The sequence below is a fragment of the Maniola jurtina genome, chromosome 11 (assembly GCF_905333055.1).
Source record: "Maniola jurtina chromosome 11, ilManJurt1.1, whole genome shotgun sequence".
In the NCBI taxonomy this organism is placed as follows: domain Eukaryota; kingdom Metazoa; phylum Arthropoda; class Insecta; order Lepidoptera; family Nymphalidae; genus Maniola; species Maniola jurtina.
The window spans coordinates 14816732-15105089 of record NC_060039.1 but is presented as its reverse complement, the minus strand read 5'-3'; the positions used below and the strand labels follow the sequence as shown (position 1 = coordinate 15105089).

At 42.0% G+C, this 288358-nt stretch overlaps 19 protein-coding genes, 1 long non-coding RNA gene and 1 other non-coding gene across 36 annotated transcripts; 11 read left to right on the top strand and 10 right to left on the bottom strand.

The window, feature by feature from the left end:
• Positions 1 to 12323: 12323 nt before the first annotated feature.
• Positions 12324 to 26679, bottom strand: LOC123869764 (protein borderless). Its single transcript, XM_045912768.1, has 6 exons — positions 26435 to 26679; positions 15268 to 15978; positions 13532 to 14186; positions 13236 to 13459; positions 12601 to 12769; positions 12324 to 12529 (listed from the first exon to the last, which is right to left on the bottom strand). The coding sequence occupies exons 1-6, from the start codon at positions 26612 to 26614 to the stop codon at positions 12324 to 12326; spliced, it is 2145 nt and encodes a 714-aa protein (XP_045768724.1). The 5' UTR covers positions 26615 to 26679.
• LOC123869855 lies at positions 18240 to 21086 on the top strand. The gene has a single exon (XM_045912929.1). The coding sequence runs from the start codon at positions 18394 to 18396 to the stop codon at positions 19441 to 19443; it is 1050 nt and encodes a 349-aa protein (XP_045768885.1). The 5' UTR covers positions 18240 to 18393; the 3' UTR covers positions 19444 to 21086.
• A 3130-nt stretch (positions 26680 to 29809) lies between the features above and the next one.
• On the bottom strand, positions 29810 to 33143 carry LOC123869864 (myosin-2 essential light chain). 2 transcript variants are annotated; one of them, XM_045912941.1, is made up of 5 exons: positions 32991 to 33143; positions 32885 to 32912; positions 32296 to 32477; positions 32076 to 32222; positions 29810 to 31063 (listed from the first exon to the last, which is right to left on the bottom strand). In XM_045912941.1, the coding sequence occupies exons 1-5, from the start codon at positions 32991 to 32993 to the stop codon at positions 30980 to 30982; spliced, it is 444 nt and encodes a 147-aa protein (XP_045768897.1). In that variant the 5' UTR covers positions 32994 to 33143; the 3' UTR covers positions 29810 to 30979. The 2 variants fall into 2 exon arrangements, with proteins under 2 accessions (XP_045768897.1, XP_045768896.1); XM_045912940.1 differs by lacking the exons at positions 32885 to 32912; positions 32991 to 33143 and adding an exon at positions 32542 to 32844.
• Positions 33144 to 35783: 2640 nt separating this feature from the next.
• Positions 35784 to 53450, top strand: LOC123869852 (serine/threonine-protein kinase grp-like). Of its 2 annotated transcripts, XM_045912926.1 has the most exons (6): positions 35784 to 35932; positions 36233 to 36372; positions 41411 to 41949; positions 50653 to 50850; positions 51971 to 52141; positions 52836 to 53450. In XM_045912926.1, exons 2-6 carry the CDS (start codon positions 36308 to 36310, stop codon positions 53102 to 53104), a joined length of 1242 nt encoding a protein of 413 aa, XP_045768882.1. In that variant the 5' UTR covers positions 35784 to 35932; positions 36233 to 36307; the 3' UTR covers positions 53105 to 53450. The 2 variants fall into 2 exon arrangements, with proteins under 2 accessions (XP_045768882.1, XP_045768883.1); XM_045912927.1 differs by lacking the exon at positions 50653 to 50850.
• Positions 53451 to 60469: 7019 nt separating this feature from the next.
• Positions 60470 to 82854, bottom strand: LOC123869867 (protein phosphatase 1 regulatory subunit 14B). Its single transcript, XM_045912947.1, has 6 exons — positions 82790 to 82854; positions 69426 to 69599; positions 68847 to 68979; positions 68093 to 68190; positions 67804 to 67845; positions 60470 to 62345 (listed from the first exon to the last, which is right to left on the bottom strand). The coding sequence occupies exons 1-6, from the start codon at positions 82817 to 82819 to the stop codon at positions 62304 to 62306; spliced, it is 519 nt and encodes a 172-aa protein (XP_045768903.1). The 5' UTR covers positions 82820 to 82854; the 3' UTR covers positions 60470 to 62303.
• On the top strand, positions 64948 to 67059 carry LOC123869858. The gene has a single exon (XM_045912934.1). The coding sequence runs from the start codon at positions 65945 to 65947 to the stop codon at positions 66845 to 66847; it is 903 nt and encodes a 300-aa protein (XP_045768890.1). The 5' UTR covers positions 64948 to 65944; the 3' UTR covers positions 66848 to 67059.
• An 89-nt stretch (positions 82855 to 82943) lies between the features above and the next one.
• On the top strand, positions 82944 to 93872 carry LOC123869752 (basic proline-rich protein). The gene is made up of 14 exons (XM_045912753.1): positions 82944 to 83113; positions 83553 to 83967; positions 85481 to 85650; positions 86001 to 86107; positions 87645 to 87826; positions 87938 to 88073; positions 88251 to 88495; positions 88631 to 88771; positions 88893 to 89033; positions 89155 to 89257; positions 90098 to 90216; positions 90722 to 90967; positions 91267 to 91405; positions 93003 to 93872. Exons 2-14 carry the CDS (start codon positions 83677 to 83679, stop codon positions 93128 to 93130), a joined length of 2148 nt encoding a protein of 715 aa, XP_045768709.1. The 5' UTR covers positions 82944 to 83113; positions 83553 to 83676; the 3' UTR covers positions 93131 to 93872.
• Positions 93873 to 94487: 615 nt separating this feature from the next.
• Positions 94488 to 99506, top strand: LOC123869751 (ubiquinone biosynthesis O-methyltransferase-like). Its single transcript, XM_045912752.1, has 7 exons — positions 94488 to 94509; positions 96510 to 96571; positions 96834 to 97016; positions 97558 to 97672; positions 98112 to 98246; positions 98729 to 98999; positions 99391 to 99506. Exons 2-7 carry the CDS (start codon positions 96510 to 96512, stop codon positions 99504 to 99506), a joined length of 882 nt encoding a protein of 293 aa, XP_045768708.1. The 5' UTR covers positions 94488 to 94509.
• Positions 99507 to 112134: 12628 nt separating this feature from the next.
• On the bottom strand, positions 112135 to 117675 carry LOC123869750 (blastoderm-specific protein 25D). The gene is made up of 5 exons (XM_045912751.1): positions 116461 to 117675; positions 114473 to 114775; positions 113416 to 114030; positions 112323 to 112445; positions 112135 to 112209 (listed from the first exon to the last, which is right to left on the bottom strand). Exons 1-5 carry the CDS (start codon positions 117673 to 117675, stop codon positions 112135 to 112137), a joined length of 2331 nt encoding a protein of 776 aa, XP_045768707.1.
• Positions 117676 to 119837: 2162 nt separating this feature from the next.
• On the top strand, positions 119838 to 127595 carry LOC123869749. The gene is made up of 4 exons (XM_045912749.1): positions 119838 to 119876; positions 120435 to 122928; positions 123754 to 124109; positions 127587 to 127595. The coding sequence occupies exons 1-4, from the start codon at positions 119838 to 119840 to the stop codon at positions 127593 to 127595; spliced, it is 2898 nt and encodes a 965-aa protein (XP_045768705.1).
• On the top strand, positions 127225 to 129566 carry LOC123869849 (chitinase-3-like protein 1). The gene has a single exon (XM_045912915.1). The coding sequence runs from the start codon at positions 127663 to 127665 to the stop codon at positions 128980 to 128982; it is 1320 nt and encodes a 439-aa protein (XP_045768871.1). The 5' UTR covers positions 127225 to 127662; the 3' UTR covers positions 128983 to 129566.
• Positions 129567 to 130712: 1146 nt separating this feature from the next.
• On the bottom strand, positions 130713 to 144931 carry LOC123869868. Its single transcript, XM_045912948.1, has 2 exons — positions 144921 to 144931; positions 130713 to 134305 (listed from the first exon to the last, which is right to left on the bottom strand). Exon 2 carries the CDS (start codon positions 134095 to 134097, stop codon positions 133606 to 133608), a length of 492 nt encoding a protein of 163 aa, XP_045768904.1. The 5' UTR covers positions 134098 to 134305; positions 144921 to 144931; the 3' UTR covers positions 130713 to 133605.
• On the bottom strand, positions 135521 to 148487 carry LOC123869871 (SID1 transmembrane family member 1-like). The gene is made up of 19 exons (XM_045912951.1): positions 147732 to 148487; positions 145789 to 145861; positions 145085 to 145190; positions 144720 to 144833; positions 144116 to 144255; positions 143556 to 143666; positions 143300 to 143383; positions 142696 to 142872; positions 142004 to 142175; positions 141544 to 141594; positions 141190 to 141380; positions 140488 to 140646; positions 139866 to 140048; positions 139253 to 139370; positions 138672 to 138794; positions 138017 to 138133; positions 137795 to 137915; positions 136404 to 136650; positions 135521 to 135711 (listed from the first exon to the last, which is right to left on the bottom strand). The coding sequence occupies exons 1-19, from the start codon at positions 147812 to 147814 to the stop codon at positions 135577 to 135579; spliced, it is 2505 nt and encodes an 834-aa protein (XP_045768907.1). The 5' UTR covers positions 147815 to 148487; the 3' UTR covers positions 135521 to 135576.
• A 781-nt stretch (positions 148488 to 149268) lies between these two features.
• Positions 149269 to 165247, bottom strand: LOC123869845 (serine palmitoyltransferase 2). Of its 2 annotated transcripts, none has more exons than XM_045912906.1 (8): positions 165050 to 165247; positions 161311 to 161502; positions 155951 to 156105; positions 155259 to 155463; positions 154041 to 154268; positions 151968 to 152199; positions 151511 to 151856; positions 149269 to 151226 (listed from the first exon to the last, which is right to left on the bottom strand). In XM_045912906.1, exons 1-8 carry the CDS (start codon positions 165209 to 165211, stop codon positions 151082 to 151084), a joined length of 1665 nt encoding a protein of 554 aa, XP_045768862.1. In that variant the 5' UTR covers positions 165212 to 165247; the 3' UTR covers positions 149269 to 151081. The 2 variants fall into 2 exon arrangements, with proteins under 2 accessions (XP_045768862.1, XP_045768863.1); XM_045912907.1 differs by lacking the exon at positions 165050 to 165247 and adding an exon at positions 162654 to 162712.
• Positions 165248 to 165721: 474 nt separating this feature from the next.
• LOC123869850 (reticulon-1-A) lies at positions 165722 to 209263 on the top strand. Of its 8 annotated transcripts, XM_045912917.1 has the most exons (8): positions 165722 to 166633; positions 166664 to 166814; positions 185279 to 185314; positions 205236 to 205443; positions 206800 to 206901; positions 207850 to 207956; positions 208441 to 208546; positions 209012 to 209263. In XM_045912917.1, exons 1-8 carry the CDS (start codon positions 166136 to 166138, stop codon positions 209061 to 209063), a joined length of 1260 nt encoding a protein of 419 aa, XP_045768873.1. In that variant the 5' UTR covers positions 165722 to 166135; the 3' UTR covers positions 209064 to 209263. The 8 variants fall into 8 exon arrangements, with proteins under 8 accessions (XP_045768873.1, XP_045768872.1, XP_045768875.1 ...); XM_045912916.1 differs by having other exon boundaries at positions 165722 to 166814; XM_045912922.1 differs by lacking the exons at positions 165722 to 166633; positions 166664 to 166814 and adding an exon at positions 172723 to 172915.
• LOC123869874 lies at positions 181792 to 183179 on the bottom strand. The gene is made up of 3 exons (XR_006796969.1): positions 182838 to 183179; positions 182556 to 182732; positions 181792 to 181824 (listed from the first exon to the last, which is right to left on the bottom strand). It is a non-coding gene; the product is annotated as an uncharacterized LOC123869874 (long non-coding RNA).
• A 1926-nt stretch (positions 209264 to 211189) lies between the features above and the next one.
• On the top strand, positions 211190 to 230074 carry LOC123869847 (solute carrier family 52, riboflavin transporter, member 3-B). 5 transcript variants are annotated; one of them, XM_045912911.1, is made up of 3 exons: positions 211190 to 211442; positions 225859 to 226951; positions 227482 to 230074. In XM_045912911.1, the coding sequence occupies exons 1-3, from the start codon at positions 211426 to 211428 to the stop codon at positions 227689 to 227691; spliced, it is 1320 nt and encodes a 439-aa protein (XP_045768867.1). In that variant the 5' UTR covers positions 211190 to 211425; the 3' UTR covers positions 227692 to 230074. The 5 variants fall into 5 exon arrangements, with proteins under 5 accessions (XP_045768867.1, XP_045768866.1, XP_045768868.1 ...); XM_045912910.1 differs by lacking the exon at positions 211190 to 211442 and adding an exon at positions 213467 to 213981; XM_045912912.1 differs by lacking the exon at positions 211190 to 211442 and adding an exon at positions 213997 to 214116.
• A 1141-nt stretch (positions 230075 to 231215) lies between these two features.
• LOC123869844 (glutamate receptor ionotropic, kainate glr-3-like) lies at positions 231216 to 240367 on the top strand. Its single transcript, XM_045912904.1, has 10 exons — positions 231216 to 231302; positions 232602 to 232762; positions 233367 to 233672; positions 234162 to 234277; positions 234974 to 235141; positions 235494 to 235720; positions 235843 to 236051; positions 238472 to 238594; positions 239105 to 239253; positions 239790 to 240367. The coding sequence occupies exons 1-10, from the start codon at positions 231221 to 231223 to the stop codon at positions 240004 to 240006; spliced, it is 1758 nt and encodes a 585-aa protein (XP_045768860.1). The 5' UTR covers positions 231216 to 231220; the 3' UTR covers positions 240007 to 240367.
• Positions 240364 to 244313, bottom strand: LOC123869854 (gamma-aminobutyric acid receptor subunit delta-like). The gene is made up of 6 exons (XM_045912928.1): positions 244186 to 244313; positions 243548 to 243738; positions 242751 to 243062; positions 242369 to 242610; positions 241757 to 241964; positions 240364 to 241029 (listed from the first exon to the last, which is right to left on the bottom strand). Exons 1-6 carry the CDS (start codon positions 244274 to 244276, stop codon positions 240910 to 240912), a joined length of 1164 nt encoding a protein of 387 aa, XP_045768884.1. The 5' UTR covers positions 244277 to 244313; the 3' UTR covers positions 240364 to 240909.
• A 1577-nt stretch (positions 244314 to 245890) lies between these two features.
• On the bottom strand, positions 245891 to 284632 carry LOC123869857 (protein FEV-like). Of its 2 annotated transcripts, none has more exons than XM_045912932.1 (6): positions 284418 to 284632; positions 280580 to 280722; positions 280184 to 280316; positions 249501 to 249604; positions 249051 to 249197; positions 245891 to 247956 (listed from the first exon to the last, which is right to left on the bottom strand). In XM_045912932.1, exons 1-6 carry the CDS (start codon positions 284485 to 284487, stop codon positions 247627 to 247629), a joined length of 927 nt encoding a protein of 308 aa, XP_045768888.1. In that variant the 5' UTR covers positions 284488 to 284632; the 3' UTR covers positions 245891 to 247626. The 2 variants fall into 2 exon arrangements, with proteins under 2 accessions (XP_045768888.1, XP_045768889.1); XM_045912933.1 differs by having other exon boundaries at positions 249501 to 249586.
• Positions 284633 to 285405: 773 nt separating this feature from the next.
• Trnas-uga lies at positions 285406 to 285487 on the top strand. Its single transcript has one exon. It is a non-coding gene; the product is annotated as a tRNA-Ser (tRNA).
• The last annotated feature ends 2871 nt before the right edge of the window (positions 285488 to 288358 follow it).

Below are 288358 nucleotides of genomic sequence, written 5' to 3'. Positions count from 1 at the left end.
TAAATTTCAAAATTTTCGGCCTAATAGTTTATTAGATATTAAATTTTTAAAAAATTCGGGGTTCTCACGACACTCCAAAAAAACGGTGCAATAACTCTGTAATACACCGGACCTACCGCGTGCATAGGCCTTAGATTGTGCAGTGGTAGTTAATTAGACTGTTAGTTAATTAGTATAGATTCTTGACAGTAGGAGGCCCCATACACCTCCAACTTTTTAACTTTTAAAACTTGTATATAGCAAAATACGTACTAACAGTGGACACTAAATTCTATTAATTTTAAGTTATTTAACTGAGTAGACTGCACACTGCTAGTTAGTCAGTACTTTAAATAAGTTAGAAGTAGGTTTTAAATTTAGTTAGTTATAAGTATCTTAGGCTATCTTTTGACTGTTGGGCCTTTTACACCCAAAAATATCTCTGTCAAAACCAATTCCGACTACACAAATTTTTTCATTGTGTAAAGGACGATTCTTTTTGATGTACAAACCTTATGGAGGCTAGTTTGTGTTGACCATTAACAAGATTCATTGGACCAGATTGATTGTACACTGATAGTTAGTACTTTAAATAAGTTAGTAATAGGTTTTTGACAGCTGGAGGCTTTTTACACCTCTAACTTTTTCAAATCTGGTTTAATTTGTTAAAAGTAGCTTTAAGTTTTAAGTTTAATTTTAATTTTGACTACAGGCCCTATACACCACTTATTCATTGGAACCTTTATTAAGCTTATTGACTTAACTATTGTAAGCGACTATTAAATATTCAATTATCAAATTTATACATTTAAATACATTGACTGGGGTACCTTTACACTACCCCGTTGACGTTGTACTAGCGGATACTATACCAGTAGTAAAGATGTTAGGAATACGCACCCCGACCAAGAACGCGTCAATGGCAAAATCACCCGAAAGGAACCCGCCGAAGCCACTGGAGGAGGCTGGATCTTCTTCGCAATCCAGCATAAGGAAAAGCGTAGGCGAATGGGAAGCGAGGCTGGAAGACAAACAAAAGTCCATCTCTTCGCTCAAGAAGACAGCTAATGAGCCGACACAGAAAGCCAGCCCACCCGCCCAAAAAAGGCCAATCGCCTTCAAAATTGACAACCCTCCGGGCCCCAAAAATATCGTACGGAACCCAAGAGTGGTCGAGGCTAGAACATGCCTCGTGAAAGTCAAGAACGCCATGGCTCTTTCCAAAAACATAAAGAAAGAAATAAAAGAAGAAGTTACAAACCAAGTGGACAGACTTTACCGTCTGGTCAAAGAGGCAGAGGCGGACCACGAAGCAACCCCACCCATTAGTGCGGCTAAGCCAATTATAGAGGCAAATGACCCAGTGACTCCTCCTTCATCGTTCTCCCGCTCTGAGCGGGAGAGGGAGGTGGGGAGAGTCATTGAGTCTGAAACTGCAGCTCTCAAGAAGGTATTGGAAGAGCATAGCAAGAAACTTGCAGAAAATACCGAAAAAATGGACAGGCTGAAAGAGGCACTGCGGACTAGCCAAGAAAATATGCCAAATATCTCATATGCTAGTGCAGTGGCAAGACAGCCTACAAAATCACCACCTAGGCAAACAGTCCTCCACTCTATAGCCGTAACTACAGAGGATGAAGGAATAACGGGTGAAAAAGTACTCGATAAAATAAGGGAAGCAGTTGACGCTAAAGAAGAATGGATCAGAGTTGATAGGGTGAGAAAGGCGAAAAATAGGAAGATCATAATGAGTTTTGAAAAGAAGGAAGACAGAGACAAGGTAAAGGAAAGACTGAGGGTGAAGGGAACCGATCTCACCGTCGAGGAGGTGAAAAATAGGGACCCGCTTCTGGTCCTCAAGGGAGTCCTAACTGTAAACACTGATGAGGACATAACAAAAGCCTTGAGGAACCAGAATAGGGAAATTTTTGGAAACCTCAACGACGGGGACGACCGGATCTCAGTCAAGTACAGAAAAAGAACCCGCAATCCGCACATGGCCGATGTGGTACTGAGCGCCTCGCCTGCCATCTGGAGGCAGATCACGGTAAAGGGCAATGTCCACATAGATCTCCAGAGGGTCAGAGCGGAGGACCAGTCTCCACTGATCCAGTGCTCGAGATGCCTGGGCTACGGCCACAGTAAGAAATTTTGTAAGGAAACTGAGGATGGGTGCAGCCACTGCGGAGGACCGCACCTTAAGACCAAGTGTGCGGAGTGGGCCGCGGCCACCCCGCCCTCGTGCAGGAACTGCTTGAGAGCGAAGCTCGATAATAGAGAGCACAACGCTTTCAGCAGCGACTGCCCGATTAGGCGGAGATGGGACGAACTGGCCCGCTCCACAGTGGCGTATTGCTAAGGTTGCGCATGTGGATACGGTGGCACTTCATCTCCTCCAGGCGAATCTCCAGAGAAAGAAATTGGCGTTCACAGAGCTGCTACTCGAGTCGGGGAAATGCGGGGCGCACATAGCGCTAGTACAGGAGCCATATGTTGGTAGAGAAGGCAGGGTCTCGGGTCGGAGCGGGATCAGGGTCTTCCAGAACGTTGACAACGGGGAGGGTACGGTAAAGGCTGCAGTAATTGTTTTTAATGCGGACCTCCACGTCATACAGTACCCAAAACTCACCACGAACAACATCGCGGTGGTGGGGATCCGAACCAGCGCCTGGGAGATAGCCCTGGTATCGCTCTACTTCGAGCCTGACCTAGAGATGGACCTCTACCTGGCGCACCTCCGCAAAATCCGGCTTGAGTTGGGAGCACAAAAATGGATAGTCGCGGGTGACTGCAATGCCAAAAACATTTGGTGGGGTAGTCCCGTGACGGATCGCCGGGGAGAAGAACTGCATGGGACTCTGGAGGACCTGGGTCTTGTTATCCTTAACAAAGGGGAAATTCCCACGTTTGACGTCGTAAGAGGTGAGCGAAGATACACCAGCTTCGTCGATATCACAACGGCGTCACCCGACCTCCTGGACCTGGTGGACGGCTGGCGCGTGCGCGAAGACTTAACTACCTCGGACCACAACGGCATATCGTTTAAGTTACACCTAAAACGCACAAGACACAACTATATCAAGCACACAACACGATCATATAACACACGGAAAGCCAATTGGACCCAGTTTCGTGAGAAACTGGGTCAAATTTTGCAATCCCAAAACATTACAGTCACAAACATCCAAGACACTATCACAGCTACACAATTAGATTACATCATACACAAACTTATACAGGCGTTAACTGAAGCGAGTGAGTGTGCAATTCCCAAAATTAGGAGGAAGGACACACTCACGTTGCCGTGGTGGTCTGAGGAGCTGTCGACGCTGAAGCGCGAGGTGGCCACCAGGAAGAGGAGGATCCGGTGTGCGGCACCGATTCGACGGTCGAAAGTGGTCGAAGAATACCTGGAGGCCAGGACAAAGTACGAGACCAAAGAAAAAGAGGCTCAAACTAGGTCCTGGAAGGAATTTTGCGGGAAACAGGACCGAGAGTCTCTCTGGGGGGGTATATATAGGGTGTTGGGCAGGACGGCCAAGCGGGAGGAAGATCCACCGCTGGTGGTAGAAAACACGGAAATTGATGCCAAGAGCTCCGCCCGACTTATGGCCGAGACCTTTTACCCCAAGGACTCCGAAGAGCAAGACTCCGAGGAGCACCGACGGGTGAGGGCCCTGGCGGAGCTCACGGATAGCGAGACTTCCTCGGACCAGGGGGACCCCCCTTTCACTCATTTAGAGTTAAAGCTGGCGAGTCGTTCTTTCGACCCGAAGAAAGCCCCTGGAGCGGACGGCTTCACCGCCGACATATGCCTGCATGCGATAAACCTCAACCCGGACCTCTTCTTGTGCCTTTTCAACCGGTGCCTGGCAATCCACCACTTTCCCGGGGCCTGGAAGGAGGCCACAGTAATCTTCCTTCGGAAGCCCGGAAAGGCCACCTACACGACCCCAAAATCGTATCGTCCTATAGGCCTCCTTCCGGTACTTGGAAAGGTCTTGGAAAAGATGCTTGTCACTAGACTACAATTTCATATAGCGCCTAGGCTTAGCACACGCCAATTTGGCTTTATGCCCCAACGGAGCACCGAAGACGCCCTCTACACCTTAGTGAAACATATCAGACATAAACTAGACAGCAAGAAGATTGTCGTTCTGATATCACTGGATATAGAGGGCGCATTTGATAACGCTTGGTGGCCCAAAATAAAGGTCAGGCTGGCGGAGGAAAAATGCCCCATAAACATCCGACGGCTTTTGAGCAGCTATCTAAATGACAGGAGCGTCAAAGTCAGGTACTGTGGGGAGGAGTACGCAATAGCTACCGAGAAGGGTTGCGTGCAGGGATCTATTGGCGGACCAATATTATGGAACTTACTTTTAGACCCACTGCTCCGGGACTTGGAAACTAGTGGCGCGTACGTGCAGGCATTCGCTGACGATGTGGTGTTGGTGTTCGAGGGCGACACGGCCCTCGAAATCGAACGGCAGGCCAACGCCGCCCTTGAACGTGTGAGAATGTGGGGAGCGGCAAATAAACTTCGATTTGCGCCTCATAAGACCAATGCAATGGTTATGACGCGCAAATTAAAGTACGACGACCCGCGTCTACGCATGGGCGGGGTCGACGTTGCCTTGTCGAACGAAATCAAACTGTTGGGTGTTGTCATTGACCGAAAACTCACATTCAACGCCCACGTCGCGAGTGTCTGCAAGCGCGCGGTAGCCTTCTACCATCAGTTGGCACGAGCAGCTAAGGTCAGCTGGGGTCTCCACCCCGAAGTAATCCGTACTATCTATATAGCGGTGGTCGAACCTGTAGTTCTGTATGCCGCCAGCGTATGGGCGCCTGCTGTGGACAGGCTCGGAATCCGGAAGCAGCTGAACGTGGTCCAGCGAGGCTTCGCACAGAAGCTCTGTAGGGCATATCGCACTGTCTCCCTGAACGCGGCCCTGTTGCTCGCTGGGATACTCCCACTCGACCTTCGCGTCCGCGAAGCCGCGGCGCTGTATGAGGCGAGGAAGGGGGTGCCCCAGCGAGAGATAGGGGATCGGGAGGTAGAGCGAATGTCCTCGGCCCTTCGGTCACCGCATCCCGCCAGTCATCTCGACCTCGAGTTCAAGTGCCTGATGGACCAGGAGCAACTTATGGCCAATAATGACAATGACTTCAATATCTATACGGACGGTAGCAAGATTGAGGGCAAGGTGGGGGCGGCGCTATCCATATGGAGTGACGCCGCCGAAACCAAAGCCCTCAAGCTTGCGTTACCGTCTTACTGCACGGTCTACCAGGCGGAGCTTCTGGCGATATGCCGGGCGGCACGGATGGCCGCAGCAAACTTGGCCGGATCTGTCGGAATTTACTCCGATTCATTGTCAGCATTGCAGACGCTGCAAAATCCAAAGGCTCTCCACCCCCTGGCGGTAGAAGCGCGAGGGTTCCTGCGAGACGCTTTGCTCCAGAACAAACGTATAAGCTTGTTCTGGATCAAAGCCCATGCAGGACTGGAGGGGAATGAGCGTGCCGACAATCTGGCCAAGGAGGCTGCTCTGAAGTCTAAACGCAAATTTGACTACGACAGCTGCCCCGTCTCATTCATCAAGCGAAGCATTCGTATGCGATCGCTTGATGAATGGAACGACCGGTACCGAGCCGGTGAAACGGCCGGCGTCACCAAAATATTTCTTCCTGATGCGGTGGCGGCCTACAGAGTTGTAAGTAAAATGGAGGTGGACGGACTCGTCACCCAGGTGTTGACGGGGCACGGCGGATTCTCCGAGTACTTGCATCGCTTCAAGTGCAAGGAGAGTCCGTCCTGCATCTGCGACCCCGGGGTGTCCGAGTCTGTTCCCCATCTCCTGTTTGACTGTCCAGTTCATGCGTATAAACGAATGAAGCTGGAACAAGAGATCGAAATTCAACTGTCGATAGGTAATATTGCGGATATCATACACGATAATAAAAAAAGGGATGTTTTCTTTAAATATTGTAAAGATATATGCACAGAAGTAAATAAGCGAAACAGTAACCTGATTGGGAACAGAGCGGACTAATGTAGACACAATGTTCCTTGTATATTATTGAATATAGTAACCAACATGTGTAAAAATTAGATCCGCTCTGTCCCCAATATCGTATTGTTAATTATTCATCATAAAATAGTATATATAAATAATAGTATATATAAATAGATGTAAATAGATATAAGAATGTAATTAGATTTGTGTAATAAAGAAATAAAATAAAAATAAAAGAAAAGAAAACACCCCCGAAAGTAGAAAGATGGATAGGAAGGGAACCCACCCATCGAGTGAAAGAAGATGCATGAAAGAAAGATCTAGTATGAAGAATGAAAGTACGAGCAGAATGTTAGCGAGAACTGGAATGAAAGAGTAGCCAAAAACAGAAAAGCAGTCACAGTCTCTGATAACGTCAGAGGTCAATGTATTTAACAAAGAAAAAAAAAAAAAAAAAAAAAAAAAAAAAAAAAAAACCTAACCTAACCTAACCTAACCTAACCTAACCTAAACCTAACCTAACCTAACCTAACCTAACCTAACCTAACCTAACCTAACCTAACCTAACCTAACCTAACCTAACCTAACCTAACCTAACCTAACCTAACCTAACCTAACCTAACCTAACCTAACCTAACCTAACCTAACCTAACCTAACCTAACCTAACCTAACCTAACCTAACCTAACCTAACCTAACCTAACCTAACCTAACCTAACCTAACCTAACCTAACCTAACCTAACCTAACCTAACCTAACCTAACCTAACCTAACCTAACCTAACCTAACCTAACCTAACCTAACCTAACCTAACCTAACCTAACCTAACCTAACCTAACCTAACCTAACCTAACCTAACCTAACCTAACCTAACCTAACCTAACCTAACCTAACCTAACCTAACCTAACCTAACCTAACCTAACCTAACCTAACCTAACCTAACCTAACCTAACCTAACCTAACCTAACCTAACCTAACCTAACCTAACCTAACCTAACCTAACCTAACCTAACCTAACATAACCTAACATAACCTAACATAACCTAACATAACCTAACATAACCTAACATAACCTAACATAACCTAACATAACCTAACATAACCTAACATAACCTAACATAACCTAACATAACCTAACATAACCTAACATAACCTAACATAACCTAACATAACCTAACATAACCTAACATAACCTAACATAACCTAACATAACCTAACATAACCTAACATAACCTAACATAACCTAACATAACCTAACATAACCTAACATAACCTAACATAACCTAACATAACCTAACATAACCTAACATAACCTAACATAACCTAACATAACCTAACATAACCTAACATAACCTAACATAACCTAACATAACCTAACATAACCTAACATAACCTAACATAACCTAACATAACCTAACATAACCTAACATAACCTAACATAACCTAACATAACCTAACATAACCTAACATAACCTAACATAACCTAACATAACCTAACATAACCTAACATAACCTAACATAACCTAACATAACCTAACATAACCTAACATAACCTAACATAACCTAACATAACCTAACATAACCTAACATAACCTAACATAACCTAACATAACCTAACATAACCTAACATAACCTAACATAACCTAACATAACCTAACATAACCTAACATAACCTAACATAACCTAACATAACCTAACGGTTAGCAATTGGTCCCGAACTTTACAAAGTTATAAATGCTGCCTGCTTCCTATACATTTTATAGGTGGGATCCTCTCTGCTGACTACGTTTTATATTGGTAGCTAATATCTCCGCAGATATTAAGTTCCTGTTGGTTTTGATTTCATTTATATCATTGTTGTTCTTCATGCTATAATGTAATGATTAGTCATATTTTTCAATACGGGGGATTTCGAGATAAAAAGGCTTTGAATTGAAATGAAAATATAAAATTACTTTTATATTTTAGTTTTTTGTTATTTTTTCCGATAGTGAAAAAGTCACTATTCGGCGCTAGTAACTATTAATAGCTTTGAAACCGGCCAAGTGCGACCAATTTTCCAAACCAAGTTTCGTTTGAAGTTTGCATGGTAATGTACTTCATATATTTTTTTTTAGTTTTATCATTCTCTTATTTTAGAAGTTACAGGGACACACACATTTTACCACTTTGGCAGTGTCTCTCACGCAAACTATTCAGTTTGAAGACCTATCCATAGATACTGGGGTATCTATGGTAGGTCTTCACGTATGGGTTTGATGAAAAAAAATATTTTGAGTTTCAGTTCTAAGTATGGGGAACCCCCAAAATTAATTGTTTTTTTTTTCTAATTTTGTGTGAAAATCTTAATGCGGTTCACAGAATACATCTACTTACCAAGTTTCAACAGTCCTTATAGTTTCGGAAAAAAGTGGCTGTGACATACGGACGGACAGACAGACAGACAGTCAGACAGACACACAGACAGACAGACAGGCAGTGCCCCCGCCAAGACGAGCCAAACGGCGGACGGGCACAACGTACTTTTTCTCGAAGCGTTTCGTCATAGCTTCGTTCTGGATGACGCTAGAAAGCTGAAATTTTCAGTTTAAGGTGTCCTCAGAGAATTTATTAAATATACCAAGTATCAACTAACTAGCTTTTACGGTTACAGATTTATTGATACCTAAAATACGTCGATTTCGTCCCTCACTGATGATCATCAAAACCTCTAAGGTACTTCCCGAAGTCTTAGAAGACTGAAATTTGGTATCTAGGCTAGAAATTGCATACAAGCAACAGGAAAATTGAAAAATTGGAAATTTTCCCCCCCACTCCTTTGTATGGGGGAAGCAAATCTGTAAATTCTGTTGCTAGAATGCTGATATTTTCAGTATAAGATGTTCATGGCAGATAATAAATATTAAACGCACTAAGTATCAATTATCTAGCTTTTATAGTTTTAGATTTATTGACATTTAAAACGTCTAGTCGAAAATTCTAGGGTACTTCCCGAAGTCTTAGAAGACTGAAACTTGGTATGTAGGCTAGGAATTGCATACAAACAACGGAAAAATTAAAAAAATGAAAGTTTTTTCCCCTCCACCTCCGCGTATGGGGGAAGCAAATTATCTGTTAAGTCTTTCGCTAGAATGCTGAAATTTTCAGGTTAAGATGCCCTTTGCAGACTTATCAAACTTACAAAATATCAACTGTCTAGCTGTTATGGTTTCAGATTTATTGACACTCAAAACCCATCTAAAATTCTAAAACCCGTCAAAAATTCTACTAGAGTACTTCCTGAAGTAGTAGAAGATTGAAATCCAAAAAAAAACTGTTACATGACATAACATATTTTAAGGCCATAAGGAATTGTTTGTTTGTCAATTACTAATTTCTACTGTATTACGTGATTGTCGCACAAGCTATTCCGGGCTTAAATGTTATATCAGATAAAACTTCCTCGAACATTAAACGCCAAGCCGTCCTTTTTTAAGCAAGATGTAGTTTGTAGAATCGGAGCTTGTAAATAGAGTTATTTGTTATTTATTGTTATAAATGTGATATAGTCTATATACTTAGAAGCTATATACTTTGGACTTGGGATAGGTCCCATGGCCAGCACAAATCTAAGCTCAGCTAGGGGCTTGGCTCTACTAGAGATCTCATAACTTTTTAACAGTGAAAACATTATGAACTTGAGAGTCTTGACAACCTTTTTACATGAAATGTTTTTGGTGGGATCTTTCTTTGTTAGTGAAGTGATATGGTGTTGCTGCGGCAGTGACGTGTCATGTGGCAGCTTGTAGCTCGTGGCGTAGCGCGGCGTAGCGTGGCGTAGCGTGGCGTAGCGCGGCGTAGCGCGGTGAACCCACTAATCCGTGCCCGAAGGATGCCAATGGGGCCCTGTGGACTGTAGTAACAGGACTGAGTAAAGACTCCGCTGTCTATCCGTCAGTCTGTCTGTCAGCGGGCTGTATCTCGTGAACCGCAATAGGTAGATAGTTGAAGTTTTCGACGAACGTGTATTTCTTTCTCTTTCTCTTCTATTTTGATAATTAAAAAAAGTGTTATAGCTTAAATACAAAACACTTGTGTGCGAGCCCGAGTCGCACTGGACTGATTTAATTTTTGATGCAGTTCTGGTTATTGCACATAGATTTATTACATGTACGAGTATGAATCTATTGTCAATATCATTATCATTCGAACCGATAGCCTCGTGTAACTCGTGTAGCCTCGTGTAGCCTCGTGTAGCCTTGTGATAACAATGTTATGTAGAGAGTAACCGAGAGCTGTCTGTAAGTATGCCGGATCACGGGTGTGCTTTACCATTAATTGTTTAAAAATTCTTCTATGGTTTTAGGAAAGGTTTGGATATCAATAAAACAAGTTTATATATTTCCTTAAGCACATTTATTGTTATGAACAGTCCCTCTTACTGATAAAACCCCCGTTAAAGTGCATGTCGGTGTGTCGGAGCACGCGCTGAGTTCAGTAGTTGCCCGTCAGAGCACACGGGCTGTTTTACGGAACTAACATCTTCCTCTAAATAATTTTTATTGGAATTCAATACCTAATAAAATAGAAGATGTTTAGCGTACATACAATATTGTATTAACACAAATTTTCCGAACGTTTCCAATCAAGGGCGTTCTAAATTCCAAAAACTTTTTCTCACTTGGTGATCAAGAACGGGGTTTGCTCACTGGTTTTAGGCCGCAAAGGCGCCCTTTTCGAGCTAGTGAGGTGAAAACACATTTGTGCGTTTCACATTTACCTACTGACGTATTTTCATATTATATTCGACTTGTGTTTAAATAGTTAAATGACTAATTTACTCATTAACTAATTTCCAAATTTTTGGTTTATTAGTGAGGGCCCGTATCGTTAAAATTACACCAACATGTGGTTGTTTAAAATAAATAATTAATTATTATTATTTACATTTACCTACACACAAATACAAAAATAATAATATTATCTGTTATTCTGTAAAAATCCTGTCGACTGCAAGTCAGTCACACTGCACACAGCAGCGCGGAGACTTGCATGCCATCGTACCAGAAATACTTAACACTTGTTCATTTTTAGGATTCCGTACCTAAAAAGGAAATAAGGAACCCCTATAGGATCACTTTGTTATCTGTCTGTCTGCCCATCTGTTGCGTTTGTCAAGAAACCTCTATGGTTCTTCCCGTTAACCTAGAATCATGAAATTAGGCAGGTAGGTGGTCTTATAGCATAAGTAAAGGGAAAATCCGGAAACGTTAATTTGTACTTACATAATAACAAAAAAAATTGCGGACCCTTCGTGTGTGAGTCCGACTCGCACTTGGCTGGTTTTAGTTTTGGATGCAAGTTGCAACCATCAATTTACGGTTTTCCTTTGCCTATGATAGCTACTACTTGTGTACGAGTATATGAGCTAGGTACTTACCACCTTTCATAATAACTCAAAGTCAACGGCAAGTGGAAAGTAGCTACCTACTTTATTTATTATAGTCAGTGGTGCTAGACAGACAGACAGACAGACAGACAGGCAACGAGATGACCCCATAGGGGTTTTTTCTGGAGATACTTAACCCTAAATACTTACAATCCATTTACTTAACTATTACATTATTATTTTATTAGGTACTGTAAGTTTTATTATAATAACTAATAATACATTTTTACGATCTCCAGAACTGCGCTAATATCATGTAATTATTATCTAGCAGGCAGGTAGGAGGCAAGTGCGGGTCGTTAAATCAATCACTTTACTATTAAGGTACGTACCACTAGTAGTTTTGAAAATGAGTTGCAGTAAAAAATTGGTAAGAAAGGAGTAAGGGAGTAAGGGAGTGTATCATCACCTACGACTGCATCCAATGTACGAGTAATCTGCAAAAAAGGGCTTTTAGCTATGGCACTAATTACCTACTATTTAGCAATTTAAAATAGTTGAAATAAAAGACGACGGCCTCAAAGCGGCTGTTCTGTTCGACGGCCGCCAAACAGAACAGCTCAGGGCTCGGGGGCGGGCTCGGCGCACAGCGGACGGAGCGGTCGCGTCCGCGGAACTTCCGGCCGGCGACACGTGCCACTCCCTGTCGAGTCGCGCCGGAACCAACACTACACCAACTAATTAATATCATATTTATTTTCTAAATAACAGTGTTCGATAAATAAAATTATTCGAGAAAATAAATAATATTATTCGACCAAATAAAATTATCTCCATTCTTGATCCTGCGGAGCCTCCCGCGTTCTTTGCATCGGAGTGCAGGATCGGGACACGCGAGTCACCGCAGCGTGCTACAGTCCGGCCTTCATCACAGTCGGCGCGTCGTCCGCCTGTCAGCGCGCGCGCTTGGCGCGGCGCAGGCGCCGGCGCGCGGCGCACAGCGCGCCGGCCAGCGCGGCCAGCAGCAGCGCGGCGCCCGCGGCGCCCAGCGCCACGCCGCGCAGGCGCGCGAACTGCGGCACGCCCAGCGCCGCACCGCCGCGCGCGCCGCCGCAGCGCACCGCCGCCCAGTAGCGCCCGCCCTCCTGCACGTCGCCCACTGCACACAACACGCACGTTACCGCGCCGCCCGCCACCCGCACCCCGCCCCGCCCCGCGCGCCGCACTCACCCAGCGCGTAGTCCTGCGGCGTGCGGCGCGCGACGAGCAGGCGCCGCTCGGGCGCCGCGTCGTCGTACCAGCGCAGCTCGCACTCGGCCTCCGCGCCCGCCGCCGCCGCCCCCGCCGCCCCGCGCCGCCACACCACCAGCGCGCCCTCCTCGATGAGCCGCACGCTCACCTGCCGAGCACACGGCGTTCAGGTTTAAGGGTGTCTCCTAATTACTATTATCACGAAGAGGCCGTGTTCGTCAGTCTGCCAAGATCGTGATGAAATGACAAAAAGTTCACACTACAAAATTACTGATTTTTAGTCCAACTATCTATCAATACTACCTACCTAGCACAGACTACGGTCTATTTGGGCTGCAAAATTCCAAACACCAGTCTGTTTTTTATCTAGTGCTTTGGTCTATAAAAAATGGTGAAAAATGTTTCTCTTTAAATTAAGTCTATTACTAAATAAATAAATAAATAAATACCAACTTATTAACTGCCCGCTTGGACCGCGAATATCAAGTTGATATTATAATATTATTGTTAGAGCGCTGTCTCATCACTGCGTAGCGCCGACGCAACGCAACGCAACGCACACATGAGGCATCACCCTTATGGCTCGTGTGACTAGTGAGGGGGGCAGGACTCACGTCCAAGTCGTCCAGCGCGGTGTCGTCGTCGTCGTCGCTGTGGTCGGCGGCGGCGCTCCAGCGCGCGGCGTCGTCCGCGTCATCCGCGTCGCCGGCGGCGACGTCGGCCTCGTCGTCGTCGGCGGCGACGCCGGCGCGGGTGCTGAGCGCGGCGTCGGTCGCGGGCGCCTCGTCCGTCTCCGCCGTGTACTCGGTCGTGGCGTCCTCCTCGCCCGGCTCCGGATCTGCAAGTCAGTCGGAGGTTCTGAGTCGGCCCCGGCGTCGGACGGGCTCCCCGGGCGGCGGACGACACTCACCGCCGGTGCGCACGAACACGGGCTTGCTGAAGAGGCCATCGCCAATGCGGTCCTGCGCCAGCACGCGCAGCTCGTACACGGCGCGCGGGCGCAGGTCCAGCAGCGTGGCGGCCGTAGCGCCGCGCGTCAGCACGCGCATGCTGCGCCACTCGCCGGCGCCGCGCTCGCGGTACCACACGGCGTAGTCGGCGTCCGCGCCGCCAGCGCCCGGCGCCCACGTGACGCGCACGGCGCGCGCGCCGCGCGGCGTGGCCGCCAGCGCGTGCGGCGCGCGCGGCGGCGCGTTCTCCACCAGCAGCTCGCTCTCGACGCGCAGCTCGGCGGCCTCATTGCTCACGCGGCACACGTACACGCCGCGGTCGGCGGGCGCCACGGCGCGCAGCGTGAGGTTGCCGCCGCTCAGCGCGTGCGCGGCGGGCAGCGCGCGCCCGTCCTTGCGGCTCCAGTGCACGGCGGCGCGCGGCGCGCCCGGCTCCTCACGCGCGCCGCACGCCAGCGTGGCGGGCTCGCCCGCGCGCGCCAGGTACAGCGGCGGCGGCGCGGCGGCCAGCGCGGGCGGCCGCAGAACGCGCACGCGCACGCCGCGCGACGCGCCCGCCGACCCCAGCGCGTTGTACGGCGTGCACGAGTACACGCCCGCGTGGGACTCGTCCACCTGCGCACGCGCACCGCATAAAATAAAAAATGTAAGTTTCAGTCTCAGTTTTTATTTAGTGCTTTGGTCTACAAAGTTTGGTGTAAAATATTCACTTTTCACTAAGCCTATCATCTATCCTAATAAATAAAATTGGAGTGTCTGTCTGTAATATACTAATAAATAAAATAGGAGTGTCTGTCTGTAATTTCGAAATAACTACCTCATATAAGCTCATATGGTTATTTGAACGATACCATAACCGAATCACACGTTTTTAAAATTTTTGTCTGTCTGTCTGTCTGTCTGTTTGAACGGGCTAATCTTCGGAAAGGCTGGACCGATTCTGATGGGATTTTCACTGACAAGTAGAGGATTGGCCAGGGAGTAACAGAGGCTACTTTTTTAACCGACTTTCAAAAATGGAGGAGTTGTATTTTTCTACCTATGTACACTGATATCTCCGAGATTTCTGAACCGATTTGTGTAAATTTTTTTTAATCGATAAAGGAACTTTGCGACATTGTTCCATAAAAAACTTAGATTCCAACTCCTCAATCCTGATGCTGCAGGGACCTGACCACTAAGGCTGATGGGATTTAGAAACTGTCGGTTATATAAGTTTTTATTGAGGGTATTTATACCAAGTAAAGACTTTGTCGTTGACCTTGAGGACCCAACTCTTCAACCCTGTGAAACCTGGTAATCTCACGGGATTTTTAAAGGATCATCCGTTTAAATGTTTTCACGTGGTACAGAAACACGTTGCATCTCGGGAACGGGCTATAACGGATAGTCTACTTCCCCATAGGGATTTAAAAAACCTAAATCCACGCGGACGAAGTCGCGGGCGTCAGCTAGTACCATATATTATTTTTGTTAGGTACAAATTTTGCCTAAGTTAGGGGTCGGCCTTGGGTCGGCAAGTAATTTTAAGTGGGGTCCGAATACTTTGAAATTTTTTAATCAAGTTACAAAAAAAAACTGATTTGAAAAATGATGATGGATTTTGTGGGTCCGGTCGGAACGATTTTCAGAAATATACGTCCGATTCCAAGTTACACAAATTGTACAAATAGTACAAATAGCAGCGTCGACTCACTCGATTGAACAGTAGACTGCCGTTCCGGCTGTAGAAGACGCCGGGCACGTTGTAGGGGTCGAACAGGAAGCCGTCCTTCTCCCAGCGCAGGTTGGTGAGCGGCGGGTTGGCGCTGAACAGGCAGTCCAGGCTGGCCGCCTTGCCCAGCGGCAGGAAGCGCTCGGGCGGCGCGGGCAGCACGCGCGCCGCGAACTGCACGTCCAGGAAGGCGGCGGCGGACTGCGCGCGGCCGTCGGGCGCCTGCACGCGGCACTCGTAGCGCGCCGCGTCCGCGCCCGCCGCGCGCGCCAGCACCAGGCTGCCGTTGCGCTCGGGCGGCGTGGGCACGGGCGCGCCGGCGCGCAGCCAGCGCACGCTGAGCTCGGCGCTCTTGGGCAGGCACTCGAGCTCGGCGCGCGCGCCCTCCAGCACCGTGACGTTGGAGGGCGGCGTCGCGATGAGGTTGCCGCCGTCCACCTCCAGGCGGTAGAACGTGCCGTTGTTGCGCGCGGGCGGCGAGCGGTTGGGGAACGACACGCGGCAGCGGTACAGCCCGGCGTCGCTCTCGCGCACGTTGCTCACGTTGACGGCGCCGCCGCCCACGCCGCCCACGCCGCCCGCGTCGCCCGCGCCGCCCGTGCCCGCGCCGCCCACGCGCCGCACGCGCCCGCCCCAGCGCTCCGCCACGCGCGGCGCGCCCTCGCCGCTGTACCACGAGAAGATCTCCTCGCCCTGAAACAAAGCGAAGCGGTTACTCTGTCTGTCTGTCTGCTACCTTTTCACGGCCCAACAGTGTAACCGATTCTGATGAAATTTGGTACAGGGTTAGCTTATATCCCGGGGACGGACATATGCTACTTTTTATCCCGGAAAATCAAAGAGTTCCCACGGGATTCCTAAAGACCCATCCGCTTATCCGATTTATATGATTTGGTACCGAAGTAGCTTGGGTCCCTGTAATCGAATTAGGCAACTTTTTATCCCGGAAAATCAAACAGTTCCCACGGGATCTGTAGGAATCTTAATCCACGCGGACGAAGTCGCGGGCATCCCCTAATTTTTTCCAAGAAACCGAAACCGTATTCCAAACCCACCACAAAGTAAAATAAGTACCTACATAGTTATTTACTGTTCAACGAGATAGCTAAAGTTAGATTTTAGGGTTCCCTAGACAAATGGAAAAAAACAGAATTCTTATGCAACTATATTAATAGATAAGTAGGTATTTAAATACATATATTTTATACCACGTTATACGCAGGTATTTACTTAACTCACAAGAAACTTCTCACGGGCAACAGTAAATCAATTATTCATTTCTTCTCTATTAGCGACTGCAGTAGTACTAGTTACTACAAGGTAGTTGATTGATACTGTTTTACAATTTGTATCAATCATAATATAATACTAATGTGAACTTGCTCAGTTGCCTTCACATTCAATTTTATAGTTTTCAGAGGATGACTATTTGTGTATATTTAATGTAAGTAGGTAGCTATCTAATTGTATGTTTGTGAACAACTAAGAAAGAAAAAACAAGAGGTTGGATTCAGGTGAACAAAATGGTAAGTAAGGATGGGTTTCAGTGGAGGTTTTAGTAGTTGCAGCTACACACTTAGCTGTTAGGGGCTAGCTAGGTACCATGCGACGCGAGTCGCGACGAGCTCAAACAAAGACAATGATACAATAACTACGTACATAAGTGTCGCAGTAATGACATGGAAGCAGGTGTGCGGCGCCGCTCGTGGCTCATCTGTTCAATGAGTACTGTATGACATGCGTAGCGCCCGCCTCGCGCAGTGGCAGGACTAAGTGCTCGGAGCCAGTGGGTCATTTAGATTAGCGCGCTTCCTGTCGCTGCCCACCGCCGACCGCGGCCGCCGCGCCGGCATCTCCACCTCGGGCCCGCGCGCAATCGCGTCAAACAGAATTAACCGCTCACCGCGTCCTTCGCGACATCTCGCGAGGCGCACACAGGCGTACAGGCGCCGCCCACGCCCGCCGCATCACCCGGCCCCTGCGTCATCAGCCAACGACGTACGTGACAATTACTTTATTAGGTTCTCCAAAATCTGACCGACAATTGCCTATGATTTTATCTATTATTTCAATCATAATTACTTACTGCACTCCATCGACTCTGCCCTGCGGTGTTGCGGTACCTACGCGACCTGCCCGAGTGCCCACCGCACCAACATCGGGCCAGTGAACATGACTCGCGACTTCTCCCAGGAGTCCAGCCTTTCCGCGCACGGCCACGTGCGGGCGTCCGAGCCAGGCGGCGACAAGTCCGCCGGTGAGTCAGGAGTCCAGACCTCGCACCGCCGAGCGCAGCGTCCGCAGACGGGTGACGTGGAACGCGGCGGCGAGGCGCTGCGCGCGTGTCACGTGAGATCCGCGTCCGGCGCTCTACTGCTAGTACCTACTCGGGCCTATCGGTCGATGACTACGACGAATAAAAATCTTCATTTTCTCTCAAAATGACAATTAGAATAAAATTGTCTACATTTAATCGTCTCCGCCTCACTGACCGCTCGCAACACAACACCATGTATAGCCAGTGTGTACTACAGCAACAAAGCGCGGCCCTCGGGAGCCGCGGCCTCCGCGCTGCATTGTGCGCATTGTGGCGTCGGTACCCACCTGCGCCGCTACACTCCATACACGTATAGAATACATTAGCGTTACAATCAAACCTGATACGAGCTGCAGTCACTAAACACCCATATAGATGCAATTAGTGTCGCCATATGTGCCTGTTGTACATATAGATGCAATTAGTGTCGCCATATGTGCCTGTTGTACATAGTACGCACGCGGATACGACTCTGCCGCCGTGGCACGATTGCATACCTACGCTTTGTGCCATGGTTCCTACACTTCCTACTCGGGAGTAATAGGTATAAAAAAGATTCCGACGAATTGAGAACCTCCTCCTTTTTTGAAGTGGGTTAAACATGCGCATACACATCACACAGTCGCGCGCGCACTGCCGTGGAGTGAGGTCGCGCGCTTTGCTAACTGCATTACGTGTCACCGCCGCTCGATTTTAATGAAAGTTACGTTGAATACCTACGGAGTGAATCGTGCCTAGTGAATTACCTGGCGTATCAGATTCGACTTTTGCATTGAAATACCTAATATAAAATGTCGAAGTCTTGCTCTGCGTGTGATAACCTGGTTAAATCTAGCGAGCGAAAATCTTGTACAGTGTGTGACAGTCATTATCACTTCCAATGCTTGCGAATATCACCGGAAAACTTTGCTAAGGAGTCAAAGACACATAAAGCTTCCTGGAAATGTCCTCAATGCAGAGCGGCTGAAAAACGCGGCGACAACGCGAACACCCCTGTGAGACAGCCGGCAGCGCCGGCGCAGACTTCTTCATCATCACCGCCAGCTAGCTCACCGGACTTGACGAAACTTCAAGAATATATAACGAGTTCTTTTGATCGCTTTAAGAGCGAAATGTTAAAAGAAGTCAGCATCAAATTGGAGGCCCACTATAAAACTCTCACTGAGAAAACTACAAAAATTGAAGAGTCCATTAATTACTTAAGTGGTCAATATGATGCGGTACTTGGCAAGATGACGACCATGGAGAAAAATATTAAAACCCTGGAGCAGCAGCGTGACCAACTTCTACAGGAGAATAGTTCCATCAGGAATAGATTGACCTATCTGGACGCCAAGGTGGAAGACCTCGAGACGAGAGGGAGATCCTGCAATATTGAGATTAGAGGCATCCCGGAAACGGACAATGAGAACTTACCAACAATTATGGAAAAAATCTGTAATTTAATCGGAATGAACTTTGACCTCTCTGAATATCAAACCTTTTTTAGAACTGGGAAATCTATGCCAGGGAAAGTGCGTCCGATTGTTGTTATATTTAAAAGTAATTTGAGAAGGAATGATTTGTTGCGCCTAACGAAGGAATACAATAAAAAATGTAAGGATCAAAGCACTAGACTAAAAACGGACTACTTAAATCTTAACTTGAATTCACAGGCCTTCTATATTTCTGAGCATTTAACACTCGCAGCAAAGCGCCTGCTCGCTTTGAGTAAACAAGCCGCCAAAAAAAATAACTATAAGTACTGTTGGTTCTCTAACAATAAAATCTTTGTAAAAAAGCAAGAGAAGTCAACACCTATCATAATTAAGTCAGAAGATCAAATTAACAAAATCATATGACTAGCTTTGCGAGTATGGGTAAGTAATACCTACATTAATTACTGTGTTTTAAGGTTTTTAAACATACCTACCTTGATAAATTATTTCAGTCTAAGTGCGTACCTACGTTTTTATCTGTGCGACAGTGTTTTATTGAAAATATTATATTACTATAATAATAATAATAATATTAGCTATGCATTAACCAACGATCTTGTTACTTTTTATAAGTCTAGCATTGCAAACACAAAATGGTGGCATACTTTTAGTATTCAAATTCAATACCTTGCAACAATTCTCAACTGAACTGGATGAGTGCCAGAATTCAGACCTTTGCATTAGCACAGACAACTTTACTGAATGTAGTAAGTATATTAATGTGAAAAATTCACTTAAAATAATATCATTAAATATTAGAAGCATTCATAAAAACTTTAACCAATTGTTAGTTTCCCTAGAACTTCTTAAAATAGCATTTGACATATTAATTCTTACCGAATGTAGGATTAAGCATCATACGTCCAATCACAACCTACCCGGTTATAAGTCGGTGTCCACCAAGATAAATCCAGTTCAAAATGATGGTGTCATTGTTTTTATTAGAGATACTATTGTCTATAACTATACAGAACTAGTGGTTTTTGGGTCCAATTGCTTACAAATTGATTTAAATGATGAGCTCACTCTCATTGCCCTGTACAGATCGCCTTCTTGCAGTAACATCGAAATTTTCCTCGACTCCCTGGATCATAAACTTAAGCAAATAGGTCGGTCGAGAAATATAATATTAATGGGTGACACGAATATCAATATTATTGGCAATGTACACCCTCAGTCAAACGATTATCTAGCACTCTTAGCCCTTCATAATATAGACGTTGGCATCGATGTACCTACCAGGGATAATAGTTGTCTTGATCACTGCATGGTTAGATTAAAAAGAGATAAAACAGCTAAATTTGCTGTGTTAAAAACTGATATTACTGATCACTATCTTACTTTTTGTAGTGTGACCTCAGAACAAAAATATTCTAACCCTGAACAACGAAAGCTTCCTTTCCAGAAAAGATGTATCGACTATGAACAGCTCCTCAAAGATATAAGTAGTCAATCGTGGAGCGAAGTTTGTAAAGAAACAGATGTTGACAAAGCCTTTCAACTATTTCACGATATTCTTAGTACACATATAAGCAATAACTCTACATTCAAAACAATACCTCACTCTAAAGTTAAATTGAAACCTTGGATTACGGATGGACTTCTTAAGTGTATTCAAAAAAGGAACAGACTTCATAGAATGCACAAAAAATTTCCTAGTGAATCTATTGTTAAAGCCAATTATTTAAAGTATAGAAACATTTGTAATAGAATAATAAAAGAAACAAGAGAAAAATACTTTAGGAAAAAAATTTACAAACACTCAGGGGACTCTAAAAAAATATGGGAAATTCTGAATGAAGCTTCTAATCGAAAAACTAAACAAAAGTTGCCAATTAAGGAAATGTTAATAAACAACAAAATGGTAAATTTTTCGTCTGACCCAAATAACATAACAAATGCTCTTAATAGTTTTTACTGTTCAGTAGGACATGACCTTGCTAAAAAGCATCTACACAATATAGGGGTTACAGAGCAATACCTATGCAACAAAATTAATTTCTCCCATGCAGATAAAACTTTTTATTTAAAACCTACAAATCCATCTGAAGTAAGTAAATTTATTAACTCTCTAAAAAATACGGAATCCTGTGGACACGACGGCATTACCTCTAAAATATTAAAACTAATGAATCGTGAAATAGCTGCTCCACTCTCATCTATAATTAATTTAAGCTTTAAAACAGGAATATTTCCACAGACCTTAAAAACTGCTATAATTATGCCACTACATAAGAAAGGGCCAACAAACCTAATGTCGAACTATCGTCCTATTTCACTTTTGCCCACTACTTCAAAAATTGTTGAAAAAATAATGAAAACCAGGATTGTCAAGTATACTTCCGATATTCTATATAATAATCAATACGGGTTTAGAGAGGGAACAGGGACCAATGATGCAATAGCTGAATTAACAAAGCAGATTGTTGTAAATCATGAAAATAAAAATAAAACAATTGCTGTTTTTATAGATCTAGCCAAAGCTTTTGACACCATTTCACATCAATTATTACTAAAAAAATTAGAGAGATACGGTTTTACTCGAAATGCTCTTAACTGGTTCAGTAGCTATCTTAAGAACCGGAAACAATTTGTGCGAGTTGAAAATCACATTAGCGCTGAAAACAGTTCAGAAATAGCATTTGGTGTCCCTCAGGGAAGCGTATTAGGCCCTATTCTATTTAATATATATCTTAATGACTTTTGTTCACTACTGACAGACAGACAGACGGACTCTAAGTCGCTATGTTTTGCAGATGACACTGTTTTATTATTTACAGCCTCCACGTGGGATAGTACCATCCAAAAAGCCGAATATGGCCTTCGCCTGGCTAAAGGGTGGTATGACAATAATCTGCTAACGTTAAATGATGAAAAAACTGTATGCATGTGTTTCTCTCCGACAAGTGCCGGTCTTCCGACCGAGACTCCGAAAATTAAAGTGCACTCTTGCTTGAATAAGTCTGACTGTGTAAACTGCAAAACATTATCATGTACCAATAGCACAACTTATCTCGGTATTATTGTTGATCAACATCTAAGATGGGACGCGCACGTAGACATGCTGACTAATAAAGTCCGAAGTTTGAGCTATATATACAATGATCTAAGAAATATTATGAGTGTCAAACTACTCTTAACAGTGTATTGCTCTTTAACTCAGTCGTTAATATTGTATGGCATCATAGCATGGGGTTCATGTGGATCAACTTTATTAGACAAACTCAATAAGGCTCAAAAACTCAATCTCAAAATTATTTTAAGAAAAAATCGACGATTCCCTACAGAAGAACTATTTAAGCTGAGTAAAGTACTAACACCAAGAAAAATATACATATGGCAACTAACAATGTATATGGCAAAATATATAGACGACTTTACGTTTGAGCAAACTCCCAGTCACCTCAGGCAAAGGCAACAAAGATGTTCAGTTCCTCGACGAACATCTGGATTTACGAGTAGACATTTTACAGCTGCGGCGCCAAAACTGTTTAATAATCTTCCTTTGGAGATATCCAAACTGCTTTTATATGCCCAGCGTAATTCCTTAAAGAGAAAACTAAAAATCTATATAAAGAAATTTTTGCTAGAATCCGGTTTTGAAAGTTTTAAATGCCTTTATGACAAGATCTGTTGAAACTCAATGCTATAATCTAAACTTTATCCTATCCTATCTTTATATATTTTTTGGAAATATTATTATATAAACACTGTTGCACAAAAATTTTTTTTTTTTTATTTTTTTTTTTATTTTTATTTTTATTTTTTTTTTTTTTTTTTTTTTTTTTTTTTTTTTTTTTTTTTTTATTCTTTTGTTTGTAAAAAATGGAAATATAGGAGTAAAATCATAAAATAAATTAATCTTTTTTTCTTTTTTGTCAGCCCTAGCACAGACTACGGTCTATTTGGGCTGCAAAATTCCAAACACCAGTCTGTTTTTTATCTAGTGCTTTGGTCTATAAAAAATGGTGAAAAATGTTTCTCTTTAAATTAAGTCTATTACTAAATAAATAAAAAAAAACACGATCTACACCGCCCGCCCCCCTCCTTCTAAACCGGGAAAATCAGGACATATGAAACGTAGGTACGTTGATATACTGAAATGATATAACGATCGATATGATAATATAACTGATATAACGTTGAAAAGATTAATGCGACGGTGTGCGTATTAGTTGCTTGCTTTTCTTGCACATTTCGTAGTCAGCGGCGGCGCTGGCCATCGCACGCTACACTGGCTGCCCGCGACTTCGCCTGCGCTCTGCGGGGACCTGCCTGTACCGCCGCAAGCTACCTTTGTACCCAATAAACGATGCTAAGATATAATCTGGGCCCGCTTCCCACCTAATTTTTAAAACCCTAATTTCACATAAAAAATAATTTATATTTTTTTATTTGTAAAAAATGGAAATATAGGCTTAACTTTTTTTTTATCGTAAAATCATAAAATAAATTAATATTTTTTTTCTTTTTTTGTCAGCCCTAGCACAGACTACGGTCTATTTGGGCTGCAAAATTCCAAACACCAGTCTGTTTTTTATCTAGTGCTTTGGTCTATAAAAAATGGTGAAAAATGTTTCTCTTTAAATTAAGTCTATTACCTACTAAATAAATAAATAAAAATAAAAACATAGTTACCTAGATGAATACGTGGAATTAGATAAGTATGTAAAAATCTTGTGGAACTGTAATTTTCCGGGACAGTAAATAAGTAGGTAGGTACTGTTAGAATCGGTCAAACGGATCGCCGGGGAAAGCTAGCAGACAGACATTTTCGTATTTATAATATGAGCACGGATTAAGCCTCGCTCCTCGCGATAAGTGTTCGCATTAGTGCACGCGGCTACAACGTGTAAGTATGTACTTCCTCGCCTGTCCGTCACGCGCCTTGCGGTGACCAGGCCTTCGGCTATTTATGTGCGCCCGCGCCGCCGGCCGCCGCCGCCTCTGCAGGCCGCGGCTGCATCGGTGGCCTCAACTTGCCCAACGTTGGACCTATGCCCCATCCTGCATTTCAGCGAGCTCCACTGGTTACTACATACGTACTTGTATTCCAGTTATTCTTCCGATGTGGAAAATAGACATGTTAACTTTACCTACTTCAAGAGTAGCACATATTTTTTTCAAAATCCGTTGCCGTGGCAAACAAGAGTTTAAATCTGAGACTTAAACCGATACACATTACACATAGTAGATACCGGCTGTCGAGGCCGGGCTGTCGGCCGCCCGCCCTGGCGACCGACCCGGCTACGGGACATAGGCGTGTGAACGCGCAGCAAATCGACGAAAGCGGTTCACCGCTTCACCGGTTCGGTTCGGTTCTCTTCAGAGAAACATCGCGAGGAACGCTGCCTACCTGAGTTGTGCGTAATGTGCCCGGCGGTGTGTGTCCGCCAGACTTCACACACTCCACTTCTCCTTGTGTGAGGAGCCCCGTGCTCAGCAGTGGGTGGCGATGGGTGAGCTGATAACGATGACGTCACCTTCCAAGTCTCTAAATTGTTACATTTGTCGCTCCGTTGTGGACAAACCAACAAACTCAATACTCTTTCGCATTTATATACAGGGTGTTTGATAATTAGTATATAAAGACGACACGTACCCATGCTACTTTGATCTACATATTAAATACAATGCTGAAGTATCATGACGAAATAAAATTATAAAAATTTCCATACAAAATTTTAAAAAAATTATGTCAAAGTTTTCATGACCCTAACGTGCCCTAATTCACCGAGATCGTTGGCCAGATAGGCAAAGGCCAACGATCTCAGTAAGTTAGGGCACGTTAGAGCCATGAAAACTTGGACATAAAAAAAATTATAATTTTGTATGGAAATTTTTATAATTTTATTTCGTCATTTTACTTCAGCATTGTATTTACCAGATCAAAGTAGCATGGGTACGTGTCGTCTTTGTATACTAATTACCAAACAGCCTGTATATTACCTATAGTATGAGTCAGATGTTGTTTCAATCATTACGACCAAGTGGCCGGTATAGTGTAGTTACTGTCGTAATTCGGTGTACTTAGCTTCGCTTAAATGCTATTGAATACGAGCAACTGTTGAACAGGTCGCACCCGGCACTCCGCGCGTCGCGGCTCTGTGTACACAAGAATGGGGAACCTTTACGCGCATCAAACATCGTAAGGGGAATAGCCGTTTGACAAACATATTCTCGTACGGTTTTTACGCAGCATGCAAAATCGCACCCGTCGGGACTGAACCCGGAACTCTCGCTGCGCCGCGCCGGAGGCGAATACGTTGTCAAAATAAACGCACGCACCTACCTAGGTAAATGTAACCGCAGGCACTGTCGTGTATACACCATCTATATAACATAGTTACGTTACGATCTGGAATGATAAGGAAGTAAGAAATAATTTCTTCAGTCTGGACCGAGGGTCAGAGTAGATCGATTATCACTTACCACCAGGTGAGATTGCAGTCAAGAACTAATGTGTATAAGAATTTAAAAAAAAATACCATGAAATATTATGGCTATTATGACCTACTATCACCGGCAAAAAGGGCACTTGATACGTGGAGCACATACTCGTAGATGCAGTGTAACACAACAACTCTGCTCTTTTTGAAATAACCCCCATCAACTCTGTCCGGCTGAAGTCCCCCGCCGTGACCCGCTCCCGCTGCAGGTGGTGCGGTACTCAGGTCCTTGTCCCGCTGCAGGTGGCGCAGTACTCACGACCTTGTCCCGCCGCAGGTGGTGCGGTACTCAGGTCCTTGTCCCGCTGCAGGTGGCGCAGTACTCACGTCCTTGTCCCGCCGCAGGTGGTGCGGTACTCAGGTCCTTGTCCCGCTGCAGGTGGCGCAGTACTCACGTCCTTGTCCCGCCGCAGGTGGTGCGGTACTCAGGTCCTTGTCCCGCTGCAGGTGGCGCAGTACTCACGTCCTTGTCCCGCCGCAGGTGGTGCGGTACTCAGGTCCTTGTCCCGCTGCAGGTGGCGCAGTACTCACGTCCTTGTCCCGCCGCAGGTGGTGCGGTACTCAGGTCCTTCTCCCGCTGCAGGTGGCGCAGTACTCACGTCCTTGTCCCGCCGCAGGTGGTGCGGTACTCAGGTCCTTGTCCCGCTGCAGGTGGCGCAGTACTCACGTCCTTGTCCCGCTGCAGGTGGCGCAGTACTCACGTCCTTGTCCCGCCGCAGGTGGTGCGGTACTCAGGTCCTTGTCCCGCTGCAGGTGGCGCAGTACTCACGTCCTTGTCCCGCCGCAGGTGGTGCGGTACTCAGGTCCTTGTCCCGCTGCAGGTGGCGCAGTACTCACGTCCTTGTCCCGCCGCAGGTGGTGCGGTACTCAGGTCCTTGTCCCGCTGCAGGTGGCGCAGTACTCACGTCCTTGTCCCACTGCAGGTGGTAGGGTATCTCGATGCCGAACGGGAAGTCGAGGTGGCAGTTCATGACGGCGTAGCCGCCCACGGCGGCGCGCAGGCGCTCCGCGTCCGGCGGCGGCGCGGCGCGCGCCCAGCACGCCCACAGCGCCCAGCACGCCCACAACGCCCGCGACGCGCTCATGCTCGCAGTGCGCGGTCCGCTCGGCGCGCTGCCCGCTGGCGAGTGGCGGCCGCGCAGTAATGAGCGCTCCACGAGTGACCTCACTTATGCTATTTTATTCCTTGTTCGTACCTACAGTGCACAGTCTACACACACACACACCTACCGCTATGTGTGCGCGCTGTACTTAGTGGATCTATCTAGTGGTCGGGGTCGACTGCGGATGCCCAGGTCGCGGGTTCGACTCCCCGGTCGGACCGAAGATAAGTATCGGGCTTCACTGTCAAGCTAACTAGCCCGGAGTCGATAAGTCGGCGATGTGTCGCCACCGCGGCTCGGAGAGCGAGAAGAAATATGTAAGACTTCTCGGCTGTAGCGTGATCGTAGGAACTACAAATAAGTGAATGCCAAGAAAACTAATGTTTTGATTTTTAATGAGCCTAGGTAATTAGGTACTTACTCTTACAAGTGTGACCTCAAGTGTTAGGAGCTGCGTACCTACTCCTTTACTAACTATATTTTAGACACGTGTGTGCAGAAATATTGTTTCATTTTATTTAAAAAAAAAAATCAAAAGAAAAATAAAACCAATATACAATATAATTTTTGTTTAGCTACACGTGTAATGTACCTAGGTATGTAGTCGAGCGAGTCTATTAAAACAAAATTAGAAATCCAAGAGGCTCGCCCGACTCCATACCTAGGTTACATTACACGTGTAGCTAAACAAAAATTATTTTGTACTTTTTAGTGTTTGTGGTTTTTGAAGTCGGTTTTATTTTTCTTTTGAAAATTTTTTATTTCACACTTTTTAGTGGCCCCACTGTAGTATAATATGCTATGCCCAGTTAAAACCCTACTGTTTACTAAGCTATTATGATCGCGAGCAATTTGCTCTTATCAATTGAGGAGTTCTGTTCTCCATCTCCGAAGATATTCATCAGATCTTCACCAAATTTATATGGGACTACCTGCACAGTATACCCTTTCAAACAAAAAAAAATTCCAAATCGGTTCAGGGGTCTTTGAGTAATCGGGGAACATACATAAAAAGATTCCGACGAAATGAGAACTTCCTCCTTTTTGGAAGTTGGTTAAAAAGGCACTGTTCTCTCTGCGCCAATAGGTACATACAAAGTATCGGCGGTATCGCCGCTCAGGCTCAACGGCTTGCGTCTCGACCGGAGCAGCTGCAGGTCACTTGTACAACGTAAGTAGGTAGCTACTCACTTGTCGCTAACAAAACATTTTTGGAAATTCCACCTCCAAGTTGATGAAAGTCTGTCATTCTTCAAGTTGTGTGCATGAGACTTGGCAGGTTCGAACTTTGGGTTTCGACAGAGGTTACTAGTTGTGTGCATGAAACTTGGCAGGTTCGAACTTTGGGTTTCGACAGAGGTTACTAGTTGTGTGCATGAAACTTGGCAGGTTCGAACTTTGGGTTTCGACAGAGGTTACTAGTTGTGTGCATGAAACTTGGCAGGTTCGAACTTTGGGTTTCGACAGAGGTTACTAGTTGCGTGCATGAAACTTGGCAGGTTCGAACTTTGGGTTTCGACAGAAGTTTCAAGTTGTGTGCATGAAACTTGGCAGGTTCGAACTTTGGGTTTCGACAGAGGTTTCAAGTTGTGTGCATGAAACTTGGCAGGTTCAAACTTTGGGTTTCGACAGAGGTTACTAGTTGTGTGCATGAAACTTGGCAGGTTCGAACTTTGGGTTTCGACAGAGGTAAGGTTCTTGAAAATTCCAATAAAGGCATTTATATGACCCAAATAACTCAACACGTATTTGGTCTGTCCGAGCTTATCGTTTGAATGGATAAAGCGATATGAGTATCTACGCTCCTAGGAACTTTTAACCGATTCCCAAAATCCGTCATTCAGGAACTGCGGATGGTGCAAAATTATTTTTACCTTAAATAATATTGCACATCCCGCAGTTGCTGAGCGAGCATAGGCTATAATATTGAACTTGGGATCCCAGCTGCTCACACCTGATGCTGCAACACACTGAACCCCTAAGCCGTGGAGATTCGAGAATTTCGCGGAAGAAGTCGTGGACAAAAGCTAGTATTTAAACTAATTAAAAACAGGTGAGTAAATAAAAACTAAAATGTTGTTTATTTAGAATCATTATTTAAGTCTTTGTACAATATCATATTATACCTACGTTTCCATGATGTGTATATAGCATGTGTATAATATATGTATACCTAACTAAACTAATTTTAATTTAAGTTCTTAAAAATACGTTAAATTCTGGAATATGCTTATGCGCTTATATAATTGAGGCGCAGTTGTCCGACGGGCGCTTAACGTTACGTTTCGGTCACGGATGCACTTCGACCCACAGGCCACAGTGAAGTGTTCACCGACTCGGAACTTGTTGCTTCACTTTGGACTGACACTGTATCATTGACGTTGACCTACCTACTATGCACAATTTTAGGAGTTTTGGAAGCTCTTTACTTAAAAACTTAATACGATAACTTTGTTTCAATGTGTTCTTTTGGGTCTTTAGATTCCACAATATGAAATAGAAACAAGATTGAAAACGATTCGATTGAACAACGATATGTTAAAATGAAATAGTTTACATCGGAAATGGTAATTTAATATTGTCTGTTGTTTATTTTTAGGGTTCCGTACCTCAAAAGGAAAAACGGAACCCTTATAGGATCACTTTGTTGTCCGTCCGTCCGTCCGTCCGTCGTGTCTGTTGTCAAGAAAACCTATAGGGTACTTCCCGTTGACCTAGACTCATGAAATTTGGCAGGTAGGTAGGTCTTATAGCACAAGTACAGGAATAAATCCGAAAACCGCTTTGTGGTTACATCATAAATAAAAATTAAAATGTGTTTCAATTTTCAAAGTAAGATAACTGTATCAAGTGGGGTATTATATGAAAAGGCTTTACCTGTACATTCTAAAACAGATTTTTATTTATTTTTATGTATAATAGTTTTTGATTTATCCTGTAAAATGTTGGAAAAAATACTTGAGTATGGAACCCTCAGTGCGCGAATCTGACTCGCACTTGGCCGGTTTTTTTATTAATGTAGATGATTGCCATTTTCAAAAATATTGTTATTCTTTTTGTTTATTAATACAGTTTATTTTTATGATCACGTTCATATGAAGCGTGAACACTCGTGCGACCCGCTTTGCACGTTCATATGAAGTGTGAACACTCGTGCGACCCGCTTTGCTTTTCATACGCAGTACCATTGAACGCTAACCGTAACGTAACCTAAGTTACCTGTCATGCACCTGGATCTAAATCATTAATTATTATTATTTATTATAAGAAATGGAAATGTCAGGGAATTGTTAGTATAGCCTAACAACAACTCTCTCATATAATGCGCGCCACACTCCCACGTCCGCGTCGGAGTTGCCAGTTGGTGAACGCGAACCACACACACGATAACAGTGAAATGCCCGAGTTAACTTAAATAACAAGGTAATTAAATAAAATGCCTTCTGGTTTCCAGATAAGAGACTTGTACAGACACTCGATGGCAGTCTTCGATGACGTCATACCACAGCTACGCTACGTTCATATTATAGGCACATAACATATGAGTAAGACAGAAAACGCAAGAGTACAAGAGACAGCTGTTTAGTATTTACGAATGCGGTGGCTTGAAGCACATACTTGTTATATATATCGTATATCTTCTACTTCTTTTTTTTTACATAATATATTATTATTCTTGACAGGCATGAAATGCAAACTACCATACAAATGCAAACAACATTGTAACGTGTCTATGGAATGTTTTTCTAATATTTGATGCTTAGTCAAAATAGAAAGTAATACATGGCCGAGCCTGACATCTGCAGAGCGCACTACACTCTGTTCACACTTGACACACGCACACACTGTGCAGTGTCAAAACGAGACATCATTTTAGCGCTGGCATCAATCTGTCTCGTTTTAACTGAAACTTTAAGACTAACTGAACTGAAACGTAAGCAGAGTCAAAGCGCGCTTTATACACTTCAACGTAAGTCTGTTGACTTTAGTCTAATCTTTGCCAAATGAGGCTAATAAATCATGAAATTTGATCATAATTAGCTTAACAACAAACTTCCGAAAAATGTAATATTTTTTTTTTACTAAAAATGCAGCCAAATGTATTTCTGTTGTTTTGGATGAAATCAGAAAATTAATATACTAATTTCGCATAATCGAAAATGTTACCTGGAACCAATATCATGTTTATAAATATTCACAGTCACACCACTAAAACTGTTTCTCCTGATAAACATTTTCAATTTTGTGTCCGCGTAACCAAATCAATGCTGTTGTATTGCCTTCACAAGCTCACGGCGGGCGGGGGCGGGCGGGGGCGGGCGGGGGCGGGCGCGGCGCGGGGGAGGGTTAGCCCTGCATGATGAGGTGCACGAAGTTCTCGTAGTTGATGTTCCCCTGCGAGTCCTCCTGCCCCTGCAGCAGCTGCTCCACCTGCACACACGCGCACACGCACACACACACATACAAGCTTATTGCATCTGAACATTATTGAGTATGAGTATGAGTATGAGACTCGCCCCAACTGAATGACATCTATTGATGGCAACTAGAGTTACAAACATACAATTTTGACAATATATTGCTTTTATGGCACAGGCACTCCATAGGAAAGGATTTTTGGTTCACCCTTAAGGGGATGCAAGTTTATATGGAAAGTGAGTCATGACCTAGAAATGGTTTTTGGATTATCGGTGAAAAATTGAGAAAGGTATTTTAAGATTTTTAAAAATTCTATTTGAGCAAAGCTTGGCGGGGTCAGATAATAATCATAATAAAATATGCTCTGGGACACCGTGTGTTATACTATGATATAGGCCAGGAGTTTCAGTTCAAGCTTTGAATTAGAATATTCTCCAACAGCAATTATACAACATTACAATCTAAATAATTTCTGTTTTACTAATTAGTACTCTAGAGTCTAGATTATACAGAAAAAATCTCTACTTGTGAAATTTGTGTCAAAATATGTTCAGCTGATTAGAAAAGTTTTCTGGAGTAGGTACAAAAAATGTTTTTAGTAAAAACGAGTATTTGTAACCATCACAATAATTATGAGCTTTAAAATTAAAAATAGACTGTTATTATGTGTGTTATCACAAATGGATACAGGCAATTGGCATATAAGGATATTTCCACTTGAAAAAAACCCCTAGTTTAAACTTTATAACACTCCCGACAAGTGAAGGTTACAGTAACTAGAAAAAAGCTGATAACTTTCAAACGGCTGAACCGATTTTCTTGGATTATAGCTAAGAACACTCTCAATCAAGTCACCTTTCAAACAAAAAAAAAAATTAAATTAAAATCGGTTCATTAGTTTAGGGGCTACGATGCCACAGACAGATACACAGATACACACATAACACCTCTCTTTTTGGTTCGGGGGTAAAAAAGTGAAACTAAGCTGTCCTAAAGCTGTGACCCTGAACACGGCGGGAGGTACCTCGTCATCGCTAAGCTTCTCCCCCAGCGTGGACAGCAGGTGGCGCAGCTCGGCCGACGAGATGAAGCCGTTGCCGTCCTTGTCGAAGTGCCGGAGCCCCTCTATGAAGTCATTGGCCGTGTCGCCACTGCGCGCCTTGGATATGGCCTGCAACAATGATGCGACCCGTGTCAGCGCTGGACGGACTGGACTGGCCACTCGCCTCTGACGGTCGGCGCACCTGGTAGATGGGCAGGAACACCTCGAAGGAGATGCGCTCGTCGGGCTTGAGGTGCAGCGTGCACTTCTTGACGTCGGACTCGGTGGGGTTCTGGCCGAGCGCGCGCAGCGCGTCGCCGATCTGCGCCACGTGGATCTTGCCATCGCCGCGCGAGTCGAACAGCTGGAACGCCTCCTGGAACTCTGCAACAGAGAGCGGGGGCTGTAGCGGCGGCGGAGCGTGGGCGGGGGCGCCGCGGGCGCGTACCTTCCACGGAGGACAGCTTGAGCTTGGTCGGCGGTTCGTACGTGAACATGGCGCGCGGGGAGCGGTCGCGAAGGCACTGCGCGCGAACGACCTCCGCAGAAATGTTAAAATACGAACCATATAAGGTAACTAGGGCGCTTGCAAAACTCGACGCATTCGGTGACAACGGTGACGACGTTGATTGACGTGACTCAGTCGCGGGGCGCTGCTCGACCATCGCTCGCCGATCACGATATTTACGTATTACGATCGCGACAGTGAAAGGAGTTCAAATAATTAGTTAACATACCGAACAAAGGAATAATGACGACAAATTAAAACGAGATGATAGTAAATGACTCACCCGCTAGTTGATCTTCGGAATATCCAGCCTGCAAGCATATCATAAGGTTAAATGATGAGTTAGTTAGTAATTTTAAAATTTAAAGATAATTTTGTATTGATTTTACCATAGTTTCGGGTTAATTTAGCTTAAAAAACAATATAATAATACAAATAATTTTTAAGTTTAGTTTCGCCCACAGGTTATATGTCACCAGACATTGTCAGTGTTAACTGTCACCTGTCCTGTCACCGTCAAAGCCGTCACCATTGGTCACCATCAACTGTTTCTACGCGACATTGGCGAAGTGCATTGTGCTGGTGTGAGAAGAATGACAAAATTAAAATTGCAATTTTGAATTAGACTTCGTCTGTGTTGGTGTTGGCTGGCGGGCGTGCTCTGCCTTTTTGGAGTGTTTTTTTTGTTAAAACTGACTGGAAAGCGCTCTCTGGGGTGCCTTGCGTATGTCGGCGAGCACCGGCACAGACGGCGTCCATAATTATATAGTTTAACTAGGTAACTTGTTACAAACAACTACAAACTTGACATTGGCTAATCTTTGTAAAGCCAGACGAGAGAGAAAAAAAAATAAGAAGAAGAACTGTCATTAAGGGGCATGAGACCCGCCTGCCCGCGAAATTCAAATTTAATTTGGTATTTCGCAATTTGTAAACTAATACGACGACGTAGGCTTATGGGTATTTTATTTGCGACAATGGCAATATCATCCTCACAGGTTTATATAAAAACCTTTACTTGAAAAGGTCCAGTTTAGGATATAAATTAATCGACTATTCTCACAAATTAGTCTAAGGCTACGTTGTCGTATTAGTTTACGAATTGCAAGAAACCAAATTAAATTTGAATTTCTCGGGCAGGCCGGTCTCATGACCCTTAACAAATGTCAAGTACCTACCTACCCAAGACCTAAGTAATTGTTCAAGGAAGGCAACTTGTCGTAAATCAAACAGCCTGGTATGTCATTCATCCATGGCCTGGTAAGAAAATGGAAAATGGTATGGCAATGAAAAATAGGAACATAGTCTCTCTATGTTACAAAACCAGCAGAGTGAACTAGAGAGAAGCAGAGACATGCTACCTAAACAAGATTGTGCACTGAGACACCAAAAACGAGCCTATTGAGATAGCGCTAAATTGGAGTGTGTCCCTTTCTATTAGGGTGACAACACGATTTGATAATGTAAGACATTTGATGGATTATATGAGAATAGGAGAGGATGAATCATCATGATAACCCATCGCTGCTCACTACTGAGCACGGGTCTCTTCTCAGAACGATAAAGGTTTAGGCCATAGTCTGCCGCGCTGTAGTTATAAAAGTAGAGAAATTCAATTTTTTTTGTTAAATTTCTGCGAAAAAGTAGGTACCAGTCATGTTAAATATGGGTACCTACTAATAGATATAAAAACACTTGTATGTACTTTAATATACTTTTATTCGACTGTTTCCTTATTTTATTAATTTACAACTATATCACAACAGCCACTCCCATTCTACGCGTCACCAGAGAGTGTGTAGAGTCCGCTCGTACCATAGACTCTTGTAGAACGTCAGAGGGAGCTAGGCCACGCATAGACTATCAACAACTCCACCTAACACTACCTATAATATAGGTAAGTAAAATTATTTTGTATAATCTGGTGCATGTGTTTAGGTCCTAAACAGTTTAAGGAAGTTCGTAAGCAAGGCATACTTTTGGGAAAATTGATGGTACATCGTTTCTTTTAAAAAAAAATCATTGCACACGAAGCCGTAGCAAAATCTTCCGCTTTAAAATGCATTCCGCAAACTGCCGAATATTTGGTGATATTTCCTGGAACGACAGCGATCCATTATTGCCTTAAGTCTTCATTTTTGGGAAATCTATCGATAAACAGAAAAAACACTTCCATTAAGCAATCAAATTATGGTTACCTTACTACTTCTGTATAGTATAGTACAGAATGTTCGCCATATTGTTTTGCTTGACACCCAGTGTTGTCATCCTATTAATTTAAAAAAATATTTATAATACTTTTTCAACTAAATGATATTTTAATGACATTATAAAATAAAGATAACAGTATGAAAATTACTGCGAAAACAAAAGAAAGTAATCTTGTTGTTTGAAATTAAATAAACAATGAATAAGAACTTTGTGAGCTACATCATAATTCGTACCATAGAAAATATATTTTTATGCTTGCAATCCATTAGACAGTGACACACTCCAATTTATGGACCTCTCGCTCGGCTCGTTTTTCCGCTTAGCATAATTGTATTAGAAATTGGACTTTATGCTAATGCAACAGAATTTATTTTTGCAGAGAATTAAAGCTGAAGTGCACAATCATGTTTAGGTAGCACGTCTCTGGAGAGAAGAAACTCTGGGTTATAGTTCTGAATTGACCGCTGTCAAATATTAGGCTAGACGTGATATTGTGAACAAAGAGTATGTAATCACTACGTTATTGTGAAATCAATACTTAGCAACATTGCTTAGATAGCAAAGAATTTTTAAGTAAATACCAAAGAGTATGTAATCACTACGCTAGTACAAAGAATGATTATTGGTACATGGTACATCCATGATACCTAGTATACCTAGCATCAAATGTAGCCTGTAGGTAATATTTGACGCCTAAAATGAAGCTTCGATGTTTTCTTACAAGTTTAGCAGTCGCGATGGTATGCCCTGTGCCACAGGTCAATGGCTGATCATAATATCCAATGTTACCCGTGTCGACTGTTTAAATACTTTAAATAATAATTTACTAATATTTATAATGTTTTGTATCATATCATTGACATTTTGCTCTAAATTTTATAAATAATGATCTATTCTTCCACTGAATAACGTCTTTTTGATTTAATTCTATAATTTAATTGAATGTTCATGAAATTATTTCTGAACGTCAGTAGCCATTGATCTTTTCAATCGAAAAAAGCCGATTGAAACCATGGCGCGGTCGGGACTCGGGTTGGTCGACGATTGGTGAACGAATAATTTGTAGAGTAGAGGGAAGGAAAAAGCAAAATGGCAAAATGGTGTTGAAGTCGTTTAAAAGGTTAGTCAATCGCTTTTTCGGATAATATCGGATTCGAAGAAGATTTATTAATCATCGTCGTTCATCTTAAACCGTTCTACACATTATTCGGTAAGCGATACACCGTTATCGGGCGAGGTAGCGCCGGGGCGACGGCTGCGTTCGGCACGGGCTTTGTTCGCCAAACTCCACGTGCCTTCCGCCATTTAGAATAATTTTTGGAACGATTTACTGCATATTTTCGCTGAAATCGATCTCAACGGAACCGCCACGCGGTCGTCTGCTTCCTTTTCCTTATTTTTACTGAATTATTCTTCATAGTTTACGAAAAAAGATGGACATCGGTAAAGCAGCGGCGTGGTCTGCCGGAGCCGGCTCGTGCTGAGGCGCGGCGCGATGGCGGGCGAGTTCGTCGAGGGCTGGCTGGTGGCGCAGGTGCTGGGCGAGGGCGCCTACGGAGAGTGAGTGCACTTTATATTTCCTACCTAACCTTGATAACAACTGCATGAAGTGTTACACAGAGGAATCGCGACCGGCTCGCGCCACGATGATGGATTGTCAGTACAAAGGATGATAACACAGCTGGTTAGGTGTATGGTGCCTCGCATTTTGTTGAAACAATCACTTTGCAGTGGATATTATACTATAGAATGCACCATCAGTGAAACACTTGTGTTAGGCATTGTGTTGACTTTTATTTAGTTTAAACTGCATTTTGGTAAAAATATTGGATAAAATTTTGTGTTACTAGGCATAATAGTACCTATAGGTAAATGTAATATAAGTTATGAACAGGTTTTTAATTAAGTAACATGCTTGTAGCTTTGTAACAATCTATTATTTTAGGCCAACATGGTGGCTAGTTCTGTTGTGCAGAACAGCTAAAATGACAGTTCTCTTATCTAGTGCTACCTTTTACCTTCGGGGAGCATTATGAAAGGGATAGCATTAAATTTACCTGGTATAAGAGAATAGAATTAGCCTCTTTGTATTTAGATTAGCTGTGATTTGATTACTGCAGATTTAATTTGCTAAATATAGTCAAAGCTGTGGATATGACTACATAATTTTCAATTTTTAAATTGACAAAGGTTTTTTTAATATTATACTGAATCCATCATCATGGAACTGTCTTAAGTGGACTACCTGTTGGCAACCTGTGTTACTTTTACAGGGTTGTCACTTATGATGTATTAGGGCGTGCAAGATTTGACACTAGATTATAATACATCATTCATGTTCATGATGATCAACCCATTGCCGGCTCACTACAGAGCATCAGTCTCTTCTCAGAAAGAGAAGTTGACCACTCTGGTGGAGTGTATATTGGCAGACTTAACACACCTTTGAGAACATTACTGAGAACCCTTAAGCAATAAGCATGCAGGTTTGCTTGCAATGTTTTCCTTCACCCTGCAGTGCTATTTGAACACAACTCATAAAAGTTAGAAATGTGTTCCCGGGCTCAAACCACCAAACGGAAGGAGGGTGTAGTCACCATTAGCCTATCATGGATATAGCATTACTTGTCAATCATTGAAATCCATAAACTAAAAAGAATGCATCATACCTAATCATTTTGTAATAGATCAAAGCACATTGCACATTTCACTTGTAGGTTATAATATGGAAATATTTGGCTAAATACATTCTGGGGCCCTTTTTTTATTTCTTCTATAATTAGCACATAGTTAGCTGAGTTTAGTTGAAGTTTTATCATTTAATTAGTATAAGTATAGATTTGGCCAGGCTGTACATTAACAACATTTAATTAGTATAAGTATAGATTTGGCCAGGCTGTACATTAACAACATTTAATTAGTATAAGTACAGATTTGGCCAGGCTGTACATTAACAACATTTAATTAGTATAAATATAGATTTGGCCAGGCTGTACATTAACAACATTTAATTAGTATAAGTATAGATTTGGCCAGGCTGTACATTAACAACATTTAATTAGTATAAGTATAGATTTGGCCAGGCTGTACATTAACAACATTCAATGTAGTTGCCAAAATCTTCTACTTGTAATACTTCTGCAGGTTAATAGAGCAAGTAACTCAATAAACTAACACAATACAGTTACACTTGGGATTCAGATTTTATTAAAATAATAGACTAGTGTTTGGCCGAAGAAGACATGTATTCACTTTTAACTTTTAAGTTTTTTGTATTGAGCGCAGCAGAAAGTTGTCATAGTTGTAAAAACAAAGCGACAACAATAGCACAGGCCTGCTCATATACAAGATGGAGGCTGGCGCACCTCATCACTGCCTGACCATATTTTATGAGACTGACACTTAATATGGTCAAAGTAGTAAAGTTTTTTTTAATGATTTAATATTTAATGTATGTAATACCAAAGACCAAGGGACTTCGTCTGTGGTGGCGTTTGCTGGCGCGCGTGTTGTCTTTTTGGAGTGTTTTTTTGTTAGAAGTGGCCGGTTTTTGTGTTCTACTGGTGTTTATTGCTGGTGGAACTGACTGGGAAGCGCTCTAAAGGGGCGCCGCGTGTATGTCGGCGGGCGCCGGCACAGACGGGGTCCATACTTAAACATATAGTTTCCCTAACTTGTAAATAACTACAAACTTGACATTGGCTAATCAGTGTAAAGCCAGACGAGAGAGAAAAAAAAAAAACCAAAGACCAAAAGAAAAAAAATTGACATTGTTTACCTTTGTTCTATAACACCTACCTTGCCTTCCTTATATGTTTATTAGGCACACAGTATTTTGGTTTTTCAATTACAGCCTTATGCACCTAAAGTTCCCGCGATGAATCCCTATTGTTTAGGAATGCTGCCCCCTCGGTGATGAGGAGTCAGGACTTGTAGTACCTACAATATCAATTCACTACCAACAGTTCCTGAATCACCATAACATAAGCACACAGTAACAGTTAGCATAAGGATTAAAGAATTGGATTCAGATTTTTTTAGGACCATCTTGCAAACTTCTTCTATTGGGTTTTAAAAAAAATCAAATTAGTTCAGAAATCTCAAGAAAATCGTTGCAATTTACCGAAAATATCCTCCAACATGTAATTGTGGTGGTGACATGATGTGTACTACTGTAAAACTACTACTGTGTACTACTACAAAAGTTGTATGTATCACACGATAGTAAAATTTTTGTTTCTTGTGCCTTTGAACCCCTCACTACACTCAGGATTCTAACTTAGAATCCTTCGCCCGCTCGGGGTTCAAACTAAGCACTCGCAGCAAAAATTAATTTTGCTATCTTGTTGAACAAATAACTATTCTACATATTTTTGAGAACTACTTAGTAATTCTAGTCTAAATATTCCACATTTCTTATACCTTGTCAGTTATACATATATTCATTAATGGAGTAGTAACCTTTTTCAATTAAAAATTTCATTAATTTTGCTTTAAAGGAAGAAACCTCATTTGTGGCTATAATATTTTTTGGCAAGTGATTATAGAGTATTGGCCCAGTGCAGAAGAGGCTTTTTGAGAAGAGAGAACTCTTACTATGTGGGTGGCGTAGTAAAGTATGTAATTCCGTCCTGAAAGTATGTAAATTACGACAGTGAAAAAATACCAAAATCGGTTCACATTAGATAATCGCAGCCATACATACATATATGTACATAATAAAATTATGTATGTATGGGTCGAATACATAACCTGTTTTTTTGAAGTCGGTTAGTAAAAAGGCCTCGTGTGCAAGGGGGCATTTGTCGATCTATTTAATGGTAGCAAGTAGTGCCGCGCGAGGCGCGAGCAGAGCAACAAGCCAACAAGGGGTCTGTTGGACCAGCAGTCGGCCGCCGGCGCTCGGCTTGCCTGTTGTGTAATTGTCGAGGCGGAACTGTACGAGCGCAATTGTGACGAAAAAACAGATCGTGTTTGTCTGCGGCGTCGCATCCTTGAGAGTTGAACCACCCCGCGCGGTCAGTGCCGCCGCGCGAGCTGCGATGTGGCTGCCGAGCACTACTGCCCGAGCTCGTGCGAACGGACGGAAGCTCGACTATGAGCTTCCTAAGTTAAACTAACTTTTCACCTCTCTAGCTCAAACAGGGCGCCTTTGCTGCCCAAAACCAGTGAGCAAAACTAGTTTTTGCTCACTGGCGTGAGAAAAAGTGTTTTGAATTTAGAACGCTTTGGATTGGCATTTCTTCATCGTCACAAGAGACGTTCGGAAATGTTGTATATAATATTGCATACCCCATACATTTTATTTCAACAATTTTTTTTTTAACTCTCTATTTTATTATTTGAAATATTTTCTTTTTGTTAAAATGTGTTTTAGACTTTATAATTCTGTAACACAACATGAAACGTAAAAGAAAATGAATATTGATTTATTATTATTAAAATATATTTTATTTCATGATTGACACAATTCCGAACGCAGATTAAAAAGGAATAAAACATGGTGGAAAAACAAAAGAAAAATTGTCTATGAGGTCTAAAGCTTAATAAAAACATACCTATCTAATTTCTTTGTAGATAATTGTTATAAAAGTTTTAAAAATAAGAAAATGAGTGATTCTAGTGATAATTTAAAACCATCAGTTATTAAAGGAATCAGTGTCTAACGCTGAATTAAACTTTGTTCCGGAAAAGTGGCGTGAAAAATACTTGAAAGCCTTTGAATTATTTAACGATTGGAAATTTGCTAAAAGTGTGAAGATCTACTCAGAAACTAGTTTTATCATATAAACATGTAATATACATGAATATAAAAATATCTATCAATAAATAATTATTTTCTTAGATCTTGTGTTTTCGCTATCGAGGTGAGAAGTTGTATGTATCACACGATAGCAAAATTTTTGTTTCTTGTGCCTTTGAACCCCTCGCTACACTCATGATTCTAACTTAAAATCACGAGCGTAGCGAGTTAGAATCCTGAGTGTAGCGATCGTTAAATAATTCAAAGGCTTTGAAGTATTTTTCACGCGACTTTTCCGGAAGAAAAGTTTAATTCAGCGTTAGACACGGATCACTTTGTTGTCTGTCTGTCAAGAAACCTATAGGGTAACTTCCCGTTGTCCTAGAATCATTAAATTTGGCAGGTAGGTATAAATCTGAAGACCACGAATTTGTGGTTACATCATTTAAAAAAAAAATGTGTTTCAATTTTCAAAGTAAGATAACTATTAACCAAGTGGGGTATCATATGAAAGGGCTTTACCTGTACATTCTAAAATAGATTTTTATTTATTTTTATGCATAATAGTTTTTGATTTATCGTGTAAAATGTTGGAAAAACTACCCGAGTACTGAACCCTCAGTGCGCGAATCTGACTCACACTTGGCCGGTTTTTTGTTACTAGTGACACGGCCCGCCGCCGTCGCCCGGGTGGTGTCCTTCACTATTTTTATTTCTTCACTTTTATATGCGAAACTACAAGCATTATGCATATGCAGTGTTCAAAAGATAAAGGGAAAAATATACGCATTCATGATTAACATATCAGGGATAAGCAACGTAGCGTTAGTTGAGATGGAGTGTGTTGTCGGACAGGGTGCGGCTGCTGGTGCACTCGGTGTCGGGCGCGTGCGTGGCGCTGAAGGCGGTGCGCGCCGAGGCGGCGGGCGAGGCGCGCGAGGCGGCGCTGCACCGCGCGCTGCGCCACCCGCACGTGCTGCGCTGCCTGGGCGCGCGGCGCCACGGCGCGCTGCACTACCTGTTCCTGGAGTACGCGCAGGGCGGCGAGCTATTCGACCGCATCGAGCCCGACCGCGGCATGGCGCCGCCGCGCGCGCGCCGCTACGCGCGCCAGCTGCTGGCCGGCCTGCGCTACCTGCACGCGCGCGGCGTGGCGCACCGCGATCTCAAGCCCGAGAACCTGCTGCTCGACCACCGCGACCGGCTCAAGATCTCCGACTTCGGGATGGCGACGCTGTTCCGCGTGGGCGCGCGCGAGCGGCTGCTGGCGCGCGTGTGCGGCACGCTGCCCTACGCCGCGCCCGAGGTGCTGACGGCGCCGCGTGCGCCCTACCGCGCGCCGCCCGCCGACGTGTGGAGCGCCGCGCTCGTGCTGCTCGCGATGCTCGCCGGCGGTCAGTACAGCGTGCATTTGAGGCATGAGCGCGATGTCTGTTGGGCAGAATGCGTGCGCGATTTTTTTGTAGGATTTTGACGTCATACTATTACATTTTAAGCTGTGGTCATTCGTCGTTCTATATTCAATATTAATTTATTATAGACTTGCAACGAATATTCGGTTACTATTCGGTATTCGGCCTATTCGGCTGCTTTTATTATATTCGGCCGAATACCGAATACTTAAATAATATATTTTGTCATAGAGAAATAATTGGTAAAATGAAAAATTAAAATCGATTGATTACGTATATATTCATTTCTGTTATAATCATTTATGTAGTCATTGGTGCATAACAAAGGTACATAATCATCTTCTGAATTGGAAAAATGGAGGATTCTATGTATTTGAATTGTTGTGGTAATCAAAATTTAGAAGGGTAAGGTTCTCATTTCTTTTATAATCATTTATTAAGTTGTCATTGGTACATAAAACAGGTACCTACATAATTTAATCCAATTTAATAAAAAAATCCAGCCGAATACTTTTGCCTAATATTCGGCTATTCGGTCAGGGGCCTCGCCGAATATTCGGTATTCGGTATACTGCCGAATATACTATTTGTTGCAAGTCTAATTTATTATTTACTGTGTCTCCTTTTTGGTAACTAATGTTTTTTTCTGGAGGAAAATGTATATATTCGGAAGATATTGAATACTGTGAAGGAATGAATACCTTATTATGCAGCTGTTTCAAAAACAGCTATTGAATACTAATATTGCTCGTAAAATGTACTTTCAAAACTAGTAAACACGGCTTGTAAACAACACGAGTAAGATTTTTTAAATTAGTCATACTGGATATACAGAGAAGTTGGCGAGAAGTATCAAGCCGATTTACCGTTGAATAGCAATAATAATAATTTGCTATAACACATGTGCGATAATGTACGTGTTTTAGTGTTGGTGGCTAACCACCAACAACAAAAACAAATAAAAACCGACTTCAACACTTAGGTGTTGAAGTCGGTTTTTATTTGTTTTTGTTGTTTTTTTACTGGTTTTATTGGCCCCATGTATTAAAATATGCTATGTCTGGATAAAAACCTACTGTTTTCTGAGCTATTACACAATTGCGAGCAATTTACTTTTATCCGTTGAGGAGTTCCATTATGTATCTTCGAAGATATTCATTAGATCGTGTTATTTATATGCGACCACCTGGGAACTATACCCTTTCAAAGGAAAAAATAAATTTTCCAAATCGGTCCCAGGCACTTTCGAATAACAGAGGTCATCATCATCAGATTGAGTACATCTTCCTTTTTTCAAATCGGTTTAAAAGATGTTGGCAACATTATGACACTAACATTATAAAACGAAGTGCCTCCGCTAAGTTTGTCTGCGCGCGCTAATCTCAGAAACTACTGTAGGGATTATTTGAAATCTAATCTGATAGATCTGGATCTATACACTGTACAGAGTAAACAAACAATCATGTTATTTCGCTTTCTTTATTTCTATTGGTTTGTGTTTGAATATTCCATTTACTCATTTATTGATTCATATAATAATATGGACTTCACTCACAAAATGTTGAAAAAATATATAAATTAGTTGACTCTCGACGTATATGTAAGCTAGATGAGCCTGAGGCATAGGAATAAACTACGTTTGTCAATCGAAGCATGCAAGCGAGGCCGCGGGCCAAAGTTTGTCCAAAAGTTTGAACCAAAAGCTTAATCCGCCAAACCAACGAAATCTGTATGGTACGCAGCAACCACACAAATTCCAACACCACTCGATGCGCGTTTCGCCCCGACACTGGAGCATCCTCAGCAGATATATGAATCACGATAGATGAAGATCAATATAGATGAAGTCACGATCGTGACAACAACATGTGCGTCTCTGACAAGTTTTGTGTTATTTTAATTTAAGTTTTGAGTGTAAAACCTCCCCAAAGAGATAACGGGGTAGATAGTGGCATAATAAAGTACTGGAAGTGTTATCCCGCGTAAAAGCTACTGGCAAGGGTGCGTAAATCTGAAATTTATTTTCGATTTCATCATTACAATATCAAGAAGACGGTACTTTTTGATTTTGTTTTATATATCTACCTACAAGTGGCCCACGGTACAGCGCTGTCGATTGTAAGCAGCGTGAATCACAACAATTATATTGGAAGGATAATTGCACTAACTGTCGATATGGTGAAGTGCGCTGCCTGTGGACGGTTTCTGTCTGCCCTTTGTGCTGCAAACTGCACCGTTTGTCCAAGTAAATACCACACGGCTTGTGTGGGACTCCCCGAGCATGCACAATCGCCTAAACAATGGAAATGCCCAGAATGTGTGGCAAAAATACCTAAAGTAGGAAATATTGATACACCGATAAAAGGTACAAGTGGGACTGAAACCGAGGGCGATACCCCCAGAACTGCATCGGGGAGTCCTAGTATCCAGGGCGACACCCCTAGAACTGCATTGGGGAATCCTACACCAGAGAAAGAATTACTCAATGACACCGCTCTAGACACCACCCAAACTTTAGAGCTGGGTCTCGAAATACGTCTTTTTCGAGAGGAAATTCAGGAACTAAGAAGGGAGCTAAAAGAGTTCCGTGTAGAAATGAGTGACATACGAGGCGCTATCGCCGACTGCAACCTACGTATGGACGACTTTGATGGAAGACTGTTAAACCTTGAAAACCAAGTCAAGGTTTCAACGAGTCACAAATGCATGGAAACTAGCACACTCGAAGAGAAAATTTCTCAACTCACAGAGGACTTAAATGATCGGGACCAGGAGCTCCTCCAGGCGGACATCGAGATTTCTAATCTACCAGAAATCAGCGGGGAAAATCCTCAGCATACTGTCACGGTTATAGCCGCCAAACTAGGGCTAAGCCTCGATGAAAGGGATATCATTTTCGCGGAAAGAGTCGGTAAAAAGATCGAAAACAGCTCGCAAACAGCGGAGGCCGGCCGCGGTCGTCGAATGGTGGTGCGGCTGTCGCGACGAAACTTGCGTGATGAATTCCTACGCAGTGCCCGGACGCGCCGAGGTGTCACCACTGAAGCCTTGGGTCTCGACTCGCCGGCTAGGCGGTTCTACGTGAACGAGAGGCTAACGAGAAAAAACAAGCAACTTTTTTATCAAGTTCGAGAAATAGCCAAACATATGCACTGGAGATACTCATGGACCAAGCGCGGCAAAATATACGTGCGCCAAGGAGATGGTAAATCAGCGCACCTAATAAAATCAGAAGGTGATCTAGTACGGATTTTTGGCGATATCCCAGTTGGGTTGAAGAAAAACTAAGAAAATATGTCTCTAAACTGTTGTTAGCAATTGTTATGACTTTGTATCAACCACTTATTAGTGTTTATTTTTACAACCATGATGGCGTTTCTAAAAATAAGAACTATCTTAAGATAAAAACTTTATTATTTAAGATCTATGTTACTATATTACTATGTTTTAGCTATTTACATTTCCGAGTATATATTCGAACAGTTTTACTATTTTTCTCCCGGAAATTATGTAGAGTACAGATACAAGGTGCTTCTCTGCTGTGCGCACACCTGGTCATGAGCAATCTTTATAAAAATATTACTATAATAGAAATAAAACGCTACACGCAAATACTCATCTATTATAATTTGATTAGTTCGCGAAGTCGACGGGTCGCTGTCTCAGGAAAGATTACTCTGTATGATATTTTTAAGATTTCTAATGTAAATTCCCTAGTAAACAAGTTACGTATTTTATATGTCTATGTATTTTTATATTTTATTTTAAAACTAAAACACCGGCACAAAATTCTAACGTACACAAAAATTCTTTTAATATTAAAAAAAATAAATGTTTAAAAAAGATAAGTCTACATACTTTAAAATTGGATTATTTAATGCCGGTTCTCTAGGAACTAGACATGAGGAGTTTATTGAGGCAATGGCTGAAATAAATGTGGACATAGTTGCAATTAATGAAACTTGGATTCGTGAAGGGGAAGAGGGACTCGCGCCGATAGTTCCGGGATACAAGCTGCGCCATAAGCCTCGCCCAGCTGACGTTCGTGGCGGCCGAGGTGGTGGAGTGGGGTTTTACTTAAAAAAAGACATCAGAATTAAAATATGCGATCACCCCAACCTTCACTCTGTAGAGCAAATGTGGATAGAGACTAAAACGAATGGTAGACGCATTGTCGTGGGCACAGCGTATAGACCGCCATGGCAGGATGTTAATTTGTTTCTAGACGCACTAACGCAATCTGTCACTTGTCTGTCCGATTGTGATAACATGGTTTTATTGGGCGATTTTAATATAAATCTGATAAATCAAATGGACGCTAAATCAAAGCTTTTTAAAGACTTTATTCATTGCATAAACCTGACTCAGTTAGTGACGCAACCTACTCACTTCACCGACCATAGTGAAACTCTCATAGATTTAATCTGTACAGATGCAAAGGTGCGAGAAGTTGCTGTGAAACATATCCCCGATTTAGGAAACCATGCGGTAGTTACAACCACATTAAATACGAAGAAAGAAAAAAGTAAACCCCGCTGGATAATGACTAGACCTCTAAAAGACGTAGACCCTCAACTTTTTAACCAGCATCTGAACGACGTACCCTGGAAGGACATAAATATTGAGAGCGAAGTAAATAGCATGGTAGCTTCATTTAATAACAATATATCAAACATTTTTGATCTCCACGCCCCGCGTAAAAAAACGCTTCTTAAAGAACAGCAGTGTCCATGGATAACTTATACCATAAAATCAATGATAAAATTACGAAATGCAAGCTACAGGAGGTACAAATCAACGCAAAAGGACTCACATAAAATATTTTACAAAGACCTAAAAAAAACTGTACTCGAAGCCATTGAAGCAGAAAAACATGCCTATTATAGATACTTTATAAACATACATATTAAGAACCCAGTAGTGATGTGGAAAAATCTAAAATCATTTTTAGTAATTAAAAAAAAGCAAGAACATGAGCTCCCTACGTCTTTAAATAACCCAGAACTTATTAATAAGCACTTTTTAGAAATCCCTTATAAAAATACGACCAAATTGTCCACTTATACTTTCTTTGAATTTAATAGGTTTGGTCCTGACACTTTTGATTTTAAATTAACCAACGAAAATGAAATATTAAAGATTTTTAAAGGGTTGAAATCGAATGCCACTGGCGTGGATAAAATCTCACTGGAAATGTTAGAGTTAACACTCCCACAAAGCCTCACCACTATAACCAACATAGTAAATAGGTCCATAGTAACTTCAACATTCCCAGATGTATGGAAAACAGCCATTGTTAAGCCTCTCCCTAAAATCGACAACCCTACAACCTTAAAAGATCTCAGACCTATTAGTATTCTCCCATGTATTTCAAAAATTTTGGAAAAGGTGATATGCAGTCAAATGACCAAATACATTGAGGACAAAAACATACTACCTATTTTTCAATCTGGCTTTCGTAAAAGCCATAGCACAACGACAGCACTCATGGATGTAGTAGATAATATACTTACTGCACAAGATCAGCGCATGGGGACCATATTGGTTCTGCTAGACTATTCCAGGGCTTTCGATTCCATTAATACATCCTTACTCCTATCCAAATTATCCTACTATGGTTTCACTAACAAGACGGTTAAGTGGTTTGACAGCTATTTTAAAAATAGGGAACAGTTAGTCCTTACAAGCCAAACGAATGGCAACACGTTAACCTCTTCAACCTTGCCAGTCCGTAGGGGAGTTCCTCAGGGGTCAATATTAAGCCCCATATTGTTCGCATTGTACACTGCAGATATGATTCACACGATCAAACATTGCTCATATCATTTATACGCAGACGACGTCCAACTTTATTACTCCTTCCAGCCATCAGACACAATTGAAGCTGTGATAAAAATTAGTCAGGATCTTGCAAATATAGCAAACTGGTCAGATTCAAACTCTCTCAACCTTAATCCTCAAAAAACTAAACTAATGATTATTGGGACAAAGGGAACTATAGCTAAAATTGAATCATATAACCCTACCATTCAAATAGGAAATGAGGTGGTGGAAAGAGTATATGAAGCACGAAATTTAGGAGTTATTTTTGATTCAAATCTGCGTTTTGAAACACACCTCAAAAATATCGTTAAAAATTGTTTCTATAGACTAAAAGTCATTTACAAAATGCGCCCCTATCTGAGTACTGACGTTAGGATACGTCTATGTGATGCTTTGATCCTATCAAAATTAAACTATGCTGACACTGTTTACGGGCCATGTTTGTTAGCCAGGTCAGCAAAGTTGGTGCAGAGGGTTCAGAACGCTTGTGCCCGATTTTGTTTCTCCATAGCGCCGCGGTCACATGTCAGCCCACATATAAACAACGCAAATATGTTAAACATGGAATCGCGGCGTAAACTACACTTAGCGACAATGCTATTTGGTATAATTTCGACAGGGAAGCCAGCTTATTTGCACGCTAAAATAAAATGGGTCAAAGAAAACAGCAAATACAGCATAAGATCTGCACCCCGAATCGCTATGGCAAGGCACAAAACTGCCGCATTCCGAGGCACTTTTAAACACGCAGCCTGCAAGATCTGGAATGATCTCCCGCCCCCAGCCCGTGTATTAAAATCCGCAATTTCGTTTAAAAAAATTATAAAAAAATATGTTTTAGAAAAACAAAAAGCGTTGGGTTAAGGTTCATTCCAGATCTTCCAGGCACTGCACTATACTTATACCTGCTACCTACACCAGTTTCCCATAATGCTAAGCTGCCTCGTATAACTCCATGAAGTCTACAGTAAAGATAAAAAATAAATAAATCGTATTCCTTGCTGAAGACATGTCGACCCTACTCATGTTTATATTTGTATAATATATATATATATATATATATATATATATATATATGTATATATATATATGTATATACAATAAATGATAATATATATATAATATCTTTTCTACCCTAGTTAATAATAATTCTTTTTTCTTTTTTGGTTGCTTTTTATATCTGTGATTAAATCTAATATGCAGATGCACTGTTTCGTTGTCAGGTCGTGACACCAGGGCTCTGCCTGAAAATCAGCGCTGCAGTAGTCAAATACTGCAGCATCTTGCTGAGGCAGAGCCCTTTTAGCTCACAGACACAGCAATAGGATAATGGTGTTTTCTAGTTTTGAGTTTGATTTATATTCGAGTTTGATTTTATCTTTGTTGTTATTCTTGTTTTTTTTTTTTTTGTTTTTGTGTGTGATTCTGTATATGAGAGCTGAATAAACCTTTATTTATTTATTTATTTATTTATTTATATAGACCTCACAATGTCTAATTGCAATTATTGTAATTAGACATTGTAAGTTCTACATCTCCTGAGGATGCAATTACATCTCCTGAGGATGCAATTACATCTCCTGAGTATTGCAATAATTGCAATTAGACATTGTAAGGTCTACATCTCCTGAGGATGCAATTACATCTCCTGAGGATGCAATTACATCTCCTGAATATTGCAATAATTGCAATTAGACATTGTAAGGTCTACATCTCCTGAGGATGCAATTACATCTCCTGAGGATGCAATTACATCTCCTGAGTATTGCAATAATTGCAATTAGACATTGTAAGGTCTACATCTCCTGAGGATGCAATTACATCTCCTGAATATTGCAATAATTGCAATTAGACATTGTAAGGTCTACATCTCCTGAGGATGCAATTACATCTCCTGAGTATTGCAATAATTGCAATTAGACATTGTAAGGTCTACATCTCCTGAGGATGCAATTACATCTCCTGAGTATTGCAATAATTGCAATTAGACATTGTAAGGTCTACATCTCCTGAGGATGCAATTACATCTCCTGAATATTGCAATAATTGCAATTAGACATTGTAAGGTCTACATCTCCTGAGGATGCAATTACATCTCCTGAGTATTGCAATAATTGCAATTAGACATTGTAAGGTCTACATCTCCTGAGGATGCAATTACATCTCCTGAGTATTGCAATAATTGCAATTAGACATTGTAAGGTCTACATCTCCTGAGGATGCTCTGGTGTCGGGGCGAAACGCGCGTCGAGTGGGGTGGAATTAGTGTGGTGCTGCGTACCATACAGATTTCGTTGGTTTGGCGGATTATAGCAAATTAAGCTTTTGGTTCCTTGTATATCATGGACTTCCGCAAAATAACGCCTGCTTCTGTAATACAGCCAACAAACAAGCCGGAGGTACTTTTGCATTCATAAAATTATTGCGATTTGCCTCTATTTCTAGAAATTAAGTTATTTTCTGAAAAATATTGTTAAGCGTGTTGCATGTTTGTAGAATGTGTAACACCCCCGTGCGACTGGACGACGGCGCGGGCCGCGTCTTTGGTATCCTAGCTGTAGGCGTGCTGCTGCCTAAAGTTATGGTACCGAAGTTACGGCCCGCCCCACGGCGGCGCAGCGGGACCGACACCGCTCCAGAGATGTGCTACTGACGTCACCACCGAAGCCCACTGCGTTTATGCCTCTGTCATTAAGAAATTTTTCAATGAGAATCGAGAGTGACAACTATCTCGACAACAAAAAATGTCGGGTTACCGTGCTTGTTATGTAATAGTCAATGTATAAAAGCGCATACTCGACCCCGCTTAGGACTTGTGCACTTTGCGCGCAGACGACACGCTGACTTGCGCGATGTCCGCAGAACTGCCGTGGGAGCGCGCGAGCGAGGACGACGCGCGCTACGCGGCGTGGACCGCGCGCGGCGGCGACGGCGCGGCCGTGTGGCGCAAGGCGGGCGGCGCGCTGCCGGCGCTGCGCCGCGCGCTGTGCGCCGACCCCGCGCGCCGCGCCACGCTCGACGAGCTGCTCGCCGACCGCTGGCTGGCTTGCGCCGACGACGGTGAGCTGTGTGTGACTGAACGAAGAGGATGACGATACTGTCGCTTTCGGCCCGAGTCACTGCACAAAATGCGTCCTTCTCGGTAGCTAATCGATCATGTTTAGTTCCGCTGGAGAGGGCCGACTGCATCGTCACCGGCGCTTCCACCGATCCGTGCGGCCGCGGCCACGACTACCGAACTCTGAATGCTCGGGACAAGAATAACAATACGCCAGCCGCCGCGCCGTCGCCCATTACCCAAATAAAAATCTAGGAACCCAGAGACCAAACTACTTACATAATGGGAAAAAAATATTTTAAGGGCCGGGGCACATATGGGGGAGCGCAGCGCAGAGCATTTTTCACAGTCAAAATATTATCGACATTGTCCTCATTGAAATAATATTTAAAATCAATTGTGTATCCGTGCGGATACTCGCGCATCCGCGCGCAGATCCGCGCGTGCTCGCGCATTCTCTGGTACAAATTCGCATAATGTGTCACGCGATTAGAAAACTTCTCACGCATGCTCTGCGCTGCGCTCCGCCGTATGTGCGCCGGCCCCAATGTATTCCTAAAAAAACATTGTTATAGTGATATATTTTTTTTAATCATAGATGTATGTGAATAAAGTAGGTCTATGTGTGATAATCAGAATTTTAAGATATGATTTGAACTCTTCGTGTGTTGTAACGATTTGTTTGGCAGGTACACGGACAGGCGCACGGACGTCGCCTGCGGAGTCCGCGCGGCCGCGTCAGGTACTAGGTGACTCTGAGTGGTGTGGTCTCAGAGGCGCCTCGTGCCTCAGCGCGGCCGCGCGGCGCGGCGCGGCTCGGCTCGGCTCGGCTCGGCGCGCGCGCGGCGCTTTGGCGATCTAGCTCCGTGACGTGTCCAAGGCTCATAAAGCTAGATTACCAAAGCACTGCGCCGCTGCTCTCCCACGAAGTCGGCGAGCGATTCGCGACGAGAGACGATGGAGCGACGTCCGACATTTGTACAACTATTCTGCCTATATTATAATTATGTGTGCATGTATTGAAGTAATAGTGTACTACTTTTCTAATTTACGTGTATTTTAACAATCACACGTCGCACACCATGTCGATTCAAGTCTAACGCGCCCCGTGCGTGCACGCAGAGAGCTCGGGCTCGCGGCGCGCGTGGAGCTCGCAGCCGCTGCCGGGCGCGGCGCCGGCGCGCGCGCTCACGGCGGCCGACATGGACGCCATGCTGAGCTCGTCGCAGCCCGCCACCGCCGACGACCTGCTGCTGGCCACGCCCGCGCACTCGCCCGACCAGGTACGTACGCACACTCGTGCACGCAGAAAGCCGGCGTCGTGCACGCACTTAAAGGGCGCCTAAAACCAGTGAGCGAGTCGTTTTTGCTACTCCGTGAGAAAAAGTGTTTCGAATTTAGAACACTCTGGGTTGACATTTTTTCATTTCATTGTCTCGAGAAACGTTCGGGCCTAGCCTCTTATGCTCTCCTGATGCTTTATTCATGGATGGTACAGTGGGTGTCACGTCAAAAGGTATATCCAGCCCTAAACTTGCGCAGTGGGTGATATGTCGATGTACGGCTAGAGCGTGCGTAGTAGCCAGAAGAGGCGACGTGTGCGAGTGAGCTCACCCACAGGTCGCGTATCACTTTCATTTCCTCGCAATCGAAATGAAAGTAGCGAACTTCAATCGGGACTAAACCCGTCATACTCGATTCTACTACCCTCAATACCACTGCAATTATTTTGAAAATCCAAAAGATTCTAAGGTTTCTATCGGCACTGACTGTCAATTTTATTTTTAATTGTATTCACAACTGAAGGACTTCTCCGATCAGAAAGATTAGATCTGTCGCTTGCAGGGCGGGGCGGGCGGCGCGGGCGGCGTTCTGGCGCGCCTCGTGCGGCGCATGACGCGCGTGTGGCTGCGCTGCGACGCGGCCGCCGCGCTGGGCGCGCTGAGCGCCGTGCTGGACGCGCAGCGCGCGCCGTGGCGCCGCGTGGCGGGCGGCGCGCTGGCCATCGAGTGCGGCGGCGGCGTGGAGATGCGCGCGCGCGCGCTGCCCGTGGCGGGCGGCGCGGGCGGCGCGCGCTCGCTGCTGGAGTTCCGGCGCTCGCGCGGCTGCGGGCTCGCCTTCAAGCGGCGCTACGTGCGCCTGCGCGACGCGCTGCTGGCCGCCGCGCCGGCCGCGCCGCCGCCGCCCGGCGCCGAGCCCATGGACGCCGAGCCGGAACCACTTCAGCGTCCAAATGAAATGGACCTAATGTTGTAGTGCTCGAATTCCACTTTATTTTGACGACGTATTGTGTTGGAATTCCATCGACGCTTCGGCATCCACATGCTGATGGAGGTTGCGCTGACTAGACTGATCTACACCTCCTGCTTACAATTAGTTACTATTAACTCGGGTTAACTGCCCCGCCTCAATTATTGTGATCAATAGTTTTAAGTACATATTATTTGTATAATATTTTTGTAATGAACTGTGTAATGCGATTGTTTCGAAAATGAATGTCATTTTAAAATAAGATAACCTATTGTTTGATTGATGATTTAAAGTTGATATTAATTATTATAAAAGGAAAAATATTATTTCAAGTAAATTATATCTTAATACATTTCAGTTTTTTACTAAATCCATTGCCAACTATATCTGTGCATAGGATGCAAAGGCGGTTCATCCGTGTCGACGTGCTGTGTGGGTGCAAGTGGTTGGTGTCGGCGGATAGGCTGCCATGAAACAGGTGAGCGTCAAGATGGCTGGACCATGAGATAATTTGGAAGTTTGAGCAATTGCAAGATGTGGTGCTTTAGCGAGGTGGCAAATAGATACAATTTTGTGATTACTTGCCCTTCGAAATTCTGTCATGGCCCAGCCATCCTGACCCTCGCAATTTGTTTCATGAGTGTGTGTTACTGTCCTAAAATACAATTAAAAGCCAATAGTTTAAAAATTTATGAAATAAAATGTTGGGATAATAATATTATCCCTGATATAGAAAGATTCAGAGCATTCAAAGATTTTCGAAAATTCGTTTGCCACGACCAGGAATTGCACCGACTAAAATCTGTAAAAATTACCTTTTATTGCATCGATCGTTAGGATCAATTATAAGGATGAAATCTCTCTAAGAAACTTGATAAGTAACCATGAAATCTAGCGTCGGCAACGATATTGAGTAGTGGTGTGGAATATGCGGAGTTAGAAACCTCGCCAAACCAAAACACGGAGATTAGGCTGAATACATATCTAACCGCAATCGGAACCGACCACCAACTAAGGTCACGTAACTAAATTGGAATTTCAGCCTACCCGGCGGTGTACCTATATAGTAGATACTACTAAAGGGCAAACAGGCCTCCACACGCTCGTAGCTCAACTCGATGACATCTATTTGCATCCGGTGAGGAGGGCTGCGTTCCCGACCAGGGTGGGTGAAGGTCACTACATGTACACGGTTGATTTTCAACCAAGGTGACCTCGGTCGGTGGTTGGTTCCGATCGTGTATTCGACGTCCACCTCTACACTCCACATACAAGATAGGTACCTACCTAGTAGGTATGTATCTTTCATAGATTCTATATTTGCTACGATAAGATCTCGTAAGTAGCGTCGTGCCGAGTCAAGTTACTGAAATCATTTTGTGGGCTAAGGGTCATACTTTGCATAAATAGGAAGTAGGTATCGTCAACGACAAGGGATGGGATTTTAAATAAAATGCACTTTAATAAATTGATTTATTACAAAAGTGTATCATCACTCGACAGCAATCCGCAGACTAGGATGTAGCGCAAACAATGCTTATCGTTAGGTATACATAGTGTTCAGGACGCTGTTAGCCGTGGGAGAAATGATAAGCATTAAACCCCGAACGTATGGGCATTTATTAAACAAATCTTTGAACTTATATACTATTACAAAGCCACTGAGTTTTAGCGTGCACTATCGTGTAGGTGGTGCCATCTATTATGGAACGGATTAACTATTAACATTTCTATGTTCCATTTAATAGTCATATCAGTATATAGTAAATTGGACATACCGCCCGCCAAGGACTAAATAGTCCTTCAAAATACGAGTTAATTAAAATAAAACATTTTTTTTTCTTGAGGAAGTCCAAAACATAAAATTAAGCTAAACAACTTCTACACTGCAATTAGTGATTTAACTTCACAAAAGATCAAAAAACTCCTGACCTAAATTGCTGACTCCTCCATCTTTAACTTTAAACTATTTTAATGATATGTAAACAATAACATATGTGCTATAAACGATGAAATCTAAAATTTTATGGTTATTTTAATAACAGAAAGCCTATTCCAAAACAACAACAAAGTTGTGGGACTATCTAAACATACTTAACTATGGAATTAAAACTAAACATTACAAAAGCAGATTCCTTAAAACTACCTATACAAATAATCATTGTGCGGCAATCAAGCATTGCCGGAATGATACAAGCTTTGAAGTTGGACGTTGAATTGACGAATCTTTACGACGAAACGTGATTGCCGTTTAACTTTGTCCATTCTGAGATGGAAGTCTGCTACCCTGCCTTAAAGTCATCTAGTAGGTGTTAACTTGTCTCTTTGCACTTAAACCACACTTATTTTCAACACCAAAGTGGTACACTGGTACCTTTGGATCATAATAATCCCTAACCGTCTTGTACATTGAGTATTCATTACTCACGAAACTGAGATAAATGTCCTTTGCGTAAGTTGCCATGGACGCAAATTACTCGTCTAGGTTTGTTCTACTTATAATAATCAGTTGTCGTTAACAACGATTCACTGATTCGCAATATTCCACCTTTGTCCAAAAGTGATAAAGGGTGATTTATTTGCTCTTTTTTGGCTTTACTGAAGGTTTACTGAATAAATCCGCTTGTTGCTTTGGGATATACAGCTTGAAAGATTTTCTTTTCTTCTCAGTTAATGTAAGCTATTGGCTGATGGTTTATATGAACAAAATAGGATTGACTCCATCCATGAAGGTAAGTCGGTTTTACTTATATTCAAGATTTCAGAGACTTTGTAGAGATACGTAATTCCAGCGATGATAAGCTTCTCAGCGTTTATCCGATACTTTGTTACCTCAATCAAGTCCAGTCAACCACAATATCTGCATTAATTCTTGGAGCTAATGTTATAGTACACGTGGTGATCTAGCTTATAAATAATATAAATAACAAATTTGGCGATAATAATTTCTGTTTTAGTTTCAGGTGCAGTGGTTTCTTCGACCAGCTTCAACGAATAATTGTGGCGGTTCTTTTCTTTTATTTCCCTTTGACGCTTCTACTAATTCTGACTTATTACTTGTCCATTTTTGCAATATAAAAGCTTTCTTTCCTAGTAACGAATTTAACTGTTTATAAACTTTAATTACCTCAGTTTCAGATTGACAACAGTCGCTCAGGTTAATGGAGAAATCTGTTTTAGCTCTGTCTACAGCTCGAGAGAAGAGTCTGAGTGTATTATCTGCGACCTTTTGCAGAAACTTGACTGCTAAGTACGGTGCACATAATCGCCCGAATGTGACTCTTGGCCATCTACAGTCTTTAATTTCAGAATCGTTATTGTCTAGTGGCACTATGCCTTGATAGACTAAATGTTTCCTTGCAATTCTGATGATGCATGCAGTAAGGCATATGAGGTAAACGCACACGCGCCGAATTATGTGCTGAAGCTTTGGACGCAATGTAAGTCCGTCCATAAGACGTTTATTGAGCGACACATCATTATCACTACGATTGTCCGCACTTAGCTCGACTCTATTGGTTCGACTCTTATCTCCATATCTCCCGACTGTGTCAACGGAACTAGACTGCTCTCTAGGTCTAGTTGCATTCAATTGTTTTTCAGCTGCTTTCCTATCAGACCTACTTGAGACCTGTTCTCTCGTCCAATTAATTTTTGAATCGACCGTGGCATGCATATTCAAAATTTTGTTGTTACGGTTTGAATTCTCCTTGCCACCTACCTGACCCGACAGTACCCATCCGAGGTAAGTATCCTGCACAATTATTGATTCCTTCGGATGTTTTATTAACCCTTGTTTCAGAATACTGGAATATACATCGGCGCCTAGTAAAATGTCTATTTCATTAGGAGAATTATACTGTGGGTCAGCTAGTACCAGTTCATTTAAATCTGTCCAATATGGCATAATGAATTTTCTTTCAGGTAATAATGAGGTGATCTTGTTTAAAACGTGAGCCTTTATCTGCAATTTAAAGGTTGGATCATGAAGTGACTGAATATTGAGCATAACTGCGTACTTAGAAATTACGTTATGATGACCGCCACCTAGCCCTGATACGGAACTATTTTCAGCAATCTTATCTAAGCGTAAAAGTTGAGCAGCGGCTTCCGAGATAAAAGATGCTTGAGATCCTTGGTCTAGTAGAGCTCTCATTACTTGTGGATGATTATGATTTTGGGACTCAACTTTTATTAACGCAGTAGGCAATAAGGTTTGGTAGTGCATTTGTCCCATAGCAAAATGGGAAGCAATATTATTGGCCTCATTCGTCGGACAAACTTCTTCTTCACCTTCTTGGGTTTGCTCATCATCTTCGTCAGTCTTCGTCGCCTCCGTGGCAACTGCGACTGTATACAAACTGGCGTTTCTATGGAGAAGCGTGTGGTGCCTCTTCTTGCAAATACGGCAGGTTGTTGGTACACGGCAAGTTTTTTCTGTATGATTAACACCCAGGCAGTTAACGCAAAGTCTTAGGGAATCCACAATTTCCTGGCGACGGGATACGTCTTCACTATTAAATTTACTACATGAGAATAATCTATGATTTTCAGCGCAGTAGGGACAAGTTACGTCGGAAATGGTATACATGGATTTTGTATTATTAGATGGATGAAGGGTAGTCTTAGGTTTAAGTTTAACTGGCTCTACAAATTCTAAAGCTCGAAATCGACATTGTAAAAATTCTTTTAATTCGGTAAAAGACGGTAATTCATCGCTCAAACTATTAACGTGTAATTCCCACTGTTTACGGGTTTCAGCATCCAACTTCAAGGTTACAATGTAGATTATAATAATGTCCCAAGATTCCACCTCAATACCTAAATTAGATAACTCGTGTATGCAATCGGATGTGGTATCAAGGAGGTCCTTAAGACCGTTAGAGGATTCACTAGTCATCACTCGTTGATTAAATAACCGTTTAAGGATACAATTTGACATAAACCGCTTATTGTTATATCTATTCAGCAATAAGTCCCAGCATTTTGTGTAATTTGCCTGAGTAATAGGAATATGTTTTATTAACTGTTCCGCTTCTCCTTTGAGTTGAGTTTTCAAATAATGTAAGCGTTGGACGTCATCTAAAGCAGTGTTGTTATGCACTAAAGATACAAAAAGATCTTTAAATGTCGACCACTCGGCATAATTCCCGCTAAACCAAGGGAGCGATATTTTCGGTAACCGAACAACAGAAACTTTGGGCACGTTACACGAAGAACAGTCGAGGTTTGTAGTGTATCCACTTGGTGAGCTCAACAAAGCCGTTAGTTCACTCTTATAACCTAAGTAACTTTCATAACCTACACTGAAGACATCACTTGTGAAGTAGCTTTCTTCCAAATCCTTAATTTCATAACTGGAAATTATGCTCTCATGCTTGTTCAAAAATCGTTTGACTATCTCCTCTAATCCTTCTAATCTTGCCCTGATGTACGACTCTGTGATTCGCTCCTTAGGGGATTTTTTGAAATTAATTCTTCCTCTTTCTATTTGATTTTTCAGATCTTGCATAATTCTTAAATCAGCTTCCATCTTAAATTTTTACTTGGCACTCCTTTCTTGTTGAAATTCAATTTACTATTTAAGTGGTAATGGTAACCAATGTTTCTGAATTTGTGCTAAGTCCAAATATTTTTCTAAGTGTTTGAAACTCTAAATATCAAGGCAAATTTGGACATAGGTTCCCCGTCTGGTCGTTTTTGAGCGAATTATACTAAGTCCTAGTCGTACACTTTGAAATTTCACAAGTCTCAGATCATGCATTAATTTTCTAAGTTTTTCTCGCACTGTCAATAAAGTTTAGATTTGCGTACTCACAGTTCACTCAATTCAATTACTTGCCGCTCGTTGTCTTCTGGAGAGTTGTCAGCAATCTACACCAGGTGGCGCCACTGGATCTTGTCACTGTTGCTTTCTTGTGAATGTCAGCTGTCACTTCTATTGGTTTGACTGTTCAATTTGGCAGTTATCACTTTAATACAATGTTATATAAGTAAAAAGAATATAACACAATTTGTTCCAATATTGGTCAAAAAACGCTCCGACTTTGAAGGACCTTGTTCAGGACGCTGTTAGCCGTGGGAGAAATGATAAGCATTAAACCCCGAACGTATGGGCATTTATTAAACAAATCTTTGAACTTATATACTATTACAAAGCCACTGAGTTTTAGCGTGCACTATCGTGTAGGTGGTGCCATCTATTATGGAACGGATTAACTATTAACATTTCTATGTTCCATTTAATAGTCATATCAGTATATAGTAAATTGGACACATAGTATTGTACACAGACTTATTATTACTAGCGTACTTATTTCCACATATTTCCTATTCAAATTACAGCAACCGTTTTTATAATGTTATCTTTCGCTATTACTAAGTTACGCCGAGGCCAATCGAAACAGCGGCGGTGACCGGGAGCCGTTCGTGTTTGCTAGCTTGCGGGACGTACTGTACATACATGTGATGAAATAAACGACAAACAGACGATCAGTTTCTACTTATTGAAAGACAGTAGTAATTAAGCTTCGAGGCTGAAGTGATTAATCGATAATCTCTCTGATTTACAAAAAACTAGGTCGAGGTACCTAACCATACGTCTCTTTGTTACTCGCCAAATTATTATTTATACAGATTAGTTATTACAGTGTTAGGTCGCGGACCGTCCGGTTCCTGCTCAGCGACGCGACGCTCGCTCCCGGCACCACCTCTAACTTCTCGGAGTCAAATCTGCTTTCAGCAATCGGCAATTAATATTACTCGCTTTAACGGTGAACGAAAACGTAATGAGGAAACCGTGCAAGTCTGAGAGTTCTCCATAATGTGTTCAAAGGTGTGTGAAGTCTGCATCCGCACTGGCACTGCGCCGGCGTGGTGGAATACGGCCTAAACCATTCTCATTCCGAGGAGACCCGCGCTGCCCGATAGCCGAGCGACGCAACACTCGGCAGGCGCAGCTTGCGATGCAGCCTGCCTGTTTGTGATCACCTGCGCAGACGACGGACTATTGTCGGCGGAGGTGCGTCACGTGACCAATAGTGTGGTGAAACGCCGCACTCAAACACGAGGGACTGTAGTCCTCCGCGGACGACGGCCGCTAAATGTGGGGGCGGCAGCTAAGGGCGCGCCGTTCTGAACTATTGCAAGTAGGCCGAGTGCTGCTCGTTGACCTGACGACGGTTTAGCACGTGTCCGATGCTGCCGACGCGTCTCGAGCACAACTGACCGCGCAGGTTTTGCGGCGACACCGTGTGCCATCTCCGTCAAGGATGAATAGCAAATTAGACCATTTACAACACAACCTTTTAACACTAGTCTGTAGATAAAGGTTATCTAGGTGTTGACGCCGGGCGCCGGGGAACGTAGATAGGCCGTCAGGTGTTGACGCCGGGCGCCGGGGAACGTAGATAGGCCGTCAGGTGTTGACGCCGGGCGCCGGGGAACGTAGATAGGCCGTCAGGTGTTGACGCCGGGCGCCGGGGAACGTAGATAGGCCGTCAGGTGTTGACGCCGGGCGCCGGGGAACGTAGATAGGCCGTCAGGTGTTGACGCCGGGCGCCGGGGAACGTAGATAGGCCGTCAGGTGTTGACGCCGGGCGCCGGGGAACGTAGATAGGCCGTCAGGTGTTGACGCCGGGCGCCGGGGAACGTAGATAGGCCGTCAGGTGTTGACGCCGGGCGCCGGGGAACGTAGATAGGCCGTCAGGTGTTGACGCCGGGCGCCGGGGAACGTAGATAGGCCGTTAGGTGTTGACGCCGGGCGCCGGGGAACGTAGATAGGCCGTCAGGTGTTGACGCCGGGCGCCGGGGAACGTAGATAGGCCGTCAGGTGTTGACGCCGGGCGCCGGGGAACGTAGATAGGCCGTCAGGTGTTGACGCCGGGCGCCGGGGAACGTAGATAGGCCGTCAGGTGTTGACGCCGGGCGCCGGGGAACGTAGATAGGCCGTCAGGTGTTGACGCCGGGCGCCGGGGAACGTAGATAGGCCGTCAGGTGTTGACGCCGGGCGCCGGGGAACGTAGATAGGCCGTCAGGTGTTGACGCCGGGCGCCGGGGAACGTAGATAGGCCGTCAGGTGTTGACGCCGGGCGCCGGGGAACGTAGATAGGCCGTCAGGTGTTGACGCCGGGCGCCGGGGAACGTAGATAGGCCGTTAGGTGTTGACGCCGGGCGCCGGGGAACGTAGATAGGCCGTCAGGTGTTGACGCCGGGCGCCGGGGAACGTAGATAGGCCGTCAGGTGTTGACGCCGGGCGCCGGGGAACGTAGATAGGCCGTCAGGTGTTGACGCCGGGCGCCGGGGAACGTAGATAGGCCGTCAGGTGTTGACGCCGGGCGCCGGGGAACGTAGATAGGCCGTTAGGTGTTGACGCCGGGCGCCGGGGAACGTAGATAGGCCGTCAGGTGTTGACGCCGGGCGCCGGGGAACGTAGATAGGCCGTCAGGTGTTGACGCCGGGCGCCGGGGAACGTAGATAGGCCGTCAGGTGTTGACGCCGGGCGCCGGGGAACGTAGATAGGCCGTCAGGTGTTGACGCCGGGCGCCGGGGAACGTAGATAGGCCGTCAGGTGTTGACGCCGGGCGCCGGGGAACGTAGATAGGCCGTCAGGTGTTGACGCCGGGCGCCGGGGAACGTAGATAGGCCGTCAGGTGTTGACGCTGGGCGCCGGGGAACGTAGACGGCCGTCCAAATTAAACGGAGATTTAGAAAGTATAAAATATAACTACACACTTATATATGTATACTAATTACAGCTTTTCAGTCACCTACCACCAGGTGTGACTCCAGTTCGTATCGGTAACAGTTCATTATTTACTAAATGCATACACATCCAGTTTCTTCTCCGAGATTTTCAAATAATTAGTAGTTAACTAACTCGGGATGCGAACTGGGCGTACTGTCCGCACGCGCGCCACAGTTCAGTGGATCGGCTTCCTAACATTCAATACTTGACAACAAACCGATGCGCGTAACAATGCTGATATGTTTATTGCACTCGCTGTTACCAGCGCCAGCCGTCACTAACAAACCTTACAATAATATTATTCTCTAAGCGACTAGCGGCCGCCCTCGCCGCGGCGGCGTGCGTCGCTCGCCGCACTCGACTAAACGCCAGCGGCTGCGGCTGCGGTTGCGGTTGCGCGCCGCGCGGCCGCTCCCACAGTTCCATGAGATTTGGTTCCGTTAGCGATTACTTACTTTCTTATAGAGTTTTAGCTTTTTCTAATAAATCGTTGATAAATTTCTGGAAACAAAAGTACCTTTTATTAATTACTGTAAGTACCTACTTAAATACACTATATTAAATATAAAATTTATTCAGCTTCGTAATTAACTTAACCACCTGGATTCATTCATTATAATAAAAACTGAATTTAATCGAAAAAGGCATAAAATATATCTACCTATCTAAAGTCGAATTTTTAATCAAACAAAGCAAATTACCTATTGTTCGCGCCGCTAGGATGTGTGTATAGCTAGATATATGTGTCGAATGACGTGACGCGTATAAAGTGTTAAAATGAGAACCCCGACATTCGAAATGCGGTCAGATAGACAGCTACGCGCGGCCTGTGCGTCCACCATGTTACTTATTCTCAATTCTGTACAGTAGTAATAAAATGCTTTTTAAACAACATTAGTTGTTATTCGAGCTTGTTCGACACCTATCCTGAACAAGAAATGGCGACCGTGACAGGACCTGCAATTTCGGACAACGAAGTTTTGGCGAAGAAAACCACTCGCATCTAAAGTGCCACGCCGCCTCATAACGGGACTACGATCCGCAAGCCGACTTCGATCGAAGACTTGGATTTTGTGTTGTGTCTACCTATTCAGCCGACGAGGTCTACAGCAGCTTGGAAGATCGAGAACCGGCAAGGAGCATCAAGCAATGGACGTGGCCTGTTAAATCGAGTGAGCCAGTTCCTTTTCTTCGTCCCTAATTTTTCCCCTTCAGTCTGTGCAGGCAATGAATTTAGACCCTAAAGGCATAAAATATTTTCTATTATGTGCATAAATCAATGTAATAGTGAATATTAAGCCTACATCTAGTCTAATTGCATATAGAATCTTTAAAATCATTAAGATTACCTACCCATCTATTTTATGGCTGTGCATAACATGTTATAGTGCTTTCGTAAGTGCCTTTACCTAAATAAACATTTATTTTAGGACTTCTTTGCTTACGAAGCTAATAAGCACTGTCTTTCAAGCTTAATTGCCTTAAAATAACAATTAAGTTAATTCAAACTGTAGGTAATCTATACTTACATACCTAGTGCTTTTCGTAAGTGCCTATACCTAAATAAACATTTATTTTAGGACTTCTTTGCTTACGAAGCTAATAAGCACTGTCTTTCAAGCTTAATTGCCTTAAAATAACAATTAAGTTAATCCAAACTGTGGGTGATCTATACTTACCAACCTAGTGCTTTCGTAAGTGCCTTTACCTAAATAAACATTTATTTTAGGACTTCTTTGCTTACGAAGCTAATAAGCACTGCCTTTAAAACTTATTTACCTAATGTAAATAATCTATAGGTACCTAATTACCTACCTAGTGCTTTTCGTGAGTGCCTATACCTAAATAAACATTTATTTTAGGACTTCTTTGCTTACGAAGCTAATAAGCACTGCCTTTGAAATTTATTTTCCTAATAATAACAATTAAGTTCCAACTGTGAACACTGAACATCTATAATTACCTACCTAGTGCCTTTCGTAAGCGCCTTCATACCTAAATAATAATTTATTTATGGTCTTCTTTGCTTACGGACCTAATAAGCACATATCTTTAAATTTTATTTGGTTTAAAACAACAGTTAAATACCAAACTTGTTAAAATATACCTAAGTAACTACTTACTTATTTTGTTTTACGCCTCATTTGCAAGGCTTAGATCCATTTCACTCATTCTTTATTTAAATTGCTATTTACATGCAAATATTAATGCAATTATAAGTAAATTAAAATCTAATCCTAAAACTCAATCCTATCTACCTACTTATTTTTATTGTTTACGAGTTACGACTACAGTGTTGCGTAATATCAATTTCAGCGATTCAGCGCTTCCTTTCGAACAACGTCTACGCGTACGGTGCATCTACAAGCGCGCTTGCAGCGGCTGAATTTGCATCGTGCGACCTTGATCGTAGCCACGAGCCTGCCTCTCACCGGCCGGCTCGAGTCAACGCATCGAAGTATAGGAGCGTATCGTACCTACCATTTTTATATTTTATTAATAACACAGTAACACTACTTAATTAAAATGTCGCTAAACGAACAGAGTCTTGATACTAACCTAAGAGAATTAACAGCAAAACGTAGCTCATTTAAAGGCCGACTCACTAAGTTTAAAAATAACTTAGACGTTTTGTCTAGTTGCAAGTCAATTTCGCCAGTCGAAGTCAGCAAATTATCAATTAAATTAAGTCGATTTGAAACATTGTTTACGGATTTCGATGTATATTTACAGATATTTGATGTATATATAGCGCCGTGTTCTCTACCAGGGTAGTAATAAAAACAAAAGAAATGAACACTAAAAAAATATATATTATAATTCACAATTTTAAGTTACAATTTGTAAACGTCAACATGATACAACGGGCTAGATGCAACTAACGAATTACGCTACGTCGTGGCACGCGTAGCCTCTAAAGTGATTACTCGCTAGTGCCTCTACAAGCTACAAACGCAAATAGAGGTTCTTAATGTAGAAAACCTAGACGCGGAATTAAATATTCGCGAAACTATTGAGCAAGACTTTTGCTATTGCATCGCGACTGCCCAGCAATTAATTGATACGAATTCTACTCCAAAGAAACAAAATAATTCATCGCATTCGTCGTGATCATGACAAGAATGCGATGAATTATTTTGTTTCTTTGGAGTAGAATTCGTATCAATTAATTGCTGGGCAGTCGCGATGCAATAGCAAAAGTCTTGCTCAATAGTTTCGCGAATATTTAATTCCGCGTCTAGGTTTTCTACATTAAGAACCTCTATTTGCGTTTGTAGCTCATCGAAATCCGTAAACAATGTTTCAAATCGACTTAATTTAATTCTTAATATAGTAAAGTGCTGGTTCTTCTTCACTTTCGGAGACGTTGACGTGGATCAGTGAATTGTGCCGTTGGTTACAGGTCTTACAGCCACCACCAGGCAGGCGGCACTGGTCCACGGTGTGATCCTTGCGGAGGCAATTCCGGCAAAGATTTAGAGAAGATACGAGTGCAGATCTATCTTCTGGAGATTTATTCTTGAAGGTCAAGCACTCGTAAATACGATGTTTACCTTTACAAACTGGACAGACAAAATTAACTTTAGATTTAGAAGGTGAACTGGTCGCTGAGAATGATTTAGTAAACTCCCTCTTACCCTTTGGTGAGAGTTCTGTGGAACTGCGACGTTTACTTTTAATTGCCTCAAATACATCTGCCCTATTTTTTAGAAATTGGAAGAAATCATCTAGTGTAGGGATGTCCTTCAATGAACTTCTGCTTTCTTCCCACTTCAAACTTGTGGTGGGGTCTAGCTTTTGAGAAATAAGAAAAATTATAAGCATGTCCCAACTTTCAGTAGGCAACCCTAATGTGTGAAGGGCACGCAAGTTTTTAGTGACATGGAACAAATTACCTTTTAGAACCTGGGATTAAAAACCTACCTGAAATCAAAACACTCGCAGTGGAGGCCCAGGAACCTTCCTTTGATTTAACAAGAATTTCAAGATTGCCTATTTTACAACGCACTTATGCCTGGGTGCTTCGATTTATCAATAATGTGAGAAAACCCAAAAATAAGTTGACTGGTCCATTGCAAGCTTCCGAACTTGATAATTCCATGTGTGCTCTAGTGAAGATTTCACAAGGTGAATACTTTGCAAACGAATTGAATCTTTTGTCCAACAATAAGCAGCTTAAGCCAAATTCAATTCTAGCTTCATTGGACACTTTTATTGATGCAAAGGGTATACTCCGCGTAGGTGGCCGTCTTTCTATGTCCGATTTTAATTACGACAAAAAATGTCCAATTTTATTATATGCTGACAGTCATCTAACTAAGATTTTATTTCATAACGAGCGTGATCGTCTAAAATCTGGGGAGTTTCAAGACTCTGTACAAGACTTTGTATCCAAACAGAATATTGAGTTTGAGTTCTCCCTCGTATACGCTCTTAACTTCAGTGGCTTGTGGGAGGCCGGCATAAAGGCAGCTAAATTTCATCTAAAAAGAGTCATGGGCACAACCCACTTAACTTTCGAGGAATTATCTTCATTGTTTGCACAGGTTGAGGCGATCCTCAACAGCCGGCCCCTCTGTCCTCTCAGTCCTTCCCCCAATGATCTCCAGTGTCTCACACCCGGGCACTTTCTGATTGGCAGGCCACTCATGTCCTTGCCGAGTCCACCTCTACTGGAAATCAACGCCAACCGACTCGACCGATTTCTTCAACGGCTGAAGCAGGCGCACCAGCACTTTTGGAAACGATGGGCTAACGTTTATGTGGCCGAACTACAAAAGCGCACGAAGTGGCGCACAAGGTGTACAACAGTACAGAAGGTACACGACCTAGTTTTGCTGAAGGAGCCAAGCGCGCCTCCGATCTGCTGGCGCCTTAGCAGAGTGACACAACTGCATCCCGGCGCTGATGACGTGCCCCGCGTTGCAGACATCTCCACCGCTCAGGGTATTGTGCGACGGGCCCTTAATCGGATCTGCCTGCTGCCAACTTCTTGCTCTTGAAAGGATCTTTCAAGGGCCGGGAGGATGTTCGCGCCGCTAGGATGTGTGTATAGCTAGATATATGTGTCGAATGACGTGACGCGTATAAAGTGTTAAAATGAGAACCCCGACATTCGAAATGCGGTCAGATAGACAGCTACGCGCGGCCTGTGCGTCCACCATGTTACTTATTCTCAATTCTGTACAGTAGTAATAAAATGCTTTTTAAACAACATTAGTTGTTATTCGAGCTTGTTCGACACCTATCCTGAACACCTATAATTGTCAATTTTTCCGAAAAATAAAATATAGGTAGTGTTGGGACAAAAGCAGGCTGATGTGAGTCACTCACTCTATGATGAGTTCTATCTACAAATAGGAATAAAAAAAATCAAAAGACGTGTAACTAAACAAAAATCATTTTGTACTTTTTAGTGTTTGTGGTTTTTGAAGTCGGTTTTATTTTTCTTTTGAAAATTTTTTATTTCACACTTTTTAGTGGCCCCACTGTAGTATAATATGCTAGGCCCAGTTAAAACCCTACTGTTTACTAAGCTATTACACTGATCGCGAGCAATTTACTCTTATCCATTGAGGAGTTTTGTTCTCCATCTCCGAAGATATTCATCAGATCTTCACCAAAATATGGGACCACCTGCACAGTATACCCTTTCAAACAAAAAAAAAATCCAAATCGGTCCAGAGGTCTTTGAGTAATCGGGGAACATACATAAAAAATAAAAATAAAAATAAAAAATAAAAATAAAAAAAGATTCCGACGAATTCGTCGGAATCTTTTTTTATTTTTATTTTTCAATTGAGGAGGTTCTCAATTGAGAACCTCCTCCTTTTTTGGAAGTCGGTTAAAAATAAAAATGACATTAGATTATAGAATCGTGAGTGTGGTCAGTGGTCAGTGGTCGTAAAGCAAGTACTAAGTAGTAAGTGTGAACATGTAGATACGTCGTGATACTCACATGTACATCTTTTTGGGGCTTCTTGGCATCGGCTAGTAACATCTGTAACAGAGATAGTCATTTTAAAGATAGAGGTCAAATGCGAGGCGGCGAGGCGGCGAGGCGCACGAAGCTTTGCGAACAACTATTCAAGTACTTTAATACGTATAAAGTGAAAACTGATTATTTACATTTTATGATAAAAACTATCTGCATTACAATGATTCGATATCGTATTTCAGGGCCCCAAAGGTCCTTCCCGCGTGAGCAGGTGCCCTACAGATGCCACCCTCGGCACCCTCGTGCTCACCGTGAGATGGCGCCGGCGGTGCTCGTCGCTGTCCATGTCCAGCAGCTCGTCGATGTCCACCTCCACGTCCGCGCTGTCCGCGCCCGCCGCCGCCGCCGCCGCGCCCGCCGCGCCCGCCGCGCCCGCCGCGCCCTGCGCATGCACGCCATGTTATGCCGAGGCAGCTAACTCCCGCAATCGACCAGCTGGTGACTAGTGGTCACTCGTATTCACTAAAACTCAGACTCACTCAGAGTCAGACTCGCGCACTGAGGGTTTTGTACTTGGGTATTTTTTCCAACATTTTGCACGATAAATCAAAAACTATTATACATAAAAATAAATAAAAATCTGTTTTAGAATGTACAGGTAAAGCTCTTTCAAATGATACCCCACTTGGTATATTTATCTTACTTTGAAAATTATAACACATTTTAATTATTTTTTTTAACTAAACCACAAATTCGGGGTTTTCAGATTTATTCCTGTACTTGTGCTATAAGACCTACCTACCTGCCAAATTTCATGATTCTAGGTCAACGGGAAGTACCCTATAGGTTTCTTGACAGACAGACAGACAATAAAATGATCCTATTAGGGGTCCAATTTTCCTTTTGAAATACGGAACGCTAAAAATACTACGAGGTCTGTCACCTGTGCGTTCGAGCGCACTGTGAGACCAGAAAATGAGTACAGAAAATAGTCACAAACAACACTTGAGGGACGGACGGTGTGTGTGCGTGTGTGTGGGGGGGGGTAGAGGGCTCCGGCGCAACACTTACGGGCGCCTCGTACAGCTTCTGCAGCTCGTCGTAGAGCCACATCTCGACGGCGAGGCGCTTGCGGATGAGCGCCATCTGGTGGCTGCCGTACTTCGCCGTCAGGAACTTCTCGCGCCGCTCCTTCACCTGCAACGTGACCACAGCTACTCAGTACACGCTCACAACCAGGCAGCTACAAACATTTCTGTTATATACAAGGACGCGATTTTTTCCATTATGTATAGAGAAAGACCTAGACATAGGTTACTTTTTAAAAAAATCAAAGAATTTCCATAAGATTTTAAATCTACCTAAATCCACGCAGACAAAGCCTAGTAAGTATTGAATATGCCGAGGCATTCCGAAAGAGAAGTTGTAATATTTTTCCCTAACCAACAAACATAAAAATAGCTTGAATTAAGATTGAGTATAATTGATTGATTGAGGCTCAAAATGTTGAATTCCTAAAATATTGAATTATATTATATTAACCTGAAAAAAAGGGGATAGGGTCAAAAGTTTGTGGCACCTGGGGTCATTTAGCCCTGGTACGTCCGCGGGGAAGGCGGGGAAGGCAGGACCGATATACCGACCTCGCCTTTGTCGCTGAAGTTGACGTGCAGGCCCGCCTTGGCCGGCGAGCGCTCGGTGGGCGAGAGCGCGGCGTGCGCGGCGGGCGCGGGGGGCGCGGGGCGCGCGCGCGCCGGGAAGCCCGCCGCCGCCACGCCGCACTCCATGGCACCGCTCACGCCGCCGCCGCCGCGGCTCTGCAACAACCACGACTATCTAGTCTGTTATCGCTAACTGTAGCAATCGCTCAATGAAGCGCTCGAGCGGTGACGCCGCGTCCTCGCTCCGGAGCTCGGTCTTCTTCAGCGTCTTAACGACGTCGCCACTTTCAATATATGACTTACTAAGTCATAGTTGTTACGTTTTATTTACTTTTTCAACCGAAAAGAGTATTAACAACCGATTGTGAATATGTGGCGGTCTCCTCGTACAAGCACCGAGTAGACGACACCGTACAGACCGCGTCGCACACTGCTAGGAAGTAGTTCACAGCGAACGAACTAGATGGCGCCACACGATCATTGATCTCGCTGACAAAGTTTGTTCTGCGAAACACTCGACACTACAAGCTGTACTATACAACGTTGCGCGCGGCGCGACGGGCTCCGCGGGCACACCATAAGCCCAGAGGAAGATCTTCCCATTCGTTAGGTCGAGCGCGTCGCGCGTCGCCCGCGCGCGGACACATGTATAACCTTGTGAGTTGTGACGGACGGTGCATGAAACTGCGGTGAATTCATTGGCAAGAAAAGGCTCATAAGTTGAAACAAAAGGGCGGCTCCCACCGACCGTGACCGCTAAGCGCACATATTTGCGATTAGACCACACAGCTATACCCAGCTACTGCTCATCCTCGCCGCCACTAACAATACGTCGCTTCCACGGGAAAGCAGGGATCAAAGGGCTCCATTCCAGTAATAGAACACAAGTCACAACTTACTTACCTACTTAGTATTCATTTAAATTTGTTATTTTTAGGGTTCCGTACCTCAAGGACCTGCGCAAGGAGAGGAACGGATCCGGACCGCGCGGCACGCGGGGATCTACGTATAGTGATCGTCTGCCCCAGAAAGGGGAGAAAGACCAAAGGGACAAGGAGGAGATAAATAATTTGTAGGGAGTCAAGAATGCGCCCCTGGGAAACACGCCCAGAGCAAGTACCGGGGGGCTCTCCCGCGATTCGGCCCATATAACCGAGAGGTTGGTGGGGCCATGGGTGGTTGGAGGGTTCCGTACCTCAAAAGGAAAAACAGAACCCTTATAGGATCACTTTGTTGTCTGTCTGTCCGTCCGTCCGTCCGTCCGTCCGTCCGTCGTGTCTGTCAAGAAAACCTATAGGGTACTTCCCGTTGATCTAAATCATGAAATTTGGCAGATAGGTAGGTCTTATAGTACAAGTAAAGGAATAAATCCGAAAACCGTGAGTTTGTGATTACCTACATCATAGAAAAAAAAAATTAAAGTGTATTTCAATTTTCAAAGTAAAATAACTATACCAAGTGGGGTATCATATGAAAGAGCTTTACCTGTATACTCTAAAACAGATTTTAATTTGTTTTTATCCATAATACATAGTTTTTAATTTATCGTGCAAAATGTCGGAAAAAATACCCGAGTTCGAAACCCTCAGTGCGCGAGTCTGACTCGCACTTGGTCGGTTTTTTATTAATGTAAAATGGTAAGAATTTATTAACAATGAATAATATTATGCTAATGATAATCACACTAATATTATAAAGGCGAAAGTTTGTATGTGTGTGTGTGTGTGTGTGTGTGTGTGTGTGTGTGTGTGTGTGTGTGTGTGTGTGTGTGTGTTTGTTACTCCTTCACGCAAAAACTACTGGACGGATTTGGCTAAAATTTGGAATGGAGATAGATAATATCCTGGATTAGCACATAGGCTACTTTTTATCCCGGAAAATCAAAGAGTTCCCGCGGGATTTCAAAAAACCTAAATCCACGCGGGCGAAGTCGCGGGCATCGGCTAGTGATGTATTAATAGTTTAATGAATGTGTTGCAGTACTAGCACAGGTACTGGTACGGATTCTTATTCATTACTAGCTGATGCCCGCAGCTTCGCCCGCGTGGATTGGGCAGATCCCCTGCAGCATCAGGACTGAGGAGTTGGACTCCAAATTTTTTATGAAACAATGTCGCAAAGTTCCTCTATCGATTAAAAAAGAAATGACGCAAATCGGTTCAGAAATCTCGGAGATTTCGGTGTACATAGGTAGAAAAACACAACTCCCTTTTTGAAAGTCGGTTAAAAAAGTAGCCTATGTTACGCCCTGGTCAATCCTCTACTTGCCTGTGAAAGTCCCGTCAAAATCGGTTCAGCCGTTCCAAAGATTAGCCTTTTCAAACAGACAGACAAAAATTTTAAAAACGTGTGATTCAGTTATGGTATCGTTCAAATAACCATATGAGCTTAATATGAGGTAGTTATTTCGAAATTACAGACAGACACTCCAATTTTATTTATTATAGTATAGATTAAGTATTTTATTTTTGTATTATGGATACAAGATATAATTGTAAATTTGCACGCCATGGTAGGTAGGTAGGTAGGTGTAGCAGATTATGGCTCGAAACAAAAAAATTGTAACTAACACCTAATTCATGCTCCTATCTACCTATAAAATCAGCAAATAAATGATTTGATATCACTATTAGAACTTACTATATCCAGAGCCAGCGTAGCAGCATGGGCTACAAATGACATATTGGCTGCGAGCGAGGTCGGGGGCAAAAGCTAGTAGCTACATAATAAATTACAATTAATATCTACATCGATGACATGAGCTAAGTCAGTAATGTAATATTAACTAACTACCATTTCTTAATAAAAGCTAGTTGCGTTCTTTATTTAGAACGCAGCCTTATCACTCAGAACATGAGATGGAGGTAAATAAACAATAGAGGAAGAGACGGCCAGTCAGCCTCTCGAAGAGCGCAGCGAGTGCCGCGCCGCCGTCTGCGGAACCCCTGCACTGGGGGCAATGACACCCGCAGACCCTGCCATAAGTATTCATTTTTAAACGTAATATCTACTCTGTAAGAACGTTGTACTGAGTTGCAATTCAGTTGACAATAATTTATAATCGCAACTAGGTAATTTGTAATACACAGACTTTATATTATATAGGTATTGTTCTCACTATACCCCATATCTACCCCACGTACCCCACCTCCGGCACTTGTGCCTCATTTGCTAATCACACTTATAATATATAATATCCTGGATTAGCACGTAGGCTACTTTTTATCCCGGAAAACCAGAGAGTTCCCACGGGATTTCGAAAAACTTAAATCCACGCGAACGAAGTCGCGGGCGTCAGCTAGTAAATAAATAATTCTCGACGCCAGATATAATTTGAAAGTACGCACAATCGTAATATCAGGTTCCTATGTTTTTGTTTTTGAGCCGCCGCTTTGAATACGACCTTATCTAAAATATGTACTTTTCAATTATGTACCTACGAGTTTGTCCCGTTTTCAGTTTATGTCAAAGTGCTCCAAACGATGTATCCTAGTGCCCCGTTCGGTGGGGTAAGATGAAACGAGTTCCGTTTAAATAGGTAACTACTTAAAATGTTTATAATAACTTTTTTATCTCCTTATTTAACCAGTTTTTTAAGTACCTACTTACTGCACAGATTTCCACCGATAGAGATTGAGAGCCTAATAGCTCAACGGTTGAGAAGACGGGGGTAACGACTGAATACCGAAAGGTCCAAACCCCACCTTGTTGGTTGTACCTTCTCCTAGCACAAGCTTTGCGCTTAGTTGGAGGGGAAAAGGAAATATTCGTCATGAATAGCAAGGCTAATAATAATCTTTTCTTAAAAAAAAGTAGATTCTCAACGAAAGTATAAATTCAGACTCAGATTCATAAGTACATTAAGTATATATGTAATAAAATAATTGGAATTACCTATATTAAAACCATCATTCTTGCGGTAAATCGTTACAGGTAAATGGTACCTATCTATTCTGGAAGTTTAAAATGAAAACCAGCCGGTACGTATTTACCGACAAATGTATATTTAAACATTTAGTAAGTAGGTAGGTGATAAATGATAATGGTAGATAGGAACACAATTTTGTCATATTTTGAGAACAACATGTTACATAGAGAACGTGACGCGTGGGCGGATGATCGCAGCCTCGCCTCGTAGCCGACCACGTGGTGCTAATACATTCAAATGAACACATTGCTTATTCAGTGGTTAGGATAATTCAATATTTATGCCGAAATTCGTCGATGAGTTTATCTTAGAATGTAATATTTTGTGTAACGGATAGATATCCTTACCGCGCGAAGCCGGCACCTCAGGCACCTCAGGTATCTACTAGGTACTGAGTCTGTGAACCTACCGTGGAGTTCTTTAGCTACGTCCACAAATTATTAATTAATGATTACATAAGGTAAATATTAAAACTGATTTCTATTAGTGAGTCCTTACAACTTTGTGCCCACCTTCGCCCCAAGATTGTGCTAGAAGTTGAACCACAAAATGCAGTCGGCCGCGACCACGAGCTGAGTGGCTGACCGCGCGAGGTGTCGCCGACCCCGCCACCCCGCCTCCGCTCAGAGCCGCGGACTGGCTGAGAGTGAGCGGCGGGCGGCCCTCAGTTCGCGGGAGGGCAGCGAGGGTCGCGAGGGACGCGGCGGCGGACGCCTGACTGAGCTTGAGTATAATCGCGAGAGAGATTTGCGTTGCTTCAAATAAATAATTATTATGTGCACAAACATATGTGAGGAGCTGTTGAACTAAACGGTGCACTTCTGCCAAAATGCTTTGGCCCACTCAATGCAAATAAGTACTTAAAACTGCCCAAAACTGTAATACTTTGAAAATGATCCTACCTGCCTACTTCATTACAGAAAAGTTCCAATAAACATTTAGTTTTTTTGCTTCTTCTGTAATTCAATTCGTGCAACTACTCCGTTTAGTACGCCGCGCGCCAGCTTCTTAATTAATGTTTTATCTTTACTCTTTATGGTCTTTATGAATGTGGCAACCGCGCGCGTCGCGTGCTGCGTGACATACATTCATTGTTTGTCTGTTCGCCTGCGTGTTCCTCGGGAGGCTGGCGCCGCTCGGCAGTTTCCTAGTAAATAAATAATTACCTACGCGGAACGCGGACACACGTCACGGCCCGAAATAGCTGCCGGTCACATCTCGCACGCATCTCTACATACCCACCTACTGGTTGCACGCAGCCGCCGCGCGCCGCGGAATATAACTCCTCGATAACATTGGTTTGTTAGATAAGGAAGCGTCACAATGTTTGCATTCGACTATAGTATTTGTGGGTAGGAATTGTACCCGAGTACGAGCTCGCCGTGAACACATCCGCCTGCTGTCGCAGAGCACGGAGCCTCGACGATCGATCCCCGGCACACCTGTGAGGAAACCTACATGTCCGACAGCTCTCCGTAATGTCTCAGAGATGTGTGAAGTCTGCGGATCAGCACTCGGCCAGCGTGGCGGACGGCAGCAGTGGGCTGGCGATGGGCAGGTGACGATGCGACAGGCCGTGGAGTGGCTGGATGTGAAGTGGCGAATATCACCAACAATAGATACACGACAGAGGTGTTGGAATGGCGACCTCGCAGTTCGCCCTGGGGCAATGCATTGTTGGCAGGGGGTCTGGCGATACTTCGCTCGTGTGCTGCAGCCGACAGCGAACGAGTCGCAATGAGCCACTGGATAAATGAATTACCTACAATAGTACGACAACGCGACGCGAGAGACAAAAATGTTCCTCTTGAACCGAAACGGATCTATGTAACATTTCGCACGCGTTAGTGATGATCGTACAAAGAAAGCAGATCGTCGAAATCATCCAAGGTTTGTATCGAAACGCAGCGAAGGGTGGCGAACTGTGACTCTGCCATAAAATTTTCCGTTGATGTGGCCGGAACACACTCGCAGCACGAATGACGTGCGACGGCGCGGCGGGAGGGAGTGCAGTGCACGCGTTGCGTACGCGCGCCGTGGTTGCGCAACATCACGGCGATCGCGTGTGACGTGCGTTCCGTTCCGCCGCACCGGCCAGTAGCGGCCGACCGCGACGCCTAGCGCGATCCCTGCCTGTGCTGAATCACGAAGTTTTGAGTGAGAAGCAATCATCATGACGAGAGCCAATACGGTACAACAATCGATGCGTAGGTACCTATCTACCCATTTGAGGTTCAACCACATGTTACGGTTTCAGTGATAACTTGTCAATAATAATTAAGACAAATTCAGTTGTTAAGTAGATAAGTAGCTCGGGCAGGAAGTGGGCTTGTCGTCACGACGTTTGTTCGTTTGTTCCACTTCCCATACAAACACGTCTGCGCTACGTGCAGCCTCCTCCGACGCTTCCCCGCGCTTGGTCGTCAGCAGCACATCGCGCCTCGTACACAAGTCTGTCCTGCGTGGGTTTGTCGGCGTGTCAACATACAAACACGTCTGCGCTACGTGCAGCCTCCTCCGACGCTTCCCCGCGCTTGGTCGTCAGCAGCACATCGCGCCTCGTACACAAGTCTGTCCTGCGTGGGTTTGTCGGCGTGTCAACATACAAACACGTCTGCGCTACGTGCAGCCTCCTCCGACGCTTCCCCGCGCTTGGTCGTCAGCAGCACATCGCGCCTCGTACACAAGTCTGTCCTGCGTGGGTTTGTCGGCGTGTCAACATACAAACACGTCTGCGCTACGTGCAGCCTCCTCCGACGCTTCCCCGCGCTTGGTCGTCAGCAGCACATCGCGCCTCGTACACAAGTCTGTCCTGCGTGGGTTTGTCGGCGTGTCAACATACAAACACGTCTGCGCTACGTGCAGCCTCCTCCGACGCTTCCCCGCGCTTGGTCGTCAGCAGCACATCGCGCCTCGTACACAAGTCTGTCCTGCGTGGGTTTGTCGGCGTGTCAACATACAAACACGTCTGCGCTACGTGCAGCCTCCTCCGACGCTTCCCCGCGCTTGGTCGTCAGCAGCACATCGCGCCTCGTACACAAGTCTGTCCTGCGTGGGTTTGTCGGCGTGTCAACATACAAACACGTCTGCGCTACGTGCAGCCTCCTCCGACGCTTCCCCGCGCTTGGTCGTCAGCAGCACATCGCGCCTCGTACACAAGTCTGTCCTGCGTGGGTTTGTCGGCGTGTCAACATACAAACACGTCTGCGCTACGTGCAGCCTCCTCCGACGCTTCCCCGCGCTTGGTCGTCAGCAGCACATCGCGCCTCGTACACAAGTCTGTCCTGCGTGGGTTTGTCGGCGTGTCAACATACAAACACGTCTGCGCTACGTGCAGCCTCCTCCGACGCTTCCCCGCGCTTGGTCGTCAGCAGCACATCGCGCCTCGTACACAAGTCTGTCCTGCGTGGGTTTGTCGGCGTGTCAACATTATTTATACATAACATATTAATACAAACATATTAATACTTTCGACTCGATATATAAACACGAATAGGCTACCTACCTAAGTAGGTTAACTTTTTAAAAATTTACATACCTAAGTATCGCCTCAGCGTCAAACCTGCCTGGCGAGATGACCCCGGTGACGTCATCACATGCCCTCTAATGCAGATGATGCAAACATAGGAAATCAAAATGTTGTTATGTATGATATTTCATTTAATTATTTAATGTTACATTATTTCCTGTACTTAGTAGGATCAAACACAGGTAGGTACATACCTACTTACCTACTAAACTTTTTGTCAGCAATTTATTCTTTAGTAAGTAGGTAATCAGTAATCACAAACAATTAGCTATGCGCGAAACAAAGCGATAACACTATCCTTGAATTTCATGCTCAAAGTAAACAAATAATGATTAGTTTATCTGCGTGCTATACAGCTACGTATAACACATAACTACGTTTGTTCTTCGCTCTCTGCGGTAGAGTGTATTTTAACTAAGGGAAGAGAAAGATTGACTCTATCGCAGCTACTCATTAAGGTAGCTGGTAGGTCTGTATATCTAAATAAGTAAGTATATTAATCAATATCGTTTTCACCACTCAAGGCGCTTTTGCCGCCTAAAACCAGTGAGTAAAAGTCGTTTTTGCTCACTGGTTTCACTCACAAATTTCACAGAAAGCTGTGAAAACCTAGCAGACAGAGACAGACACACTTTCTCAGTTATAATATCAGTATGGATAGGTATGTAGATACAACACAAGTCTTTAAAAATACCAAAAATCCAATAGAATTTATGTAAGCCCACCCGTGCGAAGCTGCCACGGTTTTCGTCTGCCTAGGTAGATACCTACTACCTATTAACATAAATAGGAACGGTATATTATTTTGCTTTAAAAATGACGCATGTGAATAAATCAGGTGATACGAGTCACATCATTATAACGGGAAATCGGTCCACTATCTTATTCATACACACCTACTCTTGTGTTGAAGCTCCAATAACAACATCCTTCAGTTCTCTTGCGGAGGTGAAGTGGTATACGAGGTAGGTGCTCAACTGTCAGGCGGATGCCACGTCGCTATATATAATTGGGTTACGGGTGTCGCGTTACCGCTAACCAGATAAGCTGTAATCTCCACGGACAAGGAGAATGTGCCACAGTCACTGGGCTCTGCCTACGAGTAGTTACTTAGCGCTGAAAAATCTATTCCATGAACAGCTGTAAGGAGATCTATAGCTAAACAGGCGGCCGGGTACTAGCTATTTCTAATACCTAGTGGATAAGTAGGTACATAGTAATTTTACGCGACTGCTCAAAAAAGGAGGGTAACGTTTTTAGCGTTCATGTACAATGATATTACAATTGTTGTTCATGTATGTTTTTCAATTTCAGCATAACTTGTAAATGTCTGAACAGATTTGGATGTATGGGATATCGTTGGAATCCTTAGGTACATCATTCCGAGTGACCCTGGCTATTATATTTTTGAAAAAAAAAATTCAGTGTGGTGGCTCTATGGCACCAACTTGGACTTCAAATACTTTGAGTTCAGTTTTGGCGGGAGGTACCTACTGGCATATTTTTTTAGGGTGCCGCAACTCAAAAGGCAAAAATAGGATCATTTTCAACTTTCACAGTAATTCTTAAGGTTACCACCGATAGGTCCCAAGTAGGGAGTCATAATATGAAAGGGCTTTACTTGTACATTCTAAAACAGATTTTTATTTATTTTTATGCATAATAGTTTGTGATTTATCGTGCAAAATGTCGGGAAAAATACCCGAGTACGGAACCCTCGGTGCGCGAGTCTGACTCGCACTTCGCCGGTTTATTATTATTTGCTAATATAGCGGCAAGAGAAGCCCGTGCCCATACTCTGTTGCTCTGTCATAACCATCGCGGTTAAAACTCTCTCTTCACGTAATATGACAATGCTCTGACGGACGGACGGACGGACCACCGGCCGAGGCTTAATAGGCTCCCGTCGGCACCTTTCGTGCCTACGGAACCCTAAGCTAAATCGAAGACTAGGTACCATGCGCGATGCGAAGGAGCCGCGCGGACGTCGCGTCGGCAGCAGCGGGGCGAGTGTCGGAGGTCGGCGCCGCCTGCAGCTCCTCGCCGCTCGACACAGTTCGCACTCGACACAATCCACTCGCGGCACATACGCGTTCGAAGCGACACGGGCTCGGGTCGGGACTGCGGGCAGATTGTCTCGCGCACGTCACTGCGCGGGGCGCGGGGCGGCGGGCGCGCGGGGCGCAGGCGCGGCCGGCAGGTGCGGCTCGCACGCGGAGCACGGGCACGGGGCTGCATCGCACGGGAGCCGCTTCTGACTCCAGACGAGCGTCCGCCGAGGTCATCGACCGGCGACTCATAATGACGGATCCTGAGTGAAGTATGCGCGATAGGCGGCTACATTTTCCAAAGCTGAACTCTGAAGTCTACGGCCGAAGCCGATGCCTCCTGCGTAGTTCTTCTGAATCACGGATTTATTTTTAAGCACCTATTCTATTCTATTATAAATTAGTATAGAATAGAATTCCAGAATGAATGCTAGAATGCCATTGGTATTTTCTGTGATTTATCCAAGGCATTTGATTGCGTTGAGCACGAAACTCTTTTAGTTAAATTGAGCCACTATGGAATCAAAGACACTGCGCTTGGTCTCATTGCGTCCTATCTTAGTGATCGTATTCAAACAGTATGTGTGAATGATGTGAAGTCATCCAGATCAGCCTCACTAATGGGTGTTCCTAAAGGCCCTATTCTAGGTCCTTTCATGTTCTTAGTATACATAAACGATTTACCATATGTAGTCCAAAATACTTGCGATACCGTACTATTTGCGGACGATACGTCTTTGATTTTTAAAGTCGATAGAAATAAAGACAATGTTGACGATATAAATAGTGCCTTATCTCAGGTAACTCACTGGTTTACTGTAAATAATCTACTTTTAAATGCAAAAAAAAACTAAGTGTATTGAATTCGCACTGCCCAATGCCAAGAACACAAGTAACATTAATTCTATGATAATAATGATATTTTGAAAGTAGAAGAGACTACTACATTTTGGGGATAACCTTAGATGCGAGGCTCCAATGGGGGGCACCCATATATCAACTCTTGCTAGCAAACTAAACTCTGCTGCTTACGCGGTTAGGAAGATTCGACAGACTCCGCCTCAGGAAGGTCCAAAAGTCATTTGTGGGAATGGGTATAATCTCTTATAACAAAATTCCTCAATCAATTTTGGACTTGCCTGAACACAAGTTCAAAATATCTATTAAAACTATGCTCCTGAGAAAAGCAAATTATACAATCGAAGATTATGTAAATGATAAAAGAGCATGATTTGACCTGCAGCTCACTCCAGCAATGCGCGGGACTTCAATTGCTTTTATCATGGCATAATATTGTCTATCAAATCTTTGAAAAGAGCAACCGCCGAGTTTCTTGCTGGTTCTTCTCGGTAGGAAAGGCATTCCGAATCAGTGGTAGATGCTTTTGACGATTCAAAAGAACTTCTAAAAGTCTAACTGAATAAAAATATTTTGAATTTGAATATGAATAGACTGCGATCTCACATGGTGGTGAGTGGTGATGCAGATGGAAGGAGGCTAACTTGAATATGCTTAGGTAATAATAGCTCACAAAACTATGATGAATCACATTTCTATTAGTATATAAGTACACCATGGTTGAACAAAATAATACATATATGTCTGCCATGTCCTCTCCTACGTTCTCTGCTGATGACTGTCGCGCGCCGCATCGAGTTTCATATTATTTTGAAATACGAATATATTATCAGACTTCTTTTAGCTTAAATCTGCTATTCATTCACATGGAAAGGTATACCGGTTACTTATGTTTTTAAAGACCGCGTTCGCGTTTTGGTGATTTCTCAAAACCTTTCCTTGGTGCACTAACGGAATATGTCCTCAAATCTCTAAAATGCGTGCGTTGTCAGTCAGTCAGTCAGTCAGAATACTGTTTTGTATACGAATTCGCTGATCAAAATATATCAATATATAGTCAAGCAACAAATACAAATACAAATACTAAGTACCTAGTATGTGCGTACGTATAAAGTGGTAACGTAGACTGTAGAGGTAACGATCGGACTTCAGAGACGCAGTAACGTAGGTACATGAAAACCCGATGCTCATTTAAACAAAATCATGTTCTTCATGTTGAAAATGAATATGTATGTATATAACATATCATATTGTGTTAAACGTACTTATGATGACTAAGTATGTTCAACTATCTACTAAATACAATAAAAATCCAATACAACCAGAACCATACCGGGAGACTGTATTTATGTTTATGTATAAGGAAAAGTTGGAAAACTTCACGAAGGTCTAGTCTAATAAAAAGGAATGGCCGTGACTGTGGAGACGCGCCACGACGCCACGGAGGCTTTGTGAGGCTTTGCATTGAGGCCCGACACTCCATCGAGACGCCGCCCCCCGCCCTCTCTGCCGCCTCGCGTCCCGAGTCCCGACAATGGGGTAAAAGCATTTCGCTCGCACGAGTCGGCACACGACAAGCAGAGCCAAGCTGTTCCTCACCTACCTAGCTTTGTATTTTTACTTCATATAACTATCTGCACCAGCTATAGTTCATCTGTCTCGTTCAATGCACCAAGAGTTCAAAGCGGGTGTATTAAAGGCTAACTCTGAACCACTGTGCCAACGAACAGACTATTCAAAACCCGCATGCTCTAATATGACATAGAAGATCCCATTGGCAGTGTAGGTTCGTGTCCTATCGACTGCGCCACGTAAGGAACTCATGTAAAATAACATGAAACTTAAAAGAAAATTTCAATTAATTAGTTAGGACACAGTTACATAATACGCAATTCTTAGCACAGACAAAAATAAAATAAAAAAATCAAATGTGCGTGTCAATCTCGCTCATAAAGGGTTTCGTACCTACCATCGAAAAAGAAATAATATTTTTTTATTTCTTTTATTTTCATGGCAGCCATTTTGAAATTTTAGAAACTGCAAGAAAAAACTATATGTGCGTTTGAAATCATATTTCGAGCGACTTGACTTTCTTCATTGCAGTTCAGAATCAGACTGAAGCAAGCGCAAATGATACACCTTCATTTGGAGCTTCAATCGCTCATCATTTGAAATCTTCAATCACGTGAACATTGTCAATTGCAAATGATGGTTTCGGGCATCCTTAAGGGGGTGCCGTGCGTGTGTCGGCGAGCGCCGGCACAGACGGGGTCCATACTTGTATAGTTTCCCTAACTTGTTACAAATTAATACAAACTTGACATTGGCTAATCTTTGTAAAGCCAGACGAGAGAGCAAAAAAAAGGTTTAAAACTACGAACGAACTTTGCTATCTTGTTGAACTATTATTCAACGAAATTTCACTTTGATCCCACTCTTCATTTTATCCATAACATCAAAATCTGAATAGTACGTTATATTTTAAGCAGCGATAACAAGTTCATATTTCAACCTTACAGCGCTATATTACTACGACATACACATGACAGACAGCAGACCTACGATGGATTATACGGAACTACAATATATAAGTGCACAGGAGTAGGGTAAGACAGTACTAGGATCCCATGTACTACGGATCCTTGAAAATATGATTTCATTCGTTACTTCTTCTTATTTTGTTTAATGGCTTTTAGTATTCGTTACTTCGTTTCCACAATCACCCGTCAGCGCACGGCAGCACGGCAAGCTGCGTGTCGGACGCGCACCAGCAGCACGCTGCTACGCGTGTGCACCACCAGCTTAGGTACACGAGGCTGTCGATAGTGAACTAGACACAACTTAACTTATCGAGCGTTGAAATATTTAATTATTAAGTGCTTAAATCAAGCTAAGAACGTGCATCGAAGGTCTATTGAGGGCGAGCGCGGAGGCGGGGCTCCGCGGAGTGGTCGGCGCGGTGCGGGTAGTGGCGGGTACTCACCGCGCTCCGGAACTTGAAGAACAGCGACATGAGCGCGCGAGCGGCGACCGATCACCGAGGCTGCGGCGCCGACCACACTGCCGCGCGCCGCCCGCCCTCCGCCCTCCGCCCTTCGTCCTCCGCCCGCCCCGCCCCGCGCACTCGCGCTCGCTGATAACACCGGTGATAATGGTTTACGAGATTACCCTTTTAATTTATGATACTCTCCACGACGGTATTCGCACTAGCCAGTTTTCTGATCTTCAGGTTTCTGCTACAAAGGACGCTTTCTGGAAGTAGTTGTTTAAATGGATATTAGGTACAACGAAGAAATAAACTAAATAGGTAAGTAGATAGATATTACAATGTAGTGTATAAATATTTATTGTAATACTCGTAGTATCATGAGAGTGCAGCAGTTCGTTTCAGTGTTACTTTGAACATAACTTGCCTGAGACTCTACCACGTCGACTTTGCATAACTAACACATATATACCTACTCAGTCTCTATACTTATTACTACTTATGTACTTAGTTGCTAGGTAAGTTTAGTGTTAGTAAGTAAGCTTGTTGTAGCGGGTAATGTCTGGAACTACTGAACCGATTTTGAATATTCTTTCACCAATAGAAAGCTATATTATTCCTGAGTAACATAGGCTATACGTATATATATTTTTTAAATAGAGATCCCTACGAAAAATGTGATAAGCCGAGGCGGGTCGCTAGTACCTACCTATACATCTATTATCTAATGCCCCTCTGCTATAAGGTGTAGAGCCCACAGATTCGCCGCTGCTCAGTCGGCAGCAGCCGGACGCGGCGCATGCGCGGCGCTATCGATCGCGGCGCCGACTTCAGGTGTTTCCGAGAATCGCTTCCAAATGAGTACATAGCCCCGTGGTTCCCGAATGCGGCTCCGGACGCCGAGTGGTGGTCGCGCGATGTGCGCGGAGTGGTGGGCGTGGTGGGCGCGGTGGGCGCTGGCGGCGGCGCTGGCGGGCGCGGGCGGCGCGCGCGAGCTGGACCCCGCGGCGTGCGCGGCGCGCTTCGACGTGCAGCGCGACAAGATCATCCGCACGGAGGAGTCGCGCGAGATGGGCGCGCGCTACCTGTCGGAGCTGGACGTGGGCGCGCGCGCCGAGTGCCTGCGCCTGTGCTGCGAGACCGACGCCTGCGACGTGTTCGTGTTCGAGGAGAAGGTGACCGCCGCGTGCTGCGGCTGCGGCTGCCGGCTGAGATCTTTGCAGCGCTTTCATAAATCTCTCTCGATTTTATTGTCTTAAGTGTGGCAAAGTCAAAGTAGGTACGTACACGCTCTAAAGATCTCAGCTGAAGCTCTCTAGGCATACAACGTAAACCAGTGTACGGTCATATCCTCAAAGTACGTACTTCTTTCTTGTGTTGAAAATGAAAAAGCAGCGTACTTTGGTAGGCACTTAGTGGCGGAGCGATGCGCGCGGCGAGACCCTGACACACTCGGCCGAGCTCGCACCACAGCTCGCACCACAGCTCGCACCACAGCTCGCACCACAGGCGTCATGCACACTTCACTATTTACACGCATTTGATACCTAATATACCACTAACATTGTTTACACCACTGTGATAAGGACGAAACTGCTACAATCTTCGGAGTTGAACTAGCTCATACCTACTGTACATCAACTCACGAGGTTGCCTTTAATCAATTTAGAATCATTTTTTTTTAAATGCATGTCTACAGCAGCTTAAGATCGAGCGTTCTTGCCTAGAAGATGCCAGGTTCACTTTTGAAATCGAAAGTGGCAAGAACCGCCACAAAGCGGGGGAGGGGCATAACTGATGCCTGAAGAAGGGTGTTTGATCCTATCGGAACGAATTAGAAAGGCTTCGTACGTGACTGTAGAGTTTCGTCTACGTATCGCATCCCACTGTCGTACATACTTCCGGCTAGGTACATTCGTTAGAAGGCGATTAACGATTAGGTACTTCGCATAGATTTGCATTTGTATGAATACAATTTGTTATGCAGCTTTTGTTATAATGCGTATAAATGCTCGATGATAGTAAAATTGGGAGAGCTTATCAGAACTTGGGTGGGTAATTGGGTGATCTGGATGTTCGCATCGCCGCTACGGGCTTCGGTCGCTGGCACATCTAGCTCACACATTAAACACTGATCACACTGTACACACTATACTGACGGGCTAGACATTCAGACGACGGGCTTTAGGAAGCTTTGTCTTTCAAACATACCTAGGTAGGTGCCTGCTAATAGTTTAAATGTACCTTATACTTACTATAGCTTCCATAGGTCGATCGTCTTGGCGGCCGTTGTTCGACCTTGCCCTTCGCTTGTTCGTGTTATGCCTCGCTGACTAGCTCTTCTGAGGGGACGAGGCGCCGAAACAACGGGTGCAGACCTTGATGATGCATTGCGGTTATTCAGGCAGTTAATAAGAACCTCCAGGGCGTCACACAAGACTTCGAGACTTTAAAGAATTCATTGGGCTGTAAAAATAGCTTTCAAACGATTGAAGGTCGGAAGAAAAGAAGGAAGAGAAGGACTTTTCAATATGGGTATCTTTAAGTCAAGAATAATAGGCATCTTTTAGGCAAGCGCGCTCCATCTTAGGCTGCATCATCACTTGCTGGCAGCGCTGATTGCAGCCAAGTACTTACCAGTTTAGAAGTAGCTCTGGAAGTGGTGTCAGTGTCGGTGTGTGGTCGCAGAGCCCCGGCAGCTGCTACCTGTTCGACTGCGGGCCGCCGGAGGACTTCCGCTGCAAGTTCACGGCGCACGGCAACTTCAGCAGCGGCGTGCTGGCGCTCAGCCGCCGCCTCGCCGAGCTGCAGGACCGCGAGCGCCTCGCGCACCACGAGAGGGAGCTCGCTAGCCTGAGGTGCGTATCTCCGCCTGACACTTCATACCTTGCCATCTTTAACTGTTGGCCATCTGCTGATCATTTTTACGGAGAAAATTCCTTTTAAATTTACCGATCCACGTTAGCATGCACGGAAATACACTACCTACCTCTTTCACCAGTACTGCGAAAAGCTGCATATACCAATTACTTCGCTGCCCCTGTATATATTTTGCTCTCCCATTTTCTGACCTTTCCATAATATTCGCTCATTTCATATTTATTCCGTAAGCATCCATAGTCCTCACTTAATAGCCATTCTATAATTCTACTCTACGTGAATTGAACGTATCCTAGAGCGGAGTGTCGACATGCGTGTGTGTGTGCAGGAGTCCGCCGAGCAGCACGGCCAGCACGCCGCCGCCGGCGCGCAGCACGGCGCCGCCGCGCCCGCCGCCGCCGCGCGAGCCGCCGCCGCCGCCCCCCGCGCTGCCAAGTAAATACCTTCGTGTCCTCCTACTCATTGTACTTCTTCCTTGTATCTTTTTAAAATTTTCTCATTCTGTAACCGAGTAAATACACAGTTCTCTACTCGGTCGATTAAGTACTTACTGTACATACAGGTAAATACCTTGGCCTTACAATAGATGATAATATGACTTGGGTTCCACACATATCTAACACTAGTATGCGTATTAAAAGACTTATTTACATTTTTAAAACCCTACGCGCAGTATGTAGTACGGATATGTTAATCAAGCTTTATAAATCCCTTGGCGAATGTGTCCTCAGCTATGCACCTGCGCCTGGGGTGGAGCTGCTAAAACGCATACTTGAGGCTGAGCGGGCTCAAAGCGCCTTACTCAAAGTCATTAAGTTTTATGCATTTATCTTTCCAACTACAAGATTATATGAAGAACTAGCCGATGCCCGCGACTTCGCCCGCGTGGATTTAGGTTTTTGAAATCCCGTGGGAACTCTTTAATTTTCCGGGATAAAAAGTAGCCTATGTGCTAATCCAGGATATTATCTATCTCCATTCTAAATTTCACCCAAATCCGTCCAGTAGTTTTTGCGTGAAGGAGTAACAAACATACACACACACACACACACACACACACACACACACACACACACACACACATACAAACTTTCGCCTTTATAATATTATGAAGAATGCGACGTACTCTCGGTAAGAAAACTCTTTATCTACCAGACTGCGCAGATATCACAGTGAAGCGGTTCCACTCCTACCTGCGAGTAAGGAGAGTCGACAGATGCCCTGTAGGCTGTACCTGCAGTCAAGAGTAGTTTCGCGCGGACACATTACGACTTTCTTGCACCCTTCCTATACAATCTACTAAAGAAGTTTGAAAGATATGACGAATAGAGACTTAAACAGCTATCTCAAAGCATGGCTGAAGAAATACGACTATGAGAACGTCGAGAAATTATTCCTCAAAGGAATAAATAACAAATTAAATAAATATAATTATTATAATTTATACTTCTTTTCACGCGCAACCACACACAAACACGCACACACTCACACACACATTACTCATACAAACACACACACATTGCTACACATAGCTCTTAGTATACTAACAATAAAATATGTATCTTTAAATATTAAGTTCTTACGTAATTCTTTTTTAAATAAAATTACAAGTGGTTACATTGTGCTGATACATTATATTATGCGAAGACACTGCCTCCTGAAACACAGTTTTGACTTCATCAGGAGGCAGGGCCTCACAATAAACCTTGTAAACACTGTTTTGTTAAGATAATAAAGATTTATTTATTTATTTATTTAGTGTATCTAAAGGACGTATAATTAATTGATTTTTGTTTACTTGGCTATATAGGTATATGTATAGTTGTGCGGTAAGTGGTCATATTGATAAACGTTTTCGAATCTTTGATCACGTCAAAGCAAATCAAGATGTCGACAATAGACAGTGAAAAGACTATTCAATATTTTAATATGATACAATGATGAATCCATTGTCTGACGTGTGGCGTTGCAGCAGGGCGGTGCAGCCGCTACCAGTTCGAGTGCCGCGTGGGCGGCGAGTGCATCGCCGTGTACAACGCGTGCGACGGCGTGCCGCAGTGCGCCGACGCCAGCGACGAGGCGCCGGAGCTGGGCTGCCCGCCGCCGCCCGAGCCCGCGCCGCCGCCCACCACCACACCACCGCCCACACCACAGGTCAGTGCTCGAGTGCTGCGGTGCACCGAGCAAAGAGGCGCCCGAGCTGCTTGAGTTCGCCCAATGTTTTCATAGGAGATCTATTTAATATCGTACGGTTTGATCCAACAGATTCAGCTTCAAGAGAGTGTGGAGGAAGGCTCGGTCGCGGCGCCCGCGCGGCCGAGCGGCGACGCGGCGGTCGAGGGCGCCGCTCTGTGGCCGCACCGCCTCACGCAGGCTCAGCCGCCGCACCGCTACAGCGCAGGTACGAGCCGGGAGCCAGCTGGCAGCGTGGCGATCAAACAAGCCAGTCGTTTGAACTACATAGCCAGTTGGCTGTTCTAAAGAGCTTAACAACTCCTTGAACACGATGAAGATAGTTATACAAATAAAGAATTTAGAATTTTATGTAATGTATATGTGTGGGCGGTGGTGGTTGCAGGCAGCGCGAGCGGTGCGGGCGGCTCGCACATCTTCAGCCATAAGGGCGGGCTGCTACAGGAGGGCGCCTTCGAGCCGCCGCCGGCGCGCGCGCCCTGGCCGCCGCGCGCCTGGCCGCCGCCGCCGCCGCCGCCGCCAGGTGAGTGCAGTGTAGCTTCATGCTACAGGAGGGCGCCTTCGAGCCGCCGCCGGCGCGCGCGCCCTGGCCGCCGCGCGCCTGGCCGCCGCCGCCGCCGCCGCCGCCAGGTGAGTGCACTGTAGCTTCATGCTACAGGAGGGCGCCTTCGAGCCGCCGCCGGCGCGCGCGCCCTGGCTGCCGCGCGCCTGGCCGCCGCCGCCGCCGCCGCCGCCAGGTGAGTGCACTGTAGCTTCATGCTACAGGAGGGCGCCTTCGAGCCGCCGCCGGCGCGCGCGCCCTGGCCGCCGCGCGCCTGGCCGCCGCGCGCCTGGCCGCCGCCGCCGCCAGGTGAGTGCACGGTAGCTTCATGCTACAGGAGGGCGCCTTCGAGCCGCCGCCGCCAGGTGAGTGCACTGTAGCTTCATGCTACAGGAGGGCGCCTTCGAGCCGCCGCCGGCGCGCGCGCGCCTGGCCGCCGCCGCCGCCGCCGCCGCCAGGTGAGTGCACTGTAGCTTCATGCTACAGGAGGGCGCCTTCGAGCCGCCGCCGGCGCGCGCGCCCTGGCCGCCGCGCGCCTGGCCGCCGCGCGCCTGGCCGCCGCCGCCGCCAGGTGAGTGCACGGTAGCTTCATGCTACAGGAGGGCGCCTTCGAGCCGCCGCCGCCAGGTGAGTGCACTGTAGCTTCATGCTACAGGAGGGCGCCTTCGAGCCGCCGCCGGCGCGCGCGCGCCTGGCCGCCGCCGCCGCCGCCGCCGCCAGATGAGTGCACTGTAGCTTCATGCTACAGGAGGGCGCCTTCGAGCCGCCGCCGGCGCGCGCGCCCTGGCCGCCGCGCGCCTGGCCGCCGCCGCCGCCGCCGCCAGATGAGTGCACTGTAGCTTCATGTGCCAGTGTGAGATCGACCCTTCGGTCTATCTATATTATGTAAAATACTAGCTGATGCCCGCGATTTCATCCGCGTGGATTTACGTTTTTCAAAATCTCGCGGAACTCTTTGATTTTCCGGGATAAAAAGTAGCTTATGTGTTAATCCAGGGTATAATCGATCTCCGTTCCAAACAGCCACATCTGTCCAGTTGTTTTAGCGTGATTGAGTAATAAACATCCAAACATCCACATTTTCACATTTATAATATTACTAGAGGATGCCCGCGACTTCGTCCGCGTGGATTTAGGTTTTGTGGGATCCCGTAGGAACTGTTTAATTTTCCGCGATAAAAAGTTGTCTAGGTATGTCAATTACAGGGACGTAAGCTAACTCGTTACCAAATTTCATATGTAAATCGGTAAAGCGGATGGATCTTTAGGAATCCCGTGGGAACTCTTTGATTTTCCGGGATAAAAAGTAGCCTTTGTCCGTCCCCGGGCTGTAAGCTAACTCTATACCAAATTTCATTAAAATCGGTTCAGCGGTTGAGCCGTGAAAAAGTAGCAAACAGACAGACACACTTTCGCATTTAAGTATAAATATTATTACTATGGATTAGAATTAGGATTAGGATTACTCTCTTGTTAGTGAAAAAGTAAAAACATGTCAGGTGAAGCTGTATTTTCTTCATCCAGAACAACGAAAAATGAAAATTTAGGTAGGTGCATTTTATTTATTTTTTATTTATTTAGTAATAGACTTAATTTAAAGAGAAACATTTTTCACCATTTTTATGTTATAATATATTGGTAAAAGTTGCAGTTGACGTGTTTGTTCGTACAATAAACGTGTACTTGTGCAGCAGGCGAGGGCGAGGGCGAGGGCGTGGACGCGGAGCGCGGCTGGGGCTACGCGCGCCTGGACTGGCCCGACGTGGAGCCTCACCGCGCCTGGCCCGTGCCGCCGCCCCGCCCGCAACCGGTACACACTGGGATTCATATAGTCTACCCTTTTTCCTTTCGTATCTATCCTTGTGTGGGAGCCATCGTGTTTGTCATCAAGCCGTCCGAGTTCGGTTGGCATGGTCTATTCACGATTCGTACACTTCACAAGTTACGAGGCCAGACCGAAAGATATTGTAGTCACGAGGTACCTCCTATAAATAATTATAAATTAGTGATAGCAAGGTGGCAGAACCCAGTCGCCCCTAATTTTCCACCGGTCGAAAAAATCCAGAAACTCCGAGTCGAGGATCCAGAACCCCCAAGTCGACCGACCACTGCCTTTCACCGAGCCCTGCAGGTTTGTCATGAGCCCCGAGGTCAGGATGCTATCGTATTGTGAAGCAGATCAGTTACCATGTTACCGCCAAGGCACGGTCGCTGAGCGATTTAGCACTTGGCACTGTACTGTTGGGGGTTTTCAAACTTCTATGAGGGGGCGCCAACTATTAGACGTGTTCAGGGACCTTTCCCGTTTATTCCAGGAGCTCCCTCTGTACTTGCCCGCGAAGACGATGCCGGAGATGCCGATGGTGTACGCGAGCCAGCAGCACACGCTGCGCGACGGCCCCAAGAAGGGCTTCGAGCTGAGCGCGGGCCCCGCGCCGCCCGCCGCGCCGCCGCCCGCGCCGCTCGCGCCCAGCGCGCCGCCCGCGCCGCCGCGCGCCGCCGGCGAGGACAAGCCCGCGCCGGTCGAGAACACTACCAAGAAGAAGGCCTTGAAAGATAACGTGAGCATTTCCGACTTGTTTGAATCATTTCAAAGCAACAGAGTGGTTCGTATCATACTAAATATTGCTCCACCGATTCGTGGCGGAGGTGCTGTACTGAAGACCCGTAGCTATTATCGAGTTGTGAAGTTCTCGCGGGCGGTGCTCGCGCTTCCGCGATTTCTGCCGCGTCGTCAGATTCTAAAATCCGACGCGGCGACTGTAGAAACGCGTTACGCAGGCGTCAATTCAGAGTTTTAACTGACTAGTGCACCCAAGTAGAGTCGGTAGGTAACTCACGTAGCACTGTGCGGTTGCAGACGGCGCAGGCCGGCGGAGTCCCGGCGGAGGCGCGCGAGGCGCACGAGGCGCACGAGGCGCACGAGGCGCAGCGCTGGGCGGACGAGCACGACGGCCTCAGCGAGCGCCCGCCCGCCGCCGTGCTGCTGCTCGTGCTGGGTACCGCGACAACCTTCCCATATTTCTATTCCCTTTTACGAGTAGTTTCGAATCATCGAGAGAATGTACCCCTCATTCAGAGGTTGCCTTCCTGCTGAGAGAAGACAGCGAGAAACTCGGCGGTTCTTATTTTCAAACTAGCTGATGCCCGCAGCTTCGCCCGTGTGGATTTAGGGTCTGAAATCCCGTGGGAACTTTTGATTTCCCAGGACAAATGTAGCCTATCCGTAATAGCCCGTCCCCGGGATGCACGTGTTTCTGTACCACGTAAAAACATTTAAACGGATGATCCTTTAAAAATCCCGAAGGATCACCAGGATTTAGGAATTTCTTACAGCATCAGGGTTGAAAAGTTGGGTCCTCAACGACAAAGTATTTACTTGGTACAGATACCTTCAATATCAATCAATTTATAACCGACAGTTTCTAAATCCCATCAGTATTGATGGTGAGGTCCCCTGCAGCATCAGGATTGAAGAGTCGGAATCCAATTTTTTTATGAAACAATGTCATAAAGTTCCTTTATCGATAAAAAAAAAATTATGCAAATCGGTTCAGAAATCTCGGAGATTTCGGTGTACATAGGAAGAAAAACACAACTCCCTTTTTGAAAGTCGGTTAAAAAAGTAGCCTATGTACTCCCTGATCAATCCTCTACTTGTCTGTGAAAACCCCGTCAAAATCGGTCCAGCCGTTTCGATGATTAGCCCTTTCAAACAGACAGACAGACAGACAGACAAAAATTTTAAAAACGTGTGATTCAGTGTTGGTATCGATCAAATAACCATATGAGCTTAATATGAGGTGGTTATTTCGAAATTACAGACAGACAATCCAATTTTATTTATTATATATAATAATTAGTATTAGTATAGATATTCAATTAGATCGTACAGTACCTACCCGGCAGGAAATATTGCACGTCAAACCATAGAAAGTGTTTGCGGCTTCGTAGAGCAGCGTCGTCTCTGTCACTCAAACCTATGGGGCGTTTCGTCGGTCTTAATGACAGAGACAACGCTCTACGAAATCTTTATCTCTTTCTTAAATTCGATGTGCAATATTCCCTGTACCTACTGTCCAATATTAATGCTTTTTTCAGGATCGTAACTTTTAAAAGATTACTTGTTTTGACTATAATGGGAACTCATCCGCATGATGATTGTCGTAAAATGATACAGGGTAATTATGATCGCAACCGCCTCATTGCCTGACGCTCTCTCCCTACTGACTAAAATCCATTATTACAGCTAAAATATCATAAAATTTGCTAATCATAACAATTGAGATAAAACAATGATGGATGCAGCGTTTCCGTAATCGACCAGCTGACACACTTAATATGAGTGGGCAGGTTTCCTAGCCACTAAGAACTTCGGTGAACCCCCTCACTTCTGGGCTGTCAGCTATCAGATCGGTTGTCGAGTATCGCGAGTGACCATCATTTCAGTTTTAGTGCAAAGTATCACACAAAATCTCGAGCATTATTATGAATGTTTGGGATAATAATATGTAAACATAGATGTAATTGATATCAATTACATCTATGTTATTACGCATATATATATATTACTATGTTATGGCATATTGCGCGCAGGCACGCTCATGACGGCGTCGCTGGGCGCGCTGCTGGCGTGCCGCGCGCGCGCCGCGCGCCGCCGCCGCCGCGCGCACCCGCGCCTCGCGCTCGACGCCGACTACCTCGTCAACGGCATGTACCTCTGAGCGGCCGCCGCCCAGCGGCCTCGGGAGCTCGACCGCCATCGAGATGAACTTCACAGCGCTACCTCGCACGCAGCGCAGAACAGGCGGAGCTTGACATAGTAGCTACGATGCGGCGCAGATCAATCGTGTTTGGCGTACCGACCGACTCAGTACAAAAGGCAGTTAGTCGCGCTAGGCAAGTTAGTCACACACAGAGCCGTCCGCCCAGCATTGAGCAGTCGCAGTTCATAATATTATAGAAGTCAATTTCCAACAGCGCCACTTATAATAAATCGCAGTTTAAGAACGTGAATATTTTGGGCCTTATCAAAACCAATAAAATATTTCATTACAACACGTTTGAATACTAAATTTTTAATTTTTAATTATTAAAGTGTTTTGTAGAAGAGACAAAAATACATTACCTATGTCACCTAAGTACATACTATTAAAAACTTATTTGATCTTAATGATAGGTCACAGCAAATCTCTTCCATTCATCTAGCTTGTTATTTTCATCGCATTTTTTTGTAATACTTATATTTTTAATATTATTAGAGCTACCTAATATCAGGTAGGTAAGTAACTAGTTACCTAATGCATGTACACCTACCTAATTATTATTATTGTACAAAATATTTTGATAGGCGTAAAGTTTAATATTCTTACATAGATTTCATTTCAAGTTTGCAGTCTAGATAATAGATTGTTCTGGGTTCTAAGAGATTGTTATTTTGAAATTAAAGTATAATTTCAACTGTTTCGATGTGGTTTAATTTAATAATACTCTACTCTTTTACTGTTATAAACTACACTAAAAGCGCATTGCACTTATAGGACTGGACTATATTATGTACCTACCTACAGACAGTATATTATAATCCTAAAAGCGTTAAATATAGCGCTCTCTCTGTTACGTAATTCCATACAAATGATAGAAAAAATGTATCATTTGTATGGGATCACGTGTTCAGAGAGAGCGTTATGCCTACTTACTTGTTTCCGCGGATAGAGCATAGTCATAGGATTTGTGCTGTGGATTTGTCCTATGGGATAATCTAGGTATGTGATGAATGGTGATCCAGACGTCAGGCAGCCACTGTAACTCCTAACAGATCTGCGATGTAATTGACACACGACATGGTTCAATTCTAGCAAGTCTTTGATGCTACTTAGTACTTAGGGGGCGGCTTATATATACCTTAGCACACCGCTACTGCACTGGAGAGCGGTGAAGTTTAGCAGTCAGCTCTACAGAACTTTACATGTTGAGGAGTCTGGTGTTTGAACGTGTAATGATACGAGTCAGTGCTATGTGTATGAGGCGGTGAAGACACGACGGCACCAAACTCTCATCCCAGTTGTTGGAGAGGTTTCCGCACTCCGCATCCAATATATAGGTAGGTTTGTACCCGTAACCTGAAAGACTGTTTATTCTGTACACAGTTTATTCTGCAATCGGCATAATCCCTCCCCCCCCCCTGTGACACCGCACCCCGCAGCACTGCTCTGTACTTTGTAGGCGTCTCCGTCGACCTCCGTCCTCTGTACGGAGTAGCTATGCTGTGATCTCAGAGCTCCTAGTATTATGTAATAGGCTCAATAGTAAATACCTTCTTAACTTGGCCGAGGAATGAACATAATTATAATATTATACTAGATGATGCTCCTGACTATGTCCACTGTTTTCCAGGATGAGAAAGAAGTACCTAGCCTCGGAACCTACGAGCGCGTTCTTGATGTGGGTGGCGTCTGCACCAAATAGAAATGCCCGCGAATTCCTCCACGTTGTTTTAGGTTTTTGAAAAGCCCGCAGGAACTCCGGAACTTTTTCGGAACCAAAACTAGCTTATATCTCCAACCTCGGGCCATGTACCTAAGCTTGTTCTGTACTTTGAACTTTGAAAACTAGCAGACAGGCAGACAGATATACTTTGGCATATTTTATATTATTAGTATAGTATTAGTCATGATCCTGGTTAAGTAAGTAAATGTACAATAAATAATGTTACTACACAAAAATTTAAGATTCTTCTCAATCAGATTCATAATACTTAAATACATACTTACGATTATAGTAATTAGATGTCACGGCAAATGCACGATATACGGAATTGTATATTCAGACTAAGTTCATAAAATATACAAGAGGCGTAAAATATTAGATGTAACAAAATACATAATAAACTAAACGATGCCCGCGACTTCGTCTGCGTGGATTTAAAATTATGCGTTTTTGTAAAGCGCGACGCCAGAAGCTACGAAGGAGAAAGAAGGAGGGGCGACGGTGTTCTGGCGGAGCCGCAGTACTCCATCATCTTCCTTCCCGCTCCTTCCTCGCCGCAATCCTATTTCCTGAACCATCTCAATTTGAAATCAAAATCATATATTCCAAATAGGTACGATTGTACACCTTTTGTTTGTCCGATTTTTTAGATTTCAAAGATGATATAGTGGTGATATTAATTACGTTAACTTAAACTAAACTACGAGGGTTCCAAACGCGCCCAAGGTTGTTTTAAGCTTTTCCGGGAAATGCACAAAATGCCTAAATACACACACACGCCTCAACGTCGAATACGTTTTGAAGTAGGCACTAGGCAGGTAAGAGATTGTTGCGCTGCATTCGCCAGCGAACAATACTCGGTTGCAGAAGTCGGCTTGTTTGATACTATACCTACATATATAAGTGTACATTGTTCAAATTTAAACTTATTCATAGTAATATATCCAGGTAGGTAACCAAGAATTTTCTGTATTTTTAATTGATCTTTCTTATTCTGATGAGTCCGTAATATAAAAGGGGTCCGAAATAAAAAGTGCGTAGGCATAGCTACCCCAGATGGGCAGTTAAATATCCATCTTGTACTATATCTACTACAGGCTGTCTGTTTGCGAGCGGTCAGTGAACAAGTTCTGATTAAAGCCATTCATGATGATGTTATTGTTTCGGCCTCGAGGTCAGCGCGCCCCCGCCCCCGCCCCCGCCTAGTTAGAATAGAATAGAATAGAATAGATTTTTATTTAAATAAACTTTTACAAGTGCTTTTGAATCGTCAAATAATTTACCACTGGTTCGGAATGCTGTTCCTACCGAGAAGAACCAGCAAGAAACTCGGCGTTCCCTTTTGTTTCATCATCATGATCAGCCCACCGCTCGCCACTACCGGATCTCCTCTCAGAATGAGAAGGGTTTTGGCCACAGTCTAACATCCTAATCAAATATGCGGATTGGCAGAAGTACTTTACACACCTTTGAGAACATTGATGTGTTGTATTTTTTAGAAAAATATTTAGTTTTTCCTGCAACTAAATGGAAAACTCGTGTTTTCGACTAGCTACCTACTTACATAAGCATCTAGTTTCCTGGTTGTAACTATATTTATATTATCGTCCTTAGATGAGAGAGATGACTGCGAAACTCCTCAGCGAGTCTCGTCATATGAACTATTTATTATTCCGGTAAGTAGAATCGCATTAAATTTTTTTTTTTTTGTGAAAACATGTTTTTTTTATTAATTTCCCTTCAACTTCATACCATCTAAAGCTTAGAAACGCTAAGTGTTACACTGCACAGGCGATTACTTGTACTATTTTCTCAATTGTAGTTATATCTAAAGAGATCCAATAAGCTTGTTGAAACGACGTCGCCTATATGTATAATAAAAACTAATAGGCATATCTACGTAATTATTACATTTCTTTTCCTCTGTTCTATTTTCAGAGCTTGGAGCCCGAAGTCTAGCATACTATCAAATAAGATAAATTGGAACGGTACAACTCGTGCAAGGGCGGTGCACTCCACAGTGGACGAGAAGGATCTGTTCCAATCTAATACGAAAATACTAAAATCGTTCTGGGATCCCGAAGGGCCATGGAAACCACTTCACCAGTGGAACTATGTTCGGTAAAAGTTGGACCTATGCCTCCCCTAAAGAGCGCCACCACACCTCCTCAGTCTTCCTCATCCAGCCACTTTCCGTCACCTTCATTACCTATATCGGCGGTCTATCGTGCTGGAGGGCATTCCACACTACGCAAAATTGTGTCCGACTGACTATCTGTCTGCTAGTTTTTCACGGGGGATACCTTAAATTGATCGTCAGCACAAGCTAGCAGATATGCGTACGTTAAAAGTAGATATGTACACATATCACAGTCGGTTTTCGCTAATTGGCAGACACCCACTAAGTGAGATCATCATGTCATCTGTCTGTCTGTCTGACCAGCCGGCTGCATCCCGAGAATCGTAGGATAGATAGATAGCTGAAGTTTTCACAGAATGTGTATTTCTTGTACCTAATGCCGCTATAACACGAAATACTTAATAAAAATTTCAAAATAGCCACCATCATGCGAAGTGTTGTTTCTGTAACGATAGTACGGAAGCCTCCGTGCGCGAGGCTGTACTCTCGCACTACGTTCATCGTTGTGATCGCGCTGCGCAGGTTGCCGTACATCCGCGACCGGCTGGTGCAGGTCGCGCCCGGGGAGAAGTTCTCTACTTGCTTGAAAGGGAAGAAGATCCTGGACGCTGGCTGCGGGGCGGGCGTGCTCTCAGAGGTGAGTGATAGGTACTCGTAATTTAAAGAGCGTTTAGTTCCGAAGCCTTACAGATTCGTCATCATGATCAAACCATCGCCGGTCTCCTCACAAAATGAGGAGTTAGGCCATTGTCTGCCACGTTGGCTAAGTAGGGATTGACAGACTTCACACACTTGTGGGCACATTGTGGAGAACTCTTTAGGCTGCGATCTGCCTACCGAGCGTAGGTAACAGATTTATGCCAGTGATATGGGTAACGTTCTCTTGTGTGAGCTCTATAAGCAGGCTCAGACATACAGGCTCACGATGTTTTCCTTCAACGTTAAAGCAAGTGATGCCTCCGAAAAGTTAAGAGGTGCGTGCCCGGGATGGAACCCCGGACTTTCCGCATAGGACGCCGATGTCTTGACCGCACTAGACTCTGGAATAATAATAGACTGAAGTAATTCGTTTGAAGGGCTTAGCGAAGTACGGCGCCGAAGTGACAGGAATCGACCTCAGCAGAGAGTTGGTCGAGCTGGCGCGGCAGCACAGCGCCGCCGACGCGCGCCTGGCGCACAACCCGCCCACGTACATCTACACTTCCATAGAGGTATGAGTTTAACACACGTTTACACGTGCAATTGATAGTGAAATTAATGTCGTGAAACTAATTTCGTGCCACTCATTTCGTAATGTATATTTCTTTCATTGCAAGATAGGTTTGCAGTTTGTATTTGACGACAGCCATGCTAATAAAAAGCAATAACGAGATGTAGGTTGGCACTCGTTTGCGTAGAAGATGCCTATTCACTCTTGCTTTGGACGTATTATAAGCTGCCTACGTGGCAGGTCATAATACGGCGGCAGGTACCGACGTATCAGAAACGTTGGGCAAAAGCGGAAGTCTCGATAGGAAACCTACGTCCACCAGTGGCATTTTAATGTACCAAGTAGAGCGGTAGCTAGCCACGGCCCACCGGAATTAGATATTATAGATTTTCAAATCGCCCCTGCCGAGAATGGAACCTGGCACCTCCCACTAGCGAGACCACGGGGAATGTCAAAGGTTCAGATGTTCCCTCGTTTGAGCAGGAGCACTGCAACAAGTTCCCGGACACGTACGACTTGGTGGTGGTGTCGGAGGTGCTCGAGCACGTGGCGCAGCAGGAGCTGTTCGTGGCGTGCTGCGCGCGCGCCGCGCGCCCGGGCGGCAAGCTGCTGTTCACCACGCCCAGCAGGACGCGCGCCGCGCAGCTCTACATGATCTTCGTCTTCGAGGATGTCCTCAAGAAGTTCCCCAAGGGCGCCCACGACTACAACAAGTTCCTGAGACCGAGCGAACTTCAATTTATGTTAGAAATGAGTAAGTTATCAAGGAAAAGTCCGGACTAAGACCCGGTACCCACCTAAACGGAGAGGAGAGGAGATGTGTTCATAATAGATGACGAGAAACAATTACCGATTGCTTCTCTCTTCTCCGCTAGGTGGATACCGGGTCTAAGGCTGCCTATCCACCAGAGATGTGCTACGTTACTAAGCTACAGATGTGTGTCAAACCCAGCAATAGGATCGCTATTGTTAACTATGTAGTTGAAGCGAGCTAAGGATACGAATTAGGTCGCGGACGAACGAGCAGGCATGGCGAATTATTTACTACGGAACCCTAAAATCGGTGTGCTATGGAAGTAATGAACGCATCTTATCGAGAAATAAAACGATTAATAATTTGCGAGTACATATTATTTGATTCGCAGACGACTGCTCGGTGGAGTCGGTGCGCGGCTACGTGTACCACCCGCTGGGCAACTACTGGGAGTGGAGCCCGCGCACGTGGTTCTCCTTCGCCATGGAGGCCGTCAAGGCGGCCTAGGGCGAACGAGCCGCCCGCCGCGCCCACACGGGTCTCTTGTGGAGAGTCCTTGCGCCGCCGCCACTCAGCGGCTTCCACAAACTTGTCTAGCGTCGTGTATCAACTAGTGGGGGCTCTTCCAACGCTGCGCTTTCCGTTTCGAAGTCGCCATTCTAGCACCTCGGGACCCGAACGTCTATGTGCCTCGCCCATTGCCACTTCAGCTTCGCAAATCGCAACCCGTTCAGCTACATCGGTTACTGTGCTTCTGCTACGGATCTCATTTCTGATTTTATCACTTGCCACTTAAAAAAAAAGAGAAACCAACTCCAAATCTAGCTCTCTCCCACGCTTCTATCTTATACTGGATCATTCCAGCAGCTGAGATCGTACTCAACGAAAGAGCATACGACAGAAGAGAAACTCTTTAGTGGGACGATTCGCTAAATGAGTGATCATCACTGAACGAAAGCCTAAGATGTTAACATTAAGCTCATTTGACAATTTATTTTTAATCCATTGAAGCTGTTCTACGAAATATTACTTTTATCTCCTTCAGTGAAGCAGCAATGTAGAAACCAACCGATGTCAAATGAGTTTGATGACTTTCAAGCGATGGCCACCGAGTCAGCAAATCACCTCGCAGATGAGCGTCGTGTGACGTCACGGCGAGCTCAGGCGACTCGGCTGTCCACGTTCCGCATATTCTAAAATTTGCAGAAGATTCTTGAGAATCAGAGGCTTTGACAAATAAAACACATAGTTTTGATCAACATTTTATTAATTAAATGACACCTAATTAGTTAATTCATATTCTCCGTGCATCGTTGAATCACATCTATCTACCTACGTCTCGCGTCGCTCCGCTCCGCTGCGCTCGCGAGGCGCTAAAGAGTACCTCAAAGGCAGGGGTATAACTCACCGAGTATAGACACCGGCACTTCGACCTCTGAGGTGTATAGACATACAGAACCGTGACGTGGCAGGGCCGGGATCTGTCACAGGCGATCGGTCCGACTCCTTGTATGTAAAGGTTTATGAATCTGTGTACACAGTACGCGACAGGTCGAGATGGCGGTCGGGGTGGAGACGCCCCGCTCAGCCCTCGCGGCGTGCGAGTGTGCGCGGCGTCCCACCGGCTCAAACCCCGATTGCCATCTCGACTATGTCGGGTACTATATGGTTATGGATAGAGCACTCCATGGCTACATATCGTTATCCCATTTCGACTGTCGAGCGAGAGCGAGAGGTCCAACTTCTCGTTCAATATTCGAAGTAGGATGGCGATAAGTAGATATTACTAAGGCTCGGTCCACTTGTATCATACATTCATGGGCAGGTAAACGATAAGCCATGTAAAATGTGTTCAAAATATATTTGATCGGCTCCCACCTACTCGTACGTCTCTGCCATATCACGGTTCTGTACTACTCCTTCAGTCTTACAAAAAGAACTACAACGCGCCTTACATTATAAAATGATTGTATATTTTCATAGCAATATCTAACTGTTTATACTTAACGTCAACTTAACGAGGAACTGGGAGAGGGCGCGACGGCCTGTGCAGTGTGCACAGACGAACTATCACATCGCAGTAACATAACCCATGTCACTTCATCACACTGCTGCCAATTTATTTGCACACAAATCTTTTATCTAATGTAAAAAAAAGTGTTATCCTTTTTATATTGTTCGCGCGGAAAAGGATAGCACTATACTCTATCCACGGAAAGAAGTTAATATAGCGCTCTCTTTTACACAATCCCTACCGTACCGTAAGTACGTATCGTAAATTACAAAGGGCAAAAATCTCTAGGGACGTTGAGTCACAAAGGAACCGAAACTAATGTTTTCGAATTCAATTTTGAATGTTTTTGAAAACATTTTCAAACTGAATTTCTTTTTTTTTTGAAAACATGTTTGTGATTGGTTGGTGACTCAAAATGATTGACGCGCACTGAGATTTTTGTCTCTGTCATTTGTACGGGATTAGGTACGTAACAGAGAGAGTGCAAGTCTCAAGTAAGAGTGCTTCCGTGGAGAGAGTATAGGTTAGGGTAAGGCTGTGCACCGCGCTCTTTGTCCCGCAGTATTCTGTAACCTAGTCCGCAATGTGTAGAGCGCTCTTTGACTTTGCTCATACTTAAGATACTGTTACAGCGTTAAACCGCTGGCATCAATATCTCTCGTTTTAATTGGAACTTAAGTCTAAGCAAAGTCAAAGTGCGCTCTATAGATGTTGAACCTAAGTTTCCCTATATGTATTACGTACAAAAAAAATCGCACGGTGAAATTTGAGTGCGGACTCACCCTAAATCTGTTCATCTATTTAGAAAGTTATTTGTGTACAAAAAACATTAACATAACTGATCTTCCAACGACAATTCATAAAATAAGTCTAATTTTATGATAATAACTTATACTTACATAGTAATTATAAAAATCGCTATAAACAATTGCACAGTAAAATAAGGAGTTTTGAAATAAAATTGTTAACGTTGTTCATTATGTTTACTTTAAAAGGATAAAAATCAACCATATTTTAAATAGGTAGCTATTAAATATTTGTATTTTACAATGAAAACAATCACATTTAATAGGTACCTATGTAACATGTATGTATAAGTAAGTACACCAAGCTAGAAAAATTACAATGTTTTGTAAGATACATTTTCCTTATTTTACTGGACATAATAAATGATTTAATATAAGTAATAAGTATACAACAGTAAGATTACAAAAATAGGAGCAAAGGCATGGACACTGGAGGTTTTCCGAAAACCGAAAAAAAAAACACTTTCTACTAAAAACTATAATCCCGCCTATCAGATGGCCGAACCTTATGACTTTTACATGCAAGAAGGGTAAAAAAACATGTTTGAAACTATTTTTTTAGTAAAAATCACGTAGTAATAATCGATTGGCCGACACCAGACATCGGCAGACAAGTACGTTTAGTTTCGTTGATCACAATTCAATAATCACAAGTTTAATGCTATAAGCTCTGGAAACGAGTAAAAAAACCATCAAAATTCATATTGACTTATCTTACATAGTAGGAGTTACTTTAAGACAGGTATTTTCAATTTGCGATAGTAGGTATATCAGGAATTTTATAAAATAATCTTATAGTAAAATTCTACTGTAACTAAAAAAGTAAAAAGTGAAAATTTTCATTAGGTTAGTTAACTGAACCACTACCATAGAGTTGTCTATGGATACTCCAATATCGATAGACTATCGATAAACAACTCCAACAGGGAATAGTTCTCCCTACAGTCTTAACTAATAAAGAGATTATATCCCAATATTCAAGAATCATAAAAAAAAATTTGATTCACTTTCACTTCTACGCCACGAATACTATTTGACTATTTATATGTAATTTATATTGATTATTTCAAAATAATCAAAATTAAAAATCGCTTATCACTTTTCCCGTATAACAGCTGCTTAAATAACATTTACTGTGCGCTAACAACACGATCAACTCCCAGAAAGTGCCACCACGCGCTTACGGAAACACGGGAGTTGGAAACTCGCTATACTTATACGTATATGTTATATTATAACAATCAATATATTTATCAATGGTAGTGATGTACACAATATTTACATTAACGACTACTCACACGAAGGCACTTGACACACCGCGGCTCACAGCGGCCGCGATTGGCGACATGTTTGGAAATATACAAAGATTAAAGCCTCATTTACACGAGAGTTTTTTACCGTCCGTTAAAAAAGCGTCCAAATAGAACATAATATAATGTATTCCCGAGTATCTGTTCACACGTAAAGAAACGTTGACGTGAGAACATATAGGTACCTACTTACTTGAGAATACATTTGTTCAATTTGGACGAGCTCTCGTGTAAGTTAGGCCTAACAAAATCGACTTACAAACCATGGACGAGCAAAAAAATTAGCCAAAAACTACGAAAAGGCAAACTTCATGCAAATACTCATAGCTTTGAAAGCCTAAGCAGGCCTTATTCAATGATAAGACTACACAATATAGGTACAGTAAACAGTTCTGCGCAGGTTCTGTGACATAGTAATCTTAATATCTATATCGAGAGAATTGACTCATATATGATAATAAATAATTGGCTAGAGCCGAGACGTCGCAAAAGTATGTATATATATTTTTGAGCCCCTTAAACCGGTATTCTAAGTATTTCATTATAATAAATATTGCAAGCGATTCAAATGCGAAAAATAAAGTAGGTAGGTATATATTGCACAAAATGTGAATAGATATTGAACTCTACACTTACTAGCTATCCACCTACCCGTCCAGTTGCAATATTCAAAACGCTTTTCAAAAAATAAGTCTTCATAAGCACGCCGACTTCACGTAGTGCGAAACAGAAACAACTTTACTCACGCGATGCAACCTACACTATAGCTTTTAGGATTCCAATTCCAAGTCCTTGTTAGGTTTCATTAGTTTAAAACTGAATAAAATGACATCAAAAACAAAAATTGTAAAAAATTACATAGCGGATTTGTCATACGCAGCGACGCTGACGTACCACATTTCAGTCTCTATCATCTCTATAACAAAGCTCGTTTGAACAAATTGAGCCGTCAAGCACTTGACAATTACGTAGCTAGCAGGTAATGTCGAGACGCGAGGAGCGGTGTGAAGTGAGGCACAGCTGCCAATGAAGCGAGCTGCCATGCTCGAGTATACTGCGCACGTATACGAGGCTGAGCCGCTTCACTTGTGACAGCTTTGCTTGCTTGGGTTCCGTTCACATTGACAGCGAAAACAAGAACGCGCGAATGTGCTTAGGTTGTGAAATAGAGATCAACATATTATTATGTTATCTATACTAATATTATAAAGAGGAAACCTTTGTATTTTTGTATTTTTGTATGTTTGTATTGAATAGGCTCAAAAACTACTGGACCGATTTCAAAATTTCTTTTACCATTACTTAGAGGGATTCTTCCGAATCCGTATAGGCTATAATATTTTATCCCGGAAAATAGATAGGATTTTTCGTGGTAGTGAAAATTGTGGAGTAAGGCGTCGAAAAAACTGCCGTACGTTAACGATTCTCGCGAACGCTGCCTAAATGGTTAGAGATGTATGGTTGACTTCTATAGAAAAGTTGTAGAACTCAATAATCCCTACAAAAAAGTCCGCGATAGTATAAACCAAACATTTATATTTTAGCCATTATAACCACTTTTCCATAGAATAAAAGTAATTCACCCGTGCGAAGCCGGGGCGGGTCGCTAGTATACCTATACAAGCGAGGGCCAAAATCCGCGATGATGAAATCCGCAGGAGAACCGATGTGATAGACATGGCTCAACGAATTAGCAAGCTGAAGTGGCAGCGGGCAGGCCATGTACGTCGTTGAACCGACGGCCGTGGGGCACACGTGTTCCGGAGTGGAGGCCGCGTACCGGCAAGCACAGTGTGGCAGCACCTGCCGTCTTAAGGAAGGCGGAGAGCGGGTGTGGTGGCGCACTCTCGGGAAGGCTTATGTCCAGCGGTGGACGCCAACAGGCTGATTGGTTGATGTTATGTAGAATTTTAAATTTTTGCTTTAATTCACTGTCAATGTAGTTGACCCTTACATAAACTACAAAACGAGAGAGACGTAATCAGCTTCCTTAATTTACGTTTTATTGTTTCAAACCTTCTTTAAAATGAAGTGACAACAAAAGGTGTACCTGTACCTACCCGTAGCGTACCTACAAGTGTTGTACCTACCCGTTGCGTACCTACAAGTGTTTTACCTACCCGTAGCGTACCTACAAGTGTTGTACCTACCCGTAGTGTACGTAAAACAAGCAGCGAAAACCCTGTATTGTGTCCATTCAGTCACACATCATCTCTAAAGTAAACTAAATTGACAGGCATAGAGGCAATGCTATTGTTTTCCACAGATTAATTATCATGGTTTGATCTGCCAATTTAGTGTAGTTTAGGAGTTGTATATACAGGGTGGAATGTTGTAATGCCACCTGAAGGGAAACTACTCTTAATACTGTAGATAAAAAATTCCACTCAAAGAAAACATTCCTTTATTTTTGCATAGAAAGAAAACTGCATTCAAAGATTTTTGAAAATTCGCTTGGCACACCCGGGAATCGAACCGACTAAAATCTGTAAAAATTACAACCTGTACTTTTACTGCATAGATCGTTAGGATCAATTATAAATAAGGATCAAATCTCTACAAGAAACTTGATAAATTAAATGAAAGGAAAACCATTAAATCTAGACTTATAAATTCAATAAGTCAAGTTAAAGCTCTTTAACTCAAAGATCCATCTGTTTGCTTATGTTAGTAATTAATAATAAAATTATTATTATTGACGTCATTTATCCATTAATATGACGAATCACTATTTCGATAAGACGATTGCAATTTGCACGTGTTTGTTATGCAGACTCCTTTCTTAGATACATAAGTAAACAGATGGATCTTGAGTTAAAGAGCTTTAACTTGACTCATTGAATTTATAAGTCCAAATTTATTTTCCTTTCGTTTAATTTATCAAGTTTCTTAGAGAGATTTGATCCTTGTAATTGATCCTAACGATATATGCAATAAAAGTACAGGTTGTAATTTTTACAGATTTTAGTCGGTTCGATTCCCGGGTGTGGCAAGCGAATTTTCGAAAATCTTTGAATGCAGTTTTCTTTCTATTAAAAAATAAAGGAATGTTTTCTTTGAGTAAAATTTTCTATCTACAGTATTAAGAGTACTTTCCCTTCAGGTGGCATTACAAAATTCCACCTTGTATGTCTGCAATAGTTATATGTGTAAATGTAGCGAATAATGCTTCAAAGCGACAAGCATATATTCGTATCTCATACATATTTAGTAAAATATATGCTCTTCCAACTGCCCTGCTTTTCTGTTGCTGCAGTTTTCGTCAAATATTATACAAATTTATTCATCAAAAAAAAAAAAATTACAAATGCCTAAAGTTGGAATGGTTTCCGACAGTTTTATATCAATTATTATTATTTTGATTATTATTGTACAAATATTATTATATTAATAAAATGCAATAAAAATATAACGCAATATTGTAAAGCGGTCGATATTTCGCTGAGCTTTCAATCACAAGTATGTTTATACTCATATAACTTTGCAATGCAATGACAAATTATTATTACCAAGCCATGCAATGTAGTTTTTGTTCATAACTCAAATGATTGACACAGTTTAGCAATCATACAGTTTGGGAACAAACTAAAGCTTAGTTTATAATTATTTTGTAACTAATAGTTTTGAAAGCATGTTGGATTCTGCAACCGCTCAGGTTTGACTTTTGTGCAATTTCGACTTAGTAAGCGGTAATACTAGCAGTCACTCAATATCGTGGAACGCATTACACTAACTAGTTTGTTTGTGAACTGTACGTGTGCCAAGTTGTAAGGTGACAATTCCCGGTGGGCGGTGGTGAGGCGCGGCGGCGGCGGTCAGGGCAGGCGCGCCTGGTGCGGCAGGTGCGCGAGCCGGCAGTTCTCGATGTACAGGTCCTGCAGCACAAGATTATCATTATCTACCCATACAATCGTAAGTAGCCGTGATAGCCTGGTGGTTTCACGTCCGCCTCCTGTTCCGGAGCGCGGCGGTTCGATTCCGAGCACGCACCTATAATTTTTCGGAGTTATGTGCATTTTACGCAATTAAATATCAGTTGCTCTAACGGCGGAAAACATCGTGACGCAACCGGCATGTTTGAGGCTTAGTGTAATGTCTGCCGATCCGCCCTCGGCCAGCGCAGCAAACTATAGCCTAAGTCGTTTCATACAGAGGAGACCCATCCTCAGTAGCGGGCCGACGATGATGCTGATGACGGTGCAATCGTAAAAGATTTGAATTGGATGTAGTTCAGTCTTCAGTCTCTAGTCGCACAGCACACCGGCAGCTCAACGTTGTTTGTAGAAAACTAACTTTCCTTTGCTCCGTGCAAAGGAAAGTTAGCTTGACTGAGCGCAGCACACCTCCGGTCAGAAAACATAACCGTTAGTTACCTTGACGAGCAGGTCAGCGGCGGCGAGCCGCGCGTGCAGGCGCTGCGCGGCGCGCTCGGCTCGCGCGGCGCGCGCTCGCAGCCCGGCCGCCTCGCGCGCGCTCCACTCCGCGCCCAGCGCCGCGCGCCGCGCCCACGCCGCGCCCGCGCCGCACGCGCACGCCTGCCCACACACACACAGCCCGTCACAACCAAAACTGCACTGTATATTATGAACTATTATCTTCGATGTTTACAACTTCTTCAATAAATAAAATAGAATAGGCATTATATTGTATTAGCAACGATTTTTACCCGACTACGGCAAAGCCGAAAGGAAGGGTTATGATTTTAGCAGTCTACGTATGTATGTATGTATGTTTGTATCCAGATTCTGTGTGTTCCACCGTAGCGCCTAAACTACTGGGCCGATTTTGATGAATGAGGTGTCAATCGATTCGTTGTAAAGGCCCGGGTGACATAGGCTATATTTTATACGAAAAAAATCGGCCAGGCGGATGTTACATCAAAAAAAGTGAGGGTCTTAAATTTTTTTAATTGCTATTGTATCGAGTGGGGTGTCCAACGAAAGAGGAGAAAATTCTGAGTTCAGAAATATAAATATTATTATTATTAAAATATACCAAGCGACAGAAACCCCATTTTATTATAATTATTATTTCTCATACAGCGCCATCTATTGACCATTCACGAGATCTCGGTTAGTCGTCGCATCAAACGGAATCAAACGGAATCAACATCAAAATTGGACTGACTTCTCTAACAAGGATGACTACACACTAAGGGTACTGTACTGGAACCCGGGTGGCATCAGGGGCCACGTCCGGGAGCTTACACTACTCGCCCAGTCGCAGAACATCCATGTCATTCTCCTGGGCGAAACCAAACTCTCAGAACACATAGAGCTCCGTATCCCCAACTTTTTCGTATACAGACGCGATGAAGTCTCTCCTCAAGGGTATTCCTATAGGGGCACGGCAGCCCTGGTAAGGAGAGACGTTGTCCACGAAGAGCTGGAACATACACCCTTCGTGAGCCTGCGAACACAAGGAGTACGAGTCCAAGCTGGAGACAAGGAGCTGCGCCTGTATGCCGCCTATAAACCTCCTGGATTGAACTTCGAAGCCACGGACATTCGGACGCTCTTCGATTCCCAAGAACCTACACTGGTTGTGGGTGACCTTAACGCAAAGCATCATGCCTGGGGCTCGCGAATCATCACCCCAGCCGGAAGATGGCTTCTTGAAGATAGCGAACGCCATGGGTATGGTATTTTGGGTCCTGGAGCGCCGACCCACATACCTGCTGAAGCACGTTGCCAACCGGATGTCCTGGACATCGTTCTTCAACACAAAGTGGTACAACCTATTGATGTTGAGGTACTTTATGACCTCGATACGCAACATCTGCCCATTTTAGTCTCACTAACCCTCCGAAATGGCTTCCAAGGCCCTCGAGCTCCTCAAAAGCGGGTCATTTAGGAACGTTACGTCGCAGAGATTGCATCGCTCCAGCTTACTGGTCCTATCATGTCAGCTGGCGATGTGGAGGTAACTGCTTCTAAAATAACTGAAGCCATCCAGACAGCTCAGGAAAATGCTACCATTACCAGCCCAAAACCGTATGGAAGACAGGACCCACTACCACGTTTACTCCGTGACAAATTGCGGAGAAAGCGTGAATTACGTAGACTTTGGGCACGTACGCGTTGCCCAGTGGTAAAACGAGACCTCAACAATCTTACAGAGGAGATATCTCTTGCGCTCATGGCTCTCGATGAAGAGCGTTGGGAAGACACAGTCGATCGAGCATCCGAGAATGAGACATCGCTGTATCACCTCTGTAAAAAACTAACCGGACGTGACACTCCAATATATCCATTGTTGGACCAAACGGGTAAGAGAAGATACTCCGCCAAAGACCGGGCTGAAATACTGGCAGAGTACATGGAAAAACAGTTTACCCCAAACCCACCGAACGAGACTGACACCGAAATCATCTGACACCACACGAATGTTCAAGCTCAAGTAGAGGATTTCCTATCGAGCCAGACTCCACCACTGAAGGGAAACGAATTCATCTCCCCTTCAGAGTTACGGAAAGCGGTCTTGCATTTACCCAGACGTAAGGCACCAGGTCCCGATAGGATTCCGAACATCGCGTTGCAATATCTGCCTAGAAGGGGTTTGGTAGCGCTCACCAGACTCTTCAATGGGATTCTACGCACCGGCCACTTCCCTGAGGCATGGAAGAGAGGAAAGGTCATCGTTCTTCCCAAACCAGGCAAGGACCGCCGCCTAGCTGCTAGTTATCGGCCCATCACGTTATTATCGCACATCGCCAAGCTGTTTGAACGACTGCTGCTACGTAGACTCGAGCCTCACCTGCCCCTGCGTGAGGAGCAGTATGGATTCCGTAGCAGCCACTCAACAACGCTGCAGCTGGCAAGAGTGACCAACTACTTGGCCAACCAACTTAATAACCAGCACTGCACCGTCGGGGTCTTCCTTGATATCGAGAAGGCCTTTGACAGAGTGTGGCATGCTGGACTGTTGGCCAAGGTAATCAACCTCGACTAAATCCTCGACGCCGCCCGCGATTGTGCGAGTGCTGGCGTCATTTCTCAACGGAAGAACCTTCCATGTCTCCATAGAGGGCGTGGACTCCCAACCACGTCCTATAAGAGCTGGAGTCCCCCAAGGTAGCTGTTTGTCGCCGCGGCTATACGCGGCCTACACAGATGACATTCCCACCCTCCGTGACCATCTGCGTGAGAGTGAAGAGGACGTACTGTTGGCCCTTTATGCGGATGATAGTGCATTCTTCGCATCGTCCTACCATCAGATCGTTGCCACCAACAAAATGCAACGCCTGCTGGACCTGCTACCGGAGTGGCTAGACAAGTGGAGGATGGCTGTCAACGTTGGGAAGACGGCCGCTCTACTGACTGGTGGCTCAAGGCCGCTACGCAAGCTGAAACTTCGAGAACAGGACATAGAGTGGAAGACCTCAGTGCGGTACTTGGGATGCCACATCGACCGAAAACTGCACATGGCCCCCACAGTTGATCACGTCGTATGCCAGGCAGCGGCGGCCCGGTCGATGCTTCACTCACTATTCAGTTCGAAGCTTACCACTAAAACCAAACTAAGAGTCTACGGAGCCTACGTCCGTTCCCGCTTGACGTATGCGGCCCCAGCCTGGTATGCCCTCTGCCCCGCATACCAGAAGAAGAGACTCCAGGTCCAGCAGAACAGATGCCTGCGCCTGATCGTAGGAGCTCCGAGGTACGTCCGTAATGACGTAATTCACAGGGACACCCGGACACCGACCGTGGAGGAGTACGTCCACCATCTCGCAACCGCTATGTTCGCTCGCGCGGATACAAGTGCATGCCAACACCTCCACGGAATAGCCCCACTACAAACAAGACCACCGGGCGGGCGTCCACTGCCCCGTGAGCTTCTACGTCCCGTATCAATGGTGCCTCCCAACGTAGGCATCGGTGGCGACGAAGACGAAGACGCATCGGACACGACACCCCAACCACCGGACACGATAACCCACCCACCGGATATGGCACTACCAGGAGAGAGAGCCGATAGGGAGAATCCAGATGCCTCAAGGCCGACGTCGAATTCAGGCGCGACCTCAGCCCTTTAGAAAGGGCTGAAATTAACAATCCAGGTAGCTAAAAGGAACCTGTGAGGACACGCCCGGGCAAGGAGGCTCGGCCTCGAGGCCCGTACCCCGATAAACGGTAGTTTGTCGAGAAGACACCACACACTCAAACGGAAAAGTTTCAAATAAAAAAAGTAGTTGAAAAAACTAAAACCCGAATACGGAAAAATGAGATATCTTGAACCCGACTTGGTAGTAAAATAAACTAAAAAGAAAGAAACAAGATAGGTGCTTAGTGCTATCATCGTCTTCATCGTCTTGAGTAAGATTCAATACAAGTTATCTCATTTTTCCGTAGTCGGGTTTTAGTTTTTTTAACTACTTTTTGTACATTCATTTTAAACTAGCTGTTGCCCGCGACTTGGTCCGCGTCCCGCGGGAACTGTCTTTTCCCGTGGATTTTTCAAAAATTGTCTTTCATTTAAGCATTTAAACCTTGTCCTAACAATATTACAAACACAACAAACAGAATTCTTTTTCCTGTTTGGAGCAGTTGTTCGGTGTGACCGAGATAAGTAGGGTTTCATTTTTACGATATACTTATAACATTTATTTTAAATTACAGTACTATCATTTTTTAAGTTACGCCCTACATGGGCGTAACTTAAATTTTATTTTTGAAAATATCTCAGTCATTCTTAGCGCGCGTCCGTCCACTATTCGTTGTTGTCTACGCGCCATATTTTGTACGCGCGGATTACGAGCGAGATAGCACGAGTCTCTGTTGTTCTAGTGTTTAAAATCTTAACCCTAAAGTTGAGCAATAAGGTCTGTATTGCATGATGTACACCCGGTTTGGTCAGTGTTAGGTTGCGCTTTTCTGCACAAACGAATGCGACTTATAAAAGTGGTTGTATCTATCGACGCAAACTTTGCATTCTCATTTTTCGTTTTGTCCTCCAATTGTATTTATTCCTATATATTCTTCAAGTTAAGAATATATAGGCATCTTCTAGGCGAGCGCGCTCCATGGTGTACGCTGCGTCATCACTAGCCAGCAAGTCTGATTGCAGCCAAGCGCTAAAAACTAGAATCGGAAGGGACAGCATGATAACCATTTAACCCTGTTTTCTGTCGCCATTTCTCATTGTCAACTTCCAGTAGACAGACACAGTCGCGTTTTAGAATGCAGCTAGTTACCGGCGGCGCGGCGGGCGGCGCGGCGGGCGGGGCGGCGGGCAGCGCGGCGGGCGGCGCGGCGCGCGCGGGCGTGCGGCGCTCCAGCGCCTCCAGCCGCTGCTGCAGCTGCTGCACCTCCGCCGCCTGCGCACGACCAGCCGACCAATCAACAACAATATACAGTCGTGACGTCACCAGACCGATCAGTCGATCGCGAGCTCGTGAAGTCGAGATACATAGTACGCAATCAATGATTCACGAACAAATAAATTCACCAGACACGTTTTTTCTCAGAAACTGTACCAAACCAACTTTGTGAGACAAGGAAAGAGTTGGGTTATTTATTAATTATATATAAGGTAATTTTAACGATCAGCCAGTTAAAACAATCATGTGTTGCTCTGAATTAAGAGAAACGACATTAAAGTTTATACTTTCACTAAGTTAATTGCTTATTAATCAATTTTTTGATTCTCTCCATTTTATCTTTTCGCGTCAAATCACATATTATAACCTCTAATCTTGTCACATGCCTTGTAACTTCAAAACACAGACAAGATACAACTCGCTGACAAATGACAGTCTTATTATGGAGCGCGGCAAAATTCAAATTCAAAGATCACTAAGAAAATGGGAATGTATTTTCTTTACATATATTTGGTTCTATTGGACTGAAACGAATTTTTGACCACTGCTATGAAATAAGTATTTATATAGGTACAATAGCGCGTTACACCATCTGTTACTGTTTGGGAGTAGGTAGTAGGTACACAACTTCACAGCTTGTAACAAACAACAACAGTTTTGGAGGTTTGGCGCAGTATTTTGAATGTGCAGATTTTCACCAAGTTTCAGTCATATTTCAATAATATGTACAATAGATACAGAAGCAGTGATAACACAGTGACGTCAGCCTCCTGTTCTGGATTTGATCCTAGGCTATACATTTAGAGCGATTAAAATATGACTCGCTTTAACGGTGAAGGAAAACATCGTGAGGAAACCTGCATGCCCGAAAGTTCTCCACAACGTTCTCAAAGGCGTGTGAAGTCTGCCGACCCTCACTTGGCTACTCTGAGAGGGGATCCATGCTCAGTAGTGGGCTGGTACTCACCCTGGCGGCGAGCTGGGCCTCCTTCTCCGCGCGGTAGGCGCCGAACTCCAGCTCGAGGTCCGTGACCTGGCGCTCCAGCGCCGCGCTCTCGTCGATGGGCGGCAGCGGCGCGGGGCGCGCGAACTGGCGCTCGTACTCCGCGATCTTCGCCACCAGCTCCGCCAGCCGCTCGTCCCCGGCGCGCTGCTCGTCGGCGTACATCTCGCGCTCCTCGTCCAGCTTGGCGGCCCAGTACTCCTCCGCGCGCTCCAGCTCCGCGCGCAGCGCCTCCGCGCCGCGCTGCAGCTCCGCCATGGCGTCGCTCATGTGCCGCTTGTCGCTCTCGTGCCTCTGCCGCGCCTCGCTGAGCTCTCTGCGCAGGCCCTCCGCCTCCTCCGCGAGCCCCGGCTCCGTCTGCGCGCCGGCCTCCAGCCCGAGCGAAGGCACCTCCGAATGCAACTCTCGCACGACTGTTCTCAGCGTGGCCACAGTGTCTCGCACGGCCGTGCATCGGGGACAGTTCTCTGTTCGCTCGGAGTTCACTATCGATTCACTATCAAAAAACGGTTCCAGTTTTGTTACAATTTGGCTCAAATGTAGTTTCGTCAGTCTCGCAATCGGCGACGTTCCGGGACTCTGAAATAAGGACAAATCCAGTCACAGATCTCTTTAGAAACTTATTTCACCCTTGAACAGCGTGGGAGCGGCGCGGGCGGGGGGAGCGGGCGGCGGAGCGGCGCGGGCGCGGGGAGCGGGTGTGGGAGCGGAGCGACGCGGGCGAGGGAGCGGGTGCGGGAAGGGCGGAAATCTTGAATAGCTACTTGCTAGTCCTATTCCTGAACGCAGTACTTTGCGCGGTGTTTCAGAGTAAATATGTCTAAATGTTTGAAAACGTTCTTAAGTGGAATATTTTTTTCGAAAAGTATGGAAAAGTAAAAATAAGCCATCATTTAAAAATAAAAACATATTTCGAAATGATGAATTTTATACGTTATATGCAAGTAATTTTGACTACATTGAATGTAGGCTTTTTCGAAGGTGAATTACACTCCCCAATCAGATGACTCGACTGCACTACCTCATGGAGGCAGGGCGCGGCGTGCAGGGCCACCTCGTCGCGCCAGCTGGGAGCGCGCGCGCAGTGCGCGGCGGCTTGGCGCACGCTCGCCTCCAGCGCAGCGCTGAGCTCGTCGGTGCGGTCGCGCAGGCGCTGATTGTCTGCGCGCAGCTCGGCCAGCCGCGCCTCCGCCTCTGCGCCGGCAGCGCGCGCGCGCTCTTCGTGCGCCGCCTCGCGCCGCGCCGCCGCCTCCGCCTCGTGCACCGCGCGCGCCGCCTCGCGCGTCGCGCTCGTCGCCGAAGCCTCCAGAGTCTTCGCCTGCTCCTGTGAGACCGAAAGCGAACGTGTATCTATAGCTAATCTGTCGACCGAATTGCACTCGGCCAGCGTGATAGTCGATGGTATGATCAAACCCCTTCTCATTCTGAGAGGAGACCCGTGCTCTGTAGTGAACTGACGCACAACTGAAACTACTGGACAAATAGGGTGGCATGCAAATAGCTATTGTGATGTAGACATACAATACGAAAGATTTTGTAAATTCAGTCCCTAATGAGGTAAAATAGGGGTTTGAAGTATATGTACACGTCCACATGGACAAAGTTGTGGGCACGAGCTAGTAGTGTTATGAATTTAACATATCACATCACATCACACTAATATTATAAAGGCGAAAGTTTGTATGTATGTGTGTGTGTGTGTGTGTGTGTGTGTGTGTGTGTGTGTGTGTGTGTGCGTGCGTGCGTGCGTGCGTGCGTGCGTGCGTGCGTGCGTGCGTGCGTGCGTGCGTGCGTGCGTGCGTGCGTGCGTGCGTGCGTGCGTGCGTGTGCGCGTGCGCGTGCGTGCGTGCGTGCGTGAAATTCGGAATGGAGGTAGATAATATCCTGGATTACCACATAGGCTACTATTTATCCCGGAAAACCAAAGAGTTCCCACGGGATTTCGAAAAACCACGCGGACGAAGTCGCGGGCGTCAGCTAGTCTTATATACTAGCTGATAACCGCGACTTCGTTCGCGAGGATGTAGGTTATTTAAAATTCCCGTGGGAACTCTTTAATTTTCCGGGATAAAGAGTAGCCTATGTGCTAATACAGGTGTACGGCAGCTGTGGCTGTGTGCTCGACCGTAGCAATAGGGAAATTTCCCAACCGAGCGGTGTTGTGCTCGGTAGCGCCAGCTGGGCCGACGGTTATGCGTTGAAACTTCTATATATAGTCCAATTTGGTAAACGCTCTGTCAATGCGATTGAAAGTTGCGTGTTTCTCCTTGAGTTTTCGATTAAGCTACCCGTGCTGCCATCAAGGCCGTAGGTTGTGTATCGAGCGTTGTTGATTGATTGAGTATAGAAGCGACATCTTCTTGCGAATGTGGCAACCGCTACACAGGTTATAATCTATCTCCATTCTAAATTTCAGCCCAATCCGTCCAGTAGTTTTTGCGTGAAGGAGTAACAAACATAAACACACACATACAAACTTTCTCCTTTATAATATTAGTGTGATCTGTCTGTCTGTGGCATCACAGAGCTTTAATGGATGGGCCCATCTGAATGTAATTTTATTTATTCAATAATAAAATCTGTTTAACCAAGATAGTTCCTAGTAGAGATACAAAGTTATAGAGTAGAAGTACAAGTTATATGAGTTACTAGCTGATACCCGCGACTTCGTTCGCATGGATGTAGGTTTTTTAAAATTCCCGTGGGAACTCTTTGATTTTCCGGGATTAAAAGTAGCCTATGTGCTAATCCAGGATATAATCTATCTCCATTTTAAATTTCAGCACAATCTGTCCAGTAGTTTTTGCGTGAAGGAGTAACAAACATACACACACACACACACACACACACACACACACACAAACTTTCTCCTTTATAATATTAGTGTGATAGAGTAACGAGCTTTACTGTTTGATGACAAACATGACTCAAGAAAAGCAATGATGAGGTCTAAGTAAGAGAGTGCTGATGTCTACTTGCTCATCATGATCCAATAGTGGATAGACCAACCTGTAGGTCTTGTATCTGGTCGCGCAGCGCGGCGGTCTCGCTGCGCAGCCGCGCCTCGGCGTCCACGCGGCGCGCCGTCTCGGCGTCCAGCTGCCGGCGCGCGGCGACGGCGCGCTCGCGCTCGGCGGCCGCGTCGGCGGCGGCGGCGCGCGCGGCCTCCGCGTGGCGCGCCTCCAGCTGGCGCAGGCCAGCCTGCAGCTCGGCCTCCAGGCGCGCGTGGTTGTCATCCACGTCCTGCGCCAACACGCGCGCACGCCGGTCGGCCTCAGCCAGGTCAGCGCGCAGCTTGTCGCGCTCGGCGCGCGCGGCGGCCAGCGGGCGCGCGGCCGCGTCGAGGCGCAGGCGCGCTAGCGCGGCGGTGGCCTGCAGCAGCAAAGCGCGCGCATCGGGCGGCTCGGGCGCGGCCAGCGCGCGCAGCTCGTCGTCCAGCGCGCGTTCCAGCTCGGGTACGCGCAGCGCGGCACCCGCGAAGCCCAGCTCGGCCAGCAGGCGGCGCGGCCGCTGCACTCCGGCGCGCTCCCACGCGTCAGCCACCGCGTCACTGGCCAGCACGTCGCCGCCCACCTCGCCCGCGGCGGCCAGCGAGCTCGCCAGCGAGGCGTTCAGCCGGTCGAAGAACTCGCCGACGGTGACCTCGTCTGCGGCGGCAGCGGCGAACACGCGCTCCACGAGCTCGCGGTCGACGCCGTCCATGCGCAGGCCGCGGCACAGCGCGAGCGCGCGCTCGCGGTCCACGGGCCGCTCGTGGTCGAGCGCGTCGTCGCGGCTCTCCATGGCGGAGGCGCTGCGCTTGCCGCGCGCGCGGGGCACGGCGCGCGCGCTGTCGAGGCGCGACTCGGAAGCGCCACGAAGGCGTGCGACGGCGGGTGCGCTGCGCTGCGGACGGGAGCGGCGCCCGTACTTCTTGGCGCCGCACACGAACTTGGGGGCCACCTCGCGGCCGGACGAGTCGTCGTCGCTGTGGTCGGGCGCGGGCGCGGCGGGCGGCTCGCCGAGCGCGGACAGCAGGCCGGCGCGGAACTGCGCGAAGGTGACGCGCTCGGCGCGCCGCTCGAACAGCGAGTCGACGAGCGCGGCGCCGCGGGCCTCGAGCTGCAACGTGTCACAGAGCTGCAGCACGGCGGCGCGGTCCAGGGCGCCCTGGTCGCCTACGTCGAAGGTTTTGAACACACGGTACAGCTCTTGTTCGTAGGGGTTCGAGGACGCGCTGTCCATATCTCGAGGGCGTTTGTGAACCGGATAGGTCATGTAAAGTGCGTCGAGCTAGATATTATTTACTGTAGGTGATCACATGTTGTTGCGTTATAATAAAAAATATATATAAACGAGAAGTAGCAAGTATTAAATCATCTTCGAATTGTCAAAATGTCAATCCAAACATCATCGTGTCTAGTGTCAAATGTGTCAAATTGACAAAGTTAACGTCACTGTCAAAACCTTAAATGAATGATTGTCAAAACCATAACATTGGACTTCGTCTGTTAGCTGGCGGCCGTGCTCTGCCTTTTTGGAGTGTTTTTTTGTTAAAACCATAGACATACACAGACTAACAGTGACAGATTAGCGGTGTTATAAAAAATGAAACGTAAATGTGTGCGTGAAATAGAGTTGTCCTGACTTTAGCATTTGTATTATCGATAGTCTTACTGGCGAAATCATAGGACACTAATGAGTTAGTTTAACGAAGTGAAGTAAAAAGCATCTTGTTTAAAATTAAATACAACTTTCGCTACCAAATAATAGATGGCGCTGTAAGACTTGTATATCGCGGTCTTGGTCGATTACTTAAGAAATATAATACTCATGTAAAATTTAAGCCAGGTGTGTTCGTCCTTGGGTTCAATAAACCGGCCCGGCCTTTTTAGAACAAACCGTGGATTTTTTGTTACTACCTACGGTCCCTCAGAGCACGGCTGGGGGGGAACATTTTGTTCCTTCAGAACCGGACCTTTTTTGAAGAACAAGTGGTCCACTGGAGTGGACCACTCACCGTACTCGCAGTGGATCGCTGCAGACACCAGAGTACGTGGTTCCAGCAGTGGCGGCAGGCGCCGGCAGAGGGCGCCAGCAGCGTGGACCAGCGAGAGCGAGCGAGACGAGTGGTGCAGAGCAGGACAACCCTAGTACGCCAAGGATGGACTACCAAGGACCAGTTTGACAGGTGTCAAAGTCAAGTTTGACAGGTGTCAAAGTCAAGTCTGACAGGTGCCAAAGTCAAGCTGACAGCTGTCATCGTGACGTGTGAGTGCAAAAGTGAAGTGTCAAACTGTGAGTACAAACTTCAAATTATTATTTGTCAAGCAAAATTGAACTTTATATCAGCGGTTTAATTTCAAGCAAAATTGAACTTTATTTATATGGTTTCAACCACTTAGAAAATTTAAGCTAAGAACATAAAAATTTAAGACTTGTAAATATATTAGAGAATCTTAACTTAGAGTAAATTGCATGTTAGTTTAGACTTAGTATAATTTCAATAAAAACGAGGGAACGGGGAACCTATGTCCGTTTTCCCTTAGAATAGTACAAGTTTCAAACACTTGTGAAATTTTCATGAAATTTCAAACACTTGTAAAATTTTCACGTAATTTCATACACTTGTAAATATTTTGAAAGATAGTTAGTAGACATTTAATAGGTCAATAAATAGCTAAGTAGATCAATATATAATTTAATTTAAGTACAAAATGGAAGGTCTAATAAACGTACAGTTAGATTTACATAGTTCAATCAAAAGGGATTTATCCAATTTCAAAAAAAGTCCAAAAGAAAGAATAACAAAAGAATATGTAGAAATCAGATCTGAAAATTTGGAAATGGATTGGATATCTTTTAGGGCAAACCATGCAAAGTTGTATGAGATTTCAGAGCCTGATATTTTAGCGGCTAGCCAATATGTCGTACAGGAAATTCATGCGACTACTAAAGACCATTATTTCACGTATAAATTACTTTTATCCACAACCTTAAATCAATTAACACCATCTGAAGGGGAGTCTGTCCCATCAGCCAGTAAGAATAGTGACAAGTTTAGCCAGTTAGCTAAACTGCCGAAAATTACTATTCCTACTTTTTCCGGCAATTATTCGGAGTGGACAACCTTTCGCGATTTATTCGTATCGTTAGTACACAATAACAATGCTCTAGAAAATGTACAAAAATTACATTATTTGAAATCTCATGTGACTGGTGAGGCAGAACAATTGATAAGGCACACGCCAATCACAGACGCAAATTACAGTCAATGTTGGTCTCTATTAGAGCAAAGATACAATAACAGAAAATATTTAGCCAATTGTATTTTCAAGCGTCTGTTTGGCATAAAGCGTATAAATACTGAATCAGCATCCAGTCTTAAGGATCTTATAGACACCACCATGGACTGCTTAAATGCTCTTAAAAATATAGCCATTGATGTGAGCACATGGGACATTATCATCATACATATTGTTTCTTTTAAACTCGACCCAGAAACACGCAAACAGTGGGAACTACATGTTTCTAGCTCCGTTGATTTGAATGAATTGCCAACATTGGAACAATTCAAAAATTTCATAGAAAGCCGTTTCCGTGCATTAGAATTTGTAGATTCGAAAAAACCCGCACCACAGACCAGGGCTTCTAGTTCAAAACCAAGAGCTTTTATAGCTACAACGTCCTCAGGTATGTGCTGTGAATACTGTTCAGAGCACCACAAATTATGTTTTTGCAAAAAGTTTGCTAATGAAGATATCGCAACAAGACGCGACTTTGTAGCTAAAAATTCGATTTGTTTCAATTGTTTAGGCGGAAATCACACAGTGTTGCAGTGTAAAAATCCTGGATCTTGTAAGCTTTGTAAAAAACGACATCATTCGCTTTTGCACCCTAATGTCGGAAGCACAACTACCAATCCAACGGCAAAGGAACCTACTGAGAGTCCTAGTACATCATCTAGTGCTCAACCAGTAGTTTCATGCTTATCAACTCAAAAGATCGCCAGCTGTAGTCAGGTTTTACTTGCCACTGCATTAGTAAACACCGAGTCGGAAGCTGGGGGAAATCACGTGCTCAGAGCTTTATTAGATCAAGGGTCACAAGCCTGTTTTATAACAGAGGCCGCAGTCCAGTTACTACGTCTAAAGAAGACTCCTGCTAGTGGCATAATTACCGGTCTTGGTGGAGACAAAGCTCTAACATCGAAATATGTTGTTACGGTTAAACTAAGATCGAGGGGAAACCTGGACAGAAAAATACAGGTCACAGCTTATGTGCTAAAGAACATCACAACGTTCCTACCAGAACGTCAAGTTCAGGGCTTAGACTGGACAGAATTAAAATATTTACAACTCGCAGATCCCTATTTTGAAACTCCCAAGGCCATTGATATGCTATTAGGTGCTAACGTCTACAGCCAAATAGTGCAAGAGGGCATAAAGAAGAGCCAAAATGGGAAGCTCATTGCACAAAAAACAACGTTAGGTTGGATTTTGTCTGGCTCAGTCAATGAACCTTTAAACAGAAACGACGGGGACCCACCGAAAATATCGGTCATGCATGCTAAGGTTACCGAAACAGATATTTTAAAACAGTTTTGGGAATTAGAAGAAGAGAGATATAGTACGAAGAGTATGTGGACAGAAGAGGAGAAAAGATGCGAAGAAATCTTCGTCACTACAACAAAAAGAACAGATGAAGGTCGCTACATCGTGAAATTGCCATTTCGAGATAGTCAGCCTGGTTGTTTAGGTGGTGATTCGCGACAAATAGCTGTAACAAAATTCAAAATATTAGAAAAAAGGCTATCAAAGAATTCAGAACTGAAAGAAAAGTACACCGAAGTAATTAACGAATATTTACACTTAGGACACATGAGAGCTATAACAAAGGATGATATGAAAAAGAATGAAGCTGTCTACTTACCACACCACGCAGTGATAAGAAACGACAAGACAACCTCAAAGGTGCGCGTAGTCTTCAATGCATCAAGCAAAAATAACTTAGGAGTCTCGCTCAATGACAATCTAATGATAGGACCTAAACTGCAGTCAGATTTACGACATACTGTAATAAGATGGAGAGTTCATCCGATCGCGTTGGTAGCTGACATTATCAAAATGTATCGGCAGGTCAGAATTGCTGAAGAGGACACCATGTTTCAACGCATAGTTTGGCGCGACAGCCCTGAAACAGAAATACAAGATTATGAATTATTAACAGTGACGTTTGGAACTGCATCCGCTCCGTACTTGGCTGTCAGAGCATTGAACCAAGTAAGCCTAGATGAAGGTACGAACTTTCCTCTAGCTTCATCTAGAGTATTGCAATCATTCTATATGGATGACTTAATGACTGGATGCGTTAGCGTGGAGGAAGGCATGGAGATTTATAGGCAAATGACTGCGTTATTATCTAAAGGCGGGTTTCAACTACAAAAATGGAACAGCAATAGTAAGGACTTGTTGGATCAGATACAAAATAATGAAAATCAAGAAAAGGACATGCACAAGCAGATTCCTGAATTCCAGAACATGCAAAAACAGAGAACACAAAAAATAAATAGACTGGACAACGAGGACAAAATGATAGAGGACATGGAAAATATCAAGGACAAAAAGGATATAGAAATTAAAACAGAAAATACAACTAAAGTGTTAGGACTTACCTGGGACCGAAGTGAAGACCAGTTTAGGTACTCGGTGAATGTCCCGCATACAACGCCTGGACCTGAAACAAAGAGATCAGTATTATCAGTGATAGCGCGTTTGTACGATCCGCTAGGTTGGATAGCACCTAGCATAATAGTAGCAAAAATGTTCATTCAAAAATTATGGTTAGCAGGTGTAAACTGGGATGAACCAATTTCAGAAGAATTAAGAAGCGAATGGGTTACTTACCGCAATGAACTGGAACAACTCACCAAAGTACAAGTCCCACGATGGCTAGGCATTTCAACAACGGACAGTGAAATTGAATTACACGGGTTCTGCGATGCATCTAAACTGGCCTATGCAGCCGTTGTCTATTTGAGAATCGTTGACAGTGCGGGAAACAGACAAGTTTCTTTACTAGCAGCAAAAACAAGAGTATCACCAATTAAGCAGGTCAGTATTCCTCGTCTCGAACTCTGTGGAGCAGCACTCTTATCGAGACTTTTAGCAGAAGTGGCCGATGTTTTGAGCATCTCAAAGAACAACATCAGAGCTTGGACGGACTCGACGGTTGTTCTTTCTTGGTTAAATAGCCATCCAAGTCGTTGGAAGACTTTTGTAGCCAACAGGGTTGCAGAGATCCTAACGACTATGGATTCTGCCCAGTGGTATCATGTCTCATCCAAAGAGAACCCTGCAGATTGTGCATCGCGAGGTCTCCAACCAGGATCGCTTGCAGAGAATGAGCTTTGGTTCTCCGGTCCACAATTTCTTAGAGAGCAAACCATAAAATATAAAAAGCCAATAAATATGAAAGTTCATTTAGAAGAAGCAATTAGTACGCACTTTAATGCGTTATCTGAGGACACCCTATTCCAACGATTTTCTTCCTTACAGAAACTGCTACGAGTAGTAGCTTACTGCAGACGATTTTATAAAAGAAACACTTATAGGACAACGCATTTATCTAAAGAAGAATTAGATCAAGCAAGGATTTGTTGTATCAAAAAAGCACAAAGGGAGGAATTTAATGAAGAATATTTACAGTTAAAAAACAAGGGGTCTTTACAATCGAAAAATAGTAAATTACAACCTTTGTGTCCATATCTAGATGACCATGGGGTAATGAGAGTGAGTGGTAGATTACAAAAATCGCAATTATCCGAACAGACCAAACATCCAATAATATTACCACACTCTTCAGACTTTACGAAATTGGTGGTAATGGACGCGCATCAAAACACTCTTCATGGAGGGACCCAGTTAATGGTCAATTATCTGAGAACAGTGTATTGGATTATAGGTGTGAAAAATTTAGTCAAACAAAATATTCGTAAATGCGTAACGTGTATCCGGCAAAAGGCTAATATTCAACATCAATTTATGGGATCCCTTCCATCAGTTCGATGTACTCCTGCTAGGGCATTTCTGCATAGTGGAGTTGACTATGCGGGGCCCATACAAGTAAGGGCAACTAAAGGACGCGGTTACCGTTCTTATAAGGGCTACATTTGTTTATTTATCTGCATGGCCACCCGAGCCATTCATTTAGAAATGGTGAGTGACATGAGCACGCAGGCTTTCATAGCATGTTTCCGGAGATTCGTGGCCAGACACGGTCATTGCACACAATTGTGGAGTGACAATGGCACTGCGTTTGTAGGTGCTGCTAAAGAGCTCCAGCAACTCAACCAGATGCAAAGGGATGTGGCTGAATATTTAGCAACCAATGGCACCGAATGGCACTTTATTCCACCTCACGCCCCTAATTTCGGTGGTCTTTGGGAGGCTGGTGTAAAGTCCACCAAATTCCACTTGAAACGTGCAATCGGCGAGTCAACTCTAACCTTCGAAGAAATGTGCACACTACTCAGTCAGATAGAAGCATGCCTAAACTCGCGACCTATATCAATCGATAGTTCAGATCCGAGTGATCCACGGCCGTTGACTCCAGGTCATTTTCTTATTGGAGGGCCGTTAATAGCTATACCGGAGGTCAAGGACTATTTGACTTCCAATGTAAGTTCACTAACAAGGTGGCAATTTATTCAAAGAATGTTGCAAAGCTTTTGGCGACGCTGGTCACAGGAGTATTTATCTCATTTGATGAACCGATACAAATGGAGCTCCCGACCAAACTTAGGAGATATTGTTCTAATCAAGGAGGATAATCTGCCACCAAGTCGTTGGTTGATGGGTCGAGTATTGGAGAAGCATCCGCGTACTGATAATGTTACCCGCGTGGTCACCATCAAAGTAAAAAATTCTACCATTAAGAGACCCACGTCCAAATTATGTATTTTACCCGTTAGTGAATAAGTAATTACAATGATTTAAGTTCTTAGGTTAGTTCAAGCTCCTCTTTGTTATTAATTTAAGGGTTAATTTGATTTGTTTTATTTCTACTATTATGTAAGTTCAAGCGTTTATTTAAACAAAGTTCAAAATTTATGTGAGATCACCCACCAAGAACATTTGAGCAGTATCATTTACAGGTCTCATATTTAATTAAGGCCATTTCTCACTAAATGTCCTTGGCGGGCGGTATGTTTAAAATTAAATACAACTTTCGCTACCAAATAATAGATGGCGCTGTAAGACTTGTATATCGCGGTCTTGGTCGATTACTTAAGAAATATAATACTCATGTAAAATTTAAGCCAGGTGTGTTCGTCCTTGGGTTCAATAAACCGGCCCGGCCTTTTTAGAACAAACCGTGGTTTTTTTGTTACGACCTGCGGTCCCTCAGAGCACGGCGGGCTGGAGCGGGAACACATCTTATAATCTTAAAAAATCAAATACATTTCAAATACACAAATAGTAACAAAGCTAAAGCTAGGTAACAGATTATTATTTATTAATGAAATGACTTTAATATTTTATATAAATAATTTATTAATGAATTCTGAGATACTTATAGTTATTTTAACCCCTTATAACAATTTTTATTGATATTTCGATAGAAAGACCTAGATTTTACGTTTTAATCGTAAAATTATTTAGTAAATTGAAAAAAATCACCTCGACTTGGAACAGGCCGAACTCTTACGGCCCGTTACTCACGTAAACAATGACTTATTGGCATCTTGTTTCGCTATCTCGCTTTCGCTCGCGGCAGTGGGTCTTATCTGACTACCTCTCGCTCCAACGCTTTGTCAGTCTTTGAGCGAAGCGAAAATTCGTATGTCTATGGTTAAAACTGACTAGAAAGCGCTCAAAGGGGTGCCGTGCGTGTGTCGGCGAGCGCCGGTACATACGGGGTCCATACTTGTATAGTTTAACTACTAATTTGTTACAAACTTGACATTGGCTTTGTAAAAGCCAGACGAGAGAAAAAAAAACCATAACATTTTTTTTTTCTCTCTCGTCTGGCTTTACACTGATTAGCCGATGTCAAGTTCGTAGTTATTTACAAGTTAGGGAAACTCTAATATGTATAAGTACCCTCTATATATGTATAAGTAGGCGCCCCTTAGGAGCGCTTCCCAGTCAGTGCCACCACCAATAAACACCAGCAGAACACAAAAAACCGGCCACTTCTCACAAAAAAACACTCCAAAAAAGCATCACACGCGCGCCAGCAAACGCCACCACAGACGAAGCAGCCATAACATATAAAATGCATACAATGATATAACATATTATAATATATGTCACGACCGGCCATTCGACCAGCATACGACCGGTGACCGTGTGAGCAACGATTGAGGTGTCAAATTCGGAGTTTCGACTAAAACCAGTTATGTGAATCGTGTAGTCACCGTAGCCTTATTCATTGATTAATTTTTATAAAATGGAATACCAGTGTTGCCAACTTAGCAACTTTGTCGCTAGATCTAACGACATTTCAAAAATGCAAAAATATTAAGCGACTTTTATTGCTTTTAGACCGTTTCGCGTCTGTGTTTTTGTATGGGTACCACAGATAAAACTTATGTTTATAGATTCGTTCTGATATTCTGATATAAAACTTTATACTTTGTCAAATAAGTTATAAGCCATAATTAATATACGATTTAGTCGCTAGATATGACGAAATTTTGAAGATCAGAGTAACTTTTTTCACTTTTAGCGACAAAAAACATTTAGCGACTTTTATGGTCATTTATTTTGTACTAGCTATTACCCGCGGCTTCGCTCGCGTGACTCAAGGTTTTAATAATAATTGAGGTTTGTTACAATATTTTTTGGTGCAATGCCTAAGTTATTTTATCATGTGTTTTAGCATGCTATCCTGCGGGAACTATTTGTTCTTTTGAAAGGAAAAGTAGTCTATATTACTTTTTTCCTCGACTATGTTTATGCAAAAAATGACGTCAGTTAATATCTCTGTTGTAGCGTTATTGAACGACAAATATGCGAGAAAATAGTATGCTATCCCGTGGGAACTGTTTGTTTTTTCCGAAAAAAAAGTAGCTTATATAACTTGCAATGTCTTCAACTATGTTTATACAAAAAATGCCGTCAATCCGTAGCTCTGTTGCGGCGTTATTGTACGACAAATGCGTGAAAAATAGTATGCTATCCCGCGGGAAGTGTTCATATTTCTCGGGAGAAAAAGTTGCTTTTATTACTTATTAGGTCTTCAGCTTTGTCGTTGTAAAAAAAAAACGCCAATCCGTAGCTCTGTTGCGGAGTTATTGAACGACAAATATGTGAAAGATAGCGTGCTATCCCGCGGGAACTGTTCGTTTATTTTGGAAATAAAGTAGCTTATATCACTTGCTAGGTCTTCAACTATATCTATGCAAAAAATACCGTCAATCCGTAGCTCTTTTGTGGAGTTATTGAACGACAAATGTATGAAATATAGCGTGCTATTCCACGGGAATTGTTTGTTTTTTTTTTTCGGAAAAAAAGTAGCCTATATCACTTGTTAGGTCTTCAATTATGTCTATGCAAAAAATGCCGTCAATCCGTAGCTCTGTTGCGGTGTTATTGAACGACAAATGCGCGAAAGATAGCGTGCTATCCCGCGGGAACTGTTCATAAAAAGTAGCCTATGTCCTTCCCCGGCAAATAGCCTAAGTTGGTACCAAAGTTCATTAAAATCGGTTCAGCGGTTGAGCCGTGAAAACGTAGCAGACAGACAGACAGACACACTTTCACATTTAAAATATTAGTATTGATTGATTTTCTATTGGTTCTGATTTCTGCGACTTCTAGCGACTTTTAACTTTTTCTACATCTGGCGATATCTAGCGACTTTTCGAAGGCGTCATAGCGACAAACGAATTTAAAGAGTTGGCAACACTGTTGACTGTGTGGAAAACATTGATTTTGGTGAAAATTAAAAATGAAACTGTAAATGAAAATTCAGAATAAGTAGGTAATTAATTTGGTGATTACTTTTAGCTTTGGAAACTCGATCGTAATTATATCGACCTTGTTGTGCTAATTACTCAAAGTTTACATCACGATATCACTAATCGTAATCACACAAAGAGAATAATATTCCTTTGGTGCTTTGTGTTGTGACTTGTGCGCATTGCGCAGGTGCTGTGAGTTTTTAAATACAGTAATTCGCAACTGGGTGTGGTCTCTCACTCGATACTAAATAAAAGTTCACAAAATGGTGTTCAAAAAAATAAAAATAAAAAAGAGCGATTTCGACAATCCTATAAACATCCAAGAGGCGGAGGAGCCGAAGGAGCAATGCTACGGCGTGGCGCTGTTCGCGGTGTTCGTGGCCGGGTTCATCGTGTTCTTCACGCTGCTGTCGTGGGCGGCCGTGCTGGAGTCCACGGCGCGCCTGCCCGCCGACGCGCCCGCCGCCCCCGTGCTCGCCTGCTACTACACCACGCCGAGCCCGCGCGCCGAGCGCGCGCTGCGCCCGCCCGCCATCCAGCCGTTCCTCTGCACCCACATCAACGTGGCGTTCGCGACCATCGAGGACAACGAGATACACCTGGAGGACCATCAGCGACAGACCATATCGGAAGTCGTCAAATTGAAGGAGATCAATCCCGATTTGAAAGTTCTCCTCTCGGTGGGCGGTGCGGGGAGCCACAGTGGATTTCAGAGCATGGTGTTCAACCACACTTGCCGGAAAACATTCATAAGATCCATCAAGTACATCCTCCGAAACCTGACCCTGGACGGTATCGACCTGGACTGGGAGTTCCCCGCGGTGGATTTTCAGAGCGAGTCCAGCAAGCGGGAGAGACAACACTTCTCCCAGCTGCTGCGCGAGATCAGGACGGAGTACCGCAGGGAGAAGCGGAACTACCTGCTGACGGTGGCGGCCGCCGCGCCGCAGATCATCGTGGACGCGGCCTACGACGTGGACCAGCTCAACCTGTACACCGACTTCGTCAACATCATGACGTACGACTTCCACACCTTCACGCGCTTCACGCCGCTCACGGGGCTCAACTCGCCGCTGTACGCGCGCGCCGGCGAGGAGCTGTACCCCGCCACGCTCAACATCAACTACACCGTGCAGATGTACAGGAGCAAGGGCCTGCACCCCAGCAAGATCGTAGTGGGCATTCCCACCTACGGCCATTCCTTCACCCTGATGAACAGCGAGAACACCAACGTGGGCAGCCCCGCACTCGGCTTCGGAAAGCTGGGCGAGCTGGGCTTCATCACCTACACACAAGTGTGCGCGTTCTTAGACACGCTCGGAAATGAGTCCCAGATACACATGGACGAGGAGGCCATGGTGCCGTACTTCTACCGGAACACAGAGTGGGTGTCCTACGAGAACCCCGACAGTGTGCTTGCGAAGGCGGCCTACATAAGGAGGAGCAAGCTGCGCGGCGCGATGGTGTTCTCGCTGAACGCCGACGACTACGAGAACGCGTGCATCGTGTCCGACATGGGCAAGTTCCCCCTCACCTTCTGTGTCAAGCAAAGCCTCGGAATCAATTTAAAATATTCAAATTAGTTAATTGTCAGAAGGCACGGAAGGGAGAGTGGACGACAGACAGAACGTTAGTTTACCTTCTTCTTCCTGGACACGTAGGTGATTTTGTACATGGCGCAGGATCTCATAGCTGCAGTCGGCGCGACACTGCGCGCGCGCGGCTCATGGTGGGCGCGCCCACGCGCTGCTCGGGCGGCGGGCTCGGCGCGCACTGCGCGCACGCGTCCACTTCATTACCTTACTTTTACAATTAGAAAAAATGTAAGAAACCGTACGTTTGAAGTGGGAGTTTCCACTCCAGCGGGCGCCAACACGCTCGTTTGAGTACTTAGTATTAACTACCATAATAATTATAAACAGTATATCGACAGTTATGTATAACTAGATGTTAAATGTATTCCATAGCTAATTACATTTTTTTTTTGCATTTCAAATTAAAAACAATGACTATCGTCCTTTATTTATGTTTTAATATAAGTTAAATAAATTAAATAATTTATTATGTTGAGGCTGTGAATCTGTTATTTTTGTGTTGTGAATTATTTGTAAATACACTTCTTATTGTATTATTGTTTACATTGCAGTACAATAAAGGATTTTTAACTGTCGTAGTATTTCATTCATGTTTCGTCAATCGAACGCGGGCCTTTCAGTTTGGAGGTGATTATCAGCATATAGTTAGTTTCGGAATAGGAAACAACTAACGAGGCGTGTCCGAGTAGTGTAGCGCACCCACAGCACAGCAGCAGGGAGCTGCGCGCGCAGCCCTCCCCAATGGAAATATAATTAGGAAACTGACGCCTACAGGTACTAATTGTTTCTTCAACCTCGAATCTTGAGCACAGGCAACTACATAAACACCATTTAGGGCGTTTTAGGATGACGTGCGTTAAGTATGTCGGTATTAAGGTTGCAGAGATACAAGTACCGGCGACGCTCACGATTGGCTGAAAGCGTTCGATTTTTAATGAAACTATAGTGAAGTACCAGCTTAACTCTTGGAGACATTGAGACTCGACATTGGCGGCGCGCCGTGGGAGTCGGTACCCAGTGTCGGCCCACTTTTGTTTTGTTTTAAGTTCAAGGCTTTTCCAAATAGGTTTTCCTCCTACCGTATTTTATTTAAGTAAGTGGGTATCAAATTAGCATAAAACTTGTAAACACAAAAAGTAGGTTCGGCTCTTTTTCGGGAGGTCAGCGTTTCGATCCTCGGCACGCACCTTCAAAACTTTATATCACTTGCTTTAACTATGAAGGACATCATGAGGAAACCTGCACGCCTGAGAGTTCTCCACGTGTTCAAAGGTTTGTGAAGTGTGTCAATCTGCGCGGGGCGTCCCTTCTCCCTAAAAGACTTGCGCTCAGTAGTGGGTCGGTGATGAAGTTCGGTTCAAACTCAACGTATGGAATGAAACAACGGTCGTAGATTCAAACTTTGGACTAATGCACCAGTTTTCGTTTCTCGAGTCGAAAAATATGCAAATAATTAGATCTGAGAAAAATGCTTTCTCTACCTGTTACTAGGTAGTATTTATTATATTCTGCGCCGCGGAAAATTTTAAGGGTTCCGTATTTTAATTATCGTGATGTGTAAACCTGTCGACGTTTTATTTACTAGACCTCATCATCATCACCTATCGCCGCCTCACTACTGAGTACGGGTCTCTTCTCAGAATGAGAACGGTTTGCTCCTACAAGTAAATAATAATAATTACTGATGATTATTTTTGGTTTAAAAATAAAAGGCAATGTAAAAATAGGAAGCTCTTTAATATGGCACTACCTTACAGTACCTAAGTCTAAATATGTGACGTTCCGAGCCGGCGTATGCTGGCAGCCAACTCCAGCCAGCCAGAGGTCCCCGAGGTGCCTTCCCAGCCAGCTCGGGGCGCCCTCGCAGCCTGGACTCCTGGGGCGCTACGTGCCACTACTATAGGCTCTTGTGAACAACAATAGGAATAATTTTTATTTAAAGTCTGCAAAATCAAAACAATGAGAATAACGTTCATCATTTTTGACCAAACTACTATAATAATTATTATGATAAAATGAAAAATAGCTAATTATATATTTCTTTTAAAGTTAGAGCCTTCGCAATGGCCGCCAACATTCGTGGCGCGCGCCACAGCTTGTGTATCGCAGCTATACACACGACACACGACACGATAGGCTTACATTACTAACTAGTGAAGCACCAGTAACATGGGAGTATTCATTATACCTTCTTACACACTATTAGCGCCACCTACGTTGTATAAAATGTACTTACACTATTAGGGCTCTCGCAAAATTCTAACTTTTTGACTCACCATAGCTTGAAACTATAAAAATAGCCCTTCAAAGGTTTATTTGATGAACTTTAATTGGAACTAACTGGCCCGGTCCCTATACAATCAAATTCCAATCCCCCAATCAGTCCACAAAGCCAGTAGTTTGCGAGAGCTCTTACATCTAACTCATACAATATAGCTGGTATTGGATATGTAACAGGTGGTAAATGGTGATGTACCTGTCTCTTTCACACACCCGCTAAACGCGTCACACAGGGTGAGATGATGGGAGACCAAGCTTCAACTGAATCTATCAAGCTGCTGAGTCATTTACTTTTTCTTATAGATGCTTTGCTTCAAAATCTCTATGAGACCTTTAACATTTAAATGAATGTAACGCCTTACTCAATTTGCTTTCTCTAAGACATTGTCATCAAGCACGAGCTTATCACACAATATGCAACAGACTACAACATCAGCTCTTATTAGTCTTTGCCTAATTATTTGCTCCCAAAATCACAACCTGTATTTAACAATTTTTAAAAAACAATTTCATACTTCTTGCAAAATACAAACAGAGAATTTAACAACTGAATAGTCGAGATCTTACAAAGAGATTCTTAAACTAACTTAAATGTAACTCATAAGTATATCAAAGCATACATATTATTATAATATTATTAAGTCTATGTTCTAAACATAGTGATATTGTCTAAGACCACCTTTTAAGGCGATACCTAATGTTTAATTAAAATATTATGGCGCAATTCAATTTCAATCTCAATTATATGCCTTATTGGAAAATTATTTGTTACAAGAGAGCTTATTAACATTTTGAGTATTATACCTAAATATGAAACGAGTAGGACATAGCTCTATGACAATATATAACATATAGAAACTTAGAAAATAATAGGAATACCTAATTGAAGTTCTAATAAAAGTTTCAACAATGACCAAGTAAAAGTGTGTAAAATTATAAGCAAATATACAGATACCTACTCATCTTGAATTGGAAAATAGAAAAAAGATGGAGATTGTAAAATTGTGTATAGAGAAAATTTGGACTTATATTTTATTACATAATTATAATGTGATCCACAATTTGACAAAGTTGATTTGTAAATAATAGGCTTTTCTTCCATTTAAATATTTAAGTCTGTACATATGTATTTTCCAATTTACTATTGTTATTTCTTTCAGTAATTATTATTAACCCTAAAAGTTAACTATCAAGAATATAAATGCAAACCAAGAAAGTTGTATTTTTTTTGTAGAATGAAGAAATAGCAAATAATAATAATTATTACTTATGTATTTAGCAATTGTTGAAAACCAAGGAATGTACCAAAATAATGCATAGGCAGTGAATTTCATTCAAATGCAGTGGCACAAGCAACATGCAGGGCCCGCTGCAGTACCCTGGTCCTTACACTACTTCAACCCTACATTAGTACAGCTAATGTTGTACATTTCCCACAAATGTAAATTCATCATATATCACAAACTATAGGTATACATATACTCTATACTTCTTTATGCATATATATCATCGAGTATCTAAATATTAGGATATGGCAACTTAACAACTTATTGTCTAATGGAATATTTATCAACTAGGTTGAGTGGGCTCTCTATCTGCGCACTGGCAAAGCGCGAGTGACAAGCTGGCTGTATCATAAGCAGTTATCCACACTGCTGGCATTTCTGATACTAACTATTTACTTTCAAAGTGAGGCTATGTAGGTCTAAGCCAATTCTAAAATAGTAACTTGTGTCAAACAGTGATAACTATCAAAACATTTGCTCCGTTGTTTATAAACTTTAAGAATCACACAAACAACATGTATCAGTTACCACAGTATTTGGCCATCACTCTACTAATCACAAGGAGCCTGTAACAATAAGATATTACGTAAACTATTCCCTAGCCTAGAACAGGACGGTTCTCTGCACTGATATCACGTGTGACACACACACCTACACAAGCTGAAATCTTACACCTCGATATGTGAATTACATTGACAATTTTGCCTGTGAACCAACTCTGCCAAAGCACCAAACTCATCAGTGTCATCAAAAATATTTAATTCATGTAGACTGGCTGTTATGATATGTTGATTTTAGATTTTTCAGATTCTACAGAGAAGAACCAGTAATAATAAAGTTAAAATGCAAATACTTGTGCTATTTGCGCTAAAACAATGCAATTACATTTCCACAACACCATAGCAAGGATCTCAATGAGATAAGGGCAAGTTTGGTGCTTGGGCAGATGTATTACAACAAGGAGCTGTCAACAAGTGAGAATATACCTAGTTAGTGTGTGGTAGGGGTGGTAGGGGAGGCGGGGGAGGCAGGGCGCGGCGCGGTGCTACGTCTGCAGCCAGTGGAACATGAGGCTGTGCACGGTGGGGTAGTCCAGCTCCGCGTTGGGCGCGCTCAGGAACGCCTGCAGGTCGCGCGGCGGCGGCACGCGCTTGTCGTCGGGCGCGTGCGCCGAGTTGTCGTCCGAGGCGCAGTCGGAGGAGCCCGCCTCGCGCCAGTCGTCGTCGTAGCGCAGGTGGCACAGCGTGGGCGGCTCGTCGGCGTCGCTGGGCGCCTCGTCCGCGGCGCACTTGCCGCGCGCCGCATCGCCGTCCGCGCCGTCCCGCGACCCGTCGTGCTGCCTCCTCGCGTTCTTCAGAGCCCTGTACCTCCGCGATCTCTCCCGTTGCAGCCTCCGTTTCCGCTCGTCGGCCCTCTCCAGCTCTTCGGCCGTTTTCTTTGTTGCATTCTTCCCAAAAAAATACCTCATGAATGACTCGTCGCAGTTCCGTTTGGACAGGTAACTTGCCATCAACTTGTAGTAGTACTGGTTGTCCATTCCCCTGCGCTTGATATGTAATCTTTGTGTGAAAAATTAAACAAAATAAGGGCTATTTAATTAATATTCTGGAAATTGCGAAATAAAAATAATGAGAACGCAAGTGGATGACGTGACGTCATTTGACATTAGCAATTTTTTTGTCCCCTTCAGGAAAGGCAAAGGTCGTAGACCATGCAACCTGGTAAGTCGTAGATGAATTATTATTCTTATGTTGTTTTAAATATGAACTGTTCAGTCATTTTCTTCAAAGATCCATCTGAATGTCTTTTATATATATACATATATATTTCTTTCTTTTTTCTTATCTCCGGTACGGTCAAATCAAAAATCCAGTTTTTTAGTCTATATTCATATTTTTTTTTAAATTTCTTTAAGTCTCTGGGTTCTAGGTTTAGCTCCTTAGTCCCTATGCTTAGTCCTCTTTTGTACCTCATTAACCGACTTCCAAAAAAGGAGGAGGTTCTCAATTCGTCGGGATCATGGACGTATTATTCTAATAGCTTTATGGTCGGGATCTTTTTTTTTTTTATGTATGTTCCCCGATTACTCAAATACCCCTGGACCGATTTGGATTTTTTTTTTACACCAATGACGCCATGGCTAAAAACTAAAATATATGTTATTTATCCAACATATATTTTAGTTTAATTTAGTTATTTTAGTTTAGTTTAGTTATGTTATACCTATAACCTTTACACTCTCGCTGAGTTATCTCAGCGAGAGTGTAAAGGTAATAACTATATCCATCACAGCAGGATAAATTAAAAAATTATACCCTTGGATGAATAGGTCTGTGTTATCCATACACGTACATATGTGGTATACTCATCTACGTAGACCTCAAAAGTAAAATACAGTCGTCACGGGTAACATTGTTAACGTGTGAAATCGTAGTATGGTGGTCGTCATAGAGATTATGACGTAGTGATTACATACTCTTTGATAGAGATATAATATGTAACGTAAAATCTATGATCGAAGGTGTTTACATACTCTTTGAATGTGGCGGCTATAACGTAGGTAGTGATCTGTGGTAGTGATGCTCTTTGGTGGCGGCGGTCTTCAGGTCTTCAGACTGGTATATAGTGATCTGTGGCGGCGGTGGTTGAGCGGTGGTTGGTGGTGTTCTGAGGGCCTAGACAAAGTGACATTCTATTAGCGATATCGCTAGTAGAAAAGTCCAAAAATGTATGGGGTTGACATTAGCTATCGAAATGTCACGTGGTCTAATAGAAACGAATCGAAATTTGCTAGACAATGTTAATTTAATCGATTCCATCGTACGAATCGACAACTGTCGAACGACTAATTCACTAGAGAAGGGACGGACGTGGAGAAACAATTAATTTTCAAACGAAAAGGACACTTTTGCCGTACTAAAACATTGTTCAAAGTTGCCGTTGGACAAAAGTTATGTTAGTAAAACACAGATTTGTAAAAAGATGTTTTATTCCTTAGGAGTAGGTGTAGTAGGTATCAAAAGACGGGTATGTCGGTGCGCTTGACGGCAGACAAGCCGTCGTCCCACGTCAGCAGCGCGCTGAAGGACAGGTACAGCGCCACGGCTGACAGCATGTGCCACAGGTCGTGGCTGTCGTAGAACTGCATCACCTGCCACACGACAACACTGCATTACAGGACGACACAACACGTCACAAGTTGTACATTGGGTGTCAGATAATCATCGCTTGATCGAATCTTGCTTTAAGCAAAGCAATGATGAGGTCTATGTTATAGAGCGCTTGCCTAATGCCTATAGAAGATGCTTATTCACTTTTGCCTTCAAGCTACTGCAAGGTACTTAAGTTATACCTACGTGGCAGGAAACGTCCAAACTTGAACGGTTCGCATCAGAAACACTGAGCAAGAACGTTTTGTGTGATTAGATTGGATGTGATCACATACGGACGCCAACGTTCATGGTTTATCAAAATATCAAGCTTGGCGGCTTTGGGCTTTGACTCAATGTATTTCCCAAAATTGAGCATTCTGATCACTAATCAGAATGGATATAAGTATTTTGAAGACTGTGAACCAAGTAAAGTCACGTTTGTGCGTATTGGTGGCATTCAACTTATCAAATTGGCATCCTCCAATCGGACCCAAGGAGTCTGATTGGAGGATAGGCATGGAAGGGAATGCAAATAAAATGAATGCAGTGAATCTATCGATATTTTTGATGGTAGGTACAAAGAAGAAGTGTCCTTGCATCCACGCTATTGGTTTATCAGTTAATCTTTCGCCGTAGGAAATTAGACACATGCACAGACACATCCTTTGCACTGTCAATGTGAAGCTCGTACCTTGCAGTCGTGATTGCGATGCCTCGAGAGCGCGGGCGTGGTGGACCAGTCGGAGGAGCCCGAGAGGAAGAAGTAGAGCGCGGGCAGCCAGGCCGCCGCCGCGCCCGCCAGCAGCGCCCAGGCGTACCAGCGCAGGCGCTCGCCGTGCGCCAGCTTCATGCCGAGGTAGAACAGCATGTACAGCAGCGCGTTGCCCAGCAGCACCACCAGCATGTGCCCCGCGAAGTCGCCGCTCTGCTGCAGCAGTCTGCGCGCCGCGCACAGTGATCACGGAACATCATTCATTATAACGACAGGACGTAATACGCCGTCTTATCATCATCATCATCATGATCAACCCATTTCCACCCCACTACTGAGTACGGGTCTCCTCTCAGAATGAGAAGGGTTTAGGCCATAGTCTGCCACGCTGGCCCAATGCGGATTGGCAGACTTCACGCACCTTTGAGAACATGGAGAACTCTCAGGCATGCAGGTTTCCTCACGATGTTTTCCTTCACCGTTAAAGCAAGTGATATTTAATTGCTTAAAACGCACATAACTGAAAAGTTAGTGGTGCGTGCCCGGGATCGAACCCCCGACCTCCGATTAGTAGGCGGACGTTCTAACCACTAGGCTATCACAGCTTACATGAAGCAGGCGCTCGCCGTGCGCCAGCTTCATGCCGAGGTAGAACAGCATGTACAGCAGCGCGTTGCCCAGCAGCACAACCAGCATGTGCCCCGCGAAGTCGCCGCTCTGCTGCAGCAGTCTGCGCGCCGCGCAGTGATCATGGAACATCATTCATTGTAACGACAGGACGTAATACGCCGATTTCAATTTTGTAGTGTATTATCGCCGTACTAGATGGCGCTAGCAGTAAGTTCTCTCGCACATGAAATATTGTCGCTAGCGGCCAGCACCAGACTAGACTTCTCTGTACAAGGACACGTGTGATTAGTTACCCGTATGCGGCCAGCATCCAGTTGAGCGCGTTGCCCACGATGAGCATGATGAGGCGCGCGCGGTACATGGGTCGCGTGCCCTTGCGCAGCTCGCTAGCGGCCAGCGCCAGACTAGACTTCTCTGTACAAGGACACGTGTGATTAGTTACCCGTATGCGGCCAGCATCCAGTTGAGCGCGTTGCCCACGATGAGCATGATGAGGCGCGCGCGGTACATGGGTCGCGCGCCCTTGCGCAGCTCGCTAGCGGCCAGCATCAGACTAGACTTCTCTGTACAAGGACACGTGTGATTAGTTACCCGTATGCGGCCAGCATCCAGTTGAGCGCGTTGCCCACGATGAGCATGATGAGGCGCGCGCGGTACATGGGTCGCGCGCCCTTGCGCAGCTCGCTAGCGGCCAGCATCAGACTAGACTTCTCTGTACAAGGACACGTGTGATTAGTTACCCGTATGCGGCCAGCATCCAGTTGAGCGCGTTGCCCACGATGAGCATGATGAGGCGCGCGCGGTACATGGGTCGCGCGCCCTTGCGCAGCTCGCTAGCGGCCAGCACCAGACTAGACTTCTCTGTACAAGGACACGTGTGATTAGTTACCCGTATGCGGGTTTTTTGCGATATATTAAAGCCAGCGTTGGTGTACTTCAGCACTCTTCACACAGTGACATACCGAGGCGGAACTGGCCGAAGTAGTAGATGTGCAGCGACAGCAGCAGGAAGGTGAACACGTGCGCCGCCGTGAACACGCCCCAGAACGCGCGCCCGCCGCCCAGCACGCCCCACACCACTGTACACACACACAACACAATTTTTACTCAGTAAACTAGATGGCGCTGTATCAGTATGTATCGTGCTATCGACTAGCAGACTTTATGAATTATTATTACTGTAGTTATTTATATAGTCTAACCAACGGGTTTCATCCATTGTCAGGCATCTAAGTCCCTGAAGCTATTGATCAGCAGGGCTTGGGTGCAATATTTAATTTTTGAAGACCCGCCTGGCGCAATGGGGAGCACGGTGATTTTATAAGCAGGTTAAATTCCCGGCAGTAGCTATTTGGGAATTTATAATTTTTAACAGGTCTCTGGTCTGGTCTGATAGAAGATTTCTGCCATGGCTAGTTACCACCCTACCGGCAAAGTGTGTCAACAAGCGATACGATGCCACAGAAGCCGATAAGGAGTATACGTTTAATAAAACTGCTATACCTCTTCTAAATTAGCCCGCTTCCATCGTAGTCTGCATCATCACTTAGCATCATCACCAGATGAGATCGCAGTCAAGGGCTCGCTTGTAATGGAATAAAAATAAATGAAGTATACCGGTGGCAATGATCACGGCCAGCACGGCGAAGGAGGCGTGCGCGCGCGCGTTGATGTCGGGGTGCCGCGCCTGGTAGATCTTCACCATGATGAGCGCCGCCAGCACGTACATAAACGCCGTGTCTGCGAGCAGGACGAACATAGCACAACTGTCTTTAATGTTTCCAAGCTAGGCAATAACTACTACTCCGCGAACAGAATTTTGCATGTGACCTTGATGAAGTCATGATCCAGCGGGCGACAGCCCAGGATGAGCTAGAGAAACGTGTTTCAGGGCAGAGCTATGTTGCCGCAGTAGTCACATAGGTGTTTGCAGAACTTTCCAAACCAAATGACCATTTAACTATATTAAACAACACAGCAACTTTGCAAAAAATCAGTAGATATAGGAAACATAGAATAATCAACCATGTGTTTAAAAAATCCATCCATCTTAGACTGCATCGTCAGTTACCTTTACGGGCATCTATTTTGTTGGCAACTTTATTTAATACGAGCTAGTGACACAGGTACCGTAGCATACAATTCAAATGAATGAAATACAGGTAAAGTTTCAGATAGAAGGTAGAAAGCTAGCCCACCGAACTGGAAGTTGAGCCTGTTGGGGCAGACGTGGTAGCTGGCGGACAGCACGGCCACCACCATCATGCCGGCGCCCAGCGCCGACAGCAGCCCGTAGTGCGCCGGGATGCCATACTCCTGCCGACAAACCACTCATCATGGCCTCCACCGTCCACCAATTACAAGTAACTGAATACTCTAATATTGTGTGATGGTAATTATTACCGACTGAGTTTGTTGTGTACTTTTTCTTAGGCTAAATGTGATTTATTCCCTATTAAGTATGAGTTGCTTGTAAAACGTGTGCCTGCGTTATAAGTGTATTTGCTTAGAGGCAGTTAGTGAAAGGATGCGTTTATTACGACGTTAAGACATTACATTTCACGCAGAGGAAAACCAATGATAATATTAAGTGACATCAGATGGAGTTTTGTTGCCGCCGCTAAAGATTGGAAATTTTATCAGGCAAAATGAAAAACCTCTTGCAAGTCAAAAAATAATTAAGTTTCATTATTATACCAGCGTACTCGCCTAATTTTGGGGGAATCTGAGAGGCCAGCGTGAAGTCTGCTGCGTCAAAACGTACTCAAAATAAAGCCCAGCTAGTCCATCCGTTAAAAACAAAGTTGGTACCAGGTGCCTGGGCTGCCGCTTGCGGCGCATGCGCCGGCGCCGCACCTGCAGCATGAAGAGCGCGCCCAGCAGCAAGTAGCCCAGGTTGGAGATGACGTGGTTGAAGTCGCTCAGCGCGCCCGCGCGGTGCGCGCACAGGAAGTTGTAGTAGCAGTAGTCCAGCGAGCCGGACACGTTCAGGAACTGTGAGGAACACGGTGTAAAACATATGAGCACAATTGAAAGTAAAACACACTTGACAAAAATACTTCAACGCAAATAATTGAAAGAGAAATGAGCGCCAGTAGAGAAAGGATGACAATACTGCAAAATTTTGCTGATTGCATCAAATACCTAAATGCTTTTGCGGGTGTTCTTGCTGTCTCATAGCATGATGCAAACACACATTGGTGTCTAATTCAAGATAATTTACTAACAAAAACAACTACAAAGTTAGATATGCTGAATAATTGTAGACTTAATTATATTATATAAGCGATAGAATAAATAGTAATACTTTATGGCAAGCAGCGATAGAATAAATAGTAAAAGCGAAAAAAATAAATGTAGCAAGAATATAAAGTAACAGCACCTCGTAGCAACCAGGTAAATGGAAAAATGCTTATGAATGAGATTTACGTACGATTTGGAAGGCGATGACGAACTGCACGACGGGCAGCGCGTAGAACACGGCCACCGTGTAGAGCGTGTGCAGGTAGCGGTCGGAGCGCGCGCGCAGCGTGCGCGGCGGCCGGCGCGCCAGCTCCGCCACGCACGGCGCCGCCGGCAGCCCGAATGGGCCCTGGGAATATCAGCACGGATATCACTGCTAACAAGTGGCTAAACTCAAAAATAGGTTTCAGAGTTATCGCCCAAAACCGTGAGAATTTCGTAAATTAATGTTTCTAAAAAGGTATGCGCCACAGGACCCAGGTTTTTAGTTCATTTTTAGTTTGGATACATTACATACCTGATACTCACACTCAAACCATTTATTCAAAGTAGGTAGGTACCTACTATTATAACTCTTTTTGAAAGTCAGTTGTTGAATTTTGTAAGATGATGTACTTAGTGGTACTTTTTAGAAACATCAGTTCTCGTCTCTTGGACATAGCTAACTGCTTTTTGAGATGAGCCACTTTTTACAAAAAGGTGGCGAATCTTTTGTAACATCGCTCAAAACCAAGTTAAAGCTTGGCGAAAAAAGATTGGCAGGAGGTACAAAATTTATATCAACTTCAAATCAAGAAAGAGCTCAACAGGCCAAAATGTATTGTTTGTAATGTAATGATTTTAGGTAGCGACATATAAGATAGTTTGCACAATTTTTGTGAGTTGTTCTCACCTGCGAGCCATTGTGCTGCGACTGCACCTCCTGGCCGTCAGCCGCAGTGGAGCTGTCGGGCCTGGCGTCCACCAGGTCGCCGTTGCGCCACGGGGGGGAGGCCGCCTGGTTGCTCGGACTGCTCTGGTTGGTGGGCACCGCGTCATATTCCTCATCGGAATTGCTGTCGTCGCAGCTGTCGTATGTGTCGTCTATCAAAGAACACTTACTATAATTTATTAATGTCATTTTAAATCTTTTTTGTCCATTACCTTGCTGCGAGAATTTCAACTTTATTGTACTATTATACGACGTGATTTAAGTCCAAAGAAAGACTTCCTTTGAAGGACAAACGAGGGCAGGATAGTAACTCACTAGATCCACGTCGACGTCGCGGAGACGCTGGGCCGGTCGCCTGTTCCGCAGCTGAAATATTCAATGCAAACTTTAGCAAAAAGTTCGATCAGATATAATCTTATCTACTAGTTTACCTATCTTAGTTAGTTAGTTAGTCTATCAATGCCACATATTATATGATTCCAACCATGATGATACCAACTCCATTTAGAGATACCTAACCTTCCAAAAGATAAGACCAGATTTCAGATCAGTCTCATTCCTGATCATAAAAATGTGACCCCTAGTGGCGACAAATATAACGCCTCATATATAAATAGACGTGAAATATACTATTTTTTTGGTAATTTTATAGTTATTTCATGAAGTGAGAGATTTTAGTTACTGTATGTCAAGAGATATTATGTCCTTAGTGTGATCTTATGACAAGAAGATGAAGATAGCTTGGAAGCATGGAAGTATGTCAGCATACGGTTACCTGACGCGTCGGGCTCCGGCTGCGGCGCCAGCACGGCTCTGGGCAGCACGTGTCGGGCGAAGGGCGGCCAGCGCTGCGCCAGCACTAGCGCGCCGAACAGCACGTAGAAGCACAGGAACACCACTAGCGTCACAACGGATGCTACGGCGTATTGCTCGCGAGTCAGCGCTGCCTGCACACAATCTTAGCCTTACGCCTTATCTAGCATACGAGTCTAAATTGCAAGTAGATTAAAGCACGTTTTAGTTTTAATAGCTAATAATAATTAAAAGTTTGGAAATTCAGATGGGTATGAACATTAATGAAATTTTTCTCCCAACTGAATTTTGCCCATGGCGGCCTGTCTCAACGAAGACTATGTTATACAGTGCTCTCATAGTGCGCCTCGGCAACGCCAAGTGCGCAAGTGTGCAAGTGCGCAAACATAGTTGAGTATACTCTCTTTTCCTCAACTCTTATAGTCTGATGGTATGGCAATGTGACACGGCCGGAGTGCGATCAGATGAAGGACCAACTCTCTAAGCAGGAAGTGTAAGATCGCCAATCGCCAACTCTGGGTTGCATCTGAACATTTTCTGACAGTGACGCCCAATAAGTTTTTTGACCCAAACCTGAACTGGAACCACAAGGATCCACAGCCAATAAGATAACCATTTAACCATCGAGGCAGTGACATTAACGTAGGCACTCACTCCGATAGCTATGGCAAAGTCCTTCTTCCGCGGGGGCGGGGCGGTTCGCGGCACCTCGCTGCGCAGCATGGCGTCTCCCCACAGCCAGTCGTCGTCGTGGGGCTCCGCGCCGCGACACGACTCGTCCGTGGGGAACACCAGCGCGACCACGAAGAAACCGCGCGGAAACTCGCTGCGCTATCACATAAGCCACGAAGTTAGACACTTGCATACGCAAGGGACTCAATAGCTCAATTTGAAAAATTGTATGTGTTATCACTGAGTTATTTACTCAGTCATTAGCAAAGTGATAACAAAAGTTGCAGATGCTCTATTATATTTCACGAAGACTATTCGGCGATGTTTGTATGAGTGCGCAGGTACACACTGTTATGGTGTGCGTGGTGCTCAGTTTCGGCTATGACACGGTTTACGTCGTTACGCACACAAAAATGCGTTAATGCTTATTGGTATACTCACTACACGACCAAGGCTAAGCGGTCATCGTGAAATGACACTTTGCCGGTGCCCAGCAGTCTGTTTTGACGCAGATAGGTGTCGTTTTCAAAATAAATTGCATTCAAAGGTTTTAGAAAAATAGCAACACCTTGTGTTTTGTACTCACCATAATCTGCACGGCGCCGGAGTGTATCATGGTGAGACGCTGACCGACCGTCTCCACGTCCGTCAGCGTCTGCACTATTGGACACTGGAAACGAACAGGATTTTGGAGTGGTTAAGGAGTTGAAAATTGGATTGCTTAGTTCTCTACTACTATAGTTTTATTTTGTCATTTTGGCGCTTTGTTACAGTATGAACTTAAAAATTGAATAGGTTCCGGTTTAAAAGGCTAGACCGTCACGAGCCTTATACTTACTTACCGAGTAGTTCTGCACGGAGAGCATGGCACAGGCCTCGCTCTCAGACGACACGACAAGTCGCACGCTGCGCTGCTCGCCATCGAATGCGTAGTATGAAACGCGCGGTTCTGACTGAAAGTAACAAAGTCCAAGATTAATGGCATCGAAGCTAGTTCTTAAAATTGAATAATTTAAATGAATCCCAAGTTGGCAACTTAGCCCATTCTTATGATTTCTACACAGTAGGGCCGTTTAAAAACAATTTTTATCTTTGAATGATTCAGAGTTGACTGTTTGTGCCGGCAACTGATTTGCAATAGTGCAAAATAATTAATATCTGAGAATACAGTGAACAGATCTTAAGAGATGTGATGTGGCCAGTTGCTTATAGCAGTAAGCCACTTGACAGTCCCAGCTTGCCAATGGCCAATGGTCGTGGCAGCTCGACACGATGGCAGTTGATTTCAGAGATCGGTGATACAAGGTTCAATACGAAGCACGACGTACTTGTTAACATTTCTAGGAAGATCACTGTCATCGCGCATTTCCTGGGAAAGGTTTGGTGTTTGTGGTGTAGGTACCTCCGTGGCGTAAACGCTGACAGGGTCGCCGAAGGGCAGGCGCCACACGGCGGGCCGCGAGACGCGCACCGTCACGTGCAGCGGCGCCACGCACGCCGTGGACACGTGCACCGAGAACGCGCTGCGAGCTTTCTCACCCTCTGCCACACAAACACACAGTCTAACTACCACTATTTCCAGTATAGGTAATACACTCTTTTTACATGATCCTGAAGAAAATCTTAAATTTGTCATTGAATAGAAATAGAAAGATTTTTTGTTCAAATGAATGTGATTTGGGCTATGTCACAAAAGAATTAAAACTGATATCTTGTACGATCGTACAGACTACACATCAGAACCCTTCGTGTGTGACTCTAATTCGCACTTAGGCATCGATGCACTTAGGCAGTTTTTTATCAACGGATAGATTGATTGTCACATTACGGCGATTTGTTTGACGGCGAGATCAAAGTAAAGTAATTCGTGCTGATTGCGCTACGAACTTAACTGGAGCAAAAGTCGTTTCTCGGTCTAAATTAAAACTGCGGCCTCAAGACGTAAGCTTTGCTAGAACGAAGCTAGGAATTGTCTATCGATCTAGATGTAATAACAGAGTAGAGACCGCAGTCGGAGGTAGCGCCGCCCGCGTCCGCGGTGTCGTCGGGACACAGCGTGCGCTCCAGCTCGAACAGCAGCCGCGCCTGCAGCTCGTAGGGCAGCTGCCACGTCACCGCGCCTGCAACAAACACCACACGAGCTTTGTTTACTTTTTGCTCAAAGTAGAAATACTACATAATTTAACAATGCTCTTTGAAATCGTAACTATTTTTGTATTGTGATTTACGAAAACTTTCAAGTTTGACATTATCAATTCTTAGACTCAATTTGATGAGAAAGGTCCCTGAAGAATACGAGCCCGCGTCAGCGCACACCACTCCATCCAACACCTTCAAACGCGCTAACATTGAGTTGTGTAAGAGACGTTACCAGCTCGTTGGCGGGCGGTGACCAGCACCGGATGCGCGATGTCGCCGCCGTCGCTGTGCAGCCACACCAGGCTGGGCATGTTGTCGTACGACCCGACCCCGCCCGCCTGAAATTACCAAAATACCCACACTTCAAAATTTGACTCCATTTTGGAGTTGGAAATTTGTCCTAGGGAGACCGTATTTTTAGTGCATGATCATGTAAAACTTCTAGTGCGGGGGCTGTGGCGGACGTGGCAATTTTTGTTGTTAATTAAAAGATAAACTATTATTTATTTATTTACTAAATGCTACCCGCGATTTCATCCGAGTAGATATGTGTTTAAAGACCCCTGAACCCTTGGATGTGCTGGATAAAATCTTCCTCTCGCTTGTTTCGGATACAAGCTATCTCTGCACCAAACTTCGGCTTGCTCAAGCTAACAGACAGACTTTCGCATTTATAATATTAATATGGCTACGGAGTTTAGTAAAAGTAATGTACGCTAGTTATACGTGTACAGAACACGTAAGAGTCTATTTTAGGTGAATAGCTAAATATTTGTGGTGCTAGAATAAGTACTATATTAATATAAATATATAAATAGTTAATATATATATTCCTAGTGCTGTAGATGCTGATGGGCTGAAACAAAATGAACATAGGGATCCAGGTCATTCATTAATCATCGCGCCAGTTTTTGAAAAATATCAAATTAGTCTCACCGGCGGCGTGAACTCCAGTATGTACTCCACGGTGTGGTTGAGCAGCAGCGTGTGCACTTCATTGTACGCCAGTCTGCGGAAACGCCAGAAACCTCCTTCACATACTGACTAGTGAGTGGGACATTTACCAACTAGCTGAATAAGAGATCTATTAGTTATTTAATTCACACCTATGTCCTATCTACTTAGGTTACTATTGTTTGTCGTTTGTCTACCTATTCAAAATTCAAAATGTTTTTATTCAATTAAACTTTTACAAGTGCTTTTGAATCGTCAAAAAAATCTACCACTGGTTCGGAATACAGTTCCTACCGAGAAGAACCAGCAAGAAACTCGGCGGTTGCTCTTTTCAAGTACATATTCAATTTACAATAATATGCCATACTGTATACGAGCAATTGCAGCGCCGTGTATTGTTGGACGAGTCAAATCCAAGCTTTTTTGTCATTTAGATAATCTTCGATTGTATAATAAGCTTTTTTCAGGAGCATACTTTTAATAGATTTTTTAAACTTGTGTAAATATATTGTGTATTTGATTTCTTTCAAAAAAGTTAAAGAACCATTTTTTGAAAGCAAATTGGCAGGGGCGAGGCATGGGCAGTCTGACGTCACTTGGACAGTGCCAAGTACCGCCGCGGGATTTGGCTGCGTTACCTAACTACTGGGAACAGAATCTACTCGTGTGGTACACACAGCATCGTCACAGGGAGGGAACTCTGCGTTTGATGTTTCCTGCTTCAGATGTTAGTAGCCAGTGACGTCAAAGCCTGGACGTTTTGTTACAAGTCCCCAAACCGTCGTAAACTGTGTCATCGTTATCATGCATGCTTATTAGTTTGATAATAATAATATAAGTAACAAAGACATACCTACATTAAATATATTAAATCACGACACATCAAACTATTTTTTTATTTGAATATTTATGCAAATGGCGTTTATTTCGGAGCCTTTTCATCACAATCTCGTACTTATATCTACACACTAAACGATGAGACGCGAATAGACGTTTGATGAGATTATTCTTTAATATTTTAGAGTTTATTAAAGAATTTTAGTGATTGTTTAATTAATTAGCGAATACGAGTAGATACAGTGCAGGCCAGCCTTGACCTGCGGATTGATAATGAGACCACAAAAAGTTCCAATGAGTGACCACAGCCAGTTATCAACGAAACAATTCGCTCATCGGCTTTACCAACAAAATTCCTTCCTACGTTTGTTTACTCCGACTTCAATAGTTTACATAAGACGCAAATGTTATCAAAGGTACCTACTGTACCGAACAGTTTTGTACAATATTATTATAGTAACACTATTACAATTCAAAAAGCTTGGATTCTGAATCAACTGTGAGGAAACTGTTAGGTAGGTAAATAAAATGTTAGCGCAAAACAATTTAGCTATTCTCAGAAATGTGCCATGATAAGGTTGGTGGCTGTGCGTGTATAATTGCAATTAAATCGGGACAGGAACAAAATAATATTATAGATAGAAGTATCATCATCATCATTATTAACCGATAGACGTCCACGGCTGGACATAGCTCTATTATATGTTTGATGTCGTCAGTCCACCAGTGGGGAGGTCTTCCCACGCTGCGAGGTCAACATTCTAGCACCTTGGGATCCCACGTCGTCCGTCGGTTATTACAACTATGTGCTTTGCCCATTGCCACTTCAGCTTTGCAAACCATTGAGCTATGTCGGATATTCAAGTTCTCCTCTATTCTGGTTTGATCACGTACAGATACTCCAAGCATAGCTCTGTCCTTAGATTAAGGCTCTCTCCATCGCCCGCTAAGTGACTCTGAGCTTTCTTATGAGGCCCATAGTTAATGACCACCCATGTCTAGAAATTAAAGTTATTTTATATATTGTCTTGTGCATAGATACTTACTGGCTGTAGGTATTAGATAAGTAGGTAGGTATAAGTACTTACTGTAACTGAACCACGGTGACTGGCTGACTGGCGAAGACGCATCCCATCCACAGAAACACAACACGCGCACATAGGGTGACCATGTTACCTTATTTATTACCGTAAACAAGTCCATCACACTTTACAGGTTTTAACTCTACCTAACTACATAGTTATTTATGTAAAACACCAACAAAATTAATTTAGATTTGTTCTCTTAATCCCACGAAATTATTTCTGTTTTATGGCAATTTTAATCTTTTGATAATGTCTAAAATATTTAAATCGGAAGTGATATTTGAGTTAAATTAATCAAACTATAAGTAATTCGCGTAAACAAATGTACACGGCCTCCACAGTACAGGAGTGCCCGAAGCGAAACTATCAGAAAACCTAGTTATTTTCACATGCTGTATGTTCTAGAAATAGTTTAGAACTGTTTCACTTCGATGCCGGCAAAAGCCGCGGAAACACGAGTCACCCGAAATCCGTTCACTGCTTATCAGATATGGGTTATCAGCTCGATTCGAAGCTATCGATCGTCAACATCATTTCTAGGGCATAGGTACGCATTTGAAAGATTTTGTTAGTGCCTTAAATGTAAAGGCACATTACTGTCAAGTTGATTGTGTACCTCATCATCAACCCATCGCCAGCTCACTACTGAGCACAAGTCTCCTCTCAGAATGAGAAGAGTTTGGCCACAGTCCACCACGCTGCCAAATTCAGTTGGGCAGAATACCTCGTCAAGTTTAGTGGACGCCACTTCAAGCCCGTGGCAATCTTATTAGTGTACTAGCCGATGCCCGCGACTTCGCCCGCGTGGATTTAGCTTTTTCGAAATCCCGTGGGAACTCTTTGATTTTCCGGGATAAAAAGTAGCCTATGTGCTAATCCAGGATATTATCTATCTCCATTCCAAATTTCAGCCAAATCCGTCCAGTAGTTTTTGCGTGAAGGAGTAACAAACATACACACACACACACACATACAAACTTTCGCCTTTATAATATTAGTGCATTGGCAGCGTAGGTAAGCTACGGCACTTGCTCTCGACTTGTGAGCATGAAGCAGTGGTGTTATTCTCGGCGGGTATACTATACTATATCATTTGGTGGTTGCGTAGTGCAGCTACGACAGTGGGTCAGCGGCGTCGCTGATAGCTTATCTACTACAATTTGCTATTCGCTACATTTTGATTTGCTCAATTTGTCAAGTCCTGCTACAAGTTTTGTGTTAGGATTAGATAATGAAAACCTCCGGAACCGGATTTTTTTGAATGATTCACAAAGTCCCTGCCTTGTACCTAATTAAAATAAGTACGGCCATATAAACTATCATAGAAACGGTGAAGAAAAACGTCGTGAGGAAACCTGCATGCTCTCTATGAAAAAAAATGTTCTCAAAGGTGTGGGAAGTCTGCCGATTCCATGGACGCAGGAAATATAATTGTTTAGGTACTAGTACTTCGTATTTGTATGGCGGCTATGTTACCAGCGTGGCAGACAAGCCTATGTCAAATTATAGAAAGTTTGTTAGCAAATAAAAGTGTACAAAGCTTGAGAAAATAATTTATTGAGTAAACGAAATAATTACACTTTGCAGTAATGAGGCGGCCTCTGTTGGCACTCGATGGACATCCGGAAAGTGTTGGGCTTGTTTTATTTTACGCCGGGCCCTTATCCGGATGGATAGCACAGGATACGTCACCAAAAATGTGACTTAGAACCTGCGCAGAAGGCGATCTACTTGGTGGTAGGAAGCGCTGTGTTTAGACAGGCCCACGATTAGTTCATCAGTCAACACTTCATGTGCTGCGCTTTTTTAAAAAATGGTATCTTTTGGTCAGACACAGGTATAAACATATAATATGACATCGCAATGCACAGCGAGGAGCGTTCCTGGTAGCACAACGACTACTATTTAGCGTCTCACTCGTCCACCAGGCGGATGAGTGAGACGACAAATAGCTCTATACAAATAAGTGGTTGCGTCACCAGCAGGTGGCCCGTGTTGGTTGCGCCATCAAGCGAACACCAGGCGATGTACCCTCCATGTAGATGTAGCTACGAGTGGTAGCGCTACCACTGGTGTCCTAGTGAGATAGATACCTAACACTTTCAATACGTGTTTTGTGAACGCGACCTAATCAACACGGAGTAAAATCACTACTACTCTACTCATATTATAAATGCGAATGTGTGTCTGTTTGTTTATTGGTTTGTCCTTCAATCACGTTTCAACGGAGCAACAGCTTGGAGTGATTTTTGCATAGGTATAGTTAAAGACCTAGAGTGACATAAGCTACTTTTTATACCGGAAAATCATACTTCCCACGTTTTTGAAAACCGAAATCCACGCGGACGAAGTAGCGGGCATCAGCTAATCATCAATAATGAAAGAGAAGCTACATTCCGAACGTCCATCGAGCAACTCCCCGGTCGCCGTTAGCTTAGGCTGTGGTGACGCGACGCTAAAACTTCTATACAGCGATCAAACTGACAATAGCAATGACGTTCCGTCACACTGTGACGTCGGAGCTTTCACTTATTATTACTTCTATTCAAAAATCCCAGTACGCGTTGCAATACTTTTTATTTTTCATCATCATCATCGCGTACCTTCTTCGAAACGAAGTTTGGCGATCATCACCCGAAAAGCTCCCCTATTTAAAGCCGCCTGTTTCAGCTTCGGGTAATTCGGGCCTGATTGTATTTTGAACGAACCCTACAAAAGCACTTATTGATACGTCATACGAACGGCTAAGGTGTGGAATGCCTTTGAATCCATGATTCCTGCCACGTATAACTTGATAATGTTCAAGGCAAGAGTGAATATACATCTCCTAGACGAGCGCGCTCCAGCCATCACTGTTGTCAAGCGCAAGCCGATAGCCGCAATAAAACAAATATATAAATGCAAATCTGTTTGTAGTGTACATTTTCACAATTCATCCATATAAGTCACAGGAACCATCAGCTAGTTTTCAATATACTTTTATTACATTACTTAAATCTACATTATATTTTAAGAAACATACATTCAAATTTCAAAGTATTTTTATATAAGAATGTTCTCTCAGATCTCTCTCGTCGTATGAGATTTGTCCCATTGGGCTACGAAAGTGAGGGAACAGAGAGTGCATCTGTGTTTACGCACACGCTTGTGCACTATAATAATTGCAGCGCAGTTGGCTCTATGGAGATTGGTTGTTGTGGCCGAAATTCGGTCGGGAGGACTTGCATAAAAAGTGACAGATGACGGGTGGCGGTCATTGACTTTCCTATTGTCAGTGTGATGAGCGCATGTCATGAGTTGCAACATAGTGATAAGGAGCACTTGGCACTGCACTATAGTCCGTGTAGCGGCGGCTAGGTGGCGGCGGCGGGCGAGGGGGAGGGCGAGGGGGAGGGCGGCTGCCGGGAGTAGCGCAGCCCGAGCTCCTCCACCACCTCCTCGATGGCGTCCAGGCACTGGTCCAGCTGCTCGCGGGAGTGCGCCGCCGACAGGCAGAACCTACACAATTAATACATATAATGAGTATGTACAGTCTATCAATTGTAATAACCATACATAAAAGTCGACGATCAAAATAAATATGAGCATACACCCTATTCTTCTCGGTAGGGCGGACATTCCGAAGAGACGGACTGACCGACGATTCAAATGCTCCTGTCAAAATTTATTTGGGTAATAAGTGTTTCTATTTCTAGTGCGCCCGTGTTTTCGTCGTTTCTATTTTGGATGGAATGACACCGCGGTGGCGGCCGAGGGCCAGCGGCAGAAGGTGTGACGCTCACCGGATGCGCGCCTTGTTGAGCGGCGTGGCGGGGAAGCCCACGCCCACGCTGGCCACGCCGCGCGCCGTGAGCCGCTCCACCGTGGCCGCCATCTTGCTGAACGTGTACACCAGCATGGGCACCACGGGCGAGTCCTCGTGCCCGAACACCACGACGCGCATGGCGCGCAGGCGGCGCCGGAAGTGCCGCGTGTTGCTGCGCAGCGCACGCACGCGCGCCACGCCCGCCGGCGACGCGATGGCGCGCATGGCGGCCAGCACCTGAGCGCACACGGCCGGCGCCATGGCGTGCGCGTACGCGTGCGCGTGCCCGTGCGCGCGCACCAGCGACACCAGCTTCGCCGACCCTGCAGGGAAAAAGCATAACATGTTAGGCGCATTCTCCATACAAACGTTTTACGTTGATAATTATTTGTTGTTCAAGACCTAAAACTCTTTGTTTCATGCTGTATACGTACCGGCGATGTATCCCCCGGCGGCACCGAAGCTCTTGGTGAAGGTGCCCATGAGCACGTCCACGTCGGCGGCCAGCACGCCGCAGTGGTCCAGCACGCCGCGCCCGCGCGCGCCCATGGCGCCCACGGAGTGCGCCTCGTCCAGGTACAGCAGCAGGCCGTACTGCTTCTTGAGCGCCACCAGCGCCGCCAGCGGCACTATGGAGCCCTCCATGCTGTACACGCCTTCCACCATCTGAAAGTGGGTTATTCCTCTACTACTAAAAATCCAACAAAGGTCTTAGGAATACAGGGCTCAATTATTTTTAGCGGAGATGTGAAGTTAGCAAATAACTGATTTTAGGCGTCAAAAGGGAGCTGTGAGGGAGTTTCATGCGTAGCAGCAAACTACTTCTAATTAGGGATTGCAATCCAGCGGCATTTTCAATCCAGCTGGATTTTTGCTGGATTGAAGCAAATCCAGCTGGATCCAGCGCGGATCCAGCACTTATTGATTTTTCAAAGAAATGCAACATTTTTTTTTGTTTTAACCGTATAAACTTTAATAACTAACTACTTATATTTATTTGTAGTTATAATATGAGGTTCTTATGTACGAAAAAAGCGTTTTATATGGCAAAAAAAGCTTTTTTTTTTAATAAAATTAGGTAGGTACCTATTTAATCAATCGAAGTAGGTATGTACCATTCATTATCTATACACTATCGCCATTTTATAGGTAATTCATTGATTCCATTGCTGAAAAAATTGTGGAAGCGAGAATTAATAAAATCTTTGGAGGCAATAGAACCTTTGAACTGAATCGAAATAGAATATTTTTCCTTGCCAGAAATTGTCTATGTTCCGAAAAAGTGTTTGTTGGAGCAGGGTTCGGGGAGTACGGAAGGTGTTTCCAATCATAGCTCCTTAATTTAGCAATCGTCTGTCGTGATATATTATGAGATCTAGCGGTATTCTGAAGCAGCAATGGACTAGAACAATTATTGACCAGTCTCAGTTATTTTACGGCTAGCTTTTCTATCGAGGTTTGCAATTGTTGACAATAGATATCTGTCTGTAGTGTAGCTGTAGTGTATGATGTCAGTACTGGTCCACCAAACATTCAAAAATAGCTTTTTCTGAGTCAACTTTCGCTTTGGACAGGATTTGGCCAGGTTGGGTTAAACCACTGTGATGAGCGTTTCTGATTGACGTACTTGCAGATCCATTTTACATTATAAGTAACAATACGATGCAAAATTCCCTCATTATTGTGACGATTAAGTAATGTGACGCAGTACCCAAAGCATATTTGTTGGTTTGTTGTGCTTCACTCAATTCATGCAGTACCCATTTCTCGAGCTTTTGCACTTTACCAATTTGTTATTAGTGAATTAAAATCGTTTTATCACTCACAAGTGCTAGCGCTAACGTTAGTGTACCGCTAACTCTGACGTGGTTTGCGATGGATTCGCTTCCACAATCATCTTTTAATACTTTAATGTCAACTAGGATCTCCTAGGGGTTTGTTTTGCAGGTCAAAATAATTTCCAGAATGAAAATATTAAACCCCAAAACGTACCTTGCTTTCTTTTTAAAGTAACTTCCCTTATACACATCATTAATCTGAAATAGCTATTCATAGTTTTACTAACTTTGTAGGGTTCTCAGTCTCACTAATTTTCGATATAAAATTGCGTAGCCTATCCCAATTCCCACTTATAAAATCTTAATAGAAGCCGTAGTTATAATATAATTTAAGACTTTAGAATTCAATCATTCCTGTTACCTACAGTTCTTTTTTACTTTTCTGAAAGACATTCTATGGTTTTTGCACGAAAAGAAAGTTAGTTACTTGTTTTTAGCTGATTGCGGATCCGCACCGCTGGATCCAGCGTCAGATGCTGGATCCAGCAAGCCCCAAAAACGTGCTGGATCCAGCTGGATTGCTGGATTGCGGATCCAGCATTGCAATCCCTACTTCTAATTAATTGCACAGTATGCAAATAATTTATAACTATGTTCACTATTAAATTTGGAAAAATATGGACAGTTGAAATGATTTGTGGTTGCATTTGTAAAGTGAAGTGTACTGACCACGATGATCTTCTTCCAGCGGCCCTCGGCGATGGCCTCGCGCGCCAGCTCCTCGAGGTGCGGCAGGTTGTTGTGGCGGAACACGCGCACGGTGACGTGCGCGAGGCGCAGGCCCAGGATGAGCGACGCGTGGTTGTTCTCGTCGCTCAGCACCAGCGAGCCCGCGCCCATCAGCCCCGGGATGCCCAGCGCGTTGGTCGCGAAGCCCATGCCGAACACCACCGCCGCCTGCAACACATCCACACCCTGCACTCACCCCGCGCAACCAGCGCCGTGTGATCGCTCAATATGCTCTGTCACAACTCAAGGTCAGACGTTCCTTGCAAATAACGTCACACAAAAATCTTGAGCCCTGTGCCCAGTTTATGAGCATTTGCACCCGAATATAATGCACTATTTGCATCCCAATTTTCAATCATTGATGAAGATTATGTTGTGGAGTCTTCTCGACAAACTGAAGTCTGTCGGGGTATGGGCCTCGAAGCCGAGCCTCTAGTTGCTCAAAACATAATAGTAAGTATTCCATTTTGATCGCACGCCTACTGAAGGGCGCCAGGATATTGATTGCATCCGGGCGTCGCATGCTCTAGAACACAAAGTTTTCTAACAGTCAATTTCTAACACTATGCGACCAGCTTTAAAGAACGAATAAAGTTTGGATTTATTGTCCCCTCTGAATATACAAAGACAGACTATCAAATCGCAAAATGCCACTTAATCTTTGTTCAGACCCTTTCCCCCGTCTACGTGTCTACGTGACCCTAAATGTCACTGGGCGATAACTCCCTCACCTATTTACCTGATCGTCACTTCACGTGATCTACGGATGTCTCCTTGGAACTCATATACAACACGTCATATTGGATCAATAAATTGAATATTCCAAACTATAATTGATAATATGAATATTTTATAACAATTTATCATATTGATTGGCAATCCAATAGATTGGAACAAGTTTTGAACTGAAATCAACAAGTAGTATACCTATATAATTTTGACGATTCAAAAATCTTAAAGTCCTAACATTAATTGTGTTAGTACACTTTTTAAAAACACTGCGCAATCCAGATTCCTGGACAGAATCTTTTTTTCTTCAACTTTTGAACAAATAAAGCAATGTTTTCCATTGCATTAAACATCTAGCTATGCTTCAAGAGTCAAGACCCGCGTTCTCTAAAACCCTGTCAAACTGAAGTCGAGGATGATGGAACTCACCTCGACGCCCAGAAACTTGGCAGTGGTTTCCTCCAGCTCCTTGTGCAGAGGCGTGGAGCCCAGCTCTCCGCGAGGCGAGGCGAGGGCGACTCCGTAGCGCCTCGTGGCCGCCTCGGCCGCGTCCGCGCACTCGCCCGAAGGCTCCGCGAAGCCGAGGTAGTTGTACGAGCCGAGGTTGATACAACGCTTCTCCGTGCCCGTGAACCTGAAGTGTCACCAGTTGAAGAACAGTTATGAAACTTGTAACAAAACGTCGAGGCTTCCTTTACTTTGGCAGCATTAATTATTGCCTACATTTGACCCTAAGGTAGGCTATGAAATGACTAATCTTTGATTTCACGGTCCCCTTAGCCTAATATTTGACAGATATAAGAATCAAACCGAGAGTTTTCTCACTGTAGCCAAAGTATTTTAAGCGCGTTCCCCTGGCAGCGGCCAAGTTGAAGGGTTAAGATGAAATTACGGGAACGTTCAAATTATTTTGTGGCTTGCTCGAGACCCCCGTTTTAGTGTTAGTCGACTCCTCAGTGCTAGACTTAAAGTAGATATACAAAACGCGTTGAAAACGACCAAATATGTACTGGATCTTCAGTCACCAATTGCGTGCTTCTTTGGTTACTTCAGTGCCGAGGGTAGAATAGATATTTTCCAGTGAAATCCTGGAGCTAATTTGGAATTGGTAGAAGCTATACCTGAAGGACCAGTTGTAGTCGTCCGTGGCTCGCTCCTTCAGCGTGAGCTCGGCGCCGGGCGTGGAGCAGATGGGGCGGTTGAAGATGTGGCGCACGCGCCGGTACACGTAGCGCGAGTAGAACTGCTCGAACGGGTTGTACAGCGGCGCGTAGCCCTGCAACGGCATCACCACACGTTGTACTCTTGCCATCAAGTAAACAGCTCTGCGCATACGCACGTGCTGCGCGTTGAGCAGAAGATGGCACAGATACTCCTCCGCCGCATCTCACTTCGTAGTCAACGAATAGGCCGAAAAATCACCTCAGGGTCAAACAAAGTCTGAGTTCTATTTCAAGTGTAAGTGCTCTAGAATTGAGGACCAGGAATCTGGATCCACATTGGATGTATTTCTTTTTTGGTTTAATGGATTTGCTTCTACAACGTAATAAAGGACTGGAATTTAAAATTAACTTTTTCAGATGTCGGCTTTCGAAGAAATTTATGGAATCAAAAATTAGTTTAGTTTAGATTCTCCTGCAACTTTTACGTTGCTGAGTAAGGCACGCAATGTTGGAGTATGAGGATTTCAGTATAACGGCTCTACTCTACCACTGGTTTGGAAAACAGATTCTGAAGAACAAGCAAGAATTTTCAGAGTACTAACAAGCGCCATCGTTTTGTCAAGAGTGTACAACTAACTCTTTTTCGGTTCCCAGTTAAATCACTGTCTTGTTTTCCGATGGCTGAATTATTAGGATGGTATGTAGCAGGTGAAATGATCCGGATTTGCCGTTGTCGGCATAGCGCATTGTGCCATGCATACAGATAACGTAACCAATTCAAGAGATTAGATGGACAATGGATAATTACACCTCCATGCCTTCAATATAGATAAGATTGTTAAACAGCTTGGAAGGAGACGTTACATATCGTCGTTTAAGTCTAGTGAAGTCATTTTTGGCGGTTTCACCATATTCATGCCATCCTCTAGAGAATCGAGTGGAGTGCGTCATTCGGCCAATCAGAATCAAGAAAAAGTATAATAGAAATTCTTAAAACAAACCGTCAAACAATTAATATTTGTGGAAACAGCAAGTTTTTTCGCTCTTAGTTAAGTTATTTATTTTGATTCACATGGTGTTTGAAATTAAGCGATGATATGTAGTAAAGCATCTATAAGTATACTTTATTCTTGCCTGTAAAGTACTAACTACAAGATAGGTAAACTGCGATTTGTACGATAGGTTGCTGTGCCATTTCAGAGAATTGCAGAACTGTAACGGCCGATAACATATTTCTCCAAATCGTGATAAACAAATACTTACCTAACAGTTTGACCATATAGAGTAGTTGTGTCGATAACATTGTTGAACTTGTCGAATGAGTCGATCGGTTACGACGAATTAACTATTTAGTTTCAATTACCTATCAAATTGTTATTATAGTAGGTACATATATATGTTACGGGCAATTTGATAAGTCCGGGCACTATTAATAATGGCCGGTCTGTATTAATAATGCCCGACTCAATTGGGCAATGTGATTAAAACAGCATAATTAATCACTTTTCCCGGCCATTATGAATAAGGCCCACCCTATCTTGGGCAAAGTAATAAAATAGGTGAACTGTAGTGTTTTTGTTTATTAAATGAAAGAACCTAACCTAACCTAAGCTTTTTTTTTTATACGTGGGAAAATCCTCATGGATACCACCGTGCTCGGGGAGGCGAGGTGGCCGGTTATGTCAGACTCTTACCGACTAAAACCCCACGGCTTACCGTCTCGTTGTTGCTGGGCACAGGGACACGAACGTATTCAACTGCGACCCAGCTAACGGCGCCCGCCAAGGCAGGCCCAGCTCTGGGACTAAAAGGGGCCCCAATACCGTTTATGGCTCGCCGAAAACAAAGGCTTGCCTTCCAACTCGGGGACCTACTCTCACGCGGGTAACAGACTCCCCGTGTCTATTACCCGGAGGCCCTACTCAAGGGGGCAAACGACGGTCATGTGCAGCTCGCCTGCGCCCGATTCTCTTGCGGCGCATGGGATGAGAGCTTTCGGCTTCCTCTCTCAGCAGCTCCGCTGCCTCCTTCTACATATGACTGTCCACCATGGATTTAGTCACGGCGGGGAATGAGAGGTCCTGCTCCATAATATTCACCAGTGACTGGCGAGGCTCCGCCCACGCCGGGCACTCAGCCAGCGTATGTTGTCCTGTGTCTGAGACACTACCGCACTGGTGGCATTTCTCTATGGGCTCTCTTCGCGCCACCCTGCACAGATATCTTCCAAAGCACCCGTGCCCCGTAAGAACCTGTACAAGGAGGAATGTGAGTGCTCCATGCTTCCTCTTCGTCCAATCCTCGAGGATGGGATGGATAGCTTCGATAATCTTATGACCAGCAGTGGGTGATTCGAGCCTCCTCTGCCAATGGAAGAGGAGCTTACCTAACCTAACTGAACCTAAGGCCCTCCCCCCGCCCCGCACGTACACGCCCCTGCCAACGGCCGCGGTCCAATTTATCACATTGCCCGGCTACAAGTAGGGAATTATTCATACTGCCCGGTCCAAGTGATAAATTCAAGCTATCTCAAACACTGACTTATTACATGGACCACGGGCGGTCGGGAATTATTAATAATGGCCGGTCAAAGTGGTAAATTCATCACTTTGCCCATCGCTCTTGGGCATTATTAATAATGGCCGGTCCTTATTAATAATGCCCAGTTAATCACGTTGCCCGTAACATATACATATACATATTATTTGTAATTTTTATGATAGTGTTTTTAAATACAACTGAAGAAAATTTTTAAATATTTTTTAAAAACTACAAAGTGCGCTATTAGATGGCATTAACAGTCGCTTGAGTACTAAGGGGATAAAAATAGGGATTTGAAATTGATGAAGTCGCAGGCGTAAGCTGTATGGGCGCGCGATCAGGACTCAGGAAATTGACTGACATACTTATTGTTATTACCAGTAGATAATAATTAAAATATTTATCCTTATCACCAAGATATGTTATATATGTAACTACTTACTTCATTACGTTATAAATACTCATGTAAAATATACTGATTTGAATGACTCAATTTCGTTTTAAATATTATTATCATTAATTTTAATATGTTTTCTATACCCGCTAAAATACTATAAAGAGGAAAATATATTTGTTTGTTCGTAACTGATAAACTCTTATACTGCACCGATTTTAATAGTTCTTTACAGTTAGAATAATCTTTTTATTCAAAAGTAAAAATGTTTACCTATAAATCGCCGCAAACGAATTCGCGAAAAAGGCTATACTACTTTAAAAAGATATTGATGTTTCTATATACATGAACATCACACTAATATTATAAAGGCGAAAGTTTGTATGTGTGTGTGTGTGTGTGTGTGTGTGTGTGTGTGTATGTTTGTTACTCCTTCACGCAAAAACTACTAAACGGATTTGGCTGAAATTTGGAATGGAGATATGTAATATCCTGGATTAGCACATAGGCTACTTTTTATCCCGGAAAATCAAAGAGTTCCCACGGGATTTCGAAAAACCTAAATCCACGCGGGCGAAGTCGCGGGCATCGGCTAGTAGATAATATGGAAGTATAACGCGCTTAGTTACATACTCGTTTGCTAGCAACGAATATTTAGCCCTTAGCTAATTGACCTGAAATATTGTTTAGCTGTCATTAGTACGCGTGTAATGAGTAGTTGCGGTCGTGCGCGTACGCAGGCCTCCGCACTAAATACCACAAACACTTTTTTTTTTCACGGCGGCCATTTAATTTTTTTTATCATTTGTTGTTATAGCGGCATGGCAACAGAAATATACCTACATTTTGTGAAAATTCTAACTCTTTACCCATTAGGGTTCACGAGATACAGTCCGCTGACAGACGAACGGACAGCGAAGGATAATAGGGTCGCGCACCCTACCTTCAGGTATGCCCTGGCACGATTTGCCCTGCGGCTGCCCAAAGTGGAATGCCACAAGCGCAGTGCTTGCCACTAGTCGTGTGGAGGTCGATAACGCGTACTAAGAGAAAGGTTTGAGTGATAGTAAACCGCATTATCTAGTTATGCGGCGCGGCTAGTAGCGAGATCGCGTGCAAATATCGTAAAAGAAACTCGTAATAATAAAACCGGTGAGCGATTGAGCGTATGCGAGTTGACGACCTGCTAGCGCAGTGCTGAACGCTGGAGCCGTACAAGTGAGAGGTCCCGGGTTCGCGGCACGGGAGATTTGGAGGAACACTAAATCGCTTGGCGGTACGACCTTACCCGTAGGGTGGTAACTAGCCTTCCAAAGTCTCCACCGGACCAAACCAACGATAATTTAGAAATTATAAATGCCCGGCTTTACCGGTAGGCCGGGGCTAGTTACCACGCTACCGGCAAAGCCGCGGCGCCAAGCGATTTAGCGTTCCGGTACGATGCCGTGTACAAACCAAACGTGTATGGGTTTAATAAAAACTGCCATACTCTTTTCAGGTTAGCCCGCTTTCATCTTAGACTGCACCATCACTTATCACCAAGAGAGATTGCAGTCAAGGGCTAACTCGTATCTGAATAAAAATAAATAAATAAAAATCCCCGAATTGTCTCTGCCGAGAATCGAACTCGGGGCCTCCCGTTGATAAGACACAGCGCTCACCATTGCGCCTGGGAGGTCGCCAATGTTCTAGTAACAATATACGAGGCGCAGAGACCGAGTGGCATGCTCCGTAGGCAGGAAGGCAGGCGCGTGGGCATTATATTCAATGCTTTAATATTCATCGTTCAAGCAGGGACTATTCCGAAAACGGTTCAGTCTCGGCGACCCATTGAAACACGAGGCCGCGTTTCATATTATACATATATAGTGCCTGGCCTGTAAACTGCTGCCTGAGTGCACAGTGCAGCGTCGGCGAAAACGCGATATTACGAAGCTGTTGTCATATTATACTTACACTAATTTTAATCATGATTTTGGAAAGACTCCCAAAACTCATTTAAATTTATATTACGTTTTTTAGGCTCATGTATGAGACTTTTTTACTTCCCAAAATCCAACTAGCAGTTGGAATGCTTCGAGGGTATAAAGTCCGACTTACAGAATCGTGTAAAACTAAACCTGTTTGCTGTTGCGAAGTTGGGTAAACTGTCGATATTTCGACTCAGTTGCATGAGTCGTGCCCACGAAATACCGGCAGTTAAAAACACCAAATATAATATCGTGGTATGTACTCGTTATCTACCATAATATAAAATGTCGTTAAACCACGAAATAAGCTTATTTCCCTTGAACCTATAATTCTTCTGGTGCTACAAACGGCAAAATGTTCATGGGCATCTGATATAAGGTGACACGTGTTGAAGAGGAGAGACAAGGTTTACCTCGCGGTTCCGCTCGGTGGCCACGTTGGGCTTGAAGAGCAGCTGGTTGACGAAGCCCAGGAACATGAGCAGGTAGAGGCCGGCGTGCGTGAGCGCCGCCGTCAGCAGCGAGCACGCCTCGAACGAGCCGGGGAAGATGTCGTGCTGCGACCACGCCATCCGCGGCGCCGGCTGCTCCATGCTCGACACGCTCTGAGGACACCATACAACATTTTTATTCAAATAAACTTTCAAATCGTCAAAATAATTTACCACTGGTTCGAGAATGCCGTCCCTACCGAGAAGAACCAGCGAGAAACTCCTGCTCTTTTACAAATGTTCAAATTCACCATAATAAGGCTACAGTCCGCCACGCTCGCCAAGTGTAAATTGGCAGGCGTCACACACACCTTTGACAACATTATGGAGAATCCTCAAGCATGCAGGTTTCTTTACGATGTTTACTTTTATCGTTAAAGCGATAGTTAAGTGATATTAATTGCTTAAAACACACATAACTCCAAAAAGTTAAAAATCCGTGCCCGGGATCGAATTTTCGACCTGTCGAATAGGAGCCCAATGTCTTAAGCACTTGGCTATCACGGTTCATACAAATTCCACAAACTGATGATATTAAGGCACAGCTCAATTTTGATGTAGGTACTTCGCTGTATTACCAGGTAATTAAAACATCGCTTACTCTATTGAATTGAAACTACATATTAATCTACTGATAAAACACCACTTTAATTGCCTATGCCTGTAAATAATAATTGTACATCGGTACAGTGCCCGGCAAATAACTTGAGCATTGACGCGTTTGGTTGACGAATGGCGGGTGCACGCGATTGGTTGATCAGTCGGCACGGATGCACGCGATTGGTTGATAAGTTGTTTGCCGAGCACTATACATACATCACAACGATGATAACCTGGTGGTTAAGACGTCGCGTCGCTCGATTGGGGGATCGGAGGTTCGATCCCGAGCACGCACCTCTAACAGCTAACTTTCCGGAGTTTTTAAGCAAATAAACACTTGCTTTAACGGTGAAGGAAAACATCGCGAACAATCCTGCATGCCTGGAATTCCCCATAATGCTCTCAGAAAGAAGTTGTGAAGTCTGCCAGTCAATACTATGGCCAAACTCTTCTCATTTTGGAAGAGACCCATGCTCAGTACTGAGCCAGCGCGCGATGGGCTTATGATTATGATGATGATGATTCTGACATCAGCTCATCTGCTTTACACATAAGCTTAACTAAAACAGAACACTTTAAACCTGAGGTAGCAAAAGGTGGTGGTATGAGAGGTTATGGGTAGCAAAACTGTACTCTGGTCAGAGGTCAGAATGGATCCTTCCTACCTTTTAAAAAGAATCCTGGGAGTCAACCGCCAACGACAACGCCACCACAACTAACTGAGGAGTTACTGTGATTTACTTGTTAATCTAAAGTAATGACGCGACGGGAAAATGTACACAGGCTCTATACAGGGTGTGGCGGATAGTGAGGGAAACAACTACTAAAAATGTTTGCCATTATTGAAAATGAAAAAGAACGATTTCTAATGAGTCTCACATTGCTAGAAAGCTTAATTATCATTGTTTTGTTATACTATAACTGACTTAAAAGTTCAAACTAAAAGCAAAAGATGGCCTCCATAAAATCAATATTTTTAAATTTTGAATAGGCACAAAGACCGAAAATTGTAGATGTAGAAAATTGATGATGTTTCATAAAAATATACCTATATTTACTTACGCATTCACAAATTGTTATTTGAATGTGTTGAAACTTTATATAGCGGTGTTGACACTTTCCTGAAGGTTTCTGTTATAATACAAGTGGCGCGCGAGGAGCATTGCAAAGCTGGGCATTAGCTAGTAAAAGTATTAAAAAAAATTAATTCACAGTTTTTTTTTGAAAATCTGCTTGCAATGAATTGCTGCTTTTCACAAAATCCAAATAAAATTATGGTTCCTTGAACAAAATAGATAAAGTTTTCTTTCATATCACTATTCCATGCAAAAATATATCAGCCTGTATATGTTGTGCTATTAATACAAGAGGATAAAGTTAAGGAAGGTGCACTGGGAGTTACACGGGGAAAACAAACAACTTTTGTGACTCAATAAGGACACCAGGCATTACCCAGATTATAATAATACATTACTTACGTACATGTTACATAGCATCTTTATTCAGAAGATGTTATTATTATTATTTTAATATTACATATTAGATTTATAACAAAATTCCACAATCAAATTTAGATTTGCCTTTACACCAGTTTAAAAAGTCTATAATAAAAAGTAGGTATGCTCCTGAAAAAAAGCATTCTACACAATGGAAGATGATGTAAATAATAAATAGTAAAATAATAATAAAATAATAAAACAGCAACTCATGCAGCAATGTGTGATGTATGGGACTACAATTATTATTACTTTAATAAGTAGGTTCATGGCATAATATTCTCGTGAATTGAATTTTGAAAAAAGCAACCACTGAGTTACTGGTTCTTCTTGTTAGGAAAGGCATTCTGATGGTAGATACATCCGACAGTTTAAAAGTACTTGTAAAAGTTTATTTGAAAAATCTATTCTTCTATCTAGCCTACTAGATAGTGGAGTTGAAGGGATGTGTCCAAGTTGCCAGTACAAATGAATCAATTGTGCTGGCTACATGTTCATGCCAAATAATAACCCATCAGTAAGTGTGTGGCAGATCCACTTTGGTGATCCAAATTTAGAGTTTTAATTAACTTTCTATTGGTCCTGGTTATTATCACTAACATCTGGTAATAATTATTATTTATTAAATGTATTAGTTGAAATTCCATTGTCAAGTTGTATGAGCTCAATGCATTACTATCCCAAAAATACCCCTTAACCTTTACATGATTTGAAAAGGGCTTGGAACTTTCAACAATGAAAGAGAATATTTCACAATTGACAGAATTTTCATACTAAGTAATCCACACTATTAATTAATTAATTTTATGAATATATCATATTATAAATGTGAAAGTGTGTACATGCTTTTCACAGCACATTATTGTATTGACCATTTTTGTCAAAATTTGGTACAGAGATGGTTTGCAATCTAAGGACGGACATTGGCTATTTTTGATTCCAGAAAATCAAAGAGTACCTATGGAAAAACCTGAATCCCAGCAGACGAAGTTGTGGGCATCGTCTGGTAAAAACTATGTTATTATTACATATATTATTAACTTAATAAATCTAATAATTGTCGACATTATCGCAACAGTAAAATAAGCTGCTTTTAAGTATAAACAAAATTAATATTGAGTATGGCAATCTAAAGGACAGACTTAGACCGCAGGCAAAGCATACTCTTAATACTTAAGTAATATTTTTATAGTAGGCTATTTTTGTTGTAATAATTCTTAGTTCTTCCATGCAAATATAATATGTTTATTTGAATTTTTTTGTAGACTCACTTCCTAAAAAAAATAGTTTTTTAGGAAGTGAGTCGATAAACTAGTTAGGTTGAATTGCCACGGTGATTGCGTCTGCCGATTTGGCGATAAATCGTACGACGCTCTGTGACCTTGATCATCTATTTGGCTAATTGATTTCATTTATTTTATTCCTGCTGGACCCTGAACCACCGTTGGGCACTGGATCCCTATGCTAGTGGGCGTGTCGGTGTCGACACCGGGCCAGGGAGGTGTCACCGGCGAAAGAGCCTCTATTTCATAACCACTAGAGAAGATAAATGAAGATCGACTTACATCAACTCCATTACTAATAAGCTTTGATTTTACGTAGCCGTTTTGGCTGTGGTGCACTTTTCCATTTAGAGGTTTTTCCTCCTTCCCATTGCATTCTATGTTTTTATTTGTTGGATTTACTTCATTTAAATTAACGCAACCAGCTACTTGGACAGCCGCCATCCTCCGCTGTGAAACAGAAACTGACACTGACACTTGCGTTTTGACAATCTGACAGCTGATTCTGACATGCTTTGGTTTGATTTAGAGCGATTATAGCGTTAACACAGCTGTGAATTTTTTCTCTAAAATAGCTGCTTAAAGCCCTGCAGCGCTGTAAGTGTATAAGTCAAAAAACTGTTTTATCAACATCACATTTGCTGTCACTTGATCCTCTAATGATCCTCTATATGCCTCTATGCTTCAGTTTGACTTTGACATCTAGTCGTTCAAAATATGAGTCAGGACTAAAAAAAATTAAAATAAGTTTATAATATTGTGCAAAATTTGTAATAATATAAAATAAAGCTTTTCAGTCGAAGGTTTATCAAAGATAAATAATAATTAATCATGAAAATTTATTATTTTTGTTTTCAATAGCGGTTTTAGTTAGATAGTAAGTAGTTATTGAACGGTATGTAACGGAAAGACGGTAAAGCAGTTCTCCAGTAAAATCTTGTCAATAATTTCAACTCTCCATTTCCAGTCTCCACAATTTTTCAAACTCGTTAGCGATATCCTAGACGTAATTGTCTTTACGAAGAAATACATTTTACTTTAGAAAATATTTTTACCCAAATAAATATTTATTCTAGTGGTCGTTTAGATTTTGTACAATATTTTAAGAAACTTTTCGCCGGCAAACAGCGCCGCCCCCGCTCGATCGAACGGTATGGCCTTTTGCGATGAGTAATACCGTTTGTCGTGGTGAGTGACGTCGTGCAGCGGCAGCCGGCGAGCGGCGCAGACCTCAGTGCACCTCGGCTCGACACGGCCACGACGGCCCTCCGCACTCTTCCGAGCTCCACCCCTGGTTCGCGCTACCGCATTCGCTAACTCTATCGATCACTTTCCTCTAGTCTTTATTTAAATTATTAAAACTTAAGCATGGACAAAGCGGACAAACTGATAGCCGGGCTCGCGAGCGGAGACGGCGCTCCGGCGGAGGAGCGCCCCGAGGCGGCGCTGAAGCGCGAGCACGACTCCACGGACGACTTCGAGCACCTGAAGCGCGACGAGAGCGAGGCGGCGCCGCCCGCGGCCGCGCGCCACGCCACGCAGAGCTTCCTCGACATGGAGCGCGACGAGTTCGTGGACTCGCCGCGCGCGCCCTCCGCCGAGCGCGACCAGCTCGCCGACAAGTTCACCGACAGCGAGTCCGACGCCGACACGGCAGGCGAGTCGCCGCTGCACCGCCCCGAGCCGCCGCGCCCGCCCGCGCCCGAGCCCGTCCCGCCGGTCGCCCTCGACCCCACGCCGGTGCTCGCCCCGACGCCCGCTCCGGTAGCGTCCGCGCCCGCGTTCACCCCGGCGGCGTCCGCGCCCGCACCCGAGGCCGAGCCGCCGCGGAAGGAAGAACCCGTGGCGCCCCCGAAGCCGACGGAGCCCAAGCCAGAGCCCCCGAAGCCAGAGCCCCCGAAGCCGGAGCCCCCGAAGCCGGCGCCGGTGCAAGCTCAGCCCGAGCCCCCCAGTCGGAAGCCGCCGGCGGAGCCCGCGCCCGAGCCGCCGCGCGCCCCCATCGCACACGTGATCGAGGCCGAGGTCATCTTCTGCCAGATGGGACTGGGTGAGCTTTTTACTGTTTATATGTATGCATTATACGGCCTCGTTAATCTGTAACGAGGTACATTTATAGTGAAACACTTTCAAGTTGCGTCACAGGCGAGACTTTTCCACTTCTGGAGTTCTCGACTGGAATGTTTCAGCGATCAATAGCAACCGGAGCTACGAGCCTGTGTCTGTTTGGAAGCATTAGTTTGTGATTTCATCGTAGGTAACTATGTTTTTGTGATAATGTAGATTGACGCTCCATCTCAATAGTTTTTCTTATGATAGAATTCGTACTTCACCCACCTGATCAATTGTTAGGAGGCAGCCGAATTTCAAGGCAAAATTATTTCAACCGTGACTAGAAAAACTCGGACAGATGACGAAGCCTTCTGAGTAACAAAAGGCTCCGGAATGCATAATTAACTACCTATTGAGAACCAGCCATTAAACCTCATTAAGTACACGACTGGCTCCAGCGTCATATTGTCTCCAAAATAATGACTGCCACGCATAGAAGAAACCAAATGCAAGCCAGATACATTGAAACATAAACTAGCAATGAACGATAGAAACAAAAGCATTGTTGCGGAGTCGTTCAGTCGGAGGGTAGAGGGGTGGGTGGAAGGGTGCAGAGGTGGCGGCGTGGAGCTGGCGGAGCGGCAAGAGCGATGACCGCCAGCGCTAACGGCATCTGCTGAAAGCACGCCTCCGCACTCCGCCGCCTCTCACTCGCTGCACTCACGACCCTGCCTCAGACGGCGGCGCTACCATCACATTCGTATGATCTCATCTAGCATATCGCTCTATATTTTATTATCTCAGTATAATAAAAGGAAAAGGTGACTGTTTGATTGACTGGCTGATCTATCACCGCACAGCCCAAACTACTGGATGGATCGGGCTGAAAGGCAGGAATAGCTATTATAACGTCGACATCAGCTAAGAAAGCATTTTTGAAAATTCGATCCCTAAGGGTTACCCCCTTAATAGAGGTTTAAAATATGTGTAGTCCACACGAAGTCGCGGGCATAAGCTAGTTATATTAATATTATAACCTAGAACTCACGTGGTTACATGTTTGCTGCTTTCGTGCCAAATCACAGTCTCTTCACTTGTCACTGTCGTCTGTCAAAGTCACTTTACACTTGATGTCCATCTGACACATGCTATTGTCTTTGTTAACCTAAACTATATACACCACATACCTTCCCCTTTAGTCTTTTTATTATTATTATTGCATTAACTAATGTTTCATTATTCCCCCCTTCCACGTAACCACTGCTTCCTGGGGTATCCCTAACCTGTCCCGCATCTCCTCTGGGCTCAGCTCACTGTCTGCATCTCGCCTTCGTATCTGGTTGATGTGCCTGGTTACCACTGGGCCATTCTCTATTCTGATTAAAAACCTTGCCGGTCCTTTCAGCCTATAGATGTCACCTTTCACCCACTTTCGCCCTCGTGAGTAAGACCGTAGCCATACTTTATCATTTATTTTAAAAGTTCTTACAGGGACTTCTTTGTTGCTTTCTATTTGATTATCTGCCACTGGTTTCCTTGAGAATGGATGTATTATGTCAAACCTTGTTCGAAATCGTCTTCTATTTAACGCTTCCGCTGGTGTCTTTCCTGTAACCGTACTTGGCGCTGTCCTCAAACCAAATAATAACCTAGGCAACTTAACTTCTAGGTTGCCACCTGACATAATCTTGAGTTTATTTTTGATTGATTGTACAGTCCTCTCTGCTTGACCATTTGATGATGGGCTATATGGAGGGGTTAAGATATGCCTTATGCCATTGCTCTGCATAAACTTCTTGAACTCTGCAGATGTAAAAGCCGTCCCATTATCCGATACCAACACCTCGGGCAGCCCTTGTTCTGCAAATATTTCTCTCAGTGCTCTAATTGCACATTCAGTTGATGTAGTTCTAACAACCTTAGCTTCAGGCCATTTTGAGTGAGCATCCACCACTATTAAAAATATTCTGTTGTCCACAGGGCCTGCAAAGTCGATGTGCAATCGTTGCCATGGGCTGGCAGGGGTAATCCATGAATGTGCAGTACTTTGAGGCATGTTCCGATGCACCTGACAACTGTCGCAGTTTGCCACTAAACTCTCAATTTCATGGTCTAGCCCCGGCCACCAAAAATAACTTCTAGCAATCGATTTCGACACCACCACACCATCATGTGTCTCATGTAGACCCTGTAACATATGCTGACGTATAGGGGGCGGTATAACCACTCTACTTCCCCATATAATACAATCATTGCTAATCGATAATTCTTTCCTTTTTACCCAATATATTTTTAATCTTTCATCCTCAACTCTATCTGGCCAACCGTGCAAGATCCAATACTTAACTTTTGCCATCACTTCATCACTTGCTGTCTGGTCTGCAATATCTTTAGCTGAATATTCTATAGCACTAGGTTTTTCGGCCAATAACAACACCTCTGGTGATATTTTCTGAGCTTTTTCCTCACTAGTCTCCATTGGCCATCTGCTCAGTGCATCGGCACCCACTATGCTAGATCCACATTTATACTGCAACTCATAATCATATGAATTCAATTTTAATGCCCATCGCATCATTCTAGGTGATAAAACTTTTGGTATCGCCTTATTAGGGCTAAATATTCCTAGTAACGGTTTATGGTCTGTATATATCAATATCTGTCTACCATATAAATATTGATTAAATTTTTCTAATCCAAACATAATGGCCGCCGCTTCCTTATCTAATTGACTGTAATTTCTCTCCGCCTTAGTTAGTGTTCGTGATCCCAGAGCAATCGGCTTTTCGCTTCCATCCTCCATCCTGTGAGCCAATACTGCCCCTACTCCATATTCGGAGGCATCACATGTTAACACTACCGGCTTGGTATTATCAAAATGTATTAATGTGTCTTCACTGGACAACACAGACTTAGCCTTATTAAAAGCATCCATTTCCTTCTTTGTCCATTTCCATTTTGCATCCTTATCTAGCAATCTGTGCAGCGGTTCCAATAATGTTGCTTTGTTTTTTATAAATCTCTCATAGAAATTCAACAGCCCGAGAAACGCTTGTAACTCTTTCACATTTTGAGGTGCTCTGGAATTACTTATCATGCTTATTTTTTTTGCACTTGGGTGGATGCCCAGCCTGTCTACCACATATCCCAGAAATTCCACCCTGTCCGTCGCTATTTCACATTTTTTTTTATTCAATCTCAATCCTACATCTTTGAGGCACTGCAGCACTTTATCTAAAATCTGAATGTGTTCCTCCTCATTTTTCCCTGCTAATAATATATCATCTAGGAGTACTGTCACCCCCTTTATGCTCGCTAATGTATTGGCCATCAGCCTTTGAAATATCCCCGGGCATGCTTTTAATCCGTATGGTAATCTTTTCACTTTATATAAGCCTTTTGGAGTATTTATGGTTAGCATTTTTGCTGTATTATTTGTAACTTTTACTTGGGTATATGCTTCTTTCAGGTCAAGTTTTGAAAATATTGTACCACCTGCTAACTCTGACAATGATTCATTAATTGTTGGTTGGGGATATGTATCCGTTTCAGTCGCTGCATTGACTGTCAACCGGTAATCACCACATAACCTAATGCTTCCATCTTTTTTTTGTACTGGAACAATTGGCGTGGCCCAATTTGAAAACGGTATTGGTTCAATTACGCCTGTCTCTACCAATCTGTCTATCTCCCTACACACTCTATCCCGTATAGCAAAGGGTATGGGGCGGCTTCTCATAAATCTTGGCTGTACATTTTCTTTACAAGTAATTTCTACCTCTGGTCCTGTATATTCACCTAATCCTTCCTTAAACACTTCTTCATACTTCTCCAAGGTCTTAGCTAGGCTGTCGACTTCCATACAATTAATACCCCCAATTGTTATCCCTAAACACTTGAACCAGTTTCTTCCAAGCAGGTTTTGTCCCCGTCCTCTTGCAATTAGCAATGTCAAGTGCCCCTTGAATTTTCCATATTCTATGTGCACTTCCACACTACCCAGCAACTGTACTGGCTTATAAGTCCACGTGTGTAGATTTAGGTTTGTTGGTGTCAACTGCGGCAATGCCCCATTCCATATGCCCCGGGCCTGGTCTTCACATACAATGGTGTATGAGCACCCTGAGTCCACTTCAAACTGTATTATCTTCCCGTTCAACTTGACTTCGACCAATACAGGCGGCACTCGCTCTGCTCCACTTACACTGTGCATGCCGTTCATAAATTCATCTATTTCTTTCACTTCCCCTTGCTCTTTTCTATTCTTCGAGCACATTCGGGCAATGTGGCCTACCCGAAAACATCTAAAGCACTTTGTCGCAGCAAAACTGCACTTCTTGTACAAGTGATTCCCCCCACAACGGAAGCAGAAAGACTTCCTCTCTTTCACCGTGCTCACGTCCATCGCTTCATCTTCACTGTTAATTTTACTAGTCCCTGCCACCGGCTCTGAGTCCTTTACCTCACTTACATTGATGACCTTTAGGTCTTTTTCTCGTTTCTCAGCCTGTAACGCCATCTCGACTGCCAATTCATAGGTTAAACCTGTTTTTTTTAACAGGCTTTCCTGTAATTTTGTATCGTACACCCCACATACCAATCTATCTCTCAAAGTTCTCTCTAAATCTGCAAAATTACAGTACTTCGACATCTTTCTTAGTGCTGCGATGTATTCCGGCATATGCTCGTTTTTGTCCTGTTTTCTCATGTGAAATTTAAATGATTCCACTATTTCATTTGGTCGTGGGCTAAAATGATTGTTCAGTACATTGATTACTTCCCCTAAAGTAATCTGATTAATATTTTTCGGGAAAATTAATGATTTTACCAAACCGAACAAATCTGCGCCGCATGATGCGAAAAATATTGCTTTCTGTTTTGAAATATCCGTCACACCTTTTGCCTCGACAAAAAAACCAAACCTTTCGATGTACGACTCCCACTCGTCGGTCTTTATGTTAAATTCCTGAAATCTTATTTCGGACATTGTTAGCACCCGTTTTTCCGTGTAATCCCGGCCTAATTTATTATTTTCACGCACTAATCACTGAGATGTTTTTAGATTCTCGTCGCCACTATTATAACCTAGAACTCACGTGGTTACATGTTTGCTGCTTTCGTGCCAAATCACAGTCTCTTCACTTGTCACTGTCGTCTGTCAAAGTCACTTTACACTTGATGTCCATCTGACACATGCTATTGTCTTTGTTAACCTAAACTATATACACCACAATTAATATAGTCCCAAATATGATCAAGAGAAAGGATTTCATTTAAGACTATTGTACGTACACAGGATCAATTTTCAATTTCGTAGAAGTTGCTCAATCTTTTAACATGCCGCAAATCGCAATACTGCATCATAATTATTTATAAATTCAATACAATTTGAACACCACGTAGGTCTATTCGACTCTTGAGTCATAAATGCAAATCATAGCCGCGACGTTCTTGAAATCAATTTGGTAGTTAAGTTCCATTGAGTGTTGCTATGAGATCATTACTTTAGTATCCTGCATCTCCTGCAACTCGGTGCACAATCCGCTAACATTTCGTACGTTCATGCCGTGAACTGGACAAGAGACCGATAACAGGACGTTATCTTATCGGAGAGCGTTCACTATGACTACATTGTGTACGCGATAAAACTTTATGAAGACCGAAATAATATCTTGATAAGTAAGAGTAGATATAACAAGAGCCTGGAGAGTTATAGATTGTTGGAGCTCTTAGTCCTGAACTTGACAATGTGCATGTAACCAATCCTGCAGATAATACTATGGGAGCCATCGGCACAGTTTCAGTTTAGACAGCATCAGTACAGTTGCAGTGACGAAGTGTTGAGTAGGTACAGTGCTAGTGTGGCACTATGGCAGCACAGCTAATTTTAGCAGCGGCTGTGAATCGCTCAGCGCTCACAAGCGGGAAGTTCTTTGCGGCGAGCTCACGTTCGCCCGACCGTCGATTCAGAGCGCGTGTTGGTCTGATTTCCGAGATACTAGATAAGACTGTGAACGTGGAAAAAAGAGCTGATCTTTCTGTGATTAACTTGTGAATTTAGAAACTCCACAATGGGATCTGACAGTGACGCGATAAGCTGTAAGTTTAAAGAACTAATAGATTAATTTTGAGGAGTCAGCCTTGAGCTCATATGGATATTATGATAGCACTTTCCTGTAATGTTATCTCCACGGAAGACGTTTAAAGTATTACGTCAGTTGAGCTTATATCACTGATTCTGAATCGCACCCGACTCGAATTTTTCATTTAGTCACAGCGGAATTACATGCGTGTTTCTAAATTAGATAGCTTCCGTCAAATGCGTCAAAATATTGCGTCAAAATGTTTCCAGCAGTTGAATACTTTTCATTTCAGTGATACATCGGACATTGGCTTATTATATAAATTCCATGGTATTTTTATTCGCAGTCGTTTGTATCGACCGGCTCGACCTCAGCGTGCTACGATGTCTGGCAAACATGTAAATACTAATCATATAATATTTTATACGTATCCGTATGGATTATAATAATATAACTGCTCCATATAAACAAACAAGGACTGTTTACTGTTGACAGCCAAAATTATCTAATAAATTATGGCTTTAAATTATTGTACATACTTCCGTTTAGATATTTAGTTAGGTAGTTAGATGCTCTACTTTTATGTTTTAGTGCATTAAAACTCTCCTATTAAGTCTCTGCTAAGCGATATAGGATCTTGCTTAGTCAGACTACGTTTCGCTGTGAAGTGATACTTAAATGCAGGTTGAACACTATTGACCCAGTTCTTGGTTTCTCCACAAAAACGTACTACGCCCTTTGTGCTCGTTGTGCACTCGAGCCATGACATCTTACGCCCTATTTACTTGCACGTAAGGTCACAACCATACGTAATTTAACCTTTGCTACTTGTCTGAGCAACTAGTCAACTCATTAAACTCGCATTACGGCAAGATACAAATGTTATCAATTTTGTAGCTAACTAACTAACCCAGTTCGTTAACTTTCTTAATTGATTCACGAACATCGTGTCTTATTGCAAGGAAAAATTTCCATGTTGCGTGTTTCAAACTCACGTAATACTCCGAAATCCTGCATTTACTTTGGCTCTACTTTGTGATAAGATTTCCATAATATGTATTAATAATATATCATAATATTGTACAATGAAAGCGTAATTTACAAAGACAACAGCATATTGGAGGTTGCGTAGTTTTTCTATATTTGGTACTTAATAAAACCATTTTAAGTGTAACCAGCCAGTTTTTATCGTGCATATTTTCCATATCGATTTAATAAGAGGGGATGGGAATAGACGGTTCAATGTGACCGGAGGTTCCTTGCAGAGTTTCCTATATTCCGGGAGTGAGTAAGTTAGCCAGACATATTAGCAATAAAACCAGTGAGGGCGAGCGAGGGCCGGATCGATACTCCACGCGCGACTTTACAGACAGACACACTGTCTATAGCTGAACTCGTGTCAACTTGAACAGATAACTTCTATCGATAAAAATCTACACACTTAGGACGACGGAATAGACTCTAAGATTCTTATTTTTTTTTATTTTTTTTTCTTGCACTCCATTCCAACATAAATCGCACACAAGTTATGTTGATGTTCGAAAATATGCGACATTTTACGAATTAATCGAAGACAGAAAAGCTTGAGACATTTGATACTGGAAAAACTTAATACTTGTTGAAAAATTGTTTTTACAAGGATACTAACAACAAGGGCAGGGGTTACTAGAACGACCGCCACGGACGATGACTCACTGGGAATTCTGTGATAGCCCCCATACTTGGACGAATTAAACACCCCCATGCCATAGAAATTGGATTGATTTTCTATTATGGAATTTCGACATTTATCACACAAAGCAATTCAATATAATAATAACTAGTTATGCAATTTCTATTTGAGCTTACGTGAGGCTAGCCAATTTTCAATCCTAAGTAGGTATGTGGAGCAATAAGTTTTTAAACTTGAGTTGGCTTAGTAAAAGAATTTTGTGGGTCATGTTCGCCCTATCATTCTCTAAATAGGTCAACAGCGTCTCTCTGCTCAGGTGAGCATTTGTTCCTTTCTTCTCATTATTAAATTTTAGAAAGTAACTACTCACTATACTGAAGTAAGTTTGACTAGCAAATGTCTTTGTTCTGTGTCTGAGATTGGAGTAAGGTGGATCTTTCTAGTTCTAATAACATTGATAATATGATTGGAGGGTGAAATGTATCTCAGTTTTCAACTTTTTAGTCGGACATAGAACGTAGAAGCTTCCGGGCACGTCCGTACAATATGTTATATTTCTGAGAACGTCGAACGAGAATCATCGAGAGACAGCCCTTGTATCTTTTGGGAAATTGAATGTTGAAAATGGGTTCTAGGAGTCAAGTTGTTTTACTAACTGTTACTTAGTAATTTTTTCATATGTCGGGGATATTTTGGCTCGAAAGTCAAACCCAAGAACGTCCTTAATATTTAGCGTCTAATGTTTTTTCCTTGCAACAACATGTTTTATTTTCATTTAGGACTTCCATAGGTAACATAGTAAATTATCTATTTCAGTATTTAAATACAGAGAACAAATTAGAAGCAACTAATTAGCAAGTCTGCTTTTAAAAATTGGAACATAACGAGATGATAAAGTTGAAAATTCGACTGAAAGTCGTTGATGATGATAATTCTTACCAAAACTAAGTCAAGGCTAGGCAATGGATCATCTTCACCAAAAAGTTCCATAACGTTGTTTTGCATGGAGTCATAAGATTACGCCAGTAAGACGCCATTTAAATCATGGGTAAGCCGTGACTCACCCATCGCATATCGGCGACCTTAACCAGTGATGTCTCTAGAACTTAGGTGTCGTTTATTATCATTTATCACTTACAACCTGGAATCTATTAGCTAACCTCTTCCATTATTGTTGGACTTATTAATTTGATTATTATCACTTTATCAATTGAGTTATTTAAACAACGAGTATGAGGAGGTAGTTAGTTCCAAAAGCCTACTACCGGATTGTAGAGACATGTGCCAAAAACTTATGTTAAATCTTGACCTTGAACAAAATGACCTCGTGTATTGCGATGTAGCCTTGTACGATCGATGGGGATTCAAAGGTTTAGCAAGCGTACTTTAGAGTTAAGCTCAACCGAAGTTAAATGTCTATATTGACTTAACAAAACAAACCATCATCACGATCATCTTTATCAACCGATAGACGTCCACCGTTGGGCATACTCGCAGGTCTCTTGTAGGGACTTCCACACTCCACACGCCACAATTTTGCGTCGTCTGAATTCAATGGCTCCCTGCGACTCGTTTGATATGTCTGCGCTTTCCGATATGAGGTCATCATCATTCTAGCATCTTGGGAGACCAATGTCCATCAGTTTTTTGAACTTTGCTCATTGCCACTTCAGCTTCGCAACCCGTTGCGCTATAATATATCAGTTACACAACAGAACAAATAATGCTATGTGAGCGAAGTTAAACATTTTCCGTTTCACGTGCCTGTTGTCTTCGCATTTCAGTGTGGTCAGCTCACAGCTGATTATCTCTTCACAAGAACTTGTAAAAGGATCGAGGTTATCGGGACAGGTAGTGTATGTGCGCGTGGCCCACTTGGGCCGGGGCATGGCAGGGGTAATGGCGCGTGCAGCGGGCACCGTGCGGTGTGGCAGCCTGTGCAGGTGCGCTGACGTCACGCTCCGGCCCGGCGGCTCGCACGGGTATTTTTATCCGGCCCTGTCGCCGTAAGCCCGTCACTGTCGCTGCACACATTGCTTTTTGTTCGTTGCGTCGGTGCATTGTTTGATATGTAGTCTATTTTTGGTGGAGTTTCTCGTCTGCGAAACATGCAAATATATTAACTATACAAGGTATTAGAGGCTACAGTACAAATGTATGCTAAAATATTCCATGAACATTGCTCATGGCTGCAGCAAAATGCATAATCCAACCTGTCTTACTAAACTGTCTTAAAAACGTAATTTAGAAATCGTCCTCCAAATCTACTTGCCAGTGTTATTATAACAAAGCTGTTGATAATGGGGTTGTGAAAATCTCTTAAATGCGAGAATTCGTGAAAATGCGAATCACAAATTTTCCGATTGATTGCCACTCAGTATTGGCTAAAATACCTAATTTTTGCAAGAATGTAATTAAAATTCCAATCCAACCCATCAGCCTGCAAGCGTCCACAGCTGGGCATAGGCTGTTTTGCCTTGTTGCGGCAGGCAGCCTTACTGGAGCTGGAGGTAGTCGTAGAGTGTGCTTCAGAACGCAATTTTTGCCAATAACAACAATTCTTGCAATAATCGATATGTAGATAATAATAATCTCAAGTGTGATGTAATTGTAATGGAGATAGATTGATGCAGCTTACTGAAACAACAAAAATCCACGCGAATATAAATGCGAAAATGTGTCTGTCTGCTATTACGACCCATCCTTTTAACCGATTTTAATGAATTCTGGTACAGAGGTGTTTCACATCCTTTTTAAGCCCTGAAAAATCATAGAGTGCCCACAATTTTTAAATTCTTAAATCCATGTGTATGAAGTTGCGGTCATAATTAGCTCAAAGATAGCTTGCATCCTTAAGACGGACATAGATACTTTTTATACTGGACAATCAAAGATTTCCCGTGGGATCTTAAAAACCAAAATCCACGCGGATGAAATCGCTGGCATCATTTAGTTCTATAAAATTGTTACATTGAATTCGAGTTAGTCAAAACGATTTTTATGAACAGTAATTTTGGATAAGGTTGGAACATTGTATTTTGCAAGAACACGTTTTGCTCGAAGGCACATTACGTGATCACCCCATTATGGGACAATGAGTCACTGGTGACGGTATCGACGACATGCAGTTACATCCTACAGCCATAGCTGTACCGTACCTTCCACATACTATGCTTCTCAAGGTGATTACATACTTGTAGCTGGATATCTCCGTTCATTATGTGAAAATAATTAAAAGCCAAACATTGGTACTGGCAAAGAAATTACATGGTTGTATTATTTTACTTCTAAGTATGTATCCTTCTATGTTCCTTTGGAGCTTCTTTTTCTCAAAGCAATGACAATTCCTTTGATCAATTAATTCACTAGAAAGTAGCTCAGGAAATCATCGCAGTACCATTATTTTGTTTGTTGCTAATATTGCACTTTTGTAGGAATGTAAATTGGGACAGTATAATAGAAAAGCTATTTCGACTATCATAAACAAATAATAGTGGATAGAACAATATTTTTTGACTGCGAGTTACCAAGTCTCATGATTTATTTCTTCTGCATCAGAAGGTAATGTTTTTGAAATGCAATGTAACATTTAAATTAAGTAATTGTTATCATGCTTAAGTGATTGTTTTTTATTTTATTTTACGTTATGTGCGTAATTTATGGTAACGCAGCGTTCCCTGGAGCGAATAATTCAATAATTTCTGCGTGAAATGTAAAGTCATAATAATTACATACTCCTAGTTACTTTGCATTTATCAAAGTTACGTCATATTGAGCGTTACATGTTTCATTTCAGTTTGATTAAGCATCACATCTTGTTTGATGTTAGTAATTTCTTCCTTTGCTTAATCAGAATTATTAATACGCTGTCCTTTCTCTATATTTAGTTGTTTTCTATTTGGTATACAAAGTGAGATTTTGGCGTTACATTTGCCAGTGAAGTCAAAACCGAAGCTTTAAGAATCTTTCTGTTTTTTTCTTTTTCGACTTTTAACCAAATTACTCGATCGTTGATAGTATTTAAAAAAAATTGAAGAACCATAAGGAAAACCTGCTTACCGCTGCCAAAATTTCATCCTCTATTAGGTACTTTCATCTTCACAAAGTTTTTATTAAAAGCATCATCATCATTTCAGCCTGCAGACGTACAATGCTAAACACAGATTTAGGAAAATTAGAAGTTCTGTGATGTTAAACAATAAGCGTTTCCCGAAAAGCACCACCACACCCGGTCCCTCAGTCTTCCTGATCCAGCTACTTGCCGCCACCCTGTATAGCGTCGGTCCATCTTGCTGGAGAGCACCACACACTAATCTTACTTGTTCGTGGTGTCCACTCTAGAATTTTCGCCTCCAGCGGCTATCGCTCCTAGCATGGAGTGCTGACGTACCGGCTGGTGCAAGTACTTACAGGGCATGGTTGCCGTGGCAAGTACCTGCATTGGTCGTTGCGAGATGGGAGGAGCCGCCAGTCACACCCTGGTGGATTACGCGGCGTGGGGCCCCAGTGCCACGTCAAGCATATCCTGCCTACTGCCAATGCGCTGATGGTTTGGGTTATATCAGTGACCTTGTTTCTCCTGCGAATCTCTTTGGAAGAACTCCTTACGTAGCCCTCTCAATAGCTCGCTTTAATTTAATGGTGTCCTTTGTCAGCGTCCACGTTATCAAAATAACTTTAGAGGTGTCATTGTCTTAACAATAGAAAAACATTAAAATCTGTAAGATTTATGCCTAATTTCCACAAGCAATTTACCATGGTTTAGTTAAACAATCTTTATATCTCTCCTTTTTGAAAATCGCATAGATATGTCATCTGCTACAAAGGAAAAAGGGATGGCATTATAATATTTAGCTGAACAGGGGTCGAATGCTTGAAATTGGGCTTCAGCTTATATAACGCTTCCCTAAAAAGAAGCCAAATCATATAATTTCGGTACACATAATCCTTGAACTTGGCTATTAGTTAGTGGTGCCCACGTGGTCACTTAGCGCGAAGGTCGCCCCACAACCGCGCACAAGTTAACTTCCTCGATGACTCACAATAATATATTATTGTTGTCACTGGAAAACTAAAGTTTGGTTGGTGCTTCGATTACTTGGTTTACTTTAACCCTCTATGTATCATTTAAAGCAAGTCGCACTTGTCGAAAGGATTCCAATTAGAATTCATATTCTGAACCGTTTTGATAGAATTTTTACAAATATCAGCATTGACTTAATCTACTTCAGTACTTAAAAAAAGGAAACACATTTTTGCCTTTGTTAAGAGTTGCTTGCAAATGACAACCATCTTTCTTTTGTCAATTCCGCGATCGTGCAATCAATCAGTTCCGATCAGGGCCCCAAGTCTGCTATTTTACATGATTTGTCATTGAACTACAATGCAATTTTAATTCAATTACCATTGGTTCACAATTTCGTAGTCTACTAAATTCACAATGGTCGACCGATGGTCTTGTAATTGGATTGTAGTTGCATTGTAGTTGGTATTGCCATTTGCTCAAAAAGCGTTTGCCGAAATGAGTCCAAAAAAAATAATACATATTAAAAACGTTTATTTAAGCTAGATTCGATTATAAATGTTATCTATTTGTGTTTTAAAGATTAAGCCTTAAGTAAAATTATCATAATAAGCCAAAAAGATAAATTTTAAGTGCGATCTAAAAAATAAAATGTCAAAAATAATTATATTTCATCTGTAATTGTCGAATTGACATTAAATGTCAATTATTTTAGTATTTTGATTTTTGATTTTTGAGGCGACTTGCGAATACCTACCTAGGTAGACAGAATATTTAAATCTGTGAAGTGTGAATATTATAAGGGACTGCGAAAATGGGGTAGTAGGGGAGCAGATTTCGTCGCTGCTAGACTATTTGGAGAGCCATTCCTGTCACTGCAACCGCACCAGTGACGGGGCAAAGCCTGGCTAAGCGGCGTTCGCAGGCCAGGCTTGAGCAGATATCGAGGCCAAAATGCAGACGCATTTTGGCTCAAGCCCAGGCGACGGAGAACTTGGCTGCAGCAATTGTCAGACTGGGGACTGCAACAAACCAAGCTGCTGCTAGGCTGGCTGCAGCAATTGAAAAGTTTGCTGCTGTATTTAACAGGACAGCAGGAGGAGCAGGAGATGCAACGAGTGTTGCATTCCCCTCGAAAAAGGTTGCCTTTTTATTCATTTAATATTTAAAAACATTTAGTCATTATATTATCCATACTAATATTATAAATGCGAAAGTGTGTCTGTCTGTCTGTCTGCTACGTTATCACGGCCCAACCGCTGAACCGATTGTGATGAAATTTGGTACAGACATGGGCTACATCCCGGGGAAGGACATCGGCTACTTTTTATCCCGAAAAATCAAAGAGTTCCTGCGGGATTTTAAAAAACCGAAATCCACGCGGGCGAAGCCGCGGGCATCCTCTAGTATTGAATAAACAGTAGTTTATTGTTTTCAGAAATGTCCCACAAAACAGCTATCAGGATCAGAATCTGATGACTACATTCAAGGTACAATTTAGTGTCTGTTCAAAAAAATTAAATGGAAAATTCTCTGGTAATGGTGTCAGATCAGCAAATTATTATGAATCACTATGCTTGGAGTTTCCAATATTAATCTAATCAAATATTGAATAGAAACAGACATTACATTGTGGAATTCCATGATATTTAAAGAAAAATTAATATTCCTATGTTTCGCTATAATCGCTAAACAGTTATGCGGATTATAGGAAAGAAATATTATTTTTTCTTTAAAAATCTAATCAAAGTCTAGTCAAAATTCATAATCATTTATTTCAATTATTTATTATTAATTTCATGCATTTCTCCACAGCCTGTTGATGAGAGCCTGCTGCAGCACTCTACCTTCAAGCAGACCTTGGTTAACTCGATGGCTTTGTGAATGCTGTCCATCAATAGCACTTTCCAACTCTCGGCCCTTGAATTGTGTTCATCCTAAAATATACAATAATGTTGTTTAATTCATAATAATATTACTCTTATATATTAAGGACATTTTAATCTTTTTATGTTAAATGAATAAACATATTTGTGGAAATTTGTTGTTTTTTTTAAAGAATAAACAAAAATTAAATCACATACCTGTTGCAGATGAAGAGCTTCCACAGGCATGAGTGGAGGCACGTGCGTTGGTCTTGTTTGCAATACTGTGCAAAATATAACATGCATTCACAATCTTGCCTGTGGTGATTTGACTGTAATGCAATGCATGTGCTCGGAGCAAACATCTGAAAAAAATAATTTGTAAATAAAACACCTATCAATCAAACTATAATATTTGCTATAGTTTATTTGTCTAGGACACCCTTTTTTTAGGGTTCCGTACCTCAAAAGGAAAAACGGAACCCTTATAGTATCACTTTGTGTCTGTCTGTCCGTCCATCTGTCGTGTCTGTCAAGAAACCTAAAGGTTATACCTATAAGTAGGTAAAACCTATACTTCCCGTTGACCTAGAATCATGAAATTGGGCAGATAGGTAGGTCTTATAGCACAAATACAGGAATAAATCTGAAAACCGCGAATTTGTGGTTACATCATTTAAAAAAAAATGAAAACCTGTTTCAATTTTCAAAGTAAGATAACTATACCAAGTGGTGTATCATATAAAAGGGCTTTACTGTACATTCTAAAACAGATTTTTATAGTTTTTGATTTATCATGCAAAATGTTGGAAAAATACCCGAGTAAGGAACCCTCAGTGCGCAAGTCTGACTCACACTTGGCCGGTTTTTTCATATACTGTCTCAAACAGGATTTTATTTAATAAAACTATACAGAGTTCAACTCTATTGAGTGCAGTCTATTGAGTGCATTAAATAAAAATTGTGCTATGGTGTTCCCTCTATGGTGTTGAGGATTGGGGTGATCTTTGTTTTCTTCAGAGGATAGCCACTGTCACCTGAAAATCCAACCAACATTAGGAAACCTACAACAGTTAGGAAAAGTTGAATTTCTCACTTAGCTTTCATGGCATTCCGGTCATGCTGGATGGGCCATTTAACATATTTGTTAAATTTGGCATTGAGTGTCTCTGTAACTTGCCTCACAGCTCTTGACACAGTCTTCTGTGGAGGGCACTCTGCCCAACTAATGTCTGGTATGAGATGGTGTATAAAATGCTAAGGCTATCAGAATCTGCAACAGTAATACATTACATTCATACCTACCAACTTCATGTATTCTTAGATTATAGCCATGCCTTTAGAGATAAGCAATGATAATTTGAAGTTGTTTTCTAACCTTCGTCTCCGCAAATATTCCATCATTCCGTTGTGGTCTCGGAATAAGTGGAGTGAGCTGCTCCACTAGCTCCTGTACAGTTTCCTTCCCAAGGCGAAACATTTTTACAAAGGATATATCCTGAAAGGGGTCTATATTGCTCCTTAGCAAGCGAGTATCAATATCAACTCCTGAGTATCAACCGCGTTGGCCAATTCCAAAATATTCCATCTTATTCTAGACATTATGCCTAGGTGTTCACCTTACAACGTAGAAAGATAACAACTAAATACCCAAACTATTGCTAAACATGATGTTAAACCCGTAAAACCAAACAAACACTGGCTTAAAAGCAATGACAGCACAATGGCACATCAATGATAGTTCACTGGCGATTCAATGGTCATTGCAGCTGTCAAACTATTAGCAGACTACGCATACATTCGATCATTGGCTTGTCATTAAGTACGGGACTACCAACTATTTACAATTGCGTCATTGAAGTGTCAGTGGCACGCCATCGGAAAGCAATTGTGACGCCATTGAATTAGTAGACTACCAAAATTGCTAAAAGTAACAATTAAGATGTCATTGATAGACAACTGAAACACAATTGCAATAGTAGACTTGGAGCCCAGATTGATTGATTTGTCCTTAGCTTTCGCAACAAGAAAATTCACGTATAAATCTCATGTACCGAGTGGAATATTTTTGTGGAACTGACTGTATGGTGGTATCGCGGAGGTCGGCTAGTGGTTAGGACGACGACCTCCTAGTCGGGGCGGTCTGGGGTCCATTGCGAGCACGCACCTCCAACTTTTCGGGGCTATGTGCGTTTTTTTACAGTTACTTAAATATCACTTGCTTTTATGGTGAAGGAAAATTTCGTGAGGAAACCTGCATGAGTCAGAGTTCTACATAATTTTTACAAGGTGTGTAAAGCTCGTACCAATCCTCTGTTAACTAGCGTGATAGACCAAAGCATTTTCATTCAGAGAGGAGTTATTATGATGTACTTAATGAATGAATGTGTAAAAGTACTTAGTGAAATTATTTGCTTCCAAATGCTTTTATTGAAAAGTCGATGAATTTACCAACTTAACAACTCTAATCTCGTGATTTTTTTTATATTCCGAAGAATGCTGGTAAGAAATGCCGCGTGCGTTCCGTTCGGTTAATATTCATTTAAAATGAAGTGATAACCATAACATCAATAGAAGATTCTTCCATACCGTTTCGTTCTTCATGTTCGCCGAGAAAGTTTTATATTACCATCGCGATCTACCCATTGTCAGCCCACTACTGAGGACGGATCTCCTTTTAGAATGAGAAGGTCTTAGCCTGCCAGCTTGCCCAGTATGGCTTTGAGAACATTACGGAGAACTTTCAGGCATAAAGGTTTCCTCACAATGTTTTCCTGCACATTTAAACCAAGTGAGATTTAATTATATAAAAGCACATAACTCCGAAAAGTTAGAGGTGTGTGTTTGGGTTCGGACCCCTGACCTCCTGACAAGAAGGTCGACATCTTAGCCACTAGGCTGCAGTTTCTTGTAGCGAATAGCAACAGTCCACATCCAAACTCATGGGGATTTGCTTTAATGAACGTAAACCATGGAGGAGGTACTTATTTAACTACGCATGTTTAAGAAACTCGTATCTTAAAAACATAAGTGAGGTTACGTAAAAATGCGGCTACGCAGTGCAGCATCCCAGATCATTTCGTTGGAGATAACGTGTAATCGTGGCCATAACTCATCTTGTAAGTCCTTGCACCATTATCGTTTTATATTGTTGGGGATTTGGATGATGGCTAACTACTAACTTCTGTCCGATGCATAAATCAAGCCTATTAGCTGAAAAATATAAATAATAATTATTCGTTGTTTCTAATTATTATTTTTCTATTTATTATCGGCATGATTTATATTGTGTATATTATATATTTAACGTTTAGTATTTAATATGTATTCTTTTTAATGAACACTTCTGTATCAATTTCTACTGTTTCTTAATCTAAAGGTGATGGTTTAGCTTCTGTGGCTAATGTAAATAGTAGATTGTGTATAAAATGATTGATGCCTGTACTAACAGCATATTCCGTGTGACTAATGATTGCAATGCAAGCTGAGCGGCCGCATGAGAGCGTGAGGTATGGCCGGTGGACCCTGCGAGGTGACGCAGCATGAGCGCGAGGAGTGGAAGGCGCGCGGCGCAGGCGCGGCGCGGGGGAGGGGCGCTGCGCCGAGGGCGGAGGGCCAGTATCGACGCGAATGTCGGGCGCGGCGCGCGCTCAGTCCGCCGCCTCCAGTTCCGTGCCAATATTACGTAAAGAGTCACGATGGCGGACTCCGGGCCCTCCCTCTGCAGCGTGCTCGACCCGCGTAAGTGCCGGCGCAGGCTTCGCTTCGCGCTTGTCTCCTGTCGCGACTAACCCGCTAACGCGCAGCCCTCTCTTGCAGATGCTTGGTTCGACCCGCAGAGGCTACACCCCGAAGGTGAGTGAGGGCGGGCGGCGGCGCGGCAGTGTCGCGGCTCGCGGCGATCGATCCTGGCGGCTCCTGGCGCCGCACCTGCCTCCGCCGGTCGCGGCGAGCTGCCGTCTAATTGTATCGCGACTCTGCGATGTGCCATTTGTATCTCGTCACAGTGACCACTGACCAATTAATCGCGTCGTCGTGGCACTGACGAAGCGCTCGGACAGATGTTCACCTCACACTCGCATTATTGACACGCGCTTATCACACAATAACAACACGAACGTGTTTTATCGGCAACTTTCTGGAGCATGTCGTCTGTTGTTTTTCACATCTTTGAGAAATCAGTTGAACAGTTTTCAAACAATACTCAGTATTGTAACCGGTGAGCTGCTGCGATCGTATCTATATAATTTCCAGTTAGTGTAGTAGCATGGTGACGATGGCGATGGTAGATCGAGTCGGCACTCGGCAGTCAGTTCAGTCAGTATTGAAAGATCGCGTAGCAGCCGGCTGTCCGTCAGCTCGGAGGTATGCCATTTGCCAAGATCGAATTAGTATCATTCTCGGCGACATTGAAGCCTCATTACTACGGATTTAATCGCGATGGTCTGCCCCGAGTGTCCATTGTTTGGTAATGAATGGCCGTTGCGCAATATTCATCAATCGAGGATAAATATTGGGGAAGGTCATTCACCATCATTTTATCTTTTATGTTCTCGAAAGTGCGGTATATTTTTAAATTCATTTTAACCAGGAGTACATGACGTTTCATTCATAGTCCTTGCGAATCAATAAGGCCAAACCTTGGGCCAAACTGACGCTAATTGAATTAGTGTAGTCCCGTGTATTTGAAGCAATCAGCTATTAGCCGAAGACCTTTTGATATCACTGGCCACGCCGGGTGGCTTGCGGCTCAGTGGCAACTAGCAGAAGGTGAGTTTCACCTTTGTTTTCCGGCTTCCACCGTCACAGAAACATGATATCTTTGGCTAGGTACCTACATATTATCCTCATTCAAGCTTCGCCTGTAATTCTGGTGCACATGGCTTATTATCCGTTGACACTATGTAATGTTGTCCCATACTTTTTTCACCAACTTCAATTTTGTTTTTCTGAAACATGACCTACGAGCGGTAACCAAAGTATTTCATTGTTCATTGTTTTTGTTATGTTCAAAAACTAAAATCTAGGAAATAATATAATCCTTCCTATAATCTATGAAATAATTCGTGAGCAAGCATTACTCAAGATACTTATTACAATGTTCAGCTGTTTCTGTCAGAAATTAGCTAATCATCTGTTGGTGTTCTTATCAGAATATCCAAGAGAGAGAAATCAATCCCAATCATAAGTGGCCAATCATTGATGTGAATTGGGTACCTTAAATATATTCTACTTTGTGCGTAATATGAATGGTTGATACCTGTGTCTAGATCTAGATAATAATGCAGTAGATGTAATCTCAGCAGCACCGCGTGGCGCATTTATTCAAGTAGCATTTGATTGCAGTACAAGGTTGTTTGCGTTTCCTATCATCATTATGTCACCAATATCACATGCACCATAATAATATTATATTCTTACCAAGTGTGATTTTATATGATAAGATACCCAGCTGAATTTCTTTTGGGCTTCTTTAGAGTTTTGTCTCTATCTTTAGATGGTCGTAAATATGTAATTACGTACCTATCACATTTTCTTGATTACTTCACTTGAGCTATTGGCATTCACAAATTCTAGGTAGGTATTTTTCCGTTAAGTAAAATCTTCGTGAACATCCGAATCAGATATTGCTGGACTCCTACCGGTTAAAATCTATTGTTTCTTTATGCTTTCCCGCTTTTTTGGCCTATCATTGCATCTACTCATCTGCTTCCTTCTCTTTTATCCTTCTCCTTTCTTAATCATGACCATTTATTTTGTCAAAATATGATACATGCAACATAATTTCAATGTTTTTTTTTTTTCTTTTCATCAAGCCTTTCATGTAGTTTTTAATTAGGTATTTTTCTTCTCCATGCATTGTACATAATAATATGAGGACCTATTGTGTAGGTACTTACCTACCTACTTACTGAAATAAATCTTTTGATACATACTTACGTATTTTAAGATTCATTACTTTGCTCCACACACAGTTTTTTTATATTTCAAAATATAAAACAACTTTCGATTGTGTTGACTGGTGGCCGCGCAACGCAGCATATCCCTAACCGGTTTCTGGAATGATGCCTGGTGGGATTTTGGTGACATAAATTATAATGTTTAATTCAACGCGGCTGAATTTTTAAAACTATAAAATACTAAACTAGGTTCCTTTGTATAAAACTCGCGTGCTCACATCCTAGGCACCCTAGGTAGGTAGGTAGTAGGTACCTAGTTATCACCAGAAGGCAAATTGCAGTGATATTTATTTAAAAACTAGCTTACTTAGCTATTATTACACTGTTGTTAGCCTATTATTGAAAAAAAAAAATTTCTAGGTAGAACCTGTGGTAGAACTTACATGACAATGTGTTTATTTCAAAATCTCAAAGTCTTAGCATTGAAGCCTACTCTTACTCTACTAGTAAATACTCACTACATGTAAATATGTACCTACCTAGTAAAACTTGCTCCTGTCCTTGTAAACATGTTTATTCACTTTTGGTACCTAGTTGATTTCGATTATTACCTTAAAATTTTTTTGCTCCGTAATACTGACGTATTCAGTATTTATCATCTGTTGATTTGCTACATTATCACTTTTGATACCAACGTCGACCTGTATCTATCTTCCTTATGCTTAGATGGCGATGTGATCCTTATGTGGTGAAGGTTAAGACCCTATATCGCTTGCATTCCTGATAATATAAGTAATGATTGGAACCGCGTGGAACAGATGGGCCACTTCCTGTCTCCTCAGATCAGTTCTATTTCGTGTCGCAATATAAACATTCAGAAACATTTGGGAATTTTCCTATTCTGTATCAATAGTAATCAAACTGGGCCGGTTATCGTGATGTTACAAAACTTGCCGATAAAAAACATGTCAGCAAATAATCTTTAGGTACTCATATCTTAACTGTTACCTACCTAGCTCTGCTATGTTCTTAAAGAATGAAAATCCTGCAATGAAGACCCGGACATGAAATTTTAGCAGAATAAGTGTACCTCGAAGCTAAAAAGTTCTGACATACTTATTTTATTAACCCCCGACCCAAAAAGAGGGGTGTTATAAGTTTGACGTGTGTATCTGTGTATCTGTGTATCTGTGTATCTGTGTATCTGTCTGTGGCATCGTAGCGCCTAAACGAATGAACCGATTTTAATTTAGTTTTTTTTGTTTGAAAGGTGGCTTGATCGAGAGTGTTCTTAGCTATAATCCAAAAAAATTGGTGCAGCCGTTTAAGAGTTATCAGCTCTTTTCTAGTTTTCTTGTAGAAAAGAAGGTTACATAACCGTTAGGTTCATAATATTATGTCAATTGACAAATGTCAAGCTGTCAAGATGGACGTTGCCTAAATACATAATTATTTATTTGAAAATGATGTTTTGGAAAACTCAAATACTTTAGATCGTAGGCGCGGAATAGTCCAAGAAAATCAGTTCAGCCGTTTGAAAGTTATTAGGTCTTTTCGATCTTTTCTAGTTACTGTAACTTCACTTGTCGGGGGTGTTATAAATTTTTAATTTACACTTGTGTAGGTAATTGGTAAATGTCAATTGTTTATGCGAATGTTGTGTTGTTGCTTTATATAACTTAATTAAAATCTTCAATAACATCAATGCTATGAATTCTTAAAGTAAAATTCACTAAAAATTTCACTAAAAATTGGGCGAATGTTTTTTATATTATTTCGAATTCAAGAATCTCTGTAACTTTTACTGATTTTATTTTCTTCCTTTAAAGTAATGTTATGACTGTCATTATTTTTAATGTGTAACTGTAAATCGTAGTTATCACAGACGCACATTTCATTTCAAGTAACATTTAACTTACTACTTACCAAAAATAGCAGACATTTAATTTCGGGCATATTTGCGATAAAACATTTGATGAAAAGTCGAGAGTTATAAAGTCAATATGGTGTCTTTTTTCCACAATTTTCCATCTCGCAACACTAACGAGCATTGTCACTGCTTGGTAGAAGGCTTTATTTTCCGCCGCTCTGGAGTGAATTACAAAATACCTTCTAGTGCACTTTCTTCCCGCCCTCGCTCTAATGACACATTTAGTACCCCTTGTTCTCGACTTGTGCTTGAGTAGTAGCTGAGCGGGTGAATCCCTTTTAACATTGAATGCGGCCTACATACGAGAGTGTAGCTTCATTATCATCATAATTATCAACCGATAGAAGATCGCAAAAACTCAAAAAAAAACCTCAAAATCATTTATTCAAAGTAATTAGATACACCTTTTGATAGTCAGAATTGTTAGATTTGTAAGATGATATAGTGGTGATAATGAATTACGTAAGCTTAAATCTAAAGCTACAAAGGTTCCAAATGCACCCAGGTCTGAGAGGAACTTGAGTCTCATGTAGGGACTTGCTCAAACCTCTGTCTTGGGCCGCCGCCATCCAGCGGATCCCGGGTCTCGTTTGATGTCGTTTGTCGACCGAGTTAAGAGTCTTCCAATGCTGTGCTTTCCGGTGCAGTCACCATTCTAACAGTTTGGGACCCCAACGTGTTATCGGTTTTTCGAACTACGAGTATGTGCTCTGCCCATTGTCACTTCAGCTTCACAACCCGCTGAGCCATATCGGTTACTCTGGATCGGGTCTCCTCATTTGATCCCATAGAGAAACTCTAAGCATAACTCTGTCCATCGCTCGCTGAATGGCTCTGATCTTTCTTATTTATTTTAGTGCTGATAAAAAAAAATATGAATAATGGAATTAGTAATGAATATTGATGGGGTTTTAGTAAAAATCCATAATGGATGAAAAATCCAAAACTAGGAGAGAGTGACTTTGGAGGTTATTTTATCTGTCAAGTGCGTACTGCGTAAGGTGGGGCCATATCCTTGCGTGGTTGTGCGAGAACACGAGTTCTTCAGTCCTCGCTCGTCTACTTGTTTTGCATCAGTCATTTGCCTTTAATTTTCATGCATTTTGAACTTTGACCTTATATTTATTCATCCAATCTATTGAAATGCTAGATACTAAACGATACATAATATTACCGTGCTAAACGCTTAGTCAAGATACTTTAAAGATACCTATGTAGTTGTTCGGAATGAGTCGAATAATTCAATGAGTCACAATCAAAACGGTGAAACATGAGAATGCCACAATGGACAAAGACTAAAGGCTAACTGTAGCCTAACCGAGTGTTGAGCCTTATTTATCTCCAAAGATGCTATTTCCTCTTCGGGACAAAGACTTCCCTAGGTGCGTTGACATTTGTATTATTTCCTCGTTCTAGACGACAGTTCAACAGCCTGACGACCCAACAACAGCCAATACCTACATCATTAGTCAAGCTTAATTTGACTTTTGGCTATGGCTACAAATTCATAAAAAAAAACTCCATGCATATCCATTTTGGACTTTTTCTATGTTACCATAATCTTCCCTTTGCAATGCGTTATTTGCTGCGTACCAATTATTTCATCAGAAAGAAAAACGTTTTGTTTTGTTCGTGTCACACATCACAATATGTTATACCCGAGGGTACGTTATCTCTGCGCTACCGTCACTTGAGCATTAAAGCCAAAACGCCTCAAGCAGAAGAATTAACTGTGTCAAAATCAAGCCACCCTTTTCCAACAAGATGAATTGTGTAAAAGACATCACTTCCTTTATTCGTGTTAACGTACCTATTTGTGTACAATAGACTTGGTGTCATTGACCACTCAACTATTCAATTGTACCCCTCTAACTTCCTTATCGTCTTCAAACTTTAGACTGAGCGTTGTCCAACAGATTACAATTTTTACAATGTAACAGTGAAATGTTCTGCCATATTTTCTTATAGTAACCGTTTAGGGAAAACGGAATCTTTATAGGATCACTTTGTTGTCTGTCTGTCTGTCCGTCTGTCGTGTCTGTCAAGAAAACCTATAGGGTACTTCCCGTTAACCTAGAATCATGGAAATTGGCAGGTAGGTAAGTGTTATAGTATAAGTAAAGAAAAAAAATCCGAAAACCGTGTGGTTCCTTTAGTGTTTACATCACAAAAAAAAAACGTGTTCATGAACAAATTAGTATTTGCAATTTTTAAAGTAAGATATATAGCAATGGGTATCATATGGAAGGGTTGTATCTGAACCATTAACACAAACAACATTTAAAAACAGATATTTATTTTTATGCATAATAGTTTTTGATTTATCGTGTAAAATGTCGGAAAAATATCCGAGTACGGAACCTTCAGTGCGCCAGTCTGATTCGCACTTTTCTAATTAGTTGAATCCGTATAATTGGGATTCACATTAGGAAAACATTCGCCGGTGGCGGCCGCCGGGCGTGTTGAGCGATATTTTTACCGCACTCGTCTCGCCTCCCATTGTATTTCTATTTAGCTTTAGTTTGTCTGCTAATGTCACAGGCCACAGCAGCATTTGCTTGCTATTTGTTTTATTCAACACACATTCAAGATGCTAATTTTACATTTTAAATCGCATGAATTGGTTTTTTTTCTACCATCTCCGATATATCAAGTTTGTTTAGATTTTATCAGTTTAAGGAAAGGTCACACAGAGGTAATCAATTATCCTAGTATTGGCAAAATTCATTTTTCATTGGTTTGCTTCAGAGATTTTTTCGTGACTTACAATTTGAAATCATTCCATATAGTTTTATCAACGTGTGCAAGAAAGGGATTTTGTTAAGGCCAAAAATCATCATAGTTTTTTTATTATTCAAAACATTCCAAATTCCAGTAAAAGAATAGGCAGTTTCTATAAAGAACAGGGAACATCTATACACTGTAACATTTTGCTATTTAGTTGCTAAGTTTCTTGCCAACTCGTCTTAGTAGAATCTGAAAGTAGAATCTTTCCAAATCGGTGATAGTCTTCAGTCTTCACATATCATTGGTAGGACAAATCCTACATGTCAAGAACCCTCATTGATACAGTTCATTCCATTTCAAGAACCCTCTTTTTTCCTAATCCCCGTTTGCGAACAATGTGACAAGAATTTTGAAATACTTCCATTTACATTGTAGCATCTCAATGATGATGTACGCAGTGTCAACGTTTGCTACTGTATTTTTGGCTCCGGTTATATTCACAGGTTAGTTCGGTGTATTCTTGCCGTCTCGTACGTGCCGAGAATAGTTGACTGTTTAAGAATTGATTAGATGACGAGATTAGGGGCATATATTAATGACACCGCGTTTTGTTGTTTGTTTTAAACGACCTTTCGTTATGCTTCCACTCCAAACTTTCATTTTGTTTTCAAGACAGGTTTACATTTTGTAACATTCATAATGTCTCTTGACTTTAACTCAGTTTCTTCTTTGTATTGATGATATTAATAAAAAACTGCCATACCCCTTCCAGCTTAGCCCGCTTCCATCTTAGACTGCATCATTAGTTAGCACCGCTGAGATTGTAGTCGAGGCCTAACTTGTATGTGAGTACATATAAAAAAGATTCCTTTTCTTGTTCTTTGTTATTCAGTACTCTGATAATAATGTTTTTCTTACGTAGATTTATTCATACACGTGATCAATGGCTTGCGTACACAATACGCATCGTCCATTCACAAAACAGAAGGCACGTGAACTGTAAAGTGTTTCTTTACGCACGTTACGACGATTGTACGATTGTAGTATGAAATTCAATTACTTCATCAACACCGTCAACTTGATGCGTCATTCAATTGAAGTGTTCTTCCTTACCTTCACGTTGGACGTTAACTTTCTCTTCTTTTCTTGATTGACTCATTTTTGATTTTCGCCCTTTATAATCGCTGTCCATCGACAGGGGCGGATCTATATAAAAGCTTTTTGGGCTGCAGCCGAGGGCTCCGTGGATTTAAAGGGCCCCAACCCCGATTGAAGATAAAATGGACTGCATTGTAAATTTTAAATTTTAAAAAAATAGCAGAAGGTCAACACGAATTATACCGACTGAATAATTTATCAGTTCTTTCCATAAATTGTGCTTTAACAAATAATGAGCAAATAAAGGAATTTGCCGTTTGCACCACAAAAATGCAGAGAGTTTGCGTTAATTTTTTTCCTATACCGTGTACCTAGTACTTGAAATGGCAATTAGTTGATTATACAATTAGGCAGGCCCCCAATTAATACTAGCCCAGTGTAGCCTACCTACCAGTGTAGTGTACCTGGGCCCAACAAACTCACGGTCCGTCTCTGTCCATCGATGTAGATGTGGAATTACTACCTTTTGTCGTCGCTGTAATCTCAGTTGGCAAATGTAAGCCGTATCGATCTTTATAATCCCATGTGTTACCCGCAGTTGCGATTTTATGTATTTGGCTAGTCTTTTTACCCGACTACGGCAAAGCCGAACGGAAAGGTTATGATTTTATTGTTTTTCCATTGACCTAAAATGTTTTCCCTTGATAGAATCTAGTCTGTTTGTTTCCAGAAAGAAAACTCTTGGCTGCAGCCCAGTTAGTTTGGCAACTTAACCAATTAAGATATTATCGCAACAAAAGGCTCAGAAATATTTAGCTCAAACTCTGGAGACAGACAATCTAAATTAAACCCTTACATTCTAACCCTCTATCCTATAATTGAGACCTCAGAAACAGTAATTGTGTATAGCTACTTTCCCCTTGTTGTAACCTATCCAGCAGTGACAGCAGTCTACTGTCCCGTTTGAATTGTGTTGTCGTGTTGACACCGCGGCGCGGCGCTTCGCTGAGCTCGCCGTTTTGAAAAGCGCCTTTTCATTCGTTCCCAATTGTTTCTGACTTTTAATTTGTATTTCTATTTAGTGTTGTAACTTTGTAAGCCTGAAGAACTCTGAACTAGCCTGTTCAATTTGAAGTGGAAAAACCAGAGGCTCTATAACCTTCTGGCTTGAGAAGCCAGACGTTGGGTTATTAATATGTCGCTTGCTTATCGGTCTTTTATTGAATTTATTTTGGAGAGTGTAATCAGGAAATTGTTCCTTGTGCCTCTTTCACCATTCTACCACAGAAAAGCGAGAAACGTTGGCATCATTATGAGGTCGACGTCCAATCTACTCCCACGAAACGTTTTTGCTAAACGTTTCTGATACGAGCCGCTAAGGTAAGGCCCCTTCTGGCATCCGTATTTTCTGCCACGTTTTACCTAAATTCATCCATATTAAAATTAAATAGGCATCTTTTAGGCAAGGGCGCTCCGACGTAGACATCTTTGCTTTTTGAAGCATGATTGTCGTCAAGCGCAAGCCTGTCACATTAAAACATTTCCTACATTGTGTTAGGTCTAGTCTAGTGGGAGGTTAGTTTCATTTCAACCTGTTTTGTGTCAGTGTCAGCCATTGTCTCGTAAATCTTTCGTGTTATTTCTGCATTGACGTGTTGCCGCATCGTTAAACACGGTCTTTTGTTATCGTCTGCCAATTAAGTTTCAGTTCCTACTAACTCTTCAAATAATAGGGACTTGGAACACCTACGAATACACGGTACTACACACACTTGATGATTAGTGGTAAATACATTAAATTGTTCACCGTGAGATGAAACAAAACTTAAAGGCTTTTTTGCGATTCATTGTCTATTATCTAATTTCAAAATGCGGTTTAATTTGATAAGCCTTTTATAAAGGCAGGCTCTATGAGTGGCGTATCGTCATCGAAAGCTTTTTAAGGGCTTTTTTGCTATCTAGGTACTCACATATTTAATCAATGTAATTTCGTTAAGTATAAGTAATGGATCTAAGAACGTTTAACGTTTCTACTATCGCGAGGCGCAGCAAAAAACTTGGTCGACCTTTCAAAACACACGTCATTATTTTCGTATGAGATAGGTAGTAGGTGGCTCGCTGACTCGCTGTGGTCGGTGGTGTGTAGCTCGAGCTAGCCGACAGCTAGTCAACAGTGTCACTCAGGCATGGTCGCGTATCGATCTAGGCAATTCCGTGTTGGGTTGGCGGCGCCGCCTCACTGCACACGGCCTTTTGAATCGCCTTTCAGTCACTTCTCTATTGTGCTGTTCAAAACGACTACTTGTTTTATTAGAATCATGGCTTTTTTATTCTTCTTTGCCCCTAGTATATTTTTGTTGATTAAACAGAGCCTTATTAGCCCGTAATCACATAAGCGGAGGGGGGATGTTTTCAACTGACTCACCCAGGTTATACATAGTCGATGGAAAAAATATCATGTCATCTAAGTAGGTAACAAATTATCAATAATGTGTTTCGTCGGCCCATCTTCGCATTGATAGATACTGAGCCTCATTCCTATCTCTAGGTATTTCTGACAAGCTTCTTAGAAGTTAGGTTACTACCTACGATAAATCTATGTTAACATACCTAGTGTAAGATTATTTTCAAAAATTGATCGCATTGAACCTATTTTTTATTTTGCGTAGGTTTTGGGAGGACATTCCAATAATTCGATATACCTGAGATAATAAATAATACCTGTTTTTCTGAGTGACACTTTTACTAGATAGCACCATAAAAAGTTCCTGTTTCAATGCTGCGTTAAGCTGGGTTCGTATGTTATGTTTCCTGAATATTATCACTGATTCAAATTATATTGTGTCATTTATTCTGGCGAAACAATTTATGACACCTCAGTAATCTTACAAAATTCAAAACACGGTATCATCCTTCTCTAATAATAAAATTTATCTCTTCTTCTTTTCAACATATCAACTTAATGCCCCATTATCTCTTAAATCAACGTCTCATTATATTTTGGATCTCGAATGTTACAAAACATGATGTAGATGTACCTACCTAGTAGGGACATGTATACCTACTCACATATTGTTACGTAAGGTCGTTTCTAATGTGCACAGCAATTTGTATTATCAGTTATTACAGCATAATGCGTGTGAGCTGATAACATTGACCGTGATCTCCGAGTCGCCATGTCAGTTGTCATACTAGAGGTTTCCTGCTATTTCACCTGCGATTATTTTTCACATTTTGCCACATGACGCTAGCTTTCAACCTCCTCAACTTATCACTTAAATGGAAACTTTCCGCTCGATATCTTCAACAATTTAAGCATTTTCCAATTTCCCGTTTCTAAGTTTTCTGAATCTATTATTTTTCTTAAAGATTGTTTACGTCAATACCTATTTGCAAAAGCTCGATCCGTGAAACTTTTTGAGTTGTTGAGAACATAGTTCAGTTCAGTCTTGACTCCAGCGTATAGTCCATTTCAACTAAAATTACCATGAAATTTATGGTTGTGCCCATAAAATCTGTATGTCAATTATTGTCAATGGTCATTTTATTTCAAAAGAGATAACTTATCTTTCAACTAATATATTTATTTATAAACAACGGAGGTATTAAATTTTGCTTTACAGTGTACAGTGGCAACGTCCTGAGATAACGAGTATCACCAACTACTGTTACCATTTCACTGTACCTACGCCACTATCTGAATAATTAACTGATAATGTCTTTGTAATTTATTATTTAACTGTACTACGTTACTGTCTACTGATCTTTATACGGTATATTACATTTTCAAACTCAAACTCAAATCATTTAAATCAAAGTATTTTACTCCTTTTGATGGTCAGAATTGTTAGATTTGTAAGATGATATTATAGTGGTAGTAAATTTCATGTTACAATCCCTTTTTAGAAGGCAATGTTACTTTCTCATACCTTGTGGGTACAGTATCATATACCTGAACACACAAAAATATTTGAACCTTTTTCCGTAATTTGATATCGTCTAACGAATGTATCGTTTATTTACCTATTCCATTGTTTTTACTTTGTATGTAATCAAACACTGCAGTGTTGGGTTTTTTGGTGTGAAACATATAGCCTAAAAACGTAATAATATAAAACTCGGATTTGCTCAAATAACTTGGACGATATTACACAGGGTTCGACTTATTAACTTGCAACATCGATCTGACAAAACTACTTCAAGACTTTAATTTATGCCGGCGCCTTCACGATTGTTAAGAGCAATTTTAAAATTTTGTTTATTTATATGCTTTTCACTTGTTTCTGTTAAGATGTTTGTTTTATCATAAGCGAAAACTTTTACTTTATCTATGGCAAGTTAACGCTTGACTAAAATCTAGTTTCACTTTAGCTTAAAATGGGTACCTAGTTAATGCCTTGTAATGGAATACATATGGTTCATTTAACAGAACTCCTGTATTAACATGATTTTTGTTATCTCATCACTTTTAAAATTTCACAATCAAGAATTTTGTGGTTCCAACCTTGTAAGTCAAAATAGGTAGGTACCTACACTACACAGAATATTTTGAGTTCACCCTTCCAAGGGCAAATCGAGAATCTGTGATGTTCAATAGATTTGGTATAGATAAAGATAATGACATGCATTCCATGATTTTATTGGGTAAAATTGATCGACTGATGCGTCTTTATGTCGGGCAGTAGGCAGTTATAACAAAGGTCACTAACATGCAAAATCGTCAGCACAGTGGACGCCTGCCTGTTTGTCTTGGCACGACGCACGGCGCGAGTGATTGCGCCAGCTAACGACGCTGACTACTTCATCAGGTATGTTGTGCTGATTGTAACATTGAGACCATTGAAAGAAAAGAAAGAACTAAAGAAAAGTTGTCCCCACACATCACCAGTTAGTTATACGTAAGGGGTTGGTTATCCCGGCGCCGCTAACTCTTAGAGCATTAAAGCCAAAAGGCCTCAAGTAAAGGCCTCAAGTAGAAGATTATTTGCAATCGTTGTCATTTGCTGAATTTGCGGAGCTTTTCCTAACTATAACTGCGATCATCATAATGTTATTGTAGTTTCATCTACATTTTGTTCGAGTGTTCTTTGAATTTTGAAACTGTTTGCTCACTGCTCACAGTACTTGGAATTCTTATTTATTTAACGGAACTTGTGTGCTTTCGTCGATTGCAACTATTTTCTTTGAGAGAATTTTATCTGAGAACTTTGGCATACGGCTATTTTTGTTCTAGGAGTATTTTGATAAAGCTGTGGTGTAGGTAGGTATAACATCGTCGTAGATACATACTCTTAGTATTCTAAAATTGATATGAGGTTGCTTTTTTGCTTATAGGGATCAACATTTTACACAATTTTATATTTTGAAGGAAATGAAATTATACTGTGTTATTTTGGCACTCCTTTTATTATGTGTTAGTTTCATTTATTATTTAATACTGTACGCATAAAACCAAATTAAACAGCATCGATAAATACAGATTCTTCATCATTCATTAATAACTGCAAACTTTTATTGTAGTTGAAACATTTTAATCAGTAATCCTACAGCTTTATTGTCAGCTCTCTTTGTTACTTATTGCTGGTCCTTTAACTTAAACGGTAAATTGGTGTCAGATCAAACTTTCTTCATATTCATTCTTTAATACAATGACTAGAAAACTGAAGTTTTCATTTGATAACGAGAGACGTATAGACACGTACTAACTAGCTGTTGCTAGATATGAAAGTAATTTGGCACTCCGCCACTTGACCTACACCACTGTAGGTACCACTGAATTGATGAAAGTACTTTACAAATTATCTGTCGTTGACTTTTTGTTATATCCGAAAGCTCCATGGCAACTTTCGATTTTCGCATACCCTTACACTTCGGCAAGAGGGTTTAAAACTCGTCGGAGTTTCTACAAAAGTCGTGTCGGTCGACGTGCGTGCGTTTTGTAATGTCATGAGTCGATCGCAGCTGCAGTAGGGCTTCGGCTTTAACACGCGTATAAAGTTTTTTTTTTTACTAAGCAAGCGTTATTTAGCTAATACCTAACACTATCATCTACTAAGTACGTAGGTTCTACTTCCATATCATAATTCATATCTAATGCTAGTTGACGTGCCCGATTTCGTTCCGGTTTATACATATACTAAACCCCCAGTATGAGATAATATTGGTACCAGGCTTTTGAAAAGCTACGAGCTTCTATATTACATAGTGTATGTAATTATAAATTCTAAGTTGTTACTTTTTCTTATGCCTTTCTATTTTTATTATCTTATGCATCCTTTCTACGAGCATGTTTTAATAAAAATTGGTTATCTTCAGCTCCGTCCATTCGCTTTAGGGCCTTGGACTGTTTTATGAACAGTATCCCATCAGCCTATTGCTTAGGTACATAACTAACAAGTGTAAATTAAAAATTTATAACACCCCCGACAAGTGAAGGTTACAGTAACTAGAAAAGACCGAAAAGACCTGATAACTTTCAAACGGCTGAACTGATTTTCTTGGACTATTCCGCGCCTACGATCTGAGTTTTCCAAAACCTCGTTTTCAAATAAATAATTATGTATTTAGGCAACGTCCATCGCGTCCATCTTGACAGCTTGACATTTGTCAATTGACATAATATTATGAACCTAACGGTTATCTAACCTTCTTTTCTACAAGAAAACTAGAAAAGAGCTGATAACTCTTAAACGGCTGAACCAATTTTTTTGGATTATAGCAGCTAAGAACACTCTCGATCAAGCCACCTTTCAAACAAAAAAAAGTAAATTAAAATCGGTTCATTCGTTTAGGCGCTACGATGCCACAGACAGATACACAGATACACAGACACACAGATACACACGTCAAACTTATAACACCCCTCTTTTTGGGTCGGGGGCTAAAAAGATGCTAAAAATATTTTCCCGCAGAAATTACTTTTTTTAATGTTAAAAATTTGAAAATATCTGTCGTTTATCGCTTTGTGACGTCATTGATCGCCTTCCTATAGCGTGACGTTATAATGATTTATGTTAAAAATAAAGTAAAATCATGATTTTTAATTAATTATTCTCTTTAATATTGAATTCTTGGCCCATGAACTACCGCTGTACAAAACATCACATCATTTTATTACTACAGTCCAAGCCCCTATTTATCGAAAACTTTAATGTCATTCGTAGTTCATAGCCGGGTAACATTAGATTTCCTTTTATCTTGCGGCTTCACACACTAATCCCGTTATCGAAGCGACTCTGACTTATCTTCCTTTTAGTTGGTAATGTGTGAAGTGTATCTTTCTTGTTTATCTTGTGTCACTTCTAAGTTTCTTTTGCTTTTCGTGCCATTGTCCTATTTTCAATAATCAGAGCCTGTTTAAACGTTTGGTTGTCATTAGTTTTGTCCAGTTCTTTACATTCGCAATTTACTATTTAGTAGCTTTCTCATTAGATTTCTTTTCTCTTCTTCATTATTCTTTTCGTTCTCACAACTCGAGACTTATCTATGTTGTGTGTGTATGTTTTCTTGCTTATCTTATGACATGTGTTGCATTTCTGTATAAGTATTTTATTGATATATTTTTTGGAGTGTGAAGTAGCAAGTTCACGTCAAATATGTGTAGGGGAACTGTCTGCTACGAATACATCGAGACATTCCTGGCTCGGTCTAAATATATAAAAGGTGACTGACTGATCTATCAACGCACAGCTCAAACTGCTGGACTGACCGGAATGAAAGGCATGCAGATAGCTATTATGACGTAGACATTTGCTAAGAAAGAATTTTCGATTTAATCACTAAGGGGGTAAAATAGGGGTTGATATTTGTGTAGTCCACGCGGACAAAGCTAATGGCATAAGCTAGTGGCTTATAACTGCTTATATCCATCTAATCAGGAGAAGTCTTTGACCTCGTGGCCGTGGCTCGCGGGGAAGGTCAGCCTGTGGTTACATTCAGTACACTTGAGTTCGAACCCGTTCCCAATCGTCGGAGCTGCATATTGTACCTACTCTTGATATTTATTTATCTTAAGATTCTTAAGAGGCTCCTTTATTATTCGCTCTTAAAACAACAAAATTAACTTTTAATCTGTATGATTCATTAATTGCTTTTTGGGCTGCTTATTGTTCTTCATATTAGTAGCTAGAGATAAGGGTTTATCTTAATTTATTTCGTATTGCAGAGTTTCGTGTTATATTTGTCTTATTACTATTATTGATAGCTCACATCAGAATGAAAAGATAGTTGAGATAGTATGCAACAACATATTATATAATCTTTGATTATATATTATATAATCTTTGATTTCATTGTAGAATATTTATTTGTATTTTTATTCAACATAATTTATTTTACTTTAGTTACTTTCGACAAATCAAAATTTTTGTCCCTTATTTGTTATGTAATTTTAAGTAAGTAATCTGTGATTTTTGGATGTTATGTAGATAAGGTCAGGCTTCGATAGGATCCGAAAATAAATTCCTCCGAGGAAATGTCTTATGTAAAGAGTTTGTTTATAATATTTTGCAACCATGATTCCACTCTCTTTTTTCTACAATCGCACCGCACGCCACCATACGCAATTTCACCCTCACTACCTGGGTGCCTGGTGCACTTCCGCCAGTTGTGTTAGATATTTTTTCCACGCACATGCAAATCGTCGATTCCAATACCCTTCGGCAGTGTCCTCGCTAGATTTCAACATGGGGTAATTCAAGGAGCGGGTCAACAAATTTCTGAAAGGCCGGCCACGCATTGGCGGTTTCTCTGCTGCTGTAAATATTCATCGTTATTAAGATCTACCCATTGCCCGTTGACTACTGAGCACAGTCTTCTTTCAGTATGAGTTGGGTTTAGGCCCTAGTCCGCCACACTGACCGACTGGCCAAGTGTGGATCGGCAAACGCAGATGTTCATGGGCGGTGGTAATCACTTAACACATGGTGACCCGCCTGCTTGCTATTTAAAAAAAAAACCATACATCCCGTAAGTTTGAACATCATGGTGTCAGTAGCGGGCTGGTGACGTGTGTAGAAAGGTAGCGCGGCGTGGCACCGCGTCGCAGGCCGCAGCCATGCGGCGCCTCCGCCTCGCCACTCGGTCACCATGGCGCGCCCCCGACAGTCGCCCCGCCACTCCGCACAGAACGCAGACCTCCCGCCCCGAGGACCAGGTACCTTCCGACCACCACCCCACGACTCTAAATCCCCTGGCAGAACCACCAGGAGGCTCTCTCAGTTCGGAATTGTCAGTGAAGTGCTTGTGTGATCGAACAGGTTATGTGTTGACGGAGCCCCGGGTCTACGTGGACAACATATTGTATTAAAAACGATGGCTAAAGATTACGGTTATTAACGTTCATGAGATCTGCTTTATTTGTCGTGTTTTATATTGCTTGATTATTTTTAAGTTGAGTTTCATTCATATTTTTGATTTTTACCTAGTGTTTATTCAGTTCGGATGACGGATATTTTTGGTGTACCTACGAGTTACTTACGTGTAACTTTTTAGTCACTTTGTCTATTGTAGTTGGATAGTTTGGAAAAGAATCTTACTTGAGTGATAGAGTTTAGGTAATTTATAATATTGAATTTAGTGATTTAATATCGTATAGCTCATAATCGTTTGGCAGAATATTATTGGAATCCTGTAAAACGTTAGGATCGCTGGCGCGGGCGGTGCCATGTTGTTTCCAACGGGCATCGATGTAAACGGGTTATGAAATCTGAATCATCTGAACATGGAAGATTATAGATTGTATTAAAATAATTGCGATGAGAACTTAAGGAGTACATGTTGTCATTGGTAAATTCAAACGCGCTTTGTGGAATTTCAATCAAAACATTTCTATTTGTTTGGAGATGTTCAGGTTTTTGTAAAGTCTAAGAACTATATTGAATGTCGATACGTCCGTTTAATCGCATTATTGAAGTAGAGTTTAATACGTTCATTGAACAGTGCCATAGGTGTTACTCAATTGACTGTTTTTCTAACTTTCACTGTAAAATATGGTGACAACATTTTTACATTTAAGGGGTATTATCTTTGAAATAATTAAACTCATCGACTCGACATACATTCGTAAAACGTGGATCAAAAACTTTGTCTGCATTCTCTAGAATAAAATTTCTCCGAATGCCTTATTTCGTTCATCCGTAGCTCCAGTAGATACCTACTTATGCTTTAATATTATGTAGACAATTATTTAGACGATGACCGGTGTCCGGTGTGGGGTCGCTAAAGCTGTCAGTCGAGCTTCCATTACATAATTAATTATCTGACTCTGCAATATGTGTAGGTAACCAGTATGATAAAAATATAAGCGGAATTTACATTACGAAGTTACTTTCATGCATGTTGAGATTAATCTCACGCAACTAATTTATATAAGTACGCACGAAATTAGACGTTTACACCTGAATTTGCTTATGAATTTAATTCCATACAAATTAATAATTAACTGTTTAATGAAACTAATTTCACGCCGCTTAATTCGTAATGTAAGCTCGGCTTTATCGCTCCAACAGCTGTAACAACACTGCAAGCTAATGACGGAAGCGCTATCTTGATGTCATTTAGTAAACTAATTTTTTGATAAGTCACACTATTTTTTTTTTTGTGTCGTAACCACAAATTCACGGTTTGCGAATGTTTTCCTTTACTTGTACAACAAGACATTGCTAGTCTACCTGACATGATTCTAAGTCAATGGGAAATACCCTATAGGTTTTGATTCCCCCAAACAGACACGACAGACAGACAGACAACGAGGTTATGCTAATAATAAGGGTTCCTTTTTTCCTTTTGAAGTACGGAACCCTAAAAAAGAGGTGCTACACTGACTTTTTCAATTACTTATAGCTATTCAGATTGATCTAAAAATGTGTGCAATGATCCACCTCGTGTATGGAGTCTTGGGAGTTCCACTCTATTAGGCGCCTCGGAGCATTCTACCGCCGATGAAACGAAAGTTATCACCTGAACATAATCATTGAATATGTTAATGCTACTGAAACTACACATTTACTTGCAAATCTGCTACGTTTTCATTTTCTTTAATAGCTTCATCATCGTGATTAACCCCTCGCTGGCCCACTACTGAGGACGGGTCTCCTCTTAAAATGGATATTCTTTTTCTTTTATAGCACGTTATTCATTTGTGTTCATAAATTTTTTATCACTTAAATTGTACTAGGTACTTACTACTTCTTCACTGTAGTTGCATCCGCATCGTATAAGCATTCAATGTTGATCATAAACCTCTGTTAAATAGCGCCATCATGTTATATTTTCGGCTTTTGCCATCAATTGCATCCATCATTTACCAGCTGGATAGGTATGTCGTTCAACCTAGAGTCACTTATTGTTTAGGAAATCTTGTTAATTAATTTTTGGTGTTTAGAGGACAATAATAATTACTGTCCTTACAATAGTTCAGGATGATAATATTATGATGTATCGGACACATTTCGGACGTAACTAAGTACGTTTGGAGTTTGTATTCCTGAATCGCAATGTTAGAAATTTCTTTATCATGAAAAATCTACAATAATTGTTATGTTCAAGATTTAATCTTATCTCCGATTGTGGTATAACACATCCAAATAGGCCGAGCAACCGCTAAAAATACTATGTTTAATGATGTTATGAGTATCCTCAATGTCATTGCGAATGAGGCTGAAAAGTTATTAGTTAGTTTAGTTAGTTTTAGAAAAGAAATTAAGTGTATTATAAAGCTCGCACCAAACACTCTGGCTGTTTACAATTTAGAACTTGTAGAAGATGTGTGGGAGCAGGTGCCCCGCCCGTTGCCCAACATTCCGCTGAACTTTTTGTCGTGTTCATAATATGATGTCACCCAGTTATGCTCTTTTATATTGTTCCACCCAAAAGGTAAAGACTTTAGAACTGACTTTTTTCCGCAAGTGACACCAAGATAGAAGTTTTCTTAAGAAAGATTAGCATAACAGCAAATGTAATAAATTCACTCGCTCACGGTATCCATTACAAAAGCTGAATGTCATAACAGTGTATAGGACTAGCGCGGCCAGAAAGTTTGGTATGAGCTACAGTCAAGGGAGGGTGAATTGAAGTGATTTTGAAGGATATGGGTCTAAGAAGATTTATATTTGGTTTCCAGTGGAATCCCTGATCTACTGGCGGTCGGCGGCGCGGTCGGGCGCGGCGCTGGGCGCGGGGCTGGCGCTGCTGGTGGCGCTGGCGTGCTGCTCCGTGGTGTCGGTGCTGGCCTACAGCTCGCTGCTGGCGCTGTCCGCCGCCGTCGCCTTCCGCATCTACAAGAACGTGCTGCAGGCCGTACAGAAGACCAACGAGGGGCATCCTTTCAAGTGAGTTGAAAAGAATATCCCTTCGACTTGTGCTAGGAGTAGGTACGACAATAGTGAAACGAGAATTTGCAGTCTGCTCCTTAACCGTTGAGCTATTGAGGCTCTAAGCTTGTCCGTCAACTGTCACGTTACGTGACACTCTGTGCAGACCGTGAACCGCGAACGTTGGCATGCTTGTGAGGTCGACATCCAGTCCACTCGCACGAAACGTTTTTGTTCAACGTTTCTGACACTGCTAAGGTGTGGAATGCTCTTCCGGCATCCGTGCTTCCTGCCACGTATATAACCTCTTAAATACCTTCAAGGCAAAAGTGAATACGCATCTTGTAGATGAGCGCGTTCCCACTTCCCACCTAGACCCCATTGTCGCTTTTTATTCAGCATCGTGCCCAAAAACATTTTTGGGCACCTCCCTCACCTGCTAAAATGAAAAACCTTTCTTTAACTTTCTTGATTAAACGTCTAAGTCGTATAATTTATGGGGCAAAACGTGTGCAAATTGTTGTTACACAAGACAACCCAGCGGAACACTTGTTGAGAGTTTCTGAACAAACACAAGAGTGTTTGTTCAGATTGAACTGTCTGTTTCAATTTTAAGTTGCTATGCTACCAAAATTAATTTGCTTTCCGATCGCGAACTCAATTGTCTTTTCTTTGATTATTATTATATTTTAGTGTTCAGAGAGTGTATTGCGATAGTTATCATTTAGCGTGTTCATGCTCGTGTTAGATAACCCTGAACTTTAGATTGCAGCAACGTGGGACAATTTTTTTAAAAGAGCAAGTAATACAAAAATAAAACATAACGTCTAAGCAATAAGTTTAACAAGTGTAAATTAAAAATTTATAACACCCCCGACAAGTGAAGGTTATAGTAACTAGAAAAGACCTGATAACTTTCAAACGGCTGAACCGATTTTTAACCCCCGACCCAAAAAGAAGGGTGTTATAAGTTTGACGTGTGTATCTGTGTATCTGTGTGTCTGTGTATCTGTGTATCTGTCTGTGGCACCGTAGCGCCTAAACTAATGAACCGATTTTAATTTAGTTTTTTTTGTTTGAAAGGTGGCTTAATCGAGAGTGTTCTTAGCTATAATCCAAGAAAATCGGTTCAGCCGTTTGAAAGTTATCAGCTCTTTTCTAGTTACTGCAACCTTCACTTGTCGGGGGTGTTATAAATTTTTAATTTACACTTGTATTGTATTTGATTTATAAAAATATAAATCAAACCATCTTTGAAAGCCACCTTTCACCTCTTTTGGGCCGTTTTTGAAGCGCTTATAGCAAATCTCCTAGGTATTAGGTAATTCTACATCCATTGGTTTGTGTAGTAAGGAGTGTGGTGGATGGTTTCAGATGGCTGCTGGAGAAAGACCTGAGCGTGTCGGCGGAGCGCGCGCAGTCGCTCGCGGCCGCCGCCACCGCACACCTCAACGCTGCACTCAATGAGCTACGCAGGTACACCACCCATCGCCGGCTCACTACCGAGCACGGCTCTGTGCTCATCTCATGCAGGGTTGTTCACGATGTTTTTCTTTACAGTTCAAGTGATACTTAAATTGCTTTAAACGCAGATAACTCCGAAAAGTTAAGAGGTGCGTGCCCGGGAGCGAACCCCATACTGCCCGACAAAGAGGCCGACGTCTTAACTAAGTACTTGACTATCCCCGTTTCCCAGAATACCTATACAACCCTTACCGATCTTATTGGTATTATTATGTCTGTCATAAAGGTTGTTGTGCAACTCGCAGCTCGGTGGCCGGCTACATTGGAGATTACATCTGTGAGATCTACGATCACGATGTTTCACTTTGAAATAGGCAATGACAGTTATAATGCACGTACGCACCTTATTCTGCCACTTGCACTCGCTGAATTTCCTCCTGGATCCAGGGATTCTTGCTAGGATTTTGTTGTTTTTCGTTCGAGACGCGCGCGCGCTGCGATATTTTTCAAATAGCCGTTGACCGTGATGTCGTCGGTGACAGATGACAGCACGACGAGCATTACAGCTAATTGAGCTGCGTGCTGTCATTGCACTATTTCGAAGTGTTAATGTCGATGGTACCTCGGTGGCGCGAAATTTTGAAAGTGTAAATAATCAAGTTACGGTAACGGAACAGGTTGATACACTCATAACACAGTGGTCTAAAGAGCTACTTTATTCAACCGAACCGCTAAAATTTAGAATGCCCTTCTGGCATCTTTGTTTCCTGCAATTTGCGTACTTTCGAGCAAAACTGAGTAGGCGTATATCACGCAAGCGCGCTCCCAAAAATCCTTTAAGCATTGTAAGCATAAGCCATGGCTTTCTCGTAGTCTGATAAAAAAGCTTAGAGCCTTTGATTTGGCATCGGTCGCTGATCTCCCTGCGCAATACAGAACCCTCATTGCTTACGATTGCAGGCTGTTCCTCGTGGAGGACCTGGTAGACTCGCTCAAGTTCGGCGTGCTGCTGTGGTGCCTCACCTACGTGGGCGCCTGCTTCAACGGCATCACGCTCATCATCCTCGGTAAGCTCCAACAACTTCATGGTCACATCTATACCGTATCCTACCTGCACCAAACCTTGTTAGGATCATATGTAATGTTTTTGGCGCATTCGTTACAATCACGAGCTCTTCATTAAATGAACATGACAGTGGGCTCAGACAAAAAGGACCTGGAAAATTTTGCCATGTCTGTGTTGGTTTCCATTTTGCATTCCTTAAAACCATATTTTCCAATGAAAATTTTCGCGCTCCTGGGATTCAATACTACACCTATACCCAGATAGGATTCAATGCTTACAGTGTACAGAAAGAAAAGCATTTACCTACTAACCAGTTAAAAAAAAATCTTTTCTTAGGAATGTCTACGTGATAATAGCTATCTGCATGCCAAATTGCAGTCCAATCCGACCACTTGTTATTTTTAGTTATTTAGTTGTATTCAACGATGAGCGCAGTGACTGGTGACATAGTGTTGGTACATGATCACGTGGTTTCCCTGTTGCAGCGTGGATAGCGCTGTTCTCGCTGCCCAAGGCGTACGAGATGAACAAGGCGCAGGTGGACGCCAACCTCGAGCTGGCGCGCTCCAAGATTAACGAGATCTCAGCTAAGTACGTACCTACTGCACTACTTTACCGACTCCTAAGTTAATTGCAAATTAAAGAAAAACTGCTACAGATTAACGATGCGCGATTCATAAATGTTTCAACCATCGAAAGAATCGCAATAAAGGTATTCTTCAATAGAGTCAACGATTCTCTCGCTCTTTCACAAAACAATCGAGATATTTTCGATTGTTTCGAGTATGCCGAGTCAATGGACTCGCAGCTCGCGCCGAGCTCATTCCCGAAACCCACCGAGAAGCATCGAGAACAATCGATACAATCGACTAAATTATTTCGCTATCGCGCATAAATATTAAAAATACAGTAAGAATTGCGACTCCTTCGTCTTACCGATGCGACTCTACATGACTCTACATGATCTAAATCATGAGATTTATACCTCTGATTTAATTTTGTGTTAAGCATTATCAAGGCGGTTTATGTAGCTAACTCAAGCTTTGCTCATTGCAGGGTGCGGGCGGCGGTGCCGCTGGGCAGGAAGGCGGAAGACAAGGACAAGTAGAGGGGGAGAGGAAGAGCGAGGGAGAGGCACGCGCCGCACACTGGCAGCGCCGGAGTTTCACTGTTTGTTATATTATATTTATTGTATCGTACAGCCGATGTACACCTTACTTACTTGTAAAGCTTTATGAGACGAGTCATGCGGAGATTATTATTGTATTTGCTTTTTTGAAATTTTAAATTAAAATAACTGTCGACCGACCCTGGCGTTTCATTTCTCGCACTTCCAAGAGTATAAAAGCGGGCACGCTTCTCGGTGTTGCTGGCGTTGGTGTACCAGCAGCGGCAGCGGCGCCATCACGGTGGACCTATCGTTCGAGTGTAGTGTATTCCTTGCGGAGGACAGATAAGATAAAATGACAGCAAGAGACAAGACGATCGCAATCACCTTCGACGCTTGGTTACAAATTACAAAGTACACACAATTTGCACCGAGTATTATAAACTCAGCCAATCATAATAATTGCGGTTGTCATAATGATTGAATGCAGATTGATTTTACCTTCGGCAATTTTTGTTTTGGCGCCATCTATTGACATTTAATCAAGTACTACTACGCAAAGACCTAAGCTTCTACTGCTATACTGACGGTATAAAGTGGCTGGCGGGAAGTGGCTGGATGAGAATGGCTAAGGACCGGGTTTGGAGGCGCTCTTTAGGGACAGCCTATGTCCAACAGTGGACATCCACAGGCTGATGATGATTATGATGATAAAAATGTTTGAATAAAAGATAGAGGTGTAGTGGGGCACCCTAACGGAAGCGAAGCATATTTTCTGTTGTACATAGCACTAGATACGTGGCAATGGGCAGGCCAGACTTGTTGTAGAGACGTTGGATCCGAAACGTCCTAAAGTGTAGATCGCGAATAAGCAAGTGTAGTGTAGGACGCCCTCTAGCACGATGGACCGATGACATAAAGAAGCTGGAGGAGGAAGGGTGTGGGCATAAGAAAGGCATACCGGCATTTATTGGCATTTATTGTCCAACAGGATGACCACAGGCTGATGATGATGATGACCGTGTGAAAAGTAGGCACCTACTCTGTTCGCACCTCGCGTTGCTTCGGCAGCTTACAGTGCATACAACATACAAGCGCACCCTCCGGTGTATTTACCGGTGGTTTTGATTGGCTGATTTTATGATATCATCAAGCATATGCTTGATAATATGATGTCCTAATGCTTTTTACATATCTGGGTATATCATTAAATACTTAGGTATATATCTGGGTAATAGTTACCCAATATACGGAGACACTAGGTACAGCCCAGAATTATAAAAAACTTAGCATATTAATTTATCTGTGGGCTTCGTCTGCCTTTTTGAGATGTTTTATTTTGTTTTACTGAGCGTAGCGAAAATTCGTAAGTCTATGGTTTTACTGGTGTTTTTGGTGGTGGACCCTATATACATCCTACTCTATGGAACTGACTGAGAAGCGCTCTATCTAAAGGGGCCACAGGCGCGCCGTGCGTGTGTCGGCGAGCACCGGCGCAGACGAAGTCCATACTTATATTTGAAGTTTCCCTAACTTGTAATCTTGGAAATAACTACAAACTTTTTTTTTTCCTCTCGTCTGGCTTTACAAAGATTAGCCAATGTCAAGTGTATAGGTAGTTATTTGTAACTAGTGTCTATGTAAGTACATGTACATAATTATTATTTTTTGTGTTGTTGTAGGTTATTTACTAACATCATAACCCCTCTAGTCCAGTTACCAAAATCGGACCGAGATTTCGTCCAGCGCTCGGCGACATACGCACGGCACCCTTTTAGAGCGCTATCCAGCCCGTTTTAACAAAAAAAACACTCCAAAAAGGCAGAGCACGCCCGCCAGCTAACACCAACACAGACGAAGTCCAACTACAAACTTGACATTGGCTAATCTTTGTAAGTTCATTATTTTATACATAATATATAGTTAGTTTCCCTAACTTGTAATTATAACTACAAATCTGACATTGGCTAATCTATGTAAAGCCAGACGAGAAGAAAAAAAAAAATCTTTGTAAGGCCAGACGAGAGAGAGAGAAAAAAAAAAGTTGTGTCAACTGTCAGTGATGACTGACGTGTTATGTCAAGTGTCATTGTCATTGTGAATCGGTTGTCACTGTCAGATGTCAGACGAGTTGGCCTCGAAAAGTGCCCTTTTTCAATTTCGTGATCTTTCGACCCTATTATTTTAAATAAAATATTAAGTATGTGATATTTTTTAGACATATTTTAGACTCGCCACTGAGTTTTAAATATTATGGTACGTTAGGATCACTCAGCTACTTACTTTCCCACCTGTAATGAAGAGTTGACGAAATAATGTTGAATTGTTAAGTTTTGTGAATTAAAATAATATTTGAACAGCCATGAGCAGCTTAACAAGGTGAGAAGATGATTGTAGCGTTTTGAGTTCGTGGTTAAAATTGCTTGCTTGCGTAGTTTGGTACCTTACACAATTGCACAAACAATTTCAATATTGCATCTATTCTGAGGCCTGGTAGACTCAACAGCCACTCTGGAACTTTGCATGTGTCATACAGCTTGTAGCTGAGCACCAGCCTTGTACAGTGAATAACCTACACAAATTGCATAAGTCACATTTTGTAAATAAGCAATGGTACTTCTGCACTGCGGACAGGATGTTATTCATAATGGTTTCCTTCACTAAAATCCCATGAAATCACATTCAAGTAACAACAATGAGTATTATAGAGTCACTTTTACTTGAAAGAAAATATGGTATTGCCATTCCAAACATGTACACTGTAAAATAAAACAATTGTATAAATACATAATAAGCTGTTTAAGTTGGATCTTGCCTCACGGGTTTTACCATATTTTATGGTAATTACCATAAATTAATGCTTACCTATAGTATACAATATGTGATAGTGTGTCTGTCTGTTATTTTTATATGGCTCAAAAGATGAATCAATGTTTACATTTGGCATAGAAATAGATTTCATACTGCCAACAGCACACCTGGAAAATAAAACAGAATTTAAAAAAAAACCTAATTTCACAGACAAAGTTGCATGGATCATCTAGTATTGTATAATCATTTCTTCCTTTGGCTCTCAGAGCCCACAGTTAGATAAAAAAAAAACTAATAAATAGCAAGACCACTAAAGATGGTGGACAAAAAGAGTCAAAGGTTAGTGATAATGATAATCTTACAATTGGATATTAGCCACATGTATTCATACAGTAAATAACTACATTGTAACTTAACTGCATCAGAATAACTAACTTACTCAACACTTTACTAATACTGAGAAGTAGCACTGGAATGGTTTGTGACTTTGAGCTTGAGCAAATGTTACATATGTGATAAGGCTGGTTATCAAGTTTTCTTTTTTTATTCCTGTACAGTGTACATTAGCTACTTAAGTGCCTATTCCTATTACTTAGATGCTTGGTTACTTTTTATCCAGGGTGACATTTAGTTTAACATGTACAGTATAAAAGATTTATGTGTTGTGGTAATAACTAAATGCTAACCCATCATATATTTATGTTTATAAATATTATTACATATTAAGTATATTTAAATAATAAGTCTCCACATAAAATAACTTTCTTGGTACTTACGAGTAGGTACCTACCAATTTTTGAATCCAAATACAGCATTCTTACAATCCTTTCATACATTATAAATTATAATTTATGTACCTACTCCGTACTTACATATGTCATGATCTAATTCTCAACAAAAAAAATCTAATTTTACTGGCATAGAAAATTTAAAGGACATCATAATATTATTATCAATACTAAATCATGTAGTAAGTAGGTACTGAATTTTTAAATTTACAAAAAAAAATTCTGTACAAATACGAATGGTAATTAGCTTATAAAACAATACTTACATGTTTGATGAATAGATATTCCTATTGCTTGCAGCAAGCTAGTACAAGTATTCTACATACTCTCCTCAATTACTCTAATTGAGAACCCATTTCAGTTTATACCTAACCATATTCTATAGATTTCCTTATAGGTATTTCCTACTATTCTGATTTGAGATTCATTTAAAACTGCAATGTTTTAATTTCTGTCCTGTTGATTAAATAGTATATTGAAGAAGTTAAATATTTTATCATGTATTTATGTCCATATCTAGTCACCATATTATGAGTCTGCGGATCTCCACTGTTGAACCCTCCCTAGTAAGTGTCACTACACCCTACCTACAGCCTTTGTCATTCAGCAGCTTTCTGCCACCTTCTTTATATTGGCGTCCCATGCTACGCTTACTGGTATGCTGACACTCTAGGACTTTTCGGCTCCAATGGCTATCACGCCCAAGCGAGGCCTGCCCACTGATAGGTGCTTCAGCTTGCCGGTGGTTTGGTGACCTTAGTTCACCTGCATAATTATTTCCTTGAAAAGTCCACATACTAATTACCTAAGTCATTTAAGCTTAATCAGCGCAAATTAAATTGCTGTAAATTAAATCTAAGTAGGTACTTATAAGGATTAATATCAAATTAAATGTGTGTACTTAAAAGTTTAAACTTATTCAGGTGGAGATAGTTCTATTGAAAAACATAAATATATGCAGGCCAGGGTGTGAGAGTGTTCTATAGTGTGCTTTAGTTTTTTCTGGTTTTTAAAAGATAAACAAATTGCAGAAATCTTCCCAAAGAAACCCCGGCGCTTTAGACTGGAGTTAGGTTTTCTCTGTTATTGTCAGTTAGCGGTAACAAGGTCGTACGGGCCGAGTGTAGTGCGCGTGTTACGCATTTCAGCGAGAAGCTAGTTTGTTTATCTTTAAAGTAAACTGAGGAAAACTAAAGTGTAGTGAGCCGCAGTCACGAATAGTGTCGGCTGCACGCGTGGTAGGCGATGGAGAGCCGCGCGGGCAGCGAGGAGGCCCTGCTGGCGGCCCTGCGGCGCACCCTCACGCTCGCGGCTGACAGGTATTATTTATACAGGCCCGCCACTACGGTGGAGTTAGTCACACTTGCTCGCTAATGTAGTCGACACTCGGCATTGCGCAGCGCATGGACGCATACCTTTACATCTCGGAAATCAATTAACAGCTCTGCAAAAATGTAACGTATTATTTAAATCATCAATTACTTACTATATGTTTCTTACAGATATACCTAATTATAATGCAATAACACCATTTTTTTTATAGGTACTTTTCTTAGACTGTATATACAAAAGTTTAACACTATTACTCATATGTAGATATTGTAGGTATTTAAGTAGGTACATTATGTAGTATATTATTTATTTTCCGCAAATTTTTTGCGAGCTCAGCTGGATTGGTACTTTTATTACATTCAAGTCACTTGCTATTACACTATTTAATTTATGACATAATATTATTAATTATATTATTATACTTAAACCATTCAAATATTAAAAGCCTATGTTGGGCTAATTTTTAGGGTTCCATACCTCCAAAGGAAAAACAGAACCCTTATAGGATCACTTTGTTGTCTGTCTGTCTGTCAAGAAACCTATAAGGTACTTCCCGTTGTCCTAGAATCATGAAATTTGGCAGTTAGGTAGGTCTTATAGCACAGATACAGGAATAAATATGAAGACCGCGAATTTGCGGTCACATCATTAAAAAATATTAAAATGTGTTTAAATTTTCAAAGTAAGATAATTATACCATGTGGGGTATCATATGAAAGGGCTTTACTTGTACATTCTAAAACAGATTTTGATTTATTTTTATGTATAACAGTTTTTGATTTATCGTGCAAAATGTTGGAAAAAATACCCGAGTATGGAACCCTCAGTGCGCGAGTCTGACTTCAGCGCAACTTCACGACAATTATTTGTGTCTTTGTCCTCGGGTTCTGTTTAGTGAACCGATTTTGGTCAAAGTAGGAGCTTGCTATTGAAATTAATTTAGTATAGGTAATTAATTATATTACATTTGTTTAAATATTTGTGTAAGTAATTATTGTTAATTATTTAAATTTCAACTTAAAATGCGAAAATTCTCAATCGTAGATTTGGCGTGATGCGCACACTCAAATAGACAAACTATAAAATTAGTTTAAGTTTGTTGCAGTTGGTTTAGGTATCTGGTATATATACTTACTACTTTACTTATTACTTGGATGGTAGGTACTTAGCACATAATAATTCTATACTGTCAGTAGTTTAGTTACTAACCAATAACAAACTAACTAGGTACAACCTTGGAGTTTCGTTAATAGTTATTAATTAGACAATGGCTTCAAATTGCTTCTGTTATCAAAGACAGTTTAGTATTTAAAGTAGTGTTGTACTAATGGGTTTTGGTAATCAATTTATTCTTAACTAGATTATGCCCGCAACTTCGTTCGCGTGGATTTAGGTTTTTTAAAATCCCGTGGGAACGCTGTGATTTTACGAGACAAAAAATTACCTATGTTAGTTTCCGGGATGCAAGCTACCTCTGTAGTCTGTACCCCTATAAATCGGTTAAACGGATGGGCTCCCAAGAATCCCGTGGAAACTCGTTGATTTTCCGGGATAAAAAGTAGCCTTTGTCCTTCCACGGGATGTAAGCTAACTTTGTAAGTACCAATTTTCATTAAAATCGGTTAGACTGTTGGGCCGTGTAAAGTTGGCAGACAGACAGGCAGACTTTCGTATATATAATATTAGTATGGATTACAATAAAACGCTAGGTATTTTCCCGCGAAATTCAAATTTAATTTGGTTTTTCGCAATTCGTAAACTAATAGGTACGACAAAGTAGGCTTATGGCACTTTAATTGCGCCAATGGCAGTATCATCCTCACAGGTTTATATAAAAATCTTTACTTGAAAGGGTACTATTGTGAAAGACCAAATTTTTGAATTTCATGGGCAGACCCGTCGCATGCCCCTTAATAGCCGATGCCGCGTAATCGTCCGCATAGTTTTAGGTTTTTTAAATTCCCGTGGTTAATACCTACTGGTTTTCCGGAATAAAAAAATATTCTTCAGTGTCTCCAGGATGCACACTCTGTGCCCGTCCACTGGGCGTGGAACAGTAGCAGACAGACAGACGCACGAATTTATAATATAAGTTCATTAGACCTCAACTTTGAGAGAAAGGAACCTATAGGTGTAATGTAGATCAACGCAACTTGATATGCCTGTCTGATTTAACACTCTTCGTGAATTAAACGACCGCAGCAACAATGTTACAATGATAGAAAACGTCGACTTATCGGCTTATGGAACATGACTTTTGTTAGGAATAGCCGTTCTACAAGTATAATAGGTAGTTTCATCATCACCATCAGCCTGTGGATGTCCACTGTGGACATAGGCCTTCGCTAAAGAGCGCCACCACCCCCGGTCCTTAGCCTTTCTCATCCAGCCACTTCTCGCCAGCCGCTTTATATCGTCGGTCCGTCGTGCTGGAGATCTTTAAATTAGGTACATTTAATTCAATGCCCTCTTATATTATAAAGAAGACGATGATATCCTAGTGGTTAATAAGTCATAACAGGTCAGGGGGTTCGATCACGGACATACCTAGGCCACTTTTATCTCGAAAAATCAAAGAGTTCCTACAGGAATTTCTAAAATCCAGTTCCACCGAACGAAGTCGCGGACGTGCTAAGTACCTCGCCGCTGAGCCTTCTTGGAAGGATGAATATTTCGAGCTTGTTTTAAAGTATTCTTTTTTATCAATTATCTTTTCACTATAATTTATAAAGCTACCTATACGTATGTACTTAACCTTTTCTGTAGGTGAGGTGAGTGTGAACCTGCTATAGGACTCCAGTTAGTGCTAGCACTTTTATCCAATAATGATATATTATTTTGCTACGTAATCAAATTCATCAAGTTGATGAAAATGGACAGCATATTTTATCGATAGCATTATCGGTTATTTTTTTTATAATAACAATGGTATCCATATCCATACTAATATTATAAATGCGAAAGTTAATCTGATGTCTGTGTGCTAGCTTTTGATGAAATTTGGCACAAATGTAGATAAGGACATAGGCTAAACTTACTTTTTGTCTTGGAAAGTCAGAGCTCCCACGGGAGTTTAAAAACCCAAATATCCAACGGAAGAAATTGCGGGTAATATCTATTTGATAAAGAGATAGCTTGCACCCTGTGGATGGACACATATCTTTGAAATAATCTCGTACCTGCCTAGTAAAGAATGTACTTAGCTATAAAATACATAAACATACTAATCCGTCCGTTCGAAATGAGAACTCCCCATTTAAACTTTGTGTCAACTGTCATGCCAAAAGCATGGTTTACCCATAGAGATAGTATTATAATCCTTCATCCAAGGGTTTACCTTTAAAATAAGGACTAAAATCGTACTTTTCACATGATAGCTTTGACACATAAAGTGAAAATGGCGAGTGAAATCTCATTTTGTACGCATTATTGTTAGTAGGTAGTAGGTAGTAGGTACTTACTACTTGGGCATATTGGGCACATTTTACATATTTGAAGTAATAAGCCACTTGAAACTATGTTGTAATAAGACTAGATAACATACATCATGTCAAAGGCTTCTTATGGGATTTACAGATAAAGATAGTATACGTCCATTAATAAATGTAGTAATGTATCAATAAATAATTATTATTAGAAGAGTAGTGTCCGTATAAAATGATCGCACATGTGTATGCGCGCCGCATACAACAAGTTTTATCCGCACGTCTGGTGTGGTCACCTATTGATATAACGTCATAATTTTATAATCTACTTAAAATCAGCTAAGTTCGGCGCATGCTGTTAGATTATTATTTGAAAAAGATAAAAAAGTCTGATACTTTTTACAACATAATTGTGTGTAATAATAATAATGCAATAATGTAGCTAAAAAAATATTAAACTATCTTGTATGATGGTACGGAACCCTTCGTATGCGATTCCGACTCGCGCTTAACTGGTTTTTAGGGTTCCGTACCTCAAATGGAAAATTGAACCCTTATAGGATCACTTTGTAGTCTGTCTGTCAAGAAACCTCTTCTCGTTGAGCTAGAATCATAAAATTTGACTGCTAGGTCGGTCTTATAGCACAAATCACACTAATATTATAAAGAAGAAAGTTGTATGTGTGTGTATGTTTGTTACTCCTTCACGCAAAAACTACTGGATGGATTTGGCTGAAATTTAGAATGGAGATAGATAATATCCTTGATTAGCACATAGGCTACTTTTTATCCCGGAAAATCAAAGGGTTCCCACGGGATTTCGAAAAACCTAAATCCACGCGGGCGAAATCGCGGGCATCGGCTAGTACAGGAATAAATCTGAAAACTGCGAATTTGTGGTTACATCATTTAAAAAAAATTAAAATGTGTTTCAATTTTGAAAGTAAGATAACTATACCAAGTGGGGTATCATATGAAAGGGCTTTACTTGTACATTCTAAAACAGATTTTTATTTATTTTTATGTGTAATAGTTTTTGATTTACCGTGCAAAATGTTGGAAACAATACCCGAGTACGGAACCATTAGTGCGCAAGTCTGACTCGCACTTGGCCGGTTTTTTTAAATAATTTCTATTGCGCTTTGTAGCAATAAAGAGTCCGTATATATATGTACATATATATTTGATGTAAGCGATAAGGACTTTACACACTTTTTATATGACATTATAAGTATTAACAATTAATCTCCGAATTACTCAAACAAACCGTATAATTCTTCAATCGTTTTCACATTACACAATAATTAGCGTCCAAACCGAAAGTCCAGTCCAAAGAGTCTACATATCCCTCTTCGCCACAGATATAGCACTGACGTTACGACCACAGACAGCACAACCACCATCACCCTCTTCACCACAGATCTAGCGCTGACGTTACGACCACAGACAGTGCAACCACCGACACCGGACATGGATTGCCAACACGGCCATGCTGCCTGGTGCCCGCCCCGGGCATCCCACGAGTCGAGATAAAACCACTGCAAAAGAAACATCTGTTAATACCTGAATCACATTTCATACTCGTAAGGGTCCTAAGGAATATTATCCATTCATAATCACTTATCACTTAACAACCATACGATAGCTTGCAACTCAAAAACAACACAACTCCACCCAAAGGGACTTTGCCACACTTGGGAGACCAAGTTTGTTATAGTTTCATATTCGTAAGGTTCCTAAAGAATATTGCCCATTCGTTACCACTTATCACTTAGCAGTCATACGATAGCCTGCAACTTAAACAACAAGACAACTCCACCTAAAGGGACTTTGCCACACTTAGGAGACCAAGTTTATCATAGTTGAAAACCACCTGCACTTAAAGAGCATGTCGCTCACTCAAGCGTACCAAGTTGGTGAAGACCACTTGCGCTCAAAGAGCCTTTACTCACTTAAGACACCAAGTTGCCTTCAAGTTGAAGCATCGTATTCCAATGTGATATTATTTAAATATTCATGGTACAATATTCCCCACTAACCCACTAATATTACATTATACAAGCGTCGTATTTCAATGTGATTTTTTTATATGCATGGTACAATATTCACAATAAATTAACCTTTTTATAATTTATCACGGCTCGCTGTATCAACTATTATTGTTATACATAACAAAGTATGATAGTTACTCCAGAATATGATTTAATTCAAAATAACTTTCAACTGTGGTAAAAAGAAAATATAACTTATAGGGCATATACTTACACTTTTTATTTTAATATCTTTTTTTTTTTTTTATATTGTGATTAACATATTGGCAATCACCGACATATTAGGATCAGAAAATTTTATTATAGTCATTGAATTATAGCATTATTAAATATATACAAGGAAAACTTGCCAACACGGGTTTGATCTGTACCATCTTTTTTTTTTTTTTTTTTTTTTTTTGGAGACTTTCTAATCTAAATTCCAGTCAACAATATTAATCCATGGTTTCATATTTTCTGCCACAGCTGTGCCATTATATGTTTTCGAACTTCTTTGACTACCTCTCAGATCCACCACTTCATATCTATCATTATCTAAGACTTTCTTTACTTGAAATGGACCTTTAAAAGTTGGCAGCAGTTTTCTGCTTTGACCGTCATTACCTTGACTTTGTATCTTAATTAATACTAGTTCTCCTTCTTTGTACTGTTTAGCTTTCACACGACTTCTATCAAATCTCTTCTTTTGACATTCTGCACTAGCTTTAACATTACTATCGACTCTTTCGCGCAACTGAGACACGTCTACTAACTCTTCGTCGTTCAACTCTGGAGCTAAAGTATCACTATCCATGCGTAATCTATAACCGAACATAACTTCACTAGGGATAGCTCGAGTAGTTTTATGTATCGTGCTATTTAGCCCTTGTTGTAATGCCTTTATACACTGATCCCATCTGTCATCAGTAGTCTCAGCACCCATAGTTTTTAAAGATTCTAAAATAGTTTTATTAAACCTTTCAACCTGTCCATTGGCGCGAGGAACGCCCGTCGCTACCGTATGTAATCTGATATTTCTATTCAGACAATATTGAGTAAATTTACCCGAAGTAAAACATGAACCCGCATCAGTGATTATTCGTCTAGCGTTACCGAACGTTTTTGATATGTTTTCTAGCTCTCTAATTACTCCAGCTGTATTAGTCTTACGAACCGCGGAAAGAAATACGAACTTTGTAAACGCATCTACCACTACTAATAAATATTTGTTTTTATTTTTAGTAGTTACGAAAGGACCAAGATGGTCTAGATGCAAGGTATGAAATGGTTGGGCATATTTAGGTAAGGGGTATAGTTCTCCCTCCTTCGGCCCCCCTTTGTTTTTGTAGTAAATGCAGCTCAAACAATTTTTAATATACTTTTTTACTACTTTACGCAACCGTGGAAACCAATATAGAGAACTTATACGCTCAACCGTTTTATCTAACGAGAAATGGCCCACGTCATCATGGTTACATTTTATTATCTGCCAGATGCAGTTCTTGGGAACCACCCAACGTCGGCCATGACTCGTTCGTCTATACACCTTTGCACCCAATACTTCGTAATTACTGAAAATATCTTTATTACTTTCGGCCTCTCCTGATTCTATTATCTCCCTGATTTTCAATAATTCTGGATCTTGAACTTGTACCGCAAGTAACCAATCCCCTTCCGTAATTGACATAATTATCTCGGTTTCAGTTTTTTTTCCAGACGGCACAGGGTTGCGGCTGAGGGCGTCAACATGTTGCATTCGACTACCCTCCTTATGTAAAATATCAAATGAGAATTCTTGAGTTGATAATACCCACCTAGCTATCCGAGGAACTATGTCTTTTTTAGTCAACGCATATCTAACAGCACTACAATCTGTAATAATTTTAAAATGGGTACCTAACAAGTATAACCGAAACTTTTGGAGTGAACAGACTACAGCCAATAGTTCTAACTCGAAAGAGTGATATTTCTTTTCATCGTTTGTAGTCTGTCTACTATAATAATGTACAACCTTTTCGCCTTCGGTCCCCACTTGCGTTAGAATACCAGCTAAACCTTCTCTACTAGCGTCTGTGTATAAAACAGTTTCTTTGTTTGGATCAAAAATAGCCAAAATACTTTCAGAGGTCAATTTATCTCTCAAAGTGCAAAACGCTTGATTTTGTACATCACCCCATTCCCAAACAGCATCCTTCTTCAACAGTTTTGTAAGGGGAGCTGACAAGATGGCACAATTTCGTATAAATTTTCGAAAGTAACTAATAAGCCCCAAAAACTGACGAAGTTGGTGTACTGTTTTTGGCATTGGAAAATTCTTTACTGCTTCCAGTTTATCTTCGTTTGGCATAACGCACCCTGATTTAATTTTATACCCTAGGAACTCGATTTCATTCTTAAAGAAATGACACTTTCTAAGATTCAATGTGAGACCATTTTTCTTAAATATTTGCAAAACTTCCTCAAGTAATTTCAAATTTTCTTCTACAGTTTCCGAAACTAAATATACGTCATCTAAATATACAATCACTTTTCCAAATCTTAAGCTACCAAGTGTTTTATTCATCATTTGTTGAAAGCACGATGGTGCATTTGCCAAGCCAAATGGAAGCCGCAAGAATTCATAATGCCCGTCTTCAGTAATGAAAGCAGTTTTCTCTACCGAATCCTTATTTACCGCGATCTGATAATATCCACTTTTTAAATCCAAACTAGTAAATATTTTATGACCCTGTAACCTATCCACTAAATCTTCGATTCGGGGCATGGGGTATTTGTCCTTAACCGTTATTTTATTTAACGCCCTATAATCAATGCAGAGCCTTTTCTCTCCATTTTTTTTATTCACCAAAAGGACTGGACTGGCGTACGGTGAGTTACTCTCGCGTACGATATTATTTTCGAGTAACTCGTCTACCATGTCGCGAATCGTCTGCCTATCGGAATGTGAGGTTCTAAAGGGTCTGCATTGGACTGGTTGTGAACTAGATAATTTAATTTCCATTTCATGATTAGTAACTTTACCCAATTCCTTTATGCTACTAGCTATGCAATCCTCATATCGATTGAGTAAAGCCACTAATTCAGATTGAAGTATATGCACGTCTACTTCAGATTCAAAAATGCGATTACAGTACTCTTTTAAATCACTAGCGTATTGAAATTTCAGTAAATCACCTACTCGAGAATAGACCAGATCAGATCGCTCTGTTACGTTTCGCCCAATTAATATATTACACCCAACCAGATCGTCTATAACGTAAAAATCAATATCACTCAATGCAACTGAATCAAATGAAATATTAATACAAATTTTCTTGTTTACATTTTTGCAACTCTGTTTAGAAAACCCTTGTAATATTATAGGTGAAGGTAGTTCAATAACTTTTAACGATAACTCCTTTACTAATGATTCGGATATGAGAGAACAGCTACTCCCAGTATCTATAAATGCCTCGTGACAGGTATCAAAAACGTACACTTTTTTAACGAACTTGTCTTTGGTGTCTGAAGAAACAAATTTTGTCTCCTGTTGCTCCGGTTTAGCAACTGTTTTCCCTGAATTCTTCTTATGATAGCAAAATGACTCTACGTGTCCCTTCCTACCACAAAAATCACACTTATTTAACTCGCACTGTTGTTTTTTATGATTACCTCCACAGATGTAACATTTCATAAACCTACGAGCTTGGGTTTGGTTATGATTAATATCTGGGCCAGAATTTGAGGAACTCGGCTGATTTGGCACATTTAAATTCATTTGTGAGCTTTGACTAACCGAAGGTGTTCCCTGATTACTTCCCGCTTTTAGTTGTCCGTCTCGTGAACTACCCATATTTTTAATATTTTTCTTATAAATACGCCCATGTAAATAACTAGCCAACTGGTCACACGTTTTAAAATTGCTAGATTCTAAAGACGCATAATCACTGATGTTACCCACTATAATTGAAACAATATCTTGTTCGGAAAAGTTCAAACACAAACGGTCAATTTTACATTTTTGTTCAAAATAAAATTCGTACAAAGATTGATTATCAACTGGTTTTTTATCAACAATTTCTTTTAAAAGTTCAAACATATTTCTTCGAACTTGGAAGCTAACCGATAGTTTTACTTTCCAATCGCTCCATTTCCATAAAGGCCACTTATCGTTTGTACGCAATAATGAATCGTACCAGACTTTAGCCGACCCTTTTAACTTATTTAGAGCTTGGTAACGAATTGTCTCGTCAGACCATGTAAAAGTTTGAGCGTAAGATTGTATAATGTTAAGCCATGCATTTATATCATCTTTCAAGGGATCAAAGTCAGGTATAATATTGTTCAAAGCACTCACAGTCTCGGTATCTTTGCGAGATACCTTATTACATTTCCTTGGAGGTGTCCTGGCGCTTGAAGAACTCGAGGTGGAACGAGCACGTTTACGTTTCGATCGTTTTCTCCCCATAGCGTAAGTCACTGCACACTTCTGATATTAACAATTAATCTCCGAATTACTCAAACAAACCGTATAATTCTTCAATCGTTTTCACATTACACAATAATTAGCGTCCAAACCGAAAGTCCAGTCCAAAGAGTCTACATATCCCTCTTCGCCACAGATATAGCACTGACGTTACGACCACAGACAGCACAACCACCATCACCCTCTTCACCACAGATCTAGCGCTGACGTTACGACCACAGACAGTGCAACCACCGACACCGGACATGGATTGCCAACATAAGCAAATAAGGATTTCCAATCCATCAATCTTTGATTATTCTAAGATTAAATTAAACCTTTGTGTACAAAGAGAAATTATAGAATTATAGTAGGTAGGTGCCTATCTACGCAAGCAAAACCGCATTGATTTGCTATAGGTCGTAAAAGATAAACAAATAGATATTTATATATAACTTAGTTATTAGATTCGCCGATAACCTACTTTTATCTACCTAGCTAATGTTTGTTACGAATTTGTACTAGATAATATTATGCTGTCCAGAAACACTTGCAAGTCACTCCTGTGATAGCCGTATAAAGAGATCGATTATACGAAAAATCTGTCAGCAAACGAATTTGATCAGACTAGGTTAGTCAGATTCACTGTACCTACATCTATACTAATAAATAAAATTGGAGTGTCTGTCTGTAATTTCGAAATAACTACCTCATATTAAGCTCATATGGTTATTTGAACGATACCATAACTGAATCACACGTTTTTAAAATTTTTGTCTGTCTGTCTGTCTGTCTGTCTGTCTGTCTGTCTGTCTGTCTGTCTGTCTGTCTGTTTGAAAAGGCTAATCTTTGGAACGGCTGAACCGATTTTGACGGGACTTTCACAGGCAAGTAGAGGATTGACCAGGGCGTAAAATAGGCTACTTTTTTAACCGACTTTTAAAAAGGGAGTTGTGTTTTTCTACCTATGTATACCGAAATCTCCGAGATTTCTGAACCGATTTGCGTCATTTCTTTTTTAATCGATAGAGGAACTTTGCGACATTGTTTCATAAAAAATTTGGAGTCCAACTCCTCAATCCTGATGCTGCAGGGGATCTGACCAATCCACGCGGGCGAAGCTGCGGGCATCAGCTAGTAATACATATATAAAGAGCCGATTAACAGATAGAATCAATCTTGTTTATTCGACGTACTAAGCACCATACACGGGACGGAATGCCGGAACATTCGTCTAATGTCTGTCTTGTAAAGGTAATTACCTATTTATCAACATAGTTTACAATATTTGTCCGTGAATTGAAAGTGACTAAAATGATTATTATAATATTAGGTAATCTAAAAACATCCCCAACCTAAATTGGTAAACATTCTTTACAAGTAAGCATCATGTTTGCTCGCTAAGGACTCGCCTTTACTCTTCTCCAAGCTACAAGTGACCACTGTAGATGTATACATATTGTTACTATGTTTTGGTTAAAACTTGAAATCATTCTGTACTTTTTTAGATTAGCGCTTCAAAAGTCAGACGCGGTAGACAGACTTTATATACTTATATGCATTAAAATGTATCAGTTAATAGCGTACCCAATAATGTGCTCGCTGAGTGACGCACGCGCTGTATCGATGACTGCTTTAATTTATGGACATAATTTTTGTGTTGCAATTTCTTGATATCTGTGTACGTGGGTTAAGTGTCGATTTCATTAGGAACAGTCGTGTACTGTGCTCGCAATCAACATTAAAGAAAAGCGCTTTATCTATCTGATGGATAGCGCCAAGATAAATGGACGACCTAGCTACATAGTACCAAACGGCACACTCGGAAGTGGATCGCAACACGTTCGCTCGCCCGAACCTGTTCCGCAAGTCGTCCTCGACCGTTCGTATCAACTCAGTTCCTAATAATATCGCTGAAGCGAATGCGAGTGCGTCGCGTGGATTGATACATTTATCCCTGCCCAGGTTGAACGAGGCGCGGGAGAGGTCGCCGTGCCTGGGGGAGGAGGAAGCCGAGATGCGGGCGATGGGCAAGCAGCGGCGCGTGCTGCTGGACGTGCTGATGGCGTGCTGGGGGCTGGGCTCGTGGCTCGGCGTCAACGGCGTGTTCATGCAGCTGCCGCTGCTGGTGCAGCGCCTGCCGGAGGGCTGGGCGCTGCCGTCCTACATCTCCGTCGTCATCCAGCTCGCGAACGTCGGAGTGGTGCTGTACGTGGTGCTGCGGAGACTGTTCCCGCGCGCGCCCGACGCGCCCTACATCTACGCGCTGCTCGTGATCGGCACGCTGGCGCTGTTCCTCAACGGCTTCCTGTACGCGGAGACCGCGCTCGTCGCCGGCACCGAGCGCTCCGTGTCGTTCCTGTCGATAACGTTCTTCACGGGCTTCGTCGGCTGCACCAGCTCGGTGCTGTTCTACCCCTACCTGCGGCACTTCCGGGACGTGTACCTCGCGACGTACCTGGTGGGTGAGGGCCTGGGCGGGCTGCTGCCGAGCGTGCTGTCGCTGCTGCAGGGCACGGGCGGCGAGCCGCGCTGCGACTACGGGCCGGACAACGCCACCGTGGAGACGGTGTACCCGGAGGCGCGCTTCGACACCACGGTGTTCATGGCCGTGCTCGGCGTCCTGTCGGCGCTGAGCCTCGGCAGCTTCGCGCTGCTGCACAACCTGGCCACGCTGCTGCCGGAGCGCGTGAAGCCGGCCGAGGCGGACAAGGAGGACGAGGCGGCGGCGGAGGGCGCGGTGCTGCTGGCGCCGCGCTGGCTGACGGTGATGGCGCTGATGACGGTGCTCAACGCGCTCATGAATGGCGTGCTGCCATCCGTGCAGTCGTACTCGTGCATGCCGTACGGCGCCGAAGCCTACCACCTGGCGGTGACGCTGTGCGCGATGGCCAACCCCGCGGCGTGCCTGGCGGGCGTGTGGCTGCGGCCGGTGCGCGGCCGCGTGCTGGCCGCCATGCTGGGCGCCGGCCTGCTGCCGCTGGCCTACCTGCTGGCCACAGCCCTGCTCAGCCCCGCGCCGCCGCTGCACAAGGAGACCAGCGGGAGAGCGTTGATCGTAAGTAGCATGTCGTGTCGTATCGTTTATTGAAATCGCATCATTCACAGTTACGCAGTTTTTACATTACCTAACCTGTTATCTGTAAAATAGACTTTTTGTCTGACAATAATTTTAAGTTAGAGAATATTTTTGAAGTGAAATAATTATAAAAAAGTAAAAGCCGTGAAAGCCTAGTGGTTAAGACGTCCAACCTCCTAATCAGTTATCAGGGGATAGTTCCCGTGCACGCAGAATTATGTACTTTTTAAGCGATTGAATCACTTGCTTTAACGGTGAAGGAAAACATCGTGAGGAAACTTGCATGCCTCAGAGTTCTCCATAATTTTCTCAAAGGTGTGAAGTCAGGACTTCAGCACAGCTGCGCCACAGGTGGCATACGCCCTTCTCATATTGAGAGGATACAAGTTGTGTCAGTAGCAGGCCGGCGATGGGTTGATCGTGATGATCGCTTTCCTGTAAACTAAGCGATTTTTCAGAACAAACCTTCGACATACACAAAGTTTATGAGGGCGTGTGTATTTTCGCAGGTGGTGGCGTGGGTGGTGGTGTACGCGGTGATCTCGTACGCGCGCATGTGGGTGTACGAGTGGGCGCGCGGCGGCGGCGCGGCCGGCATGCGCGCGTGCGGCGTCGTGACGCAGGTGGGCTCGGCGGCCGGCTCGCTCTCCATCTACTTCCTCGTCAACTACACGCGCATGTTCGTGCAGGCGCCGCCGTGTCCGCTGCCTCGGCTCTAGCCGCTCGCAGACGGATAAGGAGCTAGCTGCATGCGGGCCGGCGACACGAGCGCGGCGAGTGACGGCGAGTCGAATAGACACGCGGCTAAAGGTAGAGAATAGAGTAGAGTCGCAGCCCGGCGAGTGGCGAGTGGCGACCGATGCCTGGTTATAATAGCTGGCTCCTGGGCTGCTTCGGCGTGCTTACTTTTATTATAACAAGATGAACCAGTATATCAAAGTGAATAAACTGAGTTTAAATTAATTAAAAAAAAATAGAAGCCGTGTGACACCACGCCGCATGTGTTCGCTAAGACTACGGTTGGTGCATCACGCAAATAGGGTGGCATATCTCGCTAATGTTAACAAGTGAGCTGCGAAGCTTGCTGTGCCTAGCAAGACAAGTGTTGATAGTAAATACACAGAATCGTTCCGTTCCCGGGCCACGAGTCAACGGTACATTCCCGCAGTGCCCGTCAATGACGACTACCCGTTTTAGGGTTTCAAACGATAATTAATAGTGAAAAATAACGGTGAAGGATTTTTCAAAATGAACCATTGTAAAAATGAGTAAACTGTCGTATTTTACAGTAGTCCAGTTTAAAATTGCAGTGGCCTTATCGGTATCAAGTATGCGCCGAACGCTTTAAAACACTGCACTGCACGAGCGGCTCTTGTATAAACCGAAGAATATTTTGTTTAGGCAATCTCAGTAAAATAGATAAAAACTAAAGCTCAATAAAACAGCAATATCCTCAGAATACCGTTTAATTCCACTGCAATAAATATTTTTATTATCATTGTAAATTCGGCGGTACTTAATATGCGCGTGCAAGTTTATCTTATGATTAAAGTTTGAAGTTACCATTTCAAGGTTACGTATAGGACGTTTGAGCATGCACTTAAAGAATCGCTCAGTATGGATTTTAACAATGATTTTAGAAGCGTTTTAAACGTGATCGACTAGGTAGTACGCGCATCTAATATAGGCCGACTTGTTTGGTGTGGTAAGTAGGTAAAAATGATGATTATCACTAGAATTATATTTCACGACTCCGCTGTATTTGATCAGGTGGCAGCAGCAGTGGCAGTGTGCTATAACTCAGTGATTACTAGACTTAGTTCTAGATTTATTTTCGGGGTAGGTACTAATTCTGATGCACTCAAAACTAAAAAACAAAATTCACAAAATTAAAAAATACACCTCCAAAGATTAAAGAAAGGTTAAAAAAGTATGACACTGCTTTATTTCTGTTTTTTGATGGACTAGACTGTGTTATCACATTATCATACTTGTTGTTGCTACCCAGTCTAACGTCAGTTAGTTTTGTGTGCAATGGAATTAGTAGGTAGGTACCTAGCACTTGTCTCATTTTATATTTATTAATTAAAGTTAAGCTTACTAGATGTTAATTCAACCCGAATAAAACTACGTGATATCTTGTTGTTAGTGTTAGAAACAAATTCCCCTTTTATTTGAGCTGATAAAAGTTATATTAGTATGTTTCGTCAGGGAGATAAACACAGATAGTAAACTGATATACATACATACCTATATTTAAATAGAAATAAGACACTAGACTGTTGCGAAACAACTAAATTACCTTTAAGATAAGATCAGGATGGAATTATTTCGTATGTTTACAAATATGCATACTTGGGTATTTGTATAACTCACTTTTTTCATGTTACAGTTGTATGTAATAAGTGTTTCAGGATTTATTTTTGAAATATGTGAATACAGTCTGTTGTCTGTAGTGTCGGTACACCCGCAGGCGCACTTATCGTTTAACTTTTATTTTATTATTTTTTACAATACAACATTTTTAACAAACATGTTACATAAATGATTCAAATTCTTAGAATAAAATATAATATTTTAGTATTTTATTCGACGGGCGATGCGCGATCATGTTTACTTTGTAATGAATTTGACCAAAGTGTATTGCTTACGTAATTTTATTTTGACGTAATAGTTAGGTACTGTACCTATATATGTACTTTAGATAATTTTATTGGAAATGAATTTATGATAGGTAGAACATTGTTAAATATAAGCACTGAAATAATTATAATTACGTCGCGCTCTAAGCATGTCCGGATCTTGGTAGACAAGTGCTCGTCCCGAAAATTGACTCTGCAGCAGACGGTATTCCTATGCTGACGTCGGTCGCGTACGTCAGCCACACAGAGACGCGCGCGAGCGACGTTCTTTCGTGACGCGTGCTTTAGTACATAGTACTTACCTAGCTAATGTACAAGATATCGCAGCCATCGGCTTGGTGCCTGTTTCTGTATGATGTTAGCAAATTATTTTAATTTATAGCGCTCTAAAGAATTTATAGTTGTTGATGTGTGAGGTGAAGAGTACTTGCCTAAAGACAATAAACGATGTTATTCAATATTTTGTTCGTTTTATTTACGCTAAGAACTCCGATTTCAGTTGGCCTCAACGGTCAACTGCTAGCGGAATTGCATTGGTAGGTTTACTTTCCTACAGCGCGGGAAGCTAGGTTGACTGACGAACTAATAGCGCGGCACGACCCCCTCCCCGCGCGCCTGTGCACCAAATAAGGTCGATAAATCTCAACCGATATAGCTCAACGGGTTGCGAAGCTAAAATGACAATGGGCCAACACATCACATAGACGTTGCTTGGAGGCCCAAGATGCTAGAATGGCGACTTCGTTGTGACCCCACACTATCGCTGGATTCAGAATAGGACCGTGGCGTGTCAAAACTCAAATCTGAATCGAATCTCTTAGGTAAAAGTAGGGTGTTTTGTAGACTCGTATTAGGGAAGGACCTGGGAGCATTACCTATTATTCCACGAAAAGCTCTACCATTAGGTATGTGAGCAACGGCAAAGGTCGCTACTAGTAAAATGAAGAGTACGACGCAGTGCAATTTCCGGAGAGCCAATTTCCTTAGGAAATAATAATTAGCTCGCTACTTATCCAATTGTCATAATGCGGAGGATAATGTGTTTGGCTTGCAATCGCGCGGAGACAGTTAACTTGTACTGATTACTGTGCAAACAACATGCACTTAATCGCTAGTTAAGGGCTAGCCATACCTCGCTCCGACGACAGACTGAAGATAGTGTTGAAGACATTCAGGACATCACTAACGAAATGAGCAGGTAACTTTAGGTCAAATAGAGATAGAAGTAAAAGCGCCTGCTTGATTTTTCCCAGCAAAAACTGCGATTTCAAAATTTGAAATAGGCTTTGAACTAACTACCTAGTTTGAACTTGTAAATCTCAGTTCGGGAATCAGTAAGTACTGATTTTTGTGCTTAGTTAATTTTATTAAAGTATTTTCCTAGGTATTTGCTGCAGGAAAAACAAAGAAAACTTTTCTGAAAACATTTTTTCTAAGAGTCACAAGGATGCCATAGCTGCCCGAGTGTCCTCATCCTCCTTTGGGCTTCGCTTCAGTTGGGTAAAAAGTTATCTAAGTTACCAAGTCTTCGACTAGGCCTTAATAAGCGTATAAAGAGCTATCGCCGGGCGATCCATATTATATTGACGCCCGTAATTCCAGCTCGATGGACGTTATTAATTTCATAATTGCTTTCTTCGTGTCCAAAAAGCTGACCCTGTTGACAGCTTTCCTTTGCTGGAGACCAGGTACCTACCTCTTCTGTCTGGGGTCTGACGAGGTAAAAGTTATGTTACGCGAGGCAGGAAACACGGATGCCAGAAGGGCGTTCCAAACCTTGCGGTTCGTATCAGAAACGTTGGTCAGAAACGTTTCGTGTGGACAACTATAGTTCATGTGAGCTGTGTGTGTATGATCCTTCGAACCGGATGGAATTTAGTTAAACTCAATTTTTTTTGAATGAAATATTTATTTACCAACTAAACAACTCCAAGGTAATATTTTTAGATACCCGTATTAAAATAAATTACTATTTAGTTACTTTACAGAATAGGATAATATTTAGCAATGTTTATCTGCAAGTTAAATATACTTTGCTGACTGATAATACGTGTATGAAGTATATACTTAAACCATGTAACGATGTTAGGTAGGCCGTCTGCAAATAAGATATCTTCACATAAAAATATTTGTTTAGGTAGGACCCAAGTAGGGTAACAAACTCGAGCTGTGTGCTTAGCAGATGCTCATTTACCTAGACACCTACGTACTTTTGATTTGGAGAAATCTAAATTGTAGGTATAACCTGCGCAGGGGGTGATTTATCGATCTATTTGGTGGTACATAATGAGGGACATGAGGAAGGAGCCGGTCTTTCGTTTCGTGGGCTGTTATAGGAAAGGGCAGATAGGCACAAGTACAAGCATTCACTCATGCGTAGTCAAATCCACGACACTGTATTCGACATCAACAGTTAAAGGGATTTTAAGACAGAGAAAATGAAGATTTTTTCAAATTCAGATAAAAGTTAGCCCTTGATTGCTATCTCACCAGGCGAGTCCTCAACAACAGGTAAGTGAAGATGAAAGATGGAAGCGAGCAAACCTGGAAGGGGTATCTATGGCAGTTTTTATTAAACCTATACTTAACCCTTTTGGTTTCTACACTGCACCGCACCGAAACGCTAAATACTTTAGTGACACGTTTTCGTCGGTATGGGGGTTACTAGCCATGGCCGAAGCTTCCCACCAGACGAGTCCAGAAAAAATTTTGAAATTATGAAATCCCAAATATCCCCTGCCAGGAATCGAATCTGGGACCTCCCACTGATAAAACCACACCACTCACTACTGCACCAAAGACGTCTTCGGTAGCTAGAAAAGTGTCGTCGAAATTACCTAGTGGTTACGATGGAAGCCCCTAATTAGGTATTACGTGCCAAAATAAACGGTTGAGCTTTGTAAAAACCTCATTATAAGATATTGGGTAGATATAGTCTACTGAAGATGCGACCTAGTCTTTTTCATCCGCCTCTACTTTCCTCACAGAAGATGTAAGCAAGCTGTTGAGTGAGGGGCGCGCGGCGGGGCTGCGCGTGCGGCTGTACCAGGCTTCCCAGCAGCTGCCCGAGCTGCCGGCGTACCGCACCTTCCGGGAGGGAATGCTGCTCGACATACGCTGTGACCACAGCTCGCTCGTGCTGGAGAAAGTGAGTGCCATATTTTGTCTTGCAAATGCTACAGGGTAAATTAAAAATTTAAATCATAATATCTAAGTTTGATAAACCTTAAATCCCAACAAATTCTTGCTTTTTAGGGTTCTGTACCTCTAAAAGAAAAAAGGAACCCTTATAGGATCACTTCGTTGTCTGTCCATAGAGTCTGTCGGGTCTGTCGATTCGGGTCGCGGGAATCAAAACCTATATAGAGTTCCGTTGACCGAGAATTATGAAAGGCAGGCAGCAGTGTCTTATAGCTCAAGTATATAAAGGCAAAAACCCAAAATTTGCAAAGAATTAAAGATTCGTGTTCCCGACCAAATAACTAGTGTACTATACATCAAGATGGCACTGTCTGTCATTAACTTGCAATTTTTATACTATACCTACTATGGTTTGAGATTTTTTATAAGATGGTGTCGTATAGGTGTGGAAGCCGGTTAAAAAGCAATGACGATGTTGGTCGGCCAATCCACACTTGGCCAGCGTGGTGGAGTATAATCAAACCCTTCACATTCTGCGAGAAGAGCCGTACTCAGTAGTGAGCCGGAGATGATTGTTGATGGTGATGATGTACCATTCATCATTTTTTCAGGCATCACCAAACCGCGCGTTCAACTTACGCCATGCTTGGCTCATACTCGACGATTCGCCGTTGAACATCTCTCATTTAGAAACAAGCCTAGGAGACGCTCTCCTCCTGCCCGACGGCGACGTGACCTGGGCTTCGTCGGACGTGCTGGTGGACGTGTACCGGGTGAAAGGCGACCAGCCCCTGCTGGTGACGAGCCTCGGAGCTGGGAAGAGTCAGAAAGAGTTAGAGAAGTTATGGTTGCGGCTCCCGTCCGCTGTTTCAAGAAGGAAGAATTTGAATAACGTTTACCTTAATTCAGCGACAATTGTAATTATACCTATGTATAATTGTATACATATATCTTAGTAATCATACTTGTTGTTAGATAAAATGTTAATCTTTATAAACAAAGAGTGGAAATACAAAATCTACTTTTGCCTACTAGAGAGCTTAATAAACTGGTAAGATGGTAATTTGTAGATTTGCCACATTTGCCATTAAACATGGTGTAAGAATAAAGAAGCTATTACACAATTGGTGTATTCCTGGACAAAATAGATTGCGTGAAGGAACCGGCTGAGCTTTCAGATAGTTGCCCAGTAGCTATTAAAAATTGTAGCTTTTTAATATTTGAATAGAGCTGAGTTTCTGGCCTTCTTCTCAGAGAATCTGCATTCTGAGCCAGGTGGTAGAGTCACCACAATATGAGTCACCGACGTAGATTACGAGACACACGTGTTATACATGTTTTTGATTTAGATTTTTTGTAAATAAAGAAGCGATGATGAAACGTTGTTTCCGCTCGGGTATGTGCAGATCTCGCAGCCGCAGTACTTCAAGGGCTGGGACGACCTCGGAGACCGGCAGATCGACACGTTCCCCAAGCTTACTTACCCGCTGCTCATGTTATGTGGAGAAGATCTTAAATTTCGGTCGGTACCTAATACCTATGCATATTTTTAGTAACTTTCGTTAGTTGCTCAATCTTTATTGGTGTTACCTTCACACCTATCATCATGATCATGATCTCTTCTCAGCACAGCTCCTCTCAGAATGAGAAGGATTTGACTATAGTCCGTCCCGCTGCGCGCTGGCCAAGTGCAAATTGGCAGACTTCACACACCGCCGAGATCATTATGGCATGCAGGTTCCCTCGCGATATTTTCCTTCATCGTTAAAGCAAGTTATACCTATTTAGTTAATTGCTAAAGTTGCTAAACACTAGGCTATCACGGTTATTGCACCGAGCACCCCTAAAACTCGAAGAACGTGCAGCCTAGTTGTGTTTAAAAGTGATTTTAATCGATTGAAGCAACGTTGCCCCAAGTTTTGGTAACTGGATTTGTAACCAACTTTGAAGATCCGAATTTAGTCTTTTCATTCCGTGTCAGACCTCTCGGTCAGATGTAACCTATCCACAACTGCTAAAAATATTCGCTAAACCTCAGAGTCGAAATCCCGTACCTGTAGGTATGGGCCGTACCTACACGCTATGAAAGTTAAAGAATGTTTTCAAAGGTGTGTGAAGTCTGCTAAATCCGCACTTGGTCAGCGTGGCCCGAAGCCTCTACCGATGATGGGTTGATCATGATGGATGCATTTAATACCCAAGGGGGTGAACGTTGCAGGTTCAACCTGAAGCAAGTGGACTTGTACGGCGAAGAGCGCAACGGCACGTTCGACGGGCTGGTGGGCTACATGCAGCGCGGGGAGCTGGAGGTGGGCGTCACCTCCATGTTCCTGCGCGCCGACCGCTGGCGCGTGCTGCACTACTGCGCCGAGACTGTTGTGCTGAGGTAGGCGCCGCATCGGCTCACGGTACTTGTACTGTTCATCAAGTGTGATGGCAAACTAGATGTCTGCTTCGTGATTCTCAATCCCGAAACAGTCGTTGCTCAGTACCTTACTCATCAGGGTCCTTACTCAGTAAGGACTCAATAAAGACTGTTGACGGTCTTTACTGAAAATACTGTTATGGAGCGCAGCCCCGCCCGCGCTCATGGTGTCGGAGCCGCGAGAGATGTCAGCGTGAATCTGCCTCCCGTGAAACATAATTCAATTCCTTTTCCGTCGTCCCATACTTAAGCTCCTAATTTTACTTTAAAGAGCTTTTAAGTTTCCTCCTGTAAGTTATGGTTGTGGTTTCAGAGGCAACTTCCTGTTCCGGCAGCCGTCCCGCTCGGCGGTGTCCAACGTGTTCGCGCTGCCCTTCAGCCGCGGCGTGTGGGTGGCGCTGGCCGCCGTGTTCGGCGCCGCCACGGTGCTGCTGCCGCTGTTCGGCGTCATAGCGCGCCGCTTCACTCAGGACGCCACGGCGCAGCGACTGACGTTGTTGGAGAGCTTCACTTACTCCATAGGGACCATTTGTCAGCAAGGTATTCTCGATATCAGCAACCAATCAGAGGTGATTGCGATCATACCTGCCGAAAAAGACGTATAAGTACACACCATTACCAAATACAGATTTGTAAGTTGTCTGTAATGCAAATATTTGTAGGTTCAGACCTGTCTCCCGAGCTGTTGTCGGTGCGCCTGCTGATGTTCTGCACGCTGCTCGCGTCGCTGTTCGCGTTCACGTCCTACTCCGCCAAGATCGTGGCCATCCTGCAGGCGCCCAGCGACGCGCTGCAGACCATCGCCGACCTCACGCGCTCGCCCATGGACCTCGGGGTGCAGGAGACCACGTACAAGCGCGTGTATTTTGCCGTGAGTTTCGGTACATCACATCATCGTGGACAACGCGGACTTGCAACGAACGATGAGACATTGATGCTCCAGACCTTCAGACCAACTGTCGTATACGTGTCCTTAAATCAAAAATCTTAATCAACCAAAGGATAGACTTTTCGTGATCCTGCATTATTGGCGTTCATTGGCATCATTCAGCGCGCTCTTGGATGCTCAATTGGATCCACTCAATGACGGGTGGACAACTTTTTCTGAAATTACTGAAGTACGCTGAGAGTAGTGAATGCCCCTGCAGCTGTTAATCAAAATTCTGAGTGGAGACCTGTGCTCAGAAGTGAACTAGCGATGGGTTGGTGATGCTTATATATACTTTATTGCACCATAAAACACAAAGGGTCTAGCCGGATAAGCATAGCGAATCGGCCCCCAAATGACAACCTATTTCGAAACTTATGTATCAATATCGCCTTGATGTACGAATACGATTTATACAAGTTTCGCCTCCCTACTCCGCGTTTTCCCTGAGATATTAAAAAAAATGTGCGTGAGTACGACTATCGTTCAAAGTGTCATATCTCGGAAAATTTTAAAGATACAAACGTGAAACCAACGCCAGATTGTAGGTGACCTTTAAGAGCATATTTTATATTTTTTTCAAATTTTTGGAATGGTTACGAACATTTTTTTTCTAATAAATAAAAATTTAATTATTATTATTTCAGTGTTCCTTCTCAGGTACAATCACTGAAAAAAAAAATGTTATAGTACTTGACATGTACTAATACTCAAAAAAAAATCGTTTGAAAAAATATAGTGTAACACTGCAAAAAAAAATTAAGTTCCACAGAACTAGATTATACAAGGATATAGACATAGGCATATGTACAGTGTTACTAGGTAAGTCGACCTAGATTCGTTATAACGTTTTAGGGGAGGTCAAATGCTATCAAAAACTCCATAATATATACTCCAAAATATCGGCGAAAATGGCCTGTTTTTGAGTTTTTTGGGTTTTTAGGAAAAACAAGAATTCGTTTTTTTTTAATTAATAAAAAAAAAATTGGAGCATATTTCTAACCTTTTATACAGTTAACGAATAGCAAACATCCCAACTAATAAATAAGTAATAAAAAATAACCTTTAAATGTTTTGCAGTAGGGTTCCGATACTTTACCAGTTTCATAATTAGTTACTTTGACAAAAGTGCTATTTTTTTCTTCAAAAATTAGAGATTTTTGACTGGCAGATTAAATATTTAAACTTACTAAGCAATAAAACATTTCAATTCTTAGCTACCTGGCTATCATATTATCTTCTTACAACCTTCAATAAATTGAAAATTAGCTGAAGGAATTCAACAATTTGAGCACTGCGGAGACTTTTCTCAACTCTTAAATTTTTAAAATCATTTTAACTTTATTTAAAGGTAGTCAAAACTTAGAAGGTGGTAATAGAAAACGAAAGCGCAGCTGTGTTCAAAGAATTGAATTTCTGCAAGTGCCATTTTAAAAAAAAGAATAGCTTTTTGTCAAAAAAACTAAGTATGAAACTGGTAGAGTATTGGAACCCTAATGCAAAACATTTAAAGATTATTTTTTAGTACTTAATTGTTATGTTGGTATGTCTGCTATTCAGAAATTGTATAAAAGGTTGGAAATATGCGCTACTTTTTTTTTATTAATTAAAAAAACCCAATTCTTATTTTTCCTGAAAAACTCAAAAACGGGCTATTTTCGCCGATAGGTATTACGGAGTTTTTGATAGCATTTGACCTCCCCTACAACCTTATAATGAATCTAGGTCGACTTACCTAGTAACACTGTACATGTGCCTATGTCTATATCCTTGTATAATCTAGTTCTGTGGAACTTAATTTTTTTTTTTGCAGTGTTACACTATATTTTTTCAAACGATTTTTTTTTTGAGTATTAGTACATGTCAAGTACTATAACATTTTTTTTTTCAGTGATTGTACCTGAGAAGGAACACTGAAATAATAATAATTAAATTTTTATTTATTTAAAAAAAAATGTTCGTAACCATTCCAAAAATCTGAAAAAAATATAAAATATGCTCTTAAAGGTCACCTACAATCTCGCGTTGGTTTCACATTTGTATCTTTAAAACTTTCCGAGATATGACACTTTGAATGATAGTCGTACTCACGCACATTTTTTTTAATATCTCAGGGAAAAAGCGGAGTAGGGAGGCGAAACTTGTATAAATCGTATTCGTACATCAAGGCGATATTGATACATAAGTTTCGAAATAGGTTGTCATTTGGGGGCCGATTCGCTATGCTTATCCGGCTAGACCCTTTAAAAAGGTTACAAAAAAAACTTAAAATATAGGTACAAAGGTTATGACGATGATGAAATTCTCATGAGAGTATTAGACCTAGTTCTAAGCATTAGCTGATGTCATTATTTGGTCGGCAGGAAAGCAACGACCCGGCGACGCAGGCTCTGTACCGGCGCAAGCTGCTGCCGCTGGGCGAGCGCGCCTACCTCAGCGTCGTCGACGGCATCGCAAGGGTGCGGACTGGACTCTTTGCCTTTCAGGTTAGATCATCCGATAGAAACTCTGTATTGTTATTTGTTAACGTCTTAAAGTTGGATCTGATTTCCAGTTGGGTCACTGATTTCATAACTACTGAATTGGCTGGAATTGAATGCTACTTGTGCACATTCATACCTACTTGGATGAGGTTGCAGACAAGAGTTAGGTTCTCGTGGGTTTTTTCATCGGAGTTATGTGCGTTTTAAGCAATTATATATCACTTGCTTTAACGGTGAAGGAAAACAGCGTGACGAAACCTGCAGCCGAAAGACACGAATAATGTTTTTAAAGATGCGTGAAGTATGACAATCCGCACTGGGTCAGCGTGGCAGTCGGTGGCCCAAACTCTTCTTCTGTTACTTCTGAGAGTAGACCCGTCCTCAGTAGTGGGCCGCTAATGGGTTGATCATGGTGATGATGATAAGGGGTTTCCAAAGAATAAAATAAAATTGGACGCAGAAGTTTCTGTATAATCAGCTACGAATAAGTACCTAATGAATATAACTGTGCAGGTGGAGGAGAGTTCAGCGTACGACATCATCAGCAAGACGTACACGGAGCGTGAGAAGTGTGGGCTGAAGGAGATCAAGGCGTTCACGCTGCCCATGGTGGCGGTGCCGGTCCGCAAGCACTCCGGCTACCGCGACCTGCTGGGAGCCAGGTAACCGCCCAGGGGAAACACAAGCAGAAAATCAATTGAATTTAAAAAGATTTAATAGGTTGGCAAAAAAATCAGAGAATTTAATTATAGTTTAGTACGTATTACAAAATATACCAACGAGAATTTTGACATGTCGATACGCTCTTGCTAGAGCGGTTTCAGTCATCACTGCAGTGCTATGACATGCTTGACAATGCGTCTCTATTCCTCTGTAATGGCTTCCTTCCTTTTGCATTCATGTAACTCCCTCACTCGCAGCCCTCATTCGTTCTGTCCATCGCATGGGTGAGCAACCACGTGGTGCCCTCTACTCTTCCTTGAACTACTAGACGGTATTCTAGTAGTTCAGGGATAGTAGTAGTAAAAAGGTACGGAAATTTATTTATTTATTTATTTAGTAATAGACTTAATTTAAAGAGAAACATTTTTCACCATTTTTTATAGACCAAAGCACTAGATAAAAAACAATCTCCGTTAATCTACGGACACTGGTTTAGTTGCAGACAAACGTAAGTGGTAGTGTATTGTGGGTGCAGATTGCGCTGGCAGCGGGAGGTGGGACTGATGGACCGCTACCGGCGCATCTGGATGAGCTCGCGGCCGCAGTGCGACGCGGGCAGCGGCGGCTTCGTCAGCGTGGGGCTGGTGGACGTGCTGCCGGCCGCGCACGCGCTGCTCGCGGGCGCGCTGCTCGCCGCGGCCGTGCTGCTGCTCGAGGTGCTCGTGCATGCGGCCAAGCTGATGTGCTGCTAGAAACCGCAGGGGCAGACAGTAAACGTAGGACTCCAATCTGAACACATACGCATTGTATTACAAAAACAGATTTTTCTAAGCCGGGCTTGTGTATTTAATGTAAATTTAATTTAGATGATGATTTCTTCAGCTCCATTGAATCTAGATGTCCTGTGTAAACTTCAGATTGGACTACTTGTTTTGCGATCACCATACCGACCGATAACATCAAGGAAGTTATAGGAAGCAGGATGAGGATAGCGAAGGACCAATTTCAGTGGCGCGCTCCCCGAAAAGGTCTATGTCCACTAGACATTGTCCAGCAGTGGATGCATATAGGATGATGGACAGGTTTCATAATATGATAGACACAATTTGAAAAAAAAATATTTTTTATTGAAATTCTTTAGGCACCTACTTGTAATTGAATATAATTCGCAATTAAAATTATTAATTCTCTAACAATTAAAATATTAAAATACAATGGCACAATCATTAATTCAGGTCCTTTTATTTACCTATCTAAGTACTTATTACATCTATCACAGAAGTGACTTTAATGTCTTTTTGATCATAAGATTAACAAGAAGATTAAAGTGTAAAAATAAAGTCCTAAGTAGGTATTGGCAGGTAGTAATAAGTTTACCTAATTCTTGTTATTGAACCTTGATACAATAAGCACCAATATAATGCAAGAGCGGTATTCTCGTATTCTGTCTCAGTAAACTAGTGCGCCGCAAGACTGACGCGGGACTCTGGATGGATGACAATTCAGTATAGACAGCCATTCAATATGTTAAATGAACACATCGCATGCCTACTTCTTTGTTTTTTTTCCTTCTTTTAATTTGTCGCCAACTGCAGCCCGGTTCATTTTGTTTTCGTCCTGGAAGCAGTCACCTAGGCTGGCGAGGGGATGTCCGGCTAGGGGATGGCGAGGTAGACGCACACGAGGACGAAGAGCGCGAACAGCAAGGCCGCCTGCAGCACCTGGTCCAGCAGCTGCGCGGCCGCCGCCCACGCGCTCCACTCCGCCGAGCTGCCCTGCACACCAACATTACATCATCACCATCTCAAGCCAGCGACATGTTCGTACAAATCGCAGACTACACCTGAAGATGATTACGATTGATAGGAGCGCGGACAGCGATGTTCGTTGGAACATGTTGTTATAGTATCACGAAACGCCGCATTTAGTAGAACATTTATATCGCTGTCTCAACCCTTCGCAGGCGCATTACTAAAGCATGGATCTCCTCTCAGGATGAGAAGTATCATGTTCACCAGATGCGGACAGACTTCACAAGCCTTTGAGAACTTCGTAGATGCGGCACTGAACTGACCAGAACGTTAAATTGTTTTGCGGCACTTCTTTGCCGTGGTGACAACGAACTAGCCAGTAGCGCAGTATCAAGAGAGAGAGAGAGTACCTAAATATAGTCCGACGCCTTTTATCTCGTTGTAAACGACGATCACGAAGGAAAACATTCTGAGGAAATCTGTATGCCTGAGAGTTTTCGATAATGTTTTCAAGGGTGTGAGAAATCTGCCAATTCGCACTTGGCTAGCGTGGGGGAGTATGCCCGAATCCTTCTCGTACTGAGAGCAGAAAGAGACGTAGTTATCCAGCGATAGGTTAATAATGACGACGACGATGACACATCATTCTGAAAGTTAGTGGATCTGCCCAGGGATTCCGGAATTCCTAAGGCTATCACCGCTTTTGCATTTCAATTTCTATGTTAAAAAAAGATAAGATAAGATGCGTTACATCAGGCGGTGCGAGGTTGCAGAGCGAGGAGGCGGCGGTGACGAGCGAGCGCAGCGCGGCGGGCGGCGGCGACGTGACGGCCGCCACGCGCCGCGCCAGCGCCGCGCCCGCGCCCTGCAGCGCCGCGCACACGCACAGCGCGCTCAGCACGCGCATCACCTGCGGCGCCGCCGCCGCGCCCGGCAGCCGCGCCAGCGCCGACACCAACCTGCAACCGTCGTGCACTACACAGTACCAGACTAGCCGACACAGCTGCCGACAATCGATAGACGTTGGGGGCCGTCGGGAGTTGGGACGTGTTACAATGGCGACCTAGCACGGCGTACCCGAATGCGCAGCTTGAAACGAATTGCAGAAGTACCAAGTAGCCGTCTCTTACCATGCTGGAGACGTCCTGATATCTTTGGGATGCCCCTTCATGAACTACACGAGTCTGCGACGGTATATATGGAAGGTACACTTATACACGAACGCACGAAACAAGTCAAATTACAAACGCGAAATTCTACATTTTGGACCAGCATATCAGCCGCTCATATCAGTAGTGATCTTGGCGATTGACTACATTTAAATCACTGAACGTCAATTAAAGTCAAATAATATTAGTCTCACCATAAAGAGGCAGTGAGCGCAGCGGTGGCGGCGAGCGCGGGGCGCGCGGCGGGCGGCAGCAGCGCGGCGCCGAGCAGCAGCAGCGCGGCCGCCGCCAGCACGCTGCCCGCGGCCAGCGCGTGCGCCGCCGCGCGCCGCCGCAGCGTCACCTGCCACGCCGCCACGTCGCCGCCGCGCCACGTCGACTCCGTGCTGCTCACCTTCACCAGCTCCCACGTGCCGGACTCGAACACGGTCGCGTGCTGAAACGCCCGATTATACCTACTTATTACAAATGCCTCGTTGGTTTAATGAATTCATCATCATCATGATCGACCGATCGCCGGGCCACAGGAGACCCTGGATCTCCTTACAGAATGAGAAGGGTAAGAAAAAAAATTACCGAAAAATCTTCAACGCTCAAGTTGAACAAGCCCCCATGGTGCCGCGAGCCGAACTTGAAGGTGACGTGCTGCACGTCGGTGGGCCAGGCCTGCAGCGCCAGGCTGAGCGGCGTCGTGAGGTCGAAGCGCAGCACCCAGGCCACGCGGCCCTCGCTGAACAGGCGCGCGCGGAGCCCCACGCCCGCTGCGTTGCCGCCGGTGACCGCGTTGAGCGCGTTGACGTCGGGCAGCCACAGCCGCTCCGCCGCCGTCACCGTCACGTGGCAGCCCCAGCTGCTCGCGTTCCACGACAGACGCTTGTCCTCCCAATTCTGCAAACAACAATTCAAGTAGTCATGCATTTTTAAACTATGTAGTTTTAAAAGAAGGAGGTACTCCATTCAGCGCGTAGATATATTTTGTTGGGTATACCGAAGACTGATACCTAGATGTTCACTGCGAAGTCTTTGAACAGTGCGGTTGCCAGTGATGACATATGTAGTCAAGACATAGTTGCTAACTATGTGCCTCATAGAAATGCTCAGAATCATTCATTGGGCAATGAAGAGTGCTATAGGTACCTACTTGAAGTTTCTCTACGTGGCCATTGGTCAAATCAGAAATGATGCGATCCAAAGGAAAAGCAGAGTGACCGACATAGCTCAACGGGTTGCGAAGCTGAAGTGGCAATGGGCAGGGTTCGAGAACGTACGATAACCGAGACGCAAGACCATGGCGCGTAGAAGACCCTCCAAGAGATCTATGTCCAGCAGTGGAATCGGTGGGAAATGAATGAAGATTTGAAAAGAGCTTGTACCAAATGCATAGCAGCCAGCAGCCTCACGGTAGCCGTGCTGTCGTCGATGGTGGCGTGCTGCACGTCCAGCGCCGCGCGGACGCGCACGGCGCCCGGCGGCAGCTCGGCGCGCTCGTACTCCGCCAGCATGAGGTCCAGCTGCGTGGACACGTACGACGTGTTGAAGCAAAACGACGTCGCTCCTGCGCTGCCTGCAACCAGTCCATGTGGGATGTTTTATGTGTGGGATTGGGTACAATACCTACCCGAGTCAAGATCCAATGGTACGCAATACCTACTTACAGAATCAGAGAGAATCCTTTTGAAAGTACCAATTTTGTAACTAGCGAGGAAAACGGAATCATTGGAGTGAGTAAGTAAGAGGTCAAGTATTCCGAATAGAGATAGTCTATAAAGGCAATTGGAATTTTATGCTAGCTAACTGATACTAACAGTCAACAGTTTTGAAACATTTTTTGTTCAACTCTTTCTTTACACCTCACTGCGTTTCCACACAACCAAAGAAAAACTGAGCCAACCACATAATTCTAACTTAGAGTTCTGTGAAGCCAATCGAAAACTTAATTCGCCACTTAAAAACCAAACCAACACTTAATTCGCTTGCCCAAGGTACAAAAACGTAAAAATGCACAGTTTACCGACAACACAGAGGAGGAGTGCAGCTGTGAGCGGGCTCGGTGCGCGCGCCATGCTGCGTGCAACCGCCCGGCGCCCTTGCTGCGCGAACATTGGCTCCAGTGCGGGAAGCCGGTCAGATGAGCTCAACGTTTTTTATCTAGGTTTTGGGTTTTTTATGACCAATTCGACAGCTACCATGCGAAAAGCGGTGCTAGCCTAGTGCCTAATTAAATCGTAAGCCTTCTATTCGGGAGGTCGGAAGTTCGATCACTTCTAACTTCACGGGCATCAGTGCGTTAGCAACTAAATGTCACTTGAAGGAAAACATCATGAGGAAACCTACATGCCTGAGAATTCTCCATTATGTTCTCAAAGCTGTGTAAAGTCACGTTGGACCAACGTGGCAGATTGCTTGATCATGATGTTGATGATGAAAAAATCTCAATCACTTAGGCGTATGATTACTCCCAGAGCTTTTATAATATAGTTCGAAAAAATATTAGCCATGCTAATCATGACTAATACTCCCCTTTCCCCTCCAATTAAGCGTGAAGCTTATGCCAGGAGTGGGTACGACAATAGTGCAACGGGTGGGGTTTGAACCGCCGACCTTTCGGAATTCAATCCGTTCCTCAACTGTTGAGCTATTGAGGCTTTAAAATGTACAAATTCATTGCAGTATGGTTGTCGATTAAACGTGCACTTATGAATGAAAATAATCTAACATGCACTAATCTAAAGTACCTAATACAATTTTTTATTTTATTTTTGAAACAATTGAAAGTACATATGATGGAGCTACAGGTTTGCGGGCTCTGCGCACGGCCAGCGTAGGCGCGCTATCGCAGCCGCGTCCGGCGCCGCAAGGACAGCGCCGACTGAAATACTTCACTATATCAAAACAACTGTATTTTTACATTGTTTCCTTGTGAAGATATACCCGCTATCGTGCCTATTATCTCTCTATTCATTGTTACCAGCAGTTCATTGACTCTACCAGAATCATTTACACTAGAAGAGCTATCGGATGAAGGCAAGATGCGTGTAAGTTAAGTGCGTAGAGAACCGTCGATATTATTACATTCGTTCTAGAAGTGTTCTAGAATTTCTGAAAATTTTGTGCAGGTATACACCTACCTATAAATTATAATACTTAGTTAAAGTTGGAACTATGACATGACATCCATTACTGACGAAAAGACCCAATTTAGTTTTCAGAGAAACGGTGATAGCCTGGTAGTCCGCTTTTTATACGAGGCAGGGGTCGGGGGTTCGAACCCGGCCCGGACACGCAGCTCTAATTTTCGGAGTTCATCATGCACTTTAATGAATCCTATATGAAGAAAAACACCGTGAGGATGTGTGAGAGTTCTCTATAATGTTCTCAAAGGTGTGTAAAGTCTGTTCCTCATATGGTCAGCGTAGCCCTTCCCATTCTACTTAGTTGTTGCCGACTATATACTCATCATCAGATCCTCATTTAGGTACATGGGGACACTCTGACAGCATTATCAACCAAACAAATAAGAAATCATTTGAATCGCTCTGTCCAATGAAAAGTAATTAGGTACGTGAGCATCGACGAAACAAACCTACCTTTATCTACATTTGTGTCGATTTCGAAACCTCCATCCCTTTTTGATGTCGCTTGAAAATATCTCTATCTAAGTACCAGATCTCACAGACCCCGTCCCGGTTTCCCCAAAAATGAATAAAACCAGAAAGATTTAAAAAGGAACTTTATTATAATGAACAATGATTTGCAACGAGGAACAATTAAGTAACATTTATTTATGCCTTTTACAAACGCAGAAAATAAATTCAAAAATACTGTACACAAAAGCAAAATCATAACAGTAACAAATTACAAATAATAATTAATTAAGTCATTAAAATCTATACATATCTAATTGATTATAATCCTTATCCACAATATTGGCACAATATGCAAAAAGGCCAATTTTAAGAACAAATTATAAATTTTTAAATAAAAAAATCACTTAATAAATAAAATATTGTACTTAAATGTAAAAGTTCGTGTGTTTGTTAGTCCTTCGCGCCACAATGACAGAACCGATTTGAATGAAAGAAATGGAAATACTCGTAGCTTAGACCCTGATGTATTTACACATGGTCTGATTTTTTTTTACCGGAGAACTAAAGAGTTTTTAACCGCGGGATTTTCACAAAACCTATCCACGCGGACGAAATCACGGGCATTATCTAATTCTAACTCATTATAATTATTACTTACAACTTAATAAGTACCTATAGGTACAATGCGATAGAACGAAAGTTTTCAATAGAAGATATGTTACAATATGATATTTAGAAGATTTAAAAAAGTTACGACAGCCTAAAAAAATAAATGCTTATTGTAAATTACAATCTTTAGTTAAAAATTACATTATATCTATAGTATAGGACTTCAAAGACATCTATGATCAATTTAGCTATGACTTAGGTCTAATCCATAGGTTTATGAGCGTAGCGAAAAATTCGTAAGTCTATGGTCTAATCATTATTATTTCTATGATTTTTAAAAACCCTTTTGGTCTTTACAAAAACTTCGTTGTATGGAATACGCCAACAAATTCTTGTAATATAAGACCTTTTTATATCTACCTATCTATCTGCGAAACACATAGACAATAGCCTTATTTAAAGACATATAATGTACTTGAATAAATCATCAATGCCAGTAGTCCCATTTTTTTTTGTATCCTTCGGCCTCCTCACTGTACTAAATGATTCACTGAAAAACCCCACTTTTAGTCACCGCAATTCCGGTTATGTTTGAAAAAACGAGGCAAAAAAAGTTACGTTTGCAGCGAACTCTTTTAATAAGCTGATTGGTCACCACTAAATACTGAAAACTAACTTGTTCGTCTAGGTAAGTGAGCCTTTTACCAAAGTGAACTAGAGTGAGAGAGCTCTCGGTTTGATCCTGAAACGACGATCATTTTGTCAAATAACAGTAGTGATTGTATACTCTTTGTCAAATAAGGCATGATGGGTGATGTGAAATCAAAGAAAAATTAAGGCGTTTCATAGGCTACCTAGCGGAAGCCTTGAAGTTTTGTTATATATACAAGTTCCCTAACTGTCGTAGTTGTGATAATATATAAAGTTAAATTAACCAGCACAGTTAAAAAAATACTGGGTAAACTTGTGATTCACGAATTAAACGACGTGTCAAATTAACACTAGCTATATTGGTTTGAATTTGTTTCCTAATAAAATCATTTTGATTTCTCGTAATATTTCTTGCACAATAATACAATATAACAATCTCATCATTTTTATAAACTAATACACATTTGAAAGAAATCACATATAACATCATTTTACAAAAACTATTTTACTGTGAATAACATCATTACAAAGCCCATTTTCCTAAACGCTACGAGTGGGAACCGCACCGCTACCGGGCAGCGGGCTGGACGAGTCAATGTTCGGTGTCAGTGTAAGGGCGGGCGGTGATGTGGGGCGGGCGGCGTAGCGGCGTCAGGGTGCGGGTGTGTGGAGGATGTGTGCGGTTGTTGTACTTGCGCAGAGGACGTGTGCGGTTGCTGTGCGTGTGCGGAGGATGTGTGCGGTTGTCGAGTGTGTGCGGAGGATGTGTGCGGTAGTTGTGCGTGTGCGGAGGAAGCGTGCGGTTGCGGGTGATGTGCGGGCGGATGCGGGCGCGGCACGTAGGGCCAGTAGGGCGGCGCGTCGGGCGCCTGCGCCTGGCTGGCGGCCGCGAGCCCCGCCCAACTGAAGCGGTACGCGTATCGCGTGCCGTGCACCTGAATACACACTCATTATTTTAGGAAATCGTAAGCATAAACCTATTTGCCAAATTCTGGCTTACAACAAGTATTCAGTCAGAATAATAGCCATTAACAATTTACTATATTATGTGAGACACTGTGCAGAATTCTCTTTTTTTACCTATCATCATCATCGCCCCGTCGCCAGCTCACTACTAAGCACAGGTATCCTTATCCATGGTATGTTAGAAGGAGAAGGGTTTGCTCATAGTCCACCACGCTATCTAGTGCGGATTAGTGGACTTCGCACAGCTTTAATACGTCCTAGAGTGATATGTTTGACATGGAAAACACTCATGCATGCAGTTTCCTCACGATGTTTTCCTTCCAACTTCGAAAACTAGAGCATGCCAGGAATTTTTTTTCGACATTTTGTACGACACATCAAAAACACATCAAAGTACTATGCGTAATAAAAATAAATAAAAATCATTTATTTATTCAATTACAGACTTAGTGAAAACAATTTACACCAAACATTCTAGACCAAAGCTCTAGATAAAAACTGAGACTACTGGGGTTTGCAATTTGCCGCGCAACTACACCGTAGTTTGTGCTAGGGCTGACAAAAATCATCGACCTCAAAAGATTAATTAATTAATTTATTAATTAACGCCACTTGGTATACTTAGTTAGTTATCTTACTTTGAAAATTGAAAATACTAATTTATTATTATTGGTCATGAACACATTTTAATAACAATTTTTTTTTTGATGTAACCACAAATTCACGGTTTCCGGATTTTTCCTTTCCTTCTGCCATAAGATCCTAGCTACCTGCCTTTCATGATTCTAGGTCAACGGGGAGTACCCTTTAGGTTTTCTTGACAGACACGACAAACGGACAGACAGACAGACAACGAAGTGATCCTATAAGAGTTCTGTTTCTCCTTTTAAGATGCGGAATCCTGAAAACATAGTAGAATAGAATAAAATAGAATAGATTTAAGTAAATTTTTACAAGTGCTTTTGAATCGTCAAATAATTTACCACTGGTTCGGAATACTGTTCCTACCGAGAAGAACCAGCAAGAAACTCGGCGGTTGCTCTTTTCAATTTACAATACATACCTTGCTCATGATATTCTTGTCGTAGTAGTAGCGCAGCGCCCGCGACAGCTTGTCGTAGTTCATGTTGTGCTTCTGCTTGCGCTGCCCCCAGCGCCGCGCCACCTCGTCCGGGTCCGACAGCCGGAACTCGCCGTCCGCGGGGTTACCCTGCACACCAAATATCATGAACAACCTCCACCAATGCCCGCCGCCACTGCGGGAACTGCTCATGGATAAGCAAACGTCACACTAATATTATAAAGCTGAAACTTTGTGTGTATGTTTGTTACTCCTTCACGCAAAAAATACATAACCCATAATTATGTGTTAGCAGGTACTCGTAAGACAATAATCCTACTAAATTAAGACTAACCCTAACATTTTATATCACCCGAGGGAGTTTCCCATAGTGTTCAGCAGTACGAGTATTTGTAAAAGCTGACAAAGTAGAACGCACTGTGGCTTACTCACCACCCACTCGATGCCGGGCGCCCTGGCCGCCAGCTCCTCCAGCAGGAACTGCCACAGCTGCACCTGCCCGCCGCCGCTGCGGGAGCCTGGAGGCGTGAACGGCTCTTGAAACAAAAGTTTCATCAGGTTAAGCTTTTATCGTTTTCTTAAATAAGTTCTAAATCTGATGGCATTCTATGATAATACCTAAATTAATACTGTAATATTATAAAGAGGTAAAGTTTATAAGTTCGAATGTACGGACACAGAATGTACCTATATTAGAACTACGGAGTGATCTTAGATCTAATAATGTTCGGAAAATTCTTTCACTGGTAGATACATAGCTACTTACTAATCCCAAGCGCTATACTTAGGCTTCAAATTATATCGTGCGGACAAAGACGCGGGCAAAAGCTAGTTCTTTATAAAAGGAGAAACTGGCCGACTGATAACAGCTTGACACTGAGTATAGGTTCTCTCTGTGACGTTGCAGTGATTTAAATAATTCGAAGCGAATCTTTAAAATCCATCAACGCGACGAAGATGACGACATCATCAACGCGGGAAAAAGCTTTGCTAAATATAAAACTGCTTAAATACTAATTAGCTAGTCAAATCTATACTAATAAATAAAATTGGAGTGTCTGTCTGTAATTTCGAAATAACTACGGCATATTAAGGTCATATGGTTATTTGAACGATACTATAAATGAATCACACGTTTTTAAAATTTTTGTCTGTCTGTCTGTCTGTCTGTCTGTCTGTCTGTCTGTCTGTCTGTCTGTTTGAAAAGGCTAATCTTGGGAACGGCTGAACCGATTTTGACGGGATTTTCACAGACAAGTAGAGAATTGACCAGGGAGTAAAATAGGCTACTTTTTTAACCGACTTTCAAAAAGGGAGTTGTGTTTTTCTACCTATGTACACCGAAATCTCCGAGATTTCTGAACCGATTTGCGTCATTTCTTTTTTAATCGATAGAGGAACTTTGTGACATTGTTTCATAAAAAATTTGGAGTCCAACTCCTCAATCCTGATGCTGCAGGGGATCCACGCGGGCGAAGCTGCGGGCATCAGCTAGTATTTAATAAGCTTGAAAGTTTATAAGCAGACCAGTCAAAACCGGAAAAATCCAAAAATAGTTTACCTACTTAGTTAATGTTAGACTTAAATTAATACCTATCCTAAAACGTGGGCTAAGGTTTAGTTAGTAGGTACCTACTAGGTAGTAGTTAGCCGAGATTCTTGCTGGTCTTCTCGGTAGGAAAAGCATTCCGAACCAGTGGTAGATGCTCTTGAAGATTCACAAAAACACTTGTAAGAATCCAATTGAATAAAAATATTTTGAATTTTTTGAATTTAGCCCCCAAACACCGTTAGAGGCATGCCGGAACCAACAGCACGCCAACCAACTCGAAGAGCATACTGTGAGCGACGGACCGCTCCGCATCCATTAACCATAGGATCATTACCGTAAGTATGCTATGTTTGAATACCCGACGAGTTCAACTAACCGTGATACAACTGCTGGATCCGGCGATGCTCGCTCACGCTCAGCCACAACATTGCTTTTTACGTCACATTTTAAACACACAGCTAGTATTTGAGATGAAAAGTTCATCAATAACAAACAATTTGCTACAAACTGAAGGAATAGTTTAAAATCGAGATTTTTTAGAAATTTGAATTTGTAGTTTTTTTATTCGATGACTGCGACCTCACTTAATGGTGAGTGACAATGCAGTCTGAGATGTAAATGAGTTAATTTACAAGAGGTATGACTATTTAATTAAAAACATCGTATCCGAACGCTAAATTGTATGGCGGTAAACACGTTAGAAATTTTTTATTTGGCTCTGCCGGCAATCGAACCCGGATACTCTCACAACACTCGGCCGTCTTAGGTAGGAAAGTTTTTTATTGTTTAGTTATACCTACTTCTAATAAACTTTGTCTACATATATTTAGTATCTTACAAACAAGTGTAAATTAAAAATTTATAACACCCCCGACGATCCAAAGTATTTGAGTTTTCCAAAACATCATTTTCAAATAAATAATTATGTATTTAGGTAACGTCCATCTTGACAGCTTGACATTTGTCAATTGACATAATATTATGAACCTAACGGTTATCTAACCTTCTTTTCTACAAGAAAACTAGAAAAGAGCTGATAACTCTTAAACGGCTGAACCAATTTTTTTAGATTATAGCTAAGAACACTCTCGATCAAGCCACCTTTCAAACAAAAAAAACTAAATTAAAATCGGTTCATTCGTTTAGGCGCTACGATGCCACAGACAGATACACAGATACACAGATACACTGATACACAGACACACAGATACACAGATACACACGTCAAACTTATAACACCCCTCTTTTTGGGTCGGGGGTTAATAAAATGAAATTACTTAAGATTTTAAAATAGGTACAATAGGTATAGGTAGGTTAATGGGACTTTTAATTAGGTATTATTTAATTTAATTCACACATTAAATCATAAAAGACTCGGGTATAAGTAATATTGAAACCCACAAGGTAGTTATAACTTAGTTGTACGCGATAGTTGGGCGCCCGGATGCGCCACCGGAAGCGACTGAGTGTCGGAAGCGGCTGAAGCCCCGCCCGCCCTCGGCCGCGGATCAAGGGCGAGACGCGCCACAGTGTAACGAGAGCCACAGTAGTCCCACGACTTTCATCTCGTAGTTAACTACCACGACGACTCTTCACATACAGTTTATTCCGGCGCTTCTTCTGCTTGACTTTAATGCTCAAGTACCTATTAGAGGCGTCGGGCTAACCTAACCAGTAGGTATAACTGGTAATGTATGGCACAGTTTTCAACAATAAACGTTTTTTCTTCCTTACATAGGGCGCTAACTAGTAACTACGTAGGCTAGCTGTTCGGGTCGCATTTTCGTCCCGCACGTAGCTAATGATTGCTCTGTCTAGACTGAAATGAAATAGTTTATTTGTTTGAATATGGGATGACAAGTTGTTTCATCGAACCTCTGTATCTCACGTAATATCCTTACTCTGTGACGGTGCAGTGAGTCGTGCCCGCTGGGGGAGCCAAGTGCTAAGGACTTGAGCAATGGACGCAATTAGGAAGGGCAAGATAGTTTACTTCATCAAGACGATTCAGTAAAACAAGCTGTTCTTTCTTGTAATAGCTACCTACATTAATTAAGTTATGTACCTAGGTACTATCATTATAAATCTATGAAACCTAATATTTAAGCTGACGAAAATAACTGAAATCATTCAAAAATACTCAAATCTCTGTATCTCATCAAAACTGATCATCTTGATATGATCAATTCACACACTGGCCCAGTAGGTACACGACACTAAATATGTTCCATACAAAAGTTTAGTAATGGTTTAGTTCATCTTTTGCCTAAGTACCTCTTTGATTTAATATTTCTAAGCACATCCCCTCTAGTCTAGGCCCCAAGCGGGGTAGATTTAAGTTAGGTAAGTTATTATGGGGTTGGTTATGAGGATTTGATGTGAATTAATTGTATTTAACACTGATCCACTAGGATTTATACGTTTCCATTACTACAATAGTTTTTAATAAAGTTTCCCTCCGCCAAAGCTCCCGCCGGCGCATGCCGCATGCATAATGCATGCCGGACTCCAGCCGCGCAATATCGCGATCTCGGAGTAATGTGGATGTTGCCTTATTACGTTTAAATCTGACCCCGGGGTGCGGCGGACGCCTGGGGTCCGGTCGCATAGATATTGCAATGATACGGGAATCCTTTTTATCCCGATTCAATTATCTTTTTTTTAATCTAGGTAGGTAGGAAATGTAGGTATTTTTCTCCTGCCTATGCCACATCTGGAAGTCCACCGCATTTTTATATCGAGGTAGGTAGGTCGTCATCGTCATCAACCCCTAGCCGGCTCACTACTGAGCACGGGTCTTAGAATAACAAGTGTAAATTAAAAATTTATAACACCCCCGACAAGTGAAGGTTACAGTAACTAGAAAAGAGCTGATAACTTTCAAACGGCTGAACCGATTTTCTTGGATTATAGCTGAGAACACTCTCGATCAAGCCACCTTTCAAACAAAAAAAACTAAATTAAAATCGGTTTAGTTAGTTTAGGCGCTACGGTGCCACAGACAGATACACAGACACACAGATACACACGTCAAACTTGTAACACCCCTCTTTTTGGGTCGGGGGTTAAAAAGGGTTTTTAAAATCATAGTCAACCACGCAGGCCAAGTGCGGATTGGCATGCATAACTCTCTGGCCTACTACCTACACGTTTCCTCGAGATGTTTTCCTTTACCGTTAAAGCAAGTGATATTTAATTGCTTAAAACGCACATAATTCCGAAAAGACAGAGGTGCGACCCGGGATCGAACCCCCGACACTCCGATAGGAGGACGACGTCGTAACCACTAGACTACCATCCCTCCTATATAGGTTAGGTATCCGTATCCAAATATGTACATACTCGTACCTAATTACTGCCGTATACCTACAACCTACCGCAGACAAAACTATAGGTAGGTACCTACTTAATCTTTCCAAATTGAAAATCGTCAAAAATTGTGTTGAGTGTTCCGGTTTCGTGAGTTTCAAGTAGTTAAGCCGATTACGATAATTCCTTATATAAGAAGTAGCGAAGAGAGCGTTCGAGTCCGGGCGAGGCAGGCTAATGGCGGCGCAAGGTCGCTATAAATTACCGCAGCCGCCGCGGCGCTTCTTGGAAGCCGGCGAAACCGTCCAGAGGCTCAAGTTATAAGAGAGCAGAGACTATGTTGATGTTATGTTGATTCTTATTCGATGACGAGTTAGCCTTTGCACTTCGTTCGTGCTGCAAGGCTGGAGTCCTGTCTTGCTGCAAGCTAGGCGGGGAGAAGCCGCCGAGCGACGGGTCGAATGTGCACCGACGCCGTACAAAATGTCTACGAAATCGCTACATGTGGCGGCTGGCCGCACTGACGCTACTGGTAGCGTCGCCACTGCACTGGTGGCTCAGTGTGCGGCAGACCGTAGCGCCAAGGAAGTCATCGGGAATTGTCGCCTTACGGTGGGACTGGATTTTTCTACAGTTGGAAGGGTAGTAGTGTATATGTGAGTTTGTTTATTCCAGCATAATTTTAAATGCTTGTACAGATTTGGATGTATGGCCGGGTATCGGGAGAATCCTTACATCATTGCATCCCGAGGGACATCTGACTAAATGCAAAGAGTATGTAATCAGACTAAATGTTTTGAAAAAAAATTTATATAGCGATTGTGTGCCAATTTCAAACGTCAAAATTGTTACTTTTTACTTGTTTGTTTTTGACGATTGTAAAGGGTAAGTAGGTATATTATTTTAATTAAGTACGACATGTTTTAGTAAACGAGCTATCTTTCGCTCATATCTTGCGCCACACCAAGAGTTTCTGGGAGGTTCGGAGGCGGAGCGTCGTGGAGGAGTGTCCTTCCTCTCGGGCCCTCTCGCTCCGCCCCCGAGGCCCACTCCACTCCAAGTAGGACCAGACACTCCACTCCGATGTTGACTGAGATACGGTGGGAAAATGCGGGAACATGAATTTTCCACAAAGCGAAGATTTCGTACTAGGTTAATTTTGAACTAAGTAGATGAACGTACTTAGGTTAGTATATCTAGTTTCTGATATACCTACTTAGGTAGGTACTTAAAGTTTCTGAGATTCTATAAGGAGTATCAAACAAAAAAATCAATTTGGTAGAAAAATTACGTTAATTTCAAATTCATCTTCAGGTTTGGAACATTGATCATCGATAAGTTTCTACCTAGACACTGTATGTCCTGAAAAAAAAAGCAGCGAGCAGCGGGTCCGCATTCCGCAAGCATGTGTGTGATTCACCTGGCGGGAATGTGAAAGCGTTCCCGCGGCCGCGGCACGCGCGCTGTTGCTACGAGATATCTCGCTGCGACTCATCTATGCCGAGGCTTCTAATTAAACATATTGCAATAAGTATATCTTTATAGCCGTGATAGTCTAGTGCTTAAGAGACTCACTCGGTTAGGGTTCGATCCCGGGCACCTCTTATTTTTAGGATTCCGTACCTCAAAATGAATAACGGAACTGTCGATGTCGGTCCGTCCGTTTGTCCGTCACAGAATATAGAATCGTGAAATTTGGCGGGTAGGTAGGTAGGCCTTATAGCTCAAGTAAAGAAAAAAATCCGAATACCGTGAATTTGTGGTTAGGAACAAAAAAAATTAAAATGTGTTCACAATGTGTGTTGTGTTAAAATATGTTCAATTTTAAAAGTAAGATAACATATGAAAGGGCTATACCTGTACATTCTAAAACAGACTTTGTTTTATTTTTACAGACTCTAGTCTCTCTAAGGAAATGCCACGAAATATGGTAGATAATAAAAATGAAAACTTCAGTAAATTGGCACGCGTCGGGGCTCAGAGCCGTGTTTATGAGCCCCCCGATGCTGCCGACTCCCGAGTCCCGACACCATTGACTTGCTAATGCTCACCGCTCACCCGCTGACTCGCCGCGCTACCATTGTAAACCCGGGAAAGCCAATAGGTACCTACGAGGACTCGACTCACGAGTCTTCTCTTCTCATCTTATTAATCTTGCGTTAGGTAGGTACCTACCTTACTCACTTCTAAAGCTTTCATTGTTTATTTTAAAAAAAATTAAGAAAAATCATTTTATTCCATTTACTTTTCTCTTGTGAAAATTGAACGTTAGCCCACTTCGTAGCTCTGTAGAGTCTATAGTGTAAGGAATAGCAAAGGCAATTAAGGAGATAGTGGACTAAGAACCAGCAAGGGCCAGACTTTTCGTTATTTTGCAAAGTATCTCTGCGTATTGTCCTCAACACAGTGAAGAACAGTCAGGGACTATGAAGTTTGGATCATGGTTGTTTTGGGAGATTACAGGTAACAAAGGTACTTATAAAAGATCTTTCGTCAAAGTATATAAGTACTTAAAAAGTCAATTTTTTTTTATATTTTCTTCGGAATAGTATTAGAAATCACGTCATGCATTGCCAGTTAGCTAGTATCATGGCTGGCAACCCGCTGCCAGACACCCTTAAAGTTTAATAAATTGTTGTTTTTAGGGGGGCAGTCGAGGTTTCTGATTTGTTAAATTAAGTAAGTTCTTAATTTAATGTACGAATTGTTTAAAAATATAACACTACTAGTATAGACTAGTAGTAGTACTAGAAAATGTGACAAAATGGTAGGGGATGTAAATCCTACAGTGTCAAAGGCGAAGGGTGGCGCCTGCCGACCCTCGAGGTCGCGGGGTGAACGCCGCGGTGCCATTATTCAAGTGAATCCTCCTTTCCGCAAAATGTTAACTGAATAACATTATCAAGTGACGATGTTATTGTTGGCATGGTGCAGGCATGCCTGTTGTATTTCCTTATTTTTGCAGTGAGTTAAAAATAATAAGAATTAATGGTTTAAGCCCGATCAGCTGCGTTTACCTAATGTGTCTTTCTTTATGGTCCATGAAAAATGCATAAGATTACATTGCCCAATTACAAAGTAAATTGTAAAGTCTACATCTCCTGAGGATGCTCCGGTGTCGGGGCGAAACATGCTTCGAGTGGTTTTGCGATTTGTAAGGTGCTGCGTGGTGGGGGTGGTGGTGCGTATTTGCTTGCTTGGTGGCTGGCTTATCCTGCATGTTTAGCAGTGGTAGGGATTAGGGTAGTGGTACGTTTTCTAATTGAGCTACACCGCCGCACAGGGTAACGCACATGCAACGAGCCCGTGGCCCTGCGAAACGGCACCAAAGCCGTGGCCCCGCGAAACGGCGCCGTAGCGACGCGACGCTTTTCCAGGAACATTCGTTAATATTACACTTATTTCAAGCGTGATACATCTTTGATTGTGTCTCATTTGTTTAGTGTTCATTAACAATATTTTTTCTGTATATGTAGGTACGACACGATAATCGCGGACTTCCTTTAAGAAGATGCCTTTAAGAAGTTGACCAACCTATCGCTACCTGCCTTGGAACTTGGAAGGAACCACCAACCTTGCGGCTGTATGAGCACAATCGCCAGAAGGCGCCTGGTTCTTTGCTCTTGTCGTGTTCCCGGGACGCCTTCAGAACAAATTATTTCTCTCTACTTCTTGTATGCTACAGCTCTGCGCTTTAGCTATAGGTGCTAGAGTCATTAGAGAGAAATGCGTTCGGCAACAGGTCTCGATGGAAAAGTTTCGTCAGCTGTGCCTGCTATTTGCGCAAAGGGGGACAAGAAGGTTATGCCCAATTTTTGTCTACTCTGTTTTAGAGTGGAATAAAGAAGAGAGGGCTGCTAAAATGATTTTCATTTAGCAGCCAGGGGTAAGTATATAGAATTCCACGCCCTCGGCGTTTAGATAAGTTGGAATAGGTACATGGTTAGTTAGACTAGCAGTAAGTACCTACCTAGATAGTTAGTACCTAAAGCCAGGTAGGTAGTACCTACTGATGAATTAGGCAACGTGTGACCATCGACGGCGGGAGTCTTGCGGCTAAAATTGGCGGAGTAAAGTCCTGTAATTCCATAGCACAGTATCAGAAAATTCAGACTGTAAGCCACGTTGTAAAAGCTATAAATTATTGTTACGAGTATAAGAACGTTTGTTAGTAGGTACAACACGTGCAAAGCTAAAAGTAAACTGCATGAAAAATAACTATTAATATATAAGTAGACAAGATTAATCTTCTTTTTTCTCTGGTTTAGCCCAGCCACAGAATGTGAATAATTAAAATTGTTTAGGATAAGTTGTTTTGTTACAGCTGCCCAATAACTTTGTTCCAAGGTTTTGAAGTGAAGCGCCGCGTGGGAGTGGCATTCGACTCTGCGGCCAATGAGGAGGTGTTTTATGAATTTATTTCTTGTTTACATTTGCCTTTATCCAACTAAAAGTGTCGTTTTATTACACGCCTGCCTTTTAACAGGAAAGTCACGCTGAATGTCGGTACAATTAATTATATTAAGGCCAAAGGACGTCTAGGTCGAATGTCTCTACTACATGCTAAATTATTTTTTGACACAATGACCTTCTAATGTTGAAATTACCTATTGTGGATGTTCTAGCCATAATACCTATCACGGTTCCGAGGTTTATACAGAAGATATTAATACTAAGTAGGTACATTAGAAAATATAGGTACATGGTACAAGGAAATTGAAATAGAAAATTGAATTGAAGAGGCGAGTTTCCTAGCTTCATGTGATACCTAATGCTTCTGATATCCTATACTTACCGTATACCCATGCCAAATTGCAGCTTTCTAGTACCTATTTAAAGTCTCTGAGTTAAGCCGCGAACGGACGGACAGACATAGGTACGAACATAGCGAAACTAGAAGCACAGAAGGGTTCATATAAATTATATTAATAATAATAAATCTTTATCGATTTTAGGAGCCTTTTGCTTTTATCATACTAAATATTTCAATCCTCATGATGATATGAGAATGTAGGTAGGTTCGAAAGTTTTACCTATGACGTGAAGTTATAATCCAAAGAGACCTAGGTAGGTACTTCAATATCATAAAGTTTAGTCCATCTACATAAGTAACTCGAAATTATAATTAGAGTAGATACAACATGACCAAATAATAAAATATGACACATCGCGAAACTATCCCACGAAGTTTTTGTCAGTCACCACCGGCGCCAATTTTATTATATAATCCGAATACATAATAGCCTATGTGTATAAACCAAAGCTCATGAACTCTCGTCATTAGGATGTTTAGCATTAGAGTCGTAATTTCCATGGACGCGAAACGATGGATGTTGCGAGCAGATCTATTGAGTCAATCCGGAACTGTGATTCACAGTTCCTAGTAAATATTGAATCACTTCCGTAGTTAACTGGATACAATATACTTAATATACTTAAGAAGTCTGCACACTGGTGCCTCTTGGCCCACTTTTGTCCATTGATGGGATGATGAATGGAGAATGTTTCTTGGAACGCGTGTGCAATAATTTGGACTTACCTAATTTGAGTAGCGATTACAGCATTTAATAATTTTTCCTCATGCGCTTTGAAAAAGGTTCTTTACTGACAGTTACTATAAAAGTCTTTTTAGATCTCCGTAGTAAAATAAAAAAACCTTTATCTTCGTTCAGGCCGTCTGCCTGTGTGCTATACTTAGGCCATAGCCATTTTAAAAATAAACAGTAGGAAAGTTGAAAAGCACAGTTAGACAGTGACATAGAAAGCATTAATCACTACAAAAAGGCATATTTAAGTTTTAAAAAAAATCATCACATCTCCTGAACACGTAAAGACAGGGTGCCGAAAAAAATCGAGTCAATCACCCTCTCGAGTGAAATAAATATTTTAATCTCATTACGGAGGTTATAAGGCTATTTTTAGGAAACGTGGAAATTACTTACCTACTTGTTTCTATTCTGATTTGTTACGTTACCTATTCTAATTTTGAGGTGAAATTCCGTTAGGTACGCGGAAAATAAATAAAATCGCTGTTTGGGCTAGGCCCTAAATCCTATGATACTAAATATTTTTGCAGTTCGAATGTAGACCTATTTCATTGACTTGCATGACCTTTAGATTGTCACTGTTTGGTATAGGTACTTAATTACTTACCTACATCGATGCTTACCTACATGAGGATTGAGGTCTACGTATGTTCTCAACGGATAGACCATACGCTATGCTGACGACCGCCGCGACATAATATAGGTACCTATTCGAAAGTGAAAGTTGTAATAATATTACAATGTTGAAACATGTAAATCCGTGTCAATACTAGGCCACCTGTCTCACCTGCGTCCGTGAGTGATGAGGGAGGAAAACCCAGTGCATCTTACAGGTCTAGGTGACTCAATAACTACAAGATAAAACGACTATCGCGATTTCAAAATTACTACCTACCTACTCGTAGTATATTGGATCTAGTGTTCCTTTAGGATTAACGCACATTCATAAAATTATATTAGAATTATTATGGTCTCACAACTACAGGTATAGAGATATTATATAATATTGCATGCCATCAACAATCCATCAACCCCGACTTTCAAGATTTCCATACTCTTTCATGGATTTTATCATCTAACAGAGATACGAGACTGTGTAGAGTCTATCACGACCCCTTCTTTCTTCAGAACTGATAAATCCTTCAGGCTCAAAATGTTCAATTCCTAAAATGTTGAATTCTCATAATGTTGAATTTGCAAAATGTTGAATTTCGTAGTTGCAAAATGTTGAATCAACATTTTGTTGAATTTGCAAAATGTTGAATCCCAAAATGTTGAATTCCAAAATTTTGAATATTAAAGGTACCTAAGCCGCTAATTCACATAAGCACCTGCTTAAGGGCGCGCTTAGATTATTTTAAACCAAAAAATGCAAGTTTTCGAGCTCCAAATTAACCATCATAGGAAAGACTTCCACATAATTGGAATACATGTTTAAAATAAATCAATCTTTCGTATTGACAGTTAATGTAACACTTTTGCAAAAACTATTTTATTTATTTTGTAGGGATCAATCTCCCTCGCCTAGTTTTAATGAAAACAATAACAGACTCAACTTTGAAGCCCTAAATCTGTCCTTAGAAATCATCTGATTTACTGGAAAAAAATATTCAAATATTAGAAATATAGTCCGAATCCGTAATTAACATAAAAGTTTAACATTTTGAGCCTGAAGTACCATTTTATTTTATCTATGACTAATTATTTATTATTATTATTTACAAAGCCACACGATGAGATGATTTTATGGCTGTTAGGTAGAGCTTAGATGTCGGACTAGATGTAAAATTCTTTAAAACGTGATGATTGATGAAGAAACGCGTATTAGTGACGCAGCAGGAATGTCAGCAATGTTGTTATGTGTTGTGAAGCCGCGGTCGCGTGCTGGTGATGTTCAACAGATTGTTGGCGACCGCCGCCACGCGCCCGACTTACTCACCAATTTTTGTGATTCATTGAATAATTTGCTGTTTATTTCAATGTTAATTTTGTGCCGAATTGTTGGAATAGCATGGAGAGCGTTGGTCGTAGAATGCGACCTTTTTTCGCATGTGATTTGAGTTCTTCGATGCGCGATTTTCTCATCTCAAGCCGGAGCCGAAATGTTAGAAAGAGTTCCCAATTGGTCACTGAATCAAAAAAACCTAGAGCTTTGACATATTTTGTTTCTGGCAGCAAGATTTCAGCGACGATGCGCGATATGGAGAGATTTAGGGACTGGGACTTTGAGAAAATTAAAAAAAGGGTTATTGAGTTAGCTGGGGATCTAAGAGCTGGCAGCTAGGCACCTACCTTGGACGAAGAATTTTATTAGTTTCTAAACACCATTTACAGTGGTAAAAATGTATAAGGCTCATCAGACATTATTTCAACATAATGTTGTAGGTACCTACATTTTATTGAATAAATAAATCATTAGTAGTAGGGGATTCGCCGGTTCTGCCCCAGGCCCTGGCCCCCTCCCATGCCTCGCTGCCTCAGCCCCCTCCGTGCCTCGGTCAAGATCGAAACCTAAAAAAAAAAAAAAAAAAAAAGGTTTTGGGGTACGCTGAATCGATTGCGCTCACTCCCGACGTCGTATCTCTAACGGTTGCAAAGTTAGCTTTTCGAAAAACTAATCCCTAGTTCGTTATCTAATTGCTTAATCACCTACTAATGACGCTCTATTGTTCGCTGGCTCGTTGCTTCATTCTATGGGTTTTAAAGGAAACGCATGAATCATAACTACTCTTTATTAGCCTTCAAATATTGATTTAAATAACTCACATAAAAATATATCATTCTCTACTGTATTTCCATTGAATAAATCTAAAAAATCTGAACTTGTATAGTAACCCGTAAACATGAAATACAAATACATTATACAATATTCTCCACAAACTGATGTGTAATCATTCTGTATCCGCCTTGTATTGAATTGCCATATTCTTGTGTTTCTTTCCAAGAACTGCTTATGATATTTTGGTGGTGCTCGTCCAAATGAATCAAAATATTGTCCAACACCATTTGTATCTATATATATGGCTATCCAATGCGATCCTGGTTTATAATCGGGGTCTAGATTGCTTATTAAATAGGCGGGTGTTTCAACATAAATCGGTAACCGGTTTGCGGCATACACATTGTCTTGCAGACTTGGGTGGATTCTTCTTAAATATGTCTTTATCCCTATTGTATTCATATTACTTCAATACTACTGATCTTATCGCTGCCGAGGATCATACATGAATGGGACGTAAGACCATGTTATTTCAGATATATTATAAATCATCATCATCATCATCATGATCAACCCATCGCCGGCTCACTACAGAGCACGGGTCTCCTCGTGAGAAGGGTTTTTTGGCCATAGTCTACCACGCTGGCTGAGTGTGGATTGGCAGACTTCGCACACCTTTAAGAACACTATGGAGAACTCTCAAGCATGCAGGTTCCCTCATGATGTTTTCCTTCACCATTAAAACAGTGTTATTTAATTAAGTACTTGAAACGCACAAGACTTCGAAAAGTTAGAGGTGCGTGCCTGGAATTGAACCCCGACCTCCGATTAGAAGGTGGACGTCTTAACCACTAGGCTATCACAGCATAGTCTTATTAAAAATAATGGTCCATAACTTAAATAAAAACAAAAAATATTTCTTGTATCAGTGTTTTATTACAAACCTTAATAATAATGTAGGTACAAATTATAACTTAATCTATTTACAGAAATTAGGTTTCTTAGCTGCTATAGTCCACGCTTACATTACGATTTTTATCAATTTCAATAACATTGTCAAACTCTGCATATACGATGCAGTTTATCGTTTCAGGAATAGCTGAATCAAAGCGAACTTCTAGCCTCACACTACCGTGCTTTATAAGATTCCAATGACTAGAGTGAGCTGATAAATCAGGAGTTAAATCGAATGCTAAGAGACAATAGCCTTTTGCATATTGTTCCCTAGATATTCCGTTCCCTTCATTTAAAAAATGGATTCCCGTGCCTGAGAATAACGTATGATAGGCTGAACTGAAAGTATTATCATCGAATGATGGTTGCAAAGCTTTTGAAGGTATTTGTTGGCCATCAATATATAAACTAAATGTATTCATATGATAATTTTCAAAGTTGAATGGATTTTTCGTAAGAGTTCCATTAAATGCTGCGTTGTTAACAAATCCGACAATACATCTTTTAGGAACTTGACCAAGAAAAATATTATCGAGTGTTTTACCCTGAACCCCTGAAGGAATTGTTAAAACTTTAACTTCCGCTCGAGTTATTGGATATTTTGCAGTAGTAGATGCTAAAACTTTTTGATGTGCAAGTAATACAGTCGGATTGATCCGCGCGCGTCGATTAGTCATTATTCATTCCAGGTATTTGAAATTCTGTAGGTGCGTCATTAGAAAATTCCAACAATACATCTTTATCTAGGTAGTTAGCTTATCACGTTACTTTTGGCTTTGTTCAATAATTGTTACAATCACTAACCACCTTTTTGAAATATTGATTACAAAACCTTTTTCGATAATATGCTGTTTAACTAGTTGTTATCGGTGCAAATACATTCTTCACTAACGATAATGGCATTGGTTTTACTATATAAGCTCAAAATAAATAATTTCTGTCACATTTACTACCTCGTTTCTACTGAAGAGTACTGAGAGAGTACAGTTTGACTTTAAATCTATATTGTGTTCATACAAGTGTTTATTAGCAGTGTGTGATTAAGAAGTGTCGTGTGATAAACAATGGAGGTGAGTGTGTAATTTATTTTCTTTTAGTTCCCTTTAAATTAATGTAAATATTTATGATATCAGTATGATAGTTTATTTTTATTGTTACAGAATATATCGTACTCCCCTTGCAACAGTCAAGAAAACAATACATATAAGCAATATTACTTTCCTGCGAATTTGGTAGAAGAAGAAACACAAAATTTGCTCATAGATCATGAAATGCCATCAAAGAAAATGAAAAGGAAATCTGAAAATATAGACATTTTTTTCGAGTCATCCCCAAAAAATAAAAACAAAACTAGTTCAACAGTAGCTCGAGCTAACAAAGATGGCAGTATATCATATATATCTACGAACTCCAACGATGGTGCGACAGCCACACATCTTATTAAATTAGAGGTGTATGACCTAAAAAAACTAGCCAAAATACCTCAGTCTCAACACTGGAAACATGCTAATGTAAAAATCAAATATTATACAGAAAAGGCTAATGGAAATTTTGCGAACACGAATGAGATAATTTATAATATTACAAAAGAAATCGCAGAAACAGAGGGTTGTAAAAAATACTCATTTAATAATTAATAACTTAATCTGTCATTAGTAAACTACCTCACATAAATACTTCACCATAATTTAATTTGTGAGATTAATTCGACGTAACACTTATACAAGCAGTATAAAAACACATTGTAAATCCTATAGTAATGTCAGTAAGCCACCTGGTGCTGTTAATGAATAAGTCTCCCTCTGTAGTCTTATAAACTGTTAGCAATGGAAGATACAATTGACAGCTGTGTTAGCACATTTTTCAACACTTCAATTAATGATGAGGAACTCATTGAGGCTTTAGATTATTTTGACTTACTGGATCCAGCATATGACAATGAATTGTATAATATATGTGAAGCAATTGATTCAATCATGTAAGTATTTAAACATTATTCTTTTTAAAATTATATAATATGTATTATTGATTGTTTTTATATGCTTCTATTTTTCATTTCTAGCCCAACTAAACAGAAACTTCAAATTGGTGGAGCTTTAAAGCGGTCCAATGATTTCACCGTGAACAATTCTGCGAAAAGAGTGAAATATAATGAGGGAGCCTCAACTTCATCTATTCAACACTCAGAAAATAACTCCACTACACCATCTGCATATTCAGAAGGTAATAAAGTGAAGTGTGATATTTGCAATATTTTTATAACCAAAAGGTATTTTTCTAATCATTTAAAAAGTAATTTACATAAAAATAATCATTTAAAGTCGCACCCATCATTATCGAATGTTTCTGTAATTGATTCAGCTTTTGGACAAAGAATAATAACGTACATGATAAATAGTAAAAATGATGATTTATCGATTTTTAAGACCCCTGAATCATTTTTGAATTCAATAAAAAATGATATTTTATTCCTAGTTCAAGAGTCGATCAAAGAACATACAGTTTTTAAGGTAAACTTCATTTTACACGCAGACTTTATACAACAAACCAAACAATTGACAAATTCATTTGACTTTCAAACATCAAACTATATAGTTTTCCGTGGAGACGATCTAAATATTTTCCTGTCATCATTATGTGACACTTTTAAAAATAAAATTAGTTCTTTTGAAAGAAAAGACAGTGGCTGGAGTTTAACAAACATAAAATGCTTACATATGAATGTAAATAAATTTAACCCGCTTCGTGGTACATCTTATATTGATTTACCTCAAGATATTAGAGCAAAAAAAGCGGTGATAAATGTTAAAAATGCTGATTATATGTGTTTCAAATGGGCATTACTTTCTGCTTTATATCCTCCTGCTAATAACAAAACCGATAGAGTCTCGTCATACAGCATGCATTCAGATAAACTTAAATTTGATGGTATATCATTTCCAGTCAAATTAACGGATATACCTAAAGTTGAAAAGCAAAACAATATAAGTGTGAATGTTTTTGGCTTAGAATATAATAAAGAAAAGAAAAATCATAGTATTGTAGGTCCCCTCTATTTTACAAAATCTCGAAATAGTACTCATGTTAATTTATTATTAATCTCAAATCAAACAAACTCGCATTATTGCTACATTAAAAACATGTCACGACTAGTTAGCAAGCAAATTTCAAACCAAGAACATGCCATTTATTTATGTGATGGGTGTCTTTTACATTTTCCTACACAGGAGAGATTAGAAACCCACCAACAAAATGATTGCGTTCATATCATTACAGAATTACCAAACAGTGAACTATCTAAAAAAAATTGGTTTGGACAACCATCATCAAACAATAAAATAAAGTTTGATAAGTTTAATAAAAAGTTAAGAATACCATTTGTAATATATGCTGATTTCGAAGCGTTTTTAAAACCAATAAATTCATGCTCAAACGATCCCTCTAAACCTTTTACTGAGAATATTCAGAAACACGAAGTGTATAGTTTCGGATATTATATTAAATGTTCATACGATGATAGCCTTTCAAAATATGAAACATACAGCGGTCCAGATTGCACTAAAGTATTCATGGAACGGCTCTATGAGGACATAAAACTAATATGCAGAAAAAATAGTTTTCAAAAACGCCCAAACCCACTAACAAAAGATGATGAAATAACTATTGCAAATTCTCATATCTGTCACATATGCGAATCAAGACTGAATGGAGAATCCATTCTGGACTTTGACTGGCATACTGGAAATCTAAGAGGTGTAGCACATGAATCATGTGTGGAAAAATATCGCGCTCCCCGTCATATTCCTGTAATTTTACATAATCTTAGTAATTATGACGCACATTTCATTGTTCATTCATTAAATTTTACGGAAGGTGAAATCGAAGTAATACCTCAAAATAAAGAAAGATATATTTCGTTTTCAAAAATATTAAATGTTAATAACCAACAGATAAGTTTGAGATTCATAGATTCTTTCAAATTTTTGCCGTGCAGTCTTGATCAATTAGCAAAAAATCTCAATGACGATCAATTTAGTTCGTTAAAAAGAAACTTTCCTCATAATGATGACTTTAGTCGTTTAAGAAGAAAAGGTATTTATCCGTATGAATACATGACTTCCATTGAATGTTTAAAATCATCATCACTCCCATCTCAACCTCAATTTTACAATTCGCTGTCTAATTCCCATGTTTCCGATGATGACTATAATCATGCAAAAGATATTTGGAGTCATTTTTCTTGTCAAAACATGTTAGATTATTCGAATCTGTATTTGCAAACGGATGTTTTGTTATTAACGGATATATATGAAAATTTTCGTGATATTTGCATCAAAACATACGGATTAGATCCAGCTCATTATTACACAGCTCCAGGTTTAAGTTGGGATGCCATGCTTAAATATACTCAAATTGAGCTAGAGTTATTGACCGACTATGATAAAATAGCTTTTATTAAAACTGGGATCAGAGGAGGCATATCTCAATGTAGCAATCGTTATGCAAAAGCAAATAATCAGTTTATGGAAGATTATGATAAGGAAAAACCCAAATCGTATCTAACATATTTAGACGCTAATAATCTTTATGGTTGGGCCATGTCCCAGTATCTTCCAACAGGTGGGTTTGAATGGGTAAACACTGAAACAAACTTTAAAGTATCAGACACATCGGATATTGGCTTTATTCTTGAAGTCGATTTGGAGTATCCTAATGAACTTCATGATTTGCATTCCGACTTACCTTTATGCCCTGAAAATCTTCGTATCGGGAATTCTAAAGATATCAAGTTAGTACCCAATCTTAATAATAAAACGAAATATAAAATTCATTATAGAAATCTAAAACAATGTCTTAGTATGGGTATAAAGTTAACTAAAATTCATAGAATATTAAAATTTAACCAAAGTCCTTGGTTACAAACATATATAGATTTAAATACGAATATGCGAACTTTGGCTACTTCAGATTTTGAGAAAGATTTTTACAAATTAATGAACAATTCCGTTTTCGGCAAGACTATGGAAAATATCGAAAAGAGAGTCAATGTTAAAATGTTAACGCATTGGGAAAATCGTGGTAAAGTCTTAGGGGCACAAGACTTAATTGCTAAACCTGAATTCCATAGCTTAGCCGTTTTCAACGATAACTTGGTAGCAATACAGTTGCGCAGAACCAAATTAACTTATAACAAACCAATTTATTTGGGTTTTTGTATTTTAGACATTTCTAAAACTTTAATGTATGAATTCCATTATAATTATATGATAAAAAAAATTAACAAGAATATTAAGTTATTGTATACAGATACAGATAGTTTAATTTATCAAATTTTTACAGACAATTTTTATGAAGATATAAAATGTGATCTAATTAATTATTTCGATACATCCGATTATCCACAAGATAATATTTACGGCTATCCAAAAATAAATAAAAAAAAGTTAGGATTCTTTAAAGATGAAAATAATGGGAAAATTTTAAGAGAATTCGTAGGATTAAGATCAAAAATGTATGCACTGGATGTGGACCATAAAACTTTTGCAAAAGCAAAAGGAGTAAATAAAAGTGTCACAAAAAATATGACCATGGAAAATTACAGATCGTGTCTACTTGATAAAAAAATTCAGTATTGTAATATGCTAAGATTTCGATCCATCAAACATGCGATTTTCACACAAAACATTAATAAAACTTGTCTGTCGTATAATGACACCAAGCGGTATATTTTACAAAATGATAATGACACATTAGCTTGGGGTCATTATAAAATTAGTAATAATGAGGTATTTTAAGAAATGTAGTGTAAGGAATTTTTAATGTAATTTGATGTGTCTTTAATTTATTTATTTTTTACTTGTAAATATTTTAAGGAATTTTTATTGTAATTTGATGTGTCTTTTATTTTATTTTTTTACTTGTAAATACTATATAGTTTTAAGAAATTGATTTTAACTTTCGTCTTTATATGTATTTTATTACAACTTTCCTCTAGTTCATTTTTGTAAATAGATTTTAAAAAAAAAAAATGTTTAATGTGATTTATTTCTTTTTGATTTTTATTTTGTTTCATAGAACTTTTATTCCATTGTATATAATGTATATTAAGTAAAATAAAATGCTATACTGTCACTGAAATGTCTCAGTCTTTTTTTAAACCTTTCAAGTAACACACGTTACAATGTTGTGTTTTATTCATCCATTTACTGCAATCGTAGCTGGTCCAAGTGGTTGTGGAAAATCAAATTTTGTTACAAATTTCATAAAATATGTGAAAGAAATTTGCAGTAGAGACTTTGCTGAAATTACTTGGTGTTATGATGAAATGCAACCACTATATAATTTATCAAATGTTAACTATCATCAAGGAATTCCTGATCTTACAATGTTTGATGGCAAAGATGCTCACCTTGTTATAATTGATGATCTTATGAGAGAATCTGATGGTCGTATTGTAGATATTTTCACTAAAGGTAGTCATCACAGAAACTTAAGTGTTTTTTATATTACTCAAAATTTATTTCATCAGGGAAAAGGACAAAGAGATATATCTTTGAATTCAAGTTACATTATTTATTTTAAAAATCCTCGTGATAAAACACAAATACGATACCTATCAAGACAAGTGTCACCAGAAAATTCAAAATTCATTGAGGATGCCTATAAGGATGCGACAAAAGAAGCACATGGATATTTGATGATTGATCTGAAACAAGATACAAATGACATGTGTCGAATTAAGTCAAAAATATTTCCCTCTGATGAATGTTGCGTCGTATATATCCCACCAAAAGATTATAAATATTTAAAGAATCATCAAATTCCTATCATTTACAAATAATGCATCGAAGCCTAAAGACACATAAAGAGCTGCTACAAGCGTTGCATACACTTAAACCTAAATATCAAAAAGCATTATTAAAATCCTGTGAAGAAGAAGAGATAAATTGCATTTGTGAGTGCATTCACAACGTATTACAAGGTAAAGTTCCACTAGAAGATAGACGAAAGAAAAAGTTAAAAAAATTTAAAAGTATACTTCGCACTTTGGTTCGCAAGGGAAAAAATAAACTAAGAAAAAAGATATTGATTCAAAAAGGAGGAGCATTTTTACCTTTAATTTTGGGTTCTATTTTGAGTGGATTAGTATCATCTATAGTTTAAAATGGAAAATGCTAAAAAAATGTTGCTTGTTGAGCCTAGTTTTATAGAAAAACTAAAGCAGCATACCAATACTGAAAATCCTATGTCCCGATTAGATGCAGAAATGCAAAAGATTTTAAATAGTAATATCGAAGATCGGAAAAAATGTATTTTATATCTACAAATTCTACAAAGATACCTACATTTTACCGAAGGAGAACGACAACCTATCGAGTTGCCAATCATTACTGACAATATAAATGAAACTAAGAGTTATAAAAATAACAACATGGAAAATAAAGACTTAGTATCGTTCGAGTCACCAACAGCTGAAGTGAAGGAAAATAAAAATTCGAATGAACATAGTCAACCACGTTACTCAACAACTCAAATACTAAGTCTTATACCAAAATCATATTTGAAAAAAGGTGAGCTGTTATTAAACTTGATTTCTTTGAGTAAAAATACAATTTATTGGGATGGTGATGATGGTACAGTGATAATTAATAATGAAAAAGTCCCTGGAAGTAATATTGTTGATCTAATTAATGATTCGTTGAGACCACTAAAAAAAAGTGATCCAATAGGTTGGGAAAAGTTTGCCAAGGCATTACATGCAATCAAAGTACCATTGACTTACATCGGAAATTCTAAGAGGTCGGATTTTATTCATCAACTTCAGATGAAATCACTCGAAGGGAACTCTACATCTGATGAAAGAACTTTAAATACTCCACAAGGTAGTGGTGATAAATATATTAAAAAAATTAGGAAGAAAATTGATTGGGAAAAATGGACCCCTTATTAGAAATTAATAATATATATTATAATCCAAAACACCCAGCTGGGTTTAGTAGCATTGATAAATTATCAAAGACCATGAAAGGTAAAATGAGTAAAACGGATGTAAAGAAATGGTTACAATCACAAGAAACCTATACTCTTCATAAACCTGTTCACAGAAAGTTTTCTCGAAACAAATACATATTATCAAATCTCAATGAATTATGGCAGGCTGATCTTAGTGATATGAGAACTTATTCGAAATATAATGATGGTTTTAACTATATATTGTGTGTTATTGATGTCTTTAGTAAATATGCTTATGCTAGGTCGATGAAAAAGAAAAACTCTGAAACAATAATCGAATGTTTTGAAAGTATATTTAATGAATCTAATGCGACTCCTACACACATACAATCGGATAAAGGAACTGAGTTTGTTTCTAAAGATGTTAAAAAGTATTTTAAAAGCAAAAATATAAATTATTACACTACAAATAATCCTGATATAAAAGCAAGTATTGTAGAAAGGTTTCAAAGAACTCTGAAATCTAAAATGTGGCGCTATTTTACATACAAAAATACATATAAATACATAGATATTTTACAAGACTTGGTATATTCATATAACCATAGTTTTCATTCTAGTATTAAGATGTGTCCTTGTGATGTTAGTTCTAACAATATAATGACTGTTTGGAGAAATTTATATGATAGAAAAGCAACTAACAAACCATCATCACAAAATTCACTACCTACATTTCATGTTGGTGATAATGTTAGAATTTCAAAATATAAACACATTTTTCAAAAAGGTTATGAATCTAACTGGAGTGATGAAATATTTGTTATATCTTCAATAATAGATAGATCCCCACATGTAGTTTACACATTGAAAGATTTACAAAACGAACCTATAGTTGGAACTTTTTATGAAAAAGAATTACAAAAAGTATTTTATGACCCCTCCTCAAATTATAAAATAGATAAAATCATTAGTTCTCGATACTCCGGCAACAGAAAAGAAGTGTTAGTGAAGTGGAAAGGTTATCCTGATAAATTTAACAGTTGGGTTTTAGAGTCTAATTTAAATCAAATATGATAAAGGAAAACTTTTATTTGACTTTACTTAGTAATAGTTCAATGGAATACTTCCCGGAAAACAAAACAACTATGTTTTCAACGAAGTTACCAAAATCCCTTATATTAGAAGGTGAATGGTTTGTTGGAGTTGTAGAAATTCAATATCCTTGTACGGTATTTACTGTTCAAGAACATGAAAATGTTATTAACACATCTAAATGGGTTTTGATGCCTGATGATGACACACATTCATTAGTGCACTATAAAGGACGGATTCCGGCCATGAACTATGACAGCATTCAACATGTTATAGAAACTTTAAATAGATATACTTTTGAAGAAATAGTATTTCATTATGATGAAATAACCAAACACGTATCAGTATCAATTTTGGATAACTCAATTGACACACTTAAGTTGTCAACCAAATTATGTTTACAACTTGGATTTGAACCAAACAAAAATCTTGCAGTAAATAAAATTGGGAGCTATCCTTCTAATTTAAAATTAGGGTTGCCATCTCAATTGTTTGTTTATTGTGATATAATAGAACCGCAAATTGTGGGGGATGTAATGGCTCCTCTTCTCAGAATTGTACCCTTAGATACGGCAACATATGTATATGGAGCAAATAAAATGCATATTTTCTCACCACCTCACTATTTACCTGTTATGCGGCGGGAGTTTGATACTATTGAAATAGATATAAGGTCAAGCACAGGCAATAAAATCCCATTCCAGTTTGGAACTGTGTGTATTAAACTTCACTTTAGAAAATTATAATGGATCCTTATCAAAAGATAACTTGTCCTTACGAGCAATATTATTCACATCAGGCTGGGTCAGGTATTGGAGTAATTTATAAAGGTGTACCATATCAACGTGGTCATGGTATTGGGAGTTTTCTTGGAGGATTGTTTAGGTCTATTTTACCACTACTCTCTAGTGGTGCTCGAGCTGTAGGAAAAGAAGCATTAAATGCAGGTGTTGGTCTTCTATCGGATATGGTTAGCGCACGACCTTTGGAAGATTCTATCAAAACTCGTCTTAAGGAAGCTAGTTCAAACTTAAAAAGGAAAGTTCATGACAAGATAGACAGAATTAATATGTCTGGCTCAGGATATATAACTAAAAGAAAACGACAATCTTCATTCATTCAACCGCTGACAGCTAAAGTGAAAGCTATTAAAAAATCAAGGCTCAGTCAAAATAAAATAAAAGATATATTTTCTAATTAATTATGTCTTTTTTACATAATCATTCATGTGAGTGTATTAAATCAGAGTTAGATTTGTTTGCTTTGCCATCAACGCAAACAAGTATAGAAAATGGATTATGGATTCATTACAAACCCATTTCATCCCTTGCTGATGATGGACCGATAGAATTTCAAATACCTGGAACGAGCGAAGACTACATAGATTTGTCTCATACGTTGATCCATTTAAAAGCTAAGATAGTGAATCAAGACTTATCAAAACTTAGTTCATCTGCAGTTGTAGCTCCAATTAACAATTGGTTACATTCAGTCTTCAGTCAGCTGGATGTATACTTGAATCAAAAACTCATTTCACCTCCAAACAATACATACGCTTACCGTGCTTACATTGAGACATTATTAAACTATGCGCCAGCAGCAAAAGAATCTCACCTGACTTGCGGTCTTTGGTATGAAGATACTGCGGGGAATATGGATTCAGTAGATGAAAAAAATACAGGTTTTACTAAAAGACAGAGTCTTGCAGCCGAAAGTAAAGAAATAGAAATGATTGGACACTTACATGGTGATATATTCAACCAGGAAAAATTTTTGATTAATGGTGTTGAGATGTGTGTTAAATTAATTCGCTCAAGGGAAACTTTCAGTCTTATGGCTTCTTCAAATGATTTAAAACTTAAAGTGTGTATCACGGATGCAACCCTTATAGTTCGACGCGCGCGGATCAATCCGACTGTATTACTTGCACATCAAAAAGTTTTAGCATCTACTACTGCAAAATATCCAATAACTCGAGCGGAAGTTAAAGTTTTAACAATTCCTTCAGGGGTTCAGGGTAAAACACTCGATAATATTTTTCTTGGTCAAGTTCCTAAAAGATGTATTGTCGGATTTGTTAACAACGCAGCATTTAATGGAACTCTTACGAAAAATCCATTCAACTTTGAAAATTATCATATGAATACATTTAGTTTATATATTGATGGCCAACAAATACCTTCAAAAGCTTTGCAACCATCATTCGATGATAATACTTTCAGTTCAGCCTATCATACGTTATTCTCAGGCACGGGAATCCATTTTTTAAATGAAGGGAACGGAATATCTAGGGAACAATATGCAAAAGGCTATTGTCTCTTAGCATTCGATTTAACTCCTGATTTATCAGCTCACTCTAGTCATTGGAATCTTATAAAGCACGGTAGTGTGAGGCTAGAAGTTCGCTTTGATTCAGCTATTCCTGAAACGATAAACTGCATCGTATATGCAGAGTTTGACAATGTTATTGAAATTGATAAAAATCGTAATGTAAGCGTGGACTATAGCAGCTAAGAAACCTAATTTCTGTAAATAGATTAAGTTATAATTTGTACCTACATTATTATTAAGGTTTGTAATAAAACACTGATACAAGAAATATTTTTTGTTTTTATTTAAGTTATGGACCATTATTTTTAATAAGACTATGCTGTGATAGCCTAGTGGTTAAGACGTCCACCTTCTAATCGGAGGTCGGGGTTCAATTCCAGGCACGCACCTCTAACTTTTCGAAGTCTTGTGCGTTTCAAGTACTTAATTAAATAACACTGTTTTAATGGTGAAGGAAAACATCATGAGGGAACCTGCATGCTTGAGAGTTCTCCATAGTGTTCTTAAAGGTGTGCGAAGTCTGCCAATCCACACTCAGCCAGCGTGGTAGACTATGGCCAAAAAACCCTTCTCACGAGGAGACCCGTGCTCTGTAGTGAGCCGGCGATGGGTTGATCATGATGATGATGATGATTTATAATATATCTGAAATAACATGGTCTTACGTCCCATTCATGTATGATCCTCGGCAGCGATAAGATCAGTAGTATTGAAGTAATATGAATACAATAGGGATAAAGACATATTTAAGAAGAATCCACCCAAGTCTGCAAGACAATGTGTATGCCGCAAACCGGTTACCGATTTATGTTGAAACACCCGCCTATTTAATAAGCAATCTAGACCCCGATTATAAACCAGGATCGCATTGGATAGCCATATATATAGATACAAATGGTGTTGGACAATATTTTGATTCATTTGGACGAGCACCACCAAAATATCATAAGCAGTTCTTGGAAAGAAACACAAGAATATGGCAATTCAATACAAGGCGGATACAGAATGATTACACATCAGTTTGTGGAGAATATTGTATAATGTATTTGTATTTCATGTTTACGGGTTACTATACAAGTTCAGATTTTTTAGATTTATTCAATGGAAATACAGTAGAGAATGATATATTTTTATGTGAGTTATTTAAATCAATATTTGAAGGCTAATAAAGAGTAGTTATGATTCATGCGTTTCCTTTAAAACCCATAGAATGAAGCAACGAGCCAGCGAACAATAGAGCGTCATTAGTAGGTGATTAAGCAATTAGATAACGAACTAGGGATTAGTTTTTCGAAAAGCTAACTTTGCAACCGTTAGAGATACGACGTCGGGAGTGAGCGCAATCGATTCAGCGTACCCCAAAACCTTTTTTTTTTTTTTTTTTTTTTTTTTTTTAGGTTTCGATCTTGACCGAGGCACGGAGGGGGCTGAGGCAGCGATGCATGGGAGGGGGCCAGGGCCTGGGGCAGAACCGGCGAATCCCCTACTACTATCATTGATTCATTCAAGAGCAATGCTCCCAGCATCTTGAGTACGATGCCTCGCTGTGGTGGTCTCAGTGAGGGTTTACATGCAATTTAGTTTACTATCTAATTTTAAGTTTTAATTAAGATAAGTTTATTTTATAGCTTAATGTCTGTCAATTAATGTTAAGGCTATCCTGAAATATTTTTTAGCTTTTGTTTTGATAAGTAATCGAGTTCACATAAAGATTTTTGTGTTTCTATTATACCTACTTACCTAACTACTCATCTCAAGATTCAACAGGAATGCTACCAGTCGGGTTGTACGCAGATTGTAAAGCGTTCGACCTGCGGCTAAGGAATGTGCCTACTTTGTGTTTTTTACTTTTGTCGTGCAGGACTTTCCTCGTTCAGACCCATTCTACTTTATACAAACATAGGAGCAGGATAATTGGTAGCAAAAGCCTATAATAAGTACCTACTTAAAGATCTTATAGTTTTACTTACTACCTATAATAATTATACGACACCCATCTCGTCCCTTCGTTTACCACGACTCATGCAATTGAGTCGGAAATACCAAACTAACCGTGGTGTACTACTATGTACCATTATCTACAATAATATTTTTATATAAACGACAAAGTTTTTCTGTGAAAACCCCATAAAGTGTTTAATCTGGAACTAGTTTTATTTAAATTTTTAGGGTTCCGTACCTCAAAAGGAAAAACGGAACCCTTATAGAATCACTTTGTTGTCTGTCTGTCCTTCGTGTCTGTCAAGAAAACCTATAGGGTACTTCCAGTTGACCTAGGATCATGAAATTTGGTAGGTATGGAGGTCATATAGCACAAATAAAGGAATAAATCTGAAACCCGTGAATTTCTGGTTATATCATTAAAAAAATGTGTTTTAATTTTCAAAGTAAGATAACTATACCGAGTGGGGTATCAAATGAGAGGGCTTTCTACTCGTACATTCTAAAACAGATTTTTATTTATTTTTAGGCATAATAGTTTTTGATTTATCGTAAGTATAAAATATCGGAAAAAAATACCCGAGTACGGAACCCTCGGTGCGCGAGTTTGACTCGCACTTGGCCGGTTTTTTCTTGTAGCTTTCAAGTTTCAGCTAATTAATATACATTCGTAGGATTTGAGAGAAAAATCCACGCTTTTATTATCTGTTTTAGGTTGAACAATTTTGAACCCGTTATGGCATTGCATAGTGGTCGATTTAGGGAAACGTACGATATCTTGCATTAGGTCGAGCAAAGATGGACATTAGCATCGTTATCAGGGGGTCACTCCATTGGGACCTGCCACAGATAAATTATGATGTTATCAAACGTTCATGATTACAATTGAATAAAAGATTTGGACCTGTTGTTTGTTTATCTGTACCTACTCGTACTTACTGATGAATCCAACGATATCATCCACGTATGCTGGGATAAAAATAGAGCCCCATAATCACTACTAATCCATTAAGTACTTATAATAAACTAGCTGTGCCCGCGACTTCGTTCGCGTGGAATAGTGACTTTTCGGGCAGCGTGATTCTTTAAATTGACATAACTTTTTTATTTATGAACCGATTGGCATGAAATACACACTAAATGTTGAGTGAAGCTTACTACAATATATTAGTGAAAACCGTATCTAAATCGAATAAGCCGTTTCTGATATTAGCGTGCACAAACACACAGACAAACAGACAAACAGACAAAAAAAAATTAATTACAATTTCGGGTTCGGCATCGATATAATAACAACCCCTGCTACTTTTTTTTTATATATTTCCATTGTACAGACACCACTTTTCTACAATTTTATTATATGTAAGTATAGATTAATGCGTTCAAGTGTTTGTTTTTGGTAAATGCAGGGTTAGTTAGTATGTCCTCAAGCATGTCGCAACGCATGGGTATAGCAAATAGTAAGACGAAAGTGACAAGCTACTTTTTATCTCAAAAAACAGTTTTCAAGGGATTTTTAATAATATAAATTCACGCGAACGAGGTGGCGCGCATCAGCTAGTAATTAAATGCCTTTTCTTACTATAGGCCTTAGGGGCGTCTGTCAAAATCAGTTCAGCTAAATTGATCAGTGATCTCTTAGGGTTACTTTTTAGATAGATGCCATACAGACTCATTAATAAAATCAGATTGAGTTGATACTCCTGTGTCACGTACACTATACGTTTGTGCGTTGAAAGATGAGCCTAGATAAATAGGAAGATCATGATCAAGCTATCGCCGGCCTACTACCACGGTAATATATAGATAATATTACCGTGCTACTACTAAGTAGGTACAGGCTCTCAGAATGAGAAGAGTTTCAGCCATAGTCTGCCACGTTGGCCACATGTAGATTGGCAGCGCGATTCTATTACCTACTTAGTTAAAATAGAATCATTTCATCATTAAAAGATAAAAATGTAGCGCCTTCGTTAAATCCATACTAATATTATAAATGCGAAAGTGTGTCTGTCTGTCTGTCTGCTACCTTTTCACGGCCCAACAGTTTAACCGATTCTGACGTTTGGTACAGGGTTAGCTTATATCCCGGGGACGGACATAGGCTACTTTTTATCCCGGAAAATCAAAGAGTTCCCACGGGATTCCCAAAAACCCATCCGCTTAACCAATTTGTATGGGTACCGAGGTAGCTTGCGTCGCGTCGCGTCCCTGTAATTGGCATAGGCAACTTTTAGCCCCGGAAAATCAAATCAAATCAATCAAAAGTTCGAAATAAAATGATTTTCTTACAACGCCATCTATCGGCCGCGCGTAGCAGCATGTAATTGGCGCCAAAACTCATGAATGGGGACTATGAGTCATGCGGCCGCGTGCCCTCGCGGCGTTCCATTCACAACGCGCCGGTGGATCTCGCGCTGACTCAGTACATTTCTTCGAAACATACGCGCCGTAAGCTCATGTGGCTCTATAATGACTGTAGACTATAGAGTAATGAGTATTATCATCTACTCTTTTTAGTCCTACCATAGCTGATAGCTAGGAAGCTGGGTTATATTTTTTCAATCGATCCTATTTACAGCACCTCTGTGCCTTCATGTGCCTACCTACAGTCTACGACGCTACGACTTTAATAACATGCATCATCATGATTAACCACATACTATTTAATCAATCATCGCTGGCTCACTACTAAGCACGGGTCTCCTCCCAGGATGAGAAAAGATTAACCATAGTTCAACATGCTGGCCAAGTGTGGATTGGCAGACTTCACGCACCGCCGCGCCTCGTTGTCCTTCGCCGTTATAAAGCAAGTAATAACATTATTAATTGTTTATTATGCACATTACGCACATTACGTCGAAAAGTTAAGAGTGATCAACTCCGACCCCCCGAATATAGGAGGCCGACGTCTTGACTACTAGGCTATCATCGCTCTAAAGTTGGGTAATAGGACTTAGGAGGGAAATACCCTATAATAAACGTATCACGTTACTACCTATCTATCTTTGATCGTTTATGAGGCGCGGCAGTATTGGCAAAATATTGCACCTAATCTCATTTCATTGATTGTAAATCAGTGTTTTGCATTCACCAAGGTAGTTTAACTACGAAAGGGAAAGACCCCTGCAAGAAATATAGAAGTTTTATCTAAAATCAATCTAGATATGCCAATTTTACCAACTAATCTTACTAGATTATCTGGTAGGTAAGAGAAAAAACCGGTCAAGTGCGAGTCGGGCCTCGCTCTTTTACGGTTCCGTATCCGGCGATGCGGACGTAGCCCGAGACGTCGCGTCGGACGGATCAGGTGAAGGGTGATTTTGACAATTACTACTGTGCTTGTTACGCGGCGGAGAACAGACTACGTTAGAAAAATATTATCAAAAAAATATTATCAAGAGGGTGGAGGAGCTATGATCCTCATATTAACAGAAGCCTATTTATCCTGCATATTCGTAGGAGACCTTAGAAGCTACAGTGAGTCAAACACTGTTCTTTGCTCACATACATTTTTAGCACATAACAATTACTTATTATATAATATTAACCACAATATAATTAAGCACTCCACTTCGCTTACAATTTCTCAATGTCCTGCATAGCAAGTCCACTCTCTCTCATGCTGTGTCTTTCTAATGTTTCTGTCCATAAAAGTCAGTGTTCGCCGCTCGTCTCCCAGTGGCGCCAACACTCAGTAAGGGGGACGGGTACTCACGCGTTTCCGTAGGGGAGGAGGGCCGCGTGTGCTCGATCAGCGGCGGCGGCGGCTTGCGGCCCTTGGCCGCCGCGTGCGCGTGCTGCAGGTACACGTGGAAGATGCGCGCCGCCTGCTCGTGCCCGTCGCACACCTGCCGCACGAATCAAACATCCAATTTTGCTGACATAGTTCGAAGAATAGATAATATAGGTATTAGGTACGTTGAAGTACCAAAGGGCTGGAATGGCGACCTCGAAATTTAAAGTGCAGTGTTAGTAGACCCCACGTAGACCCCCACTATGTGGACAGACGACATCACAAGAGTCGCAGGGATTTGCTGGAGTCAAGTGGCGCAAAACCGCGGCGTGTGGCGTGTGGCGTGTGAACCTGTATCGATTATAGATGATAACATACTTGTAGCCAGTTGGCCTCGGTGAGGTGCACCAGCGCGCGGCCGGCGTCGGGCAGCAGGTGGCGGCGCGGCGCGGGCACGCTGAACGTGCGCGCCACCCAGCGCACGCACCGCAGCACGTCCGCGCGCTCCCATTGCTCTGGATCTGCATATACAACAAAACATCTTACTGTTTCCTTCTTTCCGGGGCGAGGTTGCTATTTTACCACCAATTTTAGCATTAGACTTTCATTAGAAAGATTTTCATCAAAACATGAAGAAAACGTCCTCCTTGCGGCACGAAAAGAATCTTCAAAGATAGCTTACCTACGCATTCAACTAGCGAATATTGACTCGGGACAAACACAATATACTTAATCATGGCGGCATTTAGAGTGTTTTATAAACTTGAATATAAATAAAAGATATATATAAAAGATATAGAAAGATACAAGCAGTAGTTATTGTTGATTATTTCTATTGTTTTTTAACTCTACCAATTTATATTTTCAATACATTGATTGATCTGGGAATTATTTTACCAGTCATCAAGAAAGCGTCCTTTGATAAATTTTGAGTAAATCATGTTTTTGGCAAAATTAACCAAACGAAACCAGTTTGAAATGGAAATAATCTATTTTGAAAGATTTGGCGATAAAGTAGCTAAGTAATGGTCGACTCTATACCATGTGAAAAATGCAGTTTTCAAGACTTGTTTGAACGCTACTAATCTCCAAACATCAGAAACCATGCATCGGCACTAAGCTGGATGGATGGATTCCACTGCCCAGATAATTTCTACCTCACACAAGCAAATGGTGGGCCAACAGCAAGCCTCGGCAGTTCCTCTCGTGCTGCAGGTGGGTTACCACTCTGCACATTTTATTTGCTACTACCTGATACTTACGACTTTATCTACGTGGATTTGTTTTTAAAAATCCCATGGGAACTCTTTGATTTTCCGGGATAGAACATATTTAATGTCTATGTCTTTAACTGTAGCCATGCAAGAAATCACGTCGATCTGTTGCTCAGTTGCCACGTGATTGAAGAACAAACCAACAAAGGAATAACTACACTTTCGCAATTATAATATTGGTAGTAAGGCCTTCCTGGGGGTTAAATTGCCGGCACGCACCTTTGAAATTACGTTTATTACATTTTAGGGATTAAATACCACTAGCTATAACAGTGAAGGAAACGTGTATGCCTGAGAGCTTTCCATATGCTCTCATTAGGTGTGTGAAGTATGCCAATCCGCAACTGGCCAACATGGCGGACTACGCTACACTACCCAGTACCCTTCTCATTCTGAGAGGAGGTCCTGCTCAGTTAGTGGGACCAGTATTGGTTTACAATTAGATGAAATTATAATCTAATTATAATTAAATATTGGTTTAGAATTAGAATTAAATAATTAATTAATTAGTGAGCAAACGAGCAGCAGCCCGTGAACATTTGCGGCATTAGAGGAGTTGCCAATGCGTTGCCGGCAGCGATAAAGTCAATGGTTGCCAGCCTTTCAAAAATTTGGTGATCCGCTCATTGAATAACCCCATGTTGAAATCGAGTTTATTCGAAGAGTGTGTGAAATAATCTTGATTGATTGTAAACCCAGGACCTTGATTTTCTTTAGAAGGAAGTAATCGATCGCCATCTTTGAGTCAGTTGGCAGGATATGACTGTTTCACAGTTATATCTCTGATCGCGCAGTATCGATGCAACCGATTCCAAAGGCGGCTTTCTTTTTTTGATTAATATTATAATATAAGCCCCTCCTCGATACAGATATGTTGTAAATTATTGTTTTTATCACCTGGGACAATAAAGCGGGTTGTTTTTGAGAGTTTTATAAAAGTTTCGGCTTCGTATGCGCATGGAAATGTACCTACCTATTTGACTTTATTTATATAATAGGTGCTTATTGTTATAGCTTTATTGTTTGATAAGCAGCAGCAGCTTAGTGCGGTTATCTGTTTTCAGTGAGCTTACAATTTTGCTTTGCTGGCGGGATGGCAACACGTCGATCAGCGTAGGCAAGTAACGCTGCGGGGAAAGCTTCCACCACCAGAGTGGAAGTTTTCACCATAGGGACTTGAAGAGCGCCTTGAGGAGGTCTTTGCATACTTACTCGGTATAACAAGTGTAAATTAAAAATTTATAACACCCCCAACAAATGAAGGTTACAGTAACTAGAAAAAAGCTGATAACTTTCAAACGGCAGAACCAATTTTCTTGGATGATAGCTAAGAACACTCTCGATCAAGCCACGTTTCAAACAAAAAAAACTGAATTAAAATCGGTTCATTCGTTTAGGCGCTACGATGCCACAGACAGATACACAGATACACACGTCAAACTTATAACACCCCTCTTTTTGGGTCGGGGGTTAAAAAAGACTGATCCTAACTGACTGACTAAACTGCTGGGGTTAGAAACTTGAAATTGACAGTAGATTTCTTTTACGTCTTTCACTTACTAAGATAGTATTTTTGGAAGTTCCACTTTTAAGGGGGTAAGGGGCATGAATGCCCGTCATTTATTTAAGTTAATGAAAATTTTATCAAAGAAAATTGTCATTTTATGCTCTCGCTTGCAAACGAAGAAATATTGCTTGCGTAATTCACGGTTTTTAAAAATTCTATCCCCAAGGGGATGAATTAATAAGGATGACAGATTGTATGAAAGTCCATCATATTTCAAGTTATTCTCTTGAAAATTGAGTGTCTTGGGGTTAAAAATAAAGAAAGACTTGATTTAAGATTTTTGTTTGCAAAACACACCCCCACGAACGAAGTTATATTATGAATAAAAAGCCCCCACGCCTCATTTCAAACTCCACGAAGCCAAAGCAAGCAGCTTTAGGTAGTTGCTACGTAGTTATTATCTTATAATATCTGGTTGCAGACAATCTGTATTTTTCAGTCTTTGTCTTCATCAAATACGTCCTTACCTTCTTTTCTTGTCGGGGGGATGTTTGCGATAGATAAGTAAGTACAAATATTGATTGGAAATCTAATTGAAAATCTGTACAGTTAAATAAGTATATTTATTCTTTTTTAATTCACTCTAGTAATTGAAAAATCTGTTTTGAAATGCATTTTAGAAATTTTCGCATATAATACGTAATATGAACTTACAGTTTCCGACGGAGCAAAACTTGCTCAACATTTCATCACAGTACTTACTTATAATCATCTTTAGCAGATGACTGTAATAACATGAACTGTACTGTACTGTATTGAGGAGAATTACTGTAAGATTGTATCCTCATTCACCATGCCTCGATCTAATAACACTAATAAGAGATTAATCAGAATAAAATAAAATATTGTTTTTTTCATGGTTACCTATAACATCCTGACATTTTTTTATTTTTTACTTTTTAATTAATGATAATATTTCTTTGCCGACGTATTTTTTTTTATTTGACGCGGTTTTTGAACAATTTTTATCTTTTCAGCAAAGATAGATAGAGCTAGTTAGCCTACTTACTCTATCGGCATGGATTTCTGGGCACGTAATTTTTTTCACAGCTAACATTTTAAATTAATTACCTACATTTTACACACTCATTATTTACAACAAAGTACTTGAAGAACTTAAAGAATCCGCTGAGCGGTGTAGCCAGTCGGCAGTCACTAGGTACACAGGGACAGAGACACTAAAGTAGGCCTACTTTAGTTCCTATTGGGGAGTCGACAGCCGTACCTTACTTAGGCAGGTTACTTGATAGCTTGCATAAGTCAGTTTGTTTTCATTTTATCGCGCCAATATTTAGATTTTTAACAGAACCACATATTTATTTAATTATCTAAGTATATTTTATTAATCCAAAGTTTTTTTGTAGTCTGTACTTACCGGCAGGCACAGTTTCCTCGCCTGGGGAATCGGAGCTGGAATCGCTGCATGAAGGGAAGGCGGGCTCCATGCAGGCATGTCGGGGCGCCAGGGTAGCTGCCAGGCTGACTCGCGCACACACACACAACACCACACACACTGCACAACACCGATCGCCGGCTAGGTGACGTGAGGGAGGTGAGCAGGAGGTACAAGACAAGGTATTGCTAGCTAAATGAGCTGGCGGCTATAGGCGGGCGCGCGGGATTTCGCGTGGTTTTATTTGGCCGGCGGTGTCGTCACGGGTGACGTAGCACTCGTCAGCGCGGTGACGACGCGCTTGAGGAAAACGCATTCTGGGAAGCTGCGCCCGCGACCACGCGTCGACCTTCTGATCTGACTCTTATTGTTGGAGACTATTCATGTCAGCTGTTTTGGAATTGTCTTCTACCCAATGACAATGAGCGATGATTCGTAGCCTCGCATTTGAAGGTTTCGATGATCGATTCCAGGCTCACAGCTCTAACTTTTCCGAGTTGAAGGAAACCTGCATGCCTGAAAGTTCTCCATGGTGTGTGAAGTTAGCTAATCCGCACTTTCGCATTTATAATATGTCACACATAGGTATGGACGGTAGTGATAATTTTTAGGGGTCCGTACCCGAAGAAAATAAAAGAGTTGTTTCGAACACAATGATAGAAACTACGCTGGACTGGACTACGTTAAAAGGGTCTGAGTTATTATTTCAGCCTCTTGGAAGATTTCCGACCGGAAGTTCCTGTTGACAGATTTCATGTAGATTTACCTAAATAGGTGTGAGCGGAAGCATTTAACCACCTATAACTAGTTTATTGTAATCAAGATTATGATAACAGACATAAAGTACTATCTGTAACAAGCGCTTTATGTCCCCCCCTCCCCTTCTCAAGATAGCGAAAGTGAAAGACACTTGAATCAACACAAATTAGAGGTGTATTTATGAATGAAATATTCGTCACCCTCACGTATAGCTGAGGTGTCCGAGTGGTTAAGGAGTTGGACTTGAAATCCAATGGGTTCTACCCGCGCAGGTTCGAATCCTGTCCTCAGCGAAGATGTTTTTTGATGAAGAATGTTACCGCCGCGGTTTAAAATGAAAGATTTTTTTAGTCTTTTTTTCTATCAATGCTGTTGTACCTAGTTAATGACGGCTATTTATCAAGTAAGCATGAATTATTATCCAATTTGCAGGAAATTTGAAGGCTTGGTCGTGCAAACGATTGTGTGGCGATGATCGCTAGACAAGCATACCTTGGATGACCTGCCGCTTGGATGGAGCTTGAATCAAATTGGACGATATCGTGATCTTGAGGTGTGTGTGGGCCATAAAAAGAATTTAAACCAATGATATAACTGTCCATGCTTCTAGCCACCATTTTGTACTACTACACCCCGCACGCTGTGAGAAATCAGAATTGTGCCACTTCATTCTGGTGCTGTTGTGGTGCTAATTAGTTCACTCTGGCGCTGTTGTGGTGCTAGTTAGTTCACTCTGGTGCTGTCGTGGTGCTAGTTAGTTCATTCTAATGCTATTGTAAAGTGAGTGCAAGTTGCAACAGAAAATTTTCTGTCAAAAAATTTCTGATAGTTAGGCATATTATCAGCTGTGTGTTAGTAATACCTAGTGTTATGATGCAGCATTGTAACCACATAATATTATAGGGAGACGACCTGAAAGAGACGCATGAGCCGCCAGAGCCGTAAGAGACGCCAGTTAAGCAATTGAATGCTGAAATTGCAATAACATATCCCCCGATTCAAAAAGCACGTCGCACTGATCTGATATTCAGTATCGGTAAACCACAATCTAATAAGTATTGCAAGTTCGTCTGCTCGCAACGAACTCAATATCTATTCCGACTACCTACCCAGGTACTTTTATGTTAATGGTGTGGTCGGAAAACCCCACTGCGTAAGTAACTTAGTACGGTCGGTTATGTTCGCCAAAAAATAATTAAAATATTACACTGAATTATCCCTTATCTGTTGGACAGAAGCAAGCAGAAGGAAGTCCGTGATATACCTACCCTTGTAGGCAGTGACGGATTAAGACTACTTGATGCCCTAAGCAATCTATGCCTGTGGGCCCCCCTATCCGTATGTCAACTAGAATCGATCTATAAACCTTTACCGCCTAAAAACATTAGTTTTTTGTAAAATAAGAAGCTGAGATGTAACGCACTTTAGAAGTGGAGTAGGTGCGACAACAATAAAAACCAAAGCATAATTTATTTATTTATTGAAATGCGCCTTGCTGCTTTTGGGGGCATTCGAATTGTCGAATGCATAAGCGGGCAGCGAGTGGGCTAGCGGGAGTGGGGTTATGACTCTAGGTCGGACTCTAATCTCTAGTCAACCAAAAACGCGCGAATTTTCAAATTAGTCCTAGAAACTTTTTTTGGTGTGGTTTTTGGTGACGGACGTGAGAGTGAGACGTGATACCCTAAGGACGGATTTTTTTGTGCTCCTTCTGGTGCCCCCTGAGACGTGATGCCCTAGGCAATTGCTTAATTTGATTAAGGGTTAATCCGTCACTGCTTGTAGGTAACCACAAGCTTAACTTGCTATAATTCGCCAAAGCAGATAAATCTGTATTGGTACAACGTGCAGCATGCGATATGGACTTCCATCCTCTCACTACTAAACATGCGGGAAAAGCAAGCAAGCAATACGCAGCACACACCACTACCACACCACACTAATCTTCTTAAATTCACTCCAACACTGGAGCTTCCTCAGGAGATGTAGATTGTAGACTACACAATGCACAGTTAGCAAAATTTTAGAAATAAGCTTGTGAGTCTTATTAACAAAACTGCCTAGGCACTTGAATAGGTACAGTGTACCTACAAGGCAGGACCTTCATGTCCAAAGCACGGTTTTTCGTGGTCTGCTGTTCATCCCTCCCTCCTCCCTCCTCTCACTTGTGTTGTGGGAGGGTGGTGGAGTCATTCGCGAAGGACAGTTTATACTTACTTTATACCTTGCCTGCTTATATTTTAAACTTTTATAATAATGGGAGTTTTTAAAAAAGGAGTTCACTTATAAAGTATCAGAACTAGGTTCTGTTCTCAAGCCTTGCTTTTTGGAACGATGTTTTTTTTATTATTCTCTTTATAATATCAGAATCGCAGGATGCAATTGTTGATAAGGGAGTAACCCCTGTACGTTTGTTTTATCCATCAATCAGCATTAAAGTAGTAAGCATTATGCGGCCGATAAGTAAATTCTTTGAATTATGTTACGGGCAAAGTCTGCAGAATGTGCCGAATCAATTTTTCCCAGGCAGTGTCGACTCTGTGCCTCTTCTGTTCCCCCACACACAGCCACCAATAATTCCTGTATGACTACCAAAGAGGATCTTTATTTTCTTTGTTCTTAAAGAAAAAATCGGTCAAGTGCGAGTTGGACTCGCACACGAAGGGTTCCGTACCATCGTACAAGATATACCTAACTCTTGTTTGTAGAAGATAATTATAGTGATTTTTTTTTCGTGAACACATTAATTGACTAATGTGTACTGTGTACCCATAAATTCACGGTTTTGGCTTTTTCCTTTAGAATACTATAAGACCGACCTGCCTTCATTATTCTGGGTCAGCGGGAAGTACCCTACAGGTTTTCTTGCTAAACACAACAGAAAGACGGACGGACTAAAGTTTTAAACTGTAAACTGCACTGAAAAGGTAAGGTCACTAGACAGAATCGGCTTTACCCAGCCTTCGGACTTCGGCAGTAGCGCTGACAGATATCATTTTGCAATAGATTTTTTATCATTTTTCAACAGCGGATATTGTGTGGAACATGTGTGGAAAGTCAGGAAACGAGATAGGATAAGACTTGACGGATTACGTTTATATTTCGCATTGTAGGATGTAAGTACCTAATGGAGAATAGGCGATGGCAAATTGATATGTTATAAA

Bases quoted from the DNA above. Each gene is read 5' to 3' on its own strand.
- LOC123869868 (XM_045912948.1), bottom strand. From the start codon at position 134,097: ATGGACAACCAGTACTACTACAAGTTGATGGCAAGTTACCTGTCCAAA.
- LOC123869850 (XM_045912916.1), top strand. From the start codon at position 166,136: ATGGACAAAGCGGACAAACTGATAGCCGGGCTCGCGAGCGGAGACGGC. The intron at 166,815-185,278 runs GTGAGCTTTTTA...CCTCTCTTGCAG, and splicing joins CTTCTGCCAGATGGGACTGG to ATGCTTGGTTCGACCCGCAG. The intron at 205,444-206,799 runs GTGAGTTGAAAA...GGATGGTTTCAG, and splicing joins AACGAGGGGCATCCTTTCAA to ATGGCTGCTGGAGAAAGACC.
- LOC123869845 (XM_045912906.1), bottom strand. From the start codon at position 165,211: ATGGCGGCTGTCCAAGTAGCTGGTTGCGTTAATTTAAATGAAGTAAAT. The intron at 161,503-165,049 runs GTAAGTCGATCT...TGGTGTCCTCAG, and splicing joins TTATTAGTAATGGAGTTGAT to AGCGTGTCGAGCATGGAGCA. The intron at 154,269-155,258 runs GTGAGTTCCATC...GATGTGTTGCAG, and splicing joins CCAAGTTTCTGGGCGTCGAG to GCGGCGGTGGTGTTCGGCAT.
- LOC123869852 (XM_045912926.1), top strand. From the start codon at position 36,308: ATGGCGGGCGAGTTCGTCGAGGGCTGGCTGGTGGCGCAGGTGCTGGGC. The intron at 36,373-41,410 runs GTGAGTGCACTT...GTTGTCGGACAG, and splicing joins GGCGAGGGCGCCTACGGAGA to GGTGCGGCTGCTGGTGCACT. The intron at 41,950-50,652 runs GTCAGTACAGCG...CGATGTCCGCAG, and splicing joins GCTCGCGATGCTCGCCGGCG to AACTGCCGTGGGAGCGCGCG.
- LOC123869857 (XM_045912932.1), bottom strand. From the start codon at position 284,487: ATGGAGCCCGCCTTCCCTTCATGCAGCGATTCCAGCTCCGATTCCCCA. The intron at 249,198-249,500 runs GTGAGTAAGCCA...TTTGGTGTGCAG, and splicing joins CGCCCGGCATCGAGTGGGTG to GGTAACCCCGCGGACGGCGA. The intron at 247,957-249,050 runs GTATGTATTGTA...GTGTGTATTCAG, and splicing joins ACAAGAATATCATGAGCAAG to GTGCACGGCACGCGATACGC.
- LOC123869867 (XM_045912947.1), bottom strand. From the start codon at position 82,819: ATGTCGCTGTTCTTCAAGTTCCGGAGCGCG. The intron at 69,600-82,789 runs GTGAGTACCCGC...TGGTTGTTGCAG, and splicing joins TCTTCAAGTTCCGGAGCGCG to AGCCGCGGCGGCGGCGGCGT. The intron at 62,346-67,803 runs GTGAGTATCACG...TTTTGTTTCCAG, and splicing joins AGCCCCAAAAAGATGTACAT to AAATTTATCAACGATTTATT.
- LOC123869858 (XM_045912934.1), top strand. From the start codon at position 65,945: ATGTGTGCTCTAGTGAAGATTTCACAAGGTGAATACTTTGCAAACGAA.
- LOC123869849 (XM_045912915.1), top strand. From the start codon at position 127,663: ATGGTGTTCAAAAAAATAAAAATAAAAAAGAGCGATTTCGACAATCCT.
- LOC123869751 (XM_045912752.1), top strand. From the start codon at position 96,510: ATGAGAGAGATGACTGCGAAACTCCTCAGCGAGTCTCGTCATATGAAC. The intron at 97,673-98,111 runs GTGAGTGATAGG...ATTCGTTTGAAG, and splicing joins GGGCGGGCGTGCTCTCAGAG to GGCTTAGCGAAGTACGGCGC. The intron at 98,247-98,728 runs GTATGAGTTTAA...TCGTTTGAGCAG, and splicing joins ACATCTACACTTCCATAGAG to GAGCACTGCAACAAGTTCCC.
- LOC123869844 (XM_045912904.1), top strand. From the start codon at position 231,221: ATGGACGTTATTAATTTCATAATTGCTTTCTTCGTGTCCAAAAAGCTG. The intron at 231,303-232,601 runs GTACCTACCTCT...CTTTCCTCACAG, and splicing joins TTTCCTTTGCTGGAGACCAG to AAGATGTAAGCAAGCTGTTG. The intron at 235,142-235,493 runs GTAGGCGCCGCA...TTGTGGTTTCAG, and splicing joins GCCGAGACTGTTGTGCTGAG to AGGCAACTTCCTGTTCCGGC.
- LOC123869847 (XM_045912910.1), top strand. From the start codon at position 213,908: ATGGAGAGCCGCGCGGGCAGCGAGGAGGCCCTGCTGGCGGCCCTGCGG. The intron at 213,982-225,858 runs GTATTATTTATA...ATCCCTGCCCAG, and splicing joins CTCACGCTCGCGGCTGACAG to GTTGAACGAGGCGCGGGAGA. The intron at 226,952-227,481 runs GTAAGTAGCATG...GTATTTTCGCAG, and splicing joins CCAGCGGGAGAGCGTTGATC to GTGGTGGCGTGGGTGGTGGT.
- LOC123869871 (XM_045912951.1), bottom strand. From the start codon at position 147,814: ATGGTCACCCTATGTGCGCGTGTTGTGTTTCTGTGGATGGGATGCGTC. The intron at 145,862-147,731 runs GTAAGTACTTAT...GCGTTTCCGCAG, and splicing joins GTCACCGTGGTTCAGTTACA to ACTGGCGTACAATGAAGTGC. The intron at 141,381-141,543 runs GTGAGTTACTAT...GTTCTTTGATAG, and splicing joins GCGACGTCGACGTGGATCTA to ACGACACATACGACAGCTGC.
- LOC123869864 (XM_045912940.1), bottom strand. From the start codon at position 32,758: ATGGTCGAGCAGCGCCCCGCGACTGAGTCACGTCAATCAACGTCGTCA. The intron at 32,478-32,541 runs GTACGCGCCCGC...TCTCTGTTGCAG, and splicing joins CAAGCTGTCCTCCGTGGAAG to AGTTCCAGGAGGCGTTCCAG. The intron at 31,064-32,075 runs GTACCTCCCGCC...GCGTGTGTGCAG, and splicing joins AGAAGCTTAGCGATGACGAG to GTGGAGCAGCTGCTGCAGGG.
- LOC123869855 (XM_045912929.1), top strand. From the start codon at position 18,394: ATGTCGAAGTCTTGCTCTGCGTGTGATAACCTGGTTAAATCTAGCGAG.
- LOC123869750 (XM_045912751.1), bottom strand. From the start codon at position 117,675: ATGGACAGCGCGTCCTCGAACCCCTACGAACAAGAGCTGTACCGTGTG. The intron at 114,031-114,472 runs GTAGTGCAGTCG...TCCTTATTTCAG, and splicing joins CCGCGCCCTGCCTCCATGAG to AGTCCCGGAACGTCGCCGAT. The intron at 112,210-112,322 runs GTAACTAGCTGC...TTCCGATTCTAG, and splicing joins CGCCGCCCGCCGCGCCGCCG to TTTTTAGCGCTTGGCTGCAA.
- LOC123869749 (XM_045912749.1), top strand. From the start codon at position 119,838: ATGGACTGCTTAAATGCTCTTAAAAATATAGCCATTGAT. The intron at 119,877-120,434 runs GTGAGCACATGG...TCAACTCAAAAG, and splicing joins TTAAAAATATAGCCATTGAT to ATCGCCAGCTGTAGTCAGGT. The intron at 122,929-123,753 runs GTACGCACTTTA...CTGCGTTTGTAG, and splicing joins TCATTTAGAAGAAGCAATTA to GTGCTGCTAAAGAGCTCCAG.
- LOC123869764 (XM_045912768.1), bottom strand. From the start codon at position 26,614: ATGAGCGCGTCGCGGGCGTTGTGGGCGTGCTGGGCGCTGTGGGCGTGC. The intron at 15,979-26,434 runs GTGAGTACTGCG...GCTTTGTTTCAG, and splicing joins ACCTGCAGTGGGACAAGGAC to GGCGAGGAGATCTTCTCGTG. The intron at 14,187-15,267 runs GTGAGTCGACGC...GCGCGTGCGCAG, and splicing joins GCAGTCTACTGTTCAATCGA to GTGGACGAGTCCCACGCGGG.
- LOC123869752 (XM_045912753.1), top strand. From the start codon at position 83,677: ATGCGGCTCCGGACGCCGAGTGGTGGTCGCGCGATGTGCGCGGAGTGG. The intron at 88,772-88,892 runs GTGAGTGCACTG...TTCATGCTACAG, and splicing joins CTTCGAGCCGCCGCCGCCAG to GAGGGCGCCTTCGAGCCGCC. The intron at 90,217-90,721 runs GTACACACTGGG...CGTTTATTCCAG, and splicing joins CGCCGCCCCGCCCGCAACCG to GAGCTCCCTCTGTACTTGCC.
- LOC123869854 (XM_045912928.1), bottom strand. From the start codon at position 244,276: ATGTTCGCGCAGCAAGGGCGCCGGGCGGTTGCACGCAGCATGGCGCGC. The intron at 241,965-242,368 runs GTGAGACTAATA...CGACGGTTGCAG, and splicing joins GCGCTCACTGCCTCTTTATG to GTTGGTGTCGGCGCTGGCGC. The intron at 241,030-241,756 runs GTAACGCATCTT...GTTGGTGTGCAG, and splicing joins GCAACCTCGCACCGCCTGAT to GGCAGCTCGGCGGAGTGGAG.